The 288,358-nt window shown below is 40.5% G+C and overlaps 1 protein-coding gene and 1 non-coding gene across 2 annotated transcripts; one reads left to right on the forward strand and one right to left on the reverse strand.

The window, feature by feature from the left end:
- Window positions 1-49,442: 49,442 nt before the first annotated feature.
- On the reverse strand, window positions 49,443-228,619 carry ENPP6 (ectonucleotide pyrophosphatase/phosphodiesterase 6). The gene is made up of 8 exons (XM_049864731.1): window positions 228,370-228,619; window positions 159,029-159,208; window positions 87,903-88,014; window positions 76,441-76,582; window positions 75,527-75,706; window positions 71,375-71,512; window positions 54,998-55,121; window positions 49,443-49,683 (listed from the first exon to the last, which is right to left on the reverse strand). The coding sequence occupies exons 1-8, from the start codon at window positions 228,608-228,610 to the stop codon at window positions 49,478-49,480; spliced, it is 1,323 nt and encodes a 440-aa protein (XP_049720688.1). The 5' UTR covers window positions 228,611-228,619; the 3' UTR covers window positions 49,443-49,477.
- Window positions 228,620-233,904: 5,285 nt separating this feature from the next.
- On the forward strand, window positions 233,905-233,977 carry TRNAK-UUU (transfer RNA lysine (anticodon UUU)). The gene has a single exon. It is a non-coding gene; the product is annotated as a tRNA-Lys (tRNA).
- The last annotated feature ends 54,381 nt before the right edge of the window (window positions 233,978-288,358 follow it).

Raw genomic sequence — 288,358 nt, forward strand, 5'->3', positions numbered from 1 at the left:
AGAGACTATTAGAAGACCAGAGCAGTGATTGGGCAAGAGCTAATGGTCACCGGCACAGCACAGGAGAGGTGGGAAGCAGTGTCCACAGCTGAATGTGTTTTGAAGTTGGAGCCAGTGGGATTTCCTCACATTGCATTTTGGGTTGTAAGAAAATTAAGGATCCAAAATTCCTTAGGTTTTTACCTGAGCATTTGATGTTTCTGCTGTCAATTAAGATGGGGAAAGTTCAGATGTAGCAAGTGTAGAGTTTGGGAGAGCAGCGATTTTGTTTCTTTTAATTTCTCAGAGTTTTGTAAGCCCTGGCACACGCGTGGCCTGAGCATGGAGCCAAAGGCTTAGATGGCACTGATGAAAGACAGAGAAGACTTTACAGAAGGCTTGGAAGTCTAGACTTTTCCCACATGAGGATGGGATATCCTGTGTTTTGATGGGTTATCTACAGTGATGGTACTGTTGTGTTTTCTTTCTTTTCAAGTTCTGCCCTTTCTTCCTGTCTGAGTGTTGCCTTTCAGAGAGAGTGCTGGGAAGCATTTACTTATCAGCTCTACGCTTTCAGATTAAAGCTTTATTCGCACACTTATCTTACCAAAGGCTAGGAAAGGAACTGTAACTTAATGTGGTTTATTACTCCAAATCTGTTGTGTACTATGAATCTATTTAAATTTGTTAGTGGTCAAGATGCAGTTAATGCAGTGGTTAGGAGATTTAAGCTGTTGCAGTTAAGGGTCTGGCGGAAGTGGCTTAGCAAGTTTCTGACTGTTAATTACTCACAGGTGAACAGATCAGACTACAGCCTTCAGTATGGATTATAGCTTAACATAAAGAAAACAAAAATCATAAGCAATATCACGATAAGTGGAGAAAATACCGACGTTGTCAAGGATTTCATTTTACTTGCATCCATAATCGACGCTCGTGGAAGCAGCGGCCAAGAAATCAGATGACTTACTGCATTGGGAAAATCTGCTGCACAAGATCTCTTTAAAGTGTTAAAAAGCAAAGATGTCACTTTGAGGACTAAGGTGCACCTGACCCAAGCTATGGTGTTTCAATTGCCTCATATACATGTGAAAGCTGGAAAATGAATAATGAAGACCAAAGAAGAATTGATGACTTTGAATTATGGTATTGGCAAAGAATACTGAATATAACATGGACTGCCAGAAGAACAAACAAGTTTGTCTTGGAAGAAGTACAGCCAGAGGGCTCCTTAGAAGTGAACATCATCTCACATACTTTACACGTGTTACCAGGAGGGACTAGTCCCTGGAGAAGGACATCATGCTTTGTGAAGTAGCCAGTCAGCGAAAAAGAGGAAGACCCTCAAAGAGATGGATTGACACAGTGGCTGTGACAATGGGCACAAACATAGCAACAATTGTGAGAATGATGCAGGACTGGGCAGCGTTTGGCTCTGTTGTGCATAGGGTTGCTATGAATGGGAGCTGACTCGATGGCACCTAACAACAAATAGATCAAGGCCCTTGGTAATGTGCCAACTACCATCATTTGATAACGGTTGTAGAGCAAAGAAAGAGAATATGGTCAGCTGGGGTGAGTGCCCAAAATTGGACTTGCAAAGATCTGAGGGTCTAGAAAACTGGCCCCTAACTGCTGGTGACATCAGACATTCCTTTAATCATGGACAAAACCTTTTCTTTCTGCAATCAGCAGTAAGGCTTAGAAAGGAAGTAGGTGGTGAAGGTAGACCAGTAAGATCAGTAAGTGTCTCGGCTCCACGAGGGTGGGAGTGAGGCAAACTGTGGTTGCCGTGGGATTCTTCTCAGAGCCTGGTTCACAGCCAGCTTCCAATAAATAGACCTGGGTGGTGCAAACAGCTAATGTGCTTAGCGGCTAACTGGAAAGCCGGAGGTATTAGTCCACCCAGAGGAACCTCAGAAAAAAGGTCTGAGGATCTACTTTTGAAAAATCAGTCTTTGAAAATTCTGTGAAGCATGGTTCTACTCTAACACACAAGGGATCCCCACAAATCAGAATCAACTCCATGGCAGTTGGTGCGGTGTGTGTGATATGTGATTTTTGTCTTAGGAGAACATTTCGTAGAGGGAAAGAAAGGAGCTCTGGGGGTGAAATAGTTAAGCGCTTGACTGCTAAATGAAAGGTTGGAGGTGTGAACCCACCAGCCACTCTGTGGGAGAAAGCCCTGGAGATCTGCTGCCAAAAAGATTATAGTCTAGGAAACCCTGTGAGGGTCCTATAGGGTTGCTGTATATTGAAATCCACTGGACAGCACACAACTACAACAAGGGAAAGAGCATGGACTATAAGGATAATTACCTTTCTAATAAAACAAAATCCATCCATCAAGGTCTAGACTCAAAGGAGAATCTATGCAGAAAGGATCATTTGGGCTCTGTCAACAAATGTTTTAACTTCTTTATGGGTTCTCTTATTTCACTTGAGCCCTGGTGGCACAGTGGTTAAAGTTATCAATTGCTAACCAAAAGGTCAGTGGTTAGAAACCACCAGCAGCTCCACAGGAGAAAGATGTGGCAGTCTGCTTCCATAGAGATTTACAGTCTTGGAAACCCTACAGGGTTGCTATGAGTCAGAATTGACTTGACAGCAGTGGGTTTGGTTTTGGTTTTATTTCACTTAGCTTTTGTCCAAGCCTGGACACCATTGCTTTCTCCACATTCCCTTTAATACAGCTGTGATAGGCTGGGGCCTTTTAAACACTGCTCCAAAATGTGAAGCAGAAGGAAAATGCATCACAGCTCTTAAGTACATTAAGACAGCCTTACTTCCAAAGGCAGAGATAATTACCTCCCAGCTCCAAAGACTTGACACCAACTGAGTTACCCTGTCTGGTTTCTTAAGTCCCAGCTCTTGCTTGTCTTGAAAGAGCATACTTATCCAACAAGGTCAAGGCCACCAAGGTCCTACTTATCTACCAAGAGTCAGAGTCCTGTTCTCCAACCCCTCTGAGGCTCTTGCTCCACATTCCATGTTTGAGAGATGGGCTCCTTCCCTTGATGATTGATCCCTCAAATGACTCTTTCAGATGAGCCCTCCACCCTTACATGCAGAGAGAGTCCCATGCCCAGCCCAAGGTGCACACATCTATAACCACATGACACACATCTATAACCACATGGCACAGGAAGCACACACCACCTACAGCCACAGGATTATCCACCTCAAGCCCAGATATCCCATGCAAACCCCAACAAATTTGGAGGTAAAGCAGAAAGAAACATTCTGAAAATAGCTGAGAAGGAGAAGGCTAGGGCCACCCAAGAAACTACTTTGCCTGCTTTACAATTCTGTCCTGAGCATGCTCTGTGTTTATGATACTTGAGCTGGTAATCCGAGGATTGAAAACAAGAGGCTGTGGCTTTAAAGTGGTCACAGGAATCCCAACAGCAAGTAGCAACTTCATCTTAATGGTTTGTGTGAGGATTTGGGCAGCCTTACTCTCAGCACACCCGCCCTGTGACCCCTTGTGCCTTGAACCAGGTCTCCCCTCCTGTGAAGGGAAAGCTCTTTCTGGAAATCAAGTGTGTCCAGTTTTTTACTTCCTTGTAGGAATTTTGTGTGTAAAACTCATGCAAGCAACGCCTGCCCCATGTCTGTCAGGTCTCCCTCCCTTGGCCTGTTTGTTTGTTTTCCTGAGCCTTTATGGAACTGGCATTTGTTCACAGACGCCAAGTGATTTCATGTTCTAGTCCTCCCTCTACCAGCTTTCCTTCAGCACAACACCCACCTTCATAATGGGCCTGACCTTGCCATTGTCCAAACATGAGCTACTGAATTGAAACTCAACTTTATGATTTAATGGACTTTTTTTTTTTTCTAAGAAAACTTATCTGATCACAGTCAGGTTTTAGTTTGTCATTATGCTTCATGTAATGTTCTTAGATAAATCTTCCTTCCCGCTCCCTTAGTTTTGCTTTACCTCAGTGATGCCTTGTTCAGAAATACTATATTCATGTTCTCAGTGCTCATGTTTCAAGCAGACAAGAACAATCTTTTTGACGCAAGCCACGCCATTTTCGCTCTGCCAGGTAACGGGGTAAGGTGTTAAGGGGAAAACATCTTCCTATGATTTATAAGATGTTAAAAGTACTTCTCTAGGGCTTTCTTTTTTTAAAAGGATAACTTGGGGTATACTTGAGGCTTCTTGAGAGCTGCAGTACATCTTAGGATGGCTCTTGGTTTCCTCATAGTCTGATACTTTTACTGCTTCTTGCCTTAATTTTTTTCTGTGTAGAAAAAATATGTCAACATAGGCATCAAGCAAAAAGTTGACTTTAAGACAAATCATTAGTCAGAGACGGACTCCTTGTTCTTTACCCAAAACGTAGGGAGTGAAGGGACTCCAGGATTTAGGTTTAACTCCTTTTCCTCCAGAGAAGTAGCAGGTCTTCTCTGGAAGCAGCTCAAGACCAGAAAGTCTTCTTAATCACATGTGTCTTTCAAACTTTGTCACTTTTATTCTTTGTGAATGTTTTTGACCTTCCGTTCAGTTCTAAATGGGAAAACCAGGTCCTTGGTGCCTCCATGGGGCTTTTTGCCATTTTAAACTTTTTTCCTCTCAAAACCTGATTGTTTCTTAGTGAGTCTTGACAATAATTTCTAAATTAGCCCTGGTCTGAACTCGCGCTTGGTTAGTTTTAGGCATTTAATTGTAAGTGTCGTAGATTCCTTGCATTTCCATTGCGGGCGTCAGATTAGAAAAGGCAGTATGACACCATCGTAGTACAGGCGACTTTAGTAATTTTCCATGCCTGGAGCAGGGTGATTAATATTGCTCTCTCACTGCCGGCGAGAGCCGCGGCTTTTTAAGATGTCACCCTTCACACATTTGGACTTTCTAAGATGTTACCTTTACAGCACGTTCTACTTGCTGTTCATTTGCTGTGGTGCCTGCCATAAAGGGTGCTGTGATTAGACAGCCGTTCTGTGCAAGCAACGAGACAGGTCTCTCAGGAGCAGGAGTGCCAAAGTTACCATGCAGTCATGTCTGTTCAAATGTTTATTTTACACAAGTTTTAAAAAGCAGACAAAACCCAGGACTGTAAATTGAACTAAGAGAGATTACGTTATGGGAGAAATCAGATGCCCAAAGTGTTTAAAGGAAAACACTTTGGAGCTTAGAGCCAGATTTTTATTTTATTTATTTATTTAGTTCATTTTCCTACAGATTGGTTCCCAAGGCTCAGAGCTAGTTTTGAAGTCAACAGGAGTTCTGGATGGAAAAATGGTCCACTGGGTACAAGGAGAAACCAACGGTGCCAAGTCAATCCTGATTCACGGCAACCTCTTGTGTGTCTGAGTAAAACTGCACTCCATTGGGTTGTCATGGCTGTGGCCTTCAGCAAGTAGATCACCAGACCATTCTTCCCAGGAGCTTCTGGGTGGGTCTGAGCTGCCAACCTTTTAGTTAGTTGCACAGTGCTTAACGGCAAGTACCACCCAGAAAAACCTATTAAAAAGAAACAAGAGGGAGAAAACACGGATTTCTGAGTACTGTTCTGAAGTCGTTGAACAGTTAAAATTTTTTCAGTGCTTCTAAAATGTTTTTCTCTTTCCAGGGGTCAGGATGCTCATGTCCCTGCCCCCTTTCCATTTGTAAGCTCACCTGAGAAGTCAAATAAGCAATCAGTAGATTGGAGAGCAAAGAACTCAGAGCAAAGGGCAGGGAATTGTTTTATGGAAGGCTGCATCCAGGCCAGCTGTGAGACTCAGTCCGCATCACTGCAGACAGCAGCCCGTGTGCCTCTGCATGAATGGTGCCACATCAATGCCAGCTGCTGGTTATTTGGCCTGACTTCTTTTAGCGTGTTCCAGGCTGCTAACCCATTCACCAGTCATGCACGTGAAAATATTCACTGAGTGCCTGGCTGTCAGGTGCCAGGCACAGCACTTCACCCTTGGGCCGCAGGTTTTCGCCAATCAAAGCACCACGCAATTGAGTACAGGTTCCCTTACTGAATCACAGTAGTCTCTGCCTGCCTCTCTTGAAGATATTCAAGGGAAAACAGAGTCCAATGAAGACTGATAGGACAGAAAAGTGTTTTCAAAATCCCGAAGTGGTATTGCTCATTTCATGGGATCATGTAATTACTATTATTTCATATTGATTTTATATTATTTTAATTACTCGTATTATAAAAATTTCCAGTCAATCACATTTTCCTACCATAAAAAAAAAATCATTGAATTGTTTACTCTGGACAGAAATTGAAATAGATTAGTTATTCGTCTTCTGATCATCTGCTTACTATGTGCTGAGACGAATCAATGGCCAGCTTTACGGTATTCCAAATTAGTGTTCTTAAATGGGGAAATTCACAAGGACCAGAATATCTCAGACTTCCCTGGTGGTCAACAGCTTCAGAAACATAGACACACACCCACCTCACCACAAAGAGACATGATGTTGCAATTCTCAGATAATGATGTGCTTTAAACCCATTGCCATGGAGTCTGACTCGGGGCCAACCCATGTGTTATAGAGTAGAACTGCCCCATAGGGTTTTCTTGGCTATAATCTTTATGGAAGCAGATTGCCCGACTTTTCTTCCACGATGCCACTGTGTGGATTTGAACCACTACCCTTTAGGTTAGTAGTGGAGCACAAACTGTTTGCACTGCCCAAGGACCTCGAGTGCATTTTAGACACCTGTGGTGCTTGCAGCCCCTGAGGATGCCCAGGAGTTCCGGGAAGCAGAGCACAGGCAGTGCACAGACGCCTCTAGACAGTGGATGTCTTAGATAAGCAGAGGCACAAGGAAAACTTGGTTATTCAACAGTGGCCTTGGAGTAGTGGAATCCCCAGGATATCAGAGCCCTCAGGTAAAGAGCAGTGGTCGGCTCCCCCAAGGGGACCGCATGGTGCCATCTCTAGGGCTCCCTTTCACCCCGACCTTTCTGCAGGGTTTGTGAGTTCTAGCATCACTGCTATGATTGGCTGTTCCCTTGCATCCCCACCCCAACTTCCAAGACTAAGGTAACCTGTGTGTATTCTGCTGTTTGTAGCATGAAAGAGCTTACCTACCACCAAAAGGCTTTAGGTGGTCCCAGCTGTGGGAATGTGGCTTTGCCCGTACTGAGCCATGTGCCAGTCACTGAAGCTTTGGGGCTTCACATTCTCATCAATGAGAAAGTATTTGAGGAGGGCTGCTCACCCACAGAGGGCTCATCCTATGTCAGGTTCAGGGCTAAACACTTTGCATGCTAACCTCTTTCAATAGTAGCAGCAGCCCTGTGCAGCGAGAGTGATTATTGACATTTCTCAGGTGAGGACACAGGCACAGAGAACTCAACGACATGCCATTGACATCCATTCGCCGGTAACAAAGCCAGGATCTATATCCTATTCTGATTAAATCCAAAGCCTGCATTTTTAACCAGTACGCTGGGCTAGCCTGTGGTCATTTTATCACTTATGTTTATTGTTGGTGTTGCCATTAAGTCAGCTCTGACTCCCGATGGCCTTTTGTTTAACAGAATCTTCACGAGCATTGGTATGTTTAGGAGACTGCTAAGGCAACCCATGGGCTGAGGATGCCAAATATGGAGGCAAAACACTAGGTGTTTTTAATAGGATGCTGGCCTTCATCTATGAAGATAAGGCCCTGACTCTGCTGGTACAGCTCACACTTTGAACTTAATACAAAAAAGAAAAAGTAATAGAAGATTTCAGCTGATTCATTCATATTCTGAACTTGTCCTGTGCCTGACAGCTCATGGTTTACAATACTTGTCATTTAAATAATAGCTTCATGGAATTAGGATTGGAGGTGTGTGGCCTAAGGAAAAGATTTGGAAAGGCTACCCACTACCCACTGAAGGAAAATCACTCATACTTTTATTGAATATGATAACTTTTTTTTTAATAATTTTTGTTGAGCTTTAAGTGAACGTTTACAAATCAAGTCAGTCTGTCACATATAAGTTTATATACACCTTACTGCATACTCCCACTTACTCTCCCCCTAATGAGTCAGCCTTTCCAGTCTCTCCTTTTGTGACAATTTTGCCAGTTTCTAACCCTCTCTACCCTCCTATCTCCCCTCCAGACAGGAGATGCCAACACAGTCTCAAGTGTCCACCTGATACATGTAGCTCACTCTTCATCAGCATCTCTCTCCTACCCATCGTTCAGTCCCTTCCATGTCTGATGAGTTGTCTTGGGATATGGTTCCTGTCCTGGGCCAACAGAAGGTTTGGGGACCATGACCGCCGGGATTCCTCTAGTCTCAGTCAGACCATTAAGTCTGGTCTTTTTATGAGAATTTGGGGTCTGCATCCCACTATTCTCCTGCTCCCTCAGGGGTTCTCTGTTGTGCTCCCTGTCAGGGCAGTCATCGGTTGTGGCTGGGCACCATCTACTTCTTCTCGTCTCAGGATGATGTAAGTCTCTGGTTCATGTGGCCCTTTCTGTCTCTTGTACTCATAGTTATTGTGTGACCTTGGTGTTCTTCATTCTCCTTTGATCCAGATGGATTGAGACCTATTGATGCATCTTAGATGGCTGCTTGTTAGCATTTAAGACCCCAGACACCACATTTCAAAGTGGGATGCAGAATTTTTTCATAATAGAATTATTTTGCCAATTGACTTAGAAGTCCCCTTAAGCCATAGTCCCCAAACCCCCACCCTTGCACCGCTGACCTTCGAAGCATTCAGTTTATCCTGGAAACTTCTTTGCTTTTGGTCCAGTCCAGTTCAGCTGACCTTCCGTGTATTGAGTATTGTCCTTCCCTTCACCTAAAGTAGTTCTTATCTGCTAACTAATCAGTAAATAACCCTCTCCCATCCTCCCTCCCTCCCCCCCTCGTAACCACAAAAGTATGTGTTCTTCTCAGTTTATACTATTTCTCAAGATCTTATAATAGTGGTCTTATACAATATTTGTCCTTTTGCCTCTGACTAATTTCACTCAGCATAATGTCTTCCAGGTTCCTCCATGTCATGAAATGTTTCACAGATTCGTCACTGTTCTTTATCGATGAGTAGTATTCCATTGTGTGAATATACCACAATTTATTTACCCATTCATCCGTTGATGGACACCTTGGTTGCTTCCAGCTTTTTGCTATTGTAAACAGTGCTGCAATAAACATGGGTGTGCATATATCTGTTCGTGTGAAGGCTCTTATTTCTCTAGGGTATATTCCGAGGAGTGGGATTTCTGGTTTTTTATGGTAGTTCTATTTCTAACTTTTTAAGAAAACGCCAGATAGATTTCCATAGTGGTTGTACCATTTTACATTCCCACCAGCAGTGTATAAGAGTTCCAATCTCTCCGCAGCCTCTCCAACATTTATTATTTTGTGATTTTTGGATTAATGCCAGCCTTGTTGGAGTGAGATGGAATCTCATCGTAGTTTTAATTTGCATTTCTCTAATGGCTAATGATCGGGAGCGTTTTCTCATGTATCTGTTAGCTGCCTGAATATCTTCTTTAGTGAAGTGTGTGTTCATATCCTTTGCCCACTTCTTGATTGGGTTGTTTGTCTTTTTGTGGTTGAGTTTAAACAGAATCATATAGATTTTAGAGATTAGGCGCTGGTCAGAGATGTCATAGCTGAAAATTCTTTCCCAGTCTGTAGGTAGTCTTCTTACTCTTTTGGTAAAGTCTTTAGATGAGCATAGGTGTTTGATTTTTAGGAGCTCCCAGTTATCGGGTTTCTCTTCATCATTTTTGGTAATGTTTTGTATTCTGTTTATACCTTGTATTAGGGCTCCTAGGGTTGTCCCAATTTTTTTTTTCCATGATCTTTATCGTTTTAGTCTTTATGTTTAGGTCTTTGATCCACTTGGAGTTAGTTTTTGTGCATGGTGTGAGGTATGGGTCCTATTTCATTTTTTTGCAAATGGATATCCAGTTATGCCCGCACCATTTGTTAAAAAGACTATCTTCTCTTCAATTAACTGACACTGGGCCTTTGTCAAATATCAGCTGCTAATATATGGATGGATTTATATCTGGGTTCTCAATTCTGTTCCATTGGTCTATGTGCCTGTTGTTGTACCAGTACCAGGGTGTTTTGACTACTGTGGCTGTATAATAGGTTCTAAAATCAGGTAGAGTGAGGCCTCCCACTTTCTTCTTTTTCAGTAATGCATTACTTATCTGAGGCTTCTTTCCCTTCCATATGAAGTTGGTGATTTGTTTCCCCATCACATTAAAAAATGTCATTGGAATTTGGATCAGAAGTGCATTGTATATATAGATGGCTTTTGGTAGAATAGACATTTTTACTATGTTAAGTCTTCCTATCCATGAGCAAGGTATGTTTTTCCACTTAAGTAGGTCCTTTTTAGTTTCTTTTAGTAGTACTTTGTAGTTTTCTTTATATAGGTCTTTTACATCTTTGGTAAGATTTATTCCTAAGTGTTTTATCTTCTTGGGGGCTACTGTGAATGGTATTGATTTGGTTATTTCCTCTTCGATGTTCTTTTTGTTGATGTAGAGGAATCCAAGTGATTTTTGTATGTTTATCTTATAACCTGAGATTCTGCCAAACTCTTCTGTTAGTTTTAGTAGTTTTCTGGAGGATTCCTTAGGGTTTTCTGTGTATAAGATCATGTCATCTGCAAATAGAGATAATTTTACTTCCTCCTTGCCAGTCTGGATGCCCTTTATTTCTTTGTCTAGCCTAATTGCTCTGGCTAGGACCTCTAGCACAATGTTGACTAAGAGCGGTGATAAAGGGCATCCTTGTCTGGTTCCCATTCTCAAGGGAAATGCTTTCAGGCTCTCTCCATTTAGAGTGATGTTAGCTGTTGGCTTTGTATAAAAGATACCCTTTATTATGTTGAGGAATTTTCCTTCAATTCCTGTTTTGCTGAGAGTTTTTATCATAAATGGGTGTTGGACTTTGTCAAATGCCTTTTCTGCATCAATTGATAAGATCATGTGGTTTTTGTCTTTTGTTTTATTTATATGGTGGATTACATTAATGGTTTTTCTAATATTAAACCAGCCTTGCATACCTGGTCTAAATCCCACTTGGTCGTGGTGGATTATTATTTTGATATGTTATTGAATTCTATTGAATATGATAACTTTTCACAACAGTGAATCTAATTAATCAATTCATAGGTTGGAGACTGAGTAAAGACTGACAGGGAGGATCAATGAATCATTCCATGACAACGTTGAGTGTGTTTATGTGTGTATTAGAATGTGCTCACCATACAAAACCACCCTGTCCAGTTCCCATGGGAATGAGAGTCAGGATGAGAGACTTGGGACTACAGTCTTGTGGTTTATTTGGGAAGAATTGTTTGGTTTTACAGTTGATTAAGAAATCCCTGTGTGGCACAAATGGTTAAGCACTAGACCGCCAGCCAAAAGGTTGGTGATTAGAACCCATCCTGAGGTGCTCCTGAAGACAGGCCTGGTGATCTGCTTCCAAAAGTTCACAGCCTTGGAAACCTTCTACTACTCTGCACACGTGTGGTAGCCATGAGTCAGCACTGACTCGACAACAACAACACAGTTGATTGAGAAGGTAGCTTGCCTTTAATTTGACATTTTTTTCTCTCTTCTTTTTGAACTACAGACTCTGCTTTATAATCTTATTCCAGTACCAGTTGCTGTCAAGTTGACCGTGACTTACGATGATCTCATGTATGTCAGAGTAGAACTGTGCTCCTTAGGATTTTCAATGGTTCATTTTTTTTTAGAAGTAGGTCACCAGACATTTGTTCCCAGGTGACTTTGAGTGGACTTGACCTCCAGCCTTTCAGTTAACAGCTGAATTGTTAACTGCACATCCCAGGGCCCTATAATCCTATTACAAAAGTAATATACCTTCATTTTAGGTGAATTAGAAAATACAGAAAACTCAAACTTATACAGAAATAAAACTTTAACTTTTATTCTCAGTCCCTTTAAGTTTCATCCTAAAATCACATAAGAAATTTTCAAAAAGAAATTATGTCTAAATCTCAATCTTGCTTTTTCGATGCTCACCTCCCTTGAGGGAGTTGACTTCTCCTTCTCGATTAACCTCCATTTGCCAAGTGGCAGCAAAGCTTTGGGCGCCCCACTTTCCTCTCTCCCTTGGCAGGCTTTCATGGTTTCAAATATCACCTCTTGACTCCAAAATATGGATTTCCAATCCTGACATTCCATGTTATTAATCATCTACTGAAAATTTAATGTTCATCCCTACTTTTCACTCTCATGCTATTATTACACTAATCAGCTCTTATTACCAAATGCCAAGACTATTACAACAACCTCTTAACTGGTCTCCCTTGGCTCTAGTGCCTTTTCCTTCAAATCCGTTCCTCTTCCTGGGACTAGTTTAATACGTCTAAAACGGTACTTTGTTTTTGTAGGGAGGAGGGCTAAATTGCTTTATTTGAAAGAATGGTACAAATTAAAAAACTTAAGTGGATGTTTTTGTCCAACTTATAGAAAAGGTAAAAGGAGCCCTGGTGGTGCAAGTAGTTAAGTGCTCAGCTACTAACGGAACCCACCAGCTTCTCCACGGGAGAAAGAGGTGGCAATCTGCTTCTGTAAAGATTTACAGCCTTGGAAGCCCTATGGGACAGTTCTACTCTGTCCTGTAGGGTCGCTGAGTCAGAATCAACTCGACAGCAATGGATTTTATAGAAAAAGTAATGATAATCCCAACATGCATTCCCTCCCTTGGTGACTGGTGAAGTCACTCCCATGGCTGTGGGGAACCTAGCTTGAGGCTTAGCACTTGTCATCACAATCTCCCAGGGTGAGCTTGTCAAAGAGATACTCTGCCATGCCAGGATGGGGTAGGGGGATTTTGTGCTAGTTGGTTAGGTAGCCACTTAATTCTTTGATGGATTTTACCTGCTCATTCAGGAGATTAGTTTCAATGAAGTCACATGGTTGGGGTCATTTTTATCAGTGCAATTCCAGTAGTGACTGAGTCACGCTTTTTTCCAAGTATAACACACACTTCTCTTCATCCATCCTGGTCTCTCAGTCATCATGGTCTGGTTTTTTGATATTCTGAAGGAAGATTAAGTCACCTCAGTTGGTTCTTCAACTTCATCAGTTTCTCAGCATATTCTCTTTCCTCGTTAGATTGGTGATGAGAGTTTTTGGCAAAATCTTCAAAACCACATCAACTAGTCCAAGTAGTAAGACATGAAGAGGTAGATGCAGAGCCTTAGACATCTTCTTGTTAAAATGTGTATCTCTGGGCTCCATATGAAGACAAATGAATTGGTAAGGCACAGAAATATGCATTTTTTAACAAGCTCATGAGAAGATTCTAAAAATCATTGATATTGACTTTTGATTTAGGAAGATCAAAAGTTTTCAGGCACTGGTAGGCATTCAAATCCCCTGTGGAATAGATTCAGAATGTAGATGCCTAGACACTACCCTTATCTACGGGATCGCAGTCTCCAGTTTGCCCTTTCTTTGGTGGCAAACCAACAACTGGATCAGGCACTACTTTGTCTTGTGTGATCTGCTTCACTCAGCATTTTGACTGACAGACTTGCTTTGACAGTATAAATACTCAGTTGTAACCAAAATAAATCCTACCTGTTGCTCAATTTTTTCTGGTCGTCTTGTGAAAGGTCTCAGTTCTCAGTGTGCCATGGCATAGTGGTTAATAACCAGTGTTCTCAACCAGATCACATGTCTAACCTGGTCACCTTCCTAATTAAAGTACTTCCTTGAGATGCAAAATCTATAAATGCAAACAGAAGTTCTGAAGTCTTTATCATGCATGCATGTAATACAATTACAACTGAAGTGTATTATTTAGTAATGGGTTCATTTTTTTTCCAAAGCAATTGTTGTGTAGTCATAATATATAGGAATATATGTTTATTTAGTATTGGCGCAAACAACTGAATGTGTATTCAAAAAATGTATGAGGCATCAGGTATAGAAAAAGGATCAAAGTGGGTTCTCTGGATGGGTGTCAGGGCTTCCTGGAACCCCCTGAAACAGTGTTGTTTTGTTTGTGTCCCTTACTCTGTAGAGAACATCTAAGCTTTCATAACACTTAGAACAACATCACTAAAAATAAACAAACAAAAAAAAGAAAAGATGGGAGGGAGGGAGGAAGGAAAGACAGAAGAAAAAGGAAGGAAGGAAAGAAAAGCTTAAGAGAAAGTTCTATTCTCTCTGTCCTACCTCTTTGGCTGTTTCCTGCTACTGGGTCAGCAATGTTAGTTCAGGCTTTGGAGCCCCCCTGCTGTGAGTGACCTTCTAACATTGCCTGCTCAGCAAACTCCTGCTCTTTCACTAAGAATCTCTAAAAATAAAACAAAGCAAACTTTTCCCTGAAGCCTTCACCAATGGCCAGCCAGCCCTCACAGCAAATATCATTGCTCTGTGGAGACCTATCAGCAAACATACCTTCACATGCATCTGTTAGTAATCACAAATATGTATCCACCTTCCTCACAATTTCCCCTTCCCTCAACAAACTTCTTAAAGAGTGATTTTGAACTTTTAGGAATTAAGGAGCCTAAAATCTGGTGACAACCTAGACCCCTTCCCAGACAGCTGGACATACAACACAAAATATATCATTTCATGAGGGAGAAGATTTTCTGAAGCCCTCCAGGAGCATTGTCTTGGTTATTTGTCCTCAGTGCCTGGCACATGCTTGAATTAATATTGACTACACACATGGAGATTCCTCACAGAAATTGATTAGGAGAAAAACAGATGCACTTTCATACATGCTCAGCAGTGATAACTGTATCGGAGTCCTTGGGTGATGTACATAGTTAAGTGCTCAACTACTAGCCAAAAGGTTGGCAGTTCAAACCTCCCCGAGGTGTCTCTGAAGACAGGCCTGGCAAGCTGCTCCTGAAAGATCACGGCCTTAAAAATTGTATGGAGCGCAGGTCTACTCTGATGCATATAGGGTCGCCATGAATCAGAATCAACTTGACAGCAACTAACAACAACCATGACTATATGGCATAGGAATATCCTGCATGACTTTTATTTACAATGTGGAGGTTTTTTATTTCAAGTGCCTTAGAATTTAACCAAAAGCCTAGTCTACTTCTGACCCAGGAGAAAGAGAAGTGAGAAAGAATCCCACAATTTTAGTTCCAGAATTACCTAAAGAAGTGAGGTAATTACCAGATAAAAACTGAGGGCCTGACAGAAGTTGCAAACTTATAGTATTGGCAGGTAAAGACTTTTAGAAAAATCCTGTCTTCTACTATATAATAATTTCATAAAATACAGCACATGAAACACCACATACCTCCCCTCAAAGGGAGAACATATAGTGTCAAAATTAAAGGCAGTTTTTAAATTGAATAGGAATTTAAACTGAAGTGTCATTAAAAAAAAAAAAAAAAGAGGGAGGCAGAGCCAAGATGGCAGACTAGTCAGATATACTAAGCCATCCCACTGCAACAAAGATCTGAAAAGCCAAGTAAAACAGATACAATCTTATTACCTTGAACCTTAAATGAAGGCATAAAGTATTAGTTCAGAAGCCACTGAGAATAAGAAACTGATAGAAAATGGCAAAGGAGTAGAGATATGAAGCGGAGGTTCCTGGCCAAATGGCATGACTCAGCGTGGCCATCTTGGAATAAAGCCAACAGCCTGCACACAGAAAGGCAACTCCACAGAATTCCCAATAAGAGATAGAGGTAAAGCACGGGCACACCCAGGGCTAATTACGACCACGTTTGCTGGCTGCAACTCAAGGAGGAGCCAAGACTCTCACCTAGTAACCACAGGAGCACGCTCCTATAACCCCCACCCCTCTGGTGTACAGCAGCAAGAACTGCCCAATCCTGGCAGGCCTGACTGCTCAGAATCACACTAACCCACCCTGTTGCCCCCCACCATCTTGCTCCTTCTGACTCTGCTTTCGCCCTCCCTCCTGCCCCTCTCCTCAGCCTGCTGGCTGGACCCCAAACCCCTAGCCACCAGCACAGCCCCTGTGTCACTGTGCCCTGTGGCCCTTAGGGGAGCTGGTCTGGACCCGCAGCCCCCTCCCTGCCAGCTCGGGCCCTACCTCACTTTGCCTTGTGTCCCCAAAGGAAACTGGCCCAGACCCCCAGAACCCTTCCAGAGCTGGCCCACCCTGCCATGGGCTCCACTCCAGGCCCCAGCCCAGGCTGGGTTCATGCCACTTCCCCCCATGCTGGACTTGCTTGCTGCACCATAGCTGAGTGACAAGGTGGTGAGAACTATTGTGCCCACAAATGAGTGAGCAGCAAAGCCTGCCCAGCCCACCTACCCAGACATAACCAACCAAAAAAAAACAGCAGGATGAAACAAACATGCCTACAATCAGTAAATAAAGAAAATAATACCTGAATGTCTTAGAGACAGCAGACAATATCAAAATATATTTTTTAAAAAAACAGTACAAAATGACTCCAGTAAGTGATGATAATAAAGAACCAGATGGCGTCCAGCAGAAGAAAAGATACTGGAACTACCTGATCGGCAATTCAAAAGTCTTATATTCAGGGCTCTCCAAGAGTTTAGGAAAGAGATAAATGAAAACATAGACAAAACCAACCAAAACATAGCCAAAATCAAGAAAAACACAGACGAAACTATAGAAGAATTAAAAAAAAAAACAAAAAAAAAAGTTAAAATGAATAAACAATAAGAAATCACACAAAAACAGCAATTAGAAATCCAAAAGATAAACAACAAAATTTCAGAAATGGACAACACAATGGAAGGTCTTAGGAGCAATTTTGAAACAATGGATGATAGAATCAATGAATTGAAGACAAGTGCATGGATGTCAACTTGTTTGAGGAGAAATCAGAGAAAAGACTGAAGAAAAATGAAGAAAACCTAAAAACTATATGAAATATATTCAAGAGCAAAAATCTGCATGTGATTGGGGTTCCAGAACTGGGGGACACAGAGAAGATCACTGAGGACTTGCTGACAGAAAATTTCCCTAATATCATGAAAAATGAAAGCTGAACATCCAGGAAGCTCAACAAACCCCATATAAGATAGACCCCAAAAGAAAGGCACCGAGACATGCCACACTCATCAAAACCAAAGACAAAGAAAAATCCTGACAGCATCTAGAGAAAATGAATAGTCACACACAAAAGGAAACAATAAGACTAAGCTCTGATTACTTGGCAGAAACCATGCAGGCAAGAAGACAATGGGATTAGATATATAAAACCTTGAAAGGAAAAAAAGGCCAAAAAGAATAATATATCCTGCAAAACTCTCACTCAAATATGATGGGTGAAATTAGGACATTTGCAGATAAAAGGAAAGTTAAGGGGATTTGTAAAAACTAAATCAAACTTACAAGATTTATTAAAGTGAGTTCTTTGTTAGAGAACCAACGACATCAGACAACAAGCTGAATCTAGGACACCGGCCAGTATCGCCAGATATTGTCGTAAGTAATGAACTCTCAAAGATTAAAAAAAAAAAAAAACTAAAAGACTTAAACAGGGAACTAGAGATGTTGAGCCGTAAAGGACAATGTCAAAACAGTAAAAGGGGGGGGAGGGGGAGGAAGTGTAGGTATAGAACTTTCAAATGGAGAGGAAGTTAAGGCAATATCAAGTAATAAAAGACTGGTTCAAACTTGGGAAGATAAGGGAAAATTTCAAAAATAGCTATATAGAACATTAACAACATACTCATCAAAATAAAGAACAAAAACATAAAGCCTCAGTAAACACAAAATCTATAATAATGAAAGAAACAAAAAGAAATTCCACAAACAAAATAACTCAGTAAAGAGAGTAAGAAAAACAAAGAAAATTTCAGAACCACACACACACAAGCACAAACCACAAAACAAAAAAGTACTAGAAAATTATAGCAATAAACTCACAATTACACTAAATGTCAATGGCTTAAATTCAATTGTAAAAAGAGTGTGAAAGAATGGGTTAAAAATAAAACAACCCATCAATACGTAGTCTACAAGAAACAGATGTTAGACACAAAGACATACAAATATTAAAAATCAAAAGAGGGAAAAAATATATGAAGCTAAAAGCAACCAAAAAAGAGTAAGACTGGCAATACTAATCCCAGATAAAATAGACTTTAAAACAAAATCCACCATAAAAGACAAGGAAGGGCATTACCTAATGATTAAAGGGATGATCCACCATGATCGCATGTACCCAAAGATAGGGCTCCAGAATACATACAACAAACTCTAACAGCACTGAAGAGAGAAATTGACAGTTCTGCGATAATAGTAGGAGACTTCAGCTCTTGGTAAAAGACAGAACATCTAGAAAGAAAATCAGCAAAGATATAGAAGATCTAATGGCCACAATCAACCATTCTGACTATATGTACATATATATATAGCACACCACCCAACAGCAGCAAGTATACATTCTTTTCCAATTCACGTGGAACATTCTCCAGAATAGACCACATCCTAGGCCACAAAGCAACCCTCAACAAAATCCAAAACACTGAGAAAGTCCAAAGAATCATCTCTGGTCATAAAAGTAGAAATTAATAACAGGAAGAGCAAGGAAAAAAAAAAAAAAAAAACATGGAGACTGAATAACACCTTGCTTAAAAAATACTGGGTAATAGAAGAAATCAAAGATGGAATAAAAAGAAAACTCCTAGAATCAAATGAGAATGAAAACAAAACCTTTGGAACACAGCAAAGGCGATGCTCAGAGGTCAATTTATAGCAATAGACACACACATAAAAAGAGAAGAAAGGGACACAATCAAAATGTTGAAAAAATAGAAAGAGAACAGGGAGTTGGCAACCGATGTCACAAAACAATTTGATTATTAATGAGAAACTAATTTGCTCAGTAAACTTTCTCCTAAAGCACAGCTGGGAGAAAAAAAAAAAGGAAACTCTTTGTCAAGCCTATTTTTTTCTCATAGTAGCTCCCACTAGACACTTTTGTTACGAAAGGAAATTGACCCAAGGACCAGGATTTGGAAAGTGTAAAAGACTCAGTTCCCTGAGTGAAGTGAGAAGACTGGAAGGTAGGTATGTTCGAATTTTTCTCTGAGTTGTTAACCAGCCCCTGAGAAGCTGCCCTGCTTAGTGACTACTGGCCTTCGGGAACTGTGGGCCCTGTTGAGACCTCTTGTCTCTAAATTATGAGGTAGGACAATTCTTGAGCAGCTCCTCCAAAATTTGTGTGTATGGAGAGGGGTGAAGGTGTGTGGGGGTAGGGGGAGACTTCTCAAAAGTGCCAGGGAACACAGAGTGCCACACTGTTCTCCAGAGACTGAAGACTTAAATCTGTAGAACAGATTTAGAGGTGTTGTGCTACCTGGGGTTCCCATAGCTGGCTCTGCTGGGGTCCTCATTTGGTGCCTTGAGATGCCTATTCCCAGTGCCTGAATGCTGCGTCATCCTACGCTCTTGTGCCTGATTAGGTCCATCCAGGCTCAGAAGTAACATCTCTTAGCAACATTCAGGACCACCACATGAAGGCTTGATGCTTCTCCCTCCAGCTCTCACAGCATCCTGAGTATATATCCTACTCAAAGTTGGATACTTTCCAGTTGGCTATAATTATCTGTCTCCTGTGTTCCCTGATTGATTTGCTCAGGGTCAGGAGCTAGGGCCTTACCTCTGTATTCCCTGATGCCAGTTGCCTACTTGACTCTGCCTCATAGCAATTCTATGTGTGTCAGGAGAACTGGATTCCATAGGGTTTTCAATGGCTGAGTTTTTTTGGAAGTAGATCACCAGGCCTTCTTAGCATCTCTGGGTAGACTCAAATCTTCAACCTCTAGGTTTGCAGCCAAGATGGTTAACTTTTTGTGCCACCCACGGATTCCTCTGTATTCCCACTACCTTGTTAATCCTGAACATCCCAAACCTCTGACAAATGTTTGCCGAATAAATGAATGAACAAATGTTTCAATAGCCACATCTAAAAGATGTCACTCTGCTGTTATGGTATCTTTCATTAGAAGAAATGTATGTTAAGTGTTTGAGATTTTTTATTATTATGGTTACTCGAGGGTTGAAAATTTCCTTTTTGTCTTATATCTATCACTTACTGCGATTAGTACCTAGCAGCTTTTTATCCGCACCTGCTTTCAGAGCCTCCTGATAGCACATTTCAGAAGGTGAATTATAAATACCTTTTGCTCAGTTTTGTAAGTAGGTGCCAGACTCAGTTTCTGTCATGGTTTCTGTTATCTTTCATCTTTGTCGAAGGTGCTAAAGATTTTAAATCTCAACTTCTTGACCTGAACAGGAAAATAATAGCTTTCCCCCCCCAATTCCGGTGCTGGCATTTAGAAGGAAAGACAGAAAAGGAAGCTCTGAGTTAGGTAATGGTGGGCCATTGGTGAGCGAGCTTTGTCTTGCTTTAACCTTAATGATATATGGTCTAGCAACTTTTCTGAATGGAGTAGAATCCAGGAAGGAGCCCAGCATCAGCCTTTAACACCTCACCTTAGACTGGTCCTGTGGATGGAGGAGCAATTACCCATGTGGTGTAAAGACCTCACCCATCTGTCTTAAGCTCCCCTCCTTCCAGCATTCTAGCATTAGACCTTTTAGGCATTATGTTACCTTTTGTTATAGACTGAATTGTGTCCCACCAAAATGTGTTGAATTCCTGGTCCTTGTACCTGTGGATGTGATCCTATTCGGAAATAGGGTTTTTCTTTTATGCTAATGAGGTCATACGAGTGTAGGGTGAATCCTCAACCAAATCACTTCTGAGTTATATAAAAAAGAATAGACACAGAGACACACGGGGGGAGGGGGGGAGGGGGGGAACAGATGCCATGTGAGGATTCTCTACAAGCCAAGCAATGCTAAGGAATGCCTGGGACTACCAACAAGGAAGGAATCTATAGACCGAGGCCCTGATTTGGAACTCTAGCTTCCAGAACTGTGAGAAAACTAATTTTTGTTCTTTTAAGCCACCTATTTGTGGTATTTGTGTTATGGCAAAAACAGGAGACTAAGATACCTTTGAGATAAGTGTTAACCCATCATGAGTCATCATCACCTGTCCAGAAAAGAGCACTGAGGAACAGAGAGAGGAGAAATGGCAACTTACCTCCACCCTAAACCTTTGCATAGCTTAGGTCTCCTTTTGTTGTCCTGGCAGGAAGTGGGAAGAACAGGGTAGGTCCGAGCTGGGCCCAAGCTGCGAACGCATACTTCAGCCTTGTGCCAGCAGTTCTCAGAAGGCTGCGGAAAGAGAGGGATAGCCCTGGAAATCAGGCACAAGAGTGAATTTTCCCTTAACCCATACTTTTGAAACTGTCACATCCCAACGCCCTTTCGTTATGGCCTAAATGTTCTAAGAAACAGATGACACAGGTCTTGGTTTCGCTTCAAACCTTACACACTGCATCTCTCCCTGTTGGGTTTACACATGAGACCCAAACAACGTCAGCTTAGTCAAGCCTGTCAGAATTGCTGTCAGTCTGGCTGCTGGCACATGGTCAATTCTCTCCTCTGTCTTCCCTCCACCACTAACATATACCCAAATAGTCTGATAAAAAATTTCCTTTAGAATCATTGGATGTTTTCCCCTGGCAGGACTTTTAATGTTCACTCCAGCACCCTCCTCTCATTTTATAAACAGAGACAGTGAGAACCAAAAGTTAAAGTTGTGTTGAAGGTCCCACATCACTGACTGACAGAGCCCCATCTAAGCATACAGGACGTGGGGATGCTAACCCAACCCCTTCTCCTCACACTAACATGTCCCAATGCCAGGTGTTTTGTCCTGTAGTCAGACCTTATTTGGGATGAGTAACTGCTTCTTGACCTTCTTTTTTGGATGAATAACTGCTTCTTGACCTTTTTTACTCTATCTGGTCATTTATAATTTTACAATAATGCTAAATTAACATCTAGAATTCTGACAAAGAAAACAAGCAGAAAAATAAAAAGCATCAAATTTATATAGTTGTTAATGGATAAGTGAAAAACAGTAAACTAAGTAAGATTACTTAGTGTTCACTTCTTAGTCACCTTCCAGATTCAAGGGTGTGGTGGTCCTTTACTCATTCCTGATGTCTCCCTTTGCCTGGGCAAGGTAGTAGCATTGCAGTGTCATGTACCCTTAACACACAAAGGAAGTGTATTTAATACATGGCAGACAATGGAAGCCCTATAGGTATAGTTGCAAAATCTATTAAAACAGTCTCACTGTTGCTTTCATGAAAATTTAGATAAATGAGGGACTAACAATGGCTTACTGACACATGAATTTAGAAATCAATATTTGCCTGGACATTTTCAATTACAGAAAAAGAATAACAAAGACATAGATTCAGAAGATGAAGAATTGATGTCCAAGGCACCCTTCACTATATTTGGTAATACTTTCACAGCTCTCCATTAAAAAGGGCCTTGAATAAAGTTCAGTGCTGTTAGTGAAGATGTGTGAAGAGAGGAGAACAGGCATATACCCTATGCTGTTAGTCAAGACTTGTGAAGAGAGGACAGGCACACACCCTGTGCCGTTAATGAAGACTTGTGAAGAGAGAACAGGCACACACCCTTTTCAGATAAGTCTGAGAGGGAACTAAAAGAAGTCAGTCTGATAATAAAAGACAACACAATTATATGGACAATAACTTTCTGGGCTTGGAGTTTCAAAAGTTCAGGACAAAGCAGCTGGAATGGTTGCCAGGTAGGAAAAAGGAGTGGTGTTCTGCCTTTGGACTCCAAGTGCCACCATTCTTTCTCCACCCTGCTTTCCAGCCCCTGAGCATGAGGATGGAATTGGGAGTGAGGGCACAGTAGGCTGAGGAAGAGATGTGTCAGGAAGCTGGGTTGGGCAGTTTGGGTCTGGGAGGAGGCCATTCTAGAGCTTATCAGAAGGCACAGGTGACAGGTAACAAACAGCAGATAAAAGTCATTGGTTAGTAAGCACACCTATAGATAGACAGCTGACATCGAGTCAACTCTGACTCTTGGAGACCTAATGTACAACAGAACAGAACATTGACTGGTCCTGAGTCATCCTCATAATTGCCGGCGTGTCTCAGTCCATTGTTGGGGCTATTGTGCCAATTCACCTCACTGAGGGTCTTCCTCACTCTTACTGGCCCTCTACTTCACCCAACACGATATCCTCCTTCAGACTGATCCTTGCTGATGACATTCCCAAAGCAAGTGAGCCAGACAATGTCTAGTTGTGACCTATAGGGGTATTTTGCTGGCTGATTTTCCAAAGTGGATCACCAGGACTGCCTTAATCTGGAAACTCCACTGAAACCTGTCCACCATAGGTGACCCTGCTGGTATTTGAAATATTTGTGGCATAGCTTCCAGCATCACAGCAACATGCAAGCCACCACAGTAGGACAAACTGACAGACCGTGGTGGAGTAAGCACACTTGTTGTTGTTGTTAGATGCCCTCGAGTCAGTTCCAACTCATAGTGACCCTATGTACAACAGAATGAAGCGCTGCCTGGTCCTGTGTCATTCTCAATGATAGTTGTTATTCTTGAGCCCATTACTGCAGCCACTGTGTCAATCCATCTCATCAAGGGTCTTCCTCTTTGTCACTGACTCTCTACTTTACCAAGGATGATGTCCTTCTCCAGTGAATGTTATCTCCTGATAAAATGTCCAAAGTATGTGAGATGTAATCTCGCCATCTTTGCTTCTAAGGAACATTCTGGTTGTACTTCTTCCAAGACAGATTTGTTCCTTCTTTTGGCAGTTCATGGTACGTTCAATATTCTTTGCCAACACCACAATCCAAAGGCGTAAATTCTTCTTTGATCTTTCTTATTCATTGTCCATCTTTCGCATGCATATGAGGCAATTGAAAACACCATGGCTTGCTCCGGCACACCTTAGTCTTCAAGGTGACATCTTTGCTTTTCAACACTTTAAAGAGGTCTTTTGCAGCAGATTTGCGCAATGCAATGCGCCTTTTAATTTCGTGACTCCTGCTTCCATGGGTGTTGCCTGTGAATCCAAGTAAAATGAAATCCTTAACAACTTCAGTCTTTTCTCTCGTTATCATGATGTTGCATATTGGTCCATTTGTGAGGATTTTTGTTCTCTTCATGTTAAAGTGTAATCCATACTGAAGGCTGTGGTCTTTGATCTTCGTCTGTAAGTGCTTCAAGTCTTCTTCACTTCCAGCAAGCAAGTTTGTGTCATCTGTATAATGCAGGTTGTTAATGAGTCTTCCTCCAATTCTGATGCTGCATTCTCCTTTGTATAGTCCAGCTTCTCGGATTATTTGCTCAACATACACCTTTCCTGACTTTAAACCATGCAGTATCCCCTTGTTCTCTTCAAAAGACTGACTGTTGATCGCTGTACAGGTTCCTCACGAGCACAATTAAGTGTTCTGGAATTCCCATTCTTCACAATGTTATCCATAATTTGTTACAATCCACATAGTCGAATGCCTTTACATAGTCAATAAAACACAGGTAAACATCTTTATGGTATTCTGTGCTTTCAGCCGACATCAGCCGTGGTATCCCTGCTTCCACATCCTCTTCTGAATCCAGCTTGAATTTCTAGCAGTTCCTTGTCGATATACTGCTGCAGCAGCTTTTAAATGATCTTCAGCAGAATTTTGCTTGCGTGTGATATTAATGATATTGTTCAATAATTTCCACATTTGTTTGGATCACTTTTCTCAGAAATGGGATAAATATGGATCTCTTCCAGCCAGTTGGCCAGGTAACTAGCTGTCTTCTAAATTTCCTGGCAGAGATGAGTGAACACTTTCAGCGCTGCATCCATTTGTTCAAACATCTCAGTTGGTGTTCTGTCAATTCCTGGAGTCTTGTTTTTTCACCAATGCCTTCAGTACAATTTGGACTTCTTCCTTCAATACCATTGCTTCCTGATCATATGCTATGTCTTGAAATGGTTGAACGTCAACCAATTCTTTTTGGTATAGTGACTCAGTGTATTCTTTCCATCTGCTTTTGATGTTTCTTGCATTATTTAATATTAAAGGCAGAAAAGAATAAGTGAATGTTTACAGTAAAAAACCCCAGTAAAGGGCGGAAAATAACATCTCGATAGTGACAGGATTACCTCATGATGACCCCTGTGCAGCAGGGCTTCTAGTCTATGAAAGGCTGTCGTAGACATTTTCTCAACTCATCTCGAAGAGTGGGGGTTTACAGTTCTTTTGGATCAAGTAACATAACCTCTAGTCGCAAAGACATTGGAGGCAGGTGGAGCTTTTCTGCTGGAGCTTCATGCCTGCAGTTTCTACTGGACACTGAAATTGAGAAGACAGATCAGCTGATAGATTTAAATAAAAACTTTCTTATGTAAGGGTACTTTGCAGTCATTGCCTGAAAAAAATTCCAGTCTCTTAGGAAACAGTGAAATGTACATTCTTTTGGGTTTTAGTTAATGTCTCTGGTCCACCCAGGGGGGTTACCAACTCATCCAGCTTTGCTGGATTTTAGCACCATAAGACCCACCTCCTAGAACCCCCTTAGGCCCAGGCAAACCATGGCTGTTGGTCACCCAGCTCCAACCATCTGCCTTGGGGTATCTTCATTTTCACAATTTGATTTATGAATAATCTGGGTCCATCTTAGTTTGAAATTATGAATGACTTTAGAGTGCTTTTCTTTTCCTCCTCTCCCAGGGCAATCTAATATGAAAATCGGCTCCAGACACCAGCTCCACTGGGACAGTTTTGAATATACCAAGGGCCAGATATTTTTCATAAACCTCAGATGAAACCTAGAAGACCATTGGTAACATATATTGGTCCATTCACATCTTTGTACTAATTGGTTGGTCAGACTAACTCTAGGGAGAACAAAATGCTAGAAAAGCTGGGATTCGGGAAAGGGAAATTTATGGTAGAAAAATTGGAAAGCTTCTGAGCTTGTGGCTATATTGGAAAATGCCTGAAGATGAGTTCCTGGGAAAAAGCTGAATTGCATAAGTGTACCTAATGAGGCAGTGGTGGTTCAGTGGTAGGATTCTCACCTTCCATTCAGGAGACCCAGGTTCAATTCCCAGCCACTGCTCACATGTCAGTGGAGGCTTGTGTTGCTATAATGCTGAATGAGTTTCAGTGGTGCTTTCAGACTAAGATGGACTAGGAAGAAAGGCCTGGTAAAAATCAGCCACTGAAAACCCTGTGGATGACAATAGTCCAATCAGCCACTAATCATGGAGGTGGCCCAGGACTGGGCAGTGTTTTGTTCCCTTGTGCATGGAGCACTATGTGTTGGGACCGATTGGAGGGCAGCTAACAATGACAGCACCTAATGCCTAGAGTGGATGCTCAGCAAAGGAAGGAAATCACCCGAACAGGAGTGGGAAACGGTGGTCTGTTCCAATTTCTAGTTCACTCTCATTTGGGACTTTTGTTTTTCCTATGACTCCTAACCAGCTTTGATCTCTGGGACAGGCCAACAGACCACTTCAATTTTCTTGAAATTTTCCTGTTTATTTATGTTTATATCATATCTGCAGACATACATTACGTGGTTCCTCTCCTGTGTTTCCTCAGCTGCAGTTTTATAACTTATTCTGCCAGGCGCTGCATGTCCTTGGCATACCAGGCCATTAACTTGAGATCAGAAAAGGTCTGTGAGGAATCTAAATTCTTTCCTCTGATTATCAGACCCTACGCTAGCTGAAAATAAAATCACTACACTGGAAAACGAAAAATATTTTCCATGGCCTAAATGGTCATGAAAAAGTCTAAACAGAAGATTTTCTTTCTCTCTCTACTTGCAATAATTTATTTTCATGGTTTTATGAGACTTTAATGAGGAAACCTTATCTCTATGCCTGGTAATTATCAACCAAATTCCCATTTCCTGTCAGAAATTCCATAATAAGTAAAACGAAAATGGTGGAATTGGGAGACTCCTTGATCTCTGACCTGTATGGCTGAGGAACAATTCATTGTCACACAGAACATGTGGCTATGAAGCATGCCTATGACTTTTCTTGTATATTCTACTTAAGCTACATTGCCATCTTCAATTTAGCATAACTAAATCAAATAGCCACCACTCGTCTGCTAGTTTATCATGCTTTGGTGGCTTGTGTATTGCTATGATGATGGAAGCTATGCCACCAGTATTTCAGACATCAGCAGAGTTACCCATGGTGGACAGGTTTCATTGGAGCTTCCAGCCTAAGACAGACTAGGAAGAAATGCCTGGAGATCTACTCCCAAAAATTAGATAGTGAAAACCCTGTGGATCACAACAACGTATTTTCTGGAAGATGAATGCCCTTGGTTGGAAGACACTTAATACACAGTGGGTATTAACAATGGTCTTAAGCAGATCAATGATCGTGAAGATGGTGCAGGACCAGGCAACATTTTGTTCCATTGTACATGGGGTCCCTGTGAGTCAGACCTGACTCAATGGCAGCTAACAATAACAACAAATGCAACTAGAGTGAAATGCTTCTGATCCTCCTGAATGTTATCTCGTAGGTCAGTGATTTGGGTAAGGGGCAGAACAATTTTCCTCTCAATGATTTAATATAATTTATAGTCCAGCCAGTTTCTTCTGTTTCATGAATGAGGCCACATGTGAAGCAAGGGTCTGACAAGATGCAATGAACTTTTTGAAAAGATATTTTCTTTTGCCATAGATTGCAGCTCTTGCCTGTAAATGAAGGTACTAGAATGTGGGTCACTCAGCCAAGTTGCCATGGCTACTGACTCATGGGTTAGGGGTGGATACTTCCTAGCAGATTCCATCAGAGAGCTTGTTAGTGCCATAGTGGGTATCTCTAAGCTTCTAGAACCAGAAGGCACAACTAAGAGGAACATAAAAGAACATACCAGAAAAGAAGGAGGCTGGTGAGGGCTTTAGAATCTTTCTTGAATTTTAGATACCTTAGGCACCCAAAGCAGCAAAGGAGTCAGAACACATCTAAATTTTTATTTTCAATTCCGGTTTAGTTAACAAGGTGAGAATCTTTTTTTCTTTCACTTTTCTCTAGGTGTAAAATTTGTCATGCTCCTAAATAACCTACTAATTTATATCTGCTTGTTCTTTCATTTTAAAAGAATTTTGCGAACACTTTAATTATGTCTTTACTGGCATCTGGGCAGTGGTAAAAGAAACTGAATAATAATGTAATGAGTTGCTTTAATTGAAAGAAATACTTAAAAAAAATGTATTTCCAAGTCATTGTAGATAGGTTTGGATAGGTTTATATCAGGTATAAGATCTAGTCCAGGAAAAATTGCAACATGACCTAAATTTGCTTTTGCTGTCTGTAGAGTGTGGGGCCAATTTCCACCCTTTGTCTTGGCATCTCTTCCAAACCTTCTCTTCCCTAATGGAAATAGGTAGGCTCAGAAGACCAGGAGACAGAGACTACTATATAGCACACAAGGGGTCACAAGATTTGGTATTGCTGGGTTTTCATTATTTTTTCCACTTACTAATTATGTCCCCTGACCTCTCTGCATTGTCAAAGGTGTTTACAGGCTTTCTGGACTAATGAATGAGTTGGGTCAGGCCTGTCTGCCTCTTTTCTTTCTTGAGGGACCACTACAAGTGGGTCACCCTGATGCGCTAGCAGAGAAGAAAGGGCTCTTGGCACACCAGGATTAACCAGAAGGAGCACATTTTAGGACCAAGGAATTCTGTAAATTAATACCCAAACAGTATATTGATTTGGGATGGTGCTGTCCAATAGAAATATAATGTAACAGTAAGTTTTTGAAAAAAAATTTTTTTCATTAATATTTTATATCGACTATATTGTTGTAATGATAATATTTCAGATATGTTATGTTAAACAAAATACTTTTTTAAAATTAATTTCACTTGTTCCTCTCTCTTTTTTAAAATGTGGCTACTAGAAAATTGAAATATTACTTAAGGGACTTGCATTATATTTCTATTGGACAGCATCGTTCTAAACCAATATATTGTTTGGGTTTTAATTAATAGAATTCCTTGGCCCTGAAATGTGCTCCTTCTGGATAATACAGTAAAGTAAGCTAAAAGTCCAAATTCAGGGTGTCAGTTCGAGGGGAAGGCTTTCTCTCTCTGTTGACCTTCTCATCAATCTTCCCCTGGACCAGGAGCTTCCCAGCGCAGGGACCCAGGGCCAAAAGGAAGTGCTCTGCTCCCAGCACTGCTTTCTTGGTGGTATGAGGCTCCCCTGTCTCTCTGTCCATGCTTCTTTCTTTTATGTCTCAAGAGATTGCCTCAAGACACAACCCAATCTTGTAGGTTTAGTCCTGTCTCACTAACACAACTGCCACCCATTTCTCCCTCATTAACATCATAGAGGCAGGATTTACAACCTACAGGAAAATCACACACTACTGGGAATCATGGCCCAGCCAAATTGATACACACATTTTTGAGTGGGCATAATTCAATCCATGACAATATGGTACTTCTATTTCTAGCTTTCTAAGGAAGGAAGTGCCATATTGTTTTCCAAAATGGTTGTACCATTTTGCATTTCCACCAGCAGTGCATAAGAGTTCATCTCCCTGCAGGCTCTCCAACATTTATTTTGTTTCATTTTGATTCCTGCCAGTACTGGCAGGGGTGAGATGGTATCTCATTGTAGTTTTTATTTGCATTTCTCTAATGGCTAGTCTCCAGCATTTCCTTATGTGTTTGTTGGCTGCTTTACTCTCTTCTTTGGTGAAGTGTCCATTTCCTTTGCCCAATTTTTAAATAATTTAATTAATTATTTGTCTTTTTGTTGTAGAGATGTTGAATTTTCCTGTAGATTTTGGAGATTAGACCTTTGTCTGATTTGTAATAACCAATTTTTTTCCCCCAGTCTGTAGGTTCTCTTCTTGCTCTTTTGGTGAAGTCTATGATGAGTATAATTGTATAATTTTTAGAAGATTTCATTTATCTAGCTTATCATCTGGAGTTTGTGTGTTGTTGGTTATGTTTGTGTCCTGTTAATGCTGTGTATTAGGGCCTCTAGTGTAGATCCTATTTTTTTATTCTATGAACTTTATAGTTTTTGGCTTTATATTTAGGTCTTTGATCTATTTTGAATTTGTTTTTGTGTATGGTGTGAGGTATGGGTCCTGTTTCATTTTTTTGCAGATGGACATCCAGTTTTGCCCACACCATTTGTTAAAAAAGACTATCTTTTCCCCATTTGATGGACTTTGGGCCCTTGTCAGGTAATGGTAGGTAGATGGATTTACATCTGGGTTCTCAATTCTGTTCCATTGGTGAATGTGTCTATCATTGTACCGGTATCAGGCTGTTGTGTATTATAGGAGGTTCTGAGGTCAGGTAGTGCAAGTTCTTCTACTTCTTCAACAGTGCTTTACTTATCCAGGACTTTGTCCCTTTCCATACGAAGTTAATGATTAGTTTTTCCATTTCTTTAAAGAATGTTGTTGGTATTTGGATCAGGATTGCATTGTATTTGTAAATTGCTTTGGGTAGAATTATCATTTTCACAATGTTGTGTCTACCTATCCATGAGCATGATATGTTTTTCCATTTATGTATATCTCTTTTGGTTTCTTGCAGTAGTGTTTTTGTAGATTTTTTTGTATAGGTCTTTTACATCCCTGATTAGATTTATTCCTAAATATTTTGTTTTTTTAGGGGCTATTATAAATGGTATTGCTTTCCTGATTTCCTTTTCATCAGTCTCTTTTTAGGTATATAGGATCCAACAGATTTTGTATGTTTATCTTGTATCCTGATAGTCTACTGAATCTTTCTGTTAGTTCCAGTAGTTTTCTCATGGAGCCTTTTGAGTTTTTATATATATAGTGTCCCCCCGCATGTCTGTCAGTTTGTTGTACTGTGGGGGCTTGTGTGTTGCTGTGATGCTGGAAGCTATGCCACTGGTATTCAGATACCAGCAGGGTCACCCATGGAGGACAGGTTTCAGCTGAGCTTCCAGACTAAGACAGACTAAAAAGAAGGACTGGCAGTCTACTTCTGAAAAGAATTATCCAGTGAAAACCTTATGAATAGCAGCAGAACATTGCCTGATATAGTGCTGGAAGATGAGCCCCCCAGGTTGGAAGGCACTCAAGAGATGACTGGGGAAGAGCTGCCTCCTCAAAGTAGAGTCAACCTTAATGACATGGATGGAGTAAAGCTTCTGGGACCTTCATTTGCTGATGTGGCACGACTCAGAATGAGAAGAAACAGCTGCAAACATCCATTAATAATCGGAACCAGGAATGTAAGAAGTATGAATCTAGGAAAATTGGGAATCATCAAAAATGAAATGGAATGCATAAACATCAATATCCTAGGCATTAGTGAGCTGAAATGGACTGGTGTTGGTCATTTCGAAGTAGACAGTCATATAGTCTACTATGCTGGGAATGGCAACTTAAAGAGGAATGGTGCTGCATTCATCGTCAAAAAGAACGTTTCAAAATCTATCCTGAAGTACAACGCCGTCAGTGATAGGATAATATCCATATGCCTACAAGGAAGACCAGTTAATACGACAATTATTCAAATTTATGCATCAACCACTAGGGCCAAAGATGAAGAAATAGATTTTTGTCAGCTGCTACAATCTGAAATTGATCGAACATGCAATCAAGATGCATTGATAATTACTGGCGATTGGAATGCAAAAGTTGGAAACAAAGAAGAAGGGTCAGTAGTTGGAAAATATGGCCTTGGTGATAGAAACAATGCTGGAGATCAAATGATAGAATTTTGCAAGACCAATGACTTCTTCATTGCTAATACCTTCTTTCACCAACATAAATGGCGACTATACACATGGACCTCGCCAGATGGAACACACAGAAATCAAATTGACTACACCTGTGGAAAGAGATGATGGAAAAGCTCAATATCATCAGTCAGAACAAGGCCAGGGGCCGACTGTGGAACAGACCATCAATTGCTCACATGCAAGTTCAAGCTGAAACTGAAGAAAATCAGAGCAAGACCACGAGAGCCAAAATATGACCTTGAGTATATCCCACCTGAATTTAGAGACCATCTCAAGAATAGATTTGATGCATTGAATACTAGTGACCACAGACCAGACGAGTAGTGGAATGACATGAAGAACATCATCCATGAAGAAAGCAAGAGGTCACTGAAAAGACAGGAAAGAAAGAAAAGACCAAGATGGATGTCAGAGGAGACTCTGAAACTAGCTCTTGAGCGTTGAGCAGCTAAAGCAAAAGGAAGAATTGCTGAAGTAAAAGAACTGAACAGAAGATTTCAAAGGGCCTCTCGAGAAGACAAAGTAAAGTATTATAATGACATGTGCAAAGAGCTGGAGATGGAAAACCAAAAGGGAAGAACATGCTCAGCGTTTCTCAAGCTGAAAGAACTGAAGAAAAAATTCAAGCCTCGAGTTGCAATAGTGAAGGATTCCATGGGGAAAATATTAAATGACACAGGAAGCATCAAAAGAAGATGGAAGGAATACACAGAGTCATTATTCCAAAAAGAATTAGTCGATATTCAACCATTTCAACAGGGGGCATATGATCAGTAACCGATGGTACTGAAGGAAGAAGTCCAAGCTGCTGTGAAGGCATTGGCAAAAAACAAGGCTCCAGGAATTGATGGAATGTCAAATGAGATGTTTCAACAAACAGACGCAGCGCTGGAAGCGCTCACTCGTCTATGCCAAGAAATATGGAAGACAGCCTCCTGGCCAACTGACTGGAAGAGACCCATATTTATGCCTATTCCCAAGAAAGATGATCCGACTGAATGTGGAAATTATAGAACAATATCATTAACATCACACACAAGCAAAATTCTGCTGAAGATCATTCAAAAACGGCTGCATCAGTATATTGACAGGGAACTGCCAGAAATTCAGGCCGGTTTCAGAAGAGGATGTGGAACCAGGGATATCATTGCTGATGTCAGATGGATCCTGGCTGAAAGCAGAGAATAGCAGAAGGATGTTTACCTGTGTTTTATTGACTATGCAAAGGCATTTAACTGTGTGGATCATAACAAACTATGGATAACACTGCGAAGAATGGGAATTCCAGAACACTTAATTGTGCTCATGAGGAACCTTTACATAGCTCAAGAAGCAGTTGTTTGGACAGAACAAGGGGATACTGATTGGTTTAAGGTCAGGAAAAGTGTGCATCAGGGTTGTATTCTTTCAGCATACCTATTTACTCCATATGCTGAACAAATAATCCAAGAAGCTGGACTATATGAAGAAGAACGGGGCATCAGGATTGGAGGAAGACTCGTTAACAACCTGCGTTATGCAGATGACACAACCTTGCTTGCTGAAAGTGAAGAGGACTTGAAGCACTTACTAATGAAGATCAAAGACCACAGCCTTCAGTATGGATTACACCTCAACATAAAGAAAACAAAAATCCTCACAACTGGGCCGGTAAACAACATCATGATAAACAGAGAAAAGATTGAAGTTGTCAAGGATTTCATTTTATTTGGATCCACAATCAATAGCCATGGAAGCAGCAATCAAGAAATCAAAATACGCATTGCATTGGGCAAATCTGCTGCAAAGGACCTCTTCAAAGCGTTGAAGAGCAAAGATGTCACCCTGAAGACTAAGGTGCACCTGACCCAAGCCATGGTATTTTCAATCACATCATACATATGTGGAAGCTGGACAATGAATAAGGAAGACCGAAGAAGAATGGACGCCTTTGAATTGTGGTGTTGGCGGAGAATATTGAATATACCGTGGACTGCCAAAAGAACAAACAAATCTGTCTTGGAAGAAGTGCAGCCAGAATGCTCCTTAGAGGCAAGGATGGCTAGACTGCGTCTTACATACTTTGGACATGTTGTCAGGAGGGATCAGTCCCTGGAGAAGGACATCATGCTTGGCAGAGTACAGGGTCAACGGACAAGAGGAAGGCCCTGGACAAGGTGGATTGACACAGTGGCTGCAACAATGAGCTCAAGCATAACAACGATTGTAAGGATGGTGCAGGACCGGGCAGTGTTTCGTTCTGTTGTGCATAGGGTCGCTATGAGTCAGAACTGACTTGATGACACCTAACAACAACAACATACAAACAGATGTATGCACACACATGTTCATTGCAGCACTGTTTACAATAGGAAAAAGATGGAAGCAACCAGGGTGGCCATCAGTGGATGAATGGATAAATAAATCATGGTATATTGACACAATGGAATACTACGCATCAATAAAGAACAGTGATGAATCTGTGAAACATTTCATAACATGGAGGAATCTGGAAGGCATTATGCTGAGTGAAATTAGTCACTTGCAGAAGGACAAATATTGTATAAGACCACTATTATAAGAACTCGAGAAATAGTTTAAGCAGAGACGAAAATATTCTTTGATGGCTACGAGAGGGGGGAGGGAAGGAGGAAGGGTGAGAGGGGGTATTCACTAATTAGATAGTAGAAAAGAACTACTTTCGGTGATGGGAAAGACAACACACAATACAGGTGAGGTCAGCAAAACTGGAATAAACCCAAAGCAAAGAAGTTTCCTGAATAAACTGAATGCTTCGAAGGCCAGCATAGCAAGGGCTGGGTTTTGGGTACCATGGTTTCAGGGGACATCTAAGTCAATTGGCATAATTAAACCTATTAAGAAAACATTTTGCATCCCACTTTGGAGAGTGGTGTCTGGGGTCTTAAACGCTAGAAAGTGGCCATCTAAGACACATCAATTGGTCTCAACCCACCTGGACCCAAGGAGAATGAAGAACACCAAGGACAGAAAGTAATTTTGAGCCCAAGAGACAGAAAGGGCCGTGGAAACCAGAGAGTACATCAGCCTGAGACCAGAACTAGATGGTGCCCAGCTACAACGGATGACTGCCCTGTCAGGGAATACATCAGAGAACCCCTGAGGGAGCAGGAGGACAGTGGGATGCAGACCCCAAATTCTCATAAAAAGACCAGACTTAACGGTCTGACTGAGACTAGAAGGACTCCGGTGGTCATGGCCTGCAGACCTTCTGTTGGCCTAGGACAGGAGCCATTCCCAAAGCCAACTCTTCAGACAGGGATTGGACTGGACAATGGGATGGAGAGGGATGCTGGTGAGGAGTGAGCTTCTTGGATCAGGTGGAAACTTGAGAGTATGTTGGCATCTCCTCCCTGGAGGGGAGATGAGATGGTAGAGGGGGTTAGAAGCTGGCTTAATGGACACAAAAAGAGAGAGTGGAGGCAGGGAGCGGGTTGTCTCATTAGGGGGAGTGCAATTGGGAGTATGTAGCAAGGTGTATGCAAATCTTTGTGTGAGAGACTGACTTGATTTGTAACCTTTCTCTTAAAGCACAATAAAAATTAAAAAATAAAGTATGATAAAAAAATGCTCTTGGAATTTGGATCAGGATTGCATTGTATCTTTAGATCGCTTTGGGTAGAACTGACATTTTCAGAAGACTCAGTCTTCCTATGCATGAGCATGACCTACTTATGTAGGTCTCTTTTGGTTTCTTGCAGTAGTGTCTTGTAGTTTTCTTTATATAGGTCTCTTACGTGTCTGGTTAGGTTTATTCCTAAATAATTTATCTTCTTGGGGGCTATTGTAAATGGTATTTATTTGGTGGTTTCTTTTCAAAGTTCTTTTTGTTGGTGTAGAGGGATCCAACTGATTTTTGTATGTTTATCTTGTATCCTGATACTTCGCTGAAATCTTCTATTAGTTCCAGTAGTTTTTTGTGGATTCTTTGGGGTTTTCTGTGTATAAGATCCTATTATCTGCAAATAGGGATACTTTTACTTCTTCCTTACCAATCTGAATGCCCTTTATTTCTTTTTCTTGCCTTATTGCTCTGGCTAGGACCTCCAGTACAATACTGAATAACAGTAGTGATAAAGGGCATCCTTGCCTGGTTCCCATTCTCAAGGGGAATGCTTTCAGACTCCATTTAGAATGATGTTGGCTGTTGACTTTATATAAATGCTCTTTATTAAGTTGAGGAATTTCCCTTCTATCCCTATTTTGCTGAGAATTTTTATCAGGGATGGGTGTTGGACTTTGTCAAATGCCTTTCCTGCATCAATTGATAAGATCATGTGGTTCTTTTGTTTTATTTATGTGACAGATTACATTGATGGTGTTTCTAATGTTCAAACATCCCTGCATACCTGGTATGAATCCCATTTGGTCATTACAAGTTATTTTTTGATATGCTGTTGAATTCTATTGGCTAGAAATTTATTGAGGATTTTTGCGTCTATGTTCATGAGGGATGTTGATCTGTAATTTTCTTTTTTTGTGTGGTGTCTTTACCTCACTTTTGAATCAGGGTTATGCTGGCTTCATAGAATGAGTTTGGGAATATTCCTTCCTTTTCTATGCTCTGAAATACCTTTAGTAGTACTGGTGTTAACTCTTCTCTGAAAGTTTGGTAGAATTCTCTAAGGAAGCCTTCAGGACCAGGGTTTTTTAAAGTTAGGAGCTTTTTTTTTTTTTAACCCCTTCAATCTTTTCTTTTGTTACGAGTTTATTTAGATTTTAAATCTTGGTTTGTGTTAGTTTAGGTAGGTAGTGTGTTTGTAGAAATTTGTCCATTTCCTCTAGGTTTTCAAATTTGTTGGAGTACAATTTTTCATAGTATTCTGTTATGATCCTTTTTATTTTAATTGGGTCTGTTGTGATACCACCCATCTCATTTCTTATTTGGGTTATTTGCTTCCTCTCCTTTTTTTGTTTTGTCAGTTTTGCCAATGGTTTATTGATTTTGTTGATTTTCTCCAGGAATCAACTTTTGGTCTTGTTGACCCTTTCAATTGTTTTTCTATTCTCTCTCTCATTTATCTCTGCTCTAATCTTTATTATTTCCTTTCTTGTGGTGCCCAATGCCTTCTTTTGCTTCTCTCTGTTAATGTTTTGATTTTGGCCCTTTCTTCTTTTTGGATGTGAGCATTTATTGCTATAAATTGACCTCTAAGCATTGCTTTTGCTGTGTCCCAAAAGTTCTGGTAAGATGTGTTTTCATTCTCATTTGATTCTACGAATTTCTTTATTCTGGCCTTGATTTCTTCTATAACCCATATTTTTTGATCAGTTTCCGTATATTTGATTTTTTTTTTCCTTGCTGTTTGTTACTGATTTCTACTTTTATGGCTTTATGGTCAGAAAAGATGCTTTGTAATATTTTGATGTCTTGGATTCTATTAAGGCTTGCTTCGTGACCTAAAATGTGGTCTATCCTGGAGAATGTTCCATGTGCATTGGAAAAGAATGTACACTTGGCTGCTGTTGGGTGGAGTGTTCTGTATATGTCTATGTGGTCAAGCTGATTGATGGTGGCATCTAGATCTTCTGTGTCTTTATTGAGTTTCTTTCTAGATGATCTGTCCTTCACCAAAAGTGTTGTGTTGAAGTCTTCTACTATTATTGTGGAACTGTCTACTTCTCTTTTCAATGCTGTTAAGAGTTAGTTTTCTGTATTTTGGAGCCCCATCATTGGGTGCGTATATATTTATTATGGTTATGTCCTCCTGGTGCATTGACCCTTTAGTCATTATATAGTGTCCTTCCTTATCCTTTGTGGTGGATTTTGTTTTAAAGTCTATTTTGTCAGAGATTAATATTGCCATTCCTGCTGTTTTTCGATTGTTTTTTACTTGGTATATATATTTTTCCATCCTTTGAGTTTTAGTTTGTTTTGTGTGCTTGAGTCTAATGTGTATCTCTTGTAGGTAGCATAAAGATGGGTCTTTTTTTTTTTTAATCCATTCTGCCACTCTCTATTTATTGGTGCATTTAGTCCATTTACATTCAGTGTAGTTATCAATAGGTGTGAGTTTACTGCTGTCGTTTTGTTTTTGTGTGTGTGTGGTGTTGACAGTTTCTTTGTTCCACTTCATTTTCTGTAAGCTGCACATTTCTTAATTTGGTTCCAAGATCATTTCTGGATATGTTGTTGCTAGCTCCTGTAGAGTTCATTCTCAACTCATGGCAACCCCCTGCACCGTGGAAATAAATGCTGGGTGGTCCTGCACCATCCTCATGATGGGTTGCAGATCAGACCATTGTGGTCCATAGGGTTTTTACCGGCTGATTTTTGGACATAGATCACTAGGCCTTTCTTCTTAGTCTGTCAGCCTGGAAGCTCCACTGAAACCTGTTCAGCATCACAGCAACATGGAACTTTCCACTGACAGGTGGTGGTTGGTCTTGAGGTGCGTTGGTTGGAAATAGAACAGGATCTTCTGCCTGGAAGGCTAGAATTCTACCATTGAACCACCAATGCCTCGAACATTTCCACCTATATATTCAAGGAGGTTTTCTGTCAAGAGAGATGAATGAATGCTTAATCATCCCAGAAAGTCATTCCTTTAAAAAAGATCTTGAACTGCCATCTTTTGACTGCCTGATGATCCCCTTTCAAAGCGTATACTTTAAAACATTTATTTTTTAAGGTGTGAATTTTTATAACACAATTTTGTTTGTTTTTTTACAAAAAATAAAATGTTGGTTTTTTTCAATTATACTTTTTTTTTTTTTAAATCACAGGTTCGTTACAGAAAACTTGTAAATTATAGAAAGTATAAGGAAGAAAATTAAAATCTACAACATTACCACCCTAGAGTAAACCACTACTATTTTGGTGTATTTTCTGTAGATTTTTCTTGTTTTTTTTTGTAATCTATTTCAGATGATCTGAAATTCAGTTTTTCTTCAAGAGGTGCTATTTTCTTTTAGTGGGAAGTGGTATTTAAAAACCTAAATGCTCATTGCTACTGAATATGTAATTATTTCTAGGTCATTTTGGTGGAAAGAGCTAGAAAATATACATTTACAGATAAAATTTCTAAGAGTTTTTACTCATTCTACTAATTCAAATTCACAGCTACAGGAGATTCACATTAACTGCTTCCATTTTATATCTGCACCTCCTTTCTCTCACAGTGAGAATCCTGGCTCTCAATGACACTGGGGATGATACAATTAGAATATCTCCTAATTACTCCCATGTTTTATCCTATGTGACTCACACAACAGTCTCAGAATAATAGTACTAATAGCCCCACCACCAATATTATCACTGACAGTAGTTAACATGTTTTTTTGCATATTCTCTCCCCATCCACCCTCCCTCCCCCATTTTAAAGCAGTTGTGCCAGGCCTACATTGTCAAAACATAGAGCCACTGCATAGCAGACTCTCTCCATTGTTCTATAGTAACTGTACATTTAATGTTTATCACTATTCCTTATGTCAATATTTCTCTGGTCATTTTGGTTATCTGAAGCTTATTCTCTAATAGATTCTTCAAGAAAGACCCACAGGGACAATATTCTCTAAATTATTTCATGTTGATAAAAATTCGTACCTTTCATATTTGGAAGTTAGTTTTTTAAGTTCTAAAATCCTTTGTACACATTTTCTTTCCTTTACTAACTCAGCTATGTTAGTCTACTTTCTTCAGTCATAGGGTAATGTCTTTGAAAATCTTATTGTAAATCACTTAAATTTTTTACTTAAATGCCCAAAGGATTTTTTCTTTGTCTTAAAGTCCAGTAATTTTTTTTTCTAGAATGTTTTGATATTATTTATTCTAGTTGGTATTTTCAGGTATGTGGAATGCTGTTTCATATGTTTTTTTGTAATTTCATAAAAGTTTACTCGAATTATAGTTTTAATATACATTTTGTTCCTTTGCCTTCTAGGATTCCTGTTATCTTCAATATTTGTCACTTTCTCTTGCATCCTTTTTATCTCTTAAAGTATTTTTTATTTTGGAAATTGTCCACCTTTAACCTTCTATTTCTCCTAAAGTATAATTTGTTGTGATTATTAAGTCTTCTGCTCCATATAGCTTAGACCTCATTTCTGAAATTATTTTTCTTTATTCTTTCCTGAATTCTGACACCTCATGTCAAAGTTTTTATAATTCTGATTGATACTATTTTTTCATGTCTTGTATCATTTTCTTAATGTATTTGAGCTGATTCTCAATTAGTAACTTATAATTTTGATCTTTTTTATGAACATATCTTTCTGGCATACTTTCATTGTCTATAGGACTGTTATTCTTATTTTAATTTTTAAATAGCATCATAATATGGGATTTGACTTAAATACTTTTCACATTTTTATTTGTACTTAGTTTTTTGCATTTAAGAAGGAGTTACGGCCTTGGGCAGTCTGTCTAGTTTCATAGAATACTTGCTTTCATTGCTTTTATGTGGTGTTTAAATATATGTTAGAGTTCTTTCTAAGGATTCCTGGCTTTCTTCTTTTCCCTTCCGTTCACCTGGACCTTCTCTTTCTTTTATCTCTATTGTCCCTGTGTTGCTCTATCTTGATTTAACTCCTAGCAGACTCTCCTCCATTTTGAACTTTGTCCTGGAATTGAGCCCTGGCAGGTGGGTTTCAAGAGTTCCTAGTGGCTAGACTGTCCCAGCCCCTCTAGAGTTCACTCACTCTCTATTGGATTTGCTAAAAATCCCTTGGTTTCAGCTGCTACCTTCAGGTTGACCCTTCCTGCTTTCCTGTGAACACGTGGTCTATTTTGAGGTTCCTTGTTCCATCAGATGTCCCCTTGCTTTGTCTGCACAGACTCTGGCACTAGGCAGGCTTTATAAAAATAGCTATTGGTAATTTTGTTCTATCCACTTGTGTTTTGGGGTTCTTGGGGATACTTTGTCACCTAGCTTTGTTGTAAATATTGTCTATAGGCTGTTAATTTCACTGTCTAGCTGCTTTGTCTGTTTTTAATATGGGAATTCAGGGAAATTAAAAAACTGTCCCTCCTGCCATCATCATATTCCCAGAACCCCTTTCAACTTCAGAAAATTAAAAAAATGAGCACTCGTACCTGGGGCTCCCTCCCAACCAGGCATATCCCCAGCCTTGTTCAGCTCTTGATTTGTGGCAGGATGTACTTCTTCCTGTGCTCAGAACCCCACTTCCACCTGTATCCCCCAGTTTCCATTGATAAGCCACTGTTTCTTTCTCATACCCCTGAGCCGTACTGACCTCAAGTCAAGCGTTGCCACCAAGTTGACTCTAATTCATGACAACCTCATGTGTGTCAGGGTAGAACTGTGCTCCATAGGGTTTTAAATGGCTAAATTTTCAAAACTAGGTTGTCAGGCCTTTCTTCTGAGGTGTCTCTGGGTGTACTTGAATCTCCAACGTATCAGTTAGCAGCCAAGCATGTTAATTGTTTGCACCACTCAGGGACTTCAATATGGAGATAGATATCAGAAAAAAAATCTTCAAAATCTTCAAAAAGATTAAAAAGTGGTTTCCTCATGGAATCAAGCCTGAAGGACTGAAAGGAATGGAGCAAGGATTTCTGCTTTTCTTTTTGATCCTTTTGGTGCTATGTGATTTTTTAAATATGTGCATTATTATTACATTATTATAACTAAAAAAAAAATTAAAGCCATGCTGAATAAAGGGTTATTATTTTTTTTTCAAGGTTCTTATATAGAATGAAAAACTGTTCTCAGAATGGATAGGTTTTTTAGAGTTGTAGGGAGACATGTCTCCCCCTCCTGATGGGTCCTTCCATGTGGATGGATTTCTATCAGAGCAACACTCCTGGCATCTCTCTGCCCTCACTCCTCCTCTCCCAAGGAAGAAATGTACTGAGTGGATTCATGAATTTGGGAAAAGTTGCTGACCCTGCCCAGCCCAGTCCAATAGTTTGGACAATTTGTTTAAAAATGGAAGTCATTTTCTAACTGATTTTTTTTACCTTTGGTATTATAAAGTAGTAAAGAACGTCCAGCATACTGAGTTTGATGCATTTTTGCAACATGGCAGAATACAATTAATTTTCTAATCTATACATTTTCTAACAATAAAATTGTATTAACCATGAATGCCCTCTTAGGATTCTTAAAAAGGCCTCATTTTTACTAATATCTCTTCTTTTTTTTCTTCTTCTAGCTCAGTTGTTTTTCATTACTGGTTGGACATTAGAGTCAACTGGGGAGATGGCCTGGCTCTCTTGTTCCCAGTCGTGTATTATGGGCAAGTCCCTAATGGCTAGGATCCTCAGCTCTCTGCAGTTAACAAGAGGCACTGTGTGTGAAATTCGTTTCATAATACCAGGCACAGGTAGGTCTTAGCTTAGGGTTCCAGATGCAGACGGGAGTGAAATTCTGGAATGTTCAGTCCTCTGCAAGCCATCTACTGCTTCAGGCAGATTCCCAGAGATCTTCCAGGGGAATACTGGCAGTTACTAATTGGGCCTTGGCCTCAAGTCCCTCTTATTTTGTTGACATGGGCCAGACTATAAGGAGCTCACAGGCAGAATGGCTTCCGTGTGTCCTTTTTCCTGTGCCACACCTGGCCCTCTGCTCCTTGTCACCAACTGTGGGAGTAGAGGGGGTGGAAGTTCTGGGATAGGGTGGAATTTCAGCTCCCTGCTCATCCCTGCTGACACCACTCAAAGGCCAGACTTTCCTACCAGCAGAATGCCAGGGGAGAGAGGAGAGGTGTAAACAAGGAATCCTAGGAAGGGGGCTCTTTAAGCACCTCATTCCTCCCTCCCAGAGCTGTTCTCCATTTTCCCTTCCAGCCATTCCCCATTTCCCTTTCTTTTCGACTCTCAGTATCAAAGACCAATTGGACTCTGAAGGCACTGGGAAGATGGTACTGGGACTCTTCATTCTCCTCCACATGCCATATTTTGGGTGTTCAGGGCTTGTGTTAGAGTCTTGTTGAAAGTTGAATTAAACCTGGTGAAGACAGAGCTAATTTACCTCTTCTTCTTTTTCCCATCTGCTCCACTTCCTTTGTACATGGCTAAAGAGAGGGCTGGCTGAATTGCTGAAGAAGAAATGCCCACCCTCTGGATTCTGTGTCACTGGGCCAAACCTAGCTACTTTCTACAGAACGTTTCCTGCATCTGGCTTTCCAATCCGTCATTACTACGGGAAACTAGGTTGCCAAAGTCCAGTGATCTTTTCACTATTGTATCTAACCTCTTCACTTCACTCATTTATTAATTATTCATTCATTTGTTCAACAGTTACCAACTATGTTACGGCAGACATAGTTGAGTGCCAGGGAAGACCCCAAGACGAGAAGGTACATTGCCAACCTTCTGCTTAGCCTGCAGCCTCATCAGAGACAACCTGAGAACAATTGTTACAATACAATGTGACATGTTTTGTAACCAAAGAAGGACTGAAAGGGTAAAAGACCACAAAGGCTTTACAGAGGATCCAGAATAAGAAGGGGAAATAAAAGTTTGGTAGATGGGAAGGGGCATCACTGACATGAGGGGATGCAAGAGAGCTGAGAACAGCATGTCCTGGGTGTGCAGCTGAGAAATGAGATCTAGAGCAGTGAGAGATGTTGGGGGAATCAAATGGTAGAGCTAGATTGGAGGCAGAGTTTGGAATTTAATTCTGTAGGAGTAAGGGAGGCAAGGGTGTAAGCAGGTAAGTGGTATGATCATCTTCACTTTTTTTTTTAGTCTTGTGTCGTCTTTGATTTTGCTGAGAGATATTATATAGGCAAGGTAGAGAGCTGACTCAAGGGGGACACTAGATGGCCATGAGCAAGATCACAAGAGGGGCAGTGGAAGAGCGTACCATCAGGAGGACAAGTAGTTGATCTTCCTGCATCGGGTCCTCTGCTTTAGAGCTGATGACTTCTTTCATTGTATTACTCCTATTTTCTCTAACATTATCTCCATGCATTGCCTGTAGCCAAACAGAATGTTTTGTCCCATAGATATAAGAATTCAACTCTGCTCAGAAATCAAAGAAATGAAATAATGACTACATTGTAAGTTCTGTGAGGAAAATAACCATATTTTCCTCTTCTCTGTATCCCCAGCACTTAGCACAGTGCCTGGTATGAAGAAAGAGCTCAAGAAATCTTCCATGAGCTGGACTGACTCCAGAAGCCACCGGAAGGGTATTGTGTGTACTGTTCTTCTGTCTCTACCAGTCTGAGTCTTCTCTGGAAGCATTCCATTCTGCACAGGCAGGTTGTCCCAAGGACAGCTCCAGAACCTCTAATTATATTACATAGTCAGAGTGCTATTTTCGAAATCTAGATTAATCCATTCTTCAAACATTTGTGGGTCAGCTGTGTGCCAGCATTGTTCCAGAGTCTGGATAAACAGAGGTGAATAAATCAGACCAGGGCTGCGTCCTAATCAAATAAAATTGTTTGTATTTTAAACTTGTTAAGAGTATGACACACTCCTCCAGCAAATACATGACTAAAAAATATTTTAAGAGAAAAAAACGAATCATTCTGCTGCCAAGAGTAAAACTATGATGTATGATTTAGAAAAGATACATCAAGTTTGGTAAACATACTTAAAAAACCCATTGCCATCGAGTCAACATACTTAGTATGTTTAAAATCTAATCTTTCCTTCCTTCCCTCCTTCCCTCCTTCCCTCCTTCCCTCCTTCCCTCCTTCCCTCCTTCCCTCCTTCCCTCCTTCCCTCCTTCCCTCCTTCCCTCCTTCCCTCCTTCCCTCCCTCCTTCCCTCCTTCCCTCCTTCCCTCCCTCCCTCCCTCCCTCCCTCCCTCCCTCCCTTCCTTCCTTCTTTCCTTAAGTCTAATTTATAAGTGTGGGATGGAATATATTTAGTCCATGAAATGAGGTATAACTATATTGCACTGGGATGATAAGAAAAGATAGCAAGCCAAAAGTGGAAAATTCATTTAATTTGAGGAACTACAGACAGAAAGAAAGAACTTCTGAGGTTTAAGCAAGTCTCCTTAATGACATTTATTTTTCCTTTTATTCAACACGTATTTCTGGGATATTTATTAAATGTTTTAGGCACTGTACTAGGTGTTATTTCATATTTCAAAGCAACATGTATTTCCCATAGCACATACCTGAGACCAGGTTTCAAAGGTTGTTTTATAATCAGTCTCCCAAGGCCACCATCACTCTTTCACAGTAGCTCACTTTGGTCTATCACAAATTGTTTGAAAAGATTAAATACACAATCACATTTGGAAATCTCTTGATATTTACAGAAATGAAAATACTGCCTTAGAAAGTTCATAAAATAGCTGCATCTCTTGAACAACCTTGGGGTTTGTCTGACAGCACCATTGAGAATAATAGATCCAAAAGTAGTGGGTGTAGAGAAGCCAAGTTTGTTTTTGTGGTTCCTCCCTCCCCACTGGGGCTAACAGAGCTACTTTAGTTTAAGAAGGGGGGGAAGCTTGACCCAACTGGGGTCAGCAGCTGATGTCAGCCTAATGGCTCCTGGAAAAACTGACCAATTATGAAATTGCTCTCAGGAGACTCAGATCTGCCAGGATCAAATCGGAACTCATCTCTCCCTGGAGCAACCACAAGCCTCAGATCAGTGTAACAGAATTGTTGTCTGAGGCCCCAACCCAGGTCCTCTGAATCATCTGTGGGGCCAGATGATTCTTAAAACACCAGAAAATTTGCAAACTGCTGCCATGACTGAACTCAGATCTGATTTGGATGCCTAAGATCCCTGGAAAAGAACAGATTGCTGGGACTTTATAATTCAGGACTCTTCCAGGCTAGAAGGAATTCCCTGGGTTTGTTCTAGTTCTAGTTCAAGGCTTCTTGGGTGGCACGAATGATTAAGCACTTCACTGCTAACTGAAAGGCTGGCAGTTTGAGTCTGCCAGGAGATGCTTTGGGAGAAAGCCCTAGTGATCAAGTCAGCCACTGAAAACCCTGTGGAGCACAGTTTTGCTCTGATACACATGGGGTTGCAATGAGTCGACGCTGACTCAAGGGCAACTAGGTACTGGTTCTAGTTTATGCTTTCAGAATTGAATTGAATTGGATTCTGGAGATTAGGCGTATGGGCAGGGAAATTAGCTACTCATCTTTAATATAAGGGTAATTCCTTTTATTTTCCCGAAGTGTTTGCAGCTCAATCCAATTATCTTCCTCCTGAAATTTTCAATGAAGAGGTAGAATAATACAGAAGAAAAGGTGTTTGCACATATTCCCAGAAGATTTCACTCCTATGGAACAAATACATTTAGAGAAAGTGAAATTTTCCCTTGGAAAATAATGTAACTTTGAAAAAATAATCAAAGGAAAAAAAATTTGCTAAATAATTTAGCCATTAAAATGTATGCATTATTTTAGGCAAAAAAAGTTTTTTTTTCAGTGTCCAAAATATTTACCAGCATTCATGATACATTTGCATCTTGTTCCCATTCATTTATTCAGCAATTATTTATTGAGTTACTATACTTTGTCAAACAGATATCTGAACTTTTATTATGTAGGTAGAATTTTAAGGCTGATTGAGGGAGAAGAATGGAAGAACAGAGCAGGAAGGACAAATGCAAGAAGCTGTGTGTGTTGAGACCCCTCTTAATTTTGCTGAACCACTTTTAATTTAATCACTTGGTTGTCTTTGTAGGGATCCTTCCTTCACATGGGAGGAGGAAAATGGCCCTACTGAATGCACTAGAACACTGTCCTTTAGGGAGAGAGAAGGCTTTGAACAATAGATGCCTGTTGCAACAACCACTGCTCGATGCTCTGGAAGTACTAATTTCCTTCAGCCAGATAACAAAGGCTGATTTGCTTTCTTTCCAATTGATTCAATGGTTTGCTGGAGCTTAAAAAATGCACTGCATAAATCCTCGGTACTGTTACAAGCATCTTTGTGAAGACAAGTTTTCATTTTTTTAAGCAGTGATCCTTTGCCCTTGTGATTCTTAGCCCTCGTGAATTAGGGTGAGGGTTGATACTCATTTTTCAAGGTAAACACCTTATAAGGGCTCCATCTTCCTGAGGTGACCTCATGTGTTGTCTTCTGACAAAAGTCCCACTGGCAGATATGCTTTATTTAGTACAAACTCATTTTCCATGCACTAAGATAGGAACATGGTCCATGTACACATGACTCCTAACATTTAAAGTGCAGTTGTCTCTGTTTCACAACAAGATCTCCTGCAGCAAACTTAGATGACTAAATGAAAATATTTTAACTCAGACTCAGCGGCATTTCTCACTGGTTTCTAAAGAACTAGATCTCTGAGGCGACACATTGACCAAGCTGATTTCCTAATCAAAACGACTAGCTTGTCAGTGACTGGGCTTTGGCCTCACTGTGCCCTCTTCTCTCCATCCCTTCCCCCATCTTCTTTGGAATTCTGGATCACTCAGGGACTTGCTTTGATGAAGTATTGTTTCAGGATTACTGGTGTATGAAATTTATGCTTAATGCACCATCATTCCAAGCAATGAACAGAGATTTCTGGTAATATGGCCATACTCTCATCAGTATGACATCCCTTTCCCAGCATGTAATGATATGTCAGATATCACTCTAGTCTGAGGACACACATGGTTCAGTAGAAGAATTCTTGTGCAGAGACCTGGGTTCAATTCCTAGCCAATGTACCTCGTGCACAGCCACTGCCCATCTGTCAGCAGAGGCTTGTGTGTTGCTATGATGCTGAATAGGTATCAACTGAGCTTCCAGACTAAGACATACTAGGAAGAAAGGCCTGACTACCTACTGCTGAAAATTGGCCAACGAAAACCCTATGGAACACAGCAATCCGATTCACAAGCGATCATGGGGATGGCTCAGGACTGGGCAGCATTTTGTTCCATTGTGCATAGGGTCGCCGTGAGTCCGGGCTGCCTCCACAGAAGCGAAGAAAACAGCAGCTATAGTCTATACTCTGAATCTGGCTCCGAAGGGCGGCAATCTCCGAGGAAGCCTCCATACAGGGGCAGGCAATACCTCAATTTTTCAGTAACATTCAAGCCAATTATGTGCAAGGCTTCATGCCATGATACCCTGATCATTCTCACAGAAGCTCATATCTATCAAAAACTTAAAGCTTTTCTGCTCCTCAAGGCAAGGGAGAAATTTTTGCCCTCTCAGACTTCAGGGAAACTCATGTCTCCTCACAGGATCTCCAAGGAGCAGCTGGTGGATTTGAGCTGCCTACCTTTTGGTAGCCAGAGCTCTTAACCACTGTACCACCAGGCCTCCATCTTGTTCTAGGAGTTCTCAAATCCTTTGTGAGCTTGGTTGATTGGTGATCCAAGCTGAGAGGGTCTTAGTATAAGATTAAAAACCTTCACAAGCTGTGTAGGAAACAGGGAGCAGCAATTCCTCTCTGTAGACCTCCTCTTTTCTGGGATGGAAGGCACCCACAGGATTGTGGCCACAGACCTGAGGATGGCTCCGGGGTAGTCAGGGCACAGAGGAGGGCTTGACCTGAGGGCTGCTTTGTGCAGGGCAGGCAGGGGCCCAGGACGACTATGTACTATCTGCTCAAAGTCTGTTTGCTACAGGGGCGAGCCCTTGCTCAGACAGCATTTCATTCTGGGTAACTGTATTAAAAGGGGAGCCCTGGTGGTGCAGTGGTTAAGAGTTCGCCTGCTAACCAAAAAGGACAGCAGTTTGAATCTACAAGCTGCTCCTTGGAAACCCTATGGGGGCAGCTCTACTCTGTTCTGTAGGGTTGCTATGAGTCGGAATAGACTTGATGGCAAATGGTTTTTTATATTAAAAAAGGAAGATGAAAATTAAATATAGTTGAACAAATGAAGAAAAGTTGAGATTTTTTTTACCTTAAAAAAGAACAAAGGAGGGGAGGGAGAGAGGGTGGGAGAGGGTTATTTACTGATTAGTTAGTAGATAAGAACTACTTTAGGTGAAGGGAAGGACAATACTCAATGCATGGAAGGTCAGCTGAACTGGACTGGACCAAAAGCAAAGAAGTTTCCGGGATAAACTGAATGCCTCGAAGGTCAGCGGAGCAAGGGCGGGGGTTTGGGGACCATGATTTAAGGGGACTTCTAAGTCAATTGGCAAAATAATTCTATTATGAAAACATTCTGCATCCCACTTTGAAATGTGGCGTCTGGGGTCTTAAATGCTAACAAGCGGCCATCTAAGATGCATCAATTGGTCTCAACCCACCTGGATCAAAGGAGAATGAAGAACACCAAGGTCACACGATAACTATGAGCCCAAGAGACAGAAAGGGCCACATGAACCAGAGACATCATCCTGAGACCAGAAGAAGTAGATGGTGCCCAGCCACAACTGATGACTGCCCTGACAGGGAGCACAACAGAGAACCCCTGAGGGAGCAGGAGAATAGTGGGATGCAGACCCCAAATTCTCATAAAAAGACCAGACTTAATGGTCTAACTGAGACTAGAGGAATCCTGGCAGTCATGGTCCCCAAACCTTCTGTTGGCCCAGGACAGGAATCATATCCCAAGATAACTCATCAGACATGGAAGGGACTGGACGATGGGTAGGAGAGAGATGCTGATGAAGAGTGAGCTACATGTATCAGGTGGACACTTGAGACTGTGTTGGCATCTCCTGTCTGGAGCGGGGATGGGAGGGTAGAGAGGGTTGGAAGCTGGCAAAATTGTCACGAAAGGACAGACTGGAAGGGCTGACTCATTCGGGGGAGAGAAAGTGAGAGTATGGAGTAAGGTGTATATAAACTTATATGTGACAGACTGATTTGATTTGTAAACGTTCACTTGAAGCTCAATAAAAATTTAAAAAAAAAAAAAAGTAGGGATTTTAGGTACAGAATTACCCAGGAATAATGTTTACAATTTTCATGGCCTTGATTGTGTTAATGAAACTATTATTCAAACAGAAAAAAAAAAATTCCACTTTGGAGGCACAGTTGCTGACAGTGTCTTGCGACAAGCAATAAGGTTAGTTATGCAAACAGGAAGAGGAGAGTCAAGGCCACTGTCCAGCTGCTCAGCTGGACAGACGGTGCTGAGCTGTCCTGGTCCTTCAGCATGCACATCACGCGGGACCAGGACCCGTTGTTGGGCAGTGGGGTGATGCCTGTCACGTTGCACATGATGTTGTAGACATCCACTGATCTGATGGGAGCAGCTCTGAAGTTGGATTTGAAATCTGAAAGGAAAGGCAAACAGGTTGTCATGGGTACTCACTGGGCAGAGAGGGGCCAAATCACAAGATGCAGGATTATGGTTAGGTTTCCGAGAACTTTGGGATTGAAAGATCAGCTCCATCAACAGGTGTGGCCAAGTGATTGTGAATGTGGGAGAATATTGGAAGGCTATAGCAGTTATGGCGCAGTGGTTAAGAGATCGGTGCTAATCAGAAGGTCAGCAGTTTGAATCCATCAGCTGCTCCTTGGAAACCTTATGGGGCAGTTCTACTCTGTCCTACCGGGTCACTACGAGTCAGAATTGACTCTGATGGCAACGGTTTGGTTTTGGTTTTTCTAGTGGTCTTTTTTTTTTTTAGAACTCAGCAGCACCACAGAAGAAGGGCCGTTAAGATTATAGCCAAAAAAGCCCTATGCAGCACTTCTACTCTGTAGCACTTGGGGTCACCATGAGTTAGAATCATCCTGATAGCAATGGGTTTGGTTTTTTTGGAATGGTTTACCACGTGCAGTCACCACCTGTCTGTCTGGGGAGTCTTGCATGTTGCTATGAAGCTGAATAGGATGGACTAGGATTTCCTTCCGAAGACCAGCCAATAAAAACCCTGTGGATCACAATGATCTGATCAGCAACGGATCACAGGGATGGCACAGGACTGAGAAACATTTCTTTCCACTGTGATCAGGGGTCACCATGAGTCAGGGACTGACTACACATCAGTCAACAATAACAACAATGACAATATAGGTTTCTTTGGCTCTTAGAGATGAGTCCTTTAAAAGAAAAACCAGCAAACAGACTCTCTTTGTGTTCCCTTTGTTACAACCCAACTCTCCTGGAGGAGCAGGGGTGCAGCTGAGCTGCTCCTTTTCTGCAGCAAGCAGGAAAGCAGGTGTAGGCATGGAAGCTTGTCTGTCTGTCTGGGCTCACCAGAACCAAATTAAATGGTATGTTTATCTTCCAAACTACCTATCCAGCAGGGATGGGTTAGCCAGGATGCCGATTTCTACTGCAGAGGCCCCAGAGCAACTCAAGAATGTTTTTCAATTTTCCAGCCTCGTCGAGGTCACAGAAGGCTTGATGGAACATGATGCCATGTGGTTTCCTCAATGCTGGCCAACCCAGAAGGAGCAACAGTGGTTTCCTAAATGCTTTGGAAGAGCAATTGAACATACCTGGAGAAATTTTCACTGGCAGATGAAATAACTTAGCCATGTGGAAAATAAGTGCAACGGTACTGGAGTTAGGGACCCATGTAAGGGTTCTGAGAACTGATGGAGGAGAGTGCTGCGCTACCACCTCGGGCCTGCACCAGATTCAAGCAGTGATACGGAATACAGAAGTTAGGACTGGTCAGTCAGAGCACTGTAAGGAAGGACACGGGGTGACGGTGAATGTCCTTCAATCAATCAAGAGGCTTCAGTCCGGAGCGCCACCTTCTCCTCCACAGGAGGTGTTTAAGATCGTGAATGCAAAACACTTATCTGTTTAAAGAGTGAATATAAGAGTTCATATATGTGTGTATATATATATATATTCATATTCATTCACTTTTAGGCCCCAAACCAAAGCTTTCAACAAAATACTCAAAGCTACATTAAGATTGAATTCAAAAGGGAGACTTCATCCATCAGTTAGGGCCTAGATCATAGACTTTTAGGTCACCTAAGATTCTAACGGAAATGAATAGTTTGGGGCTATAAAGTCAAAGCTCTATCTTAGAAAATAATCTCTATAATGACTTTGCTAAAACGATCACATATGTTTTATTTAAAAAACAAACAACCAACAACAGCAACATATTCCAGAAGTGCCAACACCAGATCCTGCTCTGGTGTTAACCCTGGAGTTGCAAATACGGAAGAAAGTGATATACAGGAAACTGCACAGAGCACGGTAGATTCAGGGCCACCTCCCAAATGACGGGCTTTCCTCACTTTGGATAATTGCATCTGAATTCAGTAAAAACGGGCAGTGGAGCACATGGCCAAAAGCACGCGCTCTACAACCAGCCTACAGCCACCTACTAGCTGGGTAACCTCAGAAAAGCTATTCACCCTCTCTGTCCTCCACTTCAGCAAATGGGGGTGGAAATACTACCTAAATCATAATTCCAGATACATAATAGACACCCAATAAGTGGTAGCTGTTATTATTAATGAAGGTGCACAAATGATTTGCATTCGACAAGTAACCTAAAGGTTTTCAGTTCAAACTCACCCAGCAACACGGCAGAAGAAGGGCCTGGAGATTTGCTTCCATAAAGATTACAGCCAAGAAAGCCCTATGAGGCAGCTCTGCTGTGTAACACATGGGGTCACCATGAATCACAGACAACTCGATGGCAATGAGTGTTCTTCTTCTTATTATTAGTAAACATGTATAGTAAATGTTTAAGAAGGGTAAACCATGAATTTAAAATATTCACCTTATAACTTATTTGGGGAGTTCACTTTTCTTTTGGGGTGCAGAAAATATGGACCAGCATTGTCTCAGGGTTACAACCAGTAGAAAAACCCAAAACCTAGAACCTGCCCAGAAGGCGAATGTTAGGGCTGCCTGAGTATCTCAGCCTCTCTTAATATCAAGACAAATTTTACAACAAAATGAGGGTGGTGGTTACATTACACAATAGAAGAGTCAGCTGGAGAGTGAGATAGAAGGCTGTCCCAGTGACACTGACTTGCCATGTGGCTTGGATGCCACAGTCACTCTGCCCCTACCACATGGCGGCCTTACCCTTGTCGAGTAGGTGGTGGTGTACAACAGTAACCCACCGTGTTCTTCTCCAGCCTGTCAGACACCTACTTCTTTAACAGCTCCCAGGGGAAACTGAGATCGAGTTCTACTGCAAAAGTGTTAGAAAAGATTATCTTTTTGCTTTGAAAATACACAATTAAATCCTGTGCACATAACCAGGAAAGAGAATTGCGTTTTCATTCTCACTCCATCTGGCTCCTGACTTCCTGTTCTGCAGGAACGGAACTTTGGGCCCCGTGCAGAGATGACCCAGCTGGAATGAGAGCTTCTAGGAAATTCCTGAACAGCAAAAGTATAAACTATACCTGATCCAGCTTGGGAGGACCCAGCCAAGCTCTGCTGGTTCAAGATGGCATTTTGAACCTAGATCCTTATGGGTTTAAAATTTTCGGATATTAAAAATGTTTCCCCTGAAGAAAAACAGTTCTGCTGGCTCCCGCTTGCCTGGCACCTGGGGCTGCATTCTGAGGGAGGCTTGCTTGCCTGTAGACTGCTCTCCGAATCACACCCCTGCTGTCTCATCTTAAATGTGGACTTTTCTGGGGCAAGATTAGCTTGTTCAAATTAGAAACTGGGATTAACCAGAGTGAGGCTGGCTCCCAGAATTATTTCCCTTTCTCTTTGCTGGACCAGACTTACTGACTTCTACAGCTGTATCTGGCCAGCTACAGTGATGCCCGTCTTCCTTGCTAAGCAAGAAGCACAGACAATTAATCAGGAGGGATGTACCCTTATCTCGAAGTGCAGCTAGATAGCTATTAAAGGCCTTGCTCTTAAATTTTCCTCAGAGTAAACAGTCAGTGTGTAAAGCTGTTCACTCTTTCATGAGAACTGGAACCAGAAACACGATGGTTTGCAGGAGGCTCTCAAGGATTCATCTGCCTGGAAACATTTTTGCAATTAGTCCAGTCCATTTTCATCAGGGGGTATCTTTCTGTCTGTAAAAGACTGAGGGCTTTTAGCTTTAAAGGAGCCCGTGACTGAGGCTTCTGTTAATGGACAAAATCTCCCCACCGAATTGAACTTCAAGCCGTGAAGCTTTGTGTACTTTGTTTAAAACTTTGGGTTTGGGGATAGATTTGGCTCTGCTTTAAAATATGCCTGAGACTCTTGCTGCTATTCCCTCCTTCAACAGACAACTGTTTTGCATTCATGGCCTCGTTTCTCTCTTTTGGAGAGGGAAGAGGCAATGCTTTTGAATAAAAACCCTTCTGTCTCAAGTATTCTCACAGAAAGGCCATGGCCTGGAAACATCTCTGACTTAATCTAACAGTAGATCTCAACATAGTCCTCACTGCCCAGTCCTAATTCAGTTCACTTCTGAACTCTGCGTATCTGGCCTGGGAGTAGGTTGACAGGGAGCTCCTGACCACCATTACTGGTTCATGGCGGCATGCTTAGACATCCCCTGAGCTCTCTCTGAGGCCCATGTCGTGGACCTGGCCAGTGCTCTGTTAATGTCTGCTGCTACCGAAGCTGCTGCCCACTTCGGGACTTGGGAACTCAGATCACACTTGGGCAAGGATTTGGACCAATGTGCGGTAAGTAGAGTGAACCAAGGCAGACGAAATGGGGTGAGTTGACATATCTTTGATCTTGCTGCATAGAGAAGAAGGGCAGAGCGTCTTTCTAGACATGATTTCTAACCTATAACCTGAAAGTAAAGTGTGGACTTTCATGGGTGGAAACATTTTGATCAACATTTGGAAAAAGGTATCTGGTATATGGATATCAGAGTAAGCTTATCATATTTAGTAAGAAACATGGATAGTAGCCAGAAAGAAGATGAGCTCATGAACTAGTCAACTGACTGTTGAACCTTTTTTTTTTTTTAACGGAAGAGGGTGTTCAGATAGCAGGACTGTCTTCAGAGAGTTTGAGAAACTTATCGAAAATGTTAATTCACAGTGTTATATCAATGAAAGCAAATGCTCAGATGGGCCCTCTTCATCTCCTGTCTCCTCAAACCCTAGCAATTAATCTGACGAAGAAAGTCATGGCAAATTCGCTATCACTCAAGCCATCCTGAATCATTCTGGCTTATTCTCAAGGTCAGTCCCACGGTCATTTTGGAGCCTGCCCTCAAACACGTCCTAGCTTCTGGCTGGGCCCTGAACAGACAGAAACTCAGGGGGCGGGGGCCTCCACAGAGAGAAGCTGTGGGAGGGCCAGACTGCGAGCAGCAATCACACCAGCTTCAAGACTAACAGCTGTCAGCAGCCTGGTGTCTGATAAGCTTGCTGGACATCAGAGAGCTGTGAAATAACATTTTGATGAATTAAGTAAAAAATGAATCACAAACATGTGGAATACATTTTCTTCACTGCACTCAGGATTTAAATTTTACAAGGAAAAGTATTTGACCACATTTGCCAAACCCAAGAAGCATTTGAAAAGAATCCAGCAAAAGTTGTTTCGTGGGAACAACTCAGCTTTGCTCATAAAGAGGGTGTGTAAAGAAATCACTTCAGCCTTTATCAGCACCATTAGCTCCCACTGAGAGATACCTCCTTGGGGAGGGCCAACTAAGAGTGTCTGGTCATTCCCTTACCTACCAGGTCCAAAGGCCAAGAAAATGCCCCTCATGTCCATGAGCTCGTTGTCATAGCCATGCCATCCACGCTGCCAGCCTTCCCTCTTCCCAGTGCTGTTCATCCAAAATGGAAGCATCTCTCGATTCTGAAACCAAGCAAGGCAATTACATGACATTGTGTCCCAAGAAATTATAATTAGAGGGTATCTGGCCCAAATTACCACCCAGCACAGCCCTGACTGGAGCTGTCCAATCTTAACTGGATTACTTCCTATTCCAGGTAGCTCATACCTTCGGAGGTAGCCATTAAATTGCTAAGAAGCTGTAGTTAAGAAGGTGTTCTCTTATACTGAGTTGAACTGGACCTCGTAATAAGTTTTAGAACCACAAAATATAGCATATTAGAGACAGAAGGTGTGTTAAAATGCATTTAGTCTAGTCACCTCATTCTACTAGCAAAGCACCTGAAGCCCAGAGGGGTCCTGGAGCCTGCCCTCTGCATTTTGCTCACTGTCATTCCAGTGCCCCTTCACTGCACAGACCTCCCTGTGCTATAGCTCCCCCCCCCCACCACACCGCCATCAGGAGCAGCTCAGGATACATCTGTCCCCTCTTCTCCAAGCCATTCATTCAAATCTCTGAAGATGGCACTCATGCTCTTCTTCTCCAGGTCATGAACTCTCCATTTCCTTTAGCCATTCTTCATTTGGGATGAAGTCCAGAACCATCACATCCCTGCCACCTTTCTTTCAAAATTACATTTTTTAGACTATAGGTGCTTACTTGTTGTGAAACACAGGGCTTAAAGAAGGTTTTGTGAATCCTAAGGAGGCTCTGGATGGCACAAATGGCTAAGCTCTCAACTACTAGACAGAAGGTTGGCAGTTCAAATACCCCAAAGCACGTTGGGAGACAGCTCTGGCGATGTGGTTCCAAAAGATCACAGCCTTGAAAATCCCATGACGCACTACTTTGCACACATTGAGTCACCATGAGTTGGAATCAACTTGAGGGCAACTGACAACAACAGCAACAAAAGGAGGCTGCAGCTGGTGGAACTCAACCCAAGCCATTTACTACAACCTGACCACTTGTTCCTGATATTCCAATCATCATCTAGCTAAGCTGGGTTTAATATTACAAATATTTCAAATGCAGGGGGTGGAATTGACTAGGCAAGATGTGTGAAATCAAAACAATTAAAGTACAGGCAATTTACAGGATGACTCACAAGACTCATGACAAAGCCAGTTGCCATTGAATCAATTCCAACTCATGGTGACCCCGTGGATGTCAGAGTAGAACGGTGCTCCATAGAGGTTCTCAATGGCTGGTTTTCAGAAGTAGATCACCAGGCCTTTCTTCTGAGGGCCTCTGGGTGAACTCTAAGCTTTTGGTTTGCAGTTGAGTGCATTAAGTGTTTGTGCCACTCAGGTGCGTGTATTTGTAATAGCACCACGACAATAATGTTATTGTTAGGTGCTGTCAAGTCGGTTCTGACTCATAGTGACCCCGTGTACAGCAGAAGGAAACGCTGCCCGGTCCTGCACCATCCTCAAAATCATTGCTGTGCTTGAGCCAGTCGTTGCAGCCACTGTGTCAGTCCAGCTTGTTCAGGGTCTTCCTTTCTTTCTCTGACCCTCTGCTTCACCAAGCATGATGTCCTTCTCCAGGGACTGGTTCATCCTGATAGTACCATGTATTTAGACTCATAATAGTACCAGGTTTTTAGGGGGTCATGCCATTCACCAAGAGCCTACACTAACAATCACTTAATAATCACAACACTGCTATGTGGATGATACTGTTTTCCGCACATTAGAACTGAAGGAACCGAGGCACAAAGAGGTTAGGTGACACTCTTATAGCCACACAGCTAGTGAGAGGCAGAGCTGGAGTTGGCACCCAAGTCATCCAACTCCTAGTCCTGGTACACTGTCCGCTTCATCACAGCAGTGTGCCTGCCGGCACTGGACTGCAGGGTGTCCCCTGTCCCTCGCCTCTTCACTGGCCAGGTGGCGTGTCCCTCGCCTCTTCGCTGGCCGCGTGGCGTGTCCCTCGCCTCTTCGCTGGCCGCGTGGCGTGTCCCTCGCCTCTTCGCTGGCCGCGTGGCGTGTCCCTCGCCTCTTCGCTGGCCGCGTGGCGTGTCCCTCGCCTCTTCGCTGGCCGCGTGGCGTGTCCCTCGCCTCTTCGCTGGCCGCGTGGCGTGTCCCTCGCCTCTTCGCTGGCCGCGTGGCGTGTCCCTCGCCTCTTCGCTGGCCGCGTGGCGTGTCCCTCGCCTCTTCGCTGGCCGGGTGGCGTGTCCCTCGCCTCTTCGCTGGCCGCGTGGCGTGTCCCTCGCCTCTTCGCTGGCCGCGTGGCGTGTCCCTCGCCTCTTCGCTGGCCGGGTGGCGTGTCCCTCGCCTCTTCGCTGGCCGCGTGGCGTGTCCCTCGCCTCTTCGCTGGCCGGGTGGCGTGTCCCTCGCCTCTTCGCTGGCCGCGTGGCGTGTCCCTCGCCTCTTCGCTGGCCGCGTGGCGTGTCCCTCGCCTCTTCGCTGGCCGCGTGGTGTGTCCCTCGCCTCTTCGCTGGCCACGTGGTGGCTGGTATAAAGTATAGAGAAGAGATTTTGGAGTTGGGTTGGTGTTGGCTTAAATTTGGGTTTTGTCACTTTTGAGCTCTGTGATCCTAGGAGGCTGTTTAATCTCTCTGGGCTTCAGTTTCCTTGCTTGATTTGGCTTGCAGTGGTTTGAGGGGTGGCATGACCGTGCGCTGAATGCCTGGTGCACAATAGGTACTCCGTAAAGGGCTGCCGTGTGGCCACCAGATGCCTCTGGCTGTGGGGTGAGGTTCTGGCAGCGCGCAGCATGCAGGGACGGCCGTGAGAGCTGAACGCTCCTTTGCTTATTTAGCTGTCACGTTGCATTGCGCACTCTTCCGGTCTCACCCCATAAATTGCTCCCCTAGCGTTACTGCTTTCCAAATCCTGCTATTTCATTGACTTTCTGTTTCCTGAATTTCCATCATCCCTTGTTCCCCCTTCTCCAGCTGTAGCTTCTATTTTTCCATGGGAATGCTTTACTACCTTATTACATTTCTAACTTCTTATGCTTTTTTGTTTGTTTGCCTTTTATCTGTCTATGGTGATACAACATATCTCAACTCATTAGCTAATTCAATGTCTTGCTTCTCCCTCTCGCAGTCTACAGGGCAGTGACTCCTGAAGCACTGGGTGGAAGCTGCTTGCTACTAACGACTGTACTGATTATAAACCCCACAGTGTGTATGTGCCCCATGACAAAGCGACAGGCAAAAGAGAGATGAAGACTGACTACCTGATTAAGAACTTACAGTCTAAGTTCCACAAATACAAACATACAGCAATGAAAACCTCACCCCTGAGGGTAACCGAGGGCCTGTCTGATCATAGGTAAATCTACCAGTTTTTATTAAAATGATACATTGCTCCAGTAAAACAGCTGTTCTTATGGATTTAAAACAATGTAATAATAAACTGGTTGGTTATGTGACGAAGCTGGTGTAATCATTTTGTCCAGGTGATTGAATGGACATGTATGCATGGTGGTGCATTGATGGGTTTCTTTTCCTTTCCTGGTGGCCTCCAGCATCTTCGTTTTGCACCTGGCATTGTCTTCTTACTTGCATGCCTGTGAGTCCTGCTTTTGAAGAAGTTGGGGTCCCAGACCACTGAGCCTGGCCATCCTCCTGGTGAGGATTCTGTCCCCAGCCTGACCCGATCAGGCCCAGGGACTGTCACATAGTGCCACCTAGTGACATGACATCTGGAGGAGGAATTGAGACCCTCCAGGTTAGGCCAAAGGGGAAAAAGAAGGGTAGGGGCTGGTGGAGATGGGTGTGTGGAGGGGTGCTCCTAAGTTTGCATCACTGAGAAAGCCATGCCCACCATAAGGTGGGCAGCCAGTCCCCAGGAGCTGCCGGAAACACCTGGTCCTTCAGCAGCGTGTGGTGGAAGCACCAAAGGAGGGGCCTGTCTAGAAAGGGGTTGTGTCCCACTAATAAACTGGTGAGGGAAGGAGTTGACTTTGTGAAGCCAGTGGAAAAAGGGATGTCGTCGTTAGAGGAGTCGCAGGTGAGGGTAGGGTGTGCCTGCCAGCATGGGGAAGGCGGTGATTACAGAAACAATTTTTTCAATTCGACATGCATCCACTGAGCTCCAAATCTGTGCCAGGCCCTCTGCTAGGCTTCTGGGATCAGGGGCACAGACGAAGAGGGTAGTACCTTTACCTAAAAGAGCTCATCTTTAGTGATGGGAGAAGAGGGGATGATAGTTTCTGTGATGGCCAGGGCCACAGTGGGTGCCCTGAGCTTGAAGCAGGGAAGTTGGGCTCGGGTCCTGGGGTGGCCTTAGGCCTGAGTGGAGGGAGAAGCCCTCTGATGAGAGTCACTGTCAATGGGGATGGGTCTGTGTGTGCTGGGGGGCACTATGAGGGGGCCACAGAGATGCTGATAAAGATGGTGGGAGAGTACTGAGGTAAGTGGTGACACCCTTGGGAATGCTGTTGTGGGGAAGGTCTGACACCAAGAAGGCTCCAAGAGACAAGGAGAAAGGAGAGCCTCTTCTCACCTGTGTGGGAAGATGCACCCTGAGGAAAGCAACACCAGACAGAGGCTGTTGAAGGCACGAGGAGGCGTGAGGAACTGCGGTTGTGCCCTACTCTCAGTGGCCTCTCCCAGGGGGCTTTGTGCCAGTCAAAGAATGGCCAACTGCCCTAGTTTGCCCAGAACCGAGGGGGTTCATAGAATACGGGACTTTGAGTTTTAAAGCCTGTGCAGTCCCAGGCAAACCTGGGCTAGTTGGCCAGCTTACAGTCAATACTGCCTTGGAAATTTAAATAAAATCCTCACCCAAGGTTAGTTCAACACTGCCAACGCCTTTCAGGGCCCTCCTTTACACGTGGGTGGATGCAATGCTATACCCATCCTTCATGAGTTGCCACACTGTGGTCATTTTTGACAGCACTTATACTAGAAGGGGTCAGACATGGGAAACATCGGGGGACATGGTTCAAAACCGTGGTGTTTATAGACTTGGGCCCATATCCGGGTGCCTGCGCTAAGGCAACACTCCAACACCACCTCACCATGATGCCTGTCCTAAGCTTGCTTTAATTTGGGAAGCAAACGGAATACTTACAAGATAAGGTTATGGTCTCTGGGCTTCACCTTAATCATTTTTAGCATTAAAAAAAGAATATGTAACATTCACTGCTTACCCTCAAGTCTGAAAACCGGTTAATGCGGTTTGTTCAGCACTTGTCTGGACTCATCTCTTTGAATTCACCAATATAGGATTTCCTTACGGTACTGAGCTGAGAGGTCCAGGGACACAATCAGAAATGAGCGGGAGTATTGGGATAAGCCTGAGGGTCCAGGGAGGGACAGGGGACAGGAAGAAGCAGGAAGCAGCCTGAACAGCCTGTATTCATTATTTTCTATATTTGCACATGGACAGGTAGTTGCTTTGACAAATTCTCAAGACATTTACTCATTTTTTATCGTTGTATTTTTGAAATACATTAGCACATATATTTCTCGCCCATTCCTTCTGATTTCCCCTCAGTGTAGATCAGCAGATGGTTTGCTAAGCCACAGAGAAAAATACTCCAGAGGAGGAGAGCAGGCAGCTGCTGGGGCAACATTTGGCCTCCAGCTCTCACCCTGTCCCCCAAAACTGGCTTTTCAAGGGGGAGGTGAGGACCTTGAAACCCTTCTTTGGAGGATGCCTTCCCTGGCCAGAGGAGCTGCCGTGGGGCTCGTCTGGTGTCCCTGCTCTTCCCGTGTCTGGGTCTCCTCCTGCGTGGACCTCAGCTGTCTCCCTGCCTTACCGTGAAAGAGCACCCTGTCTGCCCGGTGGGTCCAGTCCTGCTCTGCAGAGACCCGGAGCCTGCCCTGGGCCAGCTCTTGGAGGTTTGGACTCAGGACTTCAGGGTAAGGCAGGGAAATCTCTCTCTCTTTTTTTTTTTTTTTTGGTCATTTCCTTTCTGTCCACATGGAATTTTTCTTTGTGGTGAAAGTATACACAGCCGAAAATATACCGTTTCAACAATTGCTATACACACAATTCAGTGACATGGGTTGCATTTTTCAAGTTGTGCTACCATTCTATCTTTTGCTGAATTGTTCCACCACCATTATCTTAAACTTACTGCCATCCAACATTTCGAGTTGCTGTTGTCAATTTGATCTCACACAGACAATTCTTTAAACGAGCATAATGGTCAAAGCAGACCTATTTTACTAACTAAAAGAAGCTATTTTTTGGTTCAAGGAAGACTTGAGAAAGTTTTGGTTTAATCTCTCCCACCCAATTCGAGTGCATAGTTAGGCATTGAAACCCCTGAACACCATTTCTCTGGCATCTACCATGTGCTACTTAAAATTCTTTTTAAGTAACTTTTTTTTTATTGTGCTTTAGGTGAAAGTTTACAGTTCAAGTTAATTTCTCATTCAAAAATTTATACACATATTGTTTTGTGACATGGGTTGCAGTCCTCACAATGTGACGGCACGCTCCCCTTTCCACCCTGGGTTCCTTGTGTCCATTCATCTACTTCCTGCCCGTTTCTGCCTTCTCCTCCTGATTTTGGATGGAGCTGCCCATTTGGTCTAGTATATTTGGTTGAACTAAGAAGCACGTTCCTCACACGTGTTGTCTTTCGTTTTATGGGCCTCTTTTTCTGAGGACACTTTGGGTTTATACTGGAGTATCATCCTGAGGTCCAAGTCTGCGTCTGATGCTACTCTGTGTAGGCCTGGGCATAGCAGCCCAGAGCCTTTCTTCCAGAAAGCACGCAGGGCCCCAGCAACCTCAGGCCCCCTGACACGTTTGCACAGGACTTAGTGGTTACATTTGGGTTCACATCTTGGCTTTGTTACTTCTGGCTTTGTATCTTTAGCTAGACATTTAAAACTCTGAGCCTCAGTTCACACAACACACAACAACATTGGGGTGACAATATCCACAATGCTGCGACGTAAAGGGAACTAGGGATGGCAATCAGGAGTCCTTAAGCCAAGGTGTCCTTGTTGTTGATGAGGAAAATTTTCTCAGCTTTCTCAACTGGCACTCCATTCTCATGGATCATACCCATGGTGATCTGGGTGTTAAACACAATATCACCCACCTCTTCACCACTAAGAGTATGACTCTTCTGCAGAAGTGGGGTCAGGGCCTCAAGTCACCCCACTTCCCCTCTTGATAAGGCATTTCAACAGCTCTCTGGGGTACCAGAACATGTCGAAATCTGGTCATATTAAAACAAATAAAATATGAAAACCTACCTAAGGTACATTAGTAGCTTAATAAAAACTAAATCTTTTATTTTCCCAGCCCCCCTCCAAGAAAAAAACAATCGAAATCAACCCAGGCTGAAAAAGGCACCCAGTAATGTCCAAGTCAGAGGTGGCTTCCATTGGAAGCCCTGTGGAAGCGGAGACAGTCTGGCTGGTGCTGGTGGCTGTGCTGCCAGGGTCAAGGCTGAGCTATGGTTTCTATCACAGTCACAGTTTCTCAGATTTTGTGGTATTGCTATTTTAAATTGTCCTCCAGAGAGGCCTCCAGTTAGCGTGTCTCCTCAGAGACCCTTGGGAGTGGTGGTTAAGAGCCTTAGATGTGTGTTTGCCACGGGGCCCTACAAAGTGATGTCCCACTAACAGTTTCCCTTTCTCTGTCTTAGAAGGCAGCCTTTCTTAAAAAAAATAATTTAATTGCTCAGGCTCTGGGCCCCTGGCCTGACCAGAGAAAGCCCCTTGCCACACACAGCTTAATCACTGAAATGGAAAACGCCAGACAGCAAGATCAGCAGGGATCAAGAGAAGGCAGAATTCCCTGAGTCTCCAAATCCATGGAATAAAGTGTTGCAGGGAGGGGTGCATGGATGGGGTTTCTTTTTTCCAAGCTCATGTTTATTGAAGTGTGCCAACTAAGGGTGAGAAGGGCATGTGGGCACTCTGAGATGGCTTATACAAATGACTCCAATCAGCACCAGAAAGCAAGCAGCTTCCAGCACTCCACATCTGACTTTCTGAAGCTCAATTAGTTGGGCCTGGACAATACCACTCCAGCTGCCGCTAAAACTCATAAGCCATGTTTTCCAGATTGGTTTGATTTCCCCAATTATTTGGGGCCTAGACCTAACTGCCATTTAACCACAAGCCTTGGAATTAAACCTGGCATTTCATATCCTTCGCCAGTTTTCAAAATAAATCTTTCCTCCAGAGAAAAATATTGGCCTCCCTTAGAAGCTTGGGCCTGAATTTGCTGTTTTTCTCTCAGATTAGAACTCAGACGGGAGTCCAGAAGTTCAACTGTGAAGCACCCCGTTTCACAATCTCTTGTCAGGCTCTGGTCCTACCCTACGTTTCTGAGCACAGTGCTTAAGGTGGACAATGTCTAGGAGAGGCCACAGCGATTAGACCGCGGAGGCTGGGCGGAGGCTGGGCGGAGGCTGGGCGGAGGCTGGGCGGAGGCTGGGCGGAGGCTGGGCGGAGGCTGGGCGGAGGCTGTCGAACCCCGTCCCCGAGCAGCAGCTCTGGGCTAACTGAAGCTGGGGGATGGCATCAGTGGTTTCAGTGGCTTTCTTGGTGAAACTCTTCTAGGGCTACTAACAAGCAGCCAGAACTAAAGGTCTAACCTGGAGTTCCTGAATGGTGCAAACAGTTAATGTGCTTGGCTGTTAACTGAAAGGCTGGAGGCTCGAGTCCACCCAGAGGTGCCTTAAAGGGAAGGCCTGGTGATCTATTGTGAAGAACAGCCATTGGAAACCCTGTGGAGCACAGTTCTACTCTGATGCACACGGATCACTGTGAGTGGATAGACTCGATGGCAACTGATCAAGACCTGATCTAGATTTTCTCTCCGTTTACTTGGTCACTGACTTATAAACCAACGAAGTGAGCAACCTACGAGTAAGTAACCAAAATCAACTGTATCAATATTTATTAATTCATTAAATCCACAAACACGCACTGAGCCTCTCCTGTGTACCAAGTTCCACAAAGGAAAACAAAGGTCAAGATGCCAAATAGGCGAGAAACCTCCACTCCAGGTGGAAAGAGTAGAAAAGCAACAAACAAGCATAGCACCAGACGGAGTGATTCAGAGGCTTAGGAGAGTCCAAGGAGGAGGAAAGCAGGGGATCACTGGGTGGGCTATGGAAGAGATGGTATTTGAGTTGGGCTTCAAAGGGCAGGTGGGAGTTGGGAAGGAAAGGACATTGCGGGGATTCTAATCTATCTAATTGACTATTATTGGGCTGACTGAAGTTACTGGAGCCTGCTGAACACAGGCATGAGAGCAGAGAGCAGAGGGTATGTTGGGGGAACATGCCTCTCCCTGACCACTTAATCCCAAACACTTAAATCTTGCACTGGAAGAATAATTTTCACAAACATGAAAAATGGTGGTTCAAATGTGTGCAATTACCCATGATGGTGCTAGGAAAGGAAAGGGCTGGGGGTTAAAGAAGAGAAAAGGGAGGCCAAGTGGGCAGCTGAGCAACTGTAGAGGTTTTTGCTGTCCTGACACGCGCAGGAAACAAACCACAGTATTAGAACTTTTGGAAACCCTGGTGGCATAGTGGTTAAGAGCTACAGCTGCTAACCAAAAGCTCAGCAGTTCGAATCTACCAGGCGCTCCTTGGAAACCCTATAGGGCAGTTCTACTCTGTCCTACCGGGTCGCTATGAGTCAGAATCGACTCAACGGCAATGGGTTTGGGTTTTTTTTTGGTTATTAGAGCTATTTTTTTTTCTGCTTGTGTGAGAAATCTGAAATATATTGAACATTCTGAGAGGAGGCTGGGAGGGTCTTTGCAGAACTAAACAGACTGCGTGCTTAGCGGTTTATTGGGGCTTGTGTCTTGGCTTTGTTATTTTTTTGCATTCTGGCTTGATAACTTTAGCAAGACATTTGAAAGTGTGAGCCTTCATGAACTCATTAAAATCAGGATAACAATATCCACAGCACAGAGACATCAAGAGAACTAGAGATAGTCATCAGGAAGTCTCTGAGTCAAGGTATCATTGTTGTTGTTGTTAATAAAAAATCATAAAGAAAAAATTTCTTGATATCTGTTACTGTCTACAAAATAAATACGTTTATGTACATGCCACTGAAACATTTGGGGGAGGTTCATTCTAAAGATGCAGGCAGGAGTGATGAAAATTATTCTCACGGTACCCATTCTTACTAATTACAGGTGTGGGAGATGCCATTGACAGTTTCTACATTTAGTGGGTCCATGTAAGAAATACAAGAATTTTTGTGGAACTGTCCATGACCTTAGTTCTTTGACCCTGTTTTTACTACGAGTTGTGAATTACTATCTTGAAGGATTGTGGACCATGATCTCTGTCAAATTCTCTATGGTTTTCCATTGCACTTGATCTAAAGGACTAAATCTTTCCCATGGCCTGGCCTGATTGCATCTGTGCACACCTGTCCAGCCCATGCACTTTCCCTCCCCTGCACTCTCCATGCTTGGTCCATGAGTCCATTCTTCCAGTTTGTCTAATTCTAGAAGCAGTTCCTGCCTCAGGTTCTTCAAACATCTTGTTTCTTGGCCTGGAGAGCAACACTCTCTCCCTGCCTGGCTGATGACCACTTACCCATTGAGTTTACAGCTCTGTAACTACATATCGGTTTGCATGTACCTACGTGTGTTTACTCAATATTTGGTTCCTTTGCTGGGCTATAAGCTCCATGAGGACAGTTACTCCCAGTGGGATAGGGCTCCCCACTGTGGAGTTAGAGCTTTGCTCAGTGGGTTAGCTGTAATAGGCACTAAACAAATACTTATTGAATTGGATAGATGAAGGGTATTGTAGGCATTTGACCTTCACAGTTGAGGATGAAAGCTCATACTTGAGTTTGGTGGACACTAGCCTCAGTATTTCTCCACTTTTCACTTTGCATGTGTCTGGCTGTCCCATATGTCAGAGACAGCATCACAGGACCTGCCTTCCAAGAGCTCTTTTTGTGGCTGTCCCAGTGTAGGGTAATGTTATTCAGCTATATGCATCCCCTCCCTAATGGAATCAGCTTTGCTCTTCCCCAAAGCATGCTGGGGATGAATTCAGGATGGATCAAGCTAAGGCGTAAGGCCAGGAGTGGCATGACTGGGCCAGCGACCAAGGCCAAGGAATGCCTTAGCAACAAGAAGGAAAACATCTGGGCCTGGATGTGAAGTCCCTGGGTACACTGACTACCCAAGGACGTGAGAGAAAAACTATGGTACTGGGTACACTGAGAGAAAAACTATGAGCCTTGGTCCCAACTGGAATGGTATATAAGCTTAGGTCCCTTACTAGGTGGTTGTGGAAAATAATCCAGCTGGCCGCCACTGCAGAGCAGCTGCTTGCTCTCTGGAAAGGGCTACATGTCAGTTCTTCGGATTATCTGCCAGGATGCACAGGGAGGATCTTTCCTTGCTGGGGCAGTCCCCTGACACCCAGATTGTTTTGAAGCACCCCCTGGGGAAAGGCGTGACTCTGTGGCTGGTGAGGACCATACAGAGCATGGGTGACTGAAAGGGAGCCACAGGAAAACAGCTGGGAGACCACAGCTGGATTGTGCAGGGCTCAGGTGTTCAGGTAAAGAGTCTGACCTTCATGTCTTGGCAGGGAGAAGCAATGAAAAGGTTTTCCAAAGGGTAGTGACATGGTCGCAGGGAGAGAGAGGAGGCAGGAGCATCATTTAGGAAGTCCTACTTCCCATTCTTGAAGAAAAGAACTTGACTGGGAAGACAACTGGACTTGATCCAGGTAGGCAGCCTGGTTTTTTTTTTTTTTTTTTTTTTTACCTCTGCGTACTTACTCTTCTGCGAATAGGAACACCTTCATATTTCTGCTCTTTAAAGAGGGGATGCCAGGGCAAAGATGGGTAGCAGTTGGAAATCCAGCCTGTATATTAAAAAGCACAGGCACAGAAGCGAACTGTGGGAGCCACCAGGAGAAGAGCTTACTTTTATGCGGCAGCCTCAGCAGCCACACTGGAGAGCTGTGCAATTCCGGGGGACAAACTCCATCTGTTTTCCTGTCTCTGTCTTTTTCTGTGACAACTCTGTAAGTGGCCATAAGAAAAAATGAACTTAGTTAAGTCTTTCTGTTAAGAGCCGCTGCCTGAGAGTCTGCAAAACTTAAATTGGCAGAAAGTTGATGTTTGCAAGGGAATGGCATTTTTACCAAGGAAGCCAAATCTTACGTGTGTATGTTTAAGAGATGGCAGCTATCAGGAGAAATGCAGAAGGGAGGGGAGTTGATTTTATTGGCCCTCAACCAGCATCAACTTGTCCTGACTCAGCTGTTTTCCTAATCATGTCGAAACCAGAAAACAGACTCTTTGTCATCTAAGCCCAGAGAGACTGCTTCCAGGGATGAGGGTTTTGCTATGCTGCAGATGTGGAGTGTAACCCAACACGTGAACCTCATCACATGTGCAGTGCACTGGGATGCAGGTTAAAAGCCAAACACAAGCTTCTTTTACTATTTGGGGAGAGTTTTGCCAATAGGAATGTGAGAAATTAATAGCCCTGGCACAGTGCAGAACAGGGATATAGAATGGGGTTTTCAATTCCTCATAGTCAAGAAAGTGTAATAAACCATAGAAGGATGTAAAACAAGAAAGTCTAAGCCAATAAGAAAAGTGCGGATGTTCATTTTTTTGGAATTTGCACGAGATAAATAATTAAATCCCAAGGTTACATTAAAGTAAGATCAGAAAGTATAATTTTTACATATGATGTTTAAAAAATAAGAATCCACATATTCAAGGACAAAAGTACAATGACTAAGGTATGCAGTCTAGGAAACTAAGGTGCAAAACGGAGTGATTCAAAAAGATCTAAATTTCTTTCAGGACTCAGCACAGCTACGATTTTCCAGAGCAACACTTGTGTTCTTAGGTTATAGACACCGTAAGTTAAATTAGTTGGCTATACCTTCCCCTTTAGGGTGGCTGCTAAGAATCTGAAAGCCACCTCTTATGTTGCGGTATGCTATTTTCAGGGAGTCTGGTGGCACAAATGGGTAAGCTCTCGACTACTAACTGTAAGGCTCACAGTTCAAACCTACCCAGAGGCTCTTTGAAAGACAGGCTGGGCGCTCTGCTTCCTAAACGTCACAGCCTTGAAAATCCCGCGGAGGACTTGACTCAGAGCTAACAATAACAACAGCAATGTTATTTTCAGAACCGATCTTATTTTTTCCCTTCCTATTTACCCTCCTTTCTCCTGATTTATTTATTTTTAACTTTCTGCTTCATGTATCTTTGAAATTACTTCAAATCTCATTTCCAGAATAACTACAAAGCGGGAAAAAACCTTCTCAAGTAATTGTCAACGGTTAGGCATTCTTCCTTTTATTTCCCTTTGTAACTTCTTTCACCTTCTTAAGCCATACAATGAAATGTTGGAGAGCTCTCAATAACTGATTGACTCTTAATTTTGATTTACTCAGATATGTGTGTGTGTGTGTGTGTGTGTGTGTATAGTATATAGTCCCTGGGTAGTGTAACTGGCTTTCGATCAGCTGCTAACTTAAAGGCTGGTGCTTCAAATCCACCTGGCAACACCATCGAAGGCCTGGAGATCTGCTTCCATAAATATTACAGCCAAGAAAATATAGTTATACTGTATACAGTATAGTATAGTTATACTATATTGTATTACATTACCCAATACCCATTGCCATTGAGTTGATTCCGACTCATAGTGGCCCCACAGAACAGAGTAGAACTGCCCCATATGGTTTCTTGGAACATAACAAAATATAATACAGTTACCATGTGGCCTCACCCTCAGAAGACTCTGTAATTTGCCAGTTTCCTGCAGTTGCCCTGGGAGTGGAGGGTGGAGGCATGAGAGCAGGAGAGGGCATCATCAGACCTGTCACTGGGCACTCTGGGTGGACCACTACTAGTCAGAATGTGGAGAGGGTGTGGTTTGTCCTCGCTCTTCTCTCACTTCCTTTTCTTTGCTGTTCTAGATTTCAGCAACCCAGTCTGCCTCATTTACAGGCTTCGCAGCACTTTTGGCTTGTGATTGTGGCCACTTGTGGCATTTCAGCACTGTACCAGACCTCGGGACAAAAGCAGGCCTGAGGCAGGGATTTTCTAACGAGACTGGGCAGTTGATTGATGAGACATAAGGAGAATTTTGCTAATGGGTTCTGGGCACAGATCGATTTACAGTGTAGTTAAAGAACCTTAAGCTTGGGGCTCATATGTGCCTGGGCCTCTTCTAAGACCCTGAACCTAATTTTACATTAACAATTATGTACTCTTTCCTTAAAGAGAGATTCCCCTCAAATTCTATATTCTTCAGAGTCCCCAAAAACGTGCATCTGCCCCTGGTCAGGGACATATTTCCCTCCCTGATAAAACTGAGGCCAGACGAGGAGAAGCCATACCCCTTCTTTCCTGCTGTTGGATGCCCTGAGGAGATGTGATGCTTGGAGCCGCAGCAGCCATCTTATGACTTTAAAGGCAAAGCCAAAAGAATTGCAAAAGAGCTGACTCAGGGCCTTGATATCATTGAGGTGCTGGATTAACCAACCCTGGAAATGCCTACCTCCAGGCTTCTAGTTACGTGAAATAAGAAGTCTATTATTTAAGCCACATTTAGTCACATAGCCTGTCACTTAGAACCAAGGCATCTTAATTGATGCCCCTCTGTCTCCCATCGCTGGGTTTCAGTCACTCACTGTAACGATTAGAATCTTCTCACTGGATGTTATACTGCCAAGGTATCATGTTTACCCTCCAGACTGAATCTTTTCTGACAACACCTGTGGCTGGAGCAGATTCACCAGCTCTTGTCCCACCTAGTGGAGTGTGGGGGAAAGCAGTCTAGGGCCTCTCCCATTGGAATTGAGATGACACCTAATCAGTGCCCAGTGTCTTCATGGTGCCCTCTGGCTTTTCCACTCCCCTTCCCTAAGCCTGCCTTCTACCAAATTACACCAGTCACCTCTGCATTCTTGTAAGCTCCCTCCCTACCACGAACTAGCCTCTCAGTGCAGTTGATTTCAGCTAACTAAGAGAAAGCAGTGGACACACATAGTCATGCTAAGAAATGACTGACAGCGAGCTGTGGGTCAACCTCCAGAGCCTATTTACGTCTAAAAATGCAAAGCAATTCTGCCAGAATTTTCTAAATGGAAAAAAAAAAAAAACTTTAAAATTTAAACCCTTTTGTATTACTTGGAAAAGAAGTTGGCTTTATGGAGTAAAGTTGGCTAGGTGCATACCCTATGACCCACATTGACTGCCTGTGTGTTCACTGCCAGGCCCTGAGAAATGTTGCTAGCCTAAAATAAAGTGAAGAGAAGTGTTGGTTGCTAGAGAGAGCTTTTGGAGGCATTTCAGAGGCCTTTTAAGTCACCCGACATAGACAACCCAACTACTGACAAGAGGCCTCGCTCGGCTCCTGCCTGTGAACATACCTGCCCTGACCTGCTGTGTTCCCAGATCCTCGTGACCCAGTGCTTCGCTGTGTCTGAGCACACTCAGGAGTGACTTGGTTCTCCTGAATGGCTGAATGTGATGACACAGAACTGCATTTTTCCATAACCAGGCCCCCGGACCTCCATTCATTACTTCATCAGTACTCCTGCTCATCATTACCTGCCCCCTGTCTGGCCCCTAAATTCTACGTTAGACCTTATCCTTAGCTGGCCACATTCCAACATCTGCCACTCTCCTATCCTATAGTCTGATCCATTTGCAGCCCACTTTCCAACTCATAACTCTAAAATAACCTATACCTTCTTCAGGGTTTGATTCTAAACATGACCTAAAGGTGGATTCCCCTGAAGGCTGGGCCTTTCCACATTGGCCCCAGGCCATAATCAGACAAGGAGGCCGCTGTTGAAGTCACCCAGGCATGAGGCAGTTAGGTTTTGGACCAAAAGTGTAAGACAATCTGCACGGTAAAATCAAGTTGGCAAGCTGGGGAGCTGAACCTATGGAGTTTTGTTTGCTAGACATTTACCTAAAGGTGGGAAGCAAAACTGGGCCTCTCTTTGCTTTTGGCTACCCTAAAGCAATAAAAAAAAAAAACAAAAAGCAATTGCTTTAGTTGTCAGTAATTGTTCTACTTTAAACCAAACAGTTTGCACTGTAATCCTCTGTAACTGAGTTACGGTCCGTTTGTTAAAACACAGTGAGTCTGGAGCCGTGAGGTCTAAACCATGACTCTGGGTTCATCTATAGTTTGTGACTAAATTCACCTGATCAAACCTCTAGTTTCTCTAACAAGGAAACAAAGCAATGAATGACATATGGCGAAAAAAATCTTTTTAAGTGTAAAAGCAGAATAATTATTACTTATCTTTGTACTATTTATAGAATGAACGTATTGTCTGTCGCAGATTTTATAATTACCTCCGTTATGAACCATCCTTCATCAGCCACTAAGGTCAAAGGAGAGACAAATTTCCCTTTCTTGTAGAAGAACCTGCTTGGTATGGCTTCTTTCTCGTAGACAGTCATGTGTTCTACTGTTCTCAATGTCTTGTATACCTGCAAAGAAAACCAAGAAGGACCAGTTTTGCATTCTCTTTCTTAAATATATTTGAATATTTATTTATTTAATCTTGGGAGGGAGGTCTTATATTTATAAGAGCAAAAAACAAAAACAAAACAACAACAACAAAAAGATTTGATATATAAAAATGAAAACTTTTGTGTGTCTCACAAAGCAATGTGGCTTTATCTAATAAGACTGAAGTCTCACATATAAGTCTAATATAGTCACATATAACCTAATAAGTCAACCCCTGGGGATATAGTGAGAAACTGTCATACATGTGCACCTGTAGAAATGTAGAGGTCTCATATACTGTAAACTGGAACAGCCCAAATGCCCACCAGCGGTGGAAGGGGCCAATGAATCATGGTGTGTTTGCACAATGGAACACTATACAGCAATGAAGGTGAATGAATTACAGCTACAGAGAACACAGGAAGAATTAGGAGTCTCAGACTGAGGGGAAAAAAAATTGCAGAAAAATATAGACAGGATTACTCCTGTTATATAAGATTCAAATAACTACAAAACTAAACAACATATGTGGTAAAATTATAGAAAGAGTTGTGGAAATGATCATTGACAGTTCAGGGGCAGTTTCCTGTTAGGGTTCAGAAGAAGCGATGGGCTCTGGGGTGAACACAGGGGTAGCCTAGGTATGGGCAGTGTCCTATTCCTTAAACGTTTAGTGAGTATGAAGCAACACTATCCTTTACATCTTACACATATTTTATACCAATTCTTTTGTATCTGCCTAGTAATTAATAAACACATTATGGAAACCTAAGTTAAAAATGCCATAATAAAATTAAAAGACAGCTGAGAAATTGGTCTGCCTAATGGTAAATACCACAAAGATCAAAGAGAGAGGATTTGTTTCAACTTAAACTAGCTACCTACACTTGAAACTTAAAAGAACTGGTAATTATTTGTCACTAATTATCTTGCTAACTTCATGATGAAGATGTAAACTTATTTTTTTACAATATTTAACAGCATCTTAAATATTTATAGCCAAAATAAAATTGACCGGCTAATGTTGACTTGCTAGTCTTTAATCAAATCAGACATGTAGTCATAGATATAACAGAATGTAAAATTGAGTTATCAACCCAACTCTGAAAAAATAAGCAGTCTTCAGGTTGCCTTGTAGATGTTTATGGTGGCTTCATGAGTTGTGGTTTCTCCCATAAGAAAATCCGCAGTTCTTATGAGTGCATTTGCAGAAAGATGCTGGGTCAGCGAAAAATCTGATGACGCAGAACATGTCTCACAGACTGTCGTGCCATCACATGACAAACTGGCACCCAAACACATCCTCACTTTTGAATAATCTACCAGCTGCTTTAGGCTGCTTGAAACTGCCTGACTCAAGCAGCAGCTTGGAAGTGGCTCTTCCCAGCTCACAAGCTGTTGATGCTAAAGCCTTCTGGAGTTGCCACTTTCCTAAGTGCCAAACTGGAGAGACAGACCACCTTCCTTGCCAGGAAAACAGAACTTCTTTGCAAGAAGCTATTTACTGTGAGACCTGGCGATATGTAAAAAATCCTTCCTGATTTCACACTTAGGGAGTTTATGGGGACATGGTGGAAATACATTCAGCACCTCCAGTTCCTGACCCTGAGGCCTGAGAGTAAAGAAGCCTCCACCTGGGGAGCAGGCACAAATGGGGAGGACTGGCCTTGTTAGAGACTGTGTTCTTTAATTGCAAAATGTGTTGTTAGCCGCCATTGAGTTGACCTCTGACTCATGGTGACCCCATGCACAATGGAACAAAACACTGCCCTGTCCTGCACCATCCCCCATGATTGGTTGCAGATTGAACTCTTGTGATCCATAGGGTTTTCACTGGCTGATTTTTGGAAGTAGATCGTCACACATTTATCCCTAGTCCATCTTAGTCTGGAAGCCCTCCTGAAACCTATTTAGCATCACACAAGCATCCACTGACGTGACAGATGCATGGTGGCTGCGTTTGAGGTGCGTTGGCCAGGAATGGAACCTGGGTACCCTGCATGGAAAGTGAGAATTCTACCACTAAACCACCACTGTCCTCCAACCGAAAAATAGATAGATTTACTACAAAAGTGAGCAGGATTGGGAGGGGGGTCTCCTTCTGGACCTATGGCAAAGCCCTCTCCAAAGCTGACCTGCAGTGACCTGTGCCTACCCCGTCAACATCCATGACTGCCCAGAGGATGGATGGAGGCACCAGGACCAAGGCCTGTTTCTGTTTCTGGCACTCCTGTGATTGACTTTCCCCACTGGCAACAGCCTGGGCCTCCCCGAGGAAGAGAGGCGCTTCCTGTTCCAGATGAGTTTGTCTGGAAGTGGGCAAAATCATACAGTCTGTATTGGGAGGTGGTTAGGCAATTTGAGGGCAGAATAGTCAGCCGGAGATGTCGTTGCTCCTCCTAATTTTCTCAGCGTGATTTACTAACTAAGTACTGCCAGATAAAGGTATTGTTTTGAGAGAATGGTAAGTAGAGATCCAGTCCTCTCAAGGTGGTGAGTTCCTGAGGAGCACCGGCTGTGAAGAACGGAGCTGTGCCCCACACCTGCCTCACTGTGGAAACTCAACCATACCCTCTTGGAAATACTCACCTTTGATGGCGATGATCGTAATAACTAACATATACATAGTCCTTGCCATGAGTTCAGTAGGCAAGCTCCTGTGTGCTTTACAGCACCCCAGGAAGGTAGCTACTATTAACTCACCACTCCACAGAGAAGGAGCACAGGGCCCAGGTTAAGCACTTTGCCCAGTTACCAGTTGATGACAGAGGTAGGATCTGAACCCAAGCAGTGTGGCTCCTGAGATAAGGAACTGACCCATTCTATGATTGCACGTGATATTCCCCAGATTTGCCTGAGAAGTGCTGCATTTCAGCCAATAATAAAATATCCCTACTAAGCACTGCCACTACCTGTCTATCAGTTTGTGGTGCTGTGGTTGCTTGTGTGTTGCTGTGATGCTAGAAGCTATGCCACTTGTATTTCAAATACCAGCAGGGTACCTGTGCTGAACAGGTTTCAGCAGAGCTTCCAGACTAAGACAGGCTAGGAAGAAAGGCCCAGTGATCTACTTCCAAAAATTAGTCAGTGAAAACCTTATGGATTATAGGATATTGTACAATATAGTGCTTGCAGATGAGCCCCCTAGGGTGGAAGGCAACAATGGACTTGAGCATGCTGGTGATCATGAAGATGGTGCAGGACTGGGCAACATTTTGTTCTGTTGTGCTCAGGGTCACCATAGGTTGGAGCCAACTCAACAGCAATAAGTGCTCATAGTATGTTTGACCCATGCTAAGTGAAGAATTGACACCTTTGGATTGTGGTGTTAGCAAAGAATACTGAATATACCACGGACCGCCAAAAGAATGAACCAATCTGCCTCGGAAGAAGTACAACCAGAATGCTCTTTAGAAGCAAGGATGGCGAGACTTCTTTTTACATACTTTGGACATTGTCAGGAGAGATCAGTCCCTGGAGAAGGACATCATGCTTGGTAAAGTAGAGGGTCAGCGGAAAATAGGAAAACCCTCAATGAGATGGATTGACACAGTGGCTGCAACAATGGGCTCAATCATAACAACAACTGTGAGGATGGCGCAGGACCAGGCAGTGTTTTATTCTCTGAGGTACACAGGGTCGCTATGAGTCAGAACTGACTTGATGGCACCTAACGACAACAAGTGCTACACATCCTTAATCTCATTTACTCTGCACTAAAACTCAGTGAGGTAGATACCATCATCCCATTTTAGAGAAGAGAAAATAGAAATCCAGGGAGGATTAATGGCTTGTTAGAGGTCATTCAACAAGAGAGTGAAAAATCATGTCCTCTGCCCCCAGATCTAAGCTGCTAACACTGCTCCATATTTCAGAATTACAGCTACAGTCAAAGGAAGGAGCACAAAGTGGTGGCAAATGCAGGTGCGTCACACTCCCTTCCTCTCATCTGCCCCCAGAGCCCTCCTGCCACCCCTCATGGCATTTCTTGCCTCAGAGTGCTTCCCAGGGGCTGGCCACAGGCTCACAACGGGTCCTCGGTCCTTCATTTGCTGCAGGTCATTCACGTTGATGTACTTATTCAGCTCAATCACTTTGTCCATCCAGAAGATATCAGTCATCCCATGATCTGAGAAAATGATGACATTCAGGTCGTCCTGCAGCCCCCTCTCCTGTGGGGTTGACAAAGGCAGTCACTATGGCACTGAGAAAGAGGATCTTATGCTCAGAAAACTGTGTAAAGAGGCTTAAAAAAAATACAAATTATAGAAGAAAGGATAGTCTCGTAATTCTGAGTTTAATCATCTACTATTCTGCCCTAATAAGCCACAGTTCAAAATCAAAAAGGAAGCAATTTGGGGAGAGGAATGTGAAAGCACAGACCCCATTTCATAAGTGCTAAAAAAAAAAAAGGATACTGCACTTTTAGCTTTTTAGGGTACACTCTCTGTTTTCATCTCTTTGGCTCTTTTAACAAACTTGCATGGTAATATGAGAACGATCATTTGCCCATTTTACAGCTGTGAAAAATAAGGCACACACAAGTTAAAATATAACTTACTTGAAGTCATTCAGCACATGTGTGGTAAACTCAGGGCCAGAACCCAGGTCTAGCTCCCAAGTCCCCGCTACGTTGGTAACCAAAATGATTAGGATTCTGAAGAACTGGACCATCTCTCCAGCTAACTCAGGTACTACTGTAGAGCTGGCCTTTTGAATTTCACTGGACTGGGTGTGAAACAATGGGTCTCTTGGTACCTGAAGAGGCGTTGAGTGAAGAAAAGAGACCCATCAAAGCCTTTGTGCTGGCCTGGTCAGCTATCGACAATGAGAAGGAAGATGTCAAGAAGACAGAAAGAGAGCGACAGGAGAGATAGTCAGACCAGCTGTCCTTGCTTTAGGTCACCTGGATCCACTTGGTCATGTATTTCAGGACGGTGTCCACAGCCTTGAGGGCGTCTTTTCTCTGGGGTGACAAAGGGCCATAATGGTGGCCTTCCACATCGATGCGCTCATGGTATATGGCTGCCAGGTCAGCCCGGCCACTCCTGGAGGGAGTAGGGTGGGAAAGTAACAGGTGAGGAGACCCTACTAGCTTCCTCCCTATCACCCACCATGTGAAGACGCTGGCATCCCTCAAACACCTGCCCTCTGGGCCCACAAAACTGATGCCTTAAAATTAGGGTGGGGTATTCAATGGGGAGCCAGAAACACTGAGCCAGGAACTGCCAGTCTTGAGCACCTCCATGACAAAGCCAGAGAGCCCATTTATTGGTCACTTCCTCTCCTGTCTCAAAGAGCTGGAAGTGTGGTAACAGGCAGGGGGTAGTTCTTACAGCTCTACCCTCACCACCTCTGTCATGTGCTGATCAAAAACACTGGAAGTAATTATTTAAGTAACTACTGTGGAAGTATTGCTGAAGTTTAAGGAAGTTTCTAAAGAAAAAACTAGATTTGAAGTTTAATAGACTGATAAGAATAGGAACAAACTTTACTCGGGCAACCTGTGGGATGATGAACAGACTAGTGTTGAGGGACTGACATCAAAAAACACTCCCAGGACTTTTGTTCTATAGGAACAAGTGAAGGGGAGCACCAATGTGGACATAGAGTGACCTCTGGCAGTGACCACATTGCTATGGGTCCCAGGAAAACCCCAATTCTGGCAAAACTCCCCCACTTGGCAGAGAATTGTTGGTAAAAATCCAAGTTATTTAACCCTCTTAGCCTGCTGTGCTAAGAATGACTGGGAACTAGAAATAAAATTGAAGTAGGAGTCTCATGGAGTGTGAAGAAGAGGAAATACTGGCTACTGCCTTCTCCTTCCTTCCTACAGAGCTTCCACAGGACACCTGGCACGGCTATGTGGCTTCATTTAGCTCTGGCTTCACTCACAACCTCCCCAGGAAGTCCCCAAAATAAAGCAAGACAATGAAGGCGATGATGATGATGATAATAGTAGCAATTGTTATTCACAGAAGATAAAGCAATGGAAAAAAATTAAAGCAAATTCCTCTGCTTGGACTGGGACTTTCAAGGATTAATAATTAATATTCTTGGCAGATTGACTTATCTCTCTTGAAAAGCTATATATTAAACACATACACATAAAGGGGGTGGCATGGTGTCTGCTGATGTGGTCTTGCTGACACTCTGAATGTGAGGAAAGAACATTTACCCACAGGATCTGCTGTGCCTTGGATCTCACAATCCATAGGAAGGAAAGACAATCTCATCATTGTTCAGTGTGCTTGTCTGCACCACCGGAGTTAAGCAGCTCCAGCTCATCCTTCAGGTCTCAGGGGATATGTTGCCTCCTACAGGAAGCCCCTTCTGACCCCCAAAGGCTTGGTTGGGTGGCCATCCTGTGTGCTCCCTTAGCACTTTCAACTCACTTCTGGGCCATGATTTTTTATAACGTGCAGAAATTGCCTATATATGTATCCTTCTCCTGCTCTGAATTATGAGATCATTTCACTCTGGGGGCTGTGATTCATTTTTCCATTGAACCTCTGTTATAGCCTAGCATTTGGCACAAAGCTGGAGTTCTATAAATGCCAGTTCAATGTGTAATGATAGTAAATGCTCAATAGCTGATAGCTACCATGGATCAGGCATAATGTTGAGGGCTTTTACATGTATTATCTTATTTATCCTCACAAAACCCTATAAGGTAGGACTGTCTTAAACAGTTCAGAACAGTGGTCAGCATCACACAGCTAGTAAGAAATGGCTGCAGAATTCAAACCTAGGTCCACTGACTCCACAACCCTGAATACAACCTTTGAATACTCTGAAAGAACTCAACAGCCTACACCAATGGAAGCAAATTTCTTCTGGAAATAACTCCAAGAATCCTGCAACCTTGAGAAAGCTGGATATGAGACAAAGCAAAGGCATTACGTGAAATTGACTCCCTTTCATTTTTTGATGCACAGCATTCTATGTCAAGCTCTGGAACTGCAGGGACATATTTACAGATTTTGCAAACGGAGAAATAGTCCTGAAGAGTTCTAAAAAAAGTTCTAGGAGTTACTAAAGGCTGCACTGTGACACATCTAGAACTGGAAATTCAAATCTTCAAACTCCAAAGGCAGAACACTTCTACTCTACTGCCCTGGGCCTTAAGGAGCCCTAGTGGCACAAAGATTAAGTGCTCAGCTGCTAACCCAAATGTAGACTGTTGGAACTCACCAGTGTCTCCGTGGGAGAAAAGACCTGGCAATCAGTTCCCATAAAGATTACAGACTAGGAAACCCTATGGGGCAATGCTACTGTGTCCTATATGGTCGCTATGAGTTAGAACCGACTCCATGGCACTCACAAACCAATCAACCCATCAACCCTGGGCCTTGGAATGTCCATTACCACCACCAGTCACCAGACTGAGGAGCAAGCTCCAGGGAATGTTCTGCCAGGCATCTTCCTTCACTATGTCAGTTCTGAAAGGACAAACTCCTTAATGATGTTGTGACATTCTACTGGGTATCCAGAGGTGAACTTCGTTACCAGCTTGGATGATACACTGACTTCAAATAAAGTGAAATGGCTAGTCAAATGTTCTTTTCTCTTATTAGAAAAAATCACACTGGCTCTCTTTAATAAGCACCATTACCATCCTCCTCCACAATGTGGATTGGTTTCGGTTATTACTTAGGTGTTTCTCACGAATGATATTGTCATTATTCATACTCACTAATGTGTGGATGACTAATTCTAAGTTCCTCTGCATCTATAGACAGTGGAGAACAAAAACTCACTTTAGGGTCCCACAAGCATATAGGTGGTGGGTAAACGTTTGTACTAGGTAATGGCATTTTTGTTCACATACATCCCTAAACATTTTTGAGGCCCATATTCATTAGACTTATGGGGCTGACGTTACTCCCTCTACCACTGTATTTGAACATAGTGGAACCTTCTGTAAATTAATCACTCCCTCCTAGAAGCCACTTTATGCACTTGCATCTTTACCATTCCTGGTGTGCCAATTCACACAGTAATTCATCTGTTTAGGTGTCCACACTTCCAGGATGGGGCTTACAGGTGGGGAAAATCCTGTTTTGTATAGTGGTGACTTACTACAGTAAGACTTCTTCAAAACAAATTTAACTGTTGCATTAAAGTTCAATGAAATGCTTTTAGGTCAATTCATTTTAGATTGTTGTTGTTGTCAACTGCCATCAAGTCAGCCCCAGGCTCATGACAACCCCATGCACAACCAATCTGCTCATTGCAGATTGAACCATTGTGCTCCAGAGGGGTTTCATTGACTGATTTTCAGAATTAGACCCCCAGGCCTTCCTTCCTAGTCTGTCTTAGCCTATAAACTCCACTGAAACCTGTTTAGCATCATTATAGCAACACACAAGCTTTCACTACAGATGGGTGGTGGCTGCGCTTGAGGTGCGTTGGCCAGGAATAGACCCTGCAGGGAAGGTGAGAATACCTGGCTCTGGCACAGCAGCCCTGGGCTGGTTTCTTTAAGGCCATTGACCGTATTCATGAATTTTCCGTGTGACCAGAAAGCCACTAAGTGTCACAAATTTACCTGGTGGCTTTGTGTCAGGAAGCTGTCAACACCAGATGCCATGCACACTGGATGTGAGATGCTTTTATTTAATCCAGCGATTATACATCTGCCTGTGAAAGGATTCTAGGCTGAAAGTTCCTTGATTCTTTAGGGACCTAAGTCAGCAAGGGCTGAGATTTCTTGCCTGCTTGGAGTTCAGATGACAAATTCTTGGTCACCAGATGCTTTCCACATGGATCTGGTCTCCATCACAGGTCAGCTCATTCATGACTGAGTGATGGGTGAAGTGCGATAGGTGGTAATGCCTTCAGATCTGTTCTTGGCCATTCATAGCTCCAAAAATCCAGGAAGCATACCAGAAGGCCGTGTGGCATCAACTCAGTTACTTGAGAGCTGCAAAGAGCTCTGCCCCTAGATTTCAAAGATACCCAGCTCTCTCATCACCTCAGGATTCTGTCCAGATCTCTTTTCAACCAACACAGTTCTTAATGTCACATCACATTCCTTACAGAGGTGGATTGGAAAGAGAGAAGAATTAGGGAGAGAGAAACAGAGGCAATTTAACAGAAAGGTTAAAATTATTGACTGCTCAGAATGTATGACCCAAAACTTAGAAATAAGGCCAAAAAGTGACTCTTGTCCTCTCACTATCAAGCTTGAGCATGTCTAATCAGCTTGCTTAAAAGATACCGGACTCTCCAGGGAAATGTAACTTTTTAAATTTTGCCTTACTATTTACCGTTGAACACGGAAACCCTGGTGGCGTGGTGGTTAAGTGCTACAGCTGCTAACCTAAGGGTTGGCAGTTCAAATCCACCAGGCGCTCCTTGGAAACTCTATGGGGCAGTTGTACTCTGTCCTATAGGGTCACTATGAGTCAGAATTGACTCGATAGCACTGGGTTTGGTGTTTTTTTTTTTTTTTTGGTTATTTACCACTGATGGGAGACTAGACTCTATAAACCTAGTTGTTTACTTCTAGGAAGCAGATAAGGTGGAAATAATTTTTTCCACTTTTTATTTATTTAAATTGTGCTTTAAGTGAAAGTTTACAAATCAACTCAGTCTTTCACACAAAAATTTATGTACACCTTTCTGTATACTCCTAGCTGCTCTCTCCCTGATGAGACAGCACATTCCTCCTCTCCACCCTGTTTTCCTCTTGTCCATTCAGCCAGCTCCTGTCCCCCTCTGCCTTCTCATCGCAACTCTAGACAAGAGCTGCCCACATAGTCTTCGTGTGCCTGCTTGAGCCAAGAAGCTTACTCCTCACCTGTATCATTTTCTGTCTTACAGTCCAGTCCAATCCCTGTCTGAAGAGTTGGCTTTGGGAATGGTCCCAGTCTTGGGCTAACACAAGGTCTGGGGATCATGACCTCTGAGGTCCTTCTAGTCTCAGTCAGGCCATTAAGTCTGGTCTTTTTATGAGAATTTGAGGTCTGCATCCCACTATTCTCCAGCTCCATCAGGGATTCTCTGTTGTGTTCCCTGTCAGGGCAGTCATTAGTTGTAGCCGGGCACCATATGGCACTTCTGGTCTCAGGTTGATGTAGTTTCTGGTTTATGTGGCCCTTTCTGTCTCTTGGACTCATAATTACCTTGTGTCTTTGGTGTTCTTCATTCTCCTTTGCTCCAGGTGGGTTCAGACCAATTAATGCATCTTAGATGGTCACTTGTTAGCGTTTAAGACCCCAGATGCCACTCTCCAAAGTAGGATGCAAAATGTTTTCTTAATACAATGTGTTGTGCCAATTGACCTAGATGTTCCCTGAAACCATGGTCCCTGGACCCCCGCCCCTGCTACTCTGGCCTTCGAAGTGTTGGGTTGTGTTCAGGAAACTTCTTTGCTTTTGGTTTAGTCCAGTTGTGCTGACCTCTCCTGTATTGTGTGTTGTCTTTCCCTTCACCTAAAATAGTTCTTATCTACTATCTAATTAGTGAATATCCCTCTTCCCCCCTCCCTGCCCACTCTGATAACCATCAAAGAATATTTTCTTCTCTGTTTAAACTATTTCTCGAGTTCTTATAATAGTGGTCTCATACAATATTTGTCCTTTTGCAACTGAATGCTAATTTCACTCAGCATAATGCCTTCCAAATTCCTCCATGTTATGAAGTGATTCACGGTTTCATCGTTGTTCTTTATCGACACATAATATTCCATTGTGTGAATACACCATAATTTATTTATCCATCTATCTGTTGATGGGCACCTTGGTTGCCTCCATCTTTTTGCTGTTGTACACAGTGCTACAATGAACATGGGTGTGCATATAGCTGTTCGTGAGAAAGCTCTTATTTCTCTAGGATATATTCCAGGAGTGGGATTGCTGGATCGTATGGTAGTTCTAGTTCTAGCTTTTTAAGGAAATGCCAAATCGATTTCCAAAGTGGTTGTACCGTTTTACATTCCCACCAGCAGTGTATAAGTGTTAAGATGGAAATAATTTTTATCTGGTAGAGAAGGTAGCCCCAAAAGAGGGGTGGGTTATCCTCTGCATCATTAGATATTTTTACATCTAACGGCAGTTGTATCCCATCATTCTTTTTCCTCAGTGGGGAGTGTATGTGTGTGTGTAGGTTTCTCAAAATCTCCTTTGAACCAGGTTTGTCGTCCTGACGCTCTCAGTAATAAATTAATGAAAACTTTGGCACAATTCTCATACAAAGATGTGGTGAGCACATGACAAAGGAGACCAAAGTTGAAAATTATACTTTGACAGGTCATTGGAGCCAGATAGATCTGGGTTCAAATTCTGGGCCTCATCTTACTAACTTAGGGATCTGAGGAGAAAAGCAAAAATATCTCTAAACTCCAATTTCCCCATCTGAAAAACCTACTCATATTAAATGAGCTGATGTTTATAAAGTGCTAATACAATAAAAGGGAAGGAAAGAAAGCCCCCAGATGGCTTTTTTCCTTAGTATGCATGCAGAGCACAGAGGAGAATCCAGGCTCTGCCCAGAAGCATTCTCACCCCTCTTTCCTGAGTCCACAGGAAGGAGGGACATCACAGGCCATCTGAGCCAGCATCTTCCTGGCCTGTGGAAAGGTCTGCCCCATCACTCATCATTCCATTATGGACATCTACAGCCATGGAGGATCTGAATCCTGAAAGAATTCCTTTGGAGCTATTTTCAAAACCCTGGAGCTTGACAAAGGACAGCAGCCACGTCCACTTTTCCGAGGGCCTGGTCTTTACTTGACCAAACCTGGGATTAGCTTAGAGGCAGCACTTGGGCACCTCTAACAGCCGGGGCTGAGTCCTCCGCCTCCGCTTACTACGCCTGCTTCCCTGCACCTCCCTGCCCTAATGAGCTAGCCACGGCTTGTTTCAGTTCTAGCACCATGCACCTTCTTCTGCCTGCTGAAGCATGAATATCCATCCTGCAAATAGAACTTCCAGGAGGATGAACTAAGTTAAAGCCAAACCAAACTAAGTTACGTGGATCAAAAACTGCTTTCTTTTTTGACAGTCAAGGTGGCATTGGTGAGTAGGTAGGCTGCCCCCATGTGTAGTGATGAGGCATATGAACCCCAGTGACTGACGTTGCATCCTGCTGAACCATAAACCACTGAGTGTACGGCAAAGGCCGGCATTCCACTGCAGCCCTTCTTGAGCCCCAGGCCTGGATGGTCCCAGAAAGAATTGCAAAGAGGCAATTCTCACCTTCCTCTCCCTGTCTCATTCTGTTCCAGGGCATCTTAGAGCTGTGGTATAGACCAGGTGGAAGGCTGAAGGGTTGGTTGACTTTGGAGTAGTTTCCAGCCACTTCACACTCAGAAGAGACCCCAGGAGGCCGGGTCGTCAGGTCCAGTGGAAAGAGCTGGGCTCTGGCTCCCCCTTACTAGCTGTACTAAGTACTTAATTTTCAGAGAGCTGGGCATCTTCTTTTGTAAAATGGGGAGAACAACACCTATATAGTAGACTTAATGTGAGAACAAATGGGTTAGTGAAAATAGAAGCCCTTTGATACAGTGCTAGCAGATGGGTGTTAAAAAGCATCAATCCTCTTTCCCTTCTCTTTATCTCTACACCAGAAGTTTTCCAAGTTCAGAGCTAAGATCCTACAGGGATATGACCTGGGTCAATAAAGCTTTATGAGCACCAGAAGGCAATGACCAGCTCAGACAGTGAAGTGAAATTCATCCCTCCCAAAGGCGGTGGTTCAGTGGTAGAGCTCGCACCTTTAGTGTGGTAGACCCAGATTGGATTCCCAGCCGATGCACCTGAAGCACACCCACTATGCACCTGTCAGTGGACGCTGTATACTGCTATATGCTGAACAGGTTTTAGCAGAGCTTCCAGACTAAGAAAGACTAGGAAGGAAGTCCTGGCAATCAGCTTCTGAAAAATAATCAGCCCTTGGGTCACAACAGTCCAATTCTGTCGCACATGGAGTCGCCAGGAGTCAGGGGTCGACTTGAGGGCAGCTAAGAGCAACAACATTAGACTCTTGGCTGAAGTGCTGTCCCTGTAGGACTCCATGTTCAGATCTTCCCTGCCTCTCCTGCTTTCTGCCAGAGCCGATCTGTCCTATGTCCCATTCTCTCTGCTTCTCAAAAATAGCAAGGTAAAAAAAGACACTGTACAAACCATGGGAGAAATGTGTGCGTGTGTGAGGACTGCAGGTGTTGTTCAAATCACAGTTAGGGATTCCAGATAAATCCAAACAGAACCTAAGAGGTGAGCTATGAAGTTCTTGACATGCTCCTCCATTCAGGTCTGATGGAAAGATAATTTTACATCTCCACCTAAAACATACACCTCAAGAGAATGAATGATCTTGTCAGCCGCATTCTTGGATGAGCAAGCGACTACGTGCAAAGTGGTCTGGTCTGGATTGTTCTCAGCTGGGCATCCCCACCACCCGTCTCACTCCTGAAAAGTACAGAGGTTAGTTTTTTTTTTTTTTAAAGAAACATGTTCACCCCAACTGTCAATCCTTTATTTGATACTGTGAGAAGGTCTAATAAGGTCTACTCTACAAGATATGTTCTATTAATATGTAAGATGATGGAAGGTTGTGCCTCCTTTTTCTTTTACGGAAGGCCTAAATCATCTTACTGCCTTCCACAGGCAGTAACGTCTGATCTATTATTCCTTTTCTTCTTTTGTTTCTCTCATTCCAAGCACCGACTAGTGGTAGAAATGTTGGGTCTCTGACTTTGCACTTGCTATTCAAAGGGGCTTCTTCTGATGGCCCTCTTAACTTGGCAATATGAACCCAAACCCAGTGCCATCAATTGGATTCTGACTCATAGGGAACCTATAGGACAGAGTAGAACTGCCCCATAGAGTTTCCAAGGAGCGCCTGACAGATTCAAACTGCCGACCCTTTGGTTAGCAGCCGTAGTACATATGAAGACCCCACAAAACAATTATGCTGACCTGGCACAGTCTTGCCCAGGTCTTTACTGCTCAGCTCCAGGGACACCATTCATATTGTAGACTACGTGAATGCCATCCCTGGAGCTCATGGCCATTTACACAGCCTATGATGTGAATGGGCTTAGTGCAGCAATGTGGTAGCACCATGACACACCATTTATGATGTGAATGGGCTTAGTGCAGCAATGTGGTAGCACCATGACACACCATGTAGAGACAGAAATCAAGCCTGGGGCCACTATTCTGAGCCTCCAGTTCTTTGTAAGCTGGCTCTTTTCTCTCTAAGGGTACCCAATACCTTTGCTAAAACACACATACATACCACCACTACTACCACCACCATTTCCAAATACTATGGACCTTCATGAGTGGGAATCGACTTGATGGCAACTAACAAAAAAAATAAAGACACAATTTCCCAGTATTCTATAGCTCTGCCATGTTGCTTGAAAAGGAAAATAATAATAACTTTTCTAGAGGGAACAGAGCTGAGCACTCACTCCTCCGGTATTCTGGCCTCCCTCAGAGCAGGGCGTCTGTTTGGGTAGGCCAGCTTGCAGGCCAGCAGAGCCTGTGGGCTCTGTGCTTCTCTACCTGCCTGCGAATCACTGGGAGCTACATAGTGAGAGTCTATTCAGCTGTTAAGACGAGATGAATGTGAAAAAGATTACACTGCCAAGCAGAGTGTTGGGTTATTTGGAGGTATTTGTATGAAAACTGTGTTCCACATTTTCATATCTGGCATGGCAATAGGCTGTAGGAATGGCTAGCACTTTGGATATGTTGGGAGCAAAGTTGTTTAGACACAGAGCTATTCTAAAGTTCCATCTCTGCTCATCCGCTCTGCATGCTCTGCTACTTTGCTTTGTGCACACAAACTAGTCTGCAACACATTATTCTAGCTCAACATGTGTGTGTGGTTTTCTGGCACTTGTGGGCAAGTAAAAGAAAGCAAAGTAGGTGGGAGGCAGGATCACATAACACACATGATTCATAGACCATGTGATGAAAATACTTACTTAAAGGTTACTTTCCCCAGACCCTGTCCCTTCCTTCTGCTCCCTGCCTGAAGAAAAAATATTAATTTTAAATTTGTTACCTCTCGACTTTTAAGTATCTGAAAACCATTTTGTTTCCAACTTGTCAATCAGAGCCTGGACTTATTTGATAGGTTTTCATGGAAATGGAGTCCTGCTAAGGAGCCCTGGTGGCACAGTGGTTAAGCGCTTGGCTGATAACTGAAGGTCATTGGTTCAAATCCACCAGCCGTTCCATGGGAGAAAGATGTGGCAGTCTGCTTCCATAAATATTTACAGCTTTGGAAACTCTATGATGCAGTTCTACTCTGCCCTGTCCTACCGAGTTGCTATGAATCAGAATTAACCTGATGGCACACAACAACAATGGAGTCATTCTAAGAAGCAGCAAAGGCAGGGGTGCTTTTTCTCTCCTTTCCTAGTGCTGTGGGGTGATTGCTGCTCCCCATGATGGGAGAGGGCACTGGTGGAGAATCCGATCCATAATTCATCAGCTCTACGTCTGGCAATCTTAGTTACAGGTCAAGGTGTATGGTTAGCTCTGATGATCTGTACACAGAGCTAAGGGCATGCCTGCTCTCAGTGTCCACCCATCTTGATCCCAGGCTCCTTCTCTTGGGCAGATAAAGGTCTCGCCCTGGTCCCCATGCTTGAACTCCTGTGGGTCTTCTGCCTTGATCCTACCCAGAAGGTCCATTCAAGAGCGAAGTTGATCTCAAGTCTAACTCTGGCCATTTCAGAGCCCCTGACAGCCCTCCCTCTTGGTTGCTGATTCCTATTGCAGCCTCCACCTGGTGGCCAACCCTGACTTCCACTTCCAGCTATTTCTAAGTCTTTGTCCTGGCCTGTCTTGCCCATACGTTTCCCTGACAGAGACTCTGTGTGCTACTCTGGACAGCGTGACTGATTCCTGCATTTTTCAAGCTGAGGTTCATGATTCTAGGTAGGAGAAAAAGAAGGTTCCATGTTCTAATATACTAATGTTTTTTGTATAGTTTCAAGAATGGGGAGTAGGCAATTTTTCCAAACTTACTTGATCATACAGTCTCCCTTTTTGCCAGATACTTATTAATATTCTCTGAGATACAAGGGTTCACTAAACCATGACTAGAGGGAAATGCTGACATTTATAATATTTCTCCATTGTCCAACATCATGACAAGGGAAATGCTGAGCCCTGGCTCTTTCTTATTTTCAACTCAAAATTTCCAAAGACTGTCCCTGCCTGAAATTACTTGCTCACAATTATTCTCTTTTAGCAGTTAACAATCACCATTAGAGAGGGTTGCTAACTCTCTGAGACATTATTTCACCTCCATCCGGACTTCTTAATTTACTTCAGGATTTGTTATTGGTCCTGGAAATAAGGAAGAAAAATGGTATGGCTAAGAATTTGGGAAACTTACTTGAATGAGTCAAGAGCATCGTTGACTGCATTGGCAAAGTTGATATCTGTTGGGACATTCTTATATTCTAGGCAGTAAGTTGGTCTGACACCAAGAATTTCAACCTCACAGCCTAAGAAGGAAAAAGATGATAAATGGTTACTTTTTTTCAATAATTGAGATGAAATTATGAACCTATTTCAGGAAGCAAACACCATTAGTCAAAAGAAATTTTTGTGAAGAAAATATGTCAATTTATTGCTGATACGTGATATATTTGACTGCAACATTGTTAAACTACAGCAGAGGGCCCCACATAGCATGTCTACACAACGCTGGTGTCCCAGAACTGGGGCCAGCTGCAGCTGAAATTGAAAATGGCTGTCTTTCTCAATTTGAAACAAAAACAAAAAAATTAATTAGTACATAGAAATCTCTTAATTAAAATATTTTTACCTATAAATTTTTGCATCTGCTGAGTCTTCTAGTATAGACCTGTGCCTATTCTAGAGTCAGATATTAAGTGGTGTCCGATTAGTTGGGGAACTATGAAATAAATATTTTACCCTTCTGTGGCATTGTACAAACTGGACTTAGAGGTACTGCACTAGATAAGCAAGCTTTAAAAATACTGGATGAAGCTTTGCCTCTTCCAAAAGAAAGTAAAAGAATCACAAGCATTGAATGTTAGGAGCTGCCACGACCTTGGCTTCCCTGCTCCAGACCACTGGACAAGTAAAAGTGGCTTACTTGGGAAGAGACACCCAGCTCTATTATTGGAACACATGGCAGGGGAGAGACACATGGCAGGGGAGAGAGTTTAAAAGCAGTTTTAGTCAGTTGATTTCATACTTATTGAATATTTACTGTGAACTAGTCACTATGTTCATACATCTAACAAACAAACAAAAAAAAAAACCATTGCCATCAAGTCAATTTGGACTCACAGCAACCCGGTAGCACAGAGCGGAACTGCCTGATAGGGTTTCCAAGGCTGTAAATCTTTACAAAAGCAGACTGCCTCACCTTTCTCTCACAGACCGGCTGGTGGATTCCAACCACTGACCTTTTATTTAGCAGCCTAGCGCTTAATTGCTTTGCCACCAGGGCAATTCATTCATAGTGGACACAGAAACGAATCAGTCCTGGTTTTCATTCTGAAGCATTCCAGAGTCTAGTTTAGTAGGAGGAGCTCCCCCCACAAAAAAACAAAAAACTGTCGCTGTCAAGTCAATTCTAACTTCACGGTGACACCATAGGACAGAGTAGATCTGCCCATAGGGTTTCCAATCTTTACATCTTTCTTCCATGGGAGAATGGTGGGTTCCAACTGCTCACCTTTTGGTTAGCAATTGAGCACTTAACCACTGTGACACCAGGGCCCCAGTGGGAGGAGACATACATGGAAACAGTGTAGTATGTGAAGTCTAAAGTGAGGTGCACACTTACTGGGTGCTGTGGGACTCAGATGAGGGGCAATTACTTCAGGTATCATTTCCCCCGGAAGCCTTCCTTGAATCCCCATCTGGGTTCAGCCTTACAGTTTGCTTTTAGCCAGCGTAATGGAGCTGGAGGTATGGAAGAGAGCAGCATCCCAAGCAAAGACAGCACCATGAGCAAAAGTTCAGATAGGAGAAATAACAAGATGTGTGTGGAGAACTGTAAGCACAATAAAATGCCAAGTAAGGGGGATCAGGAGAGCAGATGTCCTCCTTGTATCCCAGGGAGAATGATTTCCAAGGTGGGAGTAAGTAAAAGTGGGGCAAGTGGGGAGTGTGGGGAGAAAGGCGTGTCTCTGTCAGAAAATACACTGATCCAGTCCTAGGCACATCTGTCAGTTGGTTACAGCTGATTTATAAGAAGGCGGGGCAGCCTCCAGGAAAAATTCCTTCATCTTGCATATCCTAGCAATATCTGAGTGCTCCATGGAGGCTCCATCCCACTTCCCCTGATATCTCAGGTTCAGGAAAGTAAAGGTTGTGTGGGAAAACTTGGAAAGAACTAACCTAGAAGGCAGACAGCTCCCTTTGCCAAGACCTGTGTACTAAGCAGGGCAAAGAGGCTAGATGACTCAGTGAATCCTGCCCATGGGTCCTGGGAAAATATTTATCATCCTAGAAAATGCTTGTGAAATCTGGAAAGGTTACAGAATTTTAGACACCTGTGTTTTATCTGCTGAGTATTATTCATGAATTTTAATTTGATCGTGTTATAGGTGAAAGTTTACAGTGGAATTTAATTTTCATTAAAAAATTTTAAACAAGAAATGTTTTGTGACATCAGTTGCAATCCCCGAAATGTGTAGGCACTCTCCCCTTTTCCCTTTCTACTTTGGTTTTCAGTGTCCATTTAGCCAGTTTTCCTGTCCCTTCCTGCCTTCTCCTCTTTGCCTTTGGGCAGGTATTGACCATTTGGTCTCCTATACTTGATTGGACTAAGAAGCACATTTCTCACATGTGTAATTGTTCTACAGGCCTGTCTAATCTTTGGCTGAATGGTGGACTTTGGGAGAGGCTTCAGTTCTGAATTAGCAGAGTTTCCAGGGGCCATAGTCTCAGGGGTTCCTCAAGTCACTGCCAGACCAGTAAGTCTAGTCTTTTTGTGCTTTTGAATTTTGTAGTACATTTTTCTCTCCCTCTGTCCAGGATCTTCCATTGTGGTCCCTGTCAGAGCTGTTAGTGGTGATAGTTGGGCACCATCTAGTTCTTCTGGGCTCAGACTGGTAGTGTCTCTGATTTATGTGGTCCATTAGTCCTTTGGACTAATATTTTTCTTGTGTCTTTGGTTTTCTTCATTCTCCTTTGCTCCAGAAAGTATGGGACCAATAGATGTATCTTAGATGGCTGCTCTGAAGATTTTTGGACACCAGATGCTACTGACCAGTGTGGGATATAGAACATTTTCTTTACAAAATATGTTATGCCGATTGACCTAGGTGTCCCCCAAGACCATGGTCCCCAGGCTTCAGCCCGTAACTCAGTCCCTCAAGGTATTTGGATGTGTCTAGGAAGCATCTATGATTTTGCCTTAATTAGTTGTGATGACTTCTTGTATGTTGTGTGTCCTTTCCCTTCACCAAAGTTAACACTTGCCTACTATCTAGTCAGTGATTTCCCCTCCCCAGCCCTACCCATTAAAGATTATTTTCTTCTGTGTGTAAACATTTTCATGGATTTTTATAAAAGTAGTCTCATACAGTACTAATCCTTTCATGATTGAATTACTTCACTCAGCATAATGCCCTCCAGATGCATCCATGTTGTAAGGTGTTTCACAGATTTTATCATTGCATAGTACTCCATTGTGTGTATCTATCAGTTTGTTTATTCATTCATCTGTTGATGGACATTTACATTGTTTTCATCTTTTTGCTATAGTGAATAATGCTGCAATGAACATGAGTGTGTGTCTATTAGTGTGAGAGCTCTTATTTCTCTAGGACATATTCTTAGGGGTAGGATTGCTGGATCATATGGTATTTCTATTTCTAGCTTTTTAATGAAGCACCATATCATTTTCTAAAATGGTTGTACCATTTTTCATTCACACCAGCAGTGCATAAGGGTTCAATCTCCCTGCAGCCTCTCCAACATTTGTTACTATTTTTTTTTTTAATTGGTGCCAGTAGTGTGAGGGTGAGGTGATATCTCATTGTGGTTTTGATTTCTCTAATGGCTAGAGATCACGAGCATTTCCTCATGTGTCTGTTAACTGTGTGAATGTCTTCTTTGGTTAAGTTTTCATTTCTTGCCTGTTTTTTAAATGGATTATTTGTCTTTTTGTGGTAGAGATGTTGGATTTCTCTATAGATTTTAGAGGTTAGGCCTTTGTTGGATATGTCATAGCCAATTTTTTTTTACACTCTGTAAGCTCTCTTTTCACTGATTTGATGAAGTCTTTTGATGAGCCTAAGTGTTTAATTTTTAGATGATCCCAGTTATGTAGCTTGTCTTCTTGTGTCTGTTGTTAGTCATGATTTGTATCTTACTTATGCCATTTATTAGGGCCCCTAGCATTGACTCTATTTTTTCTTCCATGATCTTTATAATTTTTGGTTTTATATTTAGGTCTTTGACCCATTTTGAATTAGTCTTTGTGTATGGTGTGAGGTATGAGTACTGTTTCATATTTTTACAGATGGACATCCAGTTTTGCTAGTACTGTTTGTTAAAAAGACTGTCTTTTCCCCATTTAATGGAATTTGAAATTTTGTCAAAGATCAGATGACCACAGGTGAATGGATTTACATCTGGGTTCTTGATTCTGTTCCATTGGTCAATGTGTCTGTCCTTGTATCAGGCTGTTTTGACTACCATGACTGCATAGTAGATTCTGAGGTCAAGGAGTGCAAGGTCTCCTACCTCATTCTTCTTCAATAACGTTCTGCTTATCCAGGGCCTCTTTCCTTTCCATATGAAATTAATGACTAATTTTTCCATTTCATTAAAGAATGCCATTGGTATTTGGATACAGTTTGCATTGTATTTGTAGATTGCTTTGCATATAATGGAAACCCTGGTGGCGTAGTGGTTAAGTGCTACAGCTGCTAACCTAAAGGTTGACAGTTTGAATCCACCAGGCACTCCTTGGAAACTCTATGGGGCAGTCCTACTCTGTCCTATAGGGTCGCTATGAGTCGGAATCGGCTCAACAGCAATGTGTTTGGTTTGTTTTGGATAGAATTGACATTTTCACAGTGTTGAGTCTACCTATCCATGAGCATGGTATGTTTTTCATTTATGTAGGTCTCTTTTGGTTTCTTGCAGTAGTGTTTTGTAGTTTTCCTCATATAGGTCTTTTACATCCCTGGTCAGATTTATCCCTAAGTATCTTATTTTTTTAGAGGCTATTTTTCGAGTCGATTCTGACAGCAGTGGGTATTATAAATGGTATTGGTTTCCTGATTTCCTTTTCTTAGTTCTCTTTATTGGTGTATAGGAATCCAACTGGCTTATTGTTATTATTTTTAATGTTCATATAGTATCCTGCTACTCTACTGAATCCATTGGTTCCAGTAGTTTTCTTGTGGAGTCTTTGGGGTTCTCTATGTATGTATGTATCATGCCCTGGTGGTGTAGTGGTTAAGAGCTCAGCTGCTCAAAGATTAGCAGTTTGAATCATCAGTTGCTCCTTGGAAACCCAGTGGGGCAGTTCTACTCGAGTCGTAATCGACTTGACAGCAACGTTTTTCTTTTTTTTTTATGTATAGTATCATATCATCTATGAATAAGGATAGGTTTATTCTTCCTTACCACTTTGAGTGTCTTTTATTTCTTTTTCTTGCTTTATTGCTCTAGCTAGGACATCCAGCACAATGGTAAATAGGAGTGATGATAAAGGGCATCCTTTTCTTGTTCCTATTCTCAGGATGAATGTTTTCAGCCTCTCTCTATTAAGAATAATGTTGGCTGTTGATTTCATATAGACACCGTTTATTATGTTGAATAGTTTCCCTTCAATTCCTATTTAATTGAGAATTTTTATCAGGAATGAGTGTTGGACTTTATTGAAAGCCTTTTCTGCATCGATTGAGATGATCATGTGATTCTTTTCTTTTGTTCTATTTATGTGGTGGATTACATTGACTGATTTTCCAAAGCTGAAACATCTATGCATACCTGGTATGAACCCCACTTGGCTGTTGTCTTACTTATCTTGTGCTGCTATCACAGAAACACCAAAAGCTTATGGCTTTAACAAACAGAAATTTATTTTCTCCCAGCCTAGGAGGCTAGAAGTCCAAATTCAGGGGAAGGCTTTCTCTCTGTGTCTCCTCTAGGGGAAGGTCTTTGTCATCAATCTTCCCTGTTTGAGGAGATTCTCAGCACATTTACCCTGGGTCCAAAGGATGTACTGTTCTCCTGGCTCTTGTTGCTTGGTGGAATGAAGTCCCTCTGTCTCTCTGCTTGCTTCTCTCTTTTATACCTCAAAAGTGATTAAGACACAACCTCATCTTGTAGATTGGGTCCTGCCTCATTAACATAACTGTTTCTAATCCTGCCTCATTAACATCATAGTGGTAGGGTTTACAACACATAGGAAAATCACATCAAACAGCAAAAATTTGGAAAATCACACAATACTGGGAATCATGGCCTAGCCAAGTTGATACACATTTTTGAGGGGACACAATTCAATCCATAACAGCCATGGTATATTAATTTTTTTGATATGATGCTGAATTGTATTGGCTAGAATTTTCTTGAGAACTTTTGCATCTATATTCATGAGAGATATTGGTCTGTAATTTTCTTTTTTCGTGATACCTTTGCCTGGTTTTGGTGTCAGGGTTATGCTGGCTTTGTAGAATGAATTTGGAAATATCCCCTCCTTTTCTATGTTCTGAAATAATTTGAGTAGTACTGGTATGAGCTCGTCTCTCAATGTTTGGTAGAATCCTCCAGTGAAGCCACTGGGGCCAGAACTTTTTTTTGTTGGGAGTTTTTTTTTTTTTTTTTTTTAATACCCTTTTCAGTCTTTTCTCTTGTTATGGATCTGTTCAGATTTTCTACCTCAGTTTGTGTTAGTTTAGGTAGGTAACGTGTTTTGATTCTATTGTTTTCTGTTTCATTGATTTCTGCTCTGATCTTTTTATTTTCTTTTTTTCTGGTGGCTGTGGGCTTCTTTTGCTGGTCTCTATTTTTTCAAGTTGTAAAGCTAATGTTTTGATTTTATCCCTTTCTTCTTTTTTGATGTGTGCATCTATTGCTATAAATTGACCTCTGGGCACTACCTTTGCTGTGTCCCAAAGGTTTTGGTATGATGTGTTTTCACTCTCGTTTAATTCTAGGAGGTTTTTATTCCATCATTGATTTCTTCTATTATCCAGTGGTTTTTAAGCAAGGTGTTATTCAGTTTCCGTGTTTTTTATTTTTTTTCCCTTGCTCTTTGTGTTATTAATTTCTACTTTTATGGCATTGTGATCAGAGAGGATGCTTTGTATTGTCTCAATGTTTTCGATTTTATTGAGAGTTGCTTTGTGTTCCATGTGCTTTGGAAAAGAATGTATATTTTGCTGCTGTTGGATGGAGTGTTCTATGTATGTCTATGAGGTCAAGTTGATTGATTGTGGCCTTTAAATATTCTGTATCTTTGCTGAGTTTCTTTCTAGATGTTCTGTCCTTTACAGAGAGTGGTGTGTTGCAGTCTCCTACGGTCATTGTGAAACTGTCCATTTCCCTTTTCAGTGCTGTTAGAGTTTGTTTTGTGTATTTTGGAGCCCCATCACTGGGTGTGTAGATATTTGTTACGGTTCTGTCATCATGGCGGACAGTTCTGTTAGAGTTTGTTTTGTGTATTTTGGAGCCCCATCACTGGGTGTGTAGATATTTGTTACGGTTCTGTCATCATGGCGGACAGTGCTGTTAGAGTTTGTTTTGTGTATTTTGAAGCCCCATCACTGGGTGTGTAGATATTTGTTACGGTTCTGTCATCATGGCGGACAGTGCTGTTAGAGTTTGTTTTGTGTATTTTGGAGCCCCATCACTGGGTGTGTAGATATTTGTTACGGTTCTGTCATCATGGTGGACTGTCCCTTTAATTGTTATATGATATCCTTCTTTGTCTTTTATGGTGGATTTTGTTTTAATATTTATTTTATTGGAGATTGTTTTGCCACTTTTTTTTTTTCTCTTTTTCTGGTTGCTGTTTGTTTGATATTTTTTTTCCATCCTTTGATTTTTAATATATTTATGCCTTCATTTCTAATTGTAGGCATTGTATTGATGGGTCATGTTTTTTTAACCCATTCTGTCACTCTCTGTCTCTTTAAGAGTGCATTTAAGCCATTTATGTTCAGTGTGATTATCAATAGGTGTCAGTTTATTGTTGTGATTTTATAGTTGTTTTTTTTGTGTGTGTGTGTTTCTGACATTTTCTCTACTCCTATCTTCCTACGTTGAGCCAGTCTTTTATTACTTGATATCGTCTTGACTTCTCCATTTGAAAGTTCTATACCCACACCGTTTAGTCCTCCTTTTACTGTACTGACATTGTTGTGATTTATAGGTTGACATCTCCGGTTCCCTGTTGTAAATATTTTAGTTTTGTTTTATCCTTAAGGGTTCATTACCTAGGATGATACCTGGCTGATACTGTCTTGTGTCCTAGACTTTAGTTGTTATCTGATGTTGTTGGTTCTCTAATTTTAGTTTGATTTTTATAAATTCACTTAATTTCTGTTTATCTGGAAATGTCCTAATTTTGACATCATATTTGAGAGAGTTTTGCAGAATATATAATTTTTGGTTGGCAGTTTTTTTCTTTCAAGGTTTTATATAAGTCACAGTATTACCTTCTTGCCTGAATAGTTTCTTTTGAGTAATCAGAGCTTAGTCTTATTGTTTCCCCTATGTAAGTGATTTTTCTTTTTTCTCAAACTGCTCCCAGAATTCTTTCTTTGTTTTTGATTTTGGCAAGTGTGATTATGATACGTCTTGGTGACTTTCTTTTGGGGTCTACCCTATGTGGGCTTTGTTGAGCTTCTTGAATGGTCAGTTTTTCATTTTTCATGATATATGGGAAGCTTTCTGCCAGCAAACCTTGAACAATCTTCTCTGTGTTTTTCTTTTTTTTCCCCATTCTGGAACATCAATCACATGCAGATTTTTGCTCTTGATTGTGTGCCACATAATTCTTAGGTTTTCTTCATTTTTCTTCTCTCTTTCCTCTGATTTTTCCTCAAAGTGGTGTCCATAGAAGTGTCTTCAATTTCAGATGTTGTCTTTCATTGTTTCAAATTTGCTCCTAAAACGTTCTATTGAGTTGTTCATTTGTGAAATTTTATTTTTTGCATTTCTAGCTGTTGTTTTTGTATGACTTCTAATTGTTTATTTATTTTGACATTTTGTTCTTCTATTATTTACTTAAGTCTTCTATTGCTTTGTGTTTTTCTTGATTTTGGGTATGTTTTTGTTGATTTTGTCTGTGTTTTGCATGATTTTGTCTATTTTTTTTTCCTTGGTTTTGTCTGCATTTTCCTTGATTTCTGTTATGGATTGAATTTGTCCCCCCAAAATGTGTATCAATTTGGCTAGGCATGATTCCCAGTATTGTGTGATTGTCTACTGTTTTGTGGTCTAATGTGATTTTCCTATGTGTTGTAAATGCTACCTCTATGATGTTAATGAGGCAGGATTAGAGACAGTTATGTTAACGAGTCAGGACTCAATCTATAAGATTAGGTTGTATCTTGAGTCAATCTTTTTTGAGATATAAAAGAGAGAAGTGAGCAGAGAGACAGGGGGACCTCATATCAGCAAGAAATCAGCACTGGGGATGGGACACTTCCTTTTGACCTGTGGTTCCTGTGCTGAGAAGCTGCTGGACCAGGGAAAGTTTGATGACAAAGACCTTTCCTCAGAGCTGACATAGAGAAAGGCTTCCCCTGGAGCTGGCATCCTGAATTCAGACTCCTTGCCTCCTAGACTGTGAGAGAACAAATTTCTGTTTGTTAAAGCCATCCACTTGTGGTGTTTCTGTTATAGCAGCACTAGATAAGTATGACAATTTCTTTCCTAATCTCTTCAAGAGCCCTGAATATTAGTCTTTTGAATTCCATATCAGGTAGTTCCACTGCCTTTTCTTCTACTGGAAGGTTATCTGATTCTTTGTTTTGGTCTCTTTGAAGCCATCATTTCCTGTTTTTTTTTATATATTTTGATATTGTCTGCTGTCTCGGAGACACTAAGGTATTCTTTTCTTTATTGATTGTACTTTCATTTGTTTCGTCCTGCTTCTTTGTTTTGTTATGTCGGGGTGGGCAGGCCAGGCATGCTTTGCTACTTGCTCACCTGTGGGCAGGATAGCTCTCACCAAGGTGGGCAAGGCAGCAACAAGAAGGGTGAGCCTGCTTCACTGTACACTGATTTGGTGAGGTGGCTGAGGGAAGACTGGGTAGGCACCTCCTGTTTTGGGTCCAGCAGTTTGGGAGCAGGGCAGGAAATGTCAGACACAGAGTGGTATGGGTTTGCTTCCCTCTTCAGCAGCTGCTTAAGTGGCAGGAGGGGAGGGGCAGTGCAGGACTGGTGTGGCGGTGGGTCTGAGTTTCAGGGATGCTGTACTCATAGTGGCAAGGTGAGGGCCAGTTGGAACAGGGTGAGGTACAAGGCTAGGTGAGGGGAACAAAGAAATGAAAAGAGATAGAAAGAAAAAAGGGGTGCAGCCAGCAGGTGGGACAGTGCGGACCTGAGGGCTGGTGGGAAAATGGGGGACATGGATTCAGGGCTAGCTGGGAGGTAGAAAGCCAGAGGACCCTGGCTTTCTAGCCATAGCAGTGTGGCATGGCCTGGGGGAAGAAAGGGAAATGACTTATGGGGCTAAGTGAAGGGGGAAGAAAGGAAATGAATAAATAAAATTGAAAATGGCAAGGCAGGGGCTGGTGGGTGTTGGGAGGGAGAAAGAAAAGGAAGGAAGGGGAAAAAAGATTTTAAAAATAAATAAAATTTTTAAAAAACTGCATAGCAGGAGCCAGCAGGTGAAGGCAGGGTGAACACGGGCTGGTGGCAGGCTAATATCTCTCTAGCTTTGTCTAGCCAAGGTGGCACATCATGGCCTGATTGGAAAGGGCAGAAGTGAGGTACAGGGTAGGTGGGTGGGAGGAAGAAAAGGAGGAAAGGGGAAAAAATGGCATGGCAGGAGCTGGTATGTTGGTGTGGGGCAGACCTGTGCTGGCAGTAGCCTGGTGTCTCCCTGGCCAAGGTGATATGGTATAGCTTGGCAGAAAGGGATAGAAGTGGGGTACAGGGCTGGGGGGAGGTGGGGAGAAAGAAAAGGGATAAAAGAAAAAGAAAAAAATAGTGTGGCAGGAGCCAGTGGGTGGGGGCAGGATGGACCCAGACTGGTGGTAAGCCAGTGGCTCTCTAGCCTTGTCTAGCCAACGAGGTGCAGCATGGTTTGGTGAGAAAGTGTATAGGTGAGGTATGGGCTAGGTGAGAGGGAGACAGAAATAGAGGAAAGAGGGGGAAAAAATTGTGTGGCAGAAGCTGGCAGGTAGGGGCAGAGCAGACCTGGGCTGGCAGCAGGCCAGTAGCTCTCTAGCCAGGGCGGCTTGTTGTGCCCTGTCAGGAGGAGGGGAGGAGGTTCACAGGGCAGAAGGGTGAGGGGTACGAAAGCGTGGTCTCCTGTCTCCTGTTGGGGGCTCTGTGAAGTTGCCTTCCTATACTCCCTGTCCAAGGTCACTGATGACTATGCTCCAGGATGGCAACACTGTGCCATGTTAGTTGGCAGATGACCTCCATTCTGTATCTCTCCTTGTTCTCTGTTTTCCTTCATTTTCTTCTGCCATTTTGTGTTTGATCTACTTCTTTATCCTTTCATTTGATGCTTTGAGTTGGACTGACATTTTGTATCTGTTTTACTTAGTTTTTCAGGTCTCTGCTGCAGAGGGATGGCATGATATATCTGTCTAGGTCACCATATTGGCTCTGTCCTCATAGTGAAAAATAACTAAGTTTGTTAATATCATGATCAAACATATGTTCCCTTCATGCTTTTATTAGATTAAAATGAATCTGAGCTTAACATTGGCAAAGCAACACTTTACCTGAGAAATTTACCCTTGCCTTAGGTTAAAATAGGATACAAACTATTTTTTGTATTGATTAAATACATGTAAAATTCTATAGTAAAGGTAGAAACTATATGTGTCAAACTGGAACCGTGGTCACACTTTTATGCAATACTTAATTTTTTTAAGTTAAGATTAATTTTAATTTAATTGAGAACTATGGCAGCAGCCCACCAAAAGTTAGGTGTAGGACAAGGAAAATAGAGGGAAATTCTCCAAAAGTACCTAAATCCTTCACTAAGCCCAAGGCAACAGCTCATCAAAAGCTGAAATAAGAAATAAGACATCAGGGTGAAGAGAGATTTTCTGAGTTGCAGAACGTTGGGGACAAGACTAGTGAGAGAGAGAGAGAAAAAAATAGAAAAATAAAACCTCCTCAGTGACCCAAAAAGCTGGCAGCAGAAATGTAAAGCATAAAGAGCTGTCTACTGGATAAATTCCAAGTCCTGCTAAGGGAATAATCCCGATCCTGCCCTCAATTGGAAACTAGTAGTAAAATGAGTCTGACTAAAACTTTCAGGTTGACTTAGCTCCCACCTTGGATGCCTGGCACAGGCAGGGCCATGGCTTTTTCTGTAGGAAAATATCATTTGCTACTTTGTCTACTATTCTTTTACACACATAATCAAAAATCATGAGATGTGCTAAGAAACAGGAAAATGTGCCTCATTATTAAGAGAAAAAATTGTCAATAGAACCAGACCCAGAGACAACACAAATGTTGACCAGAAAGGGTAAATATAAAAGAAAATTTTTTAAGAAGATTATTGACTCTTTAAAGCAAAATTAATAACAATATATTATGGATTTTAGAACATATGTGGAAGTAAAATATCTGACAAAAAAAATCTGACAACATAATTATAAACAGTGCATGCATGAATAAATGGCACTATAAGGTTTAAACTCTAACATCATTTGTGAAGAAATTCATATTATAACAAGGTTGGACATGAATAACTTAAAGATGCATGTTGGTATGTCTAGAGTACCCTTTAAGGAAAAAAATAAAATCTAAGATCAATGAAGAGTACATAATGTAATTCTGAAAACACTCAACTAATGGAAAAGAAGACAGGAAAAAAACAACAGGAGGACAAAAACAGATAAAATAAATAAAAAATAATACAAAAAAAATTTTTTTTTTTTACAAAGAGGGTAGGCTTAAATCCAATCAGATAAATAATTACATCAAATGTAAATGAACTAAACAACCATTTAAAAGTCAGAGATTGTCAGACTGGATTAAAAAAAAAAAGACTCAAATTTTTGTTGTCTACAGAGAAAAAATATTTAAATATAAATCCATTGACTAGTTAAAAGGAAAGGGGTAGAAAAAAAGTATATCATGCAACATGAAGTAAAAGCAAATTAATGTGATTATATATCAGACAGAGTACATTTCTATAACGTATCAAATGATAGTAGAGATGAGCAACTGGAATGTTCATAATTTGCTAGTGGCAGAGTAAAAGGGTATGGTCACTTTGTAAAATTCTTCAGCAGTTTCTTATAAAGTCAAATATACAGCTACCCTGTGAAACAGTAATTCTACCCCTAGATATTTATATAAGGTAAATGAAAACGTAGATCCACAAAAAGACTTGAACACGAATTTCCATAATAGTCTTATTCATAGTAGTTCCAAACTGGAAATAACCCAAATATCCATAAATAGGGGAATAGAAAAATAAATTTTGATATATTCACGTCATGAACTACTACTAAGCAATAAAAAAGAATAAATAGCTGATACATACCACACAATGGATGTATAACAAAAAAACATTACATTGAACAAAAGAAGGCAGTCACAAAAAAGTATATACTGTTTGATTCGTTTATATGAAGTTTGAGGACAGACAAATCTATGGTGATACAAATTACAAAGTGGTTCTGGCGACGGGGAGTGATTGGCTGGATGGAAGCAGGATGATGAAAATATTCTGTCTTGATTTGGGCAGTAGTTGTATAATACATGCAATTATGAAAATGCATCAAACTGTACTCTTATGATCTGTTCATTTTATTGTATGTAGATTGTACTCAGAAATAAAATAATAATAATTTAATTGAGTACATAATTTAATTACATGCATAATGTTGCTTTAAGATGTGAATAATATTTAATGAAGAGAGTGAAGTACAAAGATTGATAACCATAATAACAACCTGCTGTTGACTGGCTGCTACACACCAGGAACAATACTGGGTGCTTAAATACTTAGTATAATCATTACAGATCTGATAATATAACTAGTCTAACTTCCAATTTACATACGAGGAACTGAGTCAGAGAGTTAAAGAGATTTCTCATAGTCCATAAGGCAAGTGTGAGGAAGATCGAAGGTTTGAATCCAGCTCTATCCAACTCCAAAACTTTAGGTATTATTTTTAACTAGTATCTAGAAATTTCAGACATGTGAGGGCAGAAAGTGCTTTCCATGCTCTTAAGATTTACCAAAACTTACTGTGACATAAGTCAAAATAAAAAACCCAAGAATGAAGAAAATAAAATTTTAAAATAAGTAGCCATGAACAATGAAGCAGCAAAACACACTTAAGTCCAAGTAATAAATGTTAAGGTAGTTATGTAAAAATATTTTATTGAAAAATAAGGTGCATATTTTTAAATTTTTTAATGTAATAATTTGGATCAAAAGCTCCACATTATTCCAACAAAAATTGGGGATAGTGCAAGGAAAGGAAGGGAAAATATTTACTTTTTGATGGAGGGAAGAAATGGTCAATATAGAATGTTTCACTCTTGACATTGATTTAAACTATTTTAATAGATAAAAGAAAAGTTGAGTCCATAACTTCCAGATTACTGAAGGAAGAAAAGAGAAGCACAAAAATATTAAGCAAATATAAAGTACACAAAAAGTTAAAAAAAAAAAAAAGTATACCTCCAGGAAGCACTAATATTGATAGCATGAAAAAAGAGAAAATGAATACATTAGTTTTTAAAATAAATGTGAACAGATTAAAATCTATGCTTAAAGATAGTTGTGTTGAAGCAAGAAGCAACATCCAGTTATAAACTATAAAATTCACATTTGAAACAAAATGACACAGAAAGATTAGCTATAAAAGAATGCCTCCCTCCCCCTCGAAAAAAAAATACTCACCAAAGGTAGACCAAAAAAATCAGATATGGCAATAGCGTTCAAGTAGAATATGATGTCAAAAGCCGAAACGGTTTTGAGTGCTTATGATTGTTTATATATCATAAATGCACACATACCTAAACACACACAAAGAAGAGTTGGAAATAAAAGGTAAGCATGAAAAATTGCATTCTTGCTGGAAGACTTTAATGACGATTATTCTAGAACACTGAATTATACTCAGGCAGAACCTGTACATGGATGAGAGGCAGCCATCCAAACCTAACAAGGGGACACTGTGTAGTTCAGAATTAGAAAATGTGTGTGGCAGGGTTGTATCCTTTCACATTACTTATTCATTCTGTGTGCTGAATAAACAATTCATGAAGCTAGACTACATGAAGAAAATCATGGCATCAGGATCGGAGAAAGACTTATTAACGACCTACAATATGCAGATAATACAACCTTGCATGCCAAAAATGACTACTTCAAGCACTTACTGATGCAGGTCAGTATGGATTACACCTGAATGTGAAGAAAATAAAAATCATCACAACTGGACTGAGAAACAACATCACGATAAATGGAGTAAAAGTTGAAGTTGTCAAGGATTCAATTCTTCTTGGATCAAAAATCAATGACTATGGAAATACCAGTCAAAAAATCAAATGATATATTGCATTGGGCAAATCTGAAAAAGACTTAAAAGTTTTAAAAATATCACTTTGACGACTAAGGTGTGCCTGACCCAAGCCATGACTCTTCAATCACCTCATGTGCATGTGAGAGCTAAACAATGAAAAAGGAAAACAGAAAAAGAATTGATGCATTCAAATTGCAGTGCTGGCGAATAATATTGAATATACCATGGACTTCCAAAAGAATGAACAAATCAGTCCTAAAAGAAATGTAACAGAAAGCTCCTTAGAATCGAGAATGGTGAGATTTCGGCTTACTTTGGACGCATCGTCAGGACTGATCCTTGGAGAAGGACATCATGTTTGGTAAGGTAGAGTGTCGTTGAAAACGAGGGAAACCCTAAATGAGCCGGATTGACCCAATAGCCAAAACAATGGACTCAGACATACCAACTGTCAGAAAGATGGCACAGGACTGGGCAACGTTTTGCTCTGTTATATGTAAGATCACCATGTGTTGGAGCCAACTCAACAGCAGCGAACAGCAACAAGATATCAAAAATAATCAGAGATCTAGGGGATGTGAATATTAGTATCAATAAATTAGATTCAATAGAGAAATAATAAAAATTTGTTATTAGCATAGAATATGTATTCTTTTCAAATATAACAGTTGTAAAGTTGATCATATTCTGGTTCACAAAGAAAATCTTAATAATTTCCTAAAGTTAGAAATTCTATCAGCTATGATGCAGATTATTTGACCACAGGTAATAAAATTAGGACCTAATCATAACAGTGTAACTAAAAATAAAGCCAACTACTTAAGTTAAAAAGAACAAACTTTATGTAACTTGATGTAAAGAGGAATTGAAAACTTCACTGACAGGCTAGCTATTAACAACAGCTAATATTCTACATTTTAAAACTGCGTGAGATGTATTTTCATTTAGGTCAGAAGCAAATCAAGAATGTTATTATTGTCATTGTAACTTATTACTGTTGTAGAACTTCTTATCAAGGCAACTAACCAGGAAATAGAAATAAAAAATGAATGGTGGGAATCAGGAGGCATGTATGAGCTTTCCTCTATGGGAGTCTTTAAAAAACTTTTTAGTCTGTAACCCGTGGTCAAATACTCATATTACTTCATGACCCAGTACAGAAGCCCACATACAATGGAAAAAAAAGTTTCACCAAACTATGAGCAATGCATGCTGATAGTTCTTTGTTCTAATCTATTCTTTGTTCTATGTCTTCTTTATAAAAAACGCTGGTTGTTGTTAGCTGTGTCCAGTCGGCTCCAACTCGTGAAAACATTATGTATAACAGAACAAAACACTGCCTCATCCTGTGCCACCTTCATGAAATTGGCATGTTTGATCCATTGTTTGGCTATCATATCAATTCATCTCATGGAGGGTTTCCCTGGACTTCACTGGCTTCCACTTTCCCAACACGATGTTCCTTTCCAGCGAATGGTGTTTCCTGATGCTGTGTCCGAAGTAGGCAAGCTGAAGAAGTCTCACCATTCTCGATTCTAAGGAGCACTCTGTTATATTTCTTCTAAGACTAATTTGTTCATTTTTTTGTGCAGTCCACGATATATTAATATCCTTCACCAACACCACAGTTCAAATGCATCAGATTTTCTTCTGTCTTCTCAGCAATCCATAAATTGATTTCACCATCCAGTATGGTTATAGATAAGTATGAGACCTATAAGCAGGAGTAGATTTCTGGGTCACTTTTACTCGTTGAGAGTAAGGTTGTTAGCCAACAGTCATACCATCTTTATTGTATATGTGGTTTGCTAGCAAACCACTTCTAGGAATATAAAATATATATATATATATACACCCTACAAAAATAATCAAAATTGTCTATACAGCCATCTTTATTACAATGTTATTTATAATATAAAATTGGGAAGCTATTCAATGTTTGGAAATAGAGGATATACCATATTTTTATACAAACAACACACATCTTCTGGGTTTGCCAACTGTGCCTCCCACCATGAGATATTTTTATAAGCATGCTATGCTAATTTTTTCACAGCAACATATAAAAAATATGGTAATAGAAATGAGGTTTGAATTCTTTTCATTGCTTATCTGAATTGGAGTAAATTTTCTAAAATAAGTATCTTATTTTTGTAACAAGAAACCAAAAACTTAATTTTTAGTGATAACTTCCAATTTCCTTCAAATATACTGATTAGGACACAGAAAAAGACTACTCCACCAAGAACTAGACATGGCAGTCAACCTATTGCTCAAATGTGGGGAAAAGAGTTATTGACTACAGTAACTGGACAGAATTATTGAGAATTGACCTGGTTTTCTGAAAATAAGTTGGGAAGATGCTTCAGTTTTCTGTGATTGTTTCCTGACTTAGAAACCCATGACTTGAAATTACTCTTTTTTGCTTGCATATACCCTAAAATTGTTTAAACATTTTGTAAGTTTTTGTATGACAGCTAAAATTTTTCATTACAAGTTTAAATATTTGTGAAGGCAACAATTTTCAGTATACAGTAAATTTAGGCATTTTTTAAAAATGTCATATCACTTTTTTAAATGTATCCACTTGAATTTGTTTTGTTTTGTTATCCACCTGACTTTGTTTTGTTTTTTTATCCACTTGAATCTAACTACCTCAACAATTTGGTGTACATCATTCACTTAAGAATACACTGACAAGATCTTTTTTCTACCAATCAGAAATAGTATATTATTCTTTTATTCTCCTTGAACTCATGTTTCCATTATATTTTCCTGATGAAATATATTTTTATCATTGAAAGTTTTTTTATTGATCAGCCTGTCATATTATTCTACAACAAATATTTATATTTACCTAAAATTTAAAAGCCCTGTGACCAGTCTTTTAGTGTTAAAAGTTTCGTTTAGACTAAGTTATCATTATAGTTATTCTAAGTTCACACTTGATCAAAGTAACAGAAATATATTATAATTTAATCGCCTTTAAAATATACTTTTAAATCAAAATATAATGTACATGTACAGAAGTACTCAAATCAGAAGTGTACAGCTCAATGAATTACCACAAATTCATCTATCAATATGCCAAGTCTAGAAATAGAACATGACCAGCACCCCAGAAATCCATTTATCCCACCCCTACTCACTATCCTTCCCTCTTCCCTAGGGGCAACTACTGTCATGACTTCTGTCATCACAGATTGGATTTGCTTGTTTTTGAACTTTTTATAAATGAAGTCCTACATTATATGTTCTTTCACATTTGGCATCTGTCGCCCAACATTATGTGTGTAATGGCCATCCATGTTATTGGGTGTAACAGTAGTCTGTTCATTGTTTGTTGCTGTATTGCGTTACATTGAATGAGTGTGACACAATTTATTTATCCATTCTACTGTGCCATTTTTTGAATATTATGAATGATGCTGATGTAAACATTCTAGTATATGTTTTTAATTATTTATTTTTTGCTGTTGTTTTTGAGAACATATACAGCAAAAACATACGTCAATTCAAATTTCAACAGGTACAATTCAGTGACATTGATTACATTCTTCGAGTTGTACAACCATTCTCACCCTCCATTTCTGAGTTGTTCACCCTCCTTTTCTGAGTTGTTCCTCCCCCATTAACATAAACTCACCGCCCCCTAAGGTTCCTATGTAATCTTTTGAGTTGCTGTTGTCAGTCAGATCCCATATAGATGTATCTTAAAAGAGCATAATGCTCAAGGCAGTCATTCTTTACTAATTAAGCTAAACTATTGTTTGATTTTAAGAAGACATCGGGATATTTTTGTTTTAAGGTTTGGAGATTATCTCAGGGCAATAGTTCTGGAGGCTCATCCAGCCTCCATGGCTTCAGAAAATCTGGATTCCATGAGAATTTAAAATTCTGTTGTAAATTTTCCCCCTTTTCCTCATGATTCTTCTATAGAATCTTTGGTGCACCTAAGTATTCATTTCTGTTGCAATATACCTATGAGTAGGAGGTTAGATTATGGGGTATGCATATGTCCAACTTTCTTATATAATACCAAAGAGTTTCTTGAAGTTGTATATCAATTTACTCTCATCAGCACTTCAGTTGTTCCATCCTTCTCAACACTTGGATTTGTCAGTTTTAAAAATTAGCCATTTTCCATTTTGATGGTGTGCAGAGGTGTCTTGTTATGGTTTTATTTTGTATTTTTAAAATGAGTAATGGGTTGAGTATCTCTACATATATTTATTAACCATATTTATTAACCATTTAGATACCCATTTTTTCAAATGTCAACTCAAGTCCCTCCCAGATTTTTCTATTAAGCTGACTTTTTCTTATCGATTTGTAAGGCTTCTTTATGTATTACAGATATAAATTTTTGTTTGTTATAGCTCCTTCCATTTTTTTATGTTTAATTTTTTTTATTAGAAATATACAGTGCTTCCATTTATGATAGATGTCAACTTTTCCTTTTAAACTTATGTAAACATTCTAAAATATGTTAATTATAGTCCGGGTGGTTCTTTTATGGCAAAATAATTGACAGCAGCAAGTGAAATTCAGGAAACACAGCTCTGTGCATAGTGAGAAAGCCCCTGTCTGGAGGAAGTGCCATTTGAGTTTGCGGGGCATGCACAGACAAGGGAGCACCATCCAGCACACCCTCAACTTGCTCTGTAGTGGCAGAAAGGGACAGCATGCAGAGCATTGTGGCAGGAGGCAGAGTGTCACTAAGTGTGTCCAGAAAGCGCTGCGGTGCCATAGGGAGACTCCGGAAGGAAGGTTATATACCCTGTGTAGTTGGGGGTGAACCGAGAGATTTGGCAAACACTCATGAAAGAGAAGAGATGTGTCTCTGGGAGTTCCAGAGGCAGAGTGACCACCAGCATGGGGCTGGCACATGACCAAGCTTCATGACTGTAGGCTGTTGGTATTGAATGGAAACCACACTGTGAGTGAGGAAGGGCTAAGAGTAGTGTAGACCTTGTGGCGGGAGAGGAATCTCTTCTCAGGCAGCATGGCTTTGGTCTTCAAGTCTGGGGCCAGATGCCCATGCTTGGGGGCCCTCTAGTGTCACAATGAGCGAGAAGGGGCCCTTGGATTTAAGTGGTGCCAAGCAAGATGTCCTTCTCCAGGGACGGGTTCCTCCCGATAACATGTCCAAAGTATGTGAGATGAAGTCTCACCATCCTTGCTTCTGGCTGTACTTCTTCCAAGAGAGATTTGTTCATTCTTTTGGCAGTCCATGATATGTTCACTATTCTTTGCCAACACCGTAATCCAAAGGCATCAGTTCTTCATTCTTCATCGTCCAGCTTTCACATACATATAGGTGATTGAAAACACCATGGCATGGGTCAGATGCACATTAGTCCTCAAAGTGGAATCTTTTTTTTATTAACACTTTAAAGAGGACTTTTGCAGCAGATTTTCTCAATGCAATGCATTGTTTCATTTCTTGACTGCTGCTTCCATGGGCATTGATTGTGGATCCAGGTAAAATGAAATCATCTACAACTTCAATATTTTCTCTGTTGATCATGATGTTGCTTATTGGTACAGTTGTGATAATTTTTGTTTTCTTTATGTTAAGGTGTAATCCATACTGAAGGCTTTAGTCTCTGATCTTTGTCAGTAAGTGCTTCAAGTCCTCTTCACTTTCACCAAGTAAGATGTGTCATTTGCACATTGCAAGTTATTAAGGAGTCTTCCTCCAATCCTGATGCCACATGCTTCTTCATATAGTCCAACTTCTCAGGTTATTTGCTCAGCATACAAATTGAATAAGTATGGTGAAAATATACAACCCTGATGCACATCTTTCTTGACTTTTAACCATACAGTACCCCCTTGTTCTGTTCGAATGACTACTTGTTGGTCTATGTACACAATTTAGCACAATTAAGTATTCTGGAATTCCCATTCTTCATAATGTTATCCATACTTTGTTATGATCCACACAGTTGAATGCCTTTTCATAGTCTTTAAAACACTCAGCTAAGATCCATCTGACATCAGCAATGATATCCTTGGTTCCATGTCCTCTTCTGAATCTGGTTTGAATTTCAGGTAGTTCCGTGTCAATGTACTGTTGCAACTGCTTTTGAACGATCTTCAGCAAAATTTTACTTGTGCATAATACTAATAATATTGTTTGATAATTTCTGCATTTGGTTGGATCACCTTTCTTTGGAATGAGCACGAGTATGGATCTCTTCCATTTGGTTGGCCAGGCAGCTGTCTTCCACATTTGTTGGCATTGATGAGTGAGCACTTCTGTTGCTGCACCTGTTTGTTGAAACATCTCAGTTGGTATTCCATCAATTCCTGGAGGCTTGCTTTTCACCAATGCCTTCAGTGCAGCTTGAACTTCTTCCTTCACTACCAGCATATGCTACCTTCGGAAATGGTTGAATGTCAACTAATTCTTTTTGATACAGTGACTCTGTGTCTTCCTTCCATCTTCTTTTGATGCTTCCTGCATCGTTTAATATTTTCATGATGAAAGAAAAATTTTTTTTTTTTTATAGAATCCTTCAATATTGCAACTCAAGGCTTGAATTTTCTCTTCAGTTCTTTCATCCTGAGAAATTCTGAGCTTGTTCTTCCCTTTTGATTTTCTAATCTAGGTCTTTGTGCATTTAATTATAATGCTTTACTTTGTCTTCTCTAGCCGACCTTTGAAACCTTATGTTCAGCTCTTTTGCTTCATCATTTTTTTCCTTTTGTTTTAGCAACTCTATGTTCAAGAGGAAGTTTCAGAGTCTCTTCTGACATCCATTTTGGTCTTTTCTTTCTTTCCTGTCTTTTTTTTTTTAATAATTTTTATTGTGCTTTAAGTGAAAGTTTACAAATCAAGTCAGTCTGTCACATATAAGCTTATATACACCTTACTCTATACTCCCACTTACTCTCCCCCAATGAGTCAGCCCGCTCCCTCCTTCCAGTCTCTCCTTTCATGACAGTTTTGCCAGTTTCTAACCCTCTCTACCCTCCCATCTTCCCTCCAAACGGGAGATGCCAACACAGTCTCAAGAGTCCACCTGATACAAGTAGCTCACTCTTCATCAGCATCTCTATCCAACCCATTATCCAGTCCCTTCCATGTCTGATGAGTTGTCTTCGGGAATGGTTCCTGTCCTGGGCCAACAGAAGGTTTGGGGTCCATGACCGCCTGGATCCTTCTAGTCTCAGTCAGACCATTAAGTCTGGTCTTTTTATAAGAATTTGGGGTCTGCATCCCACTGTTCTCCCACTCCCTCAGGGGCTCTCTGTTGTGCTCCCTGTCAGGGCAGTCGTTGGTTGTGGCCGGGCACCATCTAGTTCTTCTGGTCTCAGGATGATGTAAGTCTCTGGTTCATGTGGGCTTTCTGTCTCTTGGGCTCATAGTTGTCGTGTGACCTTGGTGATCTTCATTCTCCTTTGATCCAGGTGGGTTGAGACCAATTGATGCATCTTAGATGGCCGTTTGTTAGCATTTAAGAACCCAGATGCCACACTTCAAAGTAGGATGCAGAATGTTTTCATAATAGAATTATTTTGCCAAATGACTTAGAAGTCCCCTCAAGCCATAGTCCCCAAACCCCCGCCCTTGCTCCCCTGACCTTCGAAGCATTCAGTTTATCCTGGAAACTGCTTTTGGTCCAGTCCAGTTGAGCTGACCTTCTGCGTATTGAGTATTGCCCTTCCCTTCATCTAAAGTAGTTCTTAAAAAAAAGTAGTTCTTATCTACTAACTAATCAGTAAATAACCCTCTCCCACGCTCCCTCCCTCCCCGTCTCGTAACCACAAAAGTATGTGTTCTTCTCAGTTTATACTATTTCTCAAGATCTTATAATAGTGGTCTTATACAATATTTGTCCTTTTGCCTCTGACTAATTTCACTCAGCATAATGCCTTCCAGGTTCCTCCATGTTATGAAATGTTTCACAGATTCATCACTGTTCTTTATCAATGCGTACTTTTCCATTGTGTGAATATACCATAATTTATTTAACCATTCATCTGTTGATGGACACCTTAGTTGCTTCCAGCTTTTTGCTATTGTAAACAGAGCTGCAATAAACATGGGTGTGCATATATCTGTGTAAAGGCTCTTATTTCTCTAGGGTATATTCTGAGGAGTGGGATTTCTGGGTTGTATGTTAGTTCTATTTCTAACTTTTTAAGAAAACGCCAGATAGATTTCCAAAGTGGTTGTACCATTTTACATTCCCACCAACAGTGTATAAGAGTTCCAATCTCTCCGCAACCTCTCCGACATTTATTATTTTGTGATTTTTGGATTAATGCCAGCCTTGTTGGAGTGAAATGGAATCTCATCGTAGTTTTAATTTGCATTTCTCCAATGGCTAATGATCAAGAGTATTTTCTCATGTATCTGTTAGCTGCCTGAAAATCTTCTTTAGTGAAGTGCGTGTTCATATCCTTTGCCCACTTCTTGATTGGGTTGTTTGTCTTTTTGTGGTTGAGTTTTGACAGAATCATATAGATTTTAGAGATCAGGCACTGGTCGGAGATGTCATAGCTGAAAATTTTTTCCCAATCTGTAGGTGGTCTTTTTACTCTTTTGGTGAAGTCTTTAGATGAGCATAGGTGTTTGATTTTTAGGAGCTCCCAGTTATCAGGTTTCTCTTCATCATTTTTGGTAATGTTTTGTATTCTGTTTATGCCTTGTATTAGGGCTCCTAACGTTGTCCCTATTTTTTCTTCCATGATCTTTATCGTTTTAGTCTTTATGTTTAGGTCTTTGATCCACTTGGAGTTAGTTTTTGTGCATGGTGTGAGGTATGGGTCCTGTTTCATTCTTTTGCAAATGGATATCCACTTATGCCAGCACCATTTGTTAAAAAGACTATTTTTTCCCCAGTTAACTGACACTGGGCCTTTGTCAAATATCAGCTGCTCATATGTGGATGGATTTATATTTGGGTTCTCAGTTCTGTTCCATTGGTCTATGTGCCTGTTGTTGTACCAGTACCAGGCTGTTTTGACTACTGTGGCTGTATAATATGTTTTAAATCAGGTAGAGTGAGGTCTCCCACTCTCTTCTTCTTTTTCAGTAATGCTTTACTTATCTGGGGCTTCTTTCCCTTCCGTATGAAGTTGGTGATTTGTTTCTCCATCACATTAAAAAATGTCATTGGAATTTGGATTGGAAGTGCATTGTATGTATAGATGGCTTTTGGTAGAAAAGACATTTTTCCTATGTTAAGTCTTCCTATCCATGAGCAAGGTATGTTTTTCCACTTATGTAGGTCCTTTTTGGTTTCTTGCACTAGTACTTCGTAGTTTTCTTTGTATAGGTCTTTTACATCTTTGGTAAGATTTATTCCTAAGTATTTTATCTTCTTGGGGGCTACTGTGAATGGTATTGATTTGGTGATTTCCTCTTCGATGTTCTTTTTGTTGATGTAGAGAAATCCAAGTGATTTTTTTGTATGTTTATCTTATAACCTGAGACTCTGCCAAACTCTTCTATTAGTTTCAGTAGTTTTCTGGAGGATTCCTTAGGGTTTTCTGTGTATAAGATCATGTCATTTGCAAATAGAGATAATTTTACTTCTTCCTTGCCAATCTGGATGCCCTTTATTTCTTTGTCTAGCCTAATTGCTCTGGCTAGGACCTCTAGCACAATGTTGAAGAAGAGCGGTGATAAAGGGCATCCTTGTCTGGTTCCTGTTCTCAAGGGAAATGCTTTCAGGCTCTCTCCATTTAGAGTGATGTTGCCGGTTGGCTTTGTGTAGATGCCCTTTATTATGTTGAGGAATTTTCCTTCAATTCCTGTTTTGCTGAGAGTTTTTATCATGAATGGGTGTTGGACTTTGTCAAATGCCTTTTCTGCTTCAATTGATAAGATCATGTGGTTTTTGTCTTTTGTTTTATTTATATGGTGGATTACATTAATGGTTTTTCTAATATTAAACCAGCCTTGCCTACCTGGTCTAAATCCCACTTGGTCGTGGTGGATTATTTTTTTGATATGTTGTTGAATTCTATTGGCTAGAATTTTGTTGAGGATTTTTGCATCTATGTTCATTAGGGATATAGGTCTGTAATTTTCTTTTTTTGTGGTGTCTTTACCTGGTTTTGGTATCAGGGAGATGGTGGCTTCATAGAATGAGTTAGGTAGTATTCCATCATTTTCTATGCTTTGAAATACCTTTAGTAGTAGTGCTGTTAACTCTTCTCTGAAAGTTTGGTAGAACTCTGCAGTGAAGCCGTCTGGGCCAGGGCTTTTTTTCTTGGGAGTTTTTTGATTACCGTTTCAATCTCTTTTTTTGTTATGGGTCTATTTAGTTGTTCTACTTCTGATTGTGTTAGTTTAGGTAGGTAGTGTTTTTCTAGGAATTTATTGATTTCTTCTAGGTTTGCAAATTTGTTAGAGTACAAATTTTTCGTAATAATCTGATATGATTCTTTTAATTTCAGTTGGGTCTGTCATAATATGGCCCATCTCGTTTCTTATTCGGGTTATTTGTTTCCTTTCCTGTATTTCTTTAGTTAGTCTGGCCAATGGTTTATCAATTTTGTTAATTTTTTCAAAGAACCAGCTTTTGGCTTTGTTAATTCTTTCAATTGTTTTTCTGTTCTCTAATTCATTTTGTTCAGCTCTAATTTTTATTATTTGTTTTCTTCTGGTGCCTGATGGATTCTTTTGTTGCTCGCTTTCTATTTGTTCAAGTTGTAGGGACAGTTCTCTGATTTTGGTTCTTTCTTCTTTATGTATGTGTACATCTATCGATATAAATCGACCTCTGAGCACTGCTTTTGCTGTGTCCCAGAGGTTTTGATAGAAAGTGTTTTCATTCTCATTGCATTCTATGAATTTCTTTATTCCCTCCTTAATGTCTTCTATAACCCAGTCTTTTTTGAGCAGGATATCTTTCAGTTTCCAAGTATTTGATTTCTTTTCCCTGATTTTTCTGTTTTTGATTTCCACTTTTATGACCTTGTGGTCTGAGAAGATGCTTTGTAATATTTCGATGTTTTGGATTCTGCAAAGGTTTGTTTTATGACCTAATATGTGGTCTATTCTAGAGAATGTTCCATGTGCGCTAGAAAAAAAAGTATGCTTTGCAGTGGTTGGGTGGAGTGTTCTGTATAAGTCTATGAGGTCAAGTTGGTTGATTGTAGCAATTAGGTCTTCTGTGTCTCTATTGAGCTTCTTACTGGAAGTCCTGTCCTTCTCCGAAAATGGTGTGTTGGAGTCTCCTACTATAATTGTGGAGGTGTCTATCTCACTTTTCTGATCTGTTTTATGTATCTTGCAGCCCTGTCATTGGGTGCATATATATTTAATATGGTTATATCTTCCTGGTCAATTGTCCCTTTAATCGTTATGTAGTGTCCTTCTTTATCCTTTGTGGTGGATTTAACTTTAAAGTCTATTTTGTCAGAAATTAATATTGCTACTCCTGCTCTTTTTTGCTTGTTGTTTGCATGATATATTTTTTTCCATCCTTTGAGTTTTAGTTTGTTTGTGTCTCTAAGTCTAAGGTGTGTCTCTTCTAGGCAGCATATAGAAGGATCGTGTTTCTTTATCCAGTCTGAGACTCTCTGTCTCTTTACTTGTGCATTTAGTCCATTTACATTCAGTGTAATTATAGATAAGTATGTGTTTAGTGTCTTTTTGTGTGTGTTGTTGACAATTTCATTTTTCCACTTACTTTTTTGTGCTGAGACTTTTTCTTTGTAAATTGTATATTCCTCATTTTCATAGTAGTTGAATTTATGTTTGCCGAGTTGTTATGTTTTTCTTGGTTTTATTTTGAGTTATGGAATTGTTATACCTCTTTGTGGTTACCTTAATATTTACCCCTATTTTTCTAAGTAAAAACCTAACTTGTATTGTCCTATATCGCCTTGTTTTCCTCTCCATGCTCCTTCCATTTTGTGATTTTTTTTTGTTGCCCTTCTTAATGGTGTCTTTTAATGAACAGCTCCTAATTTTAATGTTTACTTGATCAGCAATTTTTCTTAATTGCTAATGCTTTTTTCTTGTTAAAAATATTCTTCTTCCTCAAGATTATGAAGACAATTACCCAAGTTATCTTCTAGAAGCTTTATTGTCTTACATTTAGATCTACAATCCACCTAGAATTACCTGGAATTAGCTTTTATGTATAGTGTTAGTTAGGAGTCTGGATACATGTGTATAACTCCAACTGATTATCATAATTTTTAAAGACCACTTTTCATCACTGCTCTGCAGTATCACCTTTGTCACAAATCAGGTGGTGAGTATATATTTGTGGTTATGTTTCAGGAATCTCTAAACTATATTCTTTTTTAATTTGTCTATTCTTCACCAATAGCATTTGGTCTTAATTATTGTAGCTTTAAAATGTCTGTATCTAGTAGCGTGAATCTTCCAATTTTGTTCATCCTCCCCAAGGTTGTCTTTGCTATTCTTGATTCTGCATTTACATATAAATTTTACAATAAACCTGCCCATTTTCCACACACACTCACACACACATACACACACACACAAACAACTGTAGGGATTCTGATTGGGATTACTTGGAATCTGTAGGTCAATTTTCCACTTATTAAGACTTCCAATTCAAAACTAGATTAATGGAAATGGAACAACCAAAACAGAAATAGCGAGAATGTTCACACATCGTGAAGAATGTGACCAATGTCACTGAACAACTTGTGTAGAATTGTTGAATGGTGACCTACACTGCTGTACAAACTTCACCAAAAACACAATAAAATATTATTAAAACCAAAAAAACTTCCAAATTATAAACATATATTCCTCCTTCTTTCTCCAAATAATTTTCTATGTAATATTCTTGAACCATTTTTATTAGATTTATCACTACATCTTTCATCTTTATTTATTCTATTGTAAATCGCATTTTTTTTTTTTTTGGTTTTTGAATTTCATTTTCAATTTTTTTTGTTGTTAATATATAGAAATAAAATAATTTTTGGATATTGACCTTGTATCAAAAGACCATTACTTATTAATTCTAAAAGAAAACTCTTGGATTTTTGGATAACTGATCTTTTGCCTGAGAATAATGACAGATTTTTTTCCTTTCTGATTTTTAAACTTTCATCTTTCCCTTACCACACACACATACACAACTGGACAGGACCTCTAGTATGATGTTGACAGTAGTCATGCAAAGAGGCACCCTTATCTTATTTCTGAGTACTTTTCACTAGTTTGCTGTCAGTTTTGGGGGTAGATATTCTTTATCAGATTAAGAATGTAGTTTACTAGCTATCCAAGATTACATTAGTAAATTATAGTTTACTAAGAGTTTTTAGTATGAATGCTTTTTATATACCTATTGAGATCATCGCTATTTTTCTCTTTTATTCTGTTAATGTCGTGAATTACATTGATTGATTTAAAACACTAAACTTATGTTCTATTCCTGTAATAAACCCAACATAGATAACATGTGTTATTCTATTTGTGCATTGGATTTAATTTGCATATATTTTGTTTAGAGGTTTTGTACCTATGTTCTTTGAAAAGATTGTTCTGTTATTATCCTTTCTTTAATGTCCTTACCACATTTTGCTGTTAAGGCTATACTGACCTCAGTGTTTTATCTTTATACATTCCTAAAAGAATTTGTGTAAGACTGTGATATTTATTCCTTAAATGTTAGAAAAATTCACTACTAGAAGCATCTAATACTGGAGTATTGTTTTAGGAAGGCTGTTAAATGATTTAATTAAACAAGTGATATAGAAGTACTACAATTTTCTCTTTTGTTAAATTTGGTAATTTTTTCCAGAAATTTATCTATTTCATCTATATTTTCTTTCAAGTACATTGGAATAACATTTTAACAATATTTTATTGCCTGTAGATTCTATGTTGATGTTTCTTTTTCCATATTATTGATTATTCATATCTTCTCTCATTTCTTGTAAAACTGGTTGAGATTTCTTCCATTTTATTAGGTTTTTTTTTTTCTGAAATCAAACATGGTTTGTCAGTTCCTTCTATCGTACATTTGTTTTCTGTTTCATTCATTTCTACTCTTATCTGTATTATCTCATTTTTTTCTATTTCTTGGGAGGTTTAATTTGCTTTGAGATAAAGATTTGAATAATTGATTTTCAGCCTTTCTTCCTACCTAATATGAATTTATGGCTATTAATTTCCTTTTAAGCATGACTTTGGAAGCATTCTACTTATCCCACTACACCATATGTAGCATTTTCATTATCCTTTAGCTCGAGATATTTTCTAAATTTCCACTGCTATTTCTTCTTTGATCCATGGGTTATTTAGAAGTCTTTTGCTTTTTTCCAAATATCTTAGGGTTTAAAATGTATACTTTTTATTAATGATTGTAGTTCAATTACACTGTAGTCAGATAGCACATTCCATATGATTTCAGACTTTTCCAAATTGTTTAGAAATGCTTTATGGCTAACATGTGGTCATTTTTGGTAAAGGTTCTGTAACAGGTGCCATGTTCTAGTAATATCAGTTAGGTTAATATGGTATTTATGTTGTGTAAACATTATCTATTCTTATAATTTTTTGTTCTCTTATTCTATCAATTGCTGAGAAAGATGTATTAAAATCTCCTGCTATCATTGTGAATTTACATTTTTCTCCTTTTAGTTCTGCAATTTGTGCTTTGTTTATTTTGAGGCCATGTAATTAGGAGCATTTCAATGTCGAATTATTGTATTTTCCTGGTGGATCAAACCTTATATCAACATGAACTATTCTTGTTTAACCTAAAAATATTCTAAGTTTAATTAGAGAAATGCAACTCAAAACTACAATGAGATACCATCTCTCCCCAGCATTACTGGCATGAATGAAAGAAACTGAAAATAATGAAAGTTGGAGAGGCTGCGGGGGTATTGGATCTCTTATGCACTGCTGGTGGGAGTGCAAAATGGTACAAGCATATTGGAAAATGTTACGGTGCTTCCTTAGAAACCTAGAAATAGAAATACCATATGATCCAGCAATCCCTCTCCTAGGAATATATCCTAGAGAAATAAGAGCTGTCACATGAATAGACATATGCACACCCATGTTCACTGCAGCACTGTTCACAATAGCCCAAAGACGGAAACAACCTAGATGCCCACTGACAGATGGATGGAGAAACAAACTATGGTACATACACACAATGGAGTACTATGCAATGGTAAAGAGCAATGATGAATCTGTGAAGCATCTCACAATATGGATGATCTGGAGGTCATTATGCTAAGTGAGATAAGTCAATCACAAAAGGACAAATATTGTATGAGACCACTACTATAAAATCTCATGAAAAGCTTTGCACACAAAAAGAAACAATCTTTGATGGTTATGATGGAGGGGAGGGGTGGGGATGGAAAATTGCTAAATAGGCAATAAATAAGTGGTAACTTTGGTGAAGGGTAAGACAGTACACAATACTGGGGAAGCTAGCACAACTTGTACAAGGCAAGGTCATGGAAGCTCCATAGACACATCCAAACTCCGTGAGGGACCAAATTACTGTGCTAAGGGCTGTGGAATATCTAACTCAATTAGCATAACATAGTTTATAAAGAAAATGTTCTACATTCTACTTTGGTAAGCAGCATCTGGGGTCTTAAAAGCTTGTGAGTGGCTAAGACACTCCACTGGTGTCACCCCATCTGGAGCAAGGGAGAATGAAGAAAACAAAATACACAAGGGAAAGATTAGTCCAAAGGAGTAATGGACCACAACTACTATGGCCTTTACCAGAATGAGTCCAGTGCAACTAGATGGTTCCCGGCTACCACCACTGACTGCTCTGCGATCACAATAGAGGGCCCCATACAGAGCTGGAGAAGAATGTAGAACAAAATTCTAACTCATAAAAAAAGACTAGATTTACTGGCCTAACACAGACTGGAGGAACCCCAAGAGTATGGCCCTGGACACCCTTTTAGCTCAGTAATGAAGTCACTCCTAAGGTTCACGTTTCAACCAAAGATTAGACAAGCCCATAAAACAAAATGAGACTAAAGGGGCACAACAGCCCAGAGGCAAGGACTAGAAGGCAGGAGGGGACAGGAAAGCTGGTAATAGGGAACCCAAGATCAATAAGAGAGAGTGTTGACATGTTGTGGGGTTGGTTACAAATGTCATAAAACAATATGTGTACTAATTGTTTAATGAGAAGCTAGTTTGTTCTGTAAAACTTAATCTAAAGTACAATTATACATATATATATTAGGCTTATATAACCCAGAACCATAGCCCAGGGCCATATATATATATATATAAAACCCATTGCTGTCAGGTTGATTCTGAGTCATAGTGACCCTATAGGACAGAGTAGAACTGCCCCATAGGGTTTCCAAGGAGCACCTGGTGCATTCGAACTGCCAACCTTTTGGTTAGTAGCCTTAGCTATTAACCACTATGCCACCAGGGTTTATATATATATATAATATATATATTATATATATACGTATATATATACACCCAGTATGACAATAATTGTTTTTAATAGAAATTTTAATTAAAGTTTAACCTATGCACACAAAAAATGAGTAAGTCATAAGTGTACTGTTCAATGTGTTCTTACAAAGTGAAAGTAGCTGTGTACTCAGCACCCAGATCAGGAAATAGAACATTACTACATTACCATCTGTATGCTGTGACTATATGAAGAGCTGGACTATATGAAGAAGAATGGGGCATCAGGATTGGAGGAAGACTCATTACCAACCTGTGTTATGCAGATGACACAACCTTGCTTGCTGAAAGTGAAGACTTGAAGCACTTACTGATGAAGATTAAAGACCACAGTCTTCAGTATGGATTACACCCCAACATAAACAAAACAAAAATCCTCACAACTGGACCAGTAAACAACATCATGATAAATGGAGAAAAGATTGAAGTTGTCAAGAATTTCGTTTTACTTGGATCCACAATCAACAGCCAAGGAAGCAGCAGTCAAGAAATCAAAAGATGCATTGCATTGGGCAAATCTGCTGCAAAGGACCTCTTCAAAGTGTTGAAGAGCAAAGATGTCACCTTGAAGACTAAGGTGTGCCTGACCCAAGCCATGGTATTTTCAGTCACATCATATGTATAGGGGAGCTATGAGTCGGAATCGACTTGACGGCACTGGCTTTTTTTTTCTGGGTTATATGCATGTGAAAGCTGGACAATGAATAAGGAAGACCGGAGAAGAATTGACACCTTTGAATTGTGGTGTTGGCAAAGAATATTGAACATACCATGTACTGTCAAAAGAACGAACAAGAAGTCCAGGAGGCGGAGCCAAGATGGCGGACTAGGCAGACGCTACCTCGGATCCCTCTTACAACAAAGACACGGAAAAACAAGTGAATCGATCACATACATAACAATCTACGAACCCTGAACAACAAACACAGATTTAGAGACGGAGAACGAACTAATACGGGGAAGCAGCGATTGTTTCCAGAGCCTGGAGCCAGCATACCAGTCAGGTACGGCACAAGCACAGAGACCTGCTCCACCCCCCTGAACTAACCCCGGGAGGGGGACTAGCCGGTTCCACGGGCGGCGTGGGACGCAGCCGTTAGGAGAAGTCCCCGGGAGGCAGTGACTGATCTTGGAGCAGAAAGAGCAGCATCCGAGCCGGGGAACCGTCCCACAGGGATTTGGACTGCACGCAGCAGATTTTCTGGAAAAACTAGTTTCCCAGTGATGGCTCGGAGACAACAATCCATATCAAACCACTTAAAGAAGCAGACCGTGACAGCTTCTCCAACTCCCCAAACAAAAGAATCAAAATCTTTCCCAAATGAAGATACAATTTTGGAATTATCAGATACAGAATATAAAAAACTAATTTACAGAATGCTTAATGATATCACAAATGAAATTAGGATATCTGCAGAAAAAGCCAAGGAACACACTGATAAAACTGTTGAAGAACTCAAAAAGATTATTCAAGAACATACTGGAAAAATTAATAAGTTGCAAGAATCCATAGAGAGACAACATGTAGAAATCCAAAAGATTAACAATAAAATAACAGAATTAGACAACACACTAGGAAGTCAGAGGAGCAGACTCGAGCAATTAGAATGCAGACTGGGACATCTGGAGGACCAGGGAATCAACACCAACATAGCTGAAAAAAAATCAGATAAAAGAATTAAAAAAAATGAAGAAACCCTAAGAATTATGTGGGACTCTATCAAGAAGGATAACCTGCGGGTGATTGGAGTCCCAGAACAGGGAGGGGGGACAGAAAACACAGAGAAAATAGTTGAAGAACTTCTGACAGAAAACTTCCCTGACATCATGAAAGACGAAAGGATATCTATCCAAGATGCTCATCGAACCCCATTTAAGATTGATCCAAAAAGAAAAACACCAAGACATATTATCATCAAACTCACCAAAACCAAAGATAAACAGAAAATTTTAAAAGCAGCCAGGGAGAAAAGAAATGTTTCCTTCAAGGGAGAATCAGTAAGAATATGTTCTGACTACTCAGCAGAAACCATGCAGGCAAGAAGGGAATGGGACGACATATACAGAACACTGAAGGAGAAAAACTGCCAACCAAGGATCATATATCCAGCAAAACTCTCTCTGAAATATGAAGGCGAAATTAAGATATTTACAGACAAACACAAGTTTAGAGAATTTGCAAAAACCAAACCAAAGCTACAAGAAATACTAAAGGATATTGTTTGGTCAGAGAACCAATAATATCAGATATCAGCACAACACAAGGTCACAAAACAGAACGTCCTGATATCAACTCAAATAGGGAAATCACAAAAACAAACAAATTAAGATTAATTAAAAAAAAAATACACATAACAGGGAATCATGGAAGTCAATAGGTAAAAGATCACAATAATCAAAAAGAGGGACTAAATACAGGAGGCATTGAACTTCCATATGGAGAGTGATACAAGGCGATATAGAACAATACAAGTTAGGTTTTTACTTACAAAAATAGGGGTATATAATGAGGTAACCACAAAAAGGTATAACAACTCTATAACTCAAGACAAAAACCAAGAAAAACGTAACGACTCAACTAACATAAAGTCAAACACTATGAAAGTGAGGATCTCACAATTTACTAAGAAAAACGCCTCAGCACAAAAAAGTATGTGGAAAAATGAAATTGTCAACAACACACATAAAAAGGCATCAAAATGACAGCACTAAAAACTTATTTATCTATAATTACCCTGAATGTAAATGGACTAAATGCACCAATAAAGAGACAGAGAGTCACAGACTGGATAAAGAAACACGATCCATCTATATGCTGCCTACAAGAGACACACCTTAGACTTAGAGACACAAACAAACTAAAACTCAAAGGATGGAAAAAAGTATATCAAGCAAACAATAAGCAAAAAAGAAGAGGAGTAGCAATATTAATTTCTGACAAAATAGACTTTAGACTTAAATCCACCACAAAGGATAAAGAAGGACACTATATAATGATAAAAGGGACAATTGATCAGGAAGACATAACCATATTAAATATTTACGCACCCAATGACAGGGCTGCAAGATATATAAATCAAATTTTAACAGAACTGAAAAGCGAGATAGATACCTCCACAATTATAGTAGGAGACTTCAACACACCCCTTTCGGAGAAGGACAGGACATCCAGTAAGAAGCTCAACAGAGACACGGAAGATCTAATTACAACAATCAACCAACTTGACCTCATTGACTTATACAGAACTCTCCACCCAACTGCTGCAAAATATACTTTTTTTTCTAGCGCACATGGAACATTCTCTAGAATAGACCACATATTAGGTCATAAAACAAACCTTTGCAGAGTCCAAAACATCGAAATATTACAAAGCATCTTCTCAGACCACAAGGCAATAAAACTAGAGATCAATAACAGAAGAACGAGGGAAAAGAAATCAAATACTTGGAAAATGAACAATACCCTCCTGAAAAAAGACTGGGTTATAGAAGACATCAAGGAGGGAATAAGGAAATTCATAGAAAGCAACGAGAATGAAAATACTTCCTATCAAAACCTCTGGGACACAGCAAAAGCAGTGCTCAGAGGTCAATTTATATCAATAAATGCACACATACAAAAAGAAGAAAGAGCCAAAATCAGAGAACTGTCCCTACAACTTGAACAAATAGAAAGTGAGCAACAAAAGAATCCATCAGGCACCAGAAGAAAACAAATAATAAAAATTAGAGCTGAACTAAATGAATTAGAGAACAGAAAAACAATTGAAAGAATTAACAAAGCCAAAAGCTGGTTCTTTGAAAAAATTAACAAAATTGATAAACCATTGGCTAGACTGACTAAAGAAATACAGGAAAGGAAACAAATAACCCGAATAAGAAATGAGAAGGACCACATCACAACAGAACCAAATGAAATTAAAAGAATCATTTCAGATTATTATGAAAAATTGTACTCTAACAAATTTGAAAACCTAGAAGAAATGGATGAATTCCTTGAAAAACACTACCTACCTAAACTAACACATTCAGAAGCAGAACAACTAAATAGACCCATAACAAAAAAAGAGATTGAAACGGTAATCAAAAAACTCCCAACAAAAAAAAGTCCTGGCCCGGACGGCTTCACTGCAGAGTTCTACCAAATTTTCAGAGAAGAGTTAACACCACTACTACTAAAGGTATTCCAAAGCATAGAAAATGACGGAATACTACCCAACTCATTCTATGAAGCCACCATCTCCCTGATACCAAAACCAGGTAAAGACATTACAAAAAAAGAAAATTATAGACCTATATCCCTCATGAACATTGATGCAAAAATCCTCAACAAAATTCTAGCCAATAGAATCCAACAACACATCAAAAAAATAATTCACCCTGATCAAGTGGGATTTATACCAGGTATGCAAGGCTGGTTTAATATCAGAAAAACCATTAATGTAATCCATCACATAAATAAAACAAAAGACAAAAACCACATGATCTTATCAATTGATGCAGAAAAGGCATTTGACAAAGTCCAACACCCATTTATGATAAAAACTCTTACCAAAATAGGAATTGAAGGAAAATTCCTCAACATAATAAAGGGCATCTATGCAAAGCCAACAGCCAATATCACTCTAAATGGAGAGAACCTGAAAGCATTTCCCTTGAGAACGGGAACCAGACAAGGATGCCCTTTATCACCGCTCTTATTCAACATCGTGTTGGAAGTCTTAGCCAGGGCAATCAGGCTAGACAAAGAAATAAAAGGTATCCGGATTGGCAAGGAAGAAGTAAAGTTATCACTATTTGCAGATGACATGATTATATACACAGAAAACCCTAAGGAATCCTCCAGAAAACTACTGAAACTAATAGAAGAGTTTGGCAGAGTCTCAGGTTATAAAATAAACATACAAAAATCACTTGGATTCCTCTACATCAACAAAAAGAACACCGAAGAGGAAATAACCAAATCAATACCATTCACGGTAGCCCCCAAGAAGATAAGATACTTAGGAATAAATCTTACCAAGGATGTAAAAGACCTATACAAAGAAAACTACAAAGCTCTACTACAAGAAATTCAATAGGACATACTTAAGTGGAAAAACATACCTTGCTCATGGATAGGAAGACTTAACATAGTAAAAATGTCTATTCTACCAAAAGCCATCTATACATTTAACGCACTTCCGATCCAAATTCCAATGTCATATTTTAAGGGGATAGAGAAACAAATCACCAATTTCATATGGAAGGGAAAGAAGCCCCGGATAAGCAAAGCACTACTGAAAAAGAAGAAGAAAGTGGGAGGCCTCACCTTACCTGACTTCAGAACCTATTATACAGCCACAGTAGTCAAAACAGCCTGGTATTGGTACAACAACAGACACATAGACCAATGGAACAGAATTGAGAACCCAGACATAGATCCATCCACGTATGAGCAGCTGATATTTGACAAAGGACCAGTGTCAATTAACTGGGGAAAAGACAGCCTTTTTAACAAATGGTGCTGGCATAACTGGATATCCATTTGCAAAAAAATGAAACAGGACCCATACCTCACACCATGCACAAAAACTAACTCCAAGTGGATCAAAGACCTAAACATAAAGACTAAAACGATAAAGATCATGGAAGAAAAAATTGGGACAACCCTAGGAGCCCTAATACAAGGTATAAACAGAATACAAAACATTACCAAAAATGATGAAGAGAAACCCGATAACTGGGAGCTCCTAAAAATCAAACACCTATGCTCATCTAAAGACTTCACCAAAAGAGTAAAAAGACCACCTACAGATTGGGAAAGAATTTTCAGCTATGACATCTCCGACCAGCGCCTGATCTCTAAAATCTACATGATTCTGTCAAAACTCAACCACAAAAAGACAAACAACCCAATCAAGAAGTGGGCAAAGGATATGAACACACATTTCTCTAAAGAAGATATTCAGGCAGCCAACAGATACATGAGAAAATGCTCTCGATCATTAGCCATTAGAGAAATGCAAATTAAAACTACGATAAGATTCCATCTCACACCAGCAAGGCTGGCATTAATCCAAAAAACACAAAATAATAAATGTTGGAGAGGCTGCGGAGAGATTGGAACTCTCATACACTGCTGGTGGGAATGTAAAATGGTACAACCACTTTGGAAATCTATCTGGCGTTATCTTAAACAGTTAGAAATAGAACTACCATACAACCCAGAAATCCCACTCCTCGGAATATACCCTAGAGATACAAGAGCCTTCATACAAACAGATATATGCACACCCATGTTTATTGCAGCTCTGTTTACAATAGCAAAAAGTTGGAAGCAACCAAGGTGTCCATCAACGGATGAATGGGTAAATAAATTGTGGTATATTCACACAATGGAATACTACGCATCGATAAAGAACAGTGACGAATCTCTGAAACATTTCATAACATGGAGGAACCTGGAAGGCATTATGCTGAGCGAAATGAGTCAGAGGCAAAAGGACAAATACTGTATAAGACCACTATTATAAGATCTTGAGAAATAGTAAACCTGAGAAGAACACATACTTTTGTGGTTACGAGGGGGGGAGGGAGGGAGGGTGGGAGAGGGTTTTTTTATTGATTAATCAGTAGATAAGAACTGCTTTAGGTGAAGGGAAAGACAACACTCAATACATGGAAGGTCAGCTCAATTGGACTGGACCAAAAGCAAAGAAGTTTCCGGGATAAAATGAATGCTTCAAAGCTCAGCGGAGCAAGCGCGGGGGTCTGGGGAACATGGTTTGCGGGGACTTCTAAGTCAATTGGCAAAATAATTCTATTATGAAATCATTCTGCATCCCACTTTGAAATGTGGCGTCTGGGGTCTTAAATGCTAACAAGCAGCCATCTAAGATGCAGCAATTGGTCTCAACCCACCTGGAGCAAAGGAAAATGAAGAACACCAAGCCCACATGACAACTAAGAGCCCAAGAGACAGAAAGGGCCACATGAACCAGAGACCTACATCATCCTGAGACCAGAAGAACTAGTTGGTGCCCGGCCACAATCGATGACTGCCCTGACAGGGAGCTCAGCAGAGGACCCCTGAGGGAGCAGGAGAGCAGTGGGATGCAGACCCCAAATTCTCATAAGAAGACCAAACTTAATGGTCTGACTGAGACTGGAGGAATCCCGGCGGTCATGCTCTCCAGACCTTCTGTTGACACAGGACAGGAACCATCCCTGAAGACAACTCATCAGACATGAAAGGGACTGGTCAGCGGGTGGGAGAGAGACGCTGATGAAGAGTGAGCTAATTATATCAGGTGTACACTTGAGATTGTGTTGGCAACTCTTGTCTGGAGGGGGGATGGGAGGATAGAGAGAGAGGGAAGCCGGCAAAATTGTCAAGAAAGGAGAGACTGAAAGGGCTGACTCAAGACGGGGAGAGTAAGTGGGAGTAGGGAGTGAGATGTATGTAAACTTATATGTGACAGACTGATTGGATTTGTAAACGTTCACTTGAAGCTTAATAAAAGTTATTATAAAAAAAAAAAAAAAAAAAAAAAAAGAACGAACAAATCTGTCTTAGAAGAAGTACAACCAGAATGCTCCTTAGAAGCAGGGATGGCAAGACTGTGTCTTACATACTTTAGACATGTTGTCAGGAGGGATCAGTCCCTGGAGAAAGACATCATGCTTGGTAAGGTACAGGGTCAGAAGAAAAAAGGAAGACCCTCAAAGGAATGGATTGACACAGTGGCTGCAACAATGGGCTCAAGCATAACAACGATTGTAAAGATGGCACAGGACCAGGCAGTGTTTCGTTCTGTTGTGCATAGGGTCACTATGAGTCAGAATGGACTCGATGGCACCTAACAACAACATTACCATCACTCAGAGACACTCTTTCACACTCCCCTTCTAGTCAATATTCCCTCATGTAAACACCATTTTAACACTATAGAATAGTTTTACCTGATGTTCAACTTTACATAAATGAATCATACAGGTTAACTGGAATATTTAATAAAAATATTAGTAAAAGGTAAACTTTTACATTTAATATATTTACTGATGTCTTCATGTTTAAATCAACCATCTAACTATATGCCTTATGTTCATTGACATTTAATTTCTTTTTTCTTGACTATTTTTGAATTATTTTTATTCCATTTCTTTTCCTCTATTAGCTTGCTATTTATATATGTAGTAATTAATCTCTTCCTGACAAAGTACATTAGAGATTATTTAAAAAATTAAAGACATTAGAATATGTCTTTGCACTGTCTGGGAATTTATGTTTGTTTCCCATTTTCTTTACTACTTTTGTCATATATTTTAATTCTCTGTGGATTATTAGTCCCAAAAGGCATTATTACTTTTATTGATATTATTATTATTATTATCAGTACTCATTTTGTATATACATATTTATCCTTTCTGTTGCACTTCATTTCTTCCTCCATCTCAGGGATTTCATGTGATCATTTTCCATCTGCCTGAAGAATTTAGTATTTCCTTTACTGTATACTTGCTAGAAATAAATTCTCTGTTTTATCTTTCTAGAAAAAAATCTTTATTTTTCCTTCATCTTCGAATGATATTTCCACTGGATATAGAATTTTAGGTTGGCAATTGTTTTCTTTTGTCACTTCAAAGATATTCCATTGTCTTTCTGGATTCCAATGCTTCTGTGGGAAGGTCAGCTGTAAATCATATTGTCACCTCTATGAGAAATTTTCTCCAACTGCTTTTAAGATTTTCTCATTGTCTTTGGTTTTCAGCAGTTCTGAAAGTCATGGTGTTCTTTCTTAGGTTTCACAGCAACTCTTGAATCCATGGTTTGAAATCTGTTGTTAGTTTTGGAAAAGTCTTAATTTTTATCTCTCAATTATTGCTTCTGTTTCATTCTCTGTCTCCTTTCTTTCTGTGGCCTTTTCACTATGTCTCATATGTATCTTATATTCTTTCCTGCCTTTTTCATCCTTTTGTGTGTCCATACTTAAATTGGGTATTTTCTCCTGGCTTAGCTTCCAGTTTACCAATTCTCTCTGTCTTCAGCTCTAGAATTCTATTTTTAAAAAGATTCTAGTTTATAAGTAAAAGTCTCTATTTTGTCTTTTAGTTCTTTGGACATACAAATCTTGTCTGATATCTAGATCATCTGTGGATTTAAATCTATTGTCTACTTTTTTCTCTTGATTTTTTAGCCAAGCCTTGTCTATATTCTGGTTATTTTTTATTGAATGCTGCCTACTGTATATAAAAAATTTGTGAAAATCATTTGACCCTTTCCTCTAGAAAGCATATTCTTTTGCCTATAGTGGTCAGCTAGGCTGTGAACAGACCACCTTAATCCAAGGTGAATTAAGTCAAAAATTAAGATGACTTGAAACTTGGGTTTGTCTTTGTGAAAGCTTCAGTCCTTTTGAGGGCTTCAATTCCTGTAAATACTTATCTATTTCTAGTTTATTCTCACTCCTAGCTTGTTCCCTTTATTATCAAAACTGAAACTTTTGGCCTATTTACCAGGCCTCTTGGTGGGCCCTGAACTTCAGTTTTTGTCCTTTCTCCTATCCTGTGATTCTGTCAAAAGCTCAGCTCAGTTTCTTAGCCCTTCAACGGCTGCTTTTGAGACCAGAATTTGACTGAAAGGGAGAGATAACATCAATTTCCAGAAACACCTCTTTCTTTAGGTCTTGACCCCTCAAAGCTCACTGCCTTTGTATGTCTCTGATTCATCACACGTGCATGTGCACACACACACACACACACATACACTCATTTTTCAAGTTGTCCTCAAAAAGAAAAGTTATTTCAAAAAACTTTGCTTGCTATTGTACCAACTGGAATTCCACATTTTGATAGATAATTTCTAAACATCAAAAATAACATTTTATTAGAAATGCATCTCTTAATGAAAGAAATGGAGGTACGTTTTAAAATTAATTCATGTATTCATGGATAAATATTACTGATTGCTATAATGAGACATGCTCTGAATCAATTCTACTTCTCTTTGTTAAATGTCAGTGGTAAGAAATTTGTTCACGTAAATAAATTGATACAAATAGAAGTAGTTTTTTGTACCAATGTCACTCAATTCTCTGAACTGTTCTCTGAATGCCGAAATTCACATTGTGTTCTATCATAAAGTTTTCAATAATATTTCAACTAACAACTCAGTTTTCCTTAAATAATTTAAAGAAAAGAATTGGAAACCCCTGGCTTTCAAAAAGTTTTGTTCTTTTGTCATTAGATCCATTCACTTTCTTGACATCTATAGTTATATTTAAACTGTCCCTTTGTTTGGTGTCTGTGCTTTTATATATTGAGGCAATACGACTCAGTAAGATTCTTGGTGGTGAGAGGTATTTCTCTCTTATGTAAAATAGGAAAAAGGCACGTTTTCAGACCAAGAAATATTAAGAATATATATGAAAGTTGAAGAGCACAGAATTGATTCCTTAAAACTCCCCTTGCTCTTGGAACTCTTTGGGTACCCTGGTTTAAAGACCCATGAACTAGAAAATTGGACAGCAATAGCTTTGCTCTATGGAAACCATAATGTCCAGAAAGCAACTGGGCATAAAGTGGTGTTGGGAGTTAGAGGTGAGAGGTGAGATATGATCAACAGTGGGATATTTTAATCTCCTTAGGGTCATCCACAACTGAAGCTCTGTAAGCAGAGCAGAGAGATGTGGAAACTTCATAGAAGAGAAAACTGGGGATTATTGTTTATTATTTATTTAGATGGTCAGAGAACCAGACAATAGAGTAAGAAGACCCTGTCTCAACACATCAGAGACGTCCTGAATACATGTCCTCCAGACATCGTTAACTTGAGTAGAAGCCATAGGCGTATGCATGCTGCCTAGAAGGGTTTGGATTATTACCTAAGTGGACAGAGACTAAGGCAAGTGCAATCCTTCTGCCTCTCTCTGTCCTGAATGATCTCTTTTCAGTCAAATCTCAAAAGGCAATGACATTCACCTTACCTCTAATCTTAAAACCCAGAATGAATAAGTGACTGGCAAAGGAATAGCCAAGAAGAAATGACAGCAACAGCACAACAGAACATGAAATAAGTTAAATTGGTAGTTTTACAGAAAGCAACGTTAATTATTCCTAGGTGAAATTGTGTGGGCGCTTTGTTTTGTTTTCTTTAGTCTTTATATGATAGACATCAGCAGACTGGCAGGGGGTGTGTTATGTGGAACCCATGAAATAGTTCTCTAATCAGGAGTCTAGGGACCCCTTTCCTGGCTTGACTGCAATCTGTGGGCGAGTTGTTCAACCTCATAGGCTGCTGCCTCAAGCCATTTTCATGGCTTCACAGGGAGCATGGAATCTGACCAACTGAGGTCATTACACATCACCCCAACATCACTGGGGAGAGCAGGGGTTTCTGAGTCTCTGTCACAGGACTCTGTGGGGAAGGGAACAACAAAGTTAGTGGCCTCAGTTTTACGGTTTCAAAGATCAACTAGGATCACTGGAGTAAGAATTTGGCTTCACAAAAACTTTGAGGACATGTTTGGCTTTATTCCACCTTGTTTCGTCATCATTCCCAGGGAGAATTTGAAGGAAATTGCCCTTAATTGGGGTTCATTTTCAGGACTTAGTCTTATCTCTGCCTAGAGTCTGTCTTCCTACTGGTATTTCCACCTCAGGCTGGGTAAGTGTCTCCTTCTACAACTTAATAAATGTATTCTGCATATAAAATATAGAGTTAAAGGAAACTTAAGGGCCAACCAATGAGGGCCACCACTAACCCACATGTACCTTTGTGCAAATTTTAAAAAGATGCTTCTTCAGAACATTTATCTTCCATCCATCAGAAAATTATTTTAATATGCCTGTTTTGCCACATGAACACTTCATCGCCATAGGCAAAAAGTTTGCCACAATAGATGTATAAATTCTGTGATGCCTACAATGTAAATGATGCTTTCATAGATATGACATCTTTGTGCAATTAACACACAGCTATCTTCCTTCAAATGCCTTTATTTTACAGCTGAGCAAACAGAGGCCTCAGCTGGGTAAAGTGAATGTCTGAAGGTCTCTGTGCTGGCCATCAGATCTCCTAGCTCTGGTACTTTTCCAATGTGCGCCCTACTTTCCCAAAGAGCCTTGCTTCCTGGCAGCTCTCCTGGAGGATCACCAAGTCAAGCCAGTAAAAATCATATTTTTCCAAACTTCCTAAGGCACAGTTCTTGCCTTCCAAGCATAGCTCCCGCTTACCGATTTTGACACATCTTGTAACAATAACCCTTGTGAGCTGCATTTTATCTGATGTGAGACAGATGTGCAACTGTTGAATCCAAGTCTCAAGAGAGCTTATTAAAACAGCTAAGCCAATTAACTCTCTTAGAAACATGTAACCTTTTCCAGGAAAATACATCTGGGGCACAGGAGCTTGTGGGAACAAGTCCTCAGGGAGCGCGTGGCCTTTGATCACAGAGGCCCTTTCCCCAGGGTCGGCCTGGCCCACAAGCTTGCAGACCTTTGGAGGTGATTCTCTTCTGCTGGTGGGAGAAGGGCAGTGGGCTTGGGCCTGAGCAGTGGATGCTGATGAAGACTGGCCTTGTATGCAGGGGTGGAGAGCAAGAAAATTAGGTACAAAGCAACTCATCCATTAGAGATGATTCGGAAAAAGCTGAAAATGACTCACTGGGCATAAAAAGTGACTAATAGGAAAGTGAGTGAAAGTGGGAGTGCCTTATCCAGTCCGTAGGGAGGTGGGTGGGAACCCACTGCAAGGTGCAATGAGGCCAAAGGTGGGGTCTTATCTTGGTATCTGCTGGTTAGCTTTAAATCAGGAAACACCTCTGGCCCAGGGCCAGGGACTGTACTCTTTACAAGTGGTGAGCAATGACCGCTACTAGAAACGTGCCACAGACCTAGCTGAGTAAGGCAGGGAGGAAACCAGCTGAGCCTGCCTGCCCACTACCCGACTTTCTTTGCTGCAGGAGTGTTTGGCATTGAGGAAGAATGTGTCAGAGGCCAAGGAAGACACCGGACAACAGAGAAAGGGTTCAGGACTGCCCTCAGCCACCAAGAGCCAGACTCTGGCATTCTCTTCTGAGGACTAATTTAACACAAGAAGTATTACTTTCAGGCCCCTTTCTTCACTTTGTCAGGATGCCTACCTCTGCTCCTGCCACTCCTGGGGATGGACTGGGAAGACCCCTGCCCCAGCAAATCAAAGCCAACCCAGGCTTGAGCCCTAGTTCAGGTCCCAGAACAGGGGACCTTGAATGGGATTTGGAGTCAGAAAGCACAGATGGAGGCCCAGCTTGCTTCCTTCCTGGCTGGAGGGTCCCTGAACTTCAATTTCCTCACTTGTAAAGTGAGGATTACAGGCATAGTTTCTTATGAGTCTTCTGAGGATTGAATTAAATCATGTATGTGAAGGGCTTTGTTCACTTTAGATGCTCAAACTACCAATTTATTTTCCTTTTCCTGTTGCCTCAGAGCTGGCCAAGGTGTCTGGGTCTCAAATATACCCATGCAGGTCACAGAGCGGCACTAGGGTGGTTCCAACCATCATGGGGCCAGGGGAGAGAATGAAGGGAAGAAGATTTCCATGACAGTTAGAGTAGAAAATGGAGTATTAGGGAATGGGGACTGTGCCTTGGGACCGTGAGAGGAGCCCGAGGCAGGTACCTTAGGTTGAATGCACCAGGTGAGCTGCAAAGTGTCTTTAGCTGTGGTTCTCAGCCTTGTATGCAGATTAGAATCAACCGGGAAAGCTTTAAAACCACTGAGGAAGGGCCCTCACCCCAAACCAATTAAAATCAGAACCTCCGAGGGTATAGTCTGGGCACTGGTGTATTTGAAAGTGGCCTTGGGTGATTCTTACATGAACCCAATGTTGAGAATCACTCCTAAAGACGGAGAAACAAGGACAGATGTAAAAAGTAAATTTTCTGTTAAAGGGCAAGAAGGGTGGGCCTTGTGGGGAGGAAAGAGGGTCACCAGAGAATATTCCCAGGAGCGTGTACTTGCAGTGGAAACTCTACCTGATACAGAATGTCTGGGGAGCCCAGGGAAGACCTCTCGACCCACACTGTCCTGAAGATCTGAGACTGGGGCAGTAGGTAGGGACAGCACAGCCTTTTCCCTGGGGATCTTGGGAGATCCCACAGGAAGAGGGTTGTCAATGAAGAAGCCACAAGGAGCTGGAAGGTCAAGGCTGGGTGCTGGGGCTAATGCAGAAAACAAGTGGGCATGGTGGCCCCTCACTCCTCCCTCACAGAGCCCTGAGCATTCCCACACCTGTGTCTGCCCAGTGGGGGGTTAACCTTGACCTCCAACAAGCTCACTGGAAGAATGCCAGGAACCCCAAAATCAGCCCAGAGAGAGGTCCCTGGGCTCTGTGGATGGCAGTTGAGCTGGCAGAGAACAAAAATTTCTTCCTAATTAGGTCCTAACCTGAAGGCTGAAATTCTCATATTAGTGTTGTTCTTGTTAGGTGCTGTGGAATTGGTTCTGATTCATAGAGACCCCATGCAAGACAGAACAAAACACTACACCACCCTCACAATTGTTACTATGCTTGAGCCCATTGTTGCAGCCACTGTGTCGATCCGTCTCATTGAGGGTCTTGCTCTTTTTCCCTGACCCTCTACTTTACCAAGCATGATGTCTTTCTCCAGGGACTGATCCCTCCTGATAACATGTCCAAAGTATGTGAGATGCAGTCTCACTATCCTTGCTTCCAAGGAATATTCTGGTTGTACTTCTTCCAAGACAGGTTTGTTCTCATATTAGCAGTTCCTTTAAATCTGAAGGCGCTGAGGACTGTTAAAATGTAGTATCTGAACTGAGATTCCACATCATTAGCCTTACTTGCGATCTCTTGATCAGATCAGCTAGAGTTAGGGGGCACTGAGGAAATGGAAAATAAGTTATTTCATCGGTGGGTCAGAAGAGGATCACAAGATTTGAGACTGGGATGCGGCTTAGGAGGACAGACCAGGAGAGCACAGCAAGGCACCAAGGGGAGGAGGAAGGCTAAGCACCCTGAAGACGCACCTCTGGCACTTCACGAGCTATCCCAGTGGCAGGAACAGGAGCCCTGGAAATATAGTCCTCTTGGTCTGATTTGCAGTAACACAGAGCCTTGCTTCTGGCACATCTGACCACTTACCCTAACGAGCATTGTATCCTTTACATTTCCTTTCTTCCTTCTCTTTTTCACATTTCTTCTTCCCTTGCTCTAGTTCTTCCCTCTTACCTCGCTTCCTCTCTCCCTCCCTTCCTTTCTATTTTCTTCCATTTTTCTCCCCTCCCATCAACATTAAAGGATCAAATGACAAGTTTTATTTTCCACTCTACCCACTCCTGATGAAGCAATTAGCTTATTTTAGAAAAAGACAGCTTCAACATAGCTGCAAGGAGATGTACTAAAGCCTGGAAGTTGGTCCTCACTGCACATGTCATGCTGTTATGTAATTACATGCCTGGCTCCATCACAAGACTTAAAGCTTCTTGGTGACAGAACTATAGCATATTTAGTCTGGTCCAGTGCCTGGCACACGGGCTGCCCAATAAAATATTCATTGAATGGACACATCCATGGAAAGTATAGCCAGTTGATTCCTAATTTTCTTTTTTTAGGGTTATCCTACTCCCAAAAGGACACATGATTCCCTGAGGCACGGCTGGCAAGCTGAGGGCAGACAAATGTTTGAAACCCTCTGCAGGTCTCCCAATGAGTGTCAGGGAATTCCTCATTGTTGACCCATGTAAGCCAAGTGGCTGGCCCAAAAATAAATAGAGCAAGATGCAGTACAGTTGAAATAAATTTGGACAAAAGTAATGTGGCTAAAAATAATTTGATTAAAACACCAATTTGGTTAAAGCAATAATTTGGCTTAGAATGAATATTCACTGATTTCTGGTGTTAAAACTATTTTTCTGGTTAGTTTGTCTCCTGTTACTCACCCCTTTCACTTCTTTGTGTTTATCCTAATTCATTTTCAGCCAGTTTCCAAAGGTTGGCTAACAATGTTAGAAAGCAGTTGAATTATTTTTCTTTCTGTAAAATCCATGCATTTTTGCTATGAAAAAAGTCAGAAATTATACACAAGCAAACAAATATATAATGAACCCTTACAATTTTTTTTAATAATTCCACCTAGTGGCAACTATTGTTTATATATCCTTCCACATCATATATATATATATATATATATATATATATATATATATATATATATATATATATATATATATATATATATATATATATATATATATATATGGAAAGTCTGGTAGCATAGTGGTTAAGACAGCAGTTCAAATCCACCAGGACCTCCTTGGAAACCCTATGGAGCAGTTCTGTTCTGTCCTATACAGTTGCTATGAGTCAGAATCGACTCAATAACAATGGGTTTGGGTGGGTTTTATATATATATATATATATATACATATATATATATATACATATGTAAACAATATATATGTATATTGTTTATATATATATATGATATATATAATGGACATATACACTGTATATCCACCCCTAAGTATTGGTTATATAACCTCAATATATATCCTTCCACATCACATACATATATTTATAAAAGTATAACTAATATGTGTGTTACTTTATCATACTGTGGGGGCTTGTGTGTTGCTGTGATGCTGGAAGCTATGCCACCTGTATTCAGATCCCAGCAGGGTCACCCATGGCAGACAGGTTTCAGCTGAGCTTCCAGAATCAGACAGACTAGGAAGGGCCCAGCAGTCCACTTCTGAAAAGAATTAGCCAATGAAAACTTTATGAATAGCAGCAGAACATTGTCTGATATAGTTGGTGAATATGAGCCCCCTAGGTTCGAAGGCACTCAAAAGATGACTGGGGAAGAGCTGCTTCCTCAAAGTAGAGTTGTCCTTAATGACATGGATGAAGTCAAGCTTTTGGGACCTTCATTTGCTGACATGGCATGACTCAAAATGAGAAGAAACAGCTGCAAACATCCATTAATAATCAGAATCTGGAATGTACAAAGTATGGATCTAGAAAAATTGGAAATCATCAAAAATGAAATGGAACACGTAAACATCAACATCCTAGGCATTAGTGAGTTGAAATGGACTGGTATTGGCCATTTTGAATCAGGCAAATGTATGGTTCACTATGGCTTGAATGACAACTTGAAGAGGAATGGCATTGCATTCATCATCAAAAAGAACATTTCAAGATCTATCCTGAAGTACAACGTTGTCAGTGATAGGATATATATCCATACACCTACAAGGAAGACCAGTTAATATAACTATTATTCAAATTTACCCACCAACCACTAAGACCACAGATGAAGAAATTGAAGATTTTACCAGCTACTACAGTCTGAAATTGATCTTACATGCAATCAGTATGCATCGATAATTACTGGTCGGAAACAAAGAAAAAGGATCAGTAGTTGGAAAATATGGCCTTCATGATAGAAATGATGCTGGAAATTGCATGATAGAATTTTTCAAGACCAATGACTTCTTCATTGCAAATACCTTTTTTCACCAACATAAACGGTGAGTATACACATGGACCTCGCCAGATGGAATGAACAGGAATCAAATCGACTACATCTGTGGAAAGAGACGATGGAAAAGCTCAATATCATCAGTCAGAACAAGGCCAGGGGCTGACTGGGGAGCAGACCATCAATTGCTCATGTGTAAGTTCAAGAATATGAAATTGAAGAAAATCAGAACAAGTCCATGAGAGCCAAAGGACAACCTTGAGTATATCCCACCTGAATTTAGAGACCATCTCAAGAATAGATTTGACATGTTGAACGTTAATGACCAAAGACCAGATGAGTTGTGGAATGACATCAAGGACATCCCACATGAAGAAAGCAAGAGGTTATTAAAAAGACAGGAAAGAAAGAAAAGACAAAAATGGATGTCAGAGGGGACTCTGAAACTTGCTCTTGAACATCAAGCAGCTAAAGCAAAAGGAAGAATTGATGAAGTAAAAGAACTGAAGATCAAAGGGCACCTCAAGAAGACAAAGTATTATAATGACACATGCAAAAAGCTAGAGATAGAAAACCAAAAAGGGAAGAACACTCTTAGCACATCTCGAGCTGAAAGAACTGAAGAAAAAATTCAAGCCTCCAGTTGCAATAGTGAAGGGTTCTATGGGGAAAATGTTAAATGACACATGAGGCAACAAAAGAAGATGGAAGGGGGGGTGGAGCCAAGATGGTGGAATAGACAGACTCTTCTGTCGAGCCCGCTTTACAACAAAGACCAGAAAAAACAAGTGAAACCAGTATATTTGTGACAAGCTGGGAGCCTTGAGCATCAAAGGCAAGCTTAGACAACAAACTGAGGGGCAGGGGGAGGAAGAGGCCTTTCAGAAGTGGAGAGGAGTTACCAGACCTGAATCACCGGGAACCCTCAGGCGCCATTCCTGGAGCCGTGGCAGCGGTGGCAGCGGTGGCGGGCTGGTACTAGCGTTGGGCCGCAGTTTCCTCATGGAGAAGCAGCCAGCCACACGGCCCAATGACACCTCCAGAACCTGAGGAGAACGGCACGTTCTCGGCAAAAGCTAAGTACTTGCGTATATTTTACCGTGCCCCCCGCCACTCCCAACAGCTTCAGCGACTGAATCCCTAGGCCTGAGATAGACCCTGGTGAACACCTGGAGCCATCCTCCTGGCCTTGGGGAAGGAAAAAAATTGCAACTGGGGGGAAAAAATAATTTGCTAGCTCCATTAATGGGGGGAGCTCAGGACAGAAGCGGCTCCTGTCCAGGCATAAACTGTCCATGGACCTTGAGCACCTTTTCCTCCTGCATGGACCTGTGTGGGCCTATTTCAGGAGAATAGGCCCTTGTTGGCAAACTCCAACCATTTTAGCTGTGTGGTGGAGAGGTGGGTGTTTGACATTTGACATTGCTCTGCCTATCAAACAAGGTCCTCACCTACCTGCATCAGGGACCTAAGGACTGGTAGCTCCACTCAGGTCACCCAGCCACCCGCAACAGAGGTCCAGTGATAACTGGTACCTCCCAGTCCTTACAACCAAAAACTTTGAGTGCCCATGGTCCCTCTGCAGAACCCACCCCCCAGCACACTCTAGGAAACAGAGACCGGTTTTCCTCAGAGACACTTGGGGGTCGGTTCTCAGCCCCATGCCTTGTTCAGAGCGTGACCCTGCCCCTTCTAAGACTGTAGGACAGACCCTGTACCACACACTTGATATCAGCTACCTGGAAACCTGACCTGAATTGATACAAGAAAAATGAATGGACTCCTAGACTGATATACCTGATAACAGCTCTAACCAGCAATCCCACTCCTTGGAATATATCCTAGAGAAATAAGAACCTTTACACGAACACATATATGCACACCCATGTTTATTGCAGCACTGTTTACAATAGCAAAAAGATGGAAGCAACCAAGGTGCCCATCAACGGATTAATGGATAAATAAATTATGGTATATTAACACAATGGAATACTATGCATCGATAAAGAACAGTGAGGAATCTGTGAAACATTTTGTAACATGGAGGAACCTGGAAGGCATTATGCTGAGTGAAATTAGTCAGTTGCAAAAGGACAAATATTGTATAGGACCACTATTATAAGAACTTGAGAAATAGTTTAAACTGAGAAGAAAACATTCTTTCTTGGTTACAAGAGGGGGGAGGGAAGGAGGGTGCAAGAGGGGTATTCACTAATTAGATAATTAGATAGTAGACAAGAACTACTTTAGGTGAAGGGAAAGACAGCACACAATACAGAGGAGGTCAGCACAATTGGACTAAATCAAAAGCAAAGAAGTTTTCTGAATAAACTGAATGCTTCAAAGGCCAGCGTAGTAGGGGCAGGGGTCTGGGGACCATGGTTTCAGGGGACATCTAAGTCAATTGGCATAATAAAATCTATTAACAAAACATTCTGCAACCCACTTTGAACAGTGGCTTCTGGGGTCTTAAATGCTAGCAAGCAGCCATCTAAGATGCATCAATTGGTCTCAACCCACCTGGGTCAAAGAGAATGAAGAACACCAAGGACACAAGGCGATTATGAGCCCAAGAGACAGAAAGGGCCACGTGAACCAGTGACTACATCATCTGGAGACCGGAAGAACTAGATGGTGCCTGGCTACAACCGATGACTGCCCTGACAGGGAACACAACAGAGAACCCCTGAGGGAGCAGGAGAGCAGTGGGATGCAGACCCCAAATTCTCATAAGACCAGACTTAATGGTCTGACTGAGACTAGAAGGACCCCGGTGGTCATGGCCCCCAGACCTTCTGTTGGCCCAGGACAGGAACCATCCCCGAAGCCAACTCTTCAGACATGGACTGTACTGGACAATAAGTTGGAGAGGGATGCCGGTGAGGAATGAGCTTCTTGGATCAGGTGGACACTTGAGACTATGTTGGCATCTCCTGCCTGGAGGGGAGATGAGAGGGTGGAGGGCGTTAGAAGCTGGTGAAATGGACACCAAAAGAGAGAGTCGAGGGAGAAAGTGGGCTGTTTCTTTAGGGGGAGAGTAATTGGGAGTGTGTAGCAAGGTGTATATGGGTTTTTGTGTGAGAGACTGACTTGATTTGTAAACTTTCACTTAAAGCACAATAAAAATTATTTAAAAAAAAAGAAGAAGAAGATGGAAGAAATACATAGAGTTATTATGCCAAAAAGAATTAGTTGACATTCAACCATTTCAAGAGGTAGCATATAATCAGGATCCGACAGTACCAAAAGAAAAAGTCCAAGCTGCACTGAAGGCATTGGCGAAAAACAAGGCTCCAGGAATTGACAGAATATCACTTGAGATGTTTCAACAAACAGATGAAGTACTGGAAGTGCTCGCTCATCTATGCAAAGAAATATAGAAGATAGAATCCTGGCCAACCAATTGGAAGAGATCCATATTGATGCCTATTCCCAAGAAAGGTGATCCAACCAAATGCAGCAATTATCAAACAATGTCATTAATATCACAAGCAAGCAAATTTTGCTGAAGATCATTCAAAAGCGGCTGCAGTAGTATATCTACAGGGAACTACCAGAAATTCAGGACGAATTCAGAAGAGGATGTAGAACCAGGGATATCATTGTTGATGTCAGATGGATCCTGGCTGAAAGCAGAGAATACCAGAAGGATGTTTATCTGTGTTTTATCGACTATGCAAAGATATTTGACTGTGTGGATCATAACAAATTATGGATAACATTGTGAAGAATGGGAATTCTTCTTGTTTTCTTCATGGATGAGGTCCTTGATGTCATTCCACAACTCGTCTGGTCTTCAGTCACTAGTGTTCAATGCATCAAATCTATTCTTCAGATGGTCTCTAAATTCAGGTGGGATGTACTCAAGGTCATATTTTGGCTCTAGTGGACTTGCTCCGATTTTCTTCAGTTTCAGCTTGAACTTGCATATGAGCAATTGATGGTCTGTTCCACGGTCAGCCCCTGGCCTTGTTCTGACTAATGATATTGAGCTTTTCCATCATCTCTTTCCACAGATGTAGTCAGTTTGATTTCTATGTGTTCCATCTGGTGAGGTCCATGTGTATAGTAGCCGTTTATGTTGGTGAAAGAAGGTATTTGCAATGAAGAAGTCGTTAGTCTTGCAAAATCCTATCATTCGATCTCCAGCATTTTTTCTATCACCAAGGCCCTATTTTCTAACTTCTGATCCTTCTTCTTTGTTTCCAACTTTCGTATTCCAATCGCCAGTAATTATCAATGCCTCTTGATTGCGTGTTCAATCAATTTCAGACTGCAGCAGCTGGTAAAAATCTTCTATTTCTTCATCTTTGGCCCTAGTGGTTCATACGTAAATTTGAATAATAGTTGTATTAACTGGTCTTCCTTGTGGGCATATGGATATTATCCTGTCACTGACTGCGTTGTATTTCAGGATAGATCTTGAAACATTCTTTTTGACGATCAATGCAAAACCATTCCTTTTCAAGCTGTCATTCCCAGCATAGTAGACTATATGATTGTCCGATTCAAAATGGTCAATACCAGTTCATTTCAGCTCACTAATGCCTAGGATATCAATGTTTATGCGCTCCATTTCATTTTTGATGATTTCCAATTTTCCTAGATTCATACTTCATACATTCCATGTTCCAATTGTTAATGGATGTTTGCAGCTGTTTGTCCTCATTTTGAGTCATGTCACATCCGCGAATGAAAATCTCAAAAGCTTTACTCCATCCACATCATTAAGGTCAACTCTACTTTGAGGAGGCAGCTCTTCCCCAGCCATATGTTGAGTGCCTTTCAACCTGGGGGGGCTCATCTTCCAGCACTGTATCAGACAATGTTCTGCTGCTATTCATAAGGTTTTCATTGGCTAATGCTTTTCAGAAGTAGACTGCTGGGTCCTTCTTTCTAGTTTGTCTTAGTCTGGAAACTCAGCTGAAACCTGTCCTCCATGGGTGACCCTGCTAGTATCTGAATACCAATGGCATAGCTTCCAGCATCACAGCAACATGCAAGCTCCCACAGTATGACAAACTGGTAGATGCAGTGCTGGAGGTGCTCACTCATGTATGCCAAGAAATATGGAGACAGCTTCCTAGCCAACTGACTGGAAGAGATCCATATTTATGCCTATTCCCAAGAAAGGTGATCCAACTGAATTAATAAATTATAGAACAATATCACATGCAAGCAAAATTTTGCTGAAGATCATTCAGAAACGACTGTAGCAGTATATTGACAGGGAACTGCCAGTAATTGAAGCCAGTTTCAGAAGAGGACATGGAACCAGGGATGTCATTGCTGATGTCAGATGCATCCTGGCTGAAAGCAGAGAATACCAGAAGGATGTTTACCTGTGTTTTATTGACTATGCAAAGGCATTCGACTATGTGGATCATAACAAATTATGGATAACATTGTGAAGAATGGGAATTCCAGAACACTTAATTGTGCTCATGGGGAACCTTTACATAGATCATGAGGCAGTTGTTCAGACAGAACAAGGGAATACTGATTGGTTTAAAGTCAGGAAAGGTGTATGTCAGGGTTGTATTCTTTCACCATACCTATTTAATCTGTATGCTGAGCAAATAATATGAGAATTTGGACTATATGAAGAAGAACGGGGCATCAGGATTGGAGGAAGACTCATTAACAACCTGCATTATGCAGATGACACAACCTTGCTCGCTGAAAGTGAAAAGGGCTTGAAGCACTTACTAATGAAGATCAAAGACCACAGTCTTCAGTATGGATTGCACCTCAACATAAAGAAAACAAAATTCCTCACGCCTGGACCAATGATCAACATCATGATAAACGGAGAAAAGACTGAAGTTGTCGAGGATTTCATTTTACTTGGATCGACAATCAACCGCCATGGAAGCAGCAGTCAAGAAATCAAAAGACACATTGCATTGGGCAAATCTGCTGCAAAGGACCTCTTTAAAGTGTTGAAGCGCGAAGACGTCACCCTGAAGACTAAGGTGCGCCTGACCCAAGCCATGGTATTTTCAATCACATCATATGTATGTGAAAGCTGGACAGTGAATAAGGAAGACTGAAGAAGAATTGACGCCTTTGAATTGTGGTGTTGGGGAAGAATATTGGGTATACCATATACGGCCAAAAGAACGAACAAATATGTCTTAGAAGAAGTACAACCAGAATGCTCTTTAAAAGCAAGTATGGCGAGACTGCGTCTTACATACTTTGGACATGTTCTCAGGAGGGATCAGTCCCTGGAGAAGGACATCACTCTTGGCAGAGTACCGGGTCAGCGGAAAAGAGGAAGACCCTTAATGAGGTGGACTGACATGGTGGCTACAACAATAAGCTCAAGCATAACAACGATTGTGAGGATGGCTCAGTACTGGGCAGTGTTTTTTTGTGTTGTGCATAGGGTCTCTATGAGTCAGAACTGACTTGATGGCACCTAACAACAACATGTTCATTGTAGCATTATTCACAATAGCAAAAAGATGGAGACAACCTAGGTGTCCATCAGGACAGGAATGGATAAACTACAGTACATACACACAACGGAATACTATGCAATGATAAAGAACCATGAGGAATCTGCAAAACTTATCACAACATGGGTGAATCTGGAGGGCATTATGCTGAGTGAAATAAATCAAGCGCAAACGGGCAAATATTGGATGAGACCACTGTTAATAAAACTCATGAAAAGGTTTACACACAGAAAGAAATAATCTTTGATGGTTACAAGAGAGGGGAGGGGTGAAGAGGGAAAAACATTAACTAGACAATAGATGAGTGGTAACTTTAGTAAAGGGGCAAGACAGTACACTATACTGGGAAAGTCAGCACCACTTGACCAAGGCTTCATAGACATATCCAGGTTCCCTGAGGGACCCAATTACTGGGCTGATGGCTGGGGACCATGGTCTCGGGGGACATCTAGGTTAATTGCCATAACATAGTTTATAAAGAAAATGTTCTACATCTGCAGTGCCATAGATCGCTTTTGTGTGGCCTTTCTAGCCATAGTCTTGTAACTCCCACCCAAGTGATTGGGTAGGACTATGTAAGAGGGTAACTGTAACTCACCAAAGGGACTGGTCAGTTTTGCCATCCCTCTGGGCTTGAAATGAGTCACCCCAGAGGCGTGAGGGAGAGCATCCCACCACCACCAAGGATGGAGAGATCAGCAAGAGAGACCTGCAGCCGCTGTGGGCTTCTGGGCCCATGGAGCAAGAAAGCTGAGTGCCTTTGGGCAGAGACTGAGGGTGAGGGAGAGATGTGCCTGTGGGCACAGCTGTGAATAGGCTGTCCTGCTGGAAAAACTGTATTCTTGAGTGTTCCTGAGCCTGTTACTTCCCTAATAAACCCCATAATCGTAAGTATAGTCTGTGAGTTGTGGGGCCTATAACAATGAATTATCAAACCCAGCAGAGAAGTTGAGGGTACCTTGGGAGAGATAGTTGGTGTCAGAATTTGTAAAGATGGCAGAGACAGGAGGCATGTCTGACCTCTGCTTCACAGGAATCAGTGTCAGGCTATTGATTTTGATTCTCCCTCCCCCTTGGAAGCTAGAGGAGGTCAGACACTGCCCCCGAGTCATTTTTACAACCTACTTTGGTGAGTAGTGCCTGGGGTCTTAAAAGCTTGTGAGAGGCCATCTAAGATACAGCTATTGGTCCCACCACATCTGGAGCAAAGGAGTATGAAGAAAACCAAAGACAAAGGAAAGATTAGTCTAAAGGACTAATGGGCCACAACTACCACAGCCTGAGTCCAGAACAACTAGATGGCTACCACTACTGACTACTCTGACAGGAATCAAAATAGAGGGTCCCAGACAGAGAAACAAAAAAGTTAATCAAAATTCAAACTCATAAAAAAAACCAGACTTTGCTCTGTAAACTTTCACCTAAAGCACAAAAAGAATAGAGAAAGAAAAATAAATAGAATGGAAAATGTGAAAAAAAAGGAGAAGACGAAAACCCCATGGATCACAGATCTACTCTGACACACACGGTGCCATCATGAGTTGGTGTCAACTGGATGGTAACTGGTTAGGGTTAACGGGATTTAGGGGATTTACTAACCAGGTGCACACAAAAAGGTTTTTCCCTCCATAATCTTCCTTCTGTTTATTTAAAATTTGTCTTTTGAGGAAAAATTACAGCAAATTTTATTATTTATGTATGGTTTTCTTCAAAACCAATGTTAGATAATGTATGCAATCATCCTCATCATTATTACGGTCAAGACTCCCTTGTTATAGTTAGAAATTAAAGGATGTCCCATGCTTATGATTATGGACACTTCTCCAGACTAAGTTGGAAAATGCTCAAAAAGGGAACAAAGTTCAGAGCTTGCCAGTGATGTCCCAGTTAATAGTCTGGATGACCTCTTTGCAGTTCTCATAATGTGGAGCAACATTAAGCACTAATGATGACCACTTCTTTCTTGGGACTATTTTATTATTTTGGTCTCTGTAAAAAGTGTGTGTCAGTAGATTTCAGCTGTGACTTTTCAGTGAAACCTTTCCTATGCTCTTGGACCCTTATTAGATGCTTTTATGGTACAATGGCACTTTCCTCTATTATACTTCACAATTCTGTTTTTTCTCCCACTTCTCAATCCACTCTGTCTTGGTTTCTTTTGCAGCACATCCTCCTCCATCTGGCCCTTAAAGATTAGATTTCCCCAAGGCTGTGTCCCAGGAGCCTCTTCTGTTTTCTCTATATGCTCTCTCCCTAGGCCATCTTCTCTATACCCACAGCTTCAATGACCACTTACAGTTCATGAATCACATATTTATATCTCCAGTTCTCTTCTCTGGGTGCCAAAGCTGCTGAATTGACTTTCTCAAACCCAACTGAGAGGCAATATTCCAAAACCTCTTCTCCTTCAGTTTTCCCACCTCAGGCGAAGACCCATCATCCATACAGTTCTATACTATATTTTATGCAAATAATGCATGCCTTCTACAGTTGTTTGCCAGCCACTTCTTCCTGTCACTAGGTATTTTTGTAATTGCCACTATGCCATTTTTTTTTTCCTTACATGTTGCTGTAAATAAATAAATAAATGAGCATAACACTTAAAAAATACCTCGCTGGGAGAGGGAAAGGTTGGCAAACAAATGTGGAAGGTTGCATTCTTTGGGTAAAGATATGGTAAGCCAGAAACTGAATGCTATGCCTGTCACTGCTCCCTTGTTCCCAAATCCAATCCATCACCAGGTCATGACAATTGTAATTTCTAAATATGTCCAATCCATCCATTTCTCACCATGTCTCCTACTCTAGTCCAGGCTATCCCTTCCTCTTACCTAGGTTACTGCAGCAATTCCTGACTGGCCATCCACACCCATCCACTCTGGATGCTTACATTCCACTCTCCCTGTTGCAGACAGAATAATCTTTTCAAAATGCAAGTTTGATACTGTCATCTTCCTTCTTGAAACTTTCCAATAACTTCTCATTGCTCTCAGGATAAAAATTAATATTTAACTTTGCCCACGGAGCCTGACCTTGAACCTGCTATCTTTTCTCCCAATCCAGGACCTTAGCACATGCTGTTCCCTCAGTCTTGAGGCTCCTTTCTGCAACACCCCTGCTGCCACTCACCCACCTTACCCGTCCTCTCAGATGTTAACTCCTGTCACTTTCTCAGGGAAATGTTTATCAACTCTCAGATGTTAACTCCTGTCACTTTCTCAGGGAAATGTTTATCAAACCTCTCAGATTAAACCAGGTCTCTTAATAAAAAAAAAAAAAAAAATGAGTTATATAGTACAATATACTTTCCATTATTGTAATTTTCACAATTGGACCTTTACTTTTATTTGGATAACCTTGACTGGATGGTAAGTTCTAAGGTGTTTGGGGGGAAGCAAGGGGAGGAGAAAGTAGGGTGTTTTTGCTCATCATTGTCTCCCGAGAGTCTACCAGGGCCTTGAGTCACCACCTTCTAAAAATATTCTGTGAAGAAATGGTCTGGCCATGATTTATGAAGCTTGGAGGTTCATTCCTGGCTTGGCTTACAGGCCATAAATAGAGCTGATCTTCCTCTTTAAGGCTCTCCAATCATCATAATGGACACTGTTGAAAAACTCTGAGTTCTTTTGGCCGAGATATCTTCCTGCAAAAGGAGATTGGATGTGGCTGGACAGCTATGAAAGTTTCTAACGCTGGAGAAATTGCTTCTGCAGCAACAGCCCAGAGTGGCAACACCTCCTTGATTCTCTGCAGACAGAACCAGGTCAAGGCCTGGAAATCCTGCACCGAAAGTCACTTCTTTCAGACAACCTCATGCTTGAAATGTGAATCTGTAACCATTTTCTTGCTGACACAGACAGACAGCATCAGTGATGCAGACCTTGCCAAAGGTGGAGTCACTGACTTACAGACACAGGAAATGATGCAATGTGAATTCCACTCAAAGAGTCTTAGAGAATTTTGACCCAGGCCTACCGTTGCCAGGCAACATTAGCTATGGGAGCTTGGATTTAATTTGGTACTTTGGTAAGTCAAAGTTTTTAACACATGTTTCTATCATAAAAAACTCAAATCAATTAGATATCATGGATATAAATGTGTTGCCATGTCAAAGGCCACTTGGCAGCCCTGGGCACAAAATTGTGTTTTCCTTCTGGAAAGGGGATGAGTAGCTCTGATCAGTTTCTCAAAGGGGTTCTTGACTTACAAGTGCAGGAACCATCAAACGACATACTGATTAAAGCCTCTTCTAGTTCTAAAATTATATAAATCTCAAAGTTTAATGTCAAATTGATAACATTAGTGGAAAATTTACTGAAAACCCATATCCTTTGACTTTGCAATGTCAAGTACCTGCATGAAAAAAAAAATTCAGTTTTTATCCAGATGTTTGATGTTATGAACTTAGTTGTACATGCTAACTCACACATTTGTACAGCCGATGCTGGGCTCTTAATTACCCATGTGTCTGAATGCATCTAAGTTCAGCCTAACCAAAAGTGGTCCAGAATCCACTACAGCAGGAAAGGGGAAGTGGCTGTGGATGATCCACAATCCTTGCCCAACAGTCAATACATGCCGCTTTACTCATCCAAGTGAAGTCAACTTGATTATCACAATCAAAACCTGGGAGGAACTGGGTCAGACGCCTTCCTATTAGCTCCTCACCCTGTCCACCTCTGGAAAGTGGGAGAGTGGAAGCCAGGTAAAAATGTGTCTTTCTCCACATACAAGGTGCCTTGTTCGTCAGAACACCTGCACGAACAGGAAGAGTCTAGACCCATACCTAACCGCATCCCAGGGATATGAGAGTGGTTGCCCTTAAGTCCTCCTGAATGCAAGGCTGTAGGGAGTTAACACTGAAAACACATGAAAAGAGATATAGAACTCCAAGGAGTTTTACCCACAGACTCCTAAAAGGTTGCTATTATCGATCCCTTTGTAAAATTTTATGACAGCCACAAGAATAAACAAAATCTGCTGCTACTGTGTACACTAGCACTGGTGGTCCAGGGCGCTCAAACTCTGTTTCCACAGGATGTCTTACTTATTCTCCATACTCACAAATTTCTCCTCCTTCCTGTGCTCTGGGTTGCTCTGCCCTGTGAATTACGTCTAAGTCTCTTCCTTTTCTACCTTAATAAAATTTCCTTGCCCTCAAACTAGAGGGGGATAGGATAGGAGTGTAAAGGTAGTGAACAACACATATTTAGCTTGTCCTTTGCAGAACACTCTTGGGCCATGGTGGTATAGTTCCTGGCTTATTTTTTTTGTTGTTGCAGGGTAGGGGGAACTTCTGCCCTGAATATTTGATTAGGGCCTGGGATCATTTCCTGAGGTACATTTCTCCCTGCACAGCTCCATAACACCATTGGGTGGGATGCTAAAGAGTCTGTTTACAATAATAAATCTCTGAAGACTTGAGGTGGGACACTGTGAACTCTTCGCCACTGATCAGTTTTTCAGTTGGCTGCTTCATCTACCTGACAGGAAGACTTGAACTACTGCCATTTTTAAATTGCACTTCTAAATATTGGCTTAATGGCGAGACTCAAAGTGTCATAACACAGCTCAGTGGAGCAATGCAGATTTTCCAGACCTCAGAGAGAGGTCTGCACAATATCCTGTGGGGCATGGAGAAGGAAAAGGAGAATTTAAGAAGAAAAATAAAACCAAGTCATGTTTTGAAGAGAAGCCACTGCACTTCACTTAATCTTGCAGAGACAAATGAATACTTACTGAGCTATTGCTGTAGCTGGAGGAACCAAGGTGAAGGGAGAAAGGACAGTGGTGACCATTAATCACTCAGCCGCTGACCAGTGAGAATGGAGGGTGCCAGAACACCCCAAGCTGGGCTGGGCAGCAGGGCCTTCGGAGACGGCTAGATCTCACAGAGCTTTTATTTGTATATCCACTTTAGAAAGACTAAACAGTGTCTATGAAACAAAAGCTTTTTGTTCTAATTTCTGTCAAGACTTCAATATAGTCAGATCTTTAGCTAATCTTTATTTATGTCATTGAATAAATTCCAGGAGATCACCTTTTTTAGATTCTTCCCTCCTGATAGGGCAATTGACACTGTAATTGATCTTGAGTGTGTTTGTCACACTACAAAGGAAGTGAATGGACCTTTCTTGCTCTTAAGGAGCTGATTCAGAGCAGTAATGAGATTTTTTTTACATGCAAATTAGCTTTGAGATTTTGTAGTTGCTCAGTGACATATATATTCAAGTTGTTTATTATTACTAAAGCTCTAGATTCTCCAGGATGAGATAAAAAAAAATGTCCTGTAATACTGCAGACAGAAGTCTGAAATATGGTGACTGCCACTTCTTTAAAGTCTCTCTGGACCTTGCCATGAGTGTTGGCATCCATGGCTATGCAAAAGGCAAGCCACAGGGGGTCATATGTGGAAGAGGCAGCGATGGCTTGAGGCTGTAGGGGAGATGCTCTTCAGAGCATGAAGACATAGAAAGTTAAACTAATCAGATGGCATGCAAGATAAGTATTTATGGCATGAAGGCAGTATTCATCTGGACAGTTCTTGGATTTGTTTTAGGCAGTCCCTAAGGCAGTGTGGCTACTCTATCCCTCTCCAAAGCCTATGTATGTGTGCCCTTATGCTTGTTGATAATATTGCTTCTGAGAATGACCTCTAAGTGCAATAACATGTTTTGGCTTTAGATCTCATCACATTAGGCTCACCCTGAGCTTGGCTCCTCGTGCAAGCATGATAGCCTGGTTGATGTGTCCACTTGCTTCCTTAATCAAAGGTCCGTTTAAGGTAATGAGTCCTCCTAAATCCTTCCCTTGCTTGAAAGCTTCCTCTCCTGTAGCTGAGATGGCTGCTATGGAAGGGAATCTTCTGAAGGAACTCTGCAGGAATCCCCCCTGAAATGTTCTGATGGTGGAGCCAACCTGTGTCTCTTTGTTCTGCCCAGTTTTTAATTAATGCAACCTGCCCAAGCCTTCAGGAGCTCACCTATGGGTATCAGTTGCTGCGGTGTGGCAGCTTTTACATCATCTACCACACCCACAGCTCTGTCAGCCACCTGTGGGTCTGCTTTCCATGGTCTCCATCTGGCTGTGTTCTATGCTCCTTCAAGAGCTGGCACAGCCTTGAGTGCCCCCAGCAACTCTCCCCATGATCACCTTTAACCAGCACCCTCCATACTCAGTGTGGCCATCTGTGATTCAGCCTTGTTTACTCATCCTTCTCTCTACTCTCCCCCATCCTGGCCTACCACCTCCCCCACAACTCATTACACTTTCATAATTCTCTCAGGCTACTTCTGCCCTCCAACCCAGAGCAATTAGCTCCCTTCATTAAAGACTGAGCCTTCCTGTTGTAAGAAATGGTAAGTTGGGTATCTTGTTATCACCGAATCCTCTCATCCTTAATGAAAGATTTCTGACTGTCAAGATGAAAGTACCCTGAGGACTTCTCTCAGCAGCCAGGGCAGCCTGCAGATTACTTACCTCATTGCAGTAAGTAAAGTGGCTTCTTTTCTCATTGATCTAGGACACGTGGGGGGAGGATTAACACAAAGGGACTTCATTTAATGCAGTACCAAAAAGTTGTAAGTGCCTTGGATCCTCTTCAGTATTGCAGGGGAGCTCAAAATCTATAGAAATGGTACGCCAAAATATTTTCTAAAGCAAATATTGTTAGTCGTCCATCAAATTGGCTCTGACTCGTAGCGACCCTATGTACAACAGAACAAAACATCGCCTGGTTCTGCACCATCCTCACAATCACGGCTGCTATGTTTGAGCACATTGTTGTAGCCACAGTGTCAATCTATCTCACTGAAGGTCTTCCTCTTTTTCTCTGACCCTCTAAAGCAAATAACCATCCTTTAATTTAGCTCTTCTGTATATCTAAAATTTTGCAGATGGAAAAGCATGTTACACTGTAACAATATTGCTGAATGAAGGTATCTTGTTTATTGCTACTATAATAGAAATACCACAAGAGGTGGCTTTACCAGAAATTTATTTTCTCACAGTTTAGGAGGCTAGAAGTCCTAATTCAGGGAACCAGTTCTAGGGGAAGGCTTTCTCTGTCATCTCTTGGGGAAGGTCCTTGTCTCTTAAGCTTCTGTTCCTTGACTTCTTGGTGATCTTCTTGTGGTATGGCATCTATCTTCCTTCATCTGTGCTTGCCTAATCTTCTCCTTTTATATCTCAAAAGAGACTAACTTTGGAGGTTGGGCCAAGTTGGCAGAATAGCCAGATGCTTCTGGTGATCCCTCTTACAGCAAAGACAAAAAAAAATCAAATGAAACGATTATATTTATGACAAGCTAGGAGCCCTGAACAACAAAGGCAAAGTTAGGAAACAGACTGAGCAGTAGGGGGAGAGAGAGGTGGTTCAGAAGTAGAGAGGAGTTCCTGGACCTGAATCACTGGGATCCCTTAGGCACCACACCTGGGAGCGGGTGTGTTGGGCTGGTGGTAGTATTCAGTCACCATTTCCTCAGGGAGAAGCAGCCAGCTGGATAGCCTAATCATACCTCTGGAACCAGAAAAAGAATAGCGCTCTTGGCAAAAGCTAAGTACTTGACTGTATTTTACCATACCCCCTGCCCCCAAGCCAGCTTCAGTGGCTGTTGATTTCCCTGGGCCTGAGATAGGCCATCTGAGCACCCTGAGCCATGCTCATGGACTTGGAGAAGGAATAAAATTTCAACACGGGGAAAAGATAATTAGCCAGCTCCACTATATTAAGTACTAACCTGGGGAGCTCAGGACTGGAGCAGCTCCTGTCCAGGCATAAACAGTCTGTAGACTTTAAATACCTTTCCCCTCTGCGTGGACCTGTGTGGGCCTATTTCAGAAGAATAGGCTCTTGCTGGCAGACTGCAACTATTTAAGCTGTGCAGTGGAGAGGTGGGTGTTTGATATTTGATACCGCTTTGCCTATTAAACAGGGTCCTCGCCTACCCACATCAGGGGCATAAGGACTGGTGGCTCCACGCAGGTCACCCAGCCACCCACAACAGGGGTCCAAGGATAACTAGTAGCTCCCAGTCCTTACAACCAAAAGCATTGGATGCCCATGGTCTGTCTGCAGAACTCAGCCACCTGTATGCTCTAGGGAAAAGGGAAGCACTTTCCTCAGAGACACTTGGGGGATGGCTCTCAACCCCCTGCCTTGTTCAGAGCATGACCCCCTGCTGCAACCAGATACCAGTACCTACACCAAACACCCCAGCCCCACAAAGACTGTAGGACAGAGCCTGTACCACACACTTGATGACCAGCTACCTGGACACCTGAGCTGAATCCACACAAGAAAACTGAATGGACTCATCAGCTCATATAACTGATAACACCTCTAGCCATCTGGTGACAGGATGTCAGAGCTCCAAAGGCAAAAATAATCAAGCTGGCTCACTCAAGCAACCCATCTGGGCATATCAAAACAAAACAAAGCAAGAAACTAGGATATAATAACCTAATACAATAACATATAGATGGCTCGGAGACAACAGTCAATATCAAGTCACATAACAAAACAGAGCATGATTGGCTCAACAAGTTCTCAAAACAAAGAATCAAGGGATCTTCTAGATTAAAGTGCCTTCCTGGAATTACCAGATGCACAATACAAATGATTAATATGCAGAACCCTTCAAAACATCAGGAAGGAAATGAGGCAATATGCAGAACAAGCCAAAGAACGCACAGATAAAGCAGTTGAAGAAATTAAAAAGGTTATTTAGGAAAGTAATGAAAAATTTAATAAGCTGGAAAAATCCATAGACAGCAATCAGAAATTCAGAAGATTAACAATAAAATTACAGAAGTAGGCAACTCAATAGAAAGTCAGAGGAGCAGAATTGAGCAAGTGGAAAGCAGAATTACGAACTTGAAGATAAAGCACTTGGCACCAATATATTTGAAAAAAATCAGATAAAAGAATTAAAAAAGAAGAAGAAGAAAGCTTAAGAATCATGTGGGACTCTCAAGAGAAAAAACCTACGAATGATTGGAGTACCAGAACAGGGAGGGGTAACAGAAAATACAGAGAGAATTGTTGAAGATTTATTGGCAGAAAACTTCCCTGATATTGTGAAAGATGAGAAGATATTTATCCAAGATGCTCATCAAACTCCACATATGGTAGATTTTAAAAGAAAGTCACCAAGACATATTATAATCAAACTTGCCAAGACCAAAGATAAAGAGAGAATTTTAAGAACAGCTAGGGATAAATGAAAAGTCACCTACAAAGGAGAATCAATAAGAATAAGCTCGGACTACTCAGCAGAGACCATGCAGGCAAGAAGGCAATAGGATGACTAACATAAAGCATTGATGGAAAAAAATTGCCAGCCAAGAATCATATATCCAGCAAAACTGTCTCTCAAATATGAAGGTGAAATTAGGACATTTCCAGATAAGCAGAAGTTTAGGGAATTTGTAAAAACCAAACCAAAACTATGAGAAATACTAAAGGGAGTTCTTTGGTTAGAAAATCAATAATATCAGGTATCAACCCAAGACGAGGACACTGGACAGAGCAATCAGATGTCAACAAAGACAGGGAAATCACAAAAATAAATCAAGATACAAAAACACTCAAAACAGAGAAACGGCGATGTTATTATGTAAAAGAAGACAATATTAAAACAATAAAGAGGGACTAAGACATGTAGTCACAGGTCTTTCCTATGGATAGGAAGACAAGACGATACAAAGAAATAAAAGCTAGGTTTAAATTTAGAAAAATAGGGGTAAATATTAAGGTAACCACAAAGGAGACAAACTATCCTACACATCAAAATAAAATACAAGAAAAAAACAGGAGACTCAGCAGAAACAAATCAACAACAACAAGTATGAGGAAAAGACAATATGTAAAGATGAACTACTCAGCACAAAAAAATCAAGTGGGAAAAAGAAACTGTCAACAACACAGAAAGTAAGACATCGAAATGATAGCACTAAATTCATAAAAAAAATACCCATAATTACGCTGAATGTAAATAGTCTAAATGCACCAATGAAGAGACAGAGAATGGCAGAATGGATTAAAAAACATGATCCATCTATATGCTGCCAACAGGAGACACACCTTAGACTTAGAGACACAAACAAACTAAAACTCAAAGGATGGAAAAAATGTATCAAGCAAACAACAATCAAAAAACAGCAGGAGTGGCAATATTAACTTCTGACAAAATAACCTTTAAAGTTAACCCCATCATAAAGGATAAGGAAGGACACTAATGATTAAAGAGACAATATACCAAGAGGATATAACCACGTTAAATATTTATGTACCCAATGACAGAGCTGCAAGATACATAAAACAAACTCTAAGCTCATTGAAAAGTGAGATAGACATCTCCACAGTAATAGTAGGAGACTTCAACACATCACTTTCAGTGAAGGACAGGGCAACCAGAAAGAAGCTCAATAAAGACATGGAAGATCTAAATGTCACAATCAACCAGCCTGACATCATAGACATGTACAGAACACTCCACCCAACAGCAGCCAAGTATACTTTCTTTTCTAGTGCACACAGAATATTCTCTAGAATAGACCACATATTAGGTCATAAAGCAAGCCTTAGCAGAATGCAAAATATCGAAATATTACAAAGCATCTTCTCTGACCATAAGGCCATAAAAGTAGAAATCAATAACAGAAAAAGTAGGGACAAGAAATCAAACACTTGAAAATTGAACAATATCCTGCTCAAAAAAGACTGGGTTATAGAAGACATTAAGGATGGAATAAAGAAATTCAGAGAATCCAATGAGAATGAAAACACTTCCTATCAGAACCTTTGGGACACAGCAAAAGCAATGCTCAGAGGTCAATTTATACCAATAAATGCACACATCCAAAAAGAAGAACGGGCCCAAATCAAAGAATTATCCCTACAACTTGAACAAATAGAAAGAGAGCAACAAAAGAAACCCTCAGGCACCAGAAGGAAGCAAATAATAAAAATTAGAGCAGGCTTAAAGGAAATAGAAAACAGAAGAAAAACTGAAAGAATGAACAAGACCAAAAGCTGGTTCTTTGAAAAAATTAACAAAATTGATAAACCATTGGCCGAACTGACAAAAGAAAAACAGAACAAGAAGCAAATAACCCGAATAAGAAATGAGGCGAGTGATATTACAACAGAGCCAACTGAAATTAAAAGAACCATATCACATTACTATGAAAAATTGTACCTTAATGAATTTGAAAACCTAGAAGAAATGGATAAATTCCTAGAAACCCACTACCTTCCTAAACTAACACACACAGAGGCAGAACAACTAAATAGACCCATAACAAAAGATGAGGTTGAAAAGGTAATTTAAAAAACTCCCATCAGAAAAAACGCTGGCCCAGATGGCTTCACGGAAGAATTCTATGGAACTTTCAGAGAAGAATTACTACTAAAGGTATTTCAGAGCATAAAGAGGTCGGAATACTCCCAAACTCATTCTATGAAGCCAGCATATCCCTGATGCCAAAACCAGGTAAAGACACCACAAAAAAAGAAAATTACAAACCTAGATCCCACATGAACTTAGATGCAAAAATCCTCAATAAAATTCTAACCAATAGAATTCAACAACATATCAAAAAAATAATTCACCATGATTAAGTGGGATTCATAAGAGGTATGCAGGGATGATTCAACATTAGAAAAACAATTAATGTAGTGCATCATATAAATAAAACAAAAGACAAGAACCAGATGATTTTATCAATTAATGCAGAAAAGGCATTTGACAAAGCTCAACACCCATTCATGATAAAAACTCTCAGCAAAATAGGAATAGAAGGAAAATTCCGCAGCATAATAAAGGGCATTTACACACAGCCAACAGCCAACAGCCAACAGCCAACATCAGCCTAAACGGAGAGATTCTGAAAGCATTCCCCTTGTGATTGGGAACCAGACAAGGATGCCCTTTATCGCCACTCTTATTCAACACTGTGCTGGAGGTCCTAGCCAGAGCAATTAGGCTAGATAAAGAAATAGAGGGCATCCAGATTGGCAAGGAAGAAGTAAAAGTATCTCTATTTGCAGATGACATGATCTTATACACAGAAAACCCTAAAGAATCCTCAAGAAAACTACTGAAACTAACAGAAGAGTTCAGCAGAGTATCAGGATACAAGATAAACATACAAAACTTAGTTGAATTCCTCTACACCAACAAAAAGAATATCGAAGAGGAAATCACCCAATCAATACCATTTACAGTAGCCCCCCCCAAGAAGTTAAAAAACAGGAATAAATCTTACCAGATATGTAAAAGACTTATATAAAGAAAACTACAAAACACTTCTGTAAGAAACCAAAAGAGACCTACATAAGTGGAAAAACATACCTTGCTTATGGACAGGAAGACTTAACATTATAAAAATGTCTATTCTACCGAAAGTGATCTATATATAGATTTAATGCAATTCTGATCCAAATCCCAATGACATATTTTAATGAGATGGAGAAACAAATCACCAACTTCATATGGAAAGGAAAGAGGCCCCGGATAAGTAAAGCATTACTGAAAAATAAGAGCAAAGTGGGAGGTCTTACTCTACCTGATTTTTGCGCCTATTATACCGCCACAGTAGTCCAAACAGCCTGGTACTGGTACAACAACAGATACATAGACCAGTGGAACAGAATTGAGAATCCAGACATAAATCCATCCACATATAAGTGGTTGATATTTAACAAAGGCCCCAAAACTTGTTAAATGGGAAAAAGACAGTCTTTTTAACAAATGGTGTTGGCATAGCTGGATATCCATCTGCAAAAAAATGAAACAAGACCCATACCTCACACTGTGCACAAAAATGAGCTCAAAATGGATCAGAGACCTAAAGATAAAATGTAAAACAATAAAGATCATGGAAGAAAAAATAGGGACAACATTAGGTGCCGTAATGCATGGCATAAACAGTATACAAAACATCACTAACGATACAGAAGAAAAACTAGATAACTGGGAGCTCCTAAAAATCAAACACCTATGCTTCACCAAAAGAGTAAAAAGATTACCTACAGACTGGAAAAAAGTTTTAAGCTATGACATTTCTGACCAGTGCCTGATCTCTAAAATGTACATGATACTGCAAAAACTCAACTGCAAAAAGACAAATAACCCAATTGAAAAATGGGGAAAAGATATGAACAGGCACTTTGCTAAAAAAAAACATTCAGGTAGCTAACAGATACTTGAGGAAATGCTCACGATCATTAGCCATGAGAGAAATGCAAATCAAAGCTACAATGAGATTCCATTTCACTCCAACAAGGCTGGCATTAATCCAAAAAATACAAAATAATAAATGTTGGAGAGGTTGTGGAGAGACTGGAACACTTATACGCTGCTGGTCGGTGCAACCACTTTGGAAATCGACTTGGCACTTCCTTAAAAAACTAAAAATAGAACCACCATACAATCCAGGAATCCCACTCCTTGGAATATATCCTAGAGAAAGAAGAGCCTCTACATGAACAGATACATGCACGCTCATGTTTATTGCAGCACTGTTTATAATAGCAAAAAGATGGAAGCAACCAAAGGGCCCATTAATGGATGAAAGGATAAATAAATTATGGTATATTCACACAATGGAATATTACACACCGATAAAGAGCAATGATCAATCCGTGAAACTTTTCATAACATGGAGGAATCTGGAAAGATTGGACTGGACTATGGGATAGACAATGATACTGGTAAAGAATGAGCTTCTTGGATCAAGTACATTCATGAGACTATGATGGCATCTCCTGTCTGAAGGGGAGATGAGAATGTAGAGGGGGTCAGAAGCTGGCCAAAAGGACAAGAAAGAGAGAGTGGAGGGAAGGAGTGTGCTGTCTCTTTAGGGGAAGAGCAATTAGGAGTATATAGCAAGGTGTTTATAAATTTTTGTATGAGAGTCTGACTTGATTTGTAAACTTTCACTTAAAGCACAATAAAAATTAAAAAAGAAAAAGCCTTCACTCCAAACAAAAATAAAACTTGAAAAAGGAAAAAAAAAGAGAGATTGACTCAAGACACACCCTACACTAATACTGCCTTATTACCATAACAAAGAGAACCCATTCTGAAATGGGGTTATAACCACAGGTATAAAAAGTGGTATACCAAAAAAAAAAAAACCAAACCCAGTGCCGTCGAGTTGATTCCGACTCATAGCGACCCTATAGGGATTAGTATACACAACACATATTTTGAGGGGACAAAATGCAATCCTTACCAGAAGGGAATCAGGAAATGGCATATGTGTCTGATATTACGTTAGGAAGTTCAAAACAAAGTAAAAAGATACCCATAAGGCATATTTGTTAAACAAAGATTCCATTCTTCAAGCTATGGCTTGGTCTTTGAACAGGATGTCTACGGCCTTTGTCCTCAAAGAGGCCTCATGGTGTTCTGGGATTTGGAAGGCTGGAGGGGCCTGGATGTTAATACACTCACCTGGCCAGTAGTACATGTAGACCTTCCTCTTGGCCTTGGTCAGAGTTACCCACAGAGGTTCTGATCCATTCCACCAGATAGGCATCAGGCTGTCTCTGTTGACCCCAATGTCAAATGACTTGTTGGTGCTGGGGTCCCACATATAGTTCCCAATCATCTGGTGGACTTCACAATGGCGGCCTACATTGATGAAAGCACAAAGCTGTCAGGTTATTGTTTTGTGTGTTTGTTTTATTATAAAAACCATTCATAATAATTTAGGAAGTACAGAATAGCACGAAGATTTGCTATTCATTTCTTTTTATCATAGACATTTCTTCTCTCCCAGACTGTACCGCACAGGCAAAAAAATCCAGTGAGATGTCCAATAATTGGCTGAAGATGGGGCCATTTTGAGTGAAGTTAATCTGTCAAATCCAAAGCTGTTTTAAGTTAAACTGAGAGCGTCATGTGCAGAATTTAACCCATTGTTCATGGTTTAAAGTCTAGATATGAATCACTATGGAAATAGTATATTCCCATGGGACTTCAGTTACGCTCTCACCTCACAGTGCTCACAGCACCCCTCCCAACCTCTCCTCCCACAAGAGTAGAAATCTAGTTGTTGTGGACTTTTTTCCTTTCCTGGAGTTGTCACTTCAGCATTGCCCAATGATAAGACCTATGACATTTGGGACTGAATGGTGAAAAATAAACTCATCTTTGGAAAACTAAGCAAGAAATCAACCTTCTACATGGAGTGTTATATAGAAATGAGGTTGGCTATATTAGACACAGTTCAGTCCCAGAAGAGAAGCCAGAAGGCAAAGATGCAAGCACTTGGACACTTTTGAAACATTAGCTTAAATTATTTATTTTGGAGCAACCTGTTACATCTTTAAAGTAAAAATAACAAGAACATTGGCAAGTGCATCCAAAATTGCTGCAATTTTAGTGAGAGTCATTTGGCACCAGGATCAAGCATGCTTCACCGAGCTCCCTAACTCTGCCTAATCAAAGCTGCTTTTTTTGCTTTCTGTTTGTTTGCTGTTGTTTCTTTTTATCCCTCTACCTATTTTATTTTTAAACAAAAATAAGGAGAGACCATAAAGTACAATTTTGAAAATTTGGAGACCAAAAATAACCATAAAGGAAAAACTTTTTTTTTTTTTTTTAGTCACAGCAACCTAGGCTGTTTGTAAATCGTACTTTGAATTTAAAATGTGGAGATCCAAACAAAAGGGTTTTTACACACAGCTGTACAGTTAGCTTTTTACCTTAACCAGAGCTTTCACATGTGGACTCATAACATTAAAGGAGAAAATAAAACAAGAGCTTTGGGTAATTTCTCCAATGGTTAAGAAACTTACTATTTTATCTATCCCTTCAACTAACATTTATTCAATGTTCCTATGTACAATAAGGAGCCCTGGTGGTGCAACAGTTAAGCACTCAGCTGCTGACCGAAATGTTGCTGGTTCAAACCCACCCAGCAGTTCCATAGGAGGGAAGACCTGGTGATCTGCTTCAGTAAAGGTTACAGCCTAGAAAACCCCATGCGGAAGTTCTCCTCTGTCATATGGGGTCACTGTGAGTTGAGATTGACTGCTTCCTTAAAGATTACAGCCTTGGAAACCTCGTAGGGTTGCTATGAGTCAGAATAAACTCAATGGCAATGAGTGGGGTTTTGGTTTGGTGTGTATGAGAGACAGAGACAGAAACAAAGAGACAGACAGGCAGACAGAAAGAGAGAGTTGAAAGACTCAACACCTCCTCAAAGGCTGGAGGTAATGCTCAGGAATGGAGGCTCCACCTCACTTCCTGTGGGTAACAGGTGCCTGCAGATCCTGGAACCAGCAGTAAGAGTTTCCAAGTGTAGGGCGGAGCTCTTTCAAAGAAGAAGGTCACCTCAGAGCCCTATATAGAAAGTGGGTTTTTAATATTTTGGTGGCTTGGGCCTGGAGTTGAAACGGGAGCATGTATTCTTCAAAGGCTTAATCACAGATGCTCTGCTAGTCCCCAGGGGTTGCCCCTTGTTCCGGGAAGAGTTGCCTTTTGTGGAAGCCAGCAGGGGGAGGTGCGCTCCCCAGCTCGCGCAGCTGAGCTGATTTTCCTTCCATGTGTACATTCAGGCTGGCAGTGCGTGATTGTGGCAGTCTGAGCCTCCTCTTGCCGGAGCTGGTTTCCTTACCTACCCTGTCTCTCTCTTGCTTTTTATTTTTATTGTCTAGGTCAAAGTGGTGGTTGAAGGAACAGAACAAAACCCAATGTGCAGCTTCTGCAGTCCGCAGGGTTCATCTCCTGACGCATGTCTGGTTTTCTACATCTGCAGTACTTCTTGATTTTCCAGCCTGGGCTCTTCAAACAGAACTTTGCTGTGTTTGGTTATTTGGACCCTTCTCTCAAGGCTTTAGTAGAAACTTTCCTGACACTGTCACAAACCACAAATATCAGGCGGTTTTCAGGCATGGTGTAAAGAATGCTACTTCTGTCCTCCCTCCTCTTGTGGGCTGCTCCTGGCATAAGTTGCCGAATGGCAGCTCTGTGGGGCTTTAAAATTTAACCAGTTGCTGTGAGAACAATTTGACTCACGATGACCCATGTGTGTCAGGGTAGAACTGTGTTCCACAGGGTTTTCAGTGGCTGATTTTTCAGAAGTAGATTGCCAGGCCTTTCTTCTCAGGTGACTCTGGGTGAGCTGGAATAGCCAACCTTTCAGTTAGAAGCCGGCTGCTTAGCCATTCACACCCTAGGGATTACCAGGAGGGGGAGTACTCATTGTGAAAATGGGGGAAGCTTCGGCATGAAAATTTACAAATATAGCTGAAAATTTTTCTACTTACTTTTTCCTCTTATCCCCAAGACCTAGAAGTTTATAAATTTATTAACACAAAATGTGGAAATCAACTTGCCGCTTGAAGGACTTGTGAAGTCTCGAGATTGCTAGTAGCTACTCATGGCAGCAGCCAGGACAGGGGTACTACTTGCTTTTCTTAGAGAAAGCTCATGGAATAGTTCTCATATCTAGGACATCTGAAGGAGAGAGGCAGGATATGACACTTCGATTTTTTATTCCCCAAAGTCTTATTCAAGTGTGTCCTCATATAATAACCATCACTAGAAGTTTCTTGACGAGCACTCATTTCTGAACATCTGAGAAGTAGTTGGCCTTCACATCCAGTGAGAATATAGAGGATCTGTCTATTCCATCTCTACTAGATGGGTATCTATACAGTTGCTGCTACCTGGGGTGGTGCAAATGGTTAATGTGCTTTTCTGCTAACCAAAAGGTTAGAGGTTTGAATCCACCCAAAATCTCCTCAAAAGAAAGGCCTAGCAATCTACTTCCAAAAGATCAGCCATTGTAAACCCTGTGGAGCACAATTCTACACTTACATGCATGAGGTTGTCATGAGCCTGGTTTTTTACTCAGCTATTGATCAGTCTTAACTTTTTCTCATTGTTTTCATACAAAAACAAAATCCAAAGCCATTGCTGTTGAGTTGATTCTGACTCATAATGACTCTATAGGACAGAGTAGAACTGCCCCATAGGGTTTTCAAGACTGTAACCTATATGAAAAAGAACGGGCATGAGGATTGGAAGAAGACTCATTAGCAACCTGCGTTATGCAGATGGCACGACCTTGTTTGCTGAAAGTGAAGAGAATTTGAAGCACTTAGTGATGAAAATAAAAAACTATAGCCTTTGGTATGGATTGCACCTCAACACAAAGAAAACAAAAATCCTCACAACTGGACCAATAAGCAACATCATGATTAACAGAGAAAATATTGAAGTTGCCAAGGATTTCATTTTACTTGGATCCACAACCAACATTCATGGAAGCAGCAGTCAAGAAATCAAAGGATGGGAGGCTGAGCCAACATGGAGCTATAGATAGAAGCACCATGCTGTCCCTCTGCAGCAAACACCCGAAAAACTAAGTAAAACACACAAACCTCAATCCTGGAACCCTAACTACCGAATGAAAGGATAAAGAACTCAATCAAGCACCAAATAGAATAAGAAACTGATGGAGAACAGACAACAAAGAGAGCTGTGGAGTGGAGGTCCCATACCAGCTAATATGGCTGGATTCGCCATCTTGGGCTACAGCTACAGACAGGAAGTACAGGAAAGCAACTTCATGGAGCTCCCAGCAGGAGACAGAGCATCCGGTAACCAGGGATACACTCTTTCCCACTCCCTATCCTTCTTCCCTCTACATGACCCCACTGCATGCCAATGGACCATGGTTGCTTGGCCAAAGAGACACTAGCTCACTGCCTCCAGGGTCCACTGTGCCCCCACCAGGCTGGCCTCTTCAGCGCCACTTGTGTGTGTCTGTGTGTTTGTTTCTTTATTTTGTTTTTTGGGCTTTTTTTTTTTTTTTTGCTTCTCTCTCTCTCTCCCTTCCTTCTTTTCTTTTCTTCCTCCCAGCTAGCCCTATGTGCCATCCCCTCCCCTTCCTGATGGGCTGTGTGTTTGTTTTCTTTTTCTTTTTTGCCTGTCTTTTTTTTTCTCTCACTTTTCCTTCCTTTCCTTTCTCCCTCTCAGCCAGCCCTGTACAGCACCCCTGCGCTTTCTGGAGAGGCCACGTTGTACACCTCAGTTGGAGAGTCACCATGCACTGCCTCCCCGGGTCTGAGCTGCTGTCACTGACTTGTTCCCTCAGTGTCATTTTGTTTATTGTTTTTTGCTGTTGTTATTGTTTCTTTTTTCTTTTTGTTATTGTTTCTTCTCTCTTTCTCTCTGGTTTCTTTTCTTTTCTCCCATCCACCCCGCCTCATACACTGCCCCAACTTCTTGGTAGGCTATGCTGTATTGCTTAGCTGGACAGCCTCTGGCCACACGGCCTCCCTGGGTCTGCGCCACTGCCACAAGCCAGCTCCCTCAGTGCCATATTTATATTTTTCTTTACCTTTCCCCTTCTCCTTTTCTTTCTCCCTCCTACCTAGTCCATGTGCTGCCTCAGCCCTTCCTAACAGGCCATGCTGTTGTCAGCCGAATTCTGCCAGACCCCCAATGGCCAGCACCTCCACCACCATTTTTTGTTTGTTTTTAAATTTTTTCTTTCATTGTGGTTTCTTCTCACTCTTTCCCATCTTTCCTTTCCTTTCTCCCACCCGCCTAGCCTCATGTGCCACATATGCTGCTTCTCAACAGGCTGAGCCACATCACTAGGGAGCCACCAGGACACTGTCTCACAGGTCCTGCCCCACCCCCACCCACTGAATCCTACTGCACTGCCATTTTATTTATCTTTTCTTCTCATTACTTTTTTAACTTCATTTTTTGCTTTTTTTAAACTTTTTTTTTTTGTCTTTCTCTCCCTTCTTTCATCCATTTACTTGGCTCTGCACATCACATCCTCTCCTTTCCCACCTGCCTATCTACACCATGCACCATATGCCATGACACTGAGTAGCACTGATTCAGTCTCCTGAGACTTACCCTGCACTGCCCCCCAGCCCTGCTCCATCACCCCCAGTTCATGCAAAATACCCATCCCCACCCGTCCACCCTTGCTGGACCTGCTCTACTGCACCATAGTGGAGTGACCGGCCCTGCCAACCTAGACAATGTGGTGAGGAGTTTCGTGTTCACAGGCAAGCAAGCAACAAAACACACCCAGCCTGCCTGCCTAGACATAACCAAATGAAGCAAAAAAGCAGTACAAAACAATCAAATCTACAATCAATAAACAAAGAAAATAATTCCTTGATGTCCCAGAGACAGCAGACATTATCAAAGTATATTAAAAAAAAAAAAAAAAGAAACAGGAGAGGATGGCTCCAGAAAGTGAACAAAATAAAACTCCAGATGACCTTCTGTTAGAAGAAAAGACACCAGAACTACTTGATAGGGAATTCAGAACTCTAATATTCAGGTTTCTCCCACAGATTAAGGAAAATGCAGACAAAAATAAGGAAAAATTAGACAAAATCATGGAAAAGATAGGCAAAACAATGGAAGAAATCAGGAAAGTAATACAGGAACAAAATGTCAAAATAAAAAAACAACTAGAATTCATACAAAAACAACAATTAGAAATCCAAAAGGTAAACAACAAGATTTACTAAGTGGATGGGGCAATAGAAGGATTTAGGAGCAAATTCAAAGAATGGAAGAAAGGATCAGCAAAATTGAAGACAAACTCTTGGATACAAATTTGAGTAAAAATCTGAGACAAGAACCAAGAAAAAAGAAGAAACCCTGAGGAAGATGTAGGGTACAATCAAAAGCAAAGATTTGTATTTGACTGGAGTTGCAGAACAGGGGGAGAAAATGGAAAACACAGAGATGATCACTGAAGATTTGCTGACAGGAAATGTCCTTAATATCATGAAAGATGAAAAGCTGACTATCCAAGAAAATTAATGAGCCCCATATAGGATAGACCTCAAAAGAAAAACACCGAGACATATCATAATCACACTTGTTAAAACCAAAAACAAAGAACAAATCCTGAGAACAGATCAAGAAAAATGAAAAGTCGGCGGAGCCAAGATGGCGGACTAGGCAGACGCTACCTCGGATCCCTCTTACAACAAAGACACGGAAAAACAAGTGAATCGATCACATACATAACAATCTATGAACCCTGAACAACAAACACAGATTTAGAGACGGAGAACGAACTAATACAGGGAAGCAGCGATTGTTTCCAGAGCCTGGAGCCAGGGTACCAGTCAGGTACGGCACAAGCACAGAGAGCGGCTCCACCCCCCTGAACTTACCCCGGGAGGGGGACCAGCCGGTTCCACGGGCGGCGTGGGACGCAGCCGGTAGGAGAATTCCCCGGGAGGCAGTGACTGGTCTTGGAGCAGAAAGAGCAGCGTCTGAGCCGGGGAACCGTCCCGCAGGGATTTGGACTGGACGCAGGTATGGCATAAACACGGAGAGTTGCTCCACCCCCCTGAACTAACCCCGGGAAGGGGACCAGCCGGGTCGCGCGGGCGGCGTGGAACGCAGCCGGTAGGAGAAGTCCCTGGGAGGCAGCGACTGGTATTGGAGCGGGGAGAGCAGCGTCCCAGCCGGAACACTCGGTCATGGCACAAGCACGGGGACCTGCTCCACCCATCTGAACTAACCCCGGGAGGAGGCCCAACTGGTTCTCGGGAGCGGCACAACCACGTGGCTGGAGGGACGAGAAGTCGCCGGGAGGCAGCGACTGATTTTGGAGTCGAGAGTGCACCGTCCCAGTAGGGGAGCCTTGACGCTGGGCGTGGGGCTGGAAGCGGAGGATCTGACCGTGACTCCAGCGGGCCAGACGCCCCGGGGGCAATCTCCACACAGCCAGCACACATAGGCGACACGCCCCGCGGGAGTCTCAGATATAATAGTCATTCCAAGCAAGACAAGCAACTCTGGCTATATTCTGAGGTGCTACTCTCCTATCTCTCTGTTCCCTCCCCCACCCTCCCCAGGCGGCTTCATTAACATCTGAATAGCCTGAGCCAGAGGGAGAACTCTGATAGGGATCTGACTGCAGTTTTTTTTTAGCGGATTTTCTGGAAAAACTAGTTTCCCAGTGATGGCTCGGAGACAACAATCCATATCAAACCACTTAAAGAAGCAGACTATGACAGCTTCTCCAACCCCCCAAACAAAAGAATCAAAATCTTTCCCAAATGAAGATACAATCTTGGAATTATCAGATACAGAATATAAAAAACTAATTTACAGAATGCTTTTTTAATGATATCACAAATGAAATTAGGATAACTGCAGAAAAAGCCAAGGAACACACTGATAAAACTGTTGAAGAACTCAAAAAGATTATTCAAGAACATACTGGAAAAATTAATAAGTTGCAAGAATCCACAGAGAGACAACATGTAGAAATCCAAAAGATTAACAATAAAATAACAGAATTAGACACCGCACTAGGAAGTCAGAGGAGCAGACTCGAGCAATTAGAATGCAGACTGGGACATCTGGAGGACCAGGGAATCGACACCAACATAGCTGAAAAAAAATCAGATAAAAGAATTTAAAAAAATGAAGAAACCCTAAGAATTATGTGGGACTCTATCAAGAAGGATAACCTGCGGGTGATTGGAGTCCCAGAACAGGGAGGGGGGACAGAAAACACAGAGAAAATAGTTGAAGAACTCCTGACAGAAAACTTCCCTGACATCATGAAAGACGAAAGGATATCTATCCAAGAGGCTCATCGAACCCCATTTAAGATTGATACAAAAAGAAAAACACCAAGACATATTATCATCAAACTCACCAAAACCAAAGATAAACAGAAAATTTTAAAAGCAGCCAGGGAGAAAAGAAATGTTTCCTTCAAGGGAGAATCAGTAAGAATATGTTCTGACTACTCAGCAGAAACCATGCAGGCAAGAAGGGAATGGGACCACATATACAGAACACTGAAGGAGAAAAACTGCCAGCCAAGGATCATATATCCAGCAAAACTCTCTCTGAAATATGAAGGCGAAATTAAGATATTTACAGACAAACACAAGTTTAGAGAATTTGCAAAAACCAAACCAAAGCTACAAGAAATACTAAAGGATATTGTTTGGTCAGAGAACCAATAATATCAGATATCAGCACAACACAAGGTCACAAAACAGAACGTCCTGATATCAACTCAAATAGGGAAATCACAAAAACAAACAAATTAAGATTAATTTAAAAAAAAATACACATAACAGGGAATCATGGAAGTCAATAGGTAAAAGATCACAATAATCAAAAAGAGGGACTAAATACAGGAGGCATTGAACTGCCATATGGAGAGTGATACCAGGCGATATAGAACAATACAAGTTAGGTTTTTACTTACAAAAATAGGGGTAAATAATAAGGTAACCACAAAAAGGTATAACAACTCTATAACTCAAGATAAAAACCAAGAAAAACGTAACGACTCAACTAACATAAAGTCAAGCACTATGAAAATGAGGATCTCACAATTTACTAAGAAAAACGCCTCAGCACAAAAAAGTATGTGGAAAAATGAAATTGTCAACAACACACATAAAAAGGCATCAAAATGACAGCACTAAAAACTTATTTATCTATAATTACCCTGAATGTAAATGGACTAAATGCACCAATAAAGAGACAGAGAGTCACAGACTGGATAAAGAAACACGATCCATCTATATGCTGCCTACAAGAGACACACCTTAGACTTAGAGACACAAACAAACTAAAACTCAAAGGATGGAAAAAAATATATCAAGCAAACAATAAGCGAAAAAGAAGAGGAGTAGCAATATTAATTTCTGACAAAATAGACTTTAGACTTAAATCCACCACAAAGGATAAAGAAGGACACTATATAATGATAAAAGGGACAATTGATCAGGAAGACATAACCATATTAAATATTTATGCACCCAATGACAGGGCTGCAAGATACATAAATCAAATTTTAACAGAATTGAAAAGCGAGATAGATACCTCCACAATTATAGTAGGAGACTTCAACACACCACTTTCAGAGAAGGACAGAACATCCAGTAAGAAGCTCAACAGAGACACGGAAGATCTAATTACAACAATCAACCAACTTGACCTCATTGACTTATACAGAACTCTCCACCCAACTGCTGCAAAATATACTTTTTTTTCTAGCGCACATGGAACATTCTCTAGAATAGACCACATATTAGGTCATAAAACAAACCTTTGCAGAGTCCAAAACATCGAAATATTACAAAGCATCTTCTCAGACCACAAGGCAATAAAACTAGAGATCAATAACAGAAAAACTAGAGAAAAGAAATCAAATACTTGGAAAATGAACAACACCCTTCTGAAAAAAGACTGGGTTATAGAAGACATTAAGGAGGGAATAAGGAAATTCATAGAAAGCAACGAGAATGAAAATACTTCCTATCAAAACCTCTGGGACACAGCAAAAGCAGTGCTCAGAGGCCAATTTATATCAATAAATGCACACATACAAAAAGAAGAAAGAGCCAAAATCAGAGAACTGTCCCTACAACTTGAACAAATAGAAACTGAGCAACAAAAGAATCCATCAGGCACCAGAAGAAAACAAATAATAAAAATTAGAGCTGAACTAAATGAATTAGAGAACAGAAAAACAATTGAAAGAATTAACAAAGCCAAAAGCTGGTTCTTCGAAAAAATTAACAAAATTGATAAACCATTGGCTAGACTGACTAAAGAAATACAGGAAAGGAAACAAATAACCCGAATAAGAAATGAGAAGGACCACATCACAACAGAACCAAATGAAATTAAAAGAATCATTTCAGATTATTATGAAAAATTGTACTCTAACAAATTTGAAAACCTAGAAGAAATGGATGAATTCCTGGAAAAACACTACCTACCTAAACTAACACATTCAGAAGTAGAACAACTAAATAGACCCATAACAAAAAAAGAGATTGAAACGGTAATCAAAAAACTCCCAACCAAAAAAAGCCCTGGCCCGGACGGCTTCACTGCAGAGTTCTACCAAACTTTCAGAGAAGAGTTAACACCACTACTACTAAAGGTATTCCAAAGCATAGAAAATGACGGAATACTACCCAACTCATTCTATGAAGCCACCATCTCCCTGATACCAAAACCAGGTAAAGACATTACAAAAAAAGAAAATTATAGACCTATATCCCTCATGAACATTGATGCAAAAATCCTCAACAAAATTCTAGCCAATAGAATCCAACAACACATCAAAAAAATAATTCACCCTGATCAAGTGGGATTTATACCAGGTATGCAAGGCTGGTTTAATATCAGAAAAACCATTAATGTAATCCATCACATAAATAAAACAAAAGACAAAAACCACATGATCTTATCAATTGATGCAGAAAAGGCATTTGACAAAGTCCAACACCCATTCATGATAAAAACTCTTACCAAAATAGGAATTGAAGGAAAATTCCTCAACATAATAAAGGGCATCTATGCAAAACCAACAGCCAATATCACTCTAAATGGAGAGAACCTGAAAGCATTTCCCTTGAGAACGGGAACCAGACAAGGATGCCCTTTATCACCGCTCTTATTCAACATCGTGCTAGAAGTCCTAGCCAGAGCAATTAGGCTAGACAAAGAAATAAATGGTATCCGGATTGGCAAGGAAGAAGTAAAGTTATCACTATTTGCAGATGACATGATTATATACACAGAAAACCCTAAGGAATCCTCCAGAAAACTACTGAAACTAATAGAAGAGTTTGGCAGAGTCTCAGGTTATAAAATAAACATACAAAAATCACTTGGATTCCTCTACATCAACAAAAAGAACACCGAAGAGGAAATAACCAAATCAATACCATTCACAGTAGCCCCCAAGAAGATAAGATACTTAGGAATAAATCTTACCAAGGATGTAAAAGACCTATACAAAGAAAACTACAAAGCTCTACTACAAGAAATTCAAAAGGACATACTTAAGTGGAAAAACATACCCTGCTCATGGATAGGAAGACTTAACATAGTAAAAATGTCTATTCTACCAAAAGCCATCTATACATTTAACGCACTTCCAATCCAAATTCCAATGTCATATTTTAAGGGGATAGAGAAACAAATCACCAATTTCATATGGAAGGGAAAGAAGCCCCGGATAAGCAAAGCACTACTGAAAAAGAAGAAGAAAGTGGGAGGCCTCACCTTACCTGACTTCAGAACCTATTATACAGCCACAGTAGTCAAAACAGCCTGGTATTGGTACAACAACAGACACATAGACCAATGGAACAGAATTGAGAACCCAGACATAGATCCATCCGCGTATGAGCAGCTGATATTTGACAAAGGACCAGTGTCAATTAACTGGGGAAAAGATAGCCTTTTTAACAAATGGTGCTGGCATAACTGGATATCCCTTTGCAAAAAAATGAAACAGGACCCATACCTCACACCATGCACAAAAACTAACTCCAAGTGGATCAAAGACCTAAACATAAAGACTAAAACGATAAAGATCATGGAAAAAAAAAAATTGGGACAACCCTAGGAGCCCTAATACAAGGTATAAACAGAATACAAAACATTACCAAAAATGATGAAGAGAAACCCGATAACTGGGAGCTCCTAAAAATCAAACACCTATGCTCATCTAAAGACTTCTCCAAAAGAGTAAAAAGACCACCTACAGACTGGGAAAGAATTTTCAGCTATGACATCTCCGACCAGCGCCTGATCTCTAAAATCTACATGATTCTGTCAAAACTCAACCACAAAAAGACAAACAACCCAATCAAGAAGTGGGCAAAGGATATGAACACACATTTCACTAAAGAAGATATTCAGGCAGCCAACAGATACATGAGAAAATGCTCTCGATCATTAGCCGTTAGAGAAATGCAAATTAAAACTATGATGAGATTCCATCTCACACCAGCAAGGCTGGCATTAATCCAAAAAACACAAAATAATAAATGTTGGAGAGGCTGCGGAGAGATTGGAACTCTCATACACTGCTGGTGGGAATGTAAAATGGTACAACCACTTTGGAAATCTATCTGGCGTTATCTTAAACAGTTAGAAATAGAACTACCATACAACCCAGAAATCCCACTCCTAGGAATATACCCTAGAGATACAAGAGCCTTCATACAAACAGATACATGCACACCCATGTTTATTGCAGCTCTGTTTACAATAGCAAAAAGTTGGAAGCAACCAAGGTGTCCATCAATGGATGAATGGGTAAATAAATTGTGGTATATTCACACAATGGAATACTATGCATCGATAAAGAACAGTGACGAATCTCTGAAACATTTCATAACATGGAGGAACCTGGAAGGCATTATGCTGAGCGAAATGAGTCAGAGGCAAAAGGACAAATATTGTATAAGACCACTATTATAAGATCTTGAGAAATAGTAAACCTGAGAAGAACACATACTTTTGTGGTTACAAGGGGGGGAGGGAGGGAGGGTGGGAGAGGGTTTTTTATTGATTAATCAGTAGATAAGAACTGCTTTAGGTGAAGGGAAAGACAACACTCAATACATGGAAGGTCAGCTCAATTGGACTGGACCAAAAGCAAGGAAGTTTCCGGGATAAAATGAATGCTTCAAAGGTCAGCGGAGCAAGGGCGGGGGTCTGGGGAACATGGTTTGCGGGGACTTCTAAGTCAATTGGCAAAATCATTCTATTATGAAATCATTCTGCATCCCACTTTGAAATGTGGCGTCTGGGGTCTTAAATGCTAACAAGAGGCCATCTAAGATGCAGCAATTGGTCTCAACCCACCTGGAGCAAAGGAAAATGAAGAACACCAAGGCCACACGACAACTAAGAGCCCAAGAGACAGAAAGGGCCACATGAACCAGAGACCTACATCATCCTGAGACCAGAAGAACTAGTTGGTGCCTGGCCACAATCGATGACTGCCCTGACAGGGAGCACAGCAGAGGACCCCTGAGGGAGCAGGAGATCAGTGGGATGCAGACCCCAAATTCTCATCAAAAGACCAAACTTAATGGTCTGACTGAGACTGGAGGAACCCCGGCAGCCATGCTCCCCAGACCTTCAGTTGACACAGGACAGGAACCATCCCCGAAGACAACTCATCAGAAATGAAAGGGACTGGTCAGCGGGTGGGAGAGAGACACTGATGAAGAGTGAGCTAATTATATCAGGTGGACACTTGAGATTGTGTTGGCAACTCTTGTCTGGAGGGGGGATGGGAGGATAGAGAGAGAGGGAAGCAGGCAAAATTGTCAAGAAAGGAGAGACTGAAAGGGCTGACTCAAGAGGGGGAGAGCAAGTGGGAGTAGGGAGTGAGATGTATGTAAACTTATATGTGACAGACTGATTGGATTTGTAAACGTTCACTTGAAGCTTAATAAAAGTTATTAAAAAAAAAAAAAAGAAAAATGAAAAGTCACATACAAAGGGGAAACAATAAGCTCTGATTATCAGCAGAAACCATGCAGGCAAGAAGGCAATGGGATGACTTATATACAATCTTGGAAGAAAAAACTGCCAACCAAGAATAATATATCCTGAAAAACTCTCAAATATGATGGCAAAAATGAGACATTTCCAGAAAAACAGAAATTAAGGGAATACATAAAAACCAAACCAAACTTATAAGACTTAGTAAAGGGAGTCCTTCGGTTAGAGAACCCACAACATCAGACAACAACCAGAATCTAGCACAGAAGACAGCATCAGCCAGATACCAACCTAGGTAATGAACTCTCAAGAGTAAAACAAAACTAAAAATTTACAACAGAGAACCAGAGACGTCAATCTGTAAACAATGTCAGAACAATAAAAGAGGGAATAAACAGTGTAGGTATAGAACTTTCTAATGGAGAGGAAGTCAAGGCATCATCAAGTAATAAAAGACTGGTTTAAACTGAGGAAGATAGGGATAAATTCAAGGTAACCACAAAGAAACTTAACAAACCTACTCATCAAAATTAAGAAGAAAAACATAAAGTCTCAGTAAACATAAATCTACAAAAATGAAAGAAACAAAAAAAACCACAAACAAAAGGAATTCAGCACAGAAGAATAAGAACAAAAAACACCAGCACCACAAAAAAAGCAGTACAAAATAATAGCAATAAACTCACAACTATCAATAATCACACTGAACATAAATGGCTTAAATGCACCCATAAAGAGACAGAAAGTAACAGAATGAATAAAAACACAGGACTCATTAATCTGCTGTTTACAAGGGACACATCTCAGAAACAAAGACATAAGTTTATTAAAAATCAAAGGATAGAAAAAAATATATTAAGCAAGCAGCTACCAAAAAAGAGCAGAAGTGGCAAACTAATCTCAGATAACATAAACTTTAAAACAAAATCCACCATACAAGACAAAGAAGGGCATTTGACAAAAGGGACAATCCACCATGAGGACATAGCCATAATAAATACCTATACACCCAATGACAGAGCTCCAAACTACGTAAAACAAATTCTAACAGCGCTGAAAAGAGAAAATGATAGTTCCACGATAATAGTAGGAGACTTCAACACACCACTCTTGGTAAAGGACAGAAAATTTAGAAAGAAACTCAACAAAGATACAGAAGCTATAAAGGCCACAATGAATCAACTTGACCTCGTAGACATACATAGAACACGTCACCCAACAGTGCAAAGTACAGATTCTTTTACAAAGCATATGGAACGTTTTCCCAAATAGAACACACCTTAAGCAACAGAGCAAGCCTCAACAAAATCCAAAACACTGAGATAATACAAAGGATCTTCTCTGACCACAATGCCATCAAAGGAGAAATTAATAACAGGAAGAGCAAGGAAAAAATATCAAATACATGAAAACTGAATAGCACCATGCTTAAAAAGCACTGAGTAATAGAAGAAATCAAAGATGAAATCAAAAAATTCCTAGAATCAAACGAGAATGACAACACTGCATACCCAAACCTCTGGGACACAGCAAAGGCATTGTTCAAAGGTCAATTTATATAAACAGATACACACATCGAAAAAGAAGAAAAGGACATTATCAAAACATTAGCTACACAACTTGAACAAGAGAACTGAAAAAAAAAAAAGAAAGAAAGAAAAAGCCCGCAGCCACCAGAAGAAAGGAAATAATAAAGATCAGGGCAGAAATAATAAAGATCAGGGCAGAAATAAATGAAACACAAAATAGAAAAACAATAGAAAGAATCAACAAAACCAAAAGTTTGTTCTTTCAAAAGATCAACAAAATCAACAAACCACTGGCCAAATTTACAAAAGAAAAACAGGTGAGGATGCAAATAACTCAAATAAGAAATGATATGGAGAACATTACCACAGGCTCAACTGAAATAAAAACAGTCATAACAGAGTACTGTGAAAAACTATACTCCAACAAATTTGAAGACCTAGAGGGAATGGACAAATTTCTAGAAGCACACTACCTACCCAAACTAATACAAACTAACATTGAAATTCTGAACAACCCATAACAAGAAAAGAGATTGAAAAGGTAATTTAAAAAACTACCAACAACAACAAACAAAAACAAGCCCTAGCCCAGACGGTTTCACTGGAGAACTCTACCAAAGAAGATTTTGCACCAGTACTAGTCAAACTGTTCCAGAATTTAGAAAAGGAAGGGATACTTCCACATTCACTCTGTGAAGCCAGCACAACCCTGATACCAAAACCAGGCAAAGACACCCCCCAAAAAGAAAATTACTGACCAATATTTCTCATGAATATGAAGGCAAAAATTCTCAACAAAATTCTAGCCAATAGAATTCAGCATCATATCAAAAAAAAATAATACACCACAACCAAGTAGGATTCATACCAGGTATGCAGGGATGATTCAACATTAGAAAATCTATCAATGTAATTGACCACATAAATAAAAGAAAAGAATCACATGATCATCTCATTCAATGCAGAAAAGGCATTCCACAAAGTCCAACACCCATACCATTCTCAATAAAATAGGTATACAAGGGAAATTCCTCAACATAATAAAGGGCACCTATACAAAACGAACAATCAACATCATTCTTAATGGAGGGAAGATAAAAACATTCCATTTGAGAACAGGAGGAAGACAAGGATGCCCTTTATCACCACTCCTATTTAACATTATGCTGGAAGTTTAGCTAGGGCAATAAGGCAAGAAAAAGAAATAAAGTGCATCCAAATATGTAAGGAAAACGTAAAACTGTCCCTATTTGCGAATGATATGGTACTATACATAGAAAACCCAAAAGACTCCACAAGAAAACTACTGGAACTAATAGATTCAGCAGAGTAGCAGAATACAAGATAAATATACAAAAATCAGTTGGATTCCTATACAACAATAAAGAGAACTATGAAAAGGAAATCAATATAATTTATAATACCCCTAAAAAAATGAATTAAAAGGCATAAATCTAACCAGGAATGTAAAAGACCTATACAAAGAAAACTGCAAAACATTACTGCAAGAAACCAAAAAAGACCTACATAAATGGAAAAACATATCACGCTCATGGATAGGTAGACTGAACATTGTGAAAATGTCAATTTTACAAAAAGCAATTTACAAATACAATGCAATCGCAATCCAAATACAAACAGTATACTTTAAGGAGATGGAAAAACTAATCAGTAATATTATATAGAAAGGAAAGAGGTCCCAGATAAGTAAAGCACTATTAAAGAAGAATAAAGTAGGCGGCCTTGTACTATCTCACCTCAGAACCTACTATACAGCTAAGGTAATCAAAACAGCCTTGTACTGGTACAAGGATAGACACATCGACCAATGGAATAGAATTTACAACCCAGATGTAAATCCATCTACCTGCATTCACCTGATCTTCAACAAAGTCCTGAAGTCCATTAAATGGGGGAAAAGGCAGTCTTTTGTGCAAGTGGTGCTAACAAAACTGGATATCCATCTGTAAAAAATGAAACAGGACCCATACCTTACACCATACCCAAAAATTAATTCAAAATGGATCAATGACCTAAATACAAAATAGAAAATTATAAAGATTATTGAAGAAAAAATAGTGTCAACGCTTGAGTTCCTAATACACAGCATAAATAGGATACAAACCATAATTAACAATACACAAACACCAGAAGATAAGCTAGATAACTGAGATCTTCTAAAAATAAAACACATATGCTCATCAAAAGACTTCACCAAAAGAGTAAAAAGAGAACCTACAGACTGGGGGGGAAAAAAAAAAAGGCTATTGCAAATCTGACAATGGTCTAACCTCTAAAATCTACAGTATAATCCAACATGTCTAAAATAAAAATACAAATAATCCAATTAAAAACAGGCAAAGGATGTGAACAGACACTTCACCAAAGAAGACATTCAAGACACTAACAGATACATGAGGAAATGCTCACAATCATGAGCCACTAAAAAAAAAATGAGCCATTAGAGAAATGCAAATCAAAACCACAATGAGATACCAACTCACCCTGGCATTTCTGGCACAAATCAAAAAAACAGAAAATTACAAATGTTGGAGAGGCTGCAGGGAGATTGGAACTCTTATGCACTGCTGGTGGGAATGCAAAATGGTAAAATCATTTTGGAAAATGATGTGGTGCTTTCTTAAAAAGTTAGAAATGGAAATACCATATGGTCATGTAATCTCACTCCTAGGAACATATCCTAGTGAGCTGTCACATGAATAGACATATGCACACCCATGTTCATTGCAGCATTATTCACAATAGCAAAAAGATGGAAAAAACCTAGATGTTCATTAAAAGATGAATGAATAAACAAACTGTGATACATGCACACAGAATGGAGTACTTCCCAAAGATAAGGAACAACGGTGAATCTGTGAAGCATCTCACAGCATGTATGAATTTGCAGTGCATTATGCTAAGTGAAATAAATCAATCACAAAAGAACAAATAGTGTATGAGACCACTACTATAAAAACTCACAAAAAGATTTACAAGCAAAAAGAAAAAAATCTTTGATGATTATGAAGGAGGGGAGAGATGGGAGGGAAAAACACTAAATAGATAATAGATAAGTGGTAACTTTGGTGAAGGGTAAGATAGTACACAATACTGGGGAAGTCAGCACAACTTGTCCAAGGCCAGGTCGTGGAAGCTCCTTAGACACATCCAAACTCCCTGAGGGACCAAATTACTGGGCTGAGGGCTGTGGGGACCATGGCCTCAAGGAACATCTACCTCAAATGACATAACACAGTTTATAAAGAAAATGTTCTACATCCTACTTTGGTGAGTAGTGTCTGGGGCCTTAAAAACTTGTGAGCAGCTTGTGACCAGATCCTCCACTGGTCTTACCCTGTCTGGAGCAAGGGAGAATGAAGAAAACCAAAGACACGAGGGAAAGATTAATTCAAAGGACTAATGGGCCACAAGTACCACAGTCTCCACCAGACTGAGTCCAGCACAACTACATGGTGCCCACCTACCACCACTGACTGCTCTGACAGGGATCACAATAGAGGGTTCCAGACAAAGCTGGAGAAAAATGTGGAACAAAATTCTAACTCACAAGAAAAAAAAAAAAAAAGACTAGAGTTACTGGCCTGGTAGAGACTGGAGAAACCTTGAGAGTATGGCCCCCATACACCCTTATAGCTCAGTAAGGAGATCATTCCTGAGGTTCAGCCTTTAGCCAAAGGTTAGACAGGCCCATAAAACAAAAGGAGACTAAATGGGCACACCAGTCTGGGAGCAAGGACAAGAAGGCAGGAAGGAACAGGAAAGCTGGTAATGGAGAACCCAAAGTTGAGGAGTAGAGAGTATTGACATATTGTGTGGTTGTCAACCAATGTCACAAAATAATGTGTGTATTAATTGTTTAATGAGAAACTAGTATGCTCTGTAAACCTTCATCTAAAGAACAATTTTAAAAGATTTAAAAGACAAAGGGCCAAGATGACGGAGTAGTCAGGCATTTCCAGTGATCCCTCTTACAACAAAGACCCCCAAAACAAGCGAAACGATTATATATATGACAAGCTAGGAGTCCTGGACTTCAAAGGCAAAGTTAGGAAATGGGACTGAGTAGCCCCCAAGCCAGTTTCCGTGGCTATCAATTTCCCTGGGCCTGAGATAGGTCCTGCAGTGTGTCCTGAGCCATTTTCCCGGCCTTGGAGAAGGAATAAATTAAAAATTGGAGAAAAAGATAATCTGCCAGCTCCACTAAGCTAGGGAGCTCAGGACGGGAGCAGCTTCTGTCCAGGGACTAACAGTCCGTGGACTTTGAATACCTTTCGCCCTTGCATGGACCTGTGTGGGCCCATTTCAGGAGATTAAGCTGTTGTTGGCAGACTGCAACGGTGTGTATATGCTTGAGATCTGACTTCAGCTGTTTCAGCTGTGTGGAGGAGAGGTGGGTTTTTGATGTTTGACACCACTTTGCCTATTAAACAGGGTCCTCACCTACCCACATCAGGGTCCTGAGGACTGGTGGCTCCACCCACATCACAAAGCCAGCTGTGACAGGGGTGCAAGGATAAGTGGTGCCTCCCAGTCCTTAAAACCAAAAGCATTGAGTGCCCATGGTCTGGTTGCAGAACCCACCCACCTGTGCACTCTAGGGAACAGGGACACACTTTCCTCACAGACACTCAAGGGTTGGTCATCAGCCCCCTGCCTTGTTCAGAGTGTGACCCCCTGCTGCAACCAGATACCTGTGCCTACACCAATCACCCCTGCCCCTCTAAGATTGTAGGACAGAGCCTGTACCACACACTTGATGACTAACTACCTGGACACCTGAGCTGAATCCACACAAGAAAATTGAATGGACTCCTAGGCTCATATACCTGGTAACATCTCTAGCCACCTGTTGACAGGACGTTAGAGCTTCAAAGGCAAAAATAATCAAGCTAGCTCACTTAAACAGCCTATTTTGGCATACCAAAACAAAACAAAGCAAGAAGCTGATATACGAGAAGCTAAGCGCACAAAATAAATTAATACAATAACTTATAGATGGCTTAGAGACAACAGTCAATATCAAAATCACATAAAGAAGCAGACCATGATAGCTTCAAAAATCTCTCAAAACAAAGATTCAAGAAATCTTCCAGATGAAGATGTCTTCCTGAAATTACCAGATGTAGAATACAAATTTTTTTTTTTTAGAATACAAAAGCTAAATATACAGAACTCTTCAAGACACCAGGAATGAGATCAGACAAAATGTAGAACAAGCCAAGGAACACACAGATAAAGCAGTTGAAGAAATTAAAAAGGTTATTCAAGAACATAATGAAAAATTTTATAGGCTGCAAGAATCCATAGAGAGACAGCAATCAGAAATTCGGAAGATTAACAATAAAATTTCAGAGTGACATGACTCAATAGAAACTCAGAGGAGTAGAAATGAGGAAATGGAGGCAGAATTAATGAGACTGAAGACAAAACACTTGGCATCAATATATTCAAAGAAAAATCAGATAAAAGAATTTTTTAAAATGAAGAAACCCTAAAAATCATGTGGGAATCTATCAAGAGAAATAACCTATAAGTGATTGGAGTACCAGAACAGGGATGGATAACAGAAAATACAGAGAGAATTGTTGAAGATTTGTTGGCAGAAAACTTCCCTGATATCGTGAAAGATGTGAACATATCTATCCAAGATGGTCATTGAACTCCAGATAAGGTAAATCTCAAAAGAAAGTCACCAAGAAATATTATAATCAAACTTGCCAAAGCCAAAGATAAAGAGAGAATTTTAAGAGCAGCTAGTTGCCTACAGAGGAGCGTCAATAAGAATAAGCCTGGATAACTCAGCAGAAACCATGCAGGCAAGAAGGCAATGGGATGACTTATATAAAGCATTGAAGGAAAAAAATTGCCAGCCAAGAATCCTATATCCAAGCAAAACTGGCTCTCAAATATGAAGGCAAAATTAGGACATTTCCAGATAACAAGAAGCTTAGGAAACTTGTAAAAACAAAACCAAAACTACAAGAAAGTGTAGAGAGTTCTATGGTTAGAAAATTAACAATATCAGATATCAACCCAAGCCTAGAACACAGGACAGAGCAATCAGATATCAACCCAGATAGGGAAATCACAAATATAAATCAAGATAAAAAATGCTCAAAACAGGGAAACAGCGATGTATTATGTAAAAGATGACAATATTAAAACAATAAAGAGGGACTAAAAAATGTATTCATAGATCTATCATATGGAGAGGCAGTCAAAGCGATATAAAGAAATAAAAGTTAGGTTTAAACTTAGAAAAATAGGGAAAAATATTAAGGCAATCACAAAGGAGACTAACAATCCTGCACATCAAAATAAAATACAAGAAAAACATAAAGACTCAGCAAAAACAAAATCTACAATTAAGAGGAAAAGACAATATATAAACTACTCAGCAGAAAACAAAATTAAGTGGAACAAAGAAACTGTCAACAACACACAAAAAAGAGACATCGAAATGACAGCACTAAATTCGTATCTATCCATAATTATGCTGAATGTAAATGGACTAAATGTACCAATAAAGAGATAGAGTATGGCAGAATGGATAAAAAAGCATGGTCCGTCTATATGCTGCCTACAAGACATACACTTTAGACTTCAGGACACAAACAAACTAACTCTAAGGATGGAAATAATATATCAAGCAAAGAACATTTGAAAAACAGCAGGGGTGGCAATATTAATTTCTGACAAAATAGACTTTAAAGATAAATCCACCACAAAGGGACAATATACCAGGAGTATAGACACATGATAAATATTCATGCATCCAATGACAGGGCTGCAAGATACATAAAACAAACTCTAAGCATTTAAAAGTGAAATAGCTCCATAATAATAGTAGGAGACTTCAATACACCACTTCCAGTGAAAGACAGAACATCCACAAAGAAGCTCAATATAGACACAGAAGATCTAAATCCCACAATCAACCAACTCGACCTCATGGACATATACAGAACACTCCACCCAACAGCGGCCAAGCATACTTTCTTTTCCAATGCACATGGAACATTCTCTAGAATAGACCACAAATTAGGTCATAAAGCAAGCTTTAGCAGAATCCAAAACATCAAAATATTACAAAGCATCTTCTCTGACCATAAAGCCATAGAAGTAGAAATCAATAACAGGAAAAGCAGAAAAGAAATCAAACACTTGGAACCTGAACAATATCCTGCTCAAAAACGACTGAGTTATAGAAGACGTTAAGGATGGAATAAAGGAATTCATAGAATCCAATGAGATCGAAAACACTTCCTATCAGAACCTACGGCACACGGTGAAAGCAGTGCTCAGAGGTCAGTTTATAGCAATAAATGCACACACCCAAAGATCAGAAAGGGCCAAAACCAAAGAATTATCCCTACAACTTGAGCAAATAGAGAGCAACAAAAGAAACCCTCAGGCACCAGAAGAAAGAAAATAATAAAAATTAAAGGAGAATTAAATGAAATACAGAACAGAAGAACAATTGAAAGAATTAACAAGATCAAAAGCTGGTTCTTTGAAAAAATTAACAAAATAAACCTTTGGACAAACTGACAAAAGAAAAACACAAGAGGAAGCCAATAACCCTGAATAAGGAATGAGATGGGCTGTATCACAACTGACCCAACTGAAATTAAAACAGTCATATCGGATTTTTTTATATCGGATTACTATATAAAATTGTACTCTAGCAAATTTGAAAACCTAGAAGAAATGGGTGAATTTCTAGAAACACACTTCCTACCTAAACTAACAAAAATAGAGTTAGAACAACTAAATAAACCCATAACAAAAGAAGAGATTGAAAACATCATTTTAAAAACTCCCAACAAATAAAAGCCCTGGCCCTGACAGCTTCACTGTAGAGTTCTACCAAGCTTTCTTCTGGTATTAAACTACTATTAAAGGTAGTTCAGAGCATAGAAAAGGATAGAATACTCCCAAACTCATTCGATGAAGCCAGCATATCCCTGATACAAAAACCAGGTAAAAGACACCACGAAAAAAGAAAATTACAGACCTATATTCCTCATGAGCTTAGATGCAAAAATCTTCAACAAAATTCTAGCCAAAAGAATTCAAGAACATATCAAAAAAATAATTCACCATGACCAAGTGGGATTCATACCAGCTGTGCAGGGATGGTTCAACACTAGAAAAACAATTAACGTAATCCATAACATAAATAAAACAAAAGACAAAAACCAGGTGACCTTACCAAGTGATGCAGAAAAGGCATTTGACAAAGTCCAACACCTGTTCATGATAAAAACTCTCAGCAAAATAAGAATAGTAGGAAAATTCCTCAACATAATAAAGAGCGTTCATACAAAGCCAACAGCCAAAAGATCAGCAGTTCGGATCCACCAGCTGCTCCTTGGCAGTTGTACTCTGTCCTATAGGGTCACTATGAGTCAGAATTGACATAACAGTCTCCTTAACAAATGGTGTTGGCATAACTGGATATCCATCTGCAAAAAAATGAAACAAGACCCATACCTCATACCATGCACAAAAAAAGAACTCAAAATGGATCAAAGACCTAATTATAAAATCTAAAATGATAAAGATCATGGAAGAAAAAATAGGGATAATGCTAGGAGCCCTAATACATGGCATAAACAGTATACAAAACATTACTAGCCATGCACAAACACCAGACCAGAGTTTGGGTAGGGGATCTTCCCACTTTCTAGCTGTAGGAGCTGAAACAAATAACTTCTCAGAGCCTCGTTTGTTCCATCTCTAGAATGGGAATAATTCTTCCCTAGCTCACTTGTGGTGACTATTGAAAATAAAAACAACTAACACCTATGTAATGTTTGTTACATCCCAGATATTGTTCTAGGTGCATGTAATCCACAGGGAATAAGAGATATTGTTAGCCATACTTTACAAGGAAATCAGCAGAGGTCAGAGAAGGTAACTTGCCTAAAGTCTCACACCAGGACGTAGTGCAGGGTTCAAACGCAAGCAGCCTGGTCTCAGGGTCTTTGCTCTGTACCGCTGCAGGCTACTAACACCACCAGCTCAACAATGTATGAACTAGCACGTGATACAATTCCCAGCACTTAATAAACCCACAAGAGAAGAGACCTGTGGTTGTTATTATAGAAAAGCTTCTACCCTCAAAGACAGGATGAAGTCAGGGGACCCTGTCAGTCCCCATGATAAGGTTCCAGGGATAAGCTTAGTCAGGAAGCTCTTTTGTTGTTAGGCACTGTTGAGCCTGTTCAGACTCATAGCGACTCTATGTACAAAAGAACAAAACACTGCCTGGTCCTGCACCATCCTCACAATCATTGTTATGCTTGAGCCCATTGTTGCAGCGTTGAGGGTCTTCCTCTTTTTTGATGGCCCTCTTACTTTACCAAGCATGATGTCCTTCTCCAGGGGCTGGTCCTTCCTGATGACATGTCCAAAGTATGTGAGACGAAGTCTCACCATCCTTGCTTATAAGGAGCATCCTGGCTGTACTTCTTTCAAGACAGATTTGTTCATTCTTTTGGCAGTCCATGGTTATGTTTGATATTCTTTGCCAATACCATAATTCAATGGCATCGATACCTCTTCAGTTTTCCTTATTCATTGTTCAGCTTTCACATGCATATGAGGCCACTGAAAACAACACGGCTTGGGTCAGGAGCACCTTAGGCTTCAAGGTGACAGCTTTGCTTTTTAACACTTTAAAGAGGTCTTTTGCAGCAGATTTGCCCAATGCAATGCATCATTTGATTTCTTGACTGCTGCCTCCAGGGGTGTTGATTGTGGGTCCAAGTAAAATGAAATCCTTGGTAACGTCAATCTTTTCTCTGTTTATCATGATGTGGCTTATCGGTCTAGTTGTGGGGATTTTTGTTTTCTTTATGTTGAGGTGCAAGCCATACTGAAGGCTATAGTCTTTGATCTTCATCAGTAAGTGCTTCAAGCCCTCTTCACTTTCAGCAAGCACGGTTGTGTCATCTGCATAACGCAGGTTGTTAATGAGTCTTCCTCCAATCTTGATGCCGCATTCTCCTTCATGTTGTCCAGCTTCCCAGATTATTTGCTCAGCATACAGATTGAATAAGTATTGTGAAAGGATACAACCTGATGTACACCTGTCCTGATTTTAAACCACGCAGTATCCCCTTGTTCTGTTCAAACAACTGTCTCTTGATCTATGTACAGATTCCTCATGAGCACAATTAAGTGTTCTGGAATTCCCATTCTTTGCAATGCTATCCATAATTTATTATCATCCACATAGTCAAATGCCTTTGCATAGTCAGTAAAGCACAGGTAAACATCTTTCTGGTATTCTCTGCTTTCAGAGAAGATTCCATCTGACATTAGCAATGATATTCCTCGTTCCACGTCCTCTTTTGAATCTGGCTTTAATTTCTGGCAGTTCCCTGTCGATGTACTGGTGCAGCCACTTTTGAATGACCTTCAGCAAAATTTTACTTAAGTGTGATATTTATGATATTGTTCCATAATTCCCACACTCTAGGAAGCTCTTTACCTGGGACAATCACAGATGGGTGAGAGGCTGAATCAGAGTCAGGAGGAGTGAAAGTCATAAGCTAGAAGGGCAAAGACCTGGACTAATTTAACAGGTGTTTGTTAGCAACCTTCCATATATCTGGAACCAAATGCTTTACATTTGCTATCTTACTTAATCTTCACTGTAACTCGGCTCTTGTTAGATGTTGTTGAGTTGATTCCAACTCATGGCAACCCCATGTGTGCAGAGTAGAACTACTGCATGCGGTTTTCAAGGGCGTGATATTTTGGAAACGGATCACCAGGCCTTTCTTTCAAGGTGCCTCTGGGTGGGTTCCAACCGCTAACATTTTTCAGCTACTAGTTGAGTGCTTAATGGTTCATGCCTCCCAGGAATGCCTCACCGTAACTCCAAGAGATAAATAATATTATCCCTCTTTTGCAGGCAAAAGAACTAAGCCTCAGAGAAGGTGAGTGACTGGGCAAGGGTCACATAAGTGGTGAGCAGGCAGAGCCACAGTGCAAAACTAGGTCTACACCTCTGTACCTGTTCTAGCACCCAGCCTGCTCCAGTTATGGAGTGGCTCACCAGGGCTTGGCCATTTTAATAGAATTTGCTTTAAAATCAGGGTCTGATTTGGAGACTCTTACTGTACAAGGAAGCACACAAATTCCAGAGTGACACACTCTCTTACTTCTTGCAATCGACTGTCATACACAGCATTACCATAAATGTCTTCAAGGGCAGGACCGTTGGCAGACAAAGGATACTAACAAAGAGTATGGCAATGCTAGGCTTCCTCTCCCTCTAGAAAGAGTTCAGCTGTGGAAAGAGAGGATCCCAAAGGTCTGGAAGCTGTGGGTCTCCAGCTAATGGGTACAGTTTAGAGACAGAACGTATTTACATCACCTCACGTCAACATGACTCCCAGAAGTAACCGTGTACCCAATTCAGAGCCAGGATGCCTGAGCTTGTTAAACACATTACTCTTTTCCACCACTAGACTCTTCTCAGTACTTTTTTTGAGCACTGGGATGGTCTAAAGATGAATTGAGACCCTGTTTAGTGAATTTTCAAATAACTACTTGATACCCAAGAAAACTGAAAGAATTAACAATGCATTGCTCAAAGAACTGAACTTAAAAAAGGACATTTACTTCATGGGTCACCTTATTTTCTTTGAACAATTTATGAAAATAATACATCTTATTTTCATAAATTGTTCAAAGTAGAATTTGGTATGTTAATGAAATGGTTTCTAATGGAATATGCAAGATTAATTTGAAAGAAATGCTCACAATTTGCACATCTTAAAAGCTACTGCTGATGTATGTGCCAGACAGAGTCACAATGAGTCTGAGCCACGAGTGCTGTGAGGACTGAGGTGGCGGGATTGGTTTCTAGTGTGAAGTGCAGGGACTGTGACAAAAATAACCCCAGGATGTTAAAAGCGGAGATATTTTTTATTAGAGATATTCACACTTATAGTTTTGAGGTCACTGGACTTAAAATAATGTATTGTGTTATTTTTCTGAAGTGTCCACTAGCTTAACAACTAGAATAGAGAAAAAGAAACAAAAACGTTTTCCTGTATAAAGACAAAAACCTAAGTTTTGGAGTTTTATTTAAAACTTTTTATTTTTGGAGAGCTGATTTTTATCAAATAAATTTCCAGACAATTTAATTCATCCTCACTTCTGTGCAAAATAAGAAAGAACTGAATTAATCGCTGTATTTAAGATGGGGTCTCTTTTGAGACACACTCCAGTTTTACCGAGTACCCTTGGGGACCTCTCAGAGGACTGTGGAGGTTTGCAGGGGAAACTCCTTGTCTGCAGCACCCCTGCTTCTATAAATGAGAGAAAATCAGCCAATAACCCTTTCATCAAGTGTTTAAGTGTTTTGTACGCATAAATAAAACCAAAAAACCAAACCCAGTGCCCTCGAGTCGTTTCCGACTCATAGCGACCTACAGGTCAGAGTAGAACTGCCCGTTAGAGTTTCCAAGGAGTGCCTGGAGGATTTGAACTGCCGACCCTTTGGTTAGCAGCTGTAGCGCTTAACCACTACCCAGCAGGGTTTCCTTTATACGCATAGAAAGGTAAAATATATACTATCTACTAAGAGAAACATTTGACTAAGTGACGTTAGATACAAATTCGACTTAAAGACAGACTTAGGAAGGGATCTCATTCCTAACCTGGGGACTGCCCTACTGATAGATCCCCAGTCCCAGTGGCAGACACCATTGGAACAGACAAGCCTAGAGAGTTCAAGATAGAAACCTCAGGTATGAGGACCAATGCGGAGCACCTGGCCCAGCGGAATGCATTTTAAAGCCCAGCTGATGAAGCACTTACTACCCTTTGCCTGGCACTCACCGGCCGCGGCGCCCCCCGCAGTCTTCAGGTTCCTTGTCTGCAAATGAGTTAAATGATCTCAGGTGGGGTAAGACTTCAGCAGGCGTCTGACACATAGTTGTTGTCAGCTGCTGTCCAGTCTCCCTGACTCAAGGTGGCCCCAGCACAACGAATGAAGCGCTGCCCAGCCCTGCGCTATTCCCGTGACCAGTTGTGGATCTGACTATTGTCATCCACAGGGTTTTCACTGGATGACTTTCGGAAACGCATCTCCAGGCCTTTGTTCCTAGTCCATCTTAGTCTGGAAGCTCCGGAAGCCTGCTCAGCACCATGACAACACGCGAGCCTCCACTGACACACGGCGGTGGCCGCACATGAGGTCCATTAGCCAGAAATGGAACCCAGGCCCTTGGCAAATGCGTGTTAACACCCACATTCCCTTTTAAAGACCAACCATATCAAATAGTATGCAGTTTTCAATGGCCGGGCAAGGTACTTCTCTATTGGTATTTACATACCATCTTCTCAGGCAGGCTCTCAAATCCTTCTGATGGAAAAGAAAAGAAGCGTTATCACACAGCTGCCTTTCTCAGGATTAGGGAAGCTGGAAGGGTCAAGAGGGGAATCTCAAATCCAAAAAGTGACCACGGGACTCAAGATGGTTGAGACCAGGGACATGCCTGGCCCATCACTGCCCTCTGCTGGCGGCTAAGATAAGCTCCTCCACCAGCAGCCTCGCCCAGGGTCCAGCTCAGAGCCGGCTTGTGTTTCGCCTCCACAGCTCACAGTTAGAAGCCACCACCGGATTCTTGGAGTGGCTCTTGAATTGCTAACCATGCTGAGAATATAGACAGAGTCAGAGTTCGAGGCCGGTGGGGCCGGGTGGTCGTGCCCCAGGACAGACCCCCTGAACAAGCAAAGCTAGGATGGTTCTTCCATCCGGAACTTACTCATTTTAAGTCTCATATTGTGTTCTCCTGTTCTCATCACTCCCACCTTAATTCTTATTTCACTTTCCTTTTTAGGATTTTTGCTCCTTATTTGCTATTTTATTATCCTTGAGCCCACCCTTTATTTCCCTTCTCTTCTTTTCTCTTTTGGTTAAGATCAGTGTTTTTTTTTTTTTTTTTTTAATCCCAATTTGTAATGATCACTGCAATGGACGTTTAACTTCCGGCACCCCTTACTCCTTCTGGGAGCAGCTTCCCCTGCTTCTTGGGAAGTTCCTCCTCTATTCAACATGTGGGCCATTCAGAACTTACATGACCTCTGACAATGGTGAGCGGGTAAAGGGTAGGTGTCATAGATAGAATTATGTCCCCACCCCCCTCCCCAAAATGTGTGTATCAGTTGGACTCGGCCATGATTCCCTGTATTGTGTGATTCTCTGATTCTCCTATATGCTGTAAATCCTGCCTCTATGATGTTAATGAGGGAGAATGGGCTACAGGATTGGATTATGTCTTGAGGCAGCACTAGATGACGAAGACAGTAGGCATCTATCCCAAGCTGGGCCAAGTGGGATGTGCCATTCCTGGGCACAGTGAGGAATTATCCCAGGATCCAAGCTGGCCCAGCAAAAGCTCTGCCTCTGAATTCCTCAAGCTGGAGTCATGGTGTGAAAACAATCCATTCCTTTTGGTGTCTAAGCTGTGAAGAAATGCCCCCAATGTAACAACATGGTTCCTGCAAGGAGGAAGTCTGGCTGCAGTGGGATAGAAGGCAGCAGAGATAAGAGGTGGGGAGGAGAGTGCTGAGCCCTTAGCTCTGCTCCTCCTTAACTCCCAGCTCTTCTGCACCCAGAAGTATGACCCTGTTTGCAAATACAGGTAGTCCCCGATTTACCACGGAGTTCCATCCCAGACAACTCTGTGGTAAGTTGGTTCTGACACACGCTACAACATAAAAAAGCCTCAAAGACATCGTGCTCAGTAAAAGAGGCCAGACACTAGAAGCCACATACTGCATGATTTCACATATATTAAATACCTGGAAAAGGGAAATCTATAAAGGAAAAAAGTAGATTAGAGTTGCCTGGGGCAGGTAGCAAGTGGGAATTAATAGTAAATGTGCATGAGAGAAGAAACCCTGGTGGCGCATGAGGGATTATGCTGGAGTGATGAATATGTTCTAAAACTGACTTAATATGATGGCTGTACAACTTGGTAAATTTACTAAAGAATTTATTGAGCTGTACACTTGATATTCCAGGAACTGACGCAATATCAACTGAGACATTTCAACAGATGGAGGCAGCGCTGGCAGTGCTTGCTCGTCTATGCCAAGAAATCTGGAAGATAGCTAGTTGGCCAACTGACTGAAGAGATCCATATTTATGCCTATTCCCAAGAAATGTGATCCAACCAAATGTAGAAATTATCGAACAATATCATTAATACCACATGCAAGCAAAATTTTGCTGTAGATCATTCAAAAGCAGCTGCAGCAGTGTATCGACAGGGAACTGCCAGAAATTCAGGCCAGTTTCAGAAGAGGACATGGAACCAGGGATATCATTGCTGATGTCAGATGGATCCTGGCCAAAAGCAGAGAATACCAGAAAGATGTTTACCTGTGCTTAACTGACTATGCAAAGGCATTCGACTGTGGATCATAACAAATTATGGATAATATTGAGAAGAATAAGAATTCCAGAACACTTAATTGTGCTCATGAGCCACCTGTACATAGATCAAGAAGCGGTTGCTCGGACAGAACAAGGGGATACTGAATGGTTTAAAGTCAAGAAAGGCGTGCATCAGGGTTGTGTCTGTTCCCCATACCTATTCAATCTGAATGCTGAGCAAATAATAAGAGAAGCTTGACTATATGAAAAAGAGCAGACATCAGGATTGGAGAAAGACTCGGTAACAACCTGCATTATGCAGATGACACAACCTTGCTCGCTGAAAGTGAAGAGGACTTGAAACACGTACTGAAGAAGATCAAAGACTACAGCTTTCCGTATGGATTGCACCTCAATATAAAGAAAACAAAAATGCTCACAACTGGACCAATAAGCAACATCATGATAAATGGAGAAAAGATTGATGTCAAGAATTTCATTTTACTTGGATCCACAATCAACACCCATGGAAGCAGCAGTCAGGAAATCAAAAGACTCATTGTATTGGGCAAATCTTCTGCAAAGGACCTCTTTAAAGTGTTGAAAAGCCAAGATATCACCTTGAAGGCTAAGGTGTGCTTGACCCAAGCCACGGTATTTTCAATCGCATCATATGCATGTGAAAGCTGGACAATGAATAAGGAAGACCAAAGAAGAATTGACACCTTTGAATTGTGGTGTTGGCAAAGAATATTGAATATACCATGGACTGCCAAAAGGACAAACAAATCTGTCTTGGAAGAAGTACAATCAGAATGCTCCTTAGAAGCAAGGATGGCTAGACTGTGTCTTACATACTTTGGACATGTTGTCAGGAGGGATCAGTCCCTGGAGAAGGACATCACCCTTGGCAAAGCAGAGGGTCAGCGAAAAAGAGGAAGACCCTCAAGGAGATGGATTGACTCAGTGGCTGCAACAATGGGCTCGAGTATAACAAGGATTGTGAGCGTGCACAGGACTGGGCGATGTTTCATTCTATGGTACTCAGGGTCCCTATGGGTCAGAACCAACTGGACGGCACCTAACAACAACAACACTTGAAAGGGGTAAATTACATGACATGAAAAATATGCTTCTATAAAGTTATTTTTAAAAATTAAAAAAAAAAAGCTTTGGAGAAAAAACTAAACATATTGTTTAGGGACAGATTCATATGTAGTAAAACTATTGTTAAAAATAAGAGAAGGATAAACATGAAATTCAGAAGAGTGATTAGTCTGGATGAGGAGGATAAGGTTGGTGGCTTCCATGAAATTGGCATGAGATTAATTGGGGTGGTGGGTTCATAGGTATTCAATGTATCATTAGGCTTTACAACTAATATACACATTATATCAAAGTTTACATTTAATTCTTAAAAGAAAAATGATGTAATCTAATGTTCACAAGAAAAATTCACTATTAAAGCCTACGAAATGGAGAAATATCTAAGTATAATAAAGAAAAACTTATTTTCTATTAGTGTGCTAGAATTAGGAGACACTACACCTCCTTGAAGTCCTAAAGAGATAAACTGAAGAAACATCACTCTTTACACAGCATAGTAAACTTATTGAACTTACCACACCAAGTAATTGCAGTGATAAAAATATAAGTAAATTTAATGTAACAGGAAATATTTTATTTTAATATGTAAGCCAATAAAATACAAATAAAATTAATTCAATAAGTAATATCTTACCATTATCCTGAATTTTATAATTTAGTTTAATTTAACACAGTAATAGTCGTGTAAATAGCAATGAAGAAAAACTTTAGTAAATTTTTCCAGCAAATTGATTACCTCCTATATGTTAGATTCCTTGGAGATGAAAATATAAATAGATGTCAATTTCTGAGGAGCTCACAGATCAATAAGGAGACACACATACATAAATATTAAAGAATAAAACAACATGTGTACAACCCCCCCTCCCCCAAAAAGCCCCAAACCCATTGCTGTGGAGTTGATTTAGAATCATAGCAATCCTATAGGAAACAGTCAAACTGCCCCATAGGATTTCCAAGGCTGTAATTTTTTTTTAATCTTTATGGAGGCAGAGGCCACATCTTTCTCCCATGGAGCTGCTTGTGGGTTTGAATCATGGACCTTTTGGTTAGCAGCCAAGCTTCTAACCACTGTGCCACAAGGACTCCTCCTGTATATGACAGTGCTTTGGAAATCAAAGAAAGGGCAGTTATACTTACCTCTGCTCTACTTGGAGTGCTCTCCCTATCAGATCCTCCCATGGGGACACCAACTCATCTCTCACATCTCTACTCAAATGTCACTTCTCTGTAGAGGCCTTCCCTGCCCACCCTACTTCCCATTATGTCACTTAACACTATCTTAAATACATTGTCATTTATCTAAAGAGGTCTCTCTTCCTCTTTAGATGGTAATTTGCATGAGAACAAGGCCTTGGCCTATTGTACAGTGTCCCCAGTGCCTGGAAAAATAACTGGCACATACTGTATATGGTAGCACAATACATAGTTGCTGAATAAGTGAATAAATGTGTTTTGAGGGCAGTAGAAGGGCATCAGAGAAGGTGAGTTATTTGAGCTGAGTAGGATTTTGCTAAGCACAGATGTGTGCATGAAGGGCATATTTAGGGAACTGAAAATAGTTTTGTTTGAATGAAACATTATGGAGAAAAGGTCTGCAGATAATGGTGAAAAGGTAAAGGGAGCTAAACTATGAAGAGCCGTTAAGCCATGGCACAGAGTTTGAATTTGTTCCTGTGGACATTGAGTAAGGAGGTGGCAGTTAAGCTTTGTACACAGAGAGATCGTTTGTTAGGCTTGTGTTTTTGGGAGAACACTCTTAGAGCAGTCGAGAGAAGAGACTAGATGTGGGGAAACCAATTATATATTTATTGGTAAGAAGAGAGGAAGGGGTCTGCTCAGACCCCATGGCAAAGGGTGTGGGTGGTGGGAAAGATTTGAGTGATTCTTAGGAGGCAGAATCAATGAGGCTTGGTGATGGATGGGATATGAGGAATACAAGATAAAAAGGAGTCGAGAAAGACACCCAGTTTTCTGACTTCAGTTATTGCACTGAAGCTGTTCATGAACAGAAGAAAGGGAAAAATACTTGTCAGGGTGGGGCTGGGATGATAACATGAGTACACATTTAGACACACTGATTTTGAAGTAGAGCCCTGGTGGTGGAGCAGTTTAAGAGCTACAGCTACCAACCAAAAGATCGGCAGTTCAAATCCATCAGCTGCTCCTTGGAAATCCTATGGGGCAGTTCTACTCTGCCCAAAGGGTCACTATGAGTCAGAATTGACTCAACAGCAATGGGTTTTTTTCATTTTGTAGGGTATCCAATTGGAGATGTAGAGTTCTGAAACTTGAGATAGGCCATGGCTGGAGATGTACTTTGTAGGTCAGCAGCATACACAGGATGTCGAAGTAGATGAAACCACCAGGGTAAGAAGAGAGAAGGAGAAAAAAATAGAAACAATGGCCAAACTCTGAAGAGCCCCAACATGCAGGTGCCAGTAAAAGAGAAGTCAGTAAGGAGTGCTAGAAAGATGAAGGAGAAAGCCCAGAACTCCACTAAAGAGACAGTCCCTAGAAGGCAGGAAGGTATGGTGTTAAATACACCAATTTTGAAAGAAGCAATGGATCTGGCTATTAAGAGGTCTTGGGTGAACTTAGTAAGAGCAGTTACAGTACTTAGATAACATCAGAAGTCAAATTGCAACGCATACATTTGACCAACCCTGGTCTGAGCTAAAGCCTCCCAACAGTCTCCCTGCTTCCACCCTATACTTTCCACCCTAGTAGCCAGAGAACTTTCTAAAATGAAAGTTCTATCCCACCACCCCTTTACTCAAAATCCTTCAAAGGCTTTCCCCAAACTCAGCATAAGATCCAAAGGAGCACCTTGACCTACAAGGACTTGATCTGAACTCTTGGGTTAGTTCTTCCCAGATCTAAGAAACGTTTGGCTAGATTGATGGGGTCCTCAAGCCAAAGTTGTGCGTTAGAGGAATGGGCCTGTACTAGAACCCCTTCTTGCTAGGTCACTAGTTAGAAGCAGCCTGGGAGAAGTGGGGCCTCAGTGCCAGGATGATGGTAGATACAGAAGGGCAGCAGCTAGGGTAGCTGGTTGACTATTCCCCCTGCAGCAAGAGACCTGAGAGGCACCTTTTCATGACTACTACACCTCTCATTAAAGGCTAGTGGTCAGTCAGTGGTAGGATTCTCACCTTCCATGCATAATTGATGCCTTTGATTTGTAGTGTTGGCAAAGAATATTGAATATACCATGGACTGCCAAAAGAACAAAAAAAATCTGTCTTGGAAGAAGTACAACCAGAATGCTCCTTGGAAGCAAAGATGGCAAAACTGTGTCTCGCATACTTTGGACATGTGGTCAGCAGGGATCAGTCCCTGGAGAAGGACATCATGCTTGGTAAAGTAGAGGGCCAGCAAAGAAGAGGAAAACCCTCAATGAGATGGCTCGACACACTGGCTGCAACAATGGGCTCAAGCATAGCAACAATTGTGAGGGTGACGCCAGACTGGGCAGTGTTTCATTCTGTTCTGCACAGGGTCGCTATGAGCTGGAACTGACTCGACGGTACCTAACAACATCAACCTGTGGGGAACCTGGGTTTGATTCCTGGCCGATTCACCTCATGTGCAGCCACCTTTCTGTTAGTAGAGGCTTGCGTGTTGCTGATACTGAATGGATTTCAGCAGAGCTTTCAGACTAAGATGGACTAGGAAGAAAAGCCTGGAGATCTACTTTTGAAAATTAGTGATCACAATGAGGAGATCTGCAGCCTACCATGGAAACGGCAGAAGATTGGGCAGTGTTTTGGCCTGTTGTGCATGGGATCACTGTGAGTGGGGGGTGACTCGACAGCACCTAACAACAAAAATACACCACTCGTTACCTCTCAGACCTCATCTGCCACCCAACCCTCACTCATTTGTGCTTTCCTACGCTGGTTCTTTGCTGTTTCGCCAGCATCTCAAGCTTGCACCTGCCTTATAGCCTTTATCCTTGCTGTTTCCTCTGCCCGAATGCTTTTCCTCGTATGTCTACACAGCCAGCTCCCTTCTTTTCTTCAGATCTCTATTCAAAATTCATCTTATCAGAAAAGCACTTCTTGACCGCCCTATATGAAAATAGCTATCTTATCATTCTCAGTGCCATTAAATGTCTTTAACTTTTACCACGAAATTTATTACCACCTGATACAATTATTTGCATCCATTTGTGTGTTAATCTGTAGCACTTCATAAGAATATAGTTCCATAAGGGTGGAAATTTTACCTCGTTTGGTTCAAGGATGTATCCATTGCCAAGAAGTGTGCTAGGCCTGCGGTAAGCACTGGATACTTTCTGAATAAACGAATGAAGAACACCTATTACGCCTACATGGCAAGGCTCCGAGAACATTTGTTGAATGAATGAATGAATGAGTCAAACGCTGTTCTAGGAGCTGCAGGTATAACAGCGGACAAGACAAAGTCTCTGTTCTCATGGAGTGTACATTCTTTAATAAAAATGAAACATTGTTTTCTGAATGCTAGAGCCATAATGGACCATTTACAGGAGCAGGAGCATCTTGTCACAAGTCCTTTTCAGTCAACTTTAAAGGACCATGCTCTTATAGGGGACTGTCCCAGGAAAGAATACAACACCGTCCATGGGTGGGCAAGCCCAATAGTCTTTTCTTTTTATTCTTGTGTTTATGTTTCAAATCTAAGTGTGGGTTTACATTGTGCTTTAAGCCTTTCTCAGTGGTGTTTCCTCATGGAAATGTTACCCGAGCTTAACTTCTGTGGGGTAAATTCCAAATGTGACAAAACAAATATTTTCGTAAAATGCATACTCAATTCTGTTTAACAAAATCAGACATTGGCCTAGGTCTTTGCTCCAAGTAAAGAAGGTAATTTCCTCACCCGCTGCTGTTTTTGCCCTTCCCAATGTTATCCAAAGATCTGGGGCCCATGCTTTATGTGTGGGAAGTAGGCACACCACTGGAAGCTTCCACCCGCCTTGGTCTTACCACTCTGGGTTTGCCAGTGGGGGCTAGGAATCCCCTCTGTGGGACCACAGTCACTTATCTCACCTAAGAGGTGTAAAGAGTTCAGAAAAAGCTACATGTGAAAAATGATGTCAAACAGCCCCACAGATCTGAAAAGTTGGGGAAAATCTAGGTTGGAAAAGAAGCAATTCTGATTAGAAAAAATTTAGGAAAACATATTACCAGTTAAGTGGTGGAGGCTTATTTCAAAATAAAGATATCTCAGTAGCCCACAAACATGAAATTAATTATTAATCCCCTGGACTCAATGATACAATAATTTTTACATTTCCTTTGTTTCCTTGTGTGATATTAAAATAAACAGTTGCTGTCAAATAGATTCTGACTCATGGCGACTTCATGTGTGCCAGGGAAGAACTGCTCCACAGGGTTTTCAATGGCTGATTTTTCAGAAGTAGATCGCCAGGCCTTTCTTCCAAGGCACCTCTGGGTGGACTTAAACCTTTAGCCTTTCAGTTAGTCGCTGAAGACCTCAGCCGTTTGTGCTGCCCAGACATTGATACCATGTTTAAGTCAAACTCTGGCCTCATTAACACTTAGCCTTAAGGGTTAATACATCTAGAAAAATTGATAAATGGCAGGTGAGGTGATTTAGCAAGCAAACGTATTTGCCATTCGTTTAAAATTTAATTTCCTTGACTTTCCATTTGTAACCCACTGGAGTGGCCGCTTGGCCGGCCAGGCTCTTTGGGGTGCTGAGGAAGCCGTGTGTGCTGAGGTGCAGTCCAAGCAGGGCTGACCTGGGAATGTGGATTACAGTTGATACAATAAATAATTTGTCATGTTTATGCCAGGGGATTTTTTCTGTCAGCAGTTTTCCCTTTATTACAATGACTCTAACCGGGAGTAACTCCAGTGAAACCGAAGGGGATTGAGTCCATTAGACATTTCCCAAGAAGAATTAAACTTTGTTCCTAGGGGAAATTGGTAGTGAAGGATGTGATTTTAAATAGAAATTTCTGGCCTGAGGTTTTTAATCCCAGAAATCCTACCTTAAACTGGGCTTGTTTTCCCTCTTTTTAAATCATAACTTTGGGTCTCAACAATGGGGAGTGAAGGTGGGGAGGGTGGGAAAACCAAGTTCATGGTTTGAAAAGTAAACTTATGTACACAGGGCTTCATATACTAGCCAACGCTGCACTTCCAGCTCCGATCAGTAGCAACGGTAGTGAAGAGAGACCACAAGATCAAGTAACAACCATGTCTTTTTTTTTTTTTGACATGAGCAAAGGTCAAAAACATTTAGGCTGAAACAGGCTCAGAAGTGATCAAAATAGATAAGAAAGAGGATCTTGGCCCTTGGTGGTTGTATCTGAGTCCACAGACGACTGCTTGGAGCCCTCAGCCCCTTCATTTTTCTCAGAGAAGAAAAGAGCCCTGAAAGACCTTGAGGCCACAAAGTTTAGATAATGTGTGGTAAAAATGGTTCAGGACTTGACTACTACAAAAAGATTTGTGAATCTACCCAGGGACACCTCAGAAGAAAGACCTGGGGGTATACTTCAGAAAAAATCAGCCACTGAAAACCCTACAGAGGAAAATTGTACACATACAGGTTCAACACGAGTTGGAGTCAACAAGACGGCAACTGTTTTTGTTTTGTTTTGCTTTATAGCTCAGTCTACAACTTTTGTCTTTTGCTTCTATTCCATTGATTTTCTCACATGGATCACTTCATGAGACCAGGTAGTGATCAGGCCAAAGCCCAGGATCTGTGTGAAGGGGGAGAGGAAAGGGACTCGCATGAGGGGAGAAGTGGTTGGATCTGGCAATGAGCTGAGAGAATATAAAATACGGCTGAGTAAAATCCAAGATGATCTTGTTTTGGCAGAGGCATTGCCTTTTTATTATTAAGAAATTCATATTCTTCTGATGACCGCCAAGCCACCTGGAAGCTGAAACGGGGCTAAAATAGATTCTGCCTCACACAACGTTGACTGAGGGAACTGCTGTTCCTGAGAACTTTTCCAGACTCTTGGTTATAAATGGCTTAAATTCCCAAACTTAAAATCTTTTAGGTAATAAGGAAGAAGTTAGTTTAAACCACCTGCGCCCTGGATTTACTCACCAGTTTGGAATTTAGTGAAAAAGTAAACCATAGAAGTTTTTTATTGGATGTCTACCTGCCTCTTATAATATTTGACAGAGTTTGCAGAAATCTACATTTGAACTCATTTCTGCTTTATGTTCCTAGAACCTAGTCTGGGTTGAGTGTGGAATGGCACTGGGCAGGAGAGGGTAAAGGAAATTGCAGGCCTGTGTCTGAGGTGGCCTCTGCCATTTCTGTTTGGATTTTTCATCCATTGGAAGGCTAAATACCACCCTTGATGGATTGGGAGCAGGAATTCTCTTCCTATTAGGAGTGGGGGTGGGGGGAAAGAAAGCAGCTAAAAAGGGATAAAGCAGTTTTCAAGAACTTTAAAATAAATATAAATATAAAGAAATATTGACTGAATTCCTACTTGTGTCAGCATGAGACAGGCTGAGTGGGATATAGGGCAAGTCAGATCCTGCCCTCACAGGGACAGCCATGCTCACTCAGACCCCTATAACCAAATGTAATTAGAAGCAACTAGTCCAGAGCTGCATCTTGGTGGTCTGGGTCAGTATCCCAGATGCGGCTTATCAAAAGAGGTCTGTTCAAACCATTTTTCACTACCGTTGAGCCTCAGCCATTTGAGATAAGTAGCTAAGTGTCTAAGGTTGAATCCTCTCTTTTATACTCAACCCCAGAAGCGCTTATTGTTCGCATTGTCCATTGAGACAAACAAAGGCGGGTTTAAAAAGTAGTTATCCATGAGGTTGCTTAACTGGAAGAAGCCTGGAAAGTCAGGGACCCATGCATTATGGGTGTTTGTGCGTGCAGGCATATGCCACATGCAAAATGCATCTACAAGACCACTTTCTGAGGGAGAGACACTTACAGATGGCTGCATAGAAGATGTTTCCCTGAGAGCTCTTTCTAGGAAGCAGGAAAAGAGGGGCAACATGACGTCATGGGAAGAGCACAGGAGTTTGTACTCACGGGACTTAACCTCTGCAAATTACAGGCTCTGTGATCTAAAACAAGCAATTTAATATCTCAGAGCCTTGTTTTCCTCATTTGTAAAGTGGGGATAGTTGTACTTATGGGGTTTTAGGAATATTAATTGAAATAGTATTTGAAAATGCTTCGCACAGAGCCTGGTACAAAATATTGCAGATATTTAGGAAATGTACATTCTGCTCACTGCTTGACTGAATCTGGCCACTTGTACCAAAGGAAGACAATAGGAGTGCTGCAGAGACATAGACCATCCATTGTGTCCTCAGATTCTGGCTCTACCAACGAGAGGCAGGGTGGTGAAAATGTAGAGTGATGGGTGGGGAGGAAGAAGACCTGGGTCTAATCCTGATTTACTCACTTCCCAGCTAGGTGACCTCAGGCAAGTTACTTAATCTCCCTTGACCTAAGTTATCTCATCTGTAAAATGTCCTTACCTAACACCCAAAGTTATTAATCATCCATTGAAGGAGCCCACATTGGAAAGGAAAAAGCAAAATTGTCTTTATTCACAGAAAACATGATCTCATACATAGAAAATCCTAAGGCCTCCACTAGAAAAAATACTACAACTAACGAACAAGTTCAGCAAGGTAGCATGGTACAAGATCAACATTCAAAAATTGTATTTTTTACACTAGCAATTAACAGTCCAAAAATAAAATTGAAAAACTATTCCATTCACAATAATGTAAAAAGAATATAATACTTAGAAATTTATAGGAAAAGAAGTGTAAAATTTGTATATTGACGAAAGGTAATGGGGAAACCAGGGCAGAAATGGGGATAGTGCTGACACATTGTGGGGAATGAAACCAAGGCCATGAAACACTTTATGTATAAACTATCAAATGGAAGTTTAATTTTCTCTGTAAATGTTCACCGAACGCACAATTAACTGAAAACCACAAAATGTTGTTGAAAGAAATTAAAAATTCAAGTAAGTGAAAGACATCCCATGTTCATGGATCAAAAGACTTAATATCGTTAAGATGACAATATTCTAAATTGGTCTACAGATTCAATACAATCCTTATCAAAATCTCAGCTGGCTTTTTTTTGCAGAAATTGATGAGTTCATTTTTAAAACTAATATGGAAATGCAAGGGACCCAGAATAATCAAATAATCTCAAAAAAGAAGAAAATATAAATTGGAGGACTTACATGTCCTGACTGCAAAATTTACTACAAAGCCATAGTAATGAAAATGGTATGGTATTGGGAAAAAAATGTAGAACAAAAAATTCAATTCACAAAAAATACCAAACTTACTTATCTGACAGAGCCTGGAGGAATCCCCAAGACTATGGCCCCTGGACATCCTTCTAACCTGGAACTGAAGCCATTCCCAGAGGCCACCTATCAGCCAAATAATAGGCCCATAAAATAAACAATAGCACCTGAGAGGAACTGTCCCTTAGAACAATCAATTATGAGAGATCAAACAGAAAACATTTTCCCAAAAGCAAAGATGAGAAGGCAGGAAAGGGTAGAAAATCAGGACAAAAGGAAACGGGGAGCCCAGGGCAGAAAAGGGGAGAATGCTGACACATTGTGGGGAATGCAACCAATGTCATGGACCGTTTTGTGTATGAACTGTAGAATGGGAAACTAATTTGCTCTGTAAACTTTGACCTAAAGCACACACATGCAAAAAAAAAAAAAAAAAAGTGTAGTATCAGCATAAGGATAGACGTATAGATTAATGAAATAGAATTATGAACCCAGAAATAAACTCTAACATTTTTGCTCAATTGATTTTCAACAACGGTGTCATTAACATTTAATTGGAAAAGTCTTCTCAACAACTGGTGCCGTACAACTACCTCACATCCTGCACAAAAATTAACTCAAAATCCATCACGGACCTACATGTAAGAACGTAAAATATAAAACTCTTAGAGGAAAACATAGGCATGAATCTTTGTGATTGTGAGTTAGGCAATAATTTCTTATAATTATACAAAAAGTACAAGCAATAAAAGAAACAAATTTGATAAACAGCACTTCTTCAAAATTAAAACTTTAGCACTTCATAAGACTCCATCAAGAAAATAAAAAGGCAACCTGCACACTGTGAGAAAATATTTGAAAATCGTATCTTTCATAAGGGACTTTTATCAAGAATATGTAAAAAACTCTTACAACAAAAACAAATGACCCAATTAAAAAAGGAGAGGGTAGGCAAAAGGATTTGAACAGACATTTCTCCAAAGAAGTTATGCAAATTGCCATTAAGCACCGGAAATGATACTCAACATCATTAGCCATTAGGAAAATCTAAATTGAAACCGCAATAATATACCACTTCACACTCCCTGGAAATTGTATTGGCTATAATCAAAAATACAAACAATAGCAAGTGGTGGTGAGGATGCGGAGAAATTGCTGGTGGAAATGTGAAACGGTGCAGCCACTGGAAAACAATGTAGCAGTTCGTCAAAAGGTTAAACATAGAGTTGCCATGTGACCCAGCAATTCCATTCCTAGGTGTGTACCTAGGATAAATGAAAGCCTATGTTCTCACAAAAGTGTACACGCAAATGTTCATAGTAGCGTAGTTCACAACAGCCAAAAAGTGGATAAAACCAAAAGGTTCATCAACTGGAGACTGAATAAACAAAATGTGGAATACCCATACAACGGGATATTACTCATCCGTAAAAAATGCTGCTACCTGAATGAACCTCAAAAGCATTATGCTTAGTGAGAGAAGCTAGGCACAAAAGAGCACATAGTGTTTGATTCTGCTTATATGAAATGTCCAGAAAATGCAAATCCATAGAGATAAACAATAAATTAGTGGTTGCCTAGGCTACCTATGGAAACCCTGGTGGTGTAGTGGTGAAGTGCTAGGGCTGCTAACCAAAAGGCCGGCAGTTCGAATCCACCTGGTGCTCACTGGAAGCTCTATGGGGCAGTTCTACTCTGTCCTGTAGGGTTGCTATGAGTAGGAATTGACTCGAGGGCAACAGGTTTTTGGGGTTTAGGCTGCCTAGGGCTAGGTTGCCTAAGGCTTGGAATGGGAATGGGGAGTGGCTATAGGGCATAAGGCTTCTTTTTGGTGTGATGTAAATGTTCTATACTGCGGTATGGTTGCACAACTCGGCAAATACACTAAAAATCATTGAACTGTGCACTTAAAATGGATTAATTTTGTAGTATGTAAATTATACTTCAATAAACCTATTAATAATAATTTTAAAAGATTGAGTTCCCAACTATACAGATTCATATATAGGACTTAATTAGCACATCAGGACTAAGTTAAGTCTTCCAGAAACTCAACTACATAGGCAAATAAATACCAACTCCCAAATTCTCCAAATGTAGAATTTACCTAAAAAGGATTGTTCCTCTTTTCCAGCTTCTTAGTGGTCTTTCAAACCATGCTCCTAGATGCAAATCCACTAAGTCAATGAACCTTTTTTGTTCTTATTTTCTTTAATTTTTCTGTTTGATAATATTGACCTTCTGTTGGAAGCTTTGTCTTTTCTTGATTGCTTTTACCTGCTTGATCCCAATTATTATTCATTATGCTCTCTAAATGTAAGCAAATTCCACAAGGTTCCATCTTGACCTCTTTGTCTTCTCTCCTCATATTCCTCCCAAGAGGACCTCATCTACCCACACAATTTCCACTCTCAACTCCATGAGGATGATTTCTAAATATATAGCTCAAGGCCTTCATGACTAGTTAAGAAATCACTACCTAGATGTCTTCCAAGTACCAAAAGTCCAACAACATTAGCAATTTATGTAGATACTGTGCTAAGATATTTTACTGAAATATTGATTAGTGTGTTCATTCCCTCCATTTTCCTCTCCAACACATCCCAAGCAGTTAACCAGCCCCTTTTGTCTTTGGAAAGGCCCACATTTCTGGAACGACTACTGATATTGCCTGCGGGGTACTCATTTGAGCACATTGTGATCTTGTCTCTGAGGGAGATGTGAGAAAGCAATACATGACTTTGAGAATAATAAGAAAGAGAGGAAGGCAGGACCAGCTACATAATTTGAAGGACCAGTACAAAATAAAACTGTGGATGCCCTTGCCTATAAATTATTGAGTATTTCAAAATGGTGACAGCAGATCATTAAACCAAACATGGGGTCCTTCTAAGCATAGAATCAGTGTGGGTGCACTAGTCACACACCAATGAAGATGGACCACGGAGGAAATTCTAGGGAATATCTGACTCTGAGGAGGCTGGAGTCAGGGGACAAGACCTTCATGCCCAAAGGAGTCTTCAAAGCAGAAGAGTCAGTCTGAAGAGCCACATGGACTGGTGTGTGGGGATCTTGGTGGTAGCCAGCGTGGATCAACGACCAGGGTTGCTGCACCCATGCTTTGGGACTGCATATGACCTGTTGTTATTGTTAGGTAACTTCAAGTCAGTTCCCACTCATTGCAACCCTATGTACAACAAAACAAAATGTTGCCCAGTCCTGTGCCTCATTGCTGTGTTTGAGCCCATTGTTGCAGCCACTGTGTCAATCCATTTCATTCAGTGTTTTCCTCTTTTTTGCTGACTCTTTTTTTTTCCCTACCAAACATGATGTCCCTCTCCAGGAATTGGTCCCTCCTGATAACATGTCCAAAATATGTGAGACACAAATCTCACTATCCCCACTTCTAAGGAGCACTCTGGCTGTACTTTTTCTAAGACATATTAATTCATTCTTCTGGAAGTCCATGATATATTCAATATTCTTCTACCAACACCATAATTCAAAGACAATCAATTCTTCTTTAGTCTTCTTTATTCATTTACAGTTTTTGCATTCATATGAGGCAATTGAAAATACCATGGCTTGGTCAGTTGTACCTTAGTCCTCAAAGTGACATTTTTGCTTTTCAACACTTTAGAGAAGTCGTTTGCAGCAGATTTGCCCAATTCAATGTGTCTTTTGGTTTTTTGACTGTTGTTTCTATGGGTGTTGATTGGGAATCCAAGTAAAATGAAATCCTTGACAACATCACTATTTTCTCTCCATGTATCATGATTTCACTTATTGGTCAAGTTGTGAGGATTTTTGTTTTCTTCGTGTTGACATGTATTCATACTGAAGAATGTAGTCTTTTATCTTCATCAGTAAGTGCTTCACTTTCAGCAAACAAGGTTGTGTCATCTGTTTATTGTAGGTTGTTAATGAGTCTTTCTCCAATCCTGATGCTGCATTCAACTTCATATAGTCCAGGTCCTCAGATTATTTGCTGAGCATACAGACTGAATAAGTATAGTGAAAGGATTGAATCCTGATGCACACCTGTACTCTTTTTAAATCATGCAGTTTACCCTTGTTCTGTTTGAACAACTGCCTCTTGGTCTATGCACAGATTGCTCATGAGCACAATTAAGTGTTCTGGAATTCCCATTCTTCACAATGTTACTCATAATTTGTTATGATCACACAGTCAGATGCCTTTGCATAGTCAATAAAGCACAGGTAAAAATCTTTCTGGTATTCTCTGCTTTCAGCTGAGATTTCATCTGACATCAGCAATGATATCCCTCGTTCCATGTCCTCTTCTGAATCTGGCTTGAATTTCTGGAAGTTCTCTGCTGATGTTTTTTAAAAAAATTTTTTTTTAATTATCTTTAGCAAAATTTTACTTGAATATGATATTAATGATATTGTTCTACAATTTCCACACTCCATTTGATCACATTTCTTTGGAATGGGCACGTATATAGATCTCTTCCAGTCACTTGGTCAGGTAGCTGTCTTCCAAATTCTTGGCATAGTCAAGTGAGTGCTTCCAGGGTTGGGTCCATTTGTTGAAACATCTCAATCGATATTCCATCAATTCCTGGAGCCGTGTTTTTCGCCAATGCCTTCAGTGCAGCTTGGACTTCTTCCTTCAGTATCATCAGTTCTTATCATATGCTGCCTCCTGTAGTGGTTGAATGCTGACCAATTCTTTTTGATACAGTGACTCTGTGTATTCTTTCCATCTTCTTTTGATGCTTCCTGCATTGTTCAGTATATTGCCCATAGAATCCTTCAGTATTGCAACTCAAGGCTTGAGTTTTTCTGTCAGTTCTTTCAGCTTGAAAACGCCAAGTGTGTTCTTTCCCTTTGGTTTTCTAACTTCAGGTCTTTGCACATTTCATTATAATACTTTACTTGGTCTTCTTCAGTCACTCCTTGAAATCTTCTGTTCCGTTCTTTTACTTTGTAATTTCTTCCTTTAGCTTTTATTCAAGAGCAAATTTCAGAGTCTCTTCTGGCATCCATTTTGGCCTTTTCTTTCCTGTATTTTTAATGAACCTTTGCTTTCTTCTTGTACCATGTCCTTGATGTCAACCCATAATTATTCTAGTCTTCAGCCATTAGCGTTCAGTGCGTCAAATTTATTCTTGAGATGGTCCCTAAATTCAAGTAGGATATACTCAAGGTTATACTTTGGCTCTCAGGGACTTATTTTAATTTTCTTTGGCTTCAATTTGAACTTGCATATGAGTAATTAATGGTCCATTTTGCAGTAGGCCTCTGGCCTTGTTCTGACTAATGATGTTGAGCTTCTCCATTGTCTCTTTCTACAGATGCAGCCGATTTAACTCCTGTGTAGTCCGTCCGGTGAGGTTATGTTCATGAAGTAGCCATTTATGTTGTCGAAAAAAGTTATTTCCAATGAATACGTCATTGATCTTGCAAGATTCTGTCAAGTGATCTTCAGCATCATTTCTATCAGAAAGGCTATATTTTTCAGCTACTGATCTTTGCTTCCAGCTCTCGCATTCCAACCACCAGTAATTATCAATGCATCTTGATTGAATGTTCGATCAATTTCAGACTGCAAAAATTGGTAAAAATCTTCAATTTCTTCATCTTTGGCATTAGTGGTTGGGGCATAAAATTGAATAATAGTTGTATTATCTGCTCTTCCTTGTAGGCGTATGGATATTATCTTCACACTGACAGCATTATACTTCAGGATAGATCTTGAAATAGTCTTTTTGACAATGAATGCGATACCATTCCTCTTCAGTGTGTCATTTCTGGCATAGTAGACGATATGTTTTTTATTCAAAATGGCCAATACCAGTCCATTTCAACCCAGTAGTGACTGAATTTTCAGTCAGCCCAGGGGGATAAGAGTCAGATTTAGGTTTATCTAAAAAAATTAAAAATTTAATATTTCTTATACACTCAAGTTCATGAGCTCAGATCCACTTTATAAACAATTTAATTCATTAATCTTACCTCAAGACTAGCTTGAATTCTCCTCTAATTCTGAGATTTTTCCCTCCGATCCTCTACGTTTAGTCAGCCCTGCCAATTCCCTCCCTACAGAGCCTATCAAATCCTCGACCTCAGGTTTATCCTGGTGCTGCTGACTTGGCTGTCAGGCTCCATCATTTCTCAGCTTGGACTTAAACAGCCTCCCTCTGCCTTCAAACCCACACTGCTCAGAGACATCAGAGTCATTGCTGTAAAGCCCAGCTCTGATCCCCAAATACTCCCTGTTGTTCTTACCTTTGCACCATGGCTAGTGCTATACCATCCAACTTCAGGCCCTTCCTTTAAGTTTCAACCTGTTCAAATCCTTCAAGATTTTCTCAAATGCCATCACCGCTTCACCACACACTACCAGAAATATTACTGCATCCCTCATGTCTATTTCATTCTTCTCTGTGGTAATATTTATTTTAAAACATATTTAATTGTTCAGCCTAATTACATGATCGTCCAAGGTAGAGGCCAAGTCCTGATCATATTTAGCACAGCATCACTCACACAGTAGATGTTCAAGATATCCTTGAATGGATAATATGTTCATAAATGTATGAATATACGTCAACATGATATGTCATTGTTAGATGCTGTCGAGTAGGGTCCAACTCATGGCGACCCTATGTTTAACAGAACAAAACATTGCCCAGTCATGTGATAGGTTGGTGTAATCAATGCCTAAATTCTGTGGTTCAAACAGGAAGTGGAAAAAGAGCAAAAGGATGAAAATCAGAAGATGTCAAGGCGCCATGCAGCTCTGAAATGTTACAATCTGTCAGTCAAGGCCAGCTGGAGGAGGAGCATTATTTTGGCTTGAAAGAGAAAGATTGGTGGAGGAAAGCTAGGCTGGGCTGGGGTGGAGGCTTGGGCTGTCCAGGCAAAATGGGAGGAGAGTCCTTACAGAGGTAATAAATAGTGTCAGCGATGGCAAGGACCAAGAGCTCGCAGAAAGACTTCCAGCATAAGCAGAAGGTGAAAGGGATAGGTGAAGAGGTCACTTTCCAAATTCCATTTCAACAGGGGTTTCACCAATGACTGTAATTACCTCAACTATCCCCTTGTTTGAAGGTTAGGATCGGTCAGTATGATGTGAATTTTTAAGAGACCCAAATAGCTGGTTAATCAGTTCTAAAAAAAACAAACAAAAAAAGAGCCAAACAGGTGGTTGGGAATTTTATAAATAAAGACCTTTTTTCTTTTTTAATTTGATTCTTTTAACTTTTAGTTGGATGTCGACACACATGTTGACACAGCCTGAGAGTGCATTCTTTGGACCTTGAGCTTCTCTGTTCCACCAGAGCCTGACTCTGGGATACTTTTGTGATGAGGTTATCTCAGGGGCTTCAGGGCTAGCCGCCAGCCTTCAGTATTATCCAGGGCATGGGAGGTGGGGAGATAGCTGAGCTGAATCCAAACACCATTCACAACCTCTAGGTGGTTCTACCTCCTCCCTGACAGATCTTTGGCGAAACCTACACATATAACTGCTTTGAATTTCATCTCCATTTTAGCTAATACCACCTGGAAGATGTTAAAGAGCAGTGATAAAAAGAAGTGAAAGCAACTCAGGGAAGCCCAGTTATCAAAGATCAGAGTACTCAGAGCAAAGTTCGGAGCTCAGGCAAAGAGGTCCATCTGGGTAATAGGCAGGAGAGGGGGGAAAGAAATGCTGGGGGTTTCTATCCTGACCAGCTGGTGGAGGCCAGATGTTACCTGGGACCTGGAGACCTGTGCTTGGTGTGGCCTTACTAGCCGTTGGATCTGAACTTGGGCCTCAGCATCCTGTCCTGCACAATAAGATAGATACACTGGCAAACCTAAGATGACTTCTGCTTTTTTTTTTTTTTTAAATTAGAGCATTTATTTCATGACTAACCATTGAAATACTTAAAGTAAACTGGTTGCTGTAACAGCTGTACTCTTGGGCTTTAGGTATTGTTCTTTCATGGAATCGATGCCTGAGTCTGTGGCGTACAATTCTTAGGTGCCTCATTTGACCAGTACTGGTGGCGTTTTGTCTTTAAGCCTTGGCACTCCAGTCATATTTTCCCTTGCACTTGTCAGGGCAGCCAGATTTTCCACCGTCAACATCTGAAAGTGGCAGGCCTGAGAGCCACAGCAGCCACACAATGTGTGCGTCTTATTGCACTGTTTTCCAAACAACGATGTTCCCTTTGTCAGCTGACTTCTGCAGTCAAAACTGAAGAGCCGCCTCTTGCTTTTTACACTTTGTAATTATGAATGTCTTTGTGAGGAATTTTGCATTGGGATATACTGGGTTTTATTACCTAGTCCCAAGCTCATTCAAATAAATGATTTGAGTATTTTACACAAACACATGCTAAAATGGAGTGTGAAAGTAGCACCCAGAAATGTACACGGAGGGGTCTTCATGGTGTGGGACTGGGCCAGCTGGCTAACACAGGGGAATGGGCCAGGCTGAGAGTAACCTGAACCTGGAATTAGATCCACCCATATTGCCCAGCAAGCATCTGGAGCAGTCCTAGGTGCTGGGAAGTCCAGGGTGGCAGGCTCAATGTGGCACCCATGCTGCTTTTGGCCCTGGGGAGAGGACATCAATGTGAGGATGTGGGGAGTGTCCTTAGAGGCCTATGGAGCATGGCCCGGAGGAATCCAGAAACGAGTGGGATCAAAACAGGCATGTGAATGTACTAGGTGGTCTGTTAGTAAATAGTGGAACCTCAGCCACCAGATGGGGTTCAGTGACAAAATTCTAGAGCTTAGAAAAAAGACAGACAATGCAAGGACTATGCTATGGAGTCAGACAACAGCCCAATGACCGGCACTGAACCAGGGCAGTTCAACAGACATGAACCTAATGTCTCCTCTCTGGGACCAGATGCAGAGCTTGTTCTCATTCCACTGCCTGCAAGTGAGTGTAGACCAGCAGCAGGGTGGACTGTTGTGTGGATGCCTGGCCTGCTGGGGCAGCTTGAGGGGCCCACCTTGGGGATGAAAACCCTTCACAGTCTGGACACAAAGTAGGGCCCGATAGATTGTCTTTAATCTGCAGCAATACAAAGGCCCCTTGAGGTGGTAGAGTTCAAAGGAGATGGCGATGGCTGCCTTAAACATAGGTCTCCTGAGCTCTGGCTGGCTGCTGTTTGCAATTATGCAATACAGACTGAGAAACCCAAACCACAAAACATCGCTTTATGCCCACTAGTCTGGGAAACACCTTTTCAAAAACTCCTTTAATGTGAATGTATTTCCTTAACTCACAAAATCAGTTGCAGTTCAGTTATTTCCAACTCATGAAGATCCCCTGTGTGTCAGAGTAGAACTGAATTCCATAGGGTTTTCAGTGGTTAATTTTTTGGAAATTGATCTCCAGGCCCTTCTTCTGAGGCATCTCTGGGTGGACTCGAACCTCCAATTTTTTGGTTAGCAGTTGAGCATGTTTACCATTTGTACCACCCAGAGGCTCCCGTAAATCACAAGGAGAGTTTGATCAATGTTGAATAAAAATGTTTGCTGATTCAACCAGAGATGAGCAGGTTCCATTGGATATGATACAACTTTTAATTTAATATTTTTAATGCTAATTTTCATTCACATTGTTCAAAAAGGTAGGCATCAGAAGTCCCTTTCTGATCCTTGTTCCTCATCTGTGCAGTTCCCACCCCAATAGGAAACCACAGTTCCTAATGTCTTATGTATTTTAACATATGTTTTTCCTTCCAACTGGCAAAAGCCTTTATTGGGCCCAGATGACCTTGAATGGCAGTGTCTCCCAGCAGGGGCTGCTCGCTGCTTCCTGCCTCCTGGGAAAACGCTGGCTGGAGAGAGGGAGGGAGGGAGGCTGCCTCCACACCACAGAACGTTCATGACCAGGGACAGAGGGAATGTGTGTGGAAAGCTTTAAAAATCACTGTTTGGAGTGGCTCGGCGTCTCAGGCTGCATGGCCTGGCAGCATTTCCAGGGGCTGCTGGGGTCAAGAGTGTAGGCCCTGGTGACTTCTCCAAAGCCCCCTGGAGTGACTCTGAGGTGCTCTCATGCCCTGCCATGCCTCCTTCTCACTACATCTTTACTTTATGGTCAGCTCAGTTGTGGGGCATCTTGCAGACCAGTGATGTGTCCTAGAGAGGGTCTGCCTTGTTCACAGAAGAGAAAATGGAAGCCTCAAGAGGGAAAGGGATGAAGAAGGGGGTGCCCGAGGTTGCATACTGGTACAGTGACCCTTTTATATGTTTTCATTAGTCTGGGCTATAGGCCTGGGTGTCATGGCGTGTAGACCAGGGTGAGGAGCAGATCCCCAGCTGGGCCTCTGGTCTGCTAGTGAGTGAATGAGGGGCCCAATAAATACCTATATTTGTTCAAGGTTTTTGCCTTCAACCATTAAAGCAGGATGTTTTTTCAACTGTACCTGTGAAAGCCAAATCCTTACAATTACAGAAAAATTTTCAGGGAAAACCAAATACACTCAGAGCTGATGGCCTAATTTGTTTGATTTGTGTGCAGAGTCTGGGACATAGGAACCCTTAGGCTAACCTGTGGGTATCTCCACCGACTACATCGGCATATGGACTCTCCACCACCACAGACATGGGATGCCCCTCCCTCAGGCCAGAGCCCTTCTGGGATCATAGGCATCATGTGTATGAACTGTAGGCTCCTTGCATCAAATGTGTGAAGAAGGTCGTAGTGGAGTTGCTGTGATCTTACCAGGGTAGGGGATACAGAGACCTATAGAGAGTCCCTTCTATCACCCTCTCCTTCTGCTCCCCTTAAGCTTCCTGAAGAATCTCCTTGGGACCTCGCTGCTGTATTCCCAGTACCTAGAACAGAATCCAGCGTACATTAGGTACTCAGTGCACACCCAACCTCAGGGCTCCTTCTGCCCTGCCCTCACATTTTAATGCAGTGAGAACTCAGGACTAGGAAGACAATGTGATATGTCCAAATTCACAGCTGGTCATGGCAGAGTCAGGACAAGATACCTCCTTAGGACAGCTGAAATCATAGACAGACTCTCGGTCCCTTGACTTCTCTTTCTATCCCTACCTGCTTCACATCATCACCTACACAGAAATTTTGGCCAGGCACCCTGGGGTAAAAGGGCAAGGCTGCTCACACTGAAGGTGACTGGCCAGGCGGATGGCCTCCTTGGCGGCTGAGGGGGCCAGTATCTTGGGCACTCCTGTAACTGATTCAGACCCACCAACCCACCACAGCTCTACTCTAGACAACACAATTACGTACATTCTCGCAATGACTTCAGTTTTCCTCCTGCCTCAGACTTGGCAACCACAGAAGAATTCATCCTTGAAGGTGCCTAGGAAGAGTTACTTCATCAAGGGGTAAAGTAACTGCAGTATTTCCAACCAAGAGTCTGTCTACCACTTCAGCCTGGGCAGCCCTTTGTCTACATAAGTCTGCTTATGTTCCATGACCCGTCAGTCCTGTCATCTGTGCTGTTGCAAGGACAGAAGACAGAAAGTGAGCTAAGATCAAGCAAAGCTTCCAATAGGAGCCAAACATTTTACACAGGATCCAGAGGAGCCCTGGGCTGGCCTCAAGTCCTTGTTGATGAGACCTTGGACACAATGGCCCTATTCATGGGAACAGGACTCTAAAACATGAGTAGGTGTTGTTTAAAGCGTCTCTGAAATAAATGTTAGTATGCTGACTCAGGCTTTCTCTGAATTAATTTTAAATGTCTTTAACCAATTTTTGGCATATCATTCATGATTGAGCAGGTACTGAGAGCACCACAGATTGACCAAACTCCCAGAAGCCTTGGCAGGGGACATATGATCCTATCAATCAACAATGTGGTGGGAGAAGGCAACAGGGGGGTAAGATCAGCCATGGTTTGTAGACTTCAGTGGCTCTATGTGGGTGAACCTTCTGAGAAATGGTTTTCTGTTATTATAATCAAAAGTTTTCACCACATTTTAAAGCTTTACCCACCACCTAACCACTCCCTTCTTCAGAAAGTGCATTTCCAGGAGCTGAATGCAATGTAACAAGAAAGCTCTCTCGTCACCATGGAAGCCAAAAGAAACACGTTTTGAAAAGTGGCAGTTCAGTGTAGAGAGGTCTATTGATGGGAGCTTAAATAATGATGCGCCAGAAGAGATTATTTTTGTAAATTCTTAGAACACACTTCTCCTTAGGGCATGGGCTGGCTAATGTTCTTCATGGGTTCCATTAAATGACACTCCACCCACCCTCTCTGCATCTTTAGGCAGCTTAATCAGAGCTAATAACAGAGAACATGGTTTTAAGTGAAAAAGTGTAAAGATATTACTAGGTGCCCCCAGAAAGTGAGTGACAAAATTTAGACTGAACTTCATGCAGATGAGAAGACCGATTTTAATTTTACATCTATGAAAAATATTCTTTACATGCCAGGTGGCAAACAGGACAATAAGAAGTCCATTTACTGGGGTCCACTAAGACGCACAGTAGCAACCTCTCTCCTTTACCCCCCATGGCAATTCTACATGTTTCTGGAACTCTCCTTTAAGCCATTGTCTCTGACCCCCTAAGGGGCCAACACCCTGGTGGTGCAATGGTTAAGCACTGGGCTGCTAACCAAAAGGTTGGTGGTTGGAACTCACACGCCAGCTCGATGAGAGAAAGACCTGTCCATCTGCTGCTGAAAAGATTACAGCCTGGAAAACACTATGGGGCAGTTCTACTCTGTCACATGGGGTCACTGTGAGTCAAAACCGACCAAAAATCACAAAAAAAGACCAGACTTACTGGTCTGACGGAGACTAGAGGAACCCCTGATACTATGGCCCCCAGACACGCTCCTAACTTAGATTTGAAGATGCTCCCGAAGTTCACCTTTCAGCCAAAGATTAGGCAGTGTGTAAAACACAAACAATAACACACTTGAGGAATGTGCTTCTTGAATCAATCAAGTATATGAGATCAAATGGGCAACTCCGGCCCAGGAACAAAGACTAGAAGGCAGGAGGAGAATGGACACGGTGAACCCGGAGTGGAGAGAAATGTGGAGAGTGCTGACACAATGCAGGATTGCAGCTAATGCCATGAAACAATTTGTATATAAATTTTTGAATGAGAAAATAATTTGTTCTGTGAACTTTCACCTAAATCACAATAAAAAAAAATTGACCAGGTGGCACCTAACAACAACTTGAAACTTAATCTGATTAAAAATTTTCTTCCCCAAATAAACGCCAAAATAAGAAGTCCCCCCAAGTCTTCTATCTCTGCTAATAGGTCCCTCAGATTTCGTGTGTGTGTGTGTGTGTGTGTGTGTGTGGCATTTGAGATACAGTTTCAAGGTGAGAAAGTGCCCTGGTGGTGCAGTGGTTAAAGCACTCAGTTGCTAACTGAAAAGTTGGCAGTTTGAACCCACTAGCCTCTCCACAGGAGAAAGATGCAGGAGTCTGGAAATGAATATGGAAATCTTTCCACGAAGATTTTGAAACCCCAATTTGCTATGGCTTCACCCTGCTCCACCAGGGCTCCCCCATCCTTCACTGTGTTTCTAAACTGTGGTCTTCAACCGTGGTTGTGGTTTGTATTTGGCACCAGATCTTTGCTCATGCACAGAGAAGGATCTTGTCCTTATTTGACCCCAGACCTGAGCATCGCTGGAGGGGAAGATATTCTCCTTCACACAGCACCATCAGGGCCCCTTTGCAAAGCAAGAAGTCCCATAACTCGGACTTCTTATGAAAAGTGACTCAGCACCCAGATTTCCAAATCTGGGCATGGATCTTTCAGTTAGTAGCCAAGCACTTGACCATGTGCACTATCAGTGACTCCTACTCACATCTATTACTAAAACCAAACCAAACTGGTTGCCACTGAGTTGAGTCCAATTCACACCAACACTATAGGACAGAGTAGAACTGCCCCACAGGGTTTCCAGAGCTGAAATTGTAACCAAATTCCTCAGTTTCTTTGTCCCGTCCTATTAGTGGATTGAAATACGATGAATAGCTTGCAGCCTTAGAATCTCTTTACCCCCTATTCCCTACATTTCTGCCATATTTACTCACTCACCAATCAGCAAGCTCTGCCTCTTGGGTGCTCTTTAAATACAGCTCTTCCCCTTCCCTTACAACCCATTGCAAAGAGTGGATGCTCAAATATTTGAAAGGGAAAATAATTTTAGATTATCATTGGTTTAGCTTTCAAAGCCTTCCATCAATTACATGCCTTTTTTTTTTTGAAACAAACTCTTTTCTTTCTAACCACCCAACCCCTACTCTGCATGGTAAAAGGGTTTGACACTCTTCTCCTATCCTGCTAATGCTGTGTCTCTGACTTTGCTCATGTCATGTCCCTCACATCATTACCAGTCTTATTGGTTTATTTTTTTAAAATCTGGCTGAAAGTTCACCACCTTTAAAAATCTTTTCACTCACCTATGTTTAGCTTTAGACCTGCCTTTTCCATGGAAATGTCCAATACCTCCCTGTAACACTTCCCTTCTCTGAGTTGCAGACACTTATTATTTCAATGTCATTCATTTTATTTGATAACATTAAGATTTAGAACATCTCTTTTCTTGATCTGCTATATTATTATTTAGCTCTTAAGTTTTGTTGGACATTTCAGACGTTTTTAAAATGTTTTCTTCACCTAAGTTTTCTGATGAAAAGAACACCCACAAGTTTCTTATACAATGTTATTAATATCCATTTAGTGTCTGTTGTACACCACATTGATGTCAAAGATAATTCCTGCCCCTCCCTGCCCTATTGGCATCAAGTTTGGCAACATGACTTGCTTTGGCCAATGGAATGTGAGTCAAAGTGTCTTGTGCCAACCGTGAGCAAAAGTTCTAAGAGTTATCACATTGCTCTGCTGTTTTCCTTTTTCACTCTGCCACATGGCCAACATGTCTTATTTGTTGTTGTTGTTGCTAGTGGCCATCAAGAAGGCTCCAGCTCAGGGCAACCTTAGCTATAACAGAACGAAACTCTGCATGGTCCTGTTCCATCTCACAATCATTGATATGCCTGAGTCCAGTGCTGTGACCACCTGTGTATTTGCTTACCTTCCAACCTAGGTGCTTATCTTCCAGCACTGTATCAGATGATATTCTGATGTGACTCATAAGGTTTTCATTGGCTAATATCTGGACATAGGTTGCCAGGCCTTTCTTCCTAGTCTTAGTCCACAAGCTCTGCTGAAACCTTTCTACCATAAGTTACCCTACTGGTGTTTGCAATTCTGATGATATAGCTACCAGCATCATAGCACACACAAGCCACCACAATGCGACAAGCTGACAGATGGGTAGTGTATATCTCATTTCGAGGTGGCTTTTCCAGCCTGGGTCCCAGAATGAGGAGGAAACAAAACAGAGTTAATACCTTAAACCCATGTACGTGAGTGACAAACAAACCTTACTTATTGTAAACCACCGATGTATTGGTGTTGCTTATTACCGCAACACAGTTTAGACTGACGTTACTGATAAAGTGTATAATGTGTATCAGCTGTTTTTTTTCTTCTTTTTTTATTATGCTTTAGGCAAAAGTTTACAGCTCAAGTTAATTTCTCATTCAAAAATCTATACACATATTCTGTGCTATTAGTCGCAAACCCCACAATACAACAGCCTGCTGCCCCTTTCCACCCCAGGTTCCCTGGGTCCATTTGTCCACTTCCTGCTGCGTTTGAACAGGAGTTGCCCGTTGGTCTCGTATATTTGACTGAACTAAGAAGCACGCTCATTAAGTGTGTTATTTTTTTTGTTTTATAGGCCTGTCTAACCATTGTCTGAAAAGTAGGCTTTGGGAATGGTTTCAGTTCTGGGTTAGCAGAGCATCCAGGGACCATAGTTTCAGAGGTTCATCCAGTCTCTGTCAGACCAGTAAGTCTGGTCTTTTTTAGTGAATTTGAATTCTGTTCTACATTTTTCTCCTGCTCTGTCCCGTACTCTTTGTTATGATCCCTGTGAGGGTGGTCATTGGTGGTAGCCAGGCACCATCTAGTTCTTTTGGTCTCAGGCTGGTAGAGTCTTTGGTTTACACGGTCCTTTAGTCCTTAGGGCTAATATTTTCCTTGTGTGTTTGGTTTTCTTCATACTCCTTTGCTCCAGACAGGATGGGACCAATAGATGTATGTTAGTATGCTCACAAGTTTTTAAGACCCCAGATACTATCCACCAAAGTGGGAGGTAGAATATTTTCTTATATAAACTATGTTACGGCAATTGACGTAGATGTTCCTTGAGGTCATGGTACCCAGGCTGCAGCCCCAGCTATTCAGTCCTGAAAAGTGTTTGGATGTGTCTAGGACTTCTATGCTTGTGCTTTGGTCCAATTCTACTGACCTCCCCTGTATTGTGTTGTCCTTCCTTTCACTGAAGTTGACAGTTGTCTACTATCTAGTTAGTAATTTCCCTCCCCTTCCCTCTTCACCCTTGTAACCACCAAGAAATGTTTTGTTCTGTGTGTGAATCTTTTCGTGAGTTCTTGTAATAGTGGTCTCACGCAATATTTGTTCTTTCATGACTGACTTATTTCACTCAGCCTAACACCTTCCAGATTCATCCATGTTGTGAGATGTTTTGAGGATTCACCATCATTCTTTATCATTGCGTGGTATTCCATTGTGTGTATATACCAAAATTTGTTTATCCATTCATCTGTTGATGGGCATTTAGGTAGTTTCCACCTTTTTGCTATTGTGCATAGTGTTGCAATGAACATGGCTGTGCATATGTCTATTTTCATGTGATGACTCTTATTTCTCTAGGATATGTTCCTAGGAATATTTCTAGCTTTTTAAGCACCATGTTGTTTTCCAAAGTGGCACAATTTCACATTCCAACCACCAGTGCATAATAATTCCAATCTCCCCACAACCTCTCCATTTTGTGTTATCTGGATTAGTACCAATATTGTCAGGGTGAGATGGTGTCTCAATGTAGTTTTGATTTGCATTTCTCCGATGGCTGATAATTGCAAGCATTTCCACATGTGCTGTTAGCCACCTGAAAATCCTCTTTGGTGGTGTGTCTGTTCATATCCTTTGCCCATTTTTAAATTAGATTACTTCTCTTTTTGTTGTTGAGTTGTTGCAATCTTGTAGATTTTACAGATTAGACCTTTATCAGTATGTCATAGCCAAAGATTTCTTCTGAGTCTGGAGGTTCCCTTTACTCTTTTGGTGAAGTCTTTTGACGAGTGTGTTTGATTCTTAGGAGCTCCCAGTTACCTAGTTTATCTTCTGCTGTTTGCGCATTGTCAGTTATGGTTCATATCCTGTTTATGAAGCTAGCATTGTCCCTGTTTTTTCTTCCATGATCTTTATCATTTTAGATTTTATATTTAGGTCTTTGATCCATTTTAAGTTAGTTTTTGTATCTGGTATAAGGTATAGGTCCTTTTTCTCTTTTTTTTGCAGATGGATATTCAGTTATTCCAGCACCATTTGTTAAAGAGACTGGCTTTTCCCCATTCAAAGGATTTTTGACCTTTGTCAAATATCAGCTGCTCATAGGTAGATGGATTTATGTCTGGGTTCTCAATTCTGTTCCATTGGTATATGTATCTGTTGTTGTACCAGTACCAGCCCGTTTTGACTACCGTGGCTGTATAATAGGTTCTAAAATCAGATAGTGTGAAGCATCCTACTTTGCTCTCCTTCTTTAGTAATGTTTTACTTGTCCAGGGTCTCTTCCTTTTCCATACAAAGTTGGTGATTTTTTTCCTCCATTTTGTTGAAAAATGCTGTCAGAATTTGGATCGGGATTGCATTGTAACTGTAGATTGCTTTGTGTAGAATTGACATTTTCGCAAGGTTGAGTCTTCCTTTCCATGAGCATGATATGTTTTTCCAGTTATGTAAGTCTGTTTTGGCTTCTTGCAGTAGTGTTTTGTAGTTTTCTTTGAATAGGCCTTTTACATTTCTGATTAGATTTATTCCTAAGTACTTTATCTTCTTGGGGCTATTGTAAATGGTATTGATTTGGCGATTTCCTTTTTGAAGTTCTTTCTGTTGGTGTAGAGGAATCCTACTTATTTTTGTATGTTAATCTTATATCCTACCACTTTGCTGAAATCTACTATTAGTTTCAGTAGCTTTCTTGTGGATTATTTGGGGGGGGGTGTCTGTATATAAGATCATATCATCTGCCACTAGGAATAGTTTTACCTCTTCCTTACCAATTTGGGTGCCCTTTATTTCTTTTTCTTGCTTATTGCTCTAGCTAGGACTTCCAGCAGGATGTTGAATATGAACGGTGATAAAGGGCATTCTTGTCTTGTTCCTGACCTCAAGGGAAATACTTTCAGTCTCTCTGTCTCCCTTTAGAATGATGTTGACTGTTGGCTTTGTATAAATGCCCTTTATTATGCCAAGGAGTTTTCCTTCTATTCTTATTGTGCTGATAGTTTTTATCAGGAATAGGTGTTAGATTTGGTCAAATGCCTTTTCTGTGTCTACTGATAAGATCATGTCAGTCTTCTCTTTTGCTTTATTTATGTGGTGGATTACATTGATTGATTTTCTAATGTCGAACTATACCTGTGTACCTTGAATGAATACCACTTGGTCACGATGTATTATTATTATTGTTATTATTATTTTGATGTGCTATTGAATTCTATTGCCTAGAATTTTGTTGAGGATTTTTGCGTCTATATTCATGAGGGATATTTGTTTCTAGTTTTCTTTTTTTGTGAATTCTTTGCTTGGCTTTGGTATTATGTTTATGCTGTCTTCATAGAATGAGTTCAGGAGTATTCCTTCCTTTTCTATGCTCTGAAATAGCTTTAGTGGTATCAGTGTTAGCTATTCTTTGAAAGTTTGGTAGAATTCTCCTGTGAAGCCACCCAGGCCAGGGCCTTTTTCTGTTAGGAGATTTTTTTGTTTGTTTGTTTGTTTTTTAATTACCTCTTTAATCTCTTCTTGAGTTATAGGTTTGTTTAGTTTTTCTACCCTGGTTTGTGTTAGTTTAGGTAGGCAGTGCGTTTCTAAAAATTTGTCCATTTCCTCTAGGTTTTCAAATTTGTTGGAGTATAATTTTTCATAGTTTAACCAACAGGGTTAAACTGTTCCCCCTTCTGAAATGTAACTGATGGGACTAAACCATCCCCCCTTTCTCCTCCCACCCCAGCCAGGTGCTCTGAATTCCTGGTGAGACATTTCTGTGTTGTCTGTGTAACAACACGGTCATCTTACTGCCTTTCTGCTCAAGGCCACTTCACCACTCCATTCGGACATGAGCAATAAACCAAAAAGCTGGCCTTAGATAAACTTCATGTGTCATACCCCCCAGCTGTCATATTACAACCCCACTATACCCTCATACATGTTAATTAGCTCCTGAAATTGCCTCTTCCCAGAAACTTCATGAATTATGCCTAAGTTCCCTATCCCAAACCCTATAACTGCCCTATATCCCCAACTTCAGGGAGCTTGATTTGAGATTTAGTCTCCAAGCTCCTTGTTTGACTGGCTTGCAATGAAGTCCACTGTATCTTTCTCAAAGGCCTGGTGTCTCTCAGTTTACTTGAGAGGTCACACCAGGCAGGACACATTCCCGTCAATTAACAAATTCTGGAAACCCAGATGGGACCTTTATTCTGCTTCTAACTTAGACCGCCTCCTCTGAGTACACACCAGGTAATTTCTCCAGGAGGTGATGGCAGAACGGATATACCTGGACAGAGCTGTACCCAGACCCATGGCAATCTGCTTTTTGAGATTGAGAAACAGACTTTAGTTAAGGATCCTAATCTGGTGAGTGCTGTGCGAATGGTGTCACAAGTACCTAAGGACTCCTAAGAGGTGGGTGACTTAGGAGCCAGGGGCGAGCCCAAGAGAACTGCCCTTTCTGTCAGAATTTGGGTGGTTGAGAATCACATCAGAGTGAGCCCAAGAGAACTGCCATTTCTGACAGAACCTGGGTGGCTGAGGGTCACACCAATGTGAGCCCAAAAGAACTACCTTTCTGTCAGAATCTGGGTAGTTGAGGGTTATACTGCTCTGGTCACAAGAAACCCCTGTTGGACCTTGGTCGTTGTGGTTCTAGTATTCCTGGTTTTTCTTGTTTCTGGGTTTGGCCTAAGCTCAGGTATGGGGAACACACAAGATATACCAAAGTGCAGTCCCCTAAGATGCATCCTAACTAATTAGGATTTTATCTTTAAGTTATGATTATAATCCTATAAAAAAAGATAGGATGAAGTGTTTCTGCAATGTTGCGGGGCCACAATATCAATTGGCTAATGGGGAATGTTAGCCTCAAAATTGTTCCCTAAATTATAATACTGTTGTCCATTTAGATTTGTTTTGTACTCATGAAAGTAAATAGGATGGAAAAAATGTATGTTGATGCCTTTATGTCCTTGTATAACAAGAGTATTCAAAAGCAGTGTAAAATTATGGTTCAAACTGAGATAAAGGGACAAAAGTTATTTGATTCCCCAGGGGAAGATGATTTTTCCCTCTCTTCCTCTCCATCAGCCACCTTCAGAAATGGTTTACCCACTGCACACGAGAAGTGGTGTGACTTTCAGATGGGGGACTTCCCTACCTGAAACAGGGCAAGAGACAACAGGGCATCATCCATTAAGACAAGTTCCTATTGGGCAGGAAGAAAATAGAACTCCAGGATTAGTCTGGGTACACATTCCATTCTGTACATATGATTTATTCAATTGAAAAAACAATCTCCCTCCTTATGGAGAGGATCCAAAACATACGGCAGACCTTCTTATTTCCATCTTTGCCACCCATTGCCCTACCTGGGCTGATTATCAGACACTCTTGGATACTCTTTTGAGCCCGGAGGAGAGGAGATTAGTTTTAGGAAAAACCAGGGAAAAAACAGAACACTTCTATCAGCCCAACAACCTTATTCAACAAGCTCCTAATTTAGCACTACCCTTTTCTAAGCCTAACAGAGACGCTAATAATTCTCTGTGAAATGGCAGACTCAACCATTTTTGGACTTGCCTTATTACATGGTTAAAATAAGTAAGGTCTATGAGGTCCATTAAGGACCAACTGAGGATCCATCTACCTTCCTTGAAAGAATTTTTTCCACGTTCCAGCAATATACAGCTATAGACCCAGGAAACCCAGAGAACGCAAAAATGATAAACATGGTATTTATTGGGCAAAGTGCACCAGACACTAGAAAAAAAGTTACAAAAGCCTAGAGGAGTCCAGGTATGAGCCTAGCACAATTAGTTGAAATAGTCTCTGAAGTGTACACCAACATAGACCACGTCCAGGGAAAGAAAGAAACCCAGAAATTCAAACAGCAAGCCGTTTTCCTAGAGGCCACACTGGTTTGGGCGTCTTTTGGACCAGGCCAACACAAACATCTAAAGGGACAACTGCCCTTGGCATTGTCGAAAAGCCCCCCGCCACCGCCCCCAACTAGGTTGAAATCAGTGTGCTTATTGTAAAGAGGAGGGACCCTGGAAGAAAGAATGTCCAAACCGAAAACCCAGCCGAAACCCAGCTGATGGAGATTCTTCAATCTGCTCACCTCCAAGCTTCATCCACGTAGCCCCTGGTTAGATAACCGTGTAGATTTTCTTGTTGATACAGAAAAAAAACTTATTCTGTTTTGAATCACCTGAAAGGATCACTTTTCCCTGAACTATGCAAGTAATCAGGGTAACAAAAAAGACTTCTACAAGCAGGGTTCACCCGCTGATGTAAATCCACTTTTGACACTTTAGTGCTCCCAGTATAGAAGCCAAAAACAGTCAGTTAGGTAACTGAAGGCCTGCATCCTATAGTTCCAAACCTTGTGCCCTTCAACCTCCCTGTCTCCAGACTATGTCTCATTTACTGTCCTAGACATGAAGGATGTCTCCTCTGCATTCCTTTAGCCCCTGAATCTCAGGAAATAATTTGCCTTTGAATAGGAGAAACCCTATGGTGGTGGGGGGGGCGGACAATATTGCTGGGCTATTCTCCCTCAAGGGTTCAAAATAGCCCCACCCTTTTATCCCTGGCAAAATATCTCCGGGTCCTACAGACGGTTTGTGGTCTCCTTCTTCAATTTGTAGATGACCTCTTTGTCACTGGTCCTACCAAAGGGCTCAGATGAAAACACAATTCTAACTATGAACTTTCTAGCCCGGGCGAGCTATCAAGTATCCAGTGCCAAGGCTCAGCTCTCACAACAAAAGGTAACTTATCTAGGGCTCCAGATTTCTCAAGGTCAGCAGGCCCTGTTGTTGGAACACAAACAAGCAATCCTCCAGATCTACACCCCAACCACCCAGAGGCAACGTTGAGGCCTTGCAGGTACAGCTGGTTTTTGCAGAATTTGGATCCTAAATGTTGGGCTCATAACAAAGACTCTCTGTGAAGGAAAGGACTCTGACCTTTGTGAATGGACAGGCAAATGTCAACAAACCTTCTTGAAAATCAGGGAAAAGCTAGCCTATGCCCTGGCACTCGGACTTCTGGACCTCAGAAAGCCCTTCAAACTGTATATAGATGAAACAGGGGAATTGCAGCAGGGGTCTTAACAACTGGGTCCTTGGAAAAGACCGGTAGCATATTTTTCTAAACTTCTAGATCAGTCCCTCAGGGATGGCCGGCCTGCCTTAGGGCAGTAGCAGCTACTTGCCTTCTTTTAGCTGAAGCTGAAAAGTTTACCTTGAGTCAGCCTGTGACTGTGTTAGTGCCTCATGCAATTTGCACCATACCAGAGCAGGAAGGTGGGCTCTGGCTCACAGCAGGCCGAATGGCCCACTACCAAGCCCAGCTCTTGGACAATCCAGAGGTCATGTTCAAGGTAACTTCTACCCGGAACCCAGCTAGCCTGTTACCAACAAAACCCACAGGTGAGCTGGTCCATGACTGCCTCCAAACTATTGAAAAAAAGTCTATTCTAGTCAGCCGGACTTGTCTAACCAGCCCATTTCAAATCCAGACTTAACCCTCTACACAGCCAGAAGCAGTTTATTAAAAAATGGAACTTAAAAGGTAGGCTATGTAGTGGTAACCCAAACCAATGTCCTTGAAGCCTGTCCTCTTCTGCCTGGAACCTTGGAATAGAAAGCCTGAAACATCTTGAAATTACACTATTAGAGAGCTCAAACAAACAGCTGAATAGAGCGGAACCATAGATTTTCATAAATGATCCTTGTAAAACAGAGAAAACATCAGAAACTACAAAACAACTCCTTAATAACATCATTCCCAGGTTCAGCCTGCCTGCAATGATCGGAAGCGACAATGGATCTCACTTCATCTCACAAATTACACAATTCTCCAAACTTTTAAGAATCAGCTGGAACTTACACTCAGCCTGCAGACCACAGTCAAGAAGATGAATCACATGCTAAAAAATGAAATTGCCGAGATCTGTCAAAAAACAAAATCTGCTATTGAAAACCCTATGGGGCACAGTTCTACTCTGACACACATTGTGTTGCTGTGAGTCAGAATCAACTGACGGCACTGGCGTTTGGTCTGTTTCTGAGAAAGCTGAAACACAGAGGTGAATGTCTCCATCTTGAGGGTAGGAGTGGGGAGGGAGCCCGGGAAGCTATTTCCATGCTACTCTGCACTGGGGGTGTGCAGAGGGCTGTGGGCAGCCCCTCAAGTGAAGCCTGAATTCTACAGAAGCCTGAGGTTGTGGCCTTTTTTCAAAACATGATTGTTCAAGCACTTTTGGCATCAATTTCCTTTGGCCTACACCACGGCCTGTTTTAATTTAAATCAGATATTTTCTTAAGAGCAGGGGACTTATTCTGCTGTCTCTTATTCCAGAGTGTTGGGTCCTTTGTGTCTGGTAAGAATTTGCTTCATGTGTCATTTCTCAGAGTGCTCTAGGAAATATGCTCACACAAATATTAATGCGGAGCAGTTAACCTCTTATTTTGCTTCAATTCAACCAGAGGTTTAATGAAGCACTTTCTTTATTCAAAGGCCAGCCCTGGGAAGACTCTGTCCTGGGTCTCAGGTCACAAGCATGACCTCTTGGGCACTGCAGGACACAGTCAGGATCCTGCTCAATGCCATGTGAGAACCTGGCCTCTGGGGCCTGGCCTCCATCTGAGCTCTGTTGCTGACATTCTGCAGAGTCTGGAGAAAAACCCCAAACCTCCCTTGTTTTATTGACTAGTTTCTAAATGTTGAAACTATTACAACATACTGAATAGCTTTTAAAATTCATTTTAGGGTGTGGACCTTTCTTAAAAGATTATTTGCAGCAGAGATTAAATTCTAGACTGGTTTCCTTGTCACTGAGGGCATTTCTGGGCCACTTATCTCTCCTGCTTAACCAGTAATGCTCAGGAATTACAAACAAATGTTGTCATTAGCCTTAGCAAAACAATGCTGCCTCAAAACAGATGCAGCATTTTCTATTACCCATGACCTGGATGGAAAATTCACTGCTTTCTCCCATTGAGTTTTTGTTAAATTTCACTTAAATCAAATGTGGATTGACCCCCAAAAAAGAACAACATTACAAAAAGATTCACAGTAAGATAGATTAAAACAGAAAGCATTCCAACAGTATTAAAACTGGTTGTGTTTTAACTAAAATTTAGCTAATCCACACTCAGCTCTTCAGAAAGACAACTATTACATAAAGTAAGATATTTACTGTTTATTCCAGCTCAGATTTCGCCTTCAAAATGCCTCCCCAGACGACTCCAACTACAAGGAAATTTTCTCCTCTGATCTTCTATAGCGTGTTAGGAAACCACCCCTTGATTCCTTGTCATTCATTGTAGAGTACTCATAGGTATCCTTTCTCAGGTGCATCTCTCCTTCTCAACTTGAATGTAACCTTCCTAGGTGAACATACCAGTTGCTGTCAAGGCAATTGCAATTCACGATGACCCCATGTGTGTCAAAATAGACCTGTGCGCCATAGGGTTTTCAGTGGCTGGTTTTTTAGAAGTAGATTGCCAGGACTTTCTTTTGAGGTGCCTCTAGGTGAACTTGACCTGCCTCTGGGGTGGACTCGAACCACCGACCTTTTGGCTAGCAGCAGAACATGTGAAAGCCTCTGTTTTAAGAGTCTACGTGCCCCAGCAACCAATTGTTTAATGGATTTTCTTGCTCACTATTGTAGTTTTGTTTACATTTGGCATGAGGCAAACATGCTTTGAGTGAAAAAAATTAATCAGCCACAGTGACTTCATGCCAGGAACTGGGCTACATGACTTCCATACAAGTCCTGTGACTACAGATTTATCATCATCATCCATGCAGCTTTCCATGAAATTCTCTAATTTCTCGTTTCAGTCATTTGCTTATTTTCTACATGAAGGCTTCCCAAGAGGGGCCGGTCCTAACTTTCTAACTCCCTACTCATTGTTTACTTTCATGTGTGCACCTAGCAGCACCTGACATCCTGGCCTGAGATATAACCCTGCAGTGCATCTTATTTGATTTTACACATGAGGAAACCAAGACATGGGGAAGTGCAATGGCATGCCCAGAGTCTTCTAGCATCTTGCTGACCACACAAGAATTCCCCTCAAGTCCTCCCAGCCCCATGGCTAGTATTCTTTCCAATAGCTATCGAGCTCATCATGCAAAGAGGAGAACACCAACGGCTTCGTGTCTTTTGGCAACAATTCACATGATGAAGTGAGATTATAGTCTCTTAAGGAACCCTAAAATGGCATATCTTTTGATACCAAAAGGATCTAGCGTGATACTTTTGTTGGTTCAAAAAAAGCTCAAATAATCCTTTTAAGTACAATTCCCAGTTGATACCATGGACTGCCAGAAGAATGAACAAATTTGTCTTTGGAGAAGTATAGCCAGAATGTTTCTTAGAAGCAAGGATGGACAGACTATGTCTCACATACTTTGGACATGTTATCAGGAGGGACCAGTCCCTGGAGAAGGACATCATACTTGGCAGACAGTGAGAAAAAAAAAAAAAAAAGGAAGACCCTAATGAGATGGATTGACACAGTGGCTGCAACGAGGTGCTGAAGCATAACGATTGTAAACATGGCGCAGGACCAGGCAGTGTTTCGTTGTGTTGTACATAGGGTCGCTATGAGTAGGAACTGGTTTGATGGCACCTAACAAGAACATATGAAAAAAGGAGATATTTTTATTTGTTTTTAACATTAGTTGGAAAATAAGCAAGGATACCTGGGGGGAATAGCTTGAGTTTAGCCATGAGAGTTAGTGCTGGGACAGTGGAAATTATACTAGCTTCTTGGCCTGGGCTCTCCCACTGCAAATCATAGCTCCAAGCTTGTAAGTTTGCTCAGTAGGGAGACGACATATCACACCCAAAGACATTAGTACATAAACATGAGCCTGGCTAGATGCAACCTGGGCAGAGTAGCACTTCAAATCAGATAATCCGCTTTGCCATCTGGAAATGTAGAGACGGCATATACTAAGATCTTGTGGCTTAGACCAGATGCAGTGTGAAGGTGAGGAGATCTTGGTCAGACTCATGGAGACTGCACTATGCACCACAGAAAAGGCTCTTTCTTATGGCTAAACCAGTAGAAACACCTGTAGCTAGAAAGAGGGTGTGTCTGTGTGCACACAATTCCTTGTGCTGTCAGCAGGAGTGTGGCTCTGATGCACAAAAGTCCGTATCACTGACTCGGCTGCTCTGTGGAGTTTTTAATGGTCCTTTTTAACTGAGTGGGGTCTGAGTTTCTAGAATGGATTTTGTTCATTTTCCACTGAGATGGGGAAAACTGCACGTGACAGTTTGTGAATTGAATATGCTAGCAAGGCTCTGAAAGAGGGCTGGAGCGGGGTGATCTCTGTGTGTGAAGCTCTCTGGACAGAACTGAACTCTGGCTCGTGACACACAATAACATCTATGTGTGACCCAGCAGCCTGTAAACTGCTGCCTTGCAAGGGGAGACACGTGCCAAATGAGGACAAGGGGAGACTCTTGTCAATCTTGTTCAGCTTAGAGACGTGGGTTGTTTGTCTATTGGGAGACGTAAAACAATAAATAGATTCCTTGCTTGTGTGCAGTCTGATATTTTTTCTTTATCCTTTCATTTCTAATTCTCCAAAGTATTGTTTTCCTTTGATTTGGGGCATCTATTTCTGTACACATGTATACAGTAGCCATGCGTTCAGTCACAGACACCAATTCGTATTTCTAGACTTCTTTGGCATTTCTGTTCTGCAGGGATACATAACGAGATGCAAGAGTTCTCATCCCCTTTCTATTAACACAGAGTTCTCCCTGTGCCCAGAGCACATAGCTAAGTCTGGCGACACCAGCATGAACAGTGCATTTTTAGCAGCCTCTCTAGATATTCTACTAAATTCTTTCCAAGTGCCTTTTGCTGGCCCTTACAAAGGTTAGCTAAAAGAACACACTGAAGCTGGGAATCCAACCGTGTGAGCAGAAAGAGCGCAGTAAGTTCTACTGCGTAGATAGCAGATCAGGTTGGTGGTATCACACTTGGTATTTTGGCAATACCAGATGCAGGTCATCCATCTTTAGGCAAACCAGATTTCCAAAGACCAGGCACAGCCTGGGCTAGCTGCGCTTTTTTTTTTTGTTTGTTTGTTTTCTTTTTGCTTCAGTTTTGTTTTTAACAGGTGCTGAAAGTTAAAAATGAGAAATCTGAACCACACAACACATTTTGCTCTTCTCCATGTCATTTTACCTAGACTCAAAAAGCCAGAAGAAGGGGGGAGTGGCATTGACCTAAAAATCCCTGCCAAGTAATCCAGGAACATGAGTCCCCTCTGAGGAAGGGTCCCCTCTGTGACTTACATAGTCAGCACATTGATGAGCAAGTCAAAGCGCCTCCATGCTGATAGGTGACCTCAGAGCAATGAAGAAGAAGTGGTACTGACATGAAGCCACTGCCGAGCATTTAAAGATGAACTTAGAAAATGTGTGGTTAGCTAGAATTTTTTTATTTGTAAAACAAATAACCACCATTTTATCATCAAAATGATCCGTTTGTTGCTGCCGTAGTTCTCTGTTCTCTCTGCTGAGAATCCAAAAAAGGTCCTCAGGATAACTTTTGGAGAAAACACAACTGTGAAAAAAAAATCTCCGGCCAAGAACACAGACTTCTTGTCCATCTCTGGACCCCAAAGGAGTAAGGAAACTTGAACACTTAACAATTCCTGTGCTGGGAGTTAACTGTTGACTGTTTGGCTTAAGCACTCCCCTCCCCACCAAGAAGAGGACACGGTACTCACCAGTCATCAGGGTGTAGTAATTGGGGTAAGAGAGACTAGGGAAGTCTGGGGTCAAGTAATCCACTTTTACCCCCCTGCTCACAATCTCTTTGAAACCAGGCAAGGATTCCAGGGCCTCCTCACTGATGTAGTCTGAGCGAAAACCATCCAGCAGAAACACCAGGAGCTTCCGGTGGGCAGAGGCTGGCTGAGCCAGGCTGAGCCCAAGGACCAGCAGGAGGGCCCCAAGCTTTGCTGTCATGCTGCCAGGAGCCTGCCTAGCCCGGCTGGCACAGCCGTCCCCTTGCAAAGGCTGAGGATGGAGAATCTGTAGCTATTCTCTCTTCTAGGGGCTGGACCTTGAGCTGCTGGCCTTATTGAGACAAGTTCACTTGCAGAATTTAAAGGTACAGCACCCCCGTTTAAAAACATCTCTGCTTGCCCTCTACTAGGAAGTCCACAGACTGACTCCTTGGGATAAGCCAGATTCCCAAACAAGCCAGAAATAACACCAGTGAAGAGAGTGCAACCTTATTATTTTTGGTGAATGTTCCAGGAATACAGGCACCCACAGGGAGGCAGAATTTTGGAAGAAGACAACAGTCAACACAAACTTAGCAGCTGGGCTAACCAAAGGGAGGAGCCAAGGAAAAAGGGCATCTTTTAATTTGATGTTATCCCACGCATTTGCCTCATTTAAACTCCCTTAGTGACTTTCGCACTTAAAATTCAGTAACACAAACCTTTAAACTCTCTATATAAACAAGAGACAATAAATTTAAGTGGCCCTATTTGCAAAGTTTTCCAAAGCACCTCCATAGTCATAGAGTTTAAAAACAAATTATTTGTCTACATCTGTTATGGATTGAATTCTGTCCCCCAAAAATGTGTGTCAACTTAGCTAGGCCGTGATTCCCAGTGTCATGTGATTGTTAACCATTTCGTCATCTGATATGATTTCCCTATGTGTTGAAAATCCTACCTCTACAATGTTAATGAGGCAGGATTAGAGGCAGTTATGTTAATGAGTAGGACTCAATCTACAAGATTAGGTTGTATCTTAGTAGAACTCTTTTGAGATATAAAAGAAGTAAGCAAAGAGGCAGGGGGGCATCATGTCACCAAAAGTGAAGAACCAGGAGGGGATTACATCTTTTGGACCCTGGTCCCGGCACTGAGAAGCTCCTACAACAGGTGAAGATTGATGACAAGGACATTCCCCCAGAGCCTACAGAGAGAGAAAGCCTTCCCCTGGAGCTTGTGCCCTGAATTTGAACTTCTAGCCTCCTAGACTGTGAGAGAATGAATTTCTGTTTGTTAAAGCCATTCACTTGTGGTATTTCTGTTATAGCAGCATCTTAGCCACTTTTTTTTTTTTTAATATCCATCAATATGCTCAGTTTAGTGTTTTATTTTTCAAATAACAAATCAGTTGCTGGTGTCTGGACTCATGTGTAGGAGAAAGCAGCTTATAAGGGAGCCATAGGTCCAGAGAGAAGGTCCCAGAGTTGGCCCAACAGGAGGTCACAGATTGGTCTGAGGTAGCCCTGCTCCAGCAGGGCACTAATGAGATCCATAGCTGGAAGATAGGAGTCTGAGCTGGAAAATCAGAGCTAGAAGCAACCAACCAGGCACAAAGGGGTGAGGAAACATACTTGGCACTAAATCCACCAATTCTGGGGGTTCCCTAAACCAGAAAAACCAAACACATTGCTGTTGAGTCAATTCCAACTCATGGCTACCCCACATATTACAGAATAGAACTGCTCCATAGGGTTTTCTTGGTTGTAATCTTTAAGGAAACAGATTGTCAGGCCTTTCTTCCATGGCACCTCTAGGTAGATTTGAACCACCAGGCTTTAAGTTAGTGGTCAGGTACAAACCATTTGTGCCACCCAGGGACCCAGAGTGGTCCTTTTAGTTGTCATAAAGTTAAATTAAATAATTTGTGTAAGGCTTATAGACGTGCACGTGCTTTACAAATGTTAGAAATCATTAGACCTGTTGCCATGGAGTCAGTTCCGACTCATAGTGATCTTATATGACAGAGTAGAACTGCCCCATAGGGTTTTTTTTTTTTTTCAGTGTCCACCTAATTTAATTGGCTCACTCTTCATCAGCATCTCTCTCCCCCCCGCTGACCAGTCCTTTTCATGTCTGATGAGTTGTCTTCGGGGATGGTTCCTGTCCTGTGCCATCAGAAGTTCTGGGGAGCATTGTCTCTGGGATTCCTCTAGTCGCATTCATATCATTAGGTATGGTCTTTTTATGAGAATTTGGGGTCTGTATCCCATTGTCCTCCTGCTCCCTCAGGAGTTGTCTGTTGTGCTCCCTAGCAGGGCAGACATCGATTGTGGCTGGGCACCAACTAGTTCTTCTGGTCTCAGGATAATGTAGGTCTCTGGTTCATGTAGTCCTTTCTGTCTCTTGGGTTCTTAGTTGTCGTGTGGCCTTGGTGTTCTTCCTTTGCCTTTGCTCCAGGTGGGTTGAGACCAATTGATGTATCTTAGATGGCCGCTTGTTGGCATTTAGGACCCCAGGCGCCACAATTCAAAGTGGGATGCAGAATGTTTTCATAATAGAATTATTTTGCCCGTTGACTTAGAAGTCTCCTCAAACCATGTTCCCCAGACCCCAGCCCCTGCTCCGCTGACCTTTGAAGCTTTCATTTTATCCCAGAAACCTCTTTGCTTTTAGTCCAGTCCAATTAGGCTGACCTTCCTTGTATTGTGTGTTGTCTTTCCCTTCACCCAAAGCAGTTCTTATCTACTGATTGATCAATAAAAAACCCCTCCCTCCCTCCCTCCCTCCCCCCTTTGTAACCACAAAAGTATGTGTTCTTCTCCGTTTTTTCTATTTCTCAAGATCTTATAATAGTGGTCTTATACAATATTTGTCCTTTTGCCTCTGACTCATTTCGCTCAGCATAATGCCTTCCAGATTCCTCCATGTTATGAAATGTTTCAGAGACTCGTCACTGTTCTTTATCGATGCGTAGTATTCCATTGTGTGAATATACCACAATTTATTTACCCATTCATCCGTTGATGGACATCTTGGTTGCTTCCAGCTTTTTGCTATTGTAAACAGAGCTGCAATAAACATGGGTGTGCATATGTCTGTTTGTGTGAAGGCTCTTGTATCTCTAGGGTATATTCCTAGGAGTGGGATTTCTGGGTTGTATGGTAGTTCTATTTCTAACTGTTTAAGATAACGCCAGATGGATTTCCAAAGTGGTTGTACCATTTGACAATCCCACCAGCAGTGTATGAGAGTTCCAATCTCTCCGCAGCCTCTCCAACATTTATTATTTTGTGTTTTTTGGATTAATGCCAGTCTAGTTGGTGTGAGATGGAATCTCATCGTAGTTTTAGTTTGCATTTCTCTAATGGCTAATGATCGGGAGCATTTTCTCATGTATCTGTTGGCTGCCTGAATATCTTCTTTAGTGAAATGTGTGTTCATATCCTTTGCCCACTTCTTGATTGGGTTGCTTGTCTTTTTGTGGTTGAGTTTTGACAGAATCATGTAGATTTTAGAGATCAGGCGCTGGTCTGAGATGTCATAGCTGAATATTCTTTCCCAGTCTGCAGGTGGTCTTTTTACTCTTTTGGTGAAGTCTTTAGATGAGCATAGGTGTTTGATTTTTAGGAGCTCCCAGTTATCTGGTTTCTCTTCATCATTTTTGGTAATGTTTTGTATTCTGTTTATGCCCCGTATTAGGGCTCCTAGGGTTGTCCCTATTTTTTCTTCCATGATCTTTATTGTTTTAGTCTTTATGTTTAGGTCTTTGATCCACTTGGAGTTAGTTTTTGTGCATGGTGTGAGGTATGGGTCCTGATTCATTCTTTTGCAAATTGATATCCTGTTATGCCAGCACCATTTGTTAAAAAGACTATCATTTCCCCAATTGACTGACACTGGTCCTTTGTCAAATATCAGCTGCTCATACATGGATGGATTTATATCTGGGTTCTCAATTCTGTTCCATTGGTCTATGTGCCTGTTGTTGTACCAGTACCAGGCTGTTTTGACTACTGTAGCTGTATAATAGGTTCTGAAATCAGGTAGAGTGAGGCCTCCCACTTTCTTCTTCTTTTTTAGTAATGCTTTGCTTATCCGGGGGTTCTTTCCCTTCCATATGAAATTAGTGATTTGTTTCTCTATCCCCTTAAAATATGACATTGGTATTTGGATTGGAAGTGCGTTATATGTATAGATGGCTTTTGGTAGAATAGACATTTTTACTATGTTAAGTCTTCCTATCCATGAGCAGGGTATGTTCTTCCACTTAAGTATGTCCTTTTGAATTTCTTGTAGCAGAGTTTTATAGTTTTCTTTGTATAGGTCTTTTACATCCTTGGTAAGATTTATTCCTAAGTATTTTATCTTCTTGGGGGCTACTGTGAACGGTATTGATTTGGTTATTTCCTCTTCGGTGTTCTTTTTGTTGACGTAGAGGAATCCAAGTGATTTTTGTATGTTTATTTTATAACCTGAGACTCTGCCAAACTCTTCTATTAGTTTCAGTAGTTTTCTGGAGGATTCCTTAGGGTTTTCCATGTATACGATCATGTCATCTGCAAATAGTGATAGCTTTACTTCCTCCTTGCCAATCTGGATACCCTTTATTTCTTTGTCTAGCCTAATTGCCCTGGCTAGGACTTCAAGTACGATGTTGAATAAGAGTGGTGATAAAGGGCATCCTCCCATAGGGTTTTAAAGGAGTAGCTGGTGGATTCGAACTGCTGACCTTTTGGGCAACAGCCAGGCTCTTAAGCACTGTGCCACCAGGGCTCCTAGAAATTATTTGCATTATGATTTTGCTTGGATCCTGACGAAACCTGCAAGGCTTAGGGCAAAGTTTCATAGGGACTGAAGACAGTCCGACACCAGCCACTCTAATCTTGATCCGTTCTAAAATACCTCTCCCACCTGGCCCTCTGCCTGTGCCTTCTTTTCCTCCTATTTTGTTCTATTGTTTAAAGTTCAAGTTCTTACCTGTGACAACTGTCACTTCCTAAACTGTGCTTCAAAAACAAGAAACACATTCACCAAGTTACTCAGACAAGGATCAGATAAATTTTTTCTAATAAGAAGTAATGCTGCTTATAATTTTAAAAATAAGAAAAAAAGAGGAGACCTATTTTTAATGTTTGCTAGGTTGAAAACACATCATTGTTTATATTTGTTTGAGTTGTGGGTTATTATTATTGTTGTAAAAAAAAGAAGAAAAGAAGGCAGACAGGAAGAGAGGAAGGAAGGAAGGGAGAAGGTGCAGATGTACTGATGGGCTGACCTGACACTGACCATCACACACACTAAAAGAAGACTTTCTTCCCATGGTGAGTGAGGGCTCAAGGAGGCAGCAGACCCAGCTAGACATGCTCCTCTATATCAGTTCCTGAGCAGTTCAGGGTTTTCTGGACTGTTGGAGCCAGTGTAATAGTGCAAGTCCAGATGACTGTGTCAGGGTAGCCCCTCTGGCCCTACGTTCACTTTAGGAAAGGTTAAACACCCCATGTTTTAAAAATGAGTATGAAAGAAGCCTCCAACACCCAGATAGCTCAGTCAGTAAAGCATCAGACTTTTAATCTGAAGGTCCAGGGTTTGAGTCCCTGCTTGGGCATTTGTTCATAGATCACCTAATAGTATACCAAAATGTTACAAAAGAGGCATCCACTTCTCTCTACCCCTAGCAGGGGATACACCCAAATTATGGCTCCCTGAAAGCCTTGTCCAAAGGTTGAGGATGACAACTCTGAACTAACCCACTCTAGCTTAGAGTATCCACAGATCATGACAGATTCCCAAGGCTCTACGGATATTGCTGTGATGTGCCTGGGGTGGGAGAGTCATTAATATGCATCATATTTGTTTTATGATGATGTTGAAGGTCATATTGTTGCATGATAACATTTAGATAGTTTCTCTAAAGTTTTGAATCAGTAAATTATGTAAATAACCATGTCCAAAAAAAATTTTTTTTTTCATATCAATATCTGAAAAGAGAAAGAAACATACGGAATGGAGCTTAAACCAATAAATCCCATTGTTGCTCATGGTCATACCCCTGGTCTTGTATTTTCTGGCTTAGAAAAGGTTGAAAATATAAGCTCAGTAGGCCATGAATCAGGAAAATGTGGTTAATATTAAGTGCCCAAAATCTTTTCGTTCAAGACCTTGCAGGTTTATTATCTAGATGTCCTCCCTTGGGGGTGATTATCAGTACCTAATACTTATCATTGATTCTTGCCGCTTGTTTTTGAAGGGTCGGCAATGGTGTAAGGCGATTGCCCACAGAGGTTTTACCCAGATAGTGCAGAAGAATGAAACATTTCCTCTGGACCTTGGAATCATTTTTTCCCTGAAAGTTGTTCCAGGTCTTGCTAGGGAGACTCATGGTCACTCAGGAATGTGTTTCCCAGATCAGTCAGCCCCTGCTGTCTCGCCTCCATAGAGGGGAGGAAAGGTGCAAGGAAAGAGTCCTGATCTTGGAGAAAGAAGACACAATTCCAGACTCTAGATTTTGGCATTGTGCAATTGTGTGATTCTGAACAAATTGCCTTTCTGTGCTTCAGTTTTCTCCTCTTAAAAGTGACTGAAGATTTAAGGTCCTTTCTAGCTCTAAAATCAATGAGATTTGAAAGTGGTGGCTCATGTCAGCCTGCATTGGCCCATGCTGGCACATTTTCAACCCCTATCTTTCCTAAAATTAGCAGTTTTAGCTCCTCAAAATTCTTGCCAAAACCCTTAACTATGGCAAATGTTTCACCTGCCCTCTCTATGGTCAGGCTCTGGAATTAGGATTTTAATACATTTTAAAAGATTATAATTATGCAGAATATGTTCTATATTCAAACAAAATTGTTTTTCAAAAGTAAAAGGTGATATAAGAACATTTTCAGATAAGCAAAGCTGAGAGAATCAGTCAACAACAGACCTGTACTACAAGAAATACTAAGTGTGATGTGATAGATCACTTTTGTGAGGCCTTTGAAGCCATGATCTTGTAACTCCCGCCCAAGTGATTGGGTGCGACTGTGTGATGATAGGGTAATTGTGGCCCACCAAAGGTATCGGTCAGTTTTGCCATCCCGCTGGGTTTGAAATGAGCCACTCCAGAGGCAGGAAAGAGAATAATTCCACTGCCACCAAGGAAGAACAGCCAGGAGCCAGCAAGGCCTTTGGACCCGGGATTCCTGTGCTGAGAAGATCCTGGAAGCAAGAGACCAAGATAAACAGTGAGCCGTAACCCTAAGTTGGTAAGAAGTGGTGGCAGGAGAGACCTGGCAGCAGAAGACAGCTCAGTGGGCTTCCTAGCCCACAGAGAGAGAAAGCTGAGTGCCTTTGGGTAGAGACCTAGGGCCAGAGAGAGGCGTGCCTTTTAGCACAGCAGAAAAGAGGCTGTCCTGATAGAAGAACTATATCCTGAGTGTTCCTGAGCCTGAATTGTAACCTGTTAAACCTCCCTAGTAAACCCCATAACCATGAGTATTGACTGAGTTCTGTATGGCCATTGCAATGAATCATCAAGCTCAGTAGAGAGTGCTGTGGGAGGGAAAATTAGTTTCAGAGTTGGTAAAGATGGCATAGAGAGGAGGCAAGTCTGACCTCCATCTCATAGGAATCAGCCTTGAGCTGTTGATCTTGATTCTCCTTCCCCCTTGTGAAGTTAGAGGAGGTCAGACACTGCCCCTACACTGTTTTTACACTGAGGAATGTTCTTCATGATGAAGGAAAATAATAAAAGAGGAAAACTAAGATTAATAGGAAAGAATAGAGATGATCAAAGACAATCAAAAATGGTAAATGGTGGGTAAATATAAAAGACTATGTATAAAAATATATATATGCCCTTAAAAACAAATCATTGTTTAAAGCAAAAATAATAGTGATATTAGGGGGAACTGAGCTTCCGTTAAAGGTGATGAAAAAAATTTGGTAATGGATAATGGTGATGGTTTCACAACATGATCAACATAATTAATGTCCCTGAATCGTACATGTAAAAATGTTGTAATGGCAAATGTACGTGTGTGTGTTTACCACAAAAAATAATAACAATGTATCATGGCATTTATCACTTATGAAGAATTAAAAGATATGAAAAAAATAGCATAAAAGACAGAGATAGAATACTTAAATTGTCCAGATTGGTCAGTGTACTGTTGTGAGGGTTTTTTCATTTAATGAAGAGAAAAGAGTTAGGTATGAAGAGGAAAATGTTAAGTGATAAAATGTTAAAACTAAGTAGACTGTAATAAGGATGCACATTGTAATCTCCAGAGCAACCACTAAAAATAATGCAAAGAGGTACAGCTAAAAAGCCAGTAGAGAAAACAAAATGGAATACTAAAAATACTCAATTAACCCAAAAGAAGGCAGGAAAAGATCATCAAAGTAATGAAAACAGGTGAGACAGATAAAGGATAAATACCTAGATGCTAGACTTAAACCAAACCTTGTCAGTAATTGTTAGATGTAGTGGACAAAACACTCCAAATAAAAGGCGAGGATTGTCACACTGGATTAAATAGGAGACTCAACTATCAGCTTTCTAAATAAGATGCACAATAAATATAAAGACACAGGTGAGTTGAATAGAAAATATATATCATGGAAAACTTGATTATATTAGAGGAAGACAGTGTGGACTTCAAAAGAAGGAATATTGGACACAAAGAGGAATATTTCATAATCATAAAAGGGTCAACTCATCAGAAAAGCATAAAATCAATAAATACACTTGCACTTACTAACAGAGTTTAGCTTGCAACGTACATGAAAAGCAACCTGACAGAAATAAAGGAGAAATAGACAACTCCACAATTATAGTTGGAGATTTTAATACTCCTCTCTCAGCAATTGATAGAAAAAGTAGATTAAAAAAATCAGTAAAGTTATAGAAAATTTAAACAGGATGATCCACCAAACATGACATAATTGATATTTATAGGATACTACATCCAATGACAGAATACATTTTCTAAGTGAATATAGAGACTATGGTAGATACAATATGATAGATGGTGCCACATAGTAAGTAGACTATATTCCTAACCATAAAAGAAGTCTCAATAATTTCAAAAGATTGAAATATTATGTGTGTTCTTTGACTGCAATGGAACACAATTAGAAATCATTAACAATATGATATGTATAAAATGTCAGATATTTGAAATTAAACCACACACTTCTAAATAACCCATGAGTCAAAGAAAAAAACCACAAGAAAAATTAGAAAATATTTTAAACTGAATGATAATTAAAATAACAATATATCATAATCTGTGGTGTATTGCTAAAACAGTGTTTAGAGGGAAGTTTATACAGTAAATACTTGTATTTTGAGAGAACAAAGTTACAAAACTCAGTGGTCTGTTTTCAACTTAAGAAACCAATATTGAAACATATTAAAAAAAAAAAAAAAAAAACAGGAGAGAATGGCTCCAGAAAGCAACCAAAATAAAACACCAGGTGACCTTCTGCTAGAAGAAAAGGCACTAGAACTACCTGACAGGGAATTCAGAACTCTAATATTCCGGGTTCTTCAAAGATGAAGGAAAATGCAAACAAAAATAAGAAAAAATAGACAAAATCATGAAAAGACAGACAAAACAATGGAAGAAATCAGGAAAATAATACAGGAAAAAAATATCAAAATGAACACACAACTAGAATCATACAAAAAACAGCAATTAGAAATCCAAAAGATAAACAAGATTTCAGAAATGAATGGAGCAATAAGTCTTAGGAACAAATGTGAAGCAATGGAAGACAGGATAAGTGAAATAAAAGACAAATCCTTAGACATGACTTTGTTTGAGGAAAAATCAGAGAAAAGCATGAAGAAACCCTGAGAATGATGTGGGATACAAAAGCAAAATTTGCGTGTGATCTGTGTTCCAGAACAGGGGGAGAAAATGTAAAACACAGAGAGAATAATTGAAGATTTGCTGACAGAAAACTTCCCTAATATCATGAATCACGAAAAGCCAACCATACAAGAAGTTCAATGAACGCCATAGAGGATAGGCCCCAAAAGAAAAACACCAAGACATAACGTAATTACACTCACTAAAACCAAAGACAAAGAACCGAGATCAGTTCAAGAAAAACAAAAAGTCACATACAATGGGGAAACAATAAGAGTAAGATCTGATTACTCAGCAGAAACCATGGAAGCAAGAAGACAATGGGATGACATATATAAAATCTTGAAAGAAAAAAAGTCACCAAGAATAAAAAAAAAAAAAAAAAAGAATAAAATACCCTGCAAAACTCTCTCTCAAATATGGTGGTGAAATTAGGACATTTCCAGACAAACAGAAATTAAGAGACTACATAAAACCAAACCAAACTTATAAGAATTATTAAAGGGAATCCTTCAGTTAGAGAACCAACAACATCAGACAACAACATGAATCTAGCACATAAGACAGCATCAGCCAGATACCAACTTAGATAGTGAACTCTCAAGGATAAAAAAAAAAGCTAAAAAACTTACAACAAGGAACCAGGCATCAATCTATAAATGACAACATCAGAACAAGAAAAGAGGGCCTAAATGGTGTAGGTATAGCACTTCCAAATGGAGACGAAGTGAAGGTGATATCAAAGAATAAAACACTGGTTTAAACTTAAGAAGTTAGAGGTAAATTTCAAGGTAACCACAAAGGTAACAAACCTACTGATCAAAATAAAGAAGAAAAACAAAGTCTCAGTAAACACAAAACCTACAAAAACAAAGAAACAAACAAAAAACACACAAAAGGAATTCAGAACAAAAGAGTAAGAGAAACAAAGAAAGCATCAGCACCACACACACACACACAAAAACTACAAAATAACAGCAATAAACTCACACTTATCAATAATCACACTGAAGGTAAACAGCTTAAATACACCCATAAAGAGACAGAGAGTGAAGAATACATTAAAAAAAAAAAAAACGAGGCCCATCAATATGCCCTCTACAAGAGACACACCTCAGAAATGGAGACATAAATTTATTAAAAACCAAAGGATGGAAAAAATATATCAAGCAATTGCCAAAAAACAGTAGGAGTGACAATACTAAATTCAGATAAAATAGACTTAAAAACAAAATTCACCATAAAAGACAAAGGAGTACCTTATATAATGATTAAAGGGACAATCCACCAAGAAGACACACCCATAGTAAATGTCTATGCACTTAATGACAGGGCTCCAAAATACATAAAATACACAAAATACATAAAACAAACTCTAATAGCACAGAAAAGAGAAATTGATAGTTCCACCATAATAGTGGGAGACTTTGACACACCGCTCTAGGTAAAGGACAGAACATCTAGAAAGAAACTCAACAAAGATACAGAAGATCTAAAAGACACAATTAACCAACCTGACCTCATAGATACATACAGAACACTCCATCCAACAGCAGCAGAGTACACATTCTTTTTCAATGCACATGGAACATTCTCCAGAATAGACCACATCTTAGACCACAAAATCCTCAACAAAATCCAAAACATTGAGATAATACAAAGTATCTTCTCTGATCACAATGCCAAAGCAGACATTAATAACAGGAAGTGCAAGTGAAAAAAATCAAACACGTGGAAACTGAATAACACCCTGCTTAAAAACCACTGGGCAATAGAAGAAATCAAAGATGGAATAAAAAATTCCTAGAATCAAATGAGAATGAAAACACGTCATACCCAAACCTTTGGGACACAGCAAAGGTAGTGCTCAGAGGTCAATTTAGAGCAGTAAATGCACACATTGAAAAGGAAGAAGGGGACAAAATGAATACATTAGTTACACAACTTGAACAAACAAAAAGAGAACAACAAAAGAAGCCCACAGCCACCAGAAGAAAGGAAATAACAAAGATCAGAGCAGAAATAAATGAGATAGAGAATAGAAAAATAATAGAAAGAATCAAAACCAAAAGTTGGTTCTTTGAAAGGATCAACCAAATTGACAAACCATTGGTCAAACTGACAAAAGAAAAACAGCAAAGGATGCAAATAACCCAAATAAGAAATGAAATGGGGGACATTACAAATGACTCAACTGAAATAAAAGAATCATAACAGAGTACTATGAAAAATTATACTCCAACAAATTTGAATATCTAGAGGAAATGAATAAATTTCTAGAAACACATTACCTACCCAAACTAACACAAACTGAGGTAGAAAACCTGAACAGACCCATAACAAGAGAAGAGTTTGCAAAGGTAACTAAAGAAAAAAAAAAAAAAAACTCCCAACCAAAAAAGCCCTGGCCCAGATGTCTTCGCTGGAGAATTCTACCAATCTGTCAGAGAAGACCTTACACTAGTGTTACTCAAACTATTTCAGAACATAGAAAAAGAAGGGATACTTTCAAATTTATTCTATGAAGCAAGCATAATCCACACCAGGCAAAGATACCACAGAAAAAAGAAAATTACAGACCACTGTCTCTCACGAATATAGATGCAAAAATTCTCAATAAAATTCAGCAGTGTATCAAAAAAAAAAAAAAATACACCCTGACTGAGTGGGATTCATACCAGGTGATGTGGTGAATATGTTTTACATGTGGCAAGGACGTGAATTTTGGGGGGCCAAAAGGTGAAATATCATGGATTGAATTGAGCCTGCCCAAAATATCTGTCAACTTGGCTATGTCATGAGTCCCTTGTATGATTGTATGATTTCTACCATTGTATCATCTGATGTGATTTCCCTATGTGTTGTAAATCCCATCACTGTGATGTAATAAGATGGATTAGTTTCCACTATATTGATGAGGTTTACAAGATTAGATAGTGTCTTAAGCCAATCTCTGTTGAGATATAAAAGAGAGGAGCAAGCAGAGAGACAGGAAGACCTCATACCACCAAGAAAGCAGTACCAGGAGAAGAGCACATCCTTTGGACCTGAGGTTCCTGCACTGAGATGCTCCCAGACCAAGGGAAGACTGATGACAAGGACTTTCCTCCAGAGCCAACAAAGATAGAAAGTCTTCCCCTGGAGCTGGCACCCTGAATTTGGACTTCTGGCTTACTGGACTGTGGAAGAATAAACTTCTCTTTGTTTAAGCCATCCACTTGTGGTATTTCTGTTATAGCAGCACTACATTACTAAGATACCAGGTATGCAAGGATGGCTCAACATTAGAAAATCTATCAATGTAATCCACCACATAAATAAAACAAAAGAATCACAGGATCATCTTAATTGATGCAGAAAAGACCTTCAACAAAGTCCAACACCCATTCTTGATAAAAACTCTCAATAAAATAGGTATAGAAGGGAAATTCTTCAACATAATAAAGAGCATCTATACAAAACCAACAGTCAACATCATTCTCAATGGAAAGAGGCTGAAAACATTCCCCTTGAGAACAGGAACAAAACAAGGATGCCCTTTATCACCACTCCTGTTTAACACTGGGCTGGAAGTCCTAGCTAGAGTAAAAAGCCAAAAAAAAAAAAGAAAGAAAATCATTCATATTGGCAAGGAAGAACTAAAACCGACACTTTTGCAGACAATATGATACTATACATAGACATACACATAGAAAAGACAAAACACTCTGGGAGAAAACTACTGGAACTAATAGAAAAATTCAGCAGAGTAGGAGGATACAAGATCAACATACACAAATCAGTTGGATTCCTATACAAAAGTAAAGAGAACTACGAAAAGGAAATCAGGAAAACAATATCATTTATAATAGCCCCTAAAAAAAAAAAAACTTAGCTATAAATCTAACCAGTTACATAAAATACCTATACAAAGAAAACTACAAAACACTACTGCAAGAAACCAAAATAGACCTACATAAATGAAAAAACATACCGTGCTCATGAATAGGTAGACTTAACATTGTGAAAATGTCAATTCTACCCAAAGCGATCTACAAATACAATGCAATCCCAACCAAATACCAAAAGCATTTTTTAAAAAGATGGAAAAACTAATCATTAACTTTCTATGGAAAGGGAAGAGGCCCCAGATAAGTAAAGCACTACCGAAGAAGGAGAATAAAGTAGGAGGACTTGCACTACCTGGTCTCAGAACCTACTATACAGCTACAGGAGTCAAAACAGCCTGGTACTGGTACAAAAAAAGACACATTGACCAATGGAACAGAATTGAGAACTGTCTTAGGCTGGGTTTTCTAGAGAAGCAAAACCAAGCATATAAATATATATATGAAGAGAGATTTATATCAAGGAAATGGTTCACGAGGTTGTAGAGGCTGGAACGTCCCAAGTCTATGAATCAGGATAGAGGCTTCTCCTGATTCAAATAGCTGCAGGGGCTGGCAAACCCAAGATTTGCAGGTCAGAGAGCAGGGCTTTTGCTCACAGGGTGCGAAGATCGATGAATCCCAAGATTGGCAGGCAAGACAGCAGGCAAGCTGCTAGTTCATGCCCCAAGAGCCAAACATCAGATGAGTAAGAGCCACCTACGGGATCCAGAATGAGCAAAAGCTCTCTAACCTTGTCAGAACGTCCGCTTATATTTGGATACACATCACGTACCCAAGGAAACTCCCTTTCAACTGATTGGCTACTCACAGCAGATCCCATCATAGGGGTGATCATATATCAAATCTCAACAAGGAAGTAATCACGTTATACAACTGACAAAACACTGAGAATCAGGGCCTAGCCAAGTTGAAACACAACATTAACCATCACAAGAACCCAAATGAAAATTCATCCATCTACAGTCACCTGGTTTTTGACAAAGGCCCAAAATCCATCAAATGAGGAAAAGATAAATTTTTAAACAAACGGTGCTGGCAAAACCAAATGTTCATATGCAAAAAAAAAATGAAACAGGGTCCATACCTCACATCACACATAAAAACTAATTCAAAATGGATCAAAGACCTAAATATAAAACCAAAAACTATAAAGATCAAAGAAGAATCAATAGGATCAATGCTAGAGGCCCTAATACATGGCATTAACAGGATACAAACCACAACTAACAATACACAAACACCAGAAGATAAGTGAACTGGGATCTTCTAAAAATTAAACACTTTCTCATCAAAAAAAAAAAAAAAAAAAAAAATGACTTCACCAAATAGTAAGAGAACTTACAGACTGGTAAAAAAAATTGGCTATGACAAATCCAACAAAGGTATAATCTCTAAAATCTATAGGAAAATCCAACACCTCTACAACAACAAAAAAAGTCCAATTTAAAAGTGGGCAAAAGATATGAACAGATACTTCACCAAAGGAAACATTCAAGCCGCTTACAGATACATGAGGAAAGGCTCGCAATCACTAGTCACCTCTACAACAACAACAAAAAAAATCCAATTTAAAAGTGGGAAAAAGATATGAACAGACACTTCACCAAAGAAAACATTCAAGCCGCTTACAGATACATGAGGAAAGGCTCACGGTCACTAGCCATTAGTGAAATGTAAATCAAAACTACAATGAGATACCATCTCACCCCGATATTACTGGCATGAATCAAAAAAACAAAAAATAACAAATGTTGGAGAGGCTGTGGGGAGATTTGAACTCTTATACACTGCTGGTGGAAATGCAAAATGGTATGATCATTTTGGAAAATGATATGGCGCTTTCTTAAAAAGCTAGAAATACAAATACCATATGATTCAGCAATCCCACTCCTAGAGAAATAAGAGCTGTCACATGAATAGACATATGACACCCATGTTCATATCAGAATTGTTCACAACAGCAAAAAGATGGAAACAAACTAGGTGCCCATCAATAGAGGAATGGATAAACAAACTATGGTACATGCCCAGAGTGGAATACTCTGCAATGAAAAATAACTATGATGAATCTGTAAAGCATCTCACGACGTGGATGAATTAGTCAATTACAAAAGGACAAATATTGTATGAGACCACTACTATAAAAACTCATAAGGTTTACTCACAAAAAGAAACAATGGTCATGGTTTGATAGCTTGATTGTTATGAGGGAGAGAAAGGGTAGGAGGGAAAAACACTAAATAGACAATGTTGTTGTTGTTGTTAGGTGCCGTCGAGTCAGTTCCGACTCAGCGACCCTATGCACAACAGAACAAAACACTGCCCGGTCCTGCACCATCCTTACAATCGTTGTTATGCTTGACCCCATTGTTGCAGCCGTTGTGTCAATCCACCTTATTGAGGGTCTTCCTCTTTTCCGCTGACCCTGTACTCTGCCAAGCATGATGTCCTTCTCCACGGACTAATCCCTCCTGACAACATGTCCAAAGTATGTAAGACACAGTCTCGCCATCCTTGCTTTTAAGGAGCATTCTGTTTGTACTTCTTCCAAGACAGATTTATTCATTCTTCTAGCAGTCCATGGTATATTCAATATTCTTCGCCAACACCACAATTCAAAGGCATCAATTCTTCTTTGGTCTTCCTTATTCATTGCCCAGCTTTCACATGCATAAGTGGTAACGTTGATGAAGGGTAAGACAGTACACAATACTGGGGAAGCCAGCACATCTTTTCAAAGTCAAGGTCATGGAAGCTCCATACCCAGTCATAGACACATCCAAACTTCCTGAGGGATCAAATTACTGGGTTGAGGGCTGTGGGGATCATGGCCTTGGGAAACACCTAGCTCAACTGGCATAACATAGTTTATAAAAAAACGTTCTACATTCTACTTTGGAGAGTAGTACCTGGGGTCTTAAAAGCTTGTGAGCAGCCATCTAAGATAGTCCAATGGTCTCACCCTGTCTGAAGCAAGGGGGAGTGAAGAAAACCAAAGAGACAAAGGGGAAGATTGGCCCAAAGGACTAACGGACCACAACTACCACAGCCTCCACCAGACTGAGTCCAGCACAACCAGATGGTGCCTGGCTACCACCACCAACTGCTCTGACTGAGATCATAATACAGACAGAGTCCCAGACAGTGCTGGAGAAAAATGTAGAACAAAATTCTAACTCACAAAAAAAAAGACTAGACTTTCCAATCTGACAGTGACAGGAGAAACCCTGAGAATATGGCCCCAGGACATCCTTATAGCTCACTAATGAAGTCACTTCTAAGGTTCACCCTTCAGCCAAAGATTAGACCAAAAAACCAAACCCATTGCCATTGAGTTGATTCGAACTCATAGTGATGCTATAGGACAGAGTAGAACTGTCCCACAGAGTTTCCAAGGAGCTTCTGGTGGATTTGAACTGCTGACTTTTTACTTAGCACTTAACCACTATACAACCAGGGTTTAGACAGGCCCATAAAACAAAACAAGACTAAATGGGAACACCAGCCCAGGGGCAAGGATGAGAAGACAGGAGAGGGCAGGAAAGCTGGTAATGGGAACCAAGGTCAAGAAGGGGAGAGTGTTGACATGTGGGGTTGGCAACCAATGTCACAAAACAATATGTGTATTGTTTAATGAGAAACTAGTTTGCTCTGTAAACCTTCATCTAAAGTACAATAAAAAGATTAAAAAAAAAAAAAAAGATAACCTTACCTCCAATAGCCACAAGGCTGAGATTTCTAAAAATCTAACATACAGGCTCATTCAGTGTGGCTGAATTACAATGCAAACTGAACTCCCACCTTGAAGGTATCTTCAGTTAAAGTGAGGGAATTGATTGGGAAAGAACACACTCATGAAAACTGGAATGAGGACATTGAGCTCCTGAATTCTGCTGAAACTTCTTGGCTAGTAGAAGCAGGCCCTTCCATACTTGTCTGAAGTGGTTAACCCTGCTTTGCCTGAAAAACCTGTAACAATCTCCCCTGAGGCAGTTGCCTTCATGGCACTACTGATTCTCCTTAGGACCTACTTTGTGCGTGTGTGCTTTAAATGAAAGTTTACAATTCAAGTCAGGTTCTTACACAAAATCTTAAACCCGCATTGTTATGTGACCCTAGCTGCTCTCCCTACAATGTGCCAACACACTCCTCATCTCCACCCTGGATTTCCCATGTCCGTTCAACCAGTTCCTGTCCTCCTTCTGCCTTCTTCTCATCTTGCCTCCAGACAGGAGCTGCCCACATAGTTTCATGTGTCTACTTGAGCTAAGAACCACACACCTCACCATATCATTTTATGTCCTATAGTCCACTTTAATCTTTGTCTGAAGAGTTTGCTTTGAGAATGGTTTTAGTTTTGGGTGAACAGAGGGTCTGGGGGCCATGACCTTTGGGGTCCCTCCAGTCTCAATCAGACCATTAAGTCTGGCCTTTTCACTAGAACGTGAGGTCTGCATCCCACTTTACTCCTGCTCCATCAGGGATTCTCGGTTGTGTTCCCTGTCAGGGCAGTCATTGGTGGTAGCTGGGCACCATCTAATTCTTTCAGTCTCAGGCTGATGGAGTCTCTGGTTTACTTGGCCCTTTCTTTCTCTTGGGCTTATATTGTCCTTGTGTCATTGGTGCTCTTCATTCTCCTTTGCTCCATGTGGGTTGAGACCAATTAATGCATCTTAGATGGCCGCTCTCTAGCTTTTAAGACCCCAGACCCACTCAACAAGATGGGATGTAGAATGTTTTCTTAATATGCTTTGTTATGCCAATCGACCTAGACGTACCCTGAAACCATGGTCTCCAGACCCCTTTCCCTGCTACTCTGTCCCTCAAAGTGTTTGGTTGTATTCAGGAAACTCCTTAGCTTTTGGATTAGTTCAGTTGTGCTAACTTCCCCTGTATTGCATGTTGACCTTCCCTTCACCTAAAATAATTATTGTCTGCTATCTAATTAGTGAATATCCCTTTCCCTCCCTCCCCACCCATGTAACCATCAAAGAATGTTGTCTTCTGTGTTTAAATCTTTTCTTGAGTTCTTGTAGTAGTGGTCTTATATAATATTTGTCCTTTTGCAACTGACTAATTTCACTTAACATAATATCTTCAAGATTTCTCCAAGTTATGAGATGTTTCATGGATTCATCATTGTTCTTTATTATTGCGTAGTATTCCCTTGTGTGAATATACCATAATTTGTTTAACCATTCATCCTTTGATGGGCACCTTGGTTGTTTCCATCTTTTTGCTACTGTAAACAGTGCTGCAATGAACATGGGCATGCGTATATCTATTCCTGTGAAGGCTCTTATTTCTCTAGGATATACTCTAAGGAATGGGATTGCTGAACCGTATGGTAGTTCTATTTCTAGCTTTCTAAGGGCACGCCAAATCAATTTCCAAAGTGGTTGTACCATTTCACATTCCTACCAGCAGTGTATAAGTGTTCCAGTCTCTCCATAACCTCTCCAACATTTATTATTTTGTGTTTACTGGATTAATGCCAGCCTTGTTGGGGTGAGATGGTATCTCACTGTAGTTTTTATTTGCATTTCTCTAACGGCTATTTCATCATGCATCTGGTAAAAAACATGTATCTAGTAGCCACCTGAATATCTTCTTTGGTGAAGTGCCTGTTCATATCCTTTGCCCATTTTTTAATTGGGTTATTTGTCTTCTTATTGTTGAGGTTTTTGCAGCATCATGTAGATTTTAAAGTTTAAATGCTGATTGGATTTGTCACAGCCAAAAATTTTTTCCCAGTCTGTAGGTTGCCTTTTTACTCTTTTGGTGAAGTCTTTGAATGAGCATAAGTGTTCGATCTTTAGAAGCTCCCAGTTATCTAGTTTCTCTTCTGGTGTTTGTGCATTGTTAGTAATGTTTTGTATACTGTTTATGCCATGTATTAGGGCTCCTAGTGTTGTCCCTATTTTTTCTTTCATAATCTTTATCGTTTTAGATTTTATATTTAGGTCTTTGATCCATTTCGAGTTAAATTTTGTGCATGGTGTGAGGTAAGGGTCTTGTTTCATTTTTTTCTAGATGGATATTGAGTTATGCCAGTACCATTTGTTAATGAGACTGTCTTTTCCCTATTGAACAGACTTTGAGGCTTTGTCAGACATCAGTTGCTCATAGGTGGATGAATATATGTCTGGATTCTCAATTCTGTTCCACTGGTCTATGTATCTGTTGTTGTACCAGTACCAGGCTGTTTTGACTACCTTGGTGGTATAATAGGTTCTAAAATCAGGTAGAGTGAGGCCTCCCACCTAGTTCTTCTTTCTCAGTAATACTTTATCTGGGGCCTCTTCCTCTTCCATATGAAGTTGGTGATTTGTTTCTCCATCTCATTAAAAAATGCCATTGGAATTTGGATCAGGATTGTGTTTTATCTGTAGATCGCTTTGGGTAGAATAGACATTTTCACAATGTTTTTCCACTTATGTGGGTCTCTTTTGGTTTCTTGCAGTAGTGTCTTGTAGTTTTCTTTGTATAGGTCTTTTATGTCTCTGGTTAGATTTATTTCTAAGAGTTTTATCTTCATGGCAGCTATTGTAAATGGTATTGATTTGGTGATTTCCTCTTCAACTTTCTCTTTGTTGGTGCAGAGGAATCCAACTGATTTTCATATGTTTATTTAGTATCCTGGTACTTTGCTGAAGTCTTCTATTAGTTCCAATAGTTTTCTTGTGGATTCTTAGGGGTTTTCTGTGTATAAGATTATATCATCTGCAAATAGAAATAATTTTACCTCTTCCTTACCAATTTGCATGCCCTTTATTTATTTTTCTAGCCTAATTGTTCTGCCTAGTACCTCCAGCACAATGTTGAATAAGAGTGGTGATAAAGGGCATCCTTGTCTGGTTCCCGTTCTCAAGGGGAATGCTTTCAGACTCTCTCCGTTTAGGATAATGTTGGCTGTTGGCTTTGTATAAATGTCCTTTATTATCTTGAGGAATTTTCCTTCTATTCCTTTTCTGCTGAGAGTTTTTATCATGAATGCGTGTTAGACTTTGTCCAAGTCCAAACAGGTCCCAAAGGGTGAGTATAAAATATGATCCCACAAGGAAAAGAACTGGATAATTTTTCCATTTTATCAGAAATCTGAGGAAAAGGTGCAGTAATGGATATTAAATGTGTGAGATAATGATGGAAGGAACATAAAGTTGAATCAGGCTGAATTTTTTGATATAAGCCCAAGAAGGAGAGATTCTGGATTTAATGTTTGAGCTCAAGGAGTTAGAAAGGACTCTAACAATTTTTTTGTTCGGTTGGTTGGAATGTGGATCCAAAGTGGCCAACACTAAATAAAGTTGAAACGCTACAATTGCCTTGGTATATATACTGTAAAGGAAGGCTTTTACAGACTTAAGGTGATTGGAATGCCAGAGCGGATTTATGTCAGACCCACACACCCACTGGAATGCTCAGAGGACACACATTTTACCATGACTGTGAGGAATACATTTATGAGGGTGTCCCAACATCCTTTAAGAGTTCTGTGGTCACTCTTCTTTGTCAGTCTGAAATTATTGTGGAAACTGCTACCATCAAACTGGGATCCCTAAATACAGTGGAGATAATAGTATCTCAGGATGACAGAAGCCAAGTGGCACCATTTAACCATACAAAAACACAGTGGAGGTGGTTACTATAACGAATAGTGGAGCCAAAGCAGTAATCCAAATAGTCTGGCTCTCAGAGACCGATGACACTGGCTAGTTGATAATAGTATCCCTAGAAAAGAAATAGATGGGAAGTTGACAATTCTTACTTGATCTGTATTAGCAGAAAAGTTCCATATCAAATAAATAGAAGTCTAACTTGAATCATCAAAACAGGGACTTGTGGCCCCTCAATCACTTTCCAGATTTGACTTAGTTTACAAACCAAAACTTCTTGAATAAATGGAAGGTCAGGTCCCTTAAAAAGGACTCTGCCACATTGTAAAATATTCAGCCATTTCAGGAGGTAGCATATGATCAAGAACCTAAGGTACTGAAGGAAGAAGTCCAAGCTGCACTGAAGGCATTGGTGAAAAACAAGGCTCCAGGAACTGACACGATATCAATTGAGATGTTTCAACAAATGGATGCAGCACTTGCCTATGTCAGGAGATTTGGAAGACAGGTTCCTGGGCAACTGACTGGAAGAGATCCGTATTTGTGCCCATTTCAAAGACAGGTGATCCAACAGAATGTGGAAACTATCAAACAATATCATTAATATCAGACGCAAGTAAAATTTTACTGAAGATCATTCAAAAGTAGTTGCTGCAGTACATCAACAGGTAACTGCCAGAAATTCAAGCCAGATTCAGAAGAGGGTATGGAATGAGGGATATCATTGCTGATGTCAGATGGATCTTGGCTGAAAACAGAGAATACCAGAGAGATGCTTACCTGAGTTTTATTGGCTATGCAAAGGCATTCAACTGTGTGGATCATAACAAATCATGGATAACATTGTGAAGAATGGGAATTCCAGAACACTTAATTGTGCTCATTCAGAAACTGTACATAGACCAAGAGGCAGTCGTTTGAACAGAGAGCAAGGGGCTACTGCATGGTTTAAAATCAAGGAAGGTGTGTGTCAGGGTTTCATCCTTTCATAATACTTATTCAATCTGTATGCTGACCAAATAATCCAAGAAGCTGGACTACCTGAAGAAGAATGTGGCATCAGGATTGGTGGAAGACTCATTAACAACCTGCCATATGCAGCTGACACAACCTTTGCTTGCTAAAAGCAGAGTTGAAGCATTTATTGATAAAGATCAAAGAGTATAGCCTTTAGTATGGATTACACCTCAACATAAAGAAAACAAAAATCTTCACAACTAGACCAATAAGCAACATCATGATAAACAGAGAAAATATTGAAGTTGTCAAGGATTTTATTCAACTTGAATCCACAATCGACGCCCACGGAAGCAGCAGTCAGGAAATCAAACAACATATTGCATTGGCAAATCTGCTGCTGCAAAAAAAAACCCTCTTTAAACTGTTAAAAAGCAAAGATGTCACTTTGAGGACTAAGGTGAGCCTGACCCATGCCATGATATTTTCAATTGCCTCATATGCGTGCAAAAGCTGGACAATGAATAAAGAAGACTGAAGAAGAATTGATGCCTTTGATTTATGGCGTTGGTGAAGAATATTGAATATACCATGGACTACCAGAAGAATGAACAAGCCTGTACTGGAGGAAATACAGTCAGACTGCTCCTTGGAAGCGAAGATGGTGGGATTTCATCTCACATACTTTGGACATGTTATCAGGAGGGACCAGTCCCTGGAGAAGGACATCATGCTTGGTAAAGTAGAGGGCCAGTGAAAAAGAGAAAGATCCTCAACAAGATGGATTGTCACAGTGGCTGCAACAATGGGCTCAAGCATAACAATGATTGTGAGGATGGCACAAGACCGGGAAGTGTTTCCTTCTATTGTACACAGGGTACTTATGAGTCAGAACTGACTTAACAGCACCTAACAACAATAACATATTATCAAAAATTTATACTCTTAATCTTTGTTCAAGACTTCCCAAAAGAAATCTATACCCATTTACCAGGAAAATGAAATAATCAGACTTTTCAGGAATTACCAAACCCTGGCTCTAAACTGACACTACTTCCAGGAGACCCAAACATCACTGTGACCCACCAGTCAGTAGACTTAGGAACTTATGGATCTTTAGCTCAGATCTGCACAACAGTAGGTCCAGCGGGCCCCTGAGCCCATCTTGTGGTTATTTTCCCGGTTCCATAATGTATAACTGGAATAGACATACTGGCAGAATCCTCACATTGTATTGGAGATAAGGGAAAATAATAAAGAGGTAAATAAAATAGAAGAGACAATAACAGAGAAAGTTAATAGATCCAAAAGTTGGTATTTTGAAAAGATTAATACAATTAATAAATCTTTAATGAGAATGTTCAACAAAGAGAAAACACAAATTAGCAATATTAGAATGAAAGGGAACATTATCTATAGACCCTACAGACGTTTAAAGGACAAAAAAGGAAGAGTATGAGCAATGTATCTTTCATATAATGAAATTTTGAAATATACAACTTACCTGTGATTATTAAGGTTGTGTATCAACTTGGCTGGGCTACTATTCTTAGTGGTTTGGCAGTTATGATGTAGTTTGGCAGTCATATAATGATGTGATCACCTCCATGGTGAGATTTGATGTAATGTGGTCACCTCCATGATGGGATCTACTGTGAGTAGCCCTCAGTTGAAAGTGAGTTCCCTTGCAGCTGTAGCCTGCATCCAATATAGGTGGACTTTCTGGCAAGGCTCATGGGCTTTTGCTCACACTGGATCCTGCAGCTGGCTCCTGTTCATCCGACCTCCAGTTCTTAGGATTTGAGCTAGTAGCTTACCTGCCATCTTCCCTCCTGATCTTGGGATTTATTGGTCTTCAAAGCCTGTGAGCCAGGGTCCTGCTGTCTGGCTTACTGATCTTGGGTTTGCCAGCACCTGTGGCTACATAAATCAGGGAAAGCTTCTACCTTGTCCCGCATTCCAGCCTCTACAACTGCATAAGTCATTTCCTTAATATAAATCTCTCTCTCTCGCTCTGTCTATATATATATTTATACGCTTTACTGGTTTTGCTTCTCTAGAGAACCCAGCCTAACACATTACCAAAACTGACATAAGAAATTTAAAGTCCTAATACCTCTAAATCTATAAGAAATTAAATTCATTACCAAGAATCTTTCTACAAATAAAATGCTAGGTCCAGGTGGTTTCACTTAAGAATTATCACAAACACTTAGGGAAGAAATAACACCAATCATAACCAAACTCTTTTAGAAAACTTTTTGACTTATTTTATATGACCAGGAAAACTCTGATAGCAAATTCTGATAGCACTGGAAGAAAAGAAAATTAAAGACCAATGTCCCTCACAATCTTAGATGCAAAAATCCTTAAGAAAATATTAGTAAATTGAATCCAGCAATACAGAAAGGATAATACCAGTAGTTTATCATTTAAAAATCAATCATTGAAATTCATCACATTAACAGGATAAACCAGGAAAATGTATGGTCAACTCAATAACATTTGACAAAATTTAAGAATCATTCATGCTTTAAAAGAAAAACCTCTCAGCAAACTAGGAATAGAAAGGAATTTCCCCAACTTAGTAAAGGGCATCTACAGAAAGCCTACAGTTAACATCATATTAAATGGTGAAACATTTAAGTTTTCCACCTAAAATTAAGAACAAGGCCAAGGTATCCACTTTTGCCATTTGTACTCAACGCTGTACTAGAAGTCCTAGCCAATGCAAAAAGGAACGAAAACATAAAGGCATAAATATTGGAAAGGAAGGAAAACTGCCTGCACTTGCAGGCAAAATATTGTGTAAAAAAGTCTGTGTGAAGGAGCCCTGGTAGCCCGGGTGGTGCAAATGGTTAAGCACTCAGCTACTAACGGAAATGTTGGCAGTTTGAATCTACCCAGAGACTCTGTGGCCTGGCAATCTGTTTCCATAAAGATTACAATCAAGAAAGCCGTATGGGGGCAGTTCTACTCTGTCATATAGGGTCACTATGAGTTCAAATCAACTCAATAGCACCCAACAACAAGCTACAAAATGCTCCTCAAATTGTATATTTTAGATCTGTGTATTTCACTGTATCTAAATTTTATCTCAAAACATTATGTAAACATTGAAATTTCCAAAAAAAATTTTTTAAAAGATAGAAGGGATAAATCCCCCACCGCATCCCACCATTCCATAAAAGGTCACCTGGATCTCTAAAGCATCCTCCCAATTCTTCCAACTGTATCCAATAAAATATAATAAAAGATATGGCAGTTTTGCTGGTTTGTGGAACACCCTCCATGTACAGTCTGAATCCAAGCTCTGCTCTGTCTAAATGTCCTGTTTTAGGTAAATCACTTCTACAGGCATGTAAAGTGTAAATTTAAAGGGCACAAGATAGCCAGCAGACTATTAGAATGTGGCTTCAATAATCTGGGTGAGAAATGATGACAGCCTCAACCAGGGCAGCTGTTGTACAGATAAAAAGCTTTAAATAACAAAGTTGAGGCAACCACTTTGCAAAGAAAAGGTGGGCTGGTGAGGTTGTGCTCGTATTTGCAAGGCTGCTTTAAAGGTCCACAGGTCTTGCATATGATCAATTATAAAAGAAAAAGAATTCCAAATCACATTTGCTTCCTGTCATAGATTGAATAGTGTTCCCCAGAAATATGTGTCAACATGGTTGGGCCATGATTCCCAGTATCGTGTGGTTGTTTTCCATTTGTGATTTTCCTATGTGTTGTAAATCATAATCTCTGCCAGAGGTTAGAGAGGATTAGGGTGGGATGTAACATGGTTGCTCAGGTCACGTTCCTGATCCAATGTAAAGAGAGTTTCCCTGGGGTGTGGCCTGCACCACCTTTTATCTTACAAGAGATAAAAGGAAAGGGAAACAAGCAGAGAGTTGGGAACCTTATACCACCAAGAAAGCAGTGCCAGGAGCAGAGCACAACCTTTGGACCCAAGGTTCCTGTGCAGAAAATCTCCTAGTCCAGGGGGAGACTGATAACAAGGACCTTCCTCCAGAGCCGACAGAGTAAGAAAGACTTCCCCTGGAGCTGAAGCCCTAAATTTGGACTTCTAGCCTACTAGACTGTGAGAAAATAAATTTCTGTTTGTTAAAGCCATCCACTTGTGGTATTTCTGTTATAGCAACACTAGATAGTTAAGACACTTCCCTAATCAAATGCAGTATATATCCTCGACATGTATGGAGCATGTTCAATCAGAAAGTTGCAAGGTACTTAGATGGAGAGATCAGTATAAGATGAGTCTACCTTAAAGAGCCCCATTTGATGATATCATAAGGACATGCATGTCTGCATAACTGAAACAGTTCTTCAGTTTCATCGAGATTCAGTCAATCCTCCATTTTGGCAAACAAGAACAAAACAGTTGCATGACAGAGTAGATTTTTAAACCACTGAGTGGCTTTGAGGCCTATGGTCATAGCCATGGTGTACCCACTGAGGAGTGCAGAGTCCCAGCCATCTCCTATACCAAGGGGAGCACAGAAGAGCAGGCAGTGGATGCCGGATCAAGAGGCCGCCTGCATCATGTAGTCTAAACAATGGCGGGAAGTGGTGGTGATGGTGGCAGCGCCGGCAGCAGCTCTGTAACCTATATACCCTGATCTCACACTTGGTGTGGACTGACATTTCTCTAGAAACACTGATGAGGGAAGAACATGTCCTCTGTCAGCAAGGAAGTATTGCCAAGCATACTTGGCATTCCTTGAATGTCAGAGATGGTGATGAAAGCAATTGTAATACTTTCTCCTGGGATACTAAGGGAGGCTTATGCTGTAGAACAGACTGGATTCATTCTGTATCCAGGTAAATCATGAAGATGTGTTAATGAATCCAGTGACTGGAAGAACCTTAACTCTGGGTTCTGCTTGTATAGCAGAGATTGTTAGTTGCCTCATAATTTTTTTTCTCTCCCCTTTCTGTACTAACACAACCATGACTTTATTTTTGTTTTTAAACTATGTAATTCCATTTATGTCAAGTCCAAAAAATAAGCAAAACTAAATCTTAATATTTAGGGATACATACTTATTAAGGTAGTAAAGTTATAAAGAAAAGCAAAGATTAGAGTAAAAGAAGAGTGATTACTTTTGCAAGGTGGGGAAGAGCTGGTAATTGGGAAGGGATACAAAGGGGGCTTTGGGAATGGTGATGATCTATTTTTTGAGTTGGATGGTGGTTCTCATTAAAACTAAGGGTAGCCAATGAGATGTGAGCAGAAGTCATTGGGTGGAGCTTCCAGGAAATCTTAAAGGGGTCTGAATCATCTTGAGAATACACTCTTTATGCTATTCTCCCCATCCCCCTTTCCAACTGCAATTTGAAAATGATGGCTGGAGCTCCAGCAGTTATCTTGGGCCATCAAGTGACCTTGAAGATAAAGGCCATGATAAAAATGATGGGCAGGAAAATAAAAGAACTCTGATGAGTATGGAGTTGCTTTATCAACCCTGGACACCATACCCAGGCTTCTTTTACTTAAGAGAGAAATAAACCTCTCTCTTATCTAAATTACTATTAGGGTTCTCTTAAAGACAGCCAAACCTAGTTCTAATTGACACGGCTGGTTTACAGGATTAATATCTAAGGGAAGAGTACTTCCATGAGGTAATAAAATGAAGGACTCGTTGAACTGAGACTGCCACCTGGCCACTTCTCCCACATCACTGATCTTAAAAAAGGTATGAGGCAGGGGATTATGCGTTGGCTAAGTTAATTGGATTTATCTATTTAAAACATAAGTCAGATTCATGTCACTCCTCTGCTTAAAACCTTACAAGAGTTCCCCGTGCTACTCCAAGTAGAATCAGAATCCTTGCTGTGACCCATCAGGCCCTACAATGCCTGGACTCCTGTACTGGTTTCCTGTGGGTACTGAACACATTACCACAAACAGGCAGCTTAAAACAACAAAAAGTTATTCTCTGATAGTTTTGTAGGTGAGAACTCTGGAATCAAGGTGTCCACAGAATTGGTTCCTTCTGGAGACTCTGAGGGAGAATCTGTTCCATGCCTCTCTCCTAGTTTCTGGCGGCTGTCAACAACCCTTGGTGTTCCTCAGCTTGTAGATACATTTCTCCCATCCCTGTCTCTGTCTTCACATAACCTTCTCCTCTGTGCCTCCCCATCTTTTCCTCTTCTGTCTGTCTCAAATATCCCTCTGCCTCTTATAAGAATACATGTCCTTGGATATAGGACCCACCTGGATAATCCAGGATGATCCCTTCATCTCAAGACCCTTAACTTAATTACACCTGCTAAGACCCTTGTTCTAAATAAAGCAGGGTTCACAAGTTACAGAAATTAGGATACATGCACATCTTGGAGGCCACCATTCAACCATCTGCACGTCACTCTTCTCCTCAGAACTTTCCAATAGCTCCCACTCAGAGCCATATAATTCTAGGTTCAAACGTATTTTCTTTGAATACTTGAAAACATTACTCCTTTATCTTCTTGAAGCCAGTGTTTCTGTTAAGTCTAGTCCTTCAAGAGGAGTATTAAACTCCATTTCCTGGAGGGTGAAGTATCTATATATATTGTTTGGAATTCTTCTGTAAGAAAGCCTTGTTTCTTCTCCTCTATTTATTTCTTGCTGTGCCCAACCAGGCCCTACACTATCTAGCCTCCTATTACCTGTGACCTCCTTTTCTCCTAGCCTCCCTTACTCCTGTGTCCTAGCTATATCACCTTCCTTGTTTATCCTAGATCACACTAGGCATTCACCTGCCTCAGGGGCTTTGTACTGGCTATTTCCTAAACCTGGGAGTGCTTTTCCTCCTGGTACCCTCATGGCTACTACTACTACCATAAGGATTAAATCTGTACTTACTACGCATCTTGTAAAATTTCTAAGTCTCTTTACTGAAACAGACAAAAAGATTTTCTATAATACCAAAATATTTGCTTTAGTGGTTCCAATAATGGATAGCTTGTTTTCTGCGTCAGAAAATGTTTGTTAAAGGAAACCATGGATTCTGTAGAAAGCTGTTGCTTTACAGATGTAAGCTATGTTTGTCATTGGAGGTTAATTGGACTCATCTGCTTAGGGAAGTTCAACTCTCTGACCATGACCTCTGTGATATAGCTCAAATTTACTCAATCAATATGCAAAGACCGTGTAGATTTTCTTAGAATACAACTTGACTAAAGGCATTCCTTCTTGTTTTTTTTTTTAAAGGTAAATTTCAAATTAGCATCTCTAATAGATTGTTTTGAACTATAATTCAATATATCAGTTTTTCTTGACGACTGAGAAAAGATGTATGCGAACACTATATCACAGAGAATTAGAATACAGAATACATACAGAACTCCCAGAAATTAGTAAGGAAAAAATTAGTAAAAATAAAAACAAATTAGTAAGAAAAGGACAAAGGATATGAAAAGTCAAGTAACAGAATAAGAAAACATAAATGGCAAAAAAAAAAAAAAAAACCTCATGCAAAATACTTTCAACCTCACAGTAAATCAAAGAAAAGAAAGAAAACAACAAAGATACCATTTTCACAGTCAAAGGACTGGCACAAGAAATTCTCATGCAATGCTGTGGAAGTTGTAAATTAGTATACCCTTTTTCAAGAGCAATATGGCATTATCTAAAATGCCGAAGATACATTTACCAAGATACACTTAACCCTCGACCCAGCAATTCTACTCCCAGGTACTTACCGAGGAAAACACTACCATCTCCATCTTCACAGCACGTAGAAATTAACCACTGCTTCTGGCACTTACCAGTGGTTTATCCTAGTCAAGTTACTTAACTTCTTTCTATGCTTCAGCTTCTTCATCTGTAAAATGGAGATAATTATAATACCTTTTCCACAAGGTTATCATGAATATTGAATTAGTTAATTTTTGTAAAACAAGCCCCCTTACATATGGCAGGTGACACCATCATACATATTATATATAGATACTGCTCACTGGCTAAGGCTGCTCAAGCCCAGAGCCCACATGCTCTAGGTGTCTCAGGTCTCATCCATCTGCCCCAAGAGCAGAGGAGACCAAAATCTTGTTCTAGGTATAGCCATTGACAGGACACTGGCATGTCACGGTTCACTGCGGACTAGAGCCCTCATATATTTGCTTGTACAAGAAGACAGGCACAAGGATATTTGTTGCAGCAGTGTTGGTAATAGCAAAAAATTAGAAATAATTTAAATGTTCATCAATAAGAAAATCCACAAATGGCATTAATATTCATTCAAAGGAATACTATATAGGTATTCAAAAGAATAAACGAGACTTAAATGCCTAGTTTTCGTACAAATTTCAAGAACAATGTTGAGTGATAAAAACAAGCCGCAGATGAATACACATAGTATATAAAAGATTAATATAAAAGCATTCAGTACAATACTCTATTTAATAATAGTACAAACACCTACACAGAAATTATTAACACCATAATCAGGATTGTGGTTTCCTCTGAAATGGAGAGAGAGAGTAGAGAAAAGGGCACTGGACCTCCAATTGTGTCTGTAATACTCTATTTATTAAAAACAAAAACTGAAGTGTATATATATGACAAAATGTCGGAATTTTACAGACTTGAGGGTTGATGCATGGGTGTTGTTTATATTATTCTCTCTGATTTTCTGTAGGCCAGAGACATAACCTTTTACAAATTCAACCTTGTGATAAATGAACGTGTGGGTGGTAAGGGAAAGGGAAGGGTTTTGGATGATTCCAAAGATTCCGCCTTAGATGACAGAGTGGTGCCATTTGTCAAGATTGAGACTGTAGGAGAACTGCCATCTTTAAACAATCACCTCATCACATCAATCAGTAAAAAGGGGGTGGGAGGAGGAGTTAAGCTAATTCAAACCATGATCCAAGGTGACAAAGGAACTTTATCTTCAAAATAGAACTTGGAACGTCATCTCAGCACACCCATCAAAAACAAAAAATTCTGAGTCCTGACTCGAATACTTTTGTACAAATAACCTAATGTTCTTTCCTTAGGTCTTTGCCTGAGAAGTGGAAATCATCGTGTACGCAAAGAGAAGTAAAACAGATTATTTAATAATTATGAAAAACTTGAAAGGTAAAAACTCATTTAAAACCAACAGGAACTATTTTTTTTTTTTTTAAAGAAAACTGGGAAAATGGTTAACCAAAGAAATATGTTTAGATTTACATTTAAAATGTGAAACATGAAGGGAAAAGCAGTAGCATGTAAACTGAAAAAACTGAGGTAACATGAGGGTAGGTAATGGCAGAGTCTAGAGAAGATATCATCCCCCGTATTAATGCTTTTTCAGATTTCAACTTTATTTATTCAGCTTATCCTCCTACTTCATCTCTTTTTATTGTTTATTTTCCAGTAATATATTTTTTTCTTGCTTTTAATGGTTCAGGTCCACAATCCCTTATTTAAAACTCAGGACCAGACAGGTTTTAGAATTCAGGGTTTTATTCTGATTCCAGAAAGTAACGTGGTGATACAGAGTATATTACATAAATACCTGCCGCAGAGCCTGAGGCATTGCACGATAATCAAACCCATTGATATTTCTGCAGAAAAATATATGAACATTCACACTGAGATAACTAAAAAACATAAATCTCACTGAAGGAAGAAGTCCAATTTCAAGTGGGTAGAAAGGAGCAAATGAAAAGAGAGAAACAGAGATATACATGGTGGAGACAACAGGGCCCATAAATGCCAGAAAGAGGGCACAGTTAGTTCTACTTCTACTTTGCACATTTGCAGCTCCATTTCAAGTCCACAGTACCTTTCAACTAAAAAAAAAACCTCACTGCCATTGAGTCCGTTCCAACTCACAGCAACCCTATGGTGACCCTATAGGACAGAGTAGAACTGCCCCATAGGGTTTCAGAGGCTGTAAATCTGTATGGAAGACAATTGCCACAACTTTCTCCTACAGAGCAACTGGTGGATTCAAACCACCAACCCTTTAGTTAGCAGCTGGTCACTTTAACCATCGCACTATTAGGGTCTCTTCATCCTTTGAATGAACCCCTTTTTTCACAATGGGTGTGAGTGAGACTCAACCACCACCAAGGCTGTAGCTGCCAAGCAGTGACACTAAGAATAAATACCTCCTTACTGTCCAGTGTCTCGAGTGGGTTCCACAAGGAGCTCTCCAGTTCCTTTCCCTGAGAAACTGTGAGAATGTTAGTAATGCACTGGCGTGAACTGGTTCAAATGGAGCTGGATGTGGCCCAGATCACCTACAGCTATACTCTATAGGCCTATCTTTACCAGTTAGAAGAGTTTAGTCTTGGTTTGATTCAAACTCTCTCTTGATTGTAAGAGACTCACCTATAAAGTCCAGTTTTGGGGAGCCCATTCTCTGGAGAGATTCATGCTTTGAAGCAATTTACAAATATGAGTTGATCACAAAGAGATAGTTTGTATTATTAAAAATAGAGAATATTTTTGAAACCAGATGCTGTCATTATGCAAAATTTATCCAGTGCTCTCAGATGTTGTTATAAAAGAGCTACATATGCATACAACAGAGAATACATATTCTGATCAATGTATGATGTTTGCAATTGAAGTTTAATTTTAAATTTGATTATAGAACTGTAGTATATAAAATTATTAAAGAGTCTAATGGGGATGTCCTTTCTAGAAATATGATGAACTATGAACTAGATACCAAGACATGTCTGCGTGCTGAAAACAACTCAAATTCCAAGCAATTTCCTTAAGATACTTGTAAAATGAATTAATAAGCTGACAAGAAAGAAAAGAATCTTTGGAGGCCAAAAATCAAGTTAACACAGGAAGCCAGAGCACTAAAATCACCTTTCACTAAGAATGCATTTGCCAAACGGGTTGTGATATGGAAGTTTGCTTTTGTAAGTTTCGCTCCAGGCAGGGGAAAAGAGACAACTCCTAGGCAGATAAAGATGGGGAGTCTAAGAGGGTCATAAAGGTGGGACCCTAAACAATATGCACCCTCGACATAAAGATCACCACCACAACCACCACATTGAGAAGACAGCAAGGAAAACTCCCTGTTTTGAAACGGGGTGTCTGGTGGAAGAAGAGTCCCCTGAGATTTCTTCATTTTAAGCCACACTGCAGGTGAGTTTGAGCCCCAAATTATGCAACCTTGTAGTCAAATAAACCTCAGGAGATTTTGGCTTCAAGCTATCCCAAACCGATAGTGCCTTCAGATGCCTGGAATTAGCAAAGGTTAAGCCCTGGTGGCACAAGCTGCAAACCAAAAATTTTGCCATTCAGACTCACCCAGCAGCCTTGTGATCTGCTTCTGTAGAGATTACAGCCAAGAAAACCTGAAGAGGGAGTTCTACTGTGTCACATGGGGTCACTAGGTGTCAGAATCAACTCATTGGCACCCCAAAATGAAAATATTCCTCCCTAAAATAATTGACCCTGACCTTGAGACACAAGTATTTCTCACACATAAATTTCCAAGGCAGAGACAGGGCCAAGATGGCAGAATAGCCAGATGCTTCCGGTGATCCCTCTTACAACAAAGACCCGAAAAAGCAAGTCAAATAATTAATTTATCACAATCTAGGAGCCCTGAACATCAAAGGCAAAGTTAGAAAATGGACTGACCTGCAGGGGGAAGCAGAGACAGTTCAGAAGTAGAGAGGAGCTGCTGGACCTGATTTGCTGGGATCCCTCTGGTACGATTTTCCAGGAGCAGCTGCAGCAGGCTGGTAGTAGCATTCGGCCACAGTTTCCTCAGGGAGAAACAGCCAGCCACACAGCCTACTCACACCTGCTCACACCAGAGAAGAATTGCGCTCTCGGCAAAAGCTAAGTACTTGTGTATATTTTGCCGTGCCCTCTGCTCCCAGCCTTCTTCAGAGGCTGTTGATTTCCCTGGGCCTGAGATAGACTCTGTTGAGTGCCGGGAACCATTCTCCTGGCCTTGAGGAAGGAATAAATTCACAACTGGGGGAAAGATAATTTGCCAGAACCACTAACTTGGGGAGCTCCAGACAGAAGCAGCTCCTGTCCAGGCATAAACGGTCTGTGGACTTTGAATAGCTTTCCCCCCTGCATGGACCTGTGTGGACCTATTTCATGAATATAGGCACTCGTTGGCAGACTCCAACTGTTTCAACCGTGTGGTGGAGAGATGGGTGTTTGATGATTGATGGCACTTTATCTATTTTAATAGGGTCCTCACCTACCCACATCACGGGTCTAAGGACTGGAGGCTCCACTCAGGTCACCAAGTCACCCGCAGCAAGGGTCTGAGTATAACTGGTACCTCCCAGTCCTTATTACCAAAAGCATTGAGTACCCATGGTCTGTCTGCAGAAACAACCTATCCGTATGCTCTAGGCAACAGAGAGGAGCTTTCCTCAAAGTCACTTGGGGATGATTCTCAACACTTTGCCTTATTCAGAGCATGACACCCTGCTGCAATCAGGTGACTGTACCTACACCAATCACCCCATCCCTCTAAGACTACAGGACAGAGCCTGTACCACTCACTTGATGACCAGCTACCTGGACACCTGAGTTGAATCCATACAAGAAAAGTGAATGGACTCCTAGACTGATATACCTGATAACATCTCTAACCATCTGGTGACAGGAAATCCACTTCAAAGGTGAAAATAATCAAGATAGCTCACTCAAGCAAGCCACTTGGGCATATCAAAACAAAACAAAGGAAGAAACTAGGATACTGTAAACAAACATAAAATAAACTAATACAATAACTTATAGATGGCTTGGAGACAAGTCGATATCAAATCACATAAAGAAACAAACTATGATCGCTTCAGCAAGCTCTCAAAACAAAGACTCAAGGGATTTTCCAGATGAAAGTGCCTTCCTAGAATAACCAGAAGCAGAATACAAAAGATTAATATACAGACCCTTTCAAGACATCAGGAAGGAGATCAGGCAATACACAGAACAAGCCAAGGAACACACAGGTAAAACAGCTGAAGAAATTAAAAAGGTTATTCAAGAACATAATGAAAAATTTAATAAGCTGCAAGAATCCATAGAGAGACAGCAACCAGAAATTCAGAAGATCAACAATAAAATTACAGATCTAGACAACACAATAGGAAGTCAGAGGAGCAGAATTGAGCAACAGGAAGGCAGAATTGGTGAGCTTGAAGATAAAGCACTTGACATCAATATACTTGAAGAAAAATCAGAAAAAAAGAATTCTTAAAAAATGAAGAAACCTTAAGAATCATGTGGGACTCTATCAAGAGAAATAACCTATGAGTGATTGGAGTACCAGAGCAGGGAGGGAAAACAGAAAATACAGAGAGAATTGTAGAAAATTTTTTGGCAGAAAACTTCCCTGACACAGTGAAAGATGAGAAGATATCTATGCAAGATGCTCACTGAACTCCACATAAGGTAGATTTTAAAAAGAAAGTCACCAAAACATATTATAATCAAACTTGCCAAAACCAAAGATAAAGAGAGAATTTTAAGAACAGCTAGGGATAAACGAAAAGTCACCTACAAAGGGGAGTCAATAAGAATAAACTAAGACTACTCCGAAGAAACCATGCAGGAAGAAGGCAATGGGACGAGTTCTTTAAAGCACTGAAGGAAAAAAATTGCCAGCCAAGAATCATATATCTAGCAAAACTGTCTCTCAAATAAGAAGGTGAAATTAGGACATTTTCAGATAAACAGAAGTTTAGAGAATTCGTAAGGACCAAACCAAAACTACTAGAAATACTAAAGGGAATTCTTTGGTTAGAAAATCAATAATATCAGGTATCAAAGCAAGACTAGAACACTGGACAGAGGTCAACCCAGACAGGGAAATCACAAAGATAAATGAAGATAAAAAAACGTTCAAAACAGGGAAAAAGCAATGTTATTATATAAAAGAAGACAACATTAAAACAAGTAACAGGGAATAATAAATGTAGTCATAGAACTTTCAAATGAAGAGAAAGACAAGGCGATACAAAGAAATAAAAGTTAGGTTTAAACTGAGAAAAATAGGAGTAAATATTAGGGAAACCACAAAGGAAACTAACTATCCTATTCATCAAAATAAAACACAAGAAAAAAATAGAGACTCAGCAGAAACAAAATCAACAGCAACAAATAAGAAGAAAAGACAATATATAAAGATAAACTATTCAGCACAAAAAAAATTAAGTGGGAAAGATAAACTGTCAACAACACACAAAAAAAGACACCAAAATGACAGCACTAAACTCAAAACCAAAAAAACAAAACCCAGTGCTGTCGAGTCAATTCCGACTCATAGTGACCCTATAGGACAGGGTAGAACTGCCCCACAGAGTTTCCAAGGAGTGCTTGGTGGATTCTAACTGCTGACCTTTTGGTTAGCAGCCGTAGCACTTAACCACTACGCCACCAGAGTTATAATTAGGCTGAATGTAAATGGACTAAATGCACCAATAAAGAGACAGAGAGTTGCAGACTGGATAAAATAAATAAATAAATAAATAATCCATCTATGTGCTATCTACAAGAGACACACCTTACACTTAGAAACAAAAATTATAACTCAAAGGAATGAAAAAAAATATATCACGTAAACAACAATCAAAAAGAGCAGGAGTGGCAATATTAATTTCCGACAAAATAGACTTTAAAGTTAAACCGACCACAAAAGATAAGGAAGGACACTATATAATGATTACAGGGACAATATACAAGGAGAATATAACCATATCCAATGGCAGGGCTGCAAGATACATGAAACAAACTCTAAAAGCATTGAAAAAAGAGACAAACAGTTCCACAATTATAGTAGGAGACCTCAGTACACCACCTTCGGTGAAGGACAGGACATCCAGAAAGAACCTCAGTAAAGACACAAAAGATTTAAAGGCCACAATCAACCAACTTGACCTTACAGACATATACAGAGCACCCAACAGCAGCCAAGTATACTGTCTTTTCTAGTGCACTTTGAACATTCTCTAGAATAGACCACAAATTAGGTCATAAAGCAAGCCTTAGCAGAATCCAAAACATGGAAATATTACAAAGTATCTTCTCTGACCATAAGGCCATAAAAATAGAAATATGTGACAGAAAAAGAAGGGAAAAGAAATCAAACACTTGGACACTGAACAATACCCTGCTCGAAAAAGACTGGGTTATAGTTGACTTTGAGGATGGAATAAAGAAATTCATAGAATCTAATGAGAATGAAAACACTTCCTATCAGAACCTTTAGGACACTGTGAAACGAGTGCTCAGAGGTCAATTTATATGAATAAATGCATATATCCAAAAAGAAGAAAGGGCCAAAATCAAAGAATTATCCCTACAACTTGAACAAATAGAAAGAGAGCAACAAAAGAAACCCTCAGGCACCAGAAGAAAGCAAATAATAAAAATTAGAGCAGAATTAAAGGAAATAGAAAACAGAAGAAAAATTGAAAGAATTAACAAGACCAAAAGCTGATTCTTTGAAAAAATTAACAAAATTGATAAACCATTGGCCTAGTTGACAAAAGAAATCCAGGAGAGGAAGCAAATAACCCAAATAAGAAATGAGATGGGCGATATTACAAAAGTCCCAATTGAAATTAAAAGTATCGTATCAGATGACTATGAAAAATTATACTCTAACATATTTGAAAACCTAGAAGAAATGGATGAATTCCTAGAAACACACTACCTACCTAAACTAACACAAACATAGGTAGAACAACTAAATAGACCCATAACAAAAGAGATTGAAAAAGTAATCAAAAAACTCCCAACAACAACAAAAAAAGCCCTTGCCGGGACAGCTACACTGCAGAATTCTACCAAACTTTCACAGAAGAGTTAACACCACCACTGCTAAAGGTATTTCAAAGCACAGAAAATGATGGAATACTCTCAAACTCATTCTGTGAAGCCAGCATACACCTGATACCAAAACCAGGTAAACGCTCCACAAAAAAAAAGAAAATTACAGACCTATATCCCACATGAACTTAGATGCAAAAATCCTCAACAAAATTCTAGCCAACAGAATTCAACAACGTATCAAAAAAAATAATTCACCATGACCAAGTGGGATTCATACCAGCTATGCAGGGATGGTTCAACATCAGAAAAACAATTAATGTAATCCAACATATAAATAAAAAAAAGACAAGAATCACATGATTTTATCAACTGATGCAGAAAAGGCGTTTAACAAAGTTCAACACCCATTCATGATAAAAAAAAAAAAAAAACTCTCCACAAAAGAGAAACAGAAGGAAAATTCCTCAACATAAAAAGGGTGTTTATACAAAGCCAACAGCCAACATCATCCTAAATGGAGACAGTCTGAAAGCACTCCCCTTGAGAAAATCGGGAACCCAGGCAAGGATGTCCTTTATTACCACTCTTATTCAACATTGTACTGGAGGTCCTAGCCAGAGCACCTAGGCTAGATAAAGAAATAAAGAACATCTAGATTGGTCAGGAAGAAGTAAAAGTATCTCTATTTGCAGATGACATGATCTTATACAGAGAAAACCCTAAAGAATCCTCAAGAAAACTACTAAACAAATAGAAGAGTTCAAGAGCATCAGGACAGAAGATAAACATACAAAAATCAGTTGAATTGTTCTACACCAACAAAAAGAACATTGAAGAGGAAATCACCAAATCAATACTACTTACAGTAGCTCCCAAGGAGATAAAATATTTAGGAATAAATCTTATCAGAGATATAAAAGACCTATACGAAGAAAACTATGAAACATTACTGCAAGAAACCAAAAAAGACCTACATAAGTGGCAAAACATACCTTGCTCATGGATAGGAAGAATTATCATTGTAAAAATGTCTATTTTATCAAAAGCCATCTATAGATACAATGCAATTCCGAGCCAAATTCCAATGACATTTTTTAATGAGATGGAGAAGCAAATCAGCAACTTCACATGGAAGGGAAAGAGGCCCCAAATAAGCAAAGCACTACTGAAAAAGAATAACAAAGTGGGAGGCCTCCCTCTACCTTGTTTTAGAACCTATTGTACCACCGCTGTATACTATATATAATCGACTCGATGACATTCGGTGGTTTTTTATACCACCGCTGTAGTCAAAACTGCCTGGTACTGGTACAACAATGGATACATAGACCAATGGAACAGAATTGAGAAGCCAGACATAAATCCATCCGCGTATGAGCAGCTGATATTTGACAAAGTCCCGAAGTCAGTTAAATGGGGAGAAGGCAGTCTCTTTAACAAATGTTGCTGGCATAACTGGATAGCCATCTGAAAAAAAATGAAACAAGGCCCATACCACCCACCATGCACAAAAACTAACTCAAAATGGATCAAAGACTAAATATAAAATCTAAAATGATAAAGAGCACTGAAGAAAAAATAGAGACAATGCTAGGAGCCCTAATACATGGCATAAACAGTACGCAAAATATTACTAACAATGCAGAAGAAAAACTAGGCAACTGGAAGCTCCTAAAAATCAAACATCTATGCTGTGAGTCAGAATTGACTCAACAGAAATGGGTTTGGTTTTTTGGTTTTTTATGCTCATCTAAAGACTTCACCAAAAGAGTAAAAAGATTACCTACAGACTGGGAAAGTTTTTAGCTACGACATTTCCGATCAGCGCCTGATCTCTAAAATCTACATGATACTGTAAAAACTCAACTGCAAAAAGACGAATAACCCAATTTAAAAAAATGGGCAAAACTGTGAACAGGCTTTTCAGTAAAGAAGACATTCAGGCAGCGAACAGATACATGAGGAAATGCTCACGATCATTAGCCATTAGAGAAATGCAAATCAAAATTACAATGAGATTCCATCTCACTCCAACAAGGCTAGCATTAATCCAAAAAACACAAAATAACAAATCCTGAGGAGGTTGTGGAGAGATTGGAACACTTATACATTGCTGGTGGGAATGTAAAATGGTACAGCTACTTTGGAAATCGATTTGGCGCTTCCTTAAAAAGCTAGAAACAGAACTACCATATGATCTAGCAATTCCACTCCTTGGAATATGTCCTAGAGAAATAAGAGCCTTTACACAAACGGATATATGCATACCCATGTTCATTGCAGTGCTGTTTACAATAGCAAAAAGGTGGAAGCAACCAAGGTGCCCATCAACAGATGAATGGATAAATCAGTTATGGTATATTCACACAATGGAATACTACGCATCGATGAAGAACAATGATGAATCCATGAAACATTTCATAACATGGAGGAATCTGGAAAGCATTATGCTGAGTGAAATTAGCCAGCTGCAAAAGGACAAATATTGCACAAGACCACTATTATAAGAACTTGGGAAATAGTTTAAACAGAGAAGAAAATATTCTTTGATGGTTATGAGAATGGGGAGGGAGGCAAGGAGGGAGAGGGGTTCTACTAATTAGATAGTAGATAAGAACTATTTTAGGTGAAGGGAAAGACAGCACACAATACAGGAGTGGTCAGTATGACTGGACTAAACCAAAAGCAGAGCAGTCTCCTGAATAAACTGAACACTTCAAAGGCCAGCATAGCTGGGGCGGGGGTTTGGGGACCACATTTTCAGGCAACATTTAAGTCAATTGGCCTAATAAAATCTATTAAGAAAACATTCTGCATCCCACTTTGGAGAGTGGCATCTGGGGTCTTAAACGCTAGCAAGTGGCCATCTAAGATGCATCAGCTGGTCTCAACCCACCTGGATCAAAGGAGAGTGAATAACACCAAAGACACAAGGTAATTATGACCCCAAGAGACAGAAAGGACCACATAAACCAAAGACTACATCGGCCTGAGACTAGAAGAACCAGATGGTGCCCAGCTATAACCGATGACTGCCCTGACAGGGAACACAACAGAGAACCCCTGAGGGGGCAGGAGAGCAGTGGGATGCAGGCCCCAAATTCTCACAAAAATACCAGACTTAATGGTCTGACTGAGACTAGAAGAACTCCAGTAGTCATGGCCCCAGGCCTTTTGTTAGCCCAAGACAGGAACCATTCCCAAAGCCAACTCTTCAGACAGGGATTGGACTGGACAGTGGGATAGAAAGTGATACTGGTGAAAAGTGAGCTTCTCGGATCAAGTAGACACATGAGACTATGTTGGCATCTCCTGCCTGGAAGGGAAATGGGAGGGCAGAGAGGGTCAGAAGCTGGCCGAATGGAAACGAAAAGAGAGAGTGGAGGGAAGGAGTTTGCTGTCTCATTAGCGGGAGAGCAATTAGAAGTATACAGCAAGGTGTGTATAAATTTTTGTATGAGAGACTGACTTGATTTGTAAACTTTCACTTAAAGCACAATAAAAATTTTTAAAAATTTTACAAGGAGTGGAAGTCAAGAGTAAACTCACACACACACATACACACACAACACAGAGAAACAAGACACTTTGCTGAAAGGCAGCAGAAACAACAAACAAAAGAATCAGATACTGGAGTTATCAGCTACACGATATAAAATAAAAATGTTTGACATGCTTCTGATATAAAAGGCATCATGAAAAAATACAAGGGGGGAGTAAGAAACTATTTAAAGCAAAAGGAAGTCTGAAAAAGGGATAAATAGAAATTCCAAAACTGAAAAAAGAAACACAATTTAAAATTTAAAGGAAGCTTTTAATAAAAGATAAGACAAAGCTGAATAAGCCCATTAATGAATATCAAGGTAGATCTGAAAAATTATGCAAAATCCAGGACAGAAAGACAAAGAACAGTGAAAGAAGACTTATGAGACTTGGAGCATATACTGATAGTGTCTTTAAACATTTAAACATAATTCCTAAAACAGAGGAGAAAATGGGGAAAAGTAATGTTTGAAAAGATAATAGCTAAGAATTTTCCACAAGCAATGAAAAACAACAATTCCCTAATTCAGAAAACTCAATCCCAAACGGGATAAATACAAAGTAATACTCATCCAGATAGATTATAGTGAAACTGCAGAACACTAAAGACACAAAGAAGGAAAAAAAAAAAAAATTAAAGCTGACACAGTGAAAAAAGAGATTACTTGACAGAAACAAGGCCTAGAATAACAAATTACTTCTCAACCACAACATTGAAAGGCAGAAGGCAATTGAGCAATATCTTCTCAGTGCTGAATAAAAAATAATGATCAACCTAGAATGGTGTGCTCAGGGAAAATAACTTTCAAGAATGAGAGCAAAATAAAAGTATTTTCAGATAAATAAAGACTGAGAGAGAGTTTTCCTCATGGGCCCTCATCAAAAGAAATAAGAGATATGTGCTTTAGGCATAAGGCAAGTTAGCCCAGTCAGGTTTAAGGTGCAAGCAGGAAAGAGGAACAAAGAAACCACTGACTATGAAGACAAATTGAAAGAAACATTGGATAGAGAAAACATTATTGATAATAAGGTCTCATGGGGTTAAAAATACAAATAAAATACACTACAACAATTACATATAAGTTGAAAAGTCCTAAGAACCTTGTTGTTGTTTTTGAAACTGAATACTTTGGGCTAAATTTGATTAGTATGCATTTTAAATGTACAATTGTCAAAGTAGTAGGGGAGAGGAAAAAGTAAGAAAAAGTACTCAACTCAAAACAAAAAAGGAAAAAAAATTAATGTTGAACAATAAGAAGGACAAAACAAGATGGGAGAAATAAATTCAGGTGTATTATTACTTACAACCGATGATAGACTAAATTCTCCCCTTTAAAGACAAAGACTGTCAAATTGGATTTTAAAAATCCAACCATATGCTGTTTATAAGGGTGCTATTTAAAATGCATGACTAAGTAAGTTTGAAAAAAAAAAAAGATCTGAAAGTCATTGCAGGTAGGTTCTAAACAAAAGTTAACAGATGTGGAGGCAGAGCCAATATGATGCCCTAGACAGACACATTATGCCATCCCACTGCAGCAAGGATCTGAAAAAGTAAGTAAAACAGATATAAAAGTCAATCCTGAAACCATAAGCATCAAATGAAGGGATAAAAAATAGATCAAACAGCAAATGGAAGGAGACACTGAAGGAAAACAGATAATGAGGAGAGATACAAAGTGGAGACTCCCTGCCAACTAACACCGCACAGTGTCACTGTCTTGGAAAACAGCCAGCAACAACCCCAGACAGGTAGTACAGGAAGGTAACTTCACAGAGCTCTCAACAGGAGACACAATACCCAGTAACCAGAGAAACATGTTTTCCCACCCCCTCACACTTCTGTCCTGTATAACACCTCCACGCCTTCCCACCAGGCCACAACGTGCCACCTTGGCTAGAGAGTCACCGGCCCACCACCAGCCCAGGTCTGCCCCGCCCCCATCTACCAGCTCCTGCCATGCCATGTGTTTTCTTTTTCCCTTTCTTCCTTTTATTTCTACCCCCCACCTAGACCCGTACACCAACTCTTTCCCTTCTCACTGGGCTATTCCACACCACCACAGCTGGAGAACCACTGTCCCACCACCACCGCAGGCCCCCCTCGCCCTCTCTCACCACACCATTTTTTTTCTTTTTTCCTTTTCTTTCTCCCTCCCACCTAGCCCCATATGCCACCTCCCCCTTCTTCCCATACTGGGTCAGACCCACCCTCACTCACCAGCTCCCACTGTGATGTCATTTTTTTCTTTTTGTTTTCTTTTCCCATTCCACTTAGCCCCGTAACCTACCTCCCTTCCCACCAGACCCTGCCCCCAATCACTGGCCACCAACAGACTGACATTTTTCCTTTTTTTCCCCTCTTTTTTCCTTTCTTTTCTTTCTCCCTTCTACCTAGGCCCATATGCCATCGTCCCCCTTCCTGCCAACCCCCACCACACCATGGCCACTGGCACACTGGCCAGCCATTGCCCAAGTCCACCTGCCCCTACCTTGCCACCATTTATTTTGTTTTTCCATTTCTTTCTACCTCCCACCTACCCCCATATGACTCCTTGTCCCCCTTCCTGCCAGCCCCCAGGTCCAAGCTGGGTAGATTTTCTTTCTCTCTTTTCTTTATACCCCCCCGTGTCACCCTGTATATCATCCCTCCACCCACTGGTTTCTGACATGCTGATGCAGCTAGAGCTTCCCCAGTGACAAGGACTGCAGTTGCGCCAGGCCCACACTGTCCCTCCATTCCCACTGCTCAGCCAGATGCTAAATGGTGGGAAGTGAGCCCAAACAACTTCTGGTCTGACACCCCAGTCTATCTGGTGAGGGGCTGTGAATGTTCCCACACTGCTGGACCAATATCAGGAGGCAGACAGTGCCCACCCAGTACACCCTCAGCTACCTCACTAAGCCAGTGTACAGAGAAGTGGGATCACCCTGCCCGCTGTTGCCCTGCCCACCGGGACAAAGTGGTGAGAGCTATCATGCCCACAGACAAGCAAGCAGCAAAGCACTCCTGGCCTGCCTGCCCTGACATATCAAAACAAAACAAAGAAGCAGGATGCAACAATCAATAAATAAAAAATTATACCTTAATGTCTCAGAGAGAGCAGACAATATCAAAACATATAAAAAAGCAGGGCAACATGGCTCCAGCAAGTAACCAAAATAAAGGATCATATGACCTTTCTGTAGAAGAGAAGGCAGTGAAACCACCTGATATGGAATTCAAGAGACTAATGTTTAGGCCTCTTCAAAGATTAGGAAAGAGCTCATGGAACATATAGACAATATCAATGAAAATATAACAAAAATCAAGAAAAACACAGAAAAAACAACAGAGGAATTCAGGAAAATACCACAAGAACAAGCCATCACAATAAATAAACAATTAGAAATCATATAAAAAACAGCAATTAGAAATCCAAAAGATAAACAACAAAAGTCCAGAAATGGACAACTCAATAGAAGGTTTTAGGAACAAATTTGAAACAAAGGAAGACAGAATCGGTGAGATCAAAGACAAAACCATGGACACTGCTTTGTGGAAAAAAACAGAGAAAATAATGAAGAAAAACCAAGAACTTTGTGGGATACAATCAAGAGCAAATATTTCCATGTGATCAGAGTTCCAAAACAGGGGAATAAAATGAAAAACATAGAGAAGATTGTTGAAGATTTTCTGGCAGTAAACTTCCCAAATATTATGAAAGATGAAAAGCTGACTGTCCCAGAAGCTCAAAGAAACCCATACAGGATAAACACCAAAAGAAAGTCACCAAGACATATCGTAATCACACTCACCAAAACCAAAGACAAAGAAAGAATCCTAAAAGCAACTCAATAAAAACGGAGAGTCACGTAGAAAGCAGAAACAATAGGACTAAACTCTGATTACTCAGCAGAAACTATGCACACAAGAAGGCGATGGAATAACATATATGAAAGAAAAAAATGCCAACCAAGAATAATATATTCTGCAAAACTGTCTCTCAAAAATGATAATGAAATTAGGATATTTCCAGATAAACAGAAATTAAGCGAATCTGAAAACCCAAACCAAACTTACAAGAATTATTAAAGGGGGTTCTTTGGTTAGAGAGCCAACAACATTAGACAACAACTGAAGTCTAGGACACAGGACACCATCAGCCAGATACCAACCTAGGTAAAGAATTTTCAGCAATAAAACAAAGCCAAAAGACTTAAAATAAGGAAAAGGAGATATTAATCTGTAAAAGATGACAACATCAAAACAGTAAAGGGAGAATAAACAGCATAGGTATAGAACTTAAAAATGGAGAGGAAGTAAAGGTGATATCAAGTGATAAAAGACTCATTCAAATTTAGGCAGATAAGAATAAATTTCAAGGTAAACACAAAGAAAGTTAACAAACATACTCATCAGAATAAAAAACAAGAAAAACACAGTCTCAGTAAACACAAAATCTACACTTACACTAATGAAAGAAAAGAAAAAAAAATTCCACAAATAAAAGAAACTCAGGACAGGAAAGTAAGAGGAACAAAGAAAATGTCGGTACCACAAAAAAAAAAAAAAAAGGCACAAAAATATGACAGCAATAAACTCACATCTGCAGTGATCACATTGAATTTAATGGTTTAAGTGCACCTGTAAAGAGAAAGAGAGTAGCAGAATAGACAGAAAAGCATGATGTATCAATATGTTGTCTACAAGAGACACACCTCAGAAATGAAGACATAAATATGTTAAAATTCCAAGGATGGAAAAAAATATATCAAGCAAATAGTAACCAAAAAAAGGCTGAAGTGGCAATCTCAGATAAAATAGACTTTAAGGAAAAACAACCATAAAACACAGTGAAGGATATTACATAATGATTAAAGGGACAGTCCACCAAGAAGACATAACAGTAATAAATATCTACACACCAGATGACAGGGCTCCAAAATACATAAAACAAACTCTAACAGCACTGAAAAGAGAAATATGCAGTTCCACAATCATAGTAGTAGACTTCAACACACCACTTTCAGTAAAGGACTGAACATCTAGAAACTCAAAAAAGATACAGAAGATCTAAAGGTCACAATCAACCAACTTGACCTCACAGACATACGTAGAACACTCCACCCAACCACAGCAAAGTATACATCCTTTTCCAACACACATGGAACATTCTCCAGAATAGACCAACAAAATCTAAAACATAGAAATAATACAAAGCATTCTCTCTGATCACAATGCCATAAAAACAGAAATCAATAAAAAGAGCAAGGGAAAAAATCAAAAACATGGAAATTGAATAACACCTTCCTGAAAAAATAACTTTGTAATAGAAGAAATCAAAGAGAGAATAAAAAAATTTCCAGAATCAAATGAGAATGAAAATACATCATACCAAACCTTTGGGACACAGCAAAGGCCATGCTGAAAGGTCAATTTACAGCAATAAATGCACACATGAAAAAAGAAGAATGGACCAAAATAAAAATGTTAGCCTTACAACTTGAACAAATAGAAACATAACAGCAACAGAAGTCCACAATCATCAGAATAATGGAAATAATAAAGATTAGAGATGGAAATAAATGAAAAAGAGAACAGAAAAGCAATAAAAAGAATCAACAAGACCAAAAGTTGGTTCTTAGAAAAGATTGACAAAATTGAAAAACCATTGTCCAAACTGACAAAAGAAAAACAGGAGAGAAAGCAAATAACTCATAAGGAATGAGATGGGGGACATTACAACAGACTCAACTGAAATAAAATGGATCATAACAGAATACTATGAAAAATTGTACTTCTAAAGGAAATGGGCATACTTCTAGAAACACACTATCTAAATAACCTAACACAAACTGAGATAAAAAATCTGAACACATCCATGACAAGAGAACAGATTGAAGATTGAAGAGGTAATAAAAATAAACTCCCAACAACAACAACAACAAAAAGCCCTGGCCTGGACAGCTTCACTGCAGAATTCTACCAAACATTTAGAGAAGAACTCACACCAGTACTACCCAAATTATTTGAGAACACAGAAAGGAAGGAATACTTCTGAATTCATTCTTTGAAGCCAGTATAATCCTGATACAAAAACCAGGCAAAAACAATATACAAAAAGAAAATTACAGACCAATATTCTCAGGAGTATAAATGAAAAAATTCTCAACAAAATTCTAACAAGTAGAATTCAGCATTATAAAAAAACAAACAAAAAAAAATCAAGTGGGATTCACACCAGATATGCAAGGATGGTTCAACATTAGAACATCAATCAATATAATCCACCACATAAATAAAACAAAAGAGTCACATGATCATCTTAATCAACAGAGATAAGGCATTTGACAAAGTCCAACACCCATTCCTGATAAAAACTGTCAATATAATAGGAATAGAAGGGAAATTCTTCAACATAATAAAGGGCATCTATACAAAACCAACAGCCAACATCATTCTCAAAGGAGAGAGACTGAAATCATTCTCCCTGAGAGCAGGAACCAGACAACGATGTCATTTATCACTACTCCTATTTAACATTGAGCTGGAAGTCATAGCTAGCAATAAGGCAAGAAAAAGAAAAAAAGGGCATCTCAGTTGGAGAAAAACAAAACAAAAACCTGTTGCCATTGAGCCCATTCCAACTCATAGTGACCCTATAGAGTAGAATTGCCCCACAATGTTTCTAAGGAGTGGCTGGTGGATTTGAACTGCTGACCTTTTGGTTAGCAGCCAAGTTCTTAACCACTATACCACCAGGGTTCCCCAACTGGAAAGGAAAAAGTAAAAGTATTCCTATTTTGCAGATGATATGAGTCTATCCATAGACAGCCCCAAAGATTCCACAAGAAAACTACTGGAACTAATAGAAAGATTCAGCAGGGTAGCAAGATACAAGCTCAACATACAAAAATCAGATGGATTCCTATACACCAACAAACAGAATTTAGAAAAGGAAATCAGTAAAACAATACCATTTATAATAGCTCCTAAAAAGACAAATACTTAGCAATAAACCTAACCAGGGACATAAAAGACCTATGCAAAGAAAACTACAAAACACTATAGCAAGAAACCAAAAGAGACCTACATACCATGATCATGGATAGGAAGGCTCAAAATTGTGAAAATGTCAATTCTATCCAAAGCAATCTACAGATATAATGCAATCCTGATCCATATACCAACAGCGTTCTTTAAAGAGATGGAAAAACTAATCATTAACTTTATGTGGAAACGGAAGAGACCCCGGATGAGTAAAGCATTATTGAAAAAAAAAAGAACATAGGAAGCCTCACACTACCAGATCTCAGAACCTACTATATAGCCACAGTACTCAAAACAGCCTGGTACTGTTACAACAGACACGTAGATCAAAGGAATAGAATCGAGAACCTGGCTGTAAATCTATCCACCTATGGTCAGCTGATCTTTGAAAAAGGACCAAAGTCCACTGAATGGGAAAAAGACAGTCTTTTTAACAACGTGCTGGCAAAACTGGATGTCCACCAATAAAAAAAAATGAAACAGGACCAATGCCTCACACCATACACAATAACTAACTCAAAATGGATCAAAGATGTAAATATAAATCCTAAAACGATAAAGATCATGGAAGAAAAAATAGGGACAACACTATGGGCCCTAATATATGGTATAAATACAATACAAAGCATAGCTAACAATGCATAAACAGCAAAATATAAACTAGATAACTGGAAGCTCCTAAAAATTAAACACTTATCAAAAGATTTCATTAAAAGTATAAGAAGAGAACTTATAGACTGGGGGAAAAAAATTGACTAGGACATCTCTAACAAAGATCTAATCTTTAAAATCTATAGAATACTTCAACATCTCAATTACAAAAGATAAGTAATCCATTTAAAAAATGGACAAAGGATATGAACAGTTCACCAAAGAAGACATTCAGGCAGCTAACAGACATTTGAGGAAATGATCATTAGCCATTCAAAAAAAAAAAACCAAACCCAGTGCCATCGAGTTGGTTCCAACTCATAATGACCCTATAGGACAGAGCAGAAATTTCCCAAAGAGTTTCCAAGGAGCACCTGCTGGATTCGAACTGCCAACCCTTTGGTTAGCAGCCTTAGCACTTAACCACTACGCCACCAGGGTTTCCCATTAGCCATTAAAGGAATGCAAATCCAAACTAAAATGAGATACTGTCTCACTCTGACATTACTGGCACTAATCAAAAAAATAGAAAATAACAAATGATGAAGAGGTTGCAGGGAGATTAGAGCTCTTATGCACTGCTGGCAGGAATGCAAATTAGTACTACCACTATGAAAAATGATATGGTGCCACCTTGAAAAGCTACAAATAGAAATAACATACAATCTAGCAATCCCATTCCTAGGAATATGTCCTAGAGAAATAAGAGCCGTGACACAAATAGACATATGCACACCCATGTTCATTGCAGCACTATTCACAATAGCAAAAAGATGGAAACAACCTAAGTGCTGGTCAACAGGTGAATGGATAAACAAGTTATGGCACATACACACAAATGAATACTGTTTAGGTGCCGTTGAGCTGGTTCTGACTCATAGCAACCCTATGCACAACACAACGAAGCACTGCCTAGTCCTGCGCGATCCTCACAATCGTTGTTATGCTTGAGCTCATTGCTGCGGCCACTGTATCAATCAACCTCATTGAGGGTCTTCCTCTTTTCCGCTGACTCTGTACTCTGCCAAGCATGACGTCCTTCTCCAGGGACTGATCCCTCCTGACAACATGTCCAAAGTATGTAAGACGCAGTCTCACCATCCTTGCCTCTAAGGAGCATTCTGTTTGTACTTCTTCTAAGACAGATTTGTTCGTTCTTTTGGCAGTCCGTGGTATACTCAATATTCTTCGCCAACACCACAGTTCAAAGGCGTCAATTCTTCTTCGGTCTTCCTTAGTCATTGTCCAGCTTTTACATGCATATAAAGCTATTGAAGATACAATGGCTTGGGTCAGGTGCACCTTAGTCTTCACGATGACATCTTTGCTCTTCAACACTTTGAAGAGGTCCTTTGCAGCAGATTTACCCAACGCAATGTGTCTTTTGATTTCTTGACTGCTGCTTCCATGGCTATTGATTGCGGTTCCAAGTAAAATGAAATCCTTGACAACTTCAATCTTTTCTCCGTTTATCATGATGTTGCTCATTGGTCCAGTTGTGAGGATTTTTGTTTTCTTTATGTTGAGGTGCAAGCCATACTGAAGGGTGCGGTCTTTGGTCTTCATCAGTAAGTGCTTCAAGTCCTCTTCACTTTCACCAAGCAAGGTTGTGTCATCTGCATAACACAGGTTGTTGATGAATTTTTCTCCAATCCTGATGCCCCATTCTTCTTCATATAGTCCAGCTTCTTGGATTATTTGCTCAGCATACAGATTGAATGGGTCTGGTGAAAGAATACAACCCTGACGCACACCTTTCCTGACTTTAAACCAATCAGTATCCCCTTGTTCTGTCCGAACAACTGCCTCTTGATCTATATAAAGGTTTCTCATGAGCACAATTAAGTGTTCTGGAATTCCCTTTCTTCGCAATGTTATCCGTAATTTGTTATGATCCACAGAGTCAAATGCCTTTGCATAGTCAATAAAACACAGGTAAACATTCTTCTGGTATTCTCTGCTTTCAGCCCGGATCCATCTGACATCAGCAATGATATCCTTGGTTCCACGCCCTCTTCTAAAACCACCTGAATTTCTGGCAGTTCCCTGTCAATATACTTCTGCAGCCGTTTTTGAATGATCTTAAGCAAAATTTTGCTTGCATGTGATACTAATAATATTGTTCTATATTTTCCACATTTGGTTGGATCACCTTTCTTGGGAATCGGCATAAATATGAATCTCTTCCAGTCAGTTGGCCAGGAGGCTGTCTTCCATATCTCTTGGCATAGACAAGTGAGCACCCCTCAGCACTGCATCTGCTTGTTGAAACATCTCAATTGATATTCCACCAATTCCTGGAGCCTTGTTTTTCTCCAATGCCTTCAGAGAAGCTTGGACTTCTTCCTTCAGTACCATCGGTTTCTGATCATATGCCACCTCTTAAAATGGTTGAACATCAACTAATTCTTTTTGGTATAATGACTCTGTGTATTCCTTCCATCTTCTTTTGATGCTTCCTGTGTCGTTTAATATTTTCCCCACGGAATCATTCAGTATTGCAACTCGAGGCTTGAATTTTTTCTTCAGTTCTTTCAGCTTGAGAAACACCGAGTGTGTTCTTCCCTTTTGGTTTTCCATCTCCAGCTCTTTGCACATGTCATTATAATACTTTACTTTGTCTTCTCGAGCTGCCCTTTGAAATATTCAGTTCTTTTATTTCATCAATTCTTCCTTTTGCTTTAGCTGTTCGACGTTTGAGAGCAAGTTTCAGAGCTTCCTCTGACATCCATCTTGGTCTTTTCTTTCTTTCCTGTCTTTTCAATGACCTCTTGTTTTCTTCATGGATGATGTCCTTGATGTCATTTCACAACTCATCTGATCCTTGGTCACTAGCGTTCAATGTGTCAAATCTATTCTTCAGATGGTCTCTAAATTCAGGTGGGATGTACTCAAGGTCATATTTTGGCTCTCATGGACTTGCTCTGATTTTCTTCAGTTTCAGTTTGAACTTGCATATGAGCAATTGATGATCTGTTCCACAGTCAGCCTTTGGTCTTGTTCTGACTGATGATATCGAGCTTTTTCATTGTCTCTTTCCACAGATGTAGTCAATTTGATTTCTGTGCGTTCCATCTGGCGAGGTCCATGTGTATAGTTGCCATTTATGTTGGTGAAAGAAGGTGTTTGCGTTGAAGAAGTCGTTGGTCTTGTAAAATTCTATCATTCTATCTCCGGCATTGTTTCTATCACCAAGGCCATGTTTTCCAACTACTGATCCTTCTTCTTTGTTTCCAACTTTCACGTTCCAGTTGCCAGTAATTATCAATGCATCTTGATTGCATGTTTGATCAATTTCAGACTGCAGCAGCTGATAAAAATCTTCTCCTTCTTCATCTTTGGCCCTAGTGGTTGGTGCATAAATTAGAATAATAGTCATATTAACTGGTTCCTTGTAGCTGTATGGATATTATCCTATCACTGACAGCATTGTACTTCAGGATAGATCTTGAAAAGTTCTTTTTGACGATGAATGCAACACCATTCTTCTTCAAGTTGTCATTCCCAGCATAGTAGACTATAAGACTATATGATTGTCCAATACAAAATGGCCAATGCCAGTCCATTTCAGCTCATTAATGCCTAGGATATCGATGTTAATGCATTCCATTTCATTTTTGACAATTTACAATTTTCCTAGATTCATATTTTGTACATTCCAGGTTCTGATTATTAATGGATGTTTGCAGCTGTTTCTTCTCATCTTGAGTCATGCCACGTCAGGGAATGAAGGTCCTGAAAGCTTTTCTCCAACTGCATCATTAAGGTCAATTCTACTTTGAGGAGGCAGCTCTTCCCCAGTCACCTTGGGCGGCTCATCTTCCAGCACTATATCAGACAATGTTCTGCTGCTATTCATCAGGTTTTCACTGGTTAATGCTTTTCAGAAGTAAACTGCTGGGTCCTTCTTCCTAGTCTGTCTTCGCCTGGAAGCTCAGCTGAAACCTACCCTCCATGGGTGACCCTGCTGTTATCTGAATACCGGTGGCATAGCTTCCAGCATCACAGCAACATGCAGGCCCCCACAGAACGAGAAACTGACAGACACGTGGGGGAATTGAATACTATGCGATGATAAAGAACAATGATGACTCTTCGAAATATCACAACATGAATGAGTTTGGAGGGCATTATGCTGAGTGAAATAAGTTAATCACAGAAGGCAAATATTGTTTGAGACCACTATTATAAAAGCAAAAAAAAAAGGTTTACACACATAAAAATATAATTTTTGGTGGTTACAATGGAGAGGAGTGTTGGGAGGGAAAATCACTAGATAGTAGACAAGTGTTAACTTTGGTAAAGGGAAATACAACACACAATATAGGGAAAGTCAGCACAACTTGAAAAAGGCAAAGTCATAGAAACTTCCTAGACACATCCAAACACCCTGAGGGGCAGAGTTTTTGGGTTGAGAGCTGGGGACCATGGCCTCGGGTGACTTGTAGGTCAATTGTTATAGCATTGTTCATAAAGAAAATAGTCTACTTCCCACTTTGGTGAGTAGCTTCTGGGGCCTTAAAAGCTTCTGAATGGCCATCTGAGATACATCTATAAACCCATTACCATAGAGTATACAGAGTAGAACTGCCCCATACTATTTCCAAGTAGCACCTGGTAGATTCTAACTGCTGACCTTTTGGTTAGCAGTTGTAACTCTTAACCACTACATCCCCAGGTTTTCCTCTATTGGTTGGATCCTGTTTGGAGCATAGGTGAATGAAGAAAAACAAAGACACAAAGAAAGCAATAGACCAAAGGACTAACGGTCCACAAGAACTATAGCCTCCACCAGCCTGAGCCCAGAAGAACTAGACGGTGCCTGGCTACCAACACCAGCCACTTTGACAGGGATCACAATAGAGGGTCCCAGACAGAGTGGGAGAAAAATGTAGAGCAAAACACAAAATCACACAAAAAAGACCAGACTTACAGGTCTGACAGAGACTGGAGGGACCCCCAAGACTATGGCTCTAGACACCCTGCTAACTCAGAACTGAAGCCACTCCTGAAGTCCACCTTTCAGCCAAAGATTGTTGTTGTGGTTGTTAGGTGCTATCAAGTTGGTTCTGACTCATAGGGACCCTGTGTACTACAGAATAAAACACTGCCTGGTCCTTCACCATGCTCCCAATTGTCATGCTTAAACCCACTGTTGCAGCCAATGTGTCAATCCACCTTGTTCCGGGTCTTCCTCTTTTTTGCTGACCCTGTACTCTACCAAGCATGATGTTATTTTCCAGGGACTGATCCCTCCTGATAACATGTCCAAAGTATGTAAGATGCAGTCTCACCATCCTTGCTTGTAAGGGAACATTCTGGTTGTACTTCTTCAGAGACAGATTGGTTAGTTCTTTTGGCAGTCCATGGTATATTTAATATTCTTCACCAACACCAAAATTCAAAGGCATCAATTTTTCTTTGGTCTTCCTTATTCACTGTCCAGCTGTCTCAGACATAAGACACAATTGAAAATACCATGGCTTGGCTCATGCGCACCTTAGTCTTCAAGTTGACTTCTTTGCTTTTCAACACTTTAAATAGGTCTTCCACAGGAGATTGCCCAGCGCAATGTGTCTCTTGATTTCTTTTCGTTTTTTTTTTTTAACTTTTAAAAAAAAATTTTTATTGTGCTTTAAGTGAAAGTTTACAAATCATGTCAGTCTCTCATACAAAAATTTATATATACCTTGCAATATACTCCTAATTGTTCTCCCCCTAATAAGACAGTCTGCTCCTTCCCTCCACTCTCTTTTCATGTCCATTCCACCAGCTTCTAACTCCCTCTGCCCTCTCATCTCCCCTTCAGATAGCAGATGCCAACATAGTCTCAAGTGTCTACTTGATCCAAGAAGCCCTTTCTTCACCAGCATATTTTTCCATCCCATTGTCCAGTCCAATCCCTGTCTGAAGAGTTGGCTTTGGGAATGGTTCCTGTCTTGGGCTAACAGAAGGTCTGGGAGCCACGACCACTGGAGTCCTTCCAGTCTCAGTCAGACCATTAAGTCTGGTATTTTTATGAGAATTTGGGGCCTGCATCCCACTGTCCTCCTGCCCCCTCAGGGGTTCTCTGTTGTGTTCCCTGTCAGGGCAGTCATCGGTTATAGCTGGGCACCATCTGGTTCTTCTAGTCTCAGGCTGATGTAGTCTTTGGTTTATGTGACCCTTTCTCTCTTGATTTCTTGACCTCTGCTTTCATGAGTGTTGATTGTGAATCCAAGTAAAATAAAGCCCTTCACAAATTCAATCTTTTCTCTATTTATCATGATTCTACTTATTGGTCCATTCGTGAGAATTTTTGTTTTCTTTATGTTGAGGTGTAATCCATACTGGAGGATGTGGTCTTTGATCTTCATCAGTAAGTACTTCAAGTCCTCTTCACTTTCAGCAAGGAAGGTTGTGTCACCTGTGTAACGTAGGTTGTTAATGAGTCTTCCTCCAATTCTGATGCCCTGATCTCCTTCATACAGCCCAGTCTTTCGGGTTATCTGCTCAGCATACTGATTGAACAGGTACGGCAAAAGGATACAGCCCTGACTAACACCTTTCCGGACTTTAAACCACGCAATACCCCCATGTTCTGTCTGAACAACTGCCTCTAGATCTATGTACAGATTCCTCATGAGCACAATTAAGTGTTCTTTTATTCCCATTCTTCACAATGTTATCCATAATTTGTTATGATTATGATCCACACAGTTGAATGCCTTTGCATAGTCAATAAAACACAGGTAAACATCTTTCTGGTATTCTCCGCTTTCAGCCAGGATCCATCTGACACTAGCAATGATATCCCTGGTTCCACATCCTCTTCTGAATCTGGTCTGAATTTCTGGCACTTCCCTGTCGATGTACTGCTGTGGGCACTTTTGAATGATCTTCAGCAAAATTTTACTTGTGTGTGGTATTAATGATATTGTTCAATAACTTCCAACTTTGGTTGGATCACTTTTCTTGGGAGTAGGCATAAATATGGATCTCTTCTAGTCAGTTGGCCAGGAGGCTGTCTTCCAAATCTCCTGGCATAGATGAGTGAGTGCTTCCAGCTCCGCATCATTTGTTGAGATATCGCAATTGATATTGCATCAATTCCTGGAGCCTTGTTTTTTGCCAGTGCCTTCAGTGCAGCTTGGGCTTCTTCCTTTAGCACCATCAGTTCCTGGTCATGTGCTGATCATCTTGAAATTGTTGAACGTCAACCAATTCTTTTTTGATATAGTGACTCTGTGTATTCTTTCCATCTTCTTTTGATGTTTTCTGAATGATTTAATATTTTCGCATGGAATCTTTCAGTATTGCAACTCGAGGCTTGAATTTTTTCTTCACTTCTTTCAGCTTGAGATGCTCCGAGCGTGTTCTTCCCTTTTGGCTTTCTATCTCCAGCTTTTTGCACATGCCATTATAATACTTTGTCTTCTCGAGCTGCCCTTTGAAATCTTCTGTTCAGTTCTTTTACTTTAACATTTTTTTCCTTTTGCTTTAGCTACTCAATTTTCAAGAACAAGTTTCACAGTCTCTTCTGACATCATTTTGGTCTTTCTTGTATTTTTAATGACTTTTTGCTTTCTTCATGTGTGATGTCCTTGATGTCATTCCACGACTCACCTGGTCTTTGGCCATCAGTGTTCAACGCATCAAATCTATTCTTGAGATGGCCTCTAAATTCAGGTAGGATGTACTCAAGGTCATACTTTGGCTTTTAGAACAGTGGACTTGTTCTCATTTTCTTCAATTTCAACTTGAGCTTGCATATGAGCAATTGATGGTCTGTTCTGCAGTCAGCCACTGGCCTTGCTTTGACTGATAATATTGAACTTTTCCATCACCTCTTTCCACAGTTGTACTCGATTTAAATCCTGTGTATTCCATCTGGTGAGATGCATGTGTATAGTTGCTAATTATGTTGGTGAAAAAAGATACTTGCGGTAAATAAGTCGTTGGTCTTGCAAAATTCTACCTTGCGATCTCCAACATCATTTCTATCACCAAGGTCATAGTTTCCAAATACCAATCCTTCTTCTTTGTTTTCGACTTTCACATTCCAATCACCAGTAATTATCAGTGCATCTTGATCGCATGTTTGATCTATTTCAGACTGCAGAATCTGGTAAAAATCTTCTATTTCTTCATCTGTGGCCTTAGTAGTTGCTGAGTAAATTTGAATAATAGTCATATTAACTGGTCTTCCTTGTAGGTGTATCGATACTATCCTATCACTGACAGCACTGTACTTCAGAATAGATCTTGAAATCTTCTTTTTGGCGATGAATGCAACACCATTCTTCTTCAAGTTGTCATTCCTGGCATAGTAGACCATATGATTCTCTGATTTGAAAAGGCCAATACCAGTCTATTTCAGCTCACTAATGCCTAGGATATTGATGTTTATGCATTCCATTTCATTTTTGACAATTTTCAATTTTCCTAGATTCATACTTAGTACATTCAAGGTTCCAATTATTAATGAATATTTGCAGCTCTTTCTTCTCATTTTGAGTCGTGCCATATCAGCAAATGAAGGTAACAAAAGCTTGACTCCATCCACGTCATTAAGGTTGACTCTGAGAAGGCAGCTCTTCCCCAGTTGTCTTTTGTGCCTTCCAACCTGGGGAGCTCATCTTCCAGCACTATTTCAGACAATGTCCTGCTGCTATTCATAAGATTTTCACTGGCTAATTCTTTTCAGAAGTAAACGGCCAGGTCCTTCTTCCTAGTCTGTCTTAGTCTGGAAGATCAGCTGAAACCTTTCCACCATGGGTGACTTTATTGGTATCTGAATACAAGTTTCATAGCTTCCAGCATCACAGCAACATGCAAGACCTTACAGTATGTACTAGTCAAAGATTAGACAGGCAAAAAAAAAAAAAAACAATCACATGTGAGGAACATGCTTCTCAGTTCAATCAAGTACGCGAGACCAAATGGGCAACACCTCCCCAAAAGCCAGACAAGAAGGCAGAACGGGATGGAAAAACTGGATGAATGGACATGTGGAACCCAGTGTGGAAAGAGAAAGTGGGAGAGTGCTGACAGATTGTGGGGGTTGCAACCAATGTCACAAAACAATTTCTGTATATATTTTTTAATGAAAAACTACTTTTTGTTGTAAACTTTACCTAAAATAAAATAAAATTTTAAAAAGAGTGAGACAATGGGGAAAAAAGTTAACAGATATAGCTACGTTAATATCAGACAAATAGAATTTAAGGAGAAATCATTCCTAGAGATAGAGCCTGCGTAATGCAAAAGTTTAACTTACCAGGAAAACATATCAATTCTAAACTTGTAATAACTTAGTAATATAGTCTCAAAAGGTATGAAGCAAGGACTGACTGAACTACAAAGAGAAACTGAGCGATCTATCACCATAGTAGGGGATTTCAAAATATCTCCCCTAGTAACTGATAGTTCAAAACCATTAAAGATGCACATTTGAGCACCACAGTCAACAGGAGTGATTTAATGCACAGACATTGAACATTGCCCCCAAGAAGCAGAGAATTCATCTTCTTTTCAAGCACATATGAACATCTTTGCAAAATGGACCATAAAAGATCTCAAGAAATTTCAAATGTTGGCACCATATAGCCCATATTCTCTAATCTAATTAAATTTTGGAAACCCTGGTAGAGTAGTGGTTAAAAGCTATGGCTGCCAACCAAAAGGTTGGCAGTTCGAATCCACCAGGTGCTCCGTGAAAACTCTATGGGGCAGTTCTACTCTGTCCTATAGGGTCGCTAGGAGTTGGAATTGACTCGATGGCAACATTTTTTTTTTTGTAGCTAAATTTTAAGTCAGCAACAAAAAAATAACTTTCTAATTATTTTTCTATAGATAACTTTCTGAATCATATATCTTTAGTAATTTAAAAAAGCATTGAATATAGAAGAAAAGAAGAAATCTTGATAAAAGAGACATCATAATGGGAGTTAGAAACTATTTAGAATGCAATGGTAATTACAATATTCCATGATAAAACTTGTGGGATGAAGCTACAGTTGCGCATAAAGGAATATTTGTACCTTCAAATATTCATCTTATAAAATGAAAGCTGAAAATTAATGAGTTAAGTATTCAACTTGAGAAATTAGAACTAGAACACAGCATAAACCCAATAAAAGTAAAAGCAAATAAGGGAAAATGAAGGCCAAATGCAAAGAGATAGAGAATGAACATAAAATAGAGAAGATTGACAAAACCAAAGGTTGGCAAGCCCAATGAAGAGGCAGAGGAAGAGGGAGTGAGGGAGAACAAACGGACAATAACAGAAATTAAGATAGACACAAATTTTGCAATGATTAAAAATTTAATAAGATATCCTGAACAACTTGATAAATTTGAAAAGAGGAAATTGCCAAACTCCTAGAAACCATAACCTTCTAAAACTGACTCAGAAATGTTAGGTTCTAATAATACTAGAAATTAAAAACCAGAGGTCAGATAGAAAAAAAATATCATAATAGAATCAAAGATACTAAGTAAAGGGTAAGATGGTACACAATACTGGGGAAGTCAGCACAACTTGTCCAAGATAAGGTCATGGAAGCTCCATTAAAAAAAAAAAAAAAAAACAGCTCCATAGACACTTCCAAATTCCCTGAGGGATCAAACTACTGGGCTGAGGGCTGTGGGGACCGTGGCCCCAGGGAACATGTGGCTAAATTGGCATAGCATAGTTTATGAAGAAA

The sequence above is a fragment of the Elephas maximus genome, chromosome 21 (assembly GCF_024166365.1).
Source record: "Elephas maximus indicus isolate mEleMax1 chromosome 21, mEleMax1 primary haplotype, whole genome shotgun sequence".
NCBI classification, from domain to species: Eukaryota; Metazoa; Chordata; class Mammalia; order Proboscidea; family Elephantidae; genus Elephas; species Elephas maximus.

Coding starts and splice junctions, on each gene's coding strand:
- ENPP6 (XM_049864731.1), bottom strand. CDS start 228,610: ATGACAGCAAAGCTTGGGGCCCTCCTGCTGGTCCTTGGGCTCAGCCTG. Junction 159,209..228,369: donor TTACTACACCCTGATGACTG/GTGAGTACCGTG, acceptor TCATCAATGTAG/GCCGCCATTGTGAAGTCCAC. Junction 76,583..87,902: donor GATGCTCTTGACTCATTCAA/GTAAGTTTCCCA, acceptor TACTCCCTCCAG/GAGTGGCCGGGCTGACCTGG.